This window comes from Triturus cristatus, chromosome 10, assembly GCF_964204655.1.
Source record: "Triturus cristatus chromosome 10, aTriCri1.1, whole genome shotgun sequence".
Taxonomy (NCBI): domain Eukaryota; kingdom Metazoa; phylum Chordata; class Amphibia; order Caudata; family Salamandridae; genus Triturus; species Triturus cristatus.
In genome coordinates, this window is record NC_140593.1 from 206,175,549 (window position 1) to 206,463,906 (window position 288,358).

Sequence of the window (288,358 nt, forward strand, 5' to 3'; positions counted from 1 at the left end):
CAGTTCTAGATTCGTGCTCTGTTGGAGTTTTGGGTTGAAGCAGTTTCTGTCGTGTGATAGTGTCTGCTTTGGTAATTGCATTTTCTAAGATGGTTGATGGATAATTGCGTTTTCTGAATTTTTCAATGCATTCAATTTTGCTGGGTTCATACAAATCATCTGAACTTGCAATTCTTTTCAGTCTTAATAATTGAGAGTATGGTAGGTGTTTTTTTAGTGAAGGTTGATGAAAGCTGTCATAATGCAACAAATTGTTCCGATCAGTCGGTTTAGTATAAACTTGTGTACTTAAATGGTCGCCTCTGTTGGTGACGAGAGTATCCAAGAAAGTTACTGAGTCCTGACTGATAGTGTGAGTGAATTCGATTCGGTGATCAACTGAATTAAGTTTTTCGATGAGTTGTTCTAAGAGGTTAACTGAACCTTTCCAAATGATGAAGGTGTCATCTATGTATCTTTTATAAAGGATCAGGTTGTCCATCCAGATCTGTTCAGTCAGAATGCTGTCTAGTTCAAGACGGTACATGTATAAATTGGCATACGTGGGCGCAGCACAATTACCCATAGATGTGCCAGAGCATTGAATATAATATGTTCCTGACCATTCAAAATAGCTGTGGTAAAGTGTAAAATGAATGAGTTCCATAAGGAAGATTTTTAAGTTGTTGGGTTTGTTCGTTAAGAGTAAAAAAGATTCAATTGCCTCAATTCCTTTGTCATGGGGAATAGATGTATATAATGACTTGACATCAATAGTGGACAATATGATATCTGGGGTAATTTGATTTTGTATTGATTCAATGATGTTAAGAAAATTGGTGGTATCTTTGATGTAGGTTGACATGGATTGTACCAGAGGTTGTAGATGTTTGTCTAAATATCTTCCCACGGGTTCATGAATTGAGTTGACAGTAGAAACAATGGGTCTAAACGGAGATTTAGTGGCATGTTTGTGGATTTTCGGTAGCATATAAATGTAAGGAGTTGACGGGTCTTCTTTAATGAGGTATTTTTTGTCGTCATCTTTTATGGTTCCATTGTCATAGGCGACGTTGATGATGGTCTTGAGAATGTCCATAAATTCCTTAGTTGGATCTGATGTTGTAGGCATGTAAATTTCCAAATTTTGTACATGCTCATTAACACTTTCTAGGTAAAAGGTAGAATCCATTATTACAAGGGCACCCCCTTTGTCTGCTTCTCTAAAGGTAATTTCAGATTTGTTAGCTAATTGTTTCAAAGTATCTTGTTCTTTTTGTGTGATGTTATTAAAGGTGCTTTTGGTATGATAAGTGATATTCTTAAGATCTTTTTTGACAATTGTTTCAAAGGCGTCAAGTGCTTTATGGCTCTACCACTAGGATAGCTTTCTTTAAAAGGTTGTCTTAAACCTATCTACCATAAGAGTCGAATTGGACTGGTGCAAGGTGGCCACTATAACTAGTGACCAGCATATGCCAGGCCAACTTCTCACATTGGTGGGCAGCGTGTGGGATTCCAGCTTGCCATTGTTTTACCAGAAAATCTCAATTTGAATTACTAACTGAAAACCACTTAAGGTACTCAAGGTACATATAAAGTCAAGCTTAGTATCAATAAGTTCTACTGAACTTAGAGCTGTTTGTGAAGGGATAAGCACACCCTTGCTACAGCTCAAGTTAGGTTCAGTAGGCCACAAACTAGTGTAGGTAGTACAACACTGCACAACACTAGAATGTCCTTAAAAGGTGGAGCCAGTGGGTCCACCCAGCCTCAGTACAAGGACATGATCTACTTTGACTTGAAGGCCATGTGTGTTGAAAGACACCTGAAGCAAGGACAGAGTCCCTCCACACAACACCTGATAAATCTACTAGTAGCAGATGATCTTAGACTGGCTCTAGAAGCTGGTGGATCTGGATCAGGGGGTGGGTCAGCCATAGTCTCTGGGTCTGATGATGAAAATCAAGATGACCTGGAGTCTGTGATTGAAGGGACAGACCCAGAAAGGTCTGAACAGGACATAGGAATCCTCCCTAAGAGGGCTGATAGAGTGGAAGAGAGGCCTAGGTCCCCTTTAAGGGAATCTGACCATTCATATCACTCTTAACAGAGAATCTGTCCATCAGAGGAACTCATACTCATAGAGAGACCTCCTCTGAAAGTAGATACAAGATGCTCCAGTATGAGGAAGCTAGGTTTGCCCTCAGAACCAAGCAATTGGCCTTAGATAGAGAAGCCTTTGAGCTCCAGAGAGCTTCTAGAAAAGAAAGGTTAGATACCCCTGGTGGCAGCAACAGTGTCCCTAGAGGTAGAGAATATATTCCAGACCATAGGAACCTGTCCAAGGTTGTTCCTCCCTACCAGAGTGGGGATGATATCCACAAATGGATTACTGCTATGGAGAGGGCCTGTAAAGTTCAACAGGTCCCCCAGAAACAGTGGGCAGCAATCTTGTGGCTCTCCTTTTCTGATAAAGGTAGAGACAAGCTTTTCACTGTTAGAGAAGAGGATGCTAATGATTATGAATCCCTGAAGAGTGCATTAATAGATGGGTTTGGCTTAACCACTGAACAGTACAGGTTGAAGTTCAGAGATACCGAGAAAGCACAGACTCAGGATTGGGTGGACTTTGTAGATTGTGCTACCAAGGCTCTGGAGGGTTGGATAGTTGGCAGTAGAGCAACTGACTTTAAAGGATTGTATAATTTGATTATGAGAGAGCAGATCCTTAACAATTGACAAAACCAACTCTTACACCAGTACCTGGTGGACTCTGATCTGACCTCTCCCCAAGAATTGGGAAAGAAGGCAGACAAATGGGTCAGAACCAGGGTAAGGCCCAAGAACCAAGGTGGTGACCAGAAGAAAGATTCCACTAAGCCCAAAGAGAAAGGTGGGGATAATAAAAGTACAGAAAAGTCCTCAGAAGGGCCCCAACAATCCAGTTCTGGGGGTGGGTCCCAAAATCCTTCCTCTTCCACTAAGAAACCATATTGCCATGTGTGCAAGCAACCTGGCCACTGGAAAACTGACTCCAGTTGTCCAAAGAATGGCAATAAAGAAAATGTTCCTCCCACTGCAGCTCCAACACCTCCTGTTACTACTAGTAGTAATCCCCCAGGTGGTGGGAGTGCACCCAAAAACTTAGTTGGGTTTTCTTGGGGAACTCAGGTGGACTCTGGCCTAACCAGGTCCCCTACTCAAGCAACTCTAGTCTGTGATGGTGGCATGGGGTTTGCCAACTTCACCATGAGTCCCAATATGTTGGGCAGGTACAGACAAGAGCCCATGATCAATGGTCAGAAGGCTGTGGCCTACAGGGACACAGGGGCTAGTGTCACCATGATGACCCAGAAATTAGTACCCCTAGAACAGCTTCTACCTGAGTTTAGATACCAGGTGACCAACATTGATGGAATTAGGACAGACCATCCCATGGCAGTAGTAAATCTCAGCTGGGGAGGGGTCACTGGCCCAAAGAGAGTGGCAGTGTCCCCAACCTTACGTGTAGATTGGCTACTGGGGAATGATCTGGAAATCTCAGCTTGGGCTGAGGTGGACCACAAGGCCCATTTAAGAATGTTAGGTATCCCTGAGAGAGTGGATGAGACCCAGAGGGCCTCACCTCCACCCCAGGAGAGACTAAGGGAAGTGAAGCCTGAAACAATGGATCACTACACCCAAACAGAGATCATAGGGGGTGAGGGACAGTCCTTCCCCCGCCAGACTAAAGGTAAGGGTCAAGTTTCTAAGGGAACTGATTCTGCCCCTTGTGAAGTAACTGCCCCAGAAGTGGACAGGCCTGTCCTGGCCACATCTCTGATGGCAGGGGATCCTTCCAAGGTGGTACCCAGTCTGGAGCAGGTATCCTGCCCCTCTCTACCCTGCCTAAGTCAGCCCAGGGCTGCAGAGGTCAGGGAGGTCAGTGGACCCTTAATGGGCCCCTTTCCAGAGGAACCCCCTCATCAACAGATTAGGGACACCCAGCAGAGTAGTTCTAGCCAGGTGAATATTCCTCTACAAACTGAAGGATCCCCCTTACCCCTATGTACAGTTATCCCACAGATGGACTCTGTTGGGCACAGGGAGACCTGGGACATAGTTGCCCCAAAGGTTCCAATGCCCTCCACTGTTCCAACCAGAGGGACCCAACCCCCAGCTGTAGGCAACCAGAGGTTGACCCGTAGGGCCAGATATGACACAGTCATGGGCAGAAAGGCTTCCATGGTGACCAGTGTACTGAGGAAGCTAAGACCACCCCAAATAGGGCCTCACTTCCAGACTCAGACACCCCTCCAGCCTACTTCTGTACCAAAACACAATACAGGTAATTGCCCCAGACTTTAGAGAAACTCTAGAACCCCTTGGGGTAGGATTTCCCAAGTGGACCATGAGACAGAGAGAAACCATGCTAGTGCAGGTTCTTACTTATATGGCCACTCAGGAAATAAAGGCTTAACTGGACAAGGTTAGCCTTATCTCCTTTCGTTTGGGGGGTGGGGGGTTATATAGGAAGGTGGAATCTGACTATATGGTTGCCCCCACTTTTTTCCTGGTGTTTGAATGGTTTTTGACTAGTCTGGCTGGGATCCTGCTATCCAGGACCCCAGCCTATCTGCTTACTCCCTTAAATGATTGGTGTGCATATTAGATGCACTAGTGATTGGATACTGTGGTACCTTATGAGTCCCTAGTATATGGTACCTTAGGTACATAGGGCATTGTTACTTCACAGGCCTACCAGGGGATGAAGAATGCCACCCCTGGGAAGCAGACTCAATCTGACACCACAGGCCTGCTACTGCAGCCTGTGTGAGGTAGTGTTAGCACTCCTCACAGAGGTATAGGTTCCTATATCTCACCATACACACAGATATAAACCTATCAGCCACCCCTATGGCAGGCCCTATCAATCCTGAGGGCAGGGTGCTTGGTTTTCTATGTGAGGGGGTGCCTCTGCATGAGCAGGACCCCTCTGCAGCTACTAGAGTGTATTCTCTATGGCTGTGTGTGGATGCGGTTAAACCATATACTCTTAAGTGCATTATAACCTTGCGGTAAATGCTAACTTTGGAATGACTGCATCAAAACATGTTGTGTTTGGTGTCAAACAACTTGGAATCATACCCCCACACCAGTAACAGGTGTGGGAGTTTTATCCCACCCTTCTAGAGGGGATGTCATGTACCCACTGTACTAAACGACAGAAATCTGAAAGAGCCCTGGCATCACAAAATGGATGCCACCAGCACAGACACTGGGCTGCCCTCCTGCTGCTGACTGAAACTCGCAGTGGAGGGAGCCCAACAAAAGGCATCCTGTCACAGGGAGGTGTCACCACCTTCCAGACAGGATTTAGTGTATTGGGGCTGGGTGGGTGCACTCCTAGAGTGCTTTGAAGTCCTGCACTGGGGAGCAGTAGGCTCCTCTGTGCATATGCCAGCTCAAACCGGTTCAGGGGCTACCTGCCTCTGCTCTGGCGTGAAACTGGACAAAGGGAAGTGGGTGTAACCACCCCCTCCCCTGACCCTCCTAGAGGAGTGGTCATAGAGCTAGTCCCTCCCCTATCCTCACTATAAGATAGCAAGCATTGCCATTGCAAAACAGATAACCCTGAACGACGCTCTACAAAGAAGAATCCTGGACTTTAGACGTTCCACTACCTTTGGAGGAAAGAAGAATCTCTCTTGGAGTCAAGGAGTGACTCCCCTGCTTGGCAGGCACCAAAAACCTTAATCAACGGTTGCAAACGTTCCCACTCCCGCCGGAGTTCGAAGTCCCTGCTGCCCCGGAAGTGGATTTCCTGACTTCTCAACAGCCATTGTGAGTCCCCAGCAGAGCTGCGGCGAGTGGACCCCACGAGTGACGAGGAACAGCAATACCCGGGGACCGTGCACTATTGTCAAGTGCAAACCCTAAACAATGTTCTACGAACTTGTGCATTAGACCATTTGTGGCCCAAGCCTTCAGCAGGTCATGCACTAAAAATCAGCGGCCTACCCTGTCCCGAGTGACCGTGGGCTCCTGTGAAGCATTTCCTGAAGAGGTGTCTTCGCGATCACTTGCCCGTTGGCTAGTGGGTCCCCCAAAGACTTTTCTATCAACTCAAAGAGCTCCCCTGTTTGCTCCAGGCCTGCCCTCACTTACCCTTGCTGAGTGAGTCCCTCAGACCTTGCTGGTCTGCACCATCGACTTTCTTCAGTCTACACAAGACTTGCAGTTGCCAAGGCTTGTTGGCTCCAATTCGGTTGCTGGCACCGCGATCAGCCGCAGACGTTGTGGCACACTCTGAATCCAGCCGTTGGTCATCGTCGAACAGTCCCGGACCTTGTGAGCGAAGAGTCAAAACACCATCGATGACCTGAAATCACCCAACATCCGTGGTCATCCATCTTCCTGGCCACCGGTCACTGGCAAGTGACTTTGAACACTGTCCCTTCAATTTTCAGGTCTTCTCCATCTTGAATCCAGGCTTGGATTCCACCGGACACTTCTTCAGTCGACGCAAGCAGCAAGTCTTCTTTGGTCTCCATAGAAAACAGCGACGCGACGCGACCCAACACCAAAAGGCACCTATGCACCCGGCTTCCCTGGGTGAGGTAACTCATGCACTCCAGTGCGCTTGTGTGTGTTGGCCCTCGAAGTACTTACCTTGTAAGTGGCTTGCTTGTAGTCTTCCTCGAAGTACCCTAGAACTTTAAAAATCAAACCGCGACTTGCACTATTGTAATCAATAGGTAACCCGTGGCTGTGTTCACACACTGCACGCGTCTCCCGTGGGCCTGTTACTTACCTGCTAACACTGCAGTAGTGAAGCCCCAGCGATTCCCCAGGCCCTAGGCCTTGTCATTTTGCAAGTCGACATCCTTATACCACTTTCTTAGTATATGGTCTGGTACGCCCCTAGGGCTCCAGCCGTATTTGTGCTTAATTTATTGTGAAACGTTGACATTTGAATGTGTACCTGGTTTCTAATCTCATAAAGAGATTAGTAGAGTGTGTCTAGTAATAAATAAATATATATTTGATATATATACCTGTGTGGTGTCCTTTCATTTGGTAATTCAAGAGATTATAAGGAAAACAAGCTGCTTTATATTCCTCTGAGACTTAGCCTGAAGGCTGCTCTCCACATCTACCACTAGGATAGCTTTCTTTAAAAGGTTGTCTTAAACCTATCTACCATAAGAGTCGAATTGGACTGGTGCAAGGTGGCCACTATAACTAGTGACCAGCAAATGCCAGGCCAACTTCTCACAAAGAACAAATACAGGATAGGCAGACTGGAGTTAGCATTCACAAGACAGATGAAGTCTAGACTCTCAAAGGTAGTCTCAAAAGAAAACATGAATATGTGAAATTCTTGGAAGCAATTGCTTCCCTTTCCTTCCTCCTTTAATCTATAGCTATGACCCATTTCAATGTATGGTCCACAAGCAATAATCCATAATGCTAAACCACAAGGATATGTGTTATGAACTCTATAGAGTTCTCTATTGGAACCTAATGTCTGCATACCTAGATATTTAAAGTAGACTAGAAAGTTTAGAAAGTGCAAGTGAGGTTCTGTCCGGAGCAATCTAACATGATCGTTTTTCATGTAAGAAACTAAGGGAGATGCAGGTGTGAAATGTCCCAGCACTAAAGGTGTGCTGGAATTGATGATAGTCCAGGCCAAAAATACCTTCTGTGGCTGTGGTAAGCCACAGTCCTACATAACAGCAGATCAGTGTCTGTTGTAAATGCAGGACTCTTAGTGGACAGCAAATTTTGAACATGTTAAATATTTTCTGCAGAGCTGTGGACACCTAGTAAAGTGCCCTTAGATTTGGCAAGCAGAAATGTCAAAAATAAAAGATGGATCAATGAGGTCATAGAGTGGGACCGAGCACCAGCTATCAATGTAGGCCAGAACGAAATAATAGCCAGTGACAGATGTACGCAGTTATCATGCAGGCTGAGCTGGGCAGTTGCTCCTTGCAGTGTTATTTTCTGAAGATAACCACCCAGCCACTCGATTACCACTGGGAAAGGCTGCTCTATCTGCTGTGGCTGAATATAGCAATCACACATCGGTTTTCGGGATTCAAAAAGACAAATAGATGCTGACTCAGGGAGTGTGAAGGGACCACTTTCTGGACAATAAGGTTGTGAGACGCTGATGAAATATGTCTGGAAGTAGGCATGTGTGAGGTTACAGAGATGTGGACAGCAGGTCACACAAAGGAGGGCTGGGAAAAACGTGTTAAAAGACCCTACACATTTAAATTTCATTACAAGACCCGGAGACTCCTATTATGCTATCTCTTCTTGCATATATTTCAACAGCAGCCAAGAAATTCTACATGTCCCAGCATGCTGGGAAAGGAAATTACAGTATGCTGTCACAAAGAGTAAAACAACCAAACATGAAAAGGCAGCTCTATAAATATCTTGACGGAAAGTTAAAAAAAAGTCCTCTTTTCTTGCTGCTCGCAGTCAAGAAAATTATTTTTACATTTTTATCTTTAAGGCATGTATAAGTATGCCATTTTATACGTAAATAAAGTTATTTCCCTTGTTTTTCCTTTAAATAATTACTATGATGTAACTATCACATCGTCACTCGGGTTTTGGGCAACTTTCGCTATCCCAACATCTTTTTGGTGGTACACGGTGACCATTTGTCTTCACCGCCTCTGAGGCGTCATGCTATTTTTTCTCCTCAGCCTCTGAGTGATTCGTCGCTCTGTGCCCTCCCATCATTGTCTTTCATGTTGGAGGTCGCAGCAGCGTTTCTTCTTGCAATCCTTCCTCAGGCTTCTGGCTCGGACTACATGGCCGTCTGTTTCTTCCTGTCGACTCTCGTCTGCAGCCAGCCTCCTCGGTTTCTCGGCAGCCCTCGAGGCTCGCCTGAACGCTTCTAGTGACTGTATTGGGGGTGGTTTCGTCAGTCTCTCTCTCCACGTGTTTTTAAAGTGACTATTACATATATACAGTTGTATATATTTTTTATATATTTGTTTGCTGATCTCATTTGAGTTAATAAGGAAGTTTATTCTGTAGATGAGGAGACTCATATTTTAAGGATAATTTGAATTGCTTTTTTAAGGATTCAGTACAGCAAGCCATATCTAATACTATTTAGAATGTTTCTAAAACTTTGAAAGCCTCCATGCAGAACGTTTCGGCCAATGATTCTAATGACATTAATGCCAATAAATTCTAAAAAACGTTTTTCAGAATATTGCTAAAGATTCTCCTTCTATATACCCTAATTCTGAGGAAGGCAATACTTTAAAGAAGATAAAAATACCTATTAATGTGGTACAATTATGAAATACAGATAATGATATGGGTGACACAGATGATGATATTGATAAGGATGATCAAGACATAATGATCCGGTCTGGGCCTGCGGAGAAGAGGTGTAAAACTTCTCTTAATGAATTGGGAGAGTCATCTAAATCTGATAATATTTTTAATACATTACTTGATTTTTCTGGTCAACTGATGTTCGATTCTAGACTTATCCATCACCATAATTCCGCAGAATGGTCTCCCTATGAGCATGTTTCTTTCTATCGTAACTTCAGCAATCGACTTCGTTCTCAATGCCCTCGCTCTTCTTTGCCTACGAACATTACAGCCACTCCCACTGTTGATCCAAATATGCTTTTATTTACAAAAAATTTGGAAAGGATCCAAAAATATTTGCTGACAGAGCCTGGACCAGTTGCAAAGACAGATTATTATATCTCACTGTTCCGTTTACCAGAATCTTAGATTTGGCAGAAGAAGCAAGGATTCAGGGCACCAAACTGGATCCTATAACTTTGATGAACTGGACGCAGAGAGCGATATGTCTCTTCGGCAATGCCCATTTGGCCATTTCGCAAGATATATGCAAGAGCTTACTCTTGAATATCAACCATAAATTAAGTAATTTAGCTACCAAAGAAGCAGGCCATGAGGCAAATGGTTTGCTCTATGGCAATTTCTTTATCAAAGACCTCAGCAAATATGTGGCAACTTTTAATTCTATAGACAAGGCTCAATATTCTTTTCAGAGGATTTGTAGTCATCAGGTTTTTGGTACGGTCGGCAAATGCAGGAGCTGCTTTGCTAGCCGCAATGCCTCAAGGGGTGCATTTAATCAAACTAGAGGCAACAAGACTACAAACCACAGTTTTATCCACAGAATAACATAGTTTTCAGGCAACGTGGTTTCAGAAACAGAGGATATCAGAACTCAGGTAAGTGTCTTAGGGGCATATGTATCAACGTCTCCATTTGCGATTTTTTGAGAATCGCTATTTGAGAATTGCAAAACGCGATGTATTTAAAAAATCGCACAAATTTTGCGATTTCTTAAAATTCCTTAATTGCAAAATCGCAATTAAGGAATACCTTCCCATTCATTCCTATGGGCCAGGAGGCCCATAGCAATGAATGGGAAGTCCTTCTCAATTTGCGAATCGCTATTTGCTAATCGCAAATTGAGAATATTTTCAAAGGTGCAAGGGTTTCATGATGACACGCTGATGCACCCCTGAAATCAGCATGTGTGCACATATGGCGCACATACATGCAAAAAAGTGCATATTTCTAAGAAATCGCAATTTTTTGGTGGTAATTTGCGATTTCTTAAGGAGAAATCGCACAACTTGGGTGCGTGTTACATTGCATTTAAGAAATCACAATTTGCGATTTCTTAAATGCTTACGCAAACTTAAGAAATCGCAAATTTAGCGATTCCTTAAGATTGTGAGGCTGAAATGCCTCATACATCTCCTTTTGCGATTTTGTATTCGCAAACGCTGTTTTTTTTGCGATTAGCAGCGTTTGCGAATACAAAATCGTTTGATACATATGCCCCTTAGTTTCTGCCCATTAGCCGGAAGGAGGTTGATTAAGCTTGTTTTCCAATGCTTGGAAAATGTTAACCTCAGATCCATGGGTTTTACAAACAGTACATGGTTATTGTGTAGAGCTTTTTGCAACTCCAGTTCAGAAAAGGAACAAGAAACTTTAATGTCTCAAGAGACACAATCCCTTTTTCATAAATAAGCAATAGAGATTTCTTCTCTGCATCCTTCAGGTTTTGTAAGCACAATATTCTTGGTCCAGAAAAAGAGCAAACAAATTATGTCTACTAATAAATCTAAGGTCATTCAACAATTGTGTAGTTTATCATTTCAAAATGGAAGCAATTCAGAAAACTTTTTTCCAAAGTCGGTCCATTGTCAATAGACCTTTCCACTGCCTGTTTGAAAGTCCAACTTTTTTTAAATTACAGTTAGGAAATCAGATCCTCAATCCTTAGTGACAGATGCATTCCTTCAGGACTGGTCCAGTCAGGTTAATTATATCCCCCCCCCCTTCATTATGATATCTCTAGCCCTCAAACAGATTCAGTATCAAAAAGCAAAAGTGTTATTGATTTCTCTATTCTACAGCCTTGGAGTTATCTGTAGATTGACCAACTCTGCTACCATTATTTCCAATGTTACTTCAGAATACTCAAGGTGTGCTCCACAATATAATTCTCAATCAATCTCTCACTCTCGGGGCATGAATGGTTTTGGGTCTTCCTTGAAAACCAGGTATTTCATCAGAAGCTGCTCAACTCATCCAACAATCTTGGGCCTGGATCACAGCCAAATCACACAAAACAGCCTGGGTAATTTGGAATAACTGGTGCATGGGCAGGGGTGTAGATCCCTTTTCAGCAGACATAACATGGATAATACATTTTCTAGCTTTTTTAGCTTCCCAAGGAAAAGCTTACAGAACGATACACAGCAGTTGGGTGGAACACCTGTGGGAGGACACCCATAAATATGTCGTCTGTTAAAGGGAGTAAGATTTTCAAAACCTCCTTTACCAAAATACAATTCAATGCAGGATGCAAATGAGATTTCACAGTTTTTCCTCAATCAAACTGATAATTGTTTTCTATCTCTCAAACTTTTATCTGCAAAGTTGACTGTTCTTTTGTGCCCAGTTTAAAACATCTTTCTGATATCAAAGCTCTAGATGTCTATTCTTTACAATATACTCCTTCAGGTGTATGTTTCTAGATTCATAGAAGAACTAAAGCAAACTGTCTTTGTACTATCCTTATTTTCATAATCAACCAAATATATATGTAGGAAGTTGTTTCAAAGAATACATTTCAGAAACTAAGGATTTGAGGAGACCATCCGCTACCCAGCTCCTTATTTCCTTTGAAGCTCTTCATAATCCGGTCTCATCTCCCACTCTAGCCCATTGAGTTAAATGGATTATTAGTCTGGCTGGCACTGACACCTCCGTTTTTGTAGCCCATTCTACCAGAGGTGCTATGGCATCTAAAGTCTTTTTGGCTGGAGCGGGTCTGTATGACATCCTCAAATCTGCGGATTGGAATAATGTTTCTACTTTTAAAACTTTTTATTGCAAACCTGTTTCTCAGGTTGCTAATACAATTGTTACCTTGCTTTGAAATAGCATAATAGGAGCCTCTTGGTCTTGTATTAAAATTGAGACTTTCTTAGCTTTAGTGAAAGAAAGTCTTAAATTTATTAAAGACACGCAGACAAGTAATATCCCACCACATGTGCATTCTAGTCGTCCCTTTGCTTATTCTATAGCTTCAGTCTCAGCTTCTAGCTAGACATATTGAGAAGGAATTGCAACTTTATTTACTTGGATGCCATCAATTTTCAATAGTTTCCAACCCTTCCTGCAAGCAAAGACATATGGATACGTTTTCAATATCCACGTTTTCATTGTGTTATGAACTGTTTTAAGAACTTTTTGCTCTGATTTTAGCTTTTTCGATTATAATGATTACAGTTCGCATGTTTCAATTTGCTTAACTGCTCCTGCAAGAAAAGAGGACTTGTTGCTCCCAGTCAAGATATTTATAGAACCACCTTTTAATGACTGGTTGTTTTACTCATGACAACATGCTGTAGTTTTCTAGCTAAGCATATTGGGACTTGTTCTTGATCTTGGCTGCTGCTGAAATAAATGCAAAAAAAGTAGCAAAATACTCGCCTCCGTGTCTTTAATAAAATCAAGACTTTCTTTCACTAAAGTTAAGAAAATCTCCATTATCTTGAGTTCTAAACACTCAGTAACAGTGGACAGAATAGATGGAATGGATGCAGTGTGACTATGCTGTTTCATTATTTGTGGCATTCAACTGAGAAACAGTATAGCTCTACATGTTGGATCCACAGGTTTTTTTGATGATACCAACAGATTTTAATTTTAATTTTCCCCCTAAAAATCTCAGATTTTCTGTAGTTTTGGACACCCAGTTGTAGGTAGTTTTGCTAGACTACTGCAACACTTCCGCCATTAGCTCGCTGTTTGTGTTGTTGTTTCAGTGATGTTTTAATATTTGACCCAGTGGTCCAGCTGATCAGAGAGCAGGCGAGCAGGTGGTTTTTTATCCTCAAACATTTTTCTTTTGCATGTTGCTACTCATAAAAACTACACCAGCTCTAATAGTACTATTACTAATACCTATCACTACTACTGCTACTACTGCTATTACTACTATTACAACAATTACTGACTAACAACAATAAAAATAATAATCATCATCATGTTCATCATTATTATTATATATAATATAATAACAAGTGTAATGCAAATAACAAAACAAGTATTAATATTAGTAGTAGTATTAGTAGTAGCATTGTACTATAATAGTTGCAATAAGTTGTTTAAGTGAAAATGTAACATGGGACAGTCAAGCCTCTGAAAATTATCAGCAGTGGGTGGCGGACATTTTAGCGGTTGTTGCTGTGCTTTGCTCGTGCCTTCTGTGCAAGAGCTATGGGTTCCAGATCTATGGCCTTCCTCAACCTTTGACAGTGATGGTACGCCTGGTGCTTGGGTGTGTTGCAATACATACTGGAAGGGCCAGTGCCCCTTTAGCCACCTTATTCTGTTGTGTACCAGCTTCCACAGCATTTTTATCCATATGCACATCAAGAATTTTTAAAGGGCCTTGGTATTCTCTATGTTTGCTAAAAACTAATTGGATAGCAATATATAAACTGAATTATCAACTGGCTTCATTATCACATGGTTTGCCATTTGTTTACCGATTTTAGAGACAGTGGATGATTTTCTTCTGAATTCATATCAACAAATACATACAAATGAAATTAAGGAACATGTCCCTGATACTTTCTCATGGCTTAAAACAACTTTAAAACTGACAGTGTTCAGAATGCAAACTTTGCAAAAAAATATGAACGTGATTGTAAAGCAAAATTATTTTGACAAAAGCATATTACGTTAATAACTCTCCCATGTTTGCCACCATTTTGAAAATCCAATCCTCTCTTGCTCATTTATTTAACTCGAAAAAGAAAGACAATGCTGCATTGTGAACAAAGAAAAATGAACTGAAATCACACCCTGTGTGGCTCAATATACTCTTCGCCTAAATTACTTAACTTAATATGAGGACATATTCATCCTAGAGGACATTTTTACAAATCCAAAACTGGTTAGCTTCCAAACGATTACTCCAGTCACATGGTCAGACCACCACCTGGTAACTTTCCAACATAAGACACCACAGCTGTCTACACCTAAGCCCACCTTACCGGCAACTACATAACGACCTTGGAATAAACAGAATTTTAGGGACTTAGAAACACAACTAAAATCCAACAGAGACCCAGACACAATACACTGAGTTTAGAAACTCTATGAGTGGGTCCAGGAGTATTTTGATATCATAATACCATCAAAAACAACAAAACATGACAAACAAAAACAAGGACTTTGAATGAATGCAGAACCAAAAAGAGATAAAACAAGAAATGTAAAGCTTTAATGGACATGGCTCAAAACAAACAGCAATCAAGACCAACTTCGCTTACACATACATAACAGAATATACATGTCAAATATCAAAAAAGGCTACAATTTAAACAATTCACAATGCAAAATATGCAAATAAAGAATTTTATAAATATTGTTCAGCATTCCATCCATCAATTGTTCTTTTTGTATTTTTATCCCAGAGTGGAACGGTTATGCCCGGACGTGGGTCCAGCGCTCACCATGCCACTGGAGTCAAGCTAGCCTGGCTGATGAGGGGTGAACCCTCGAAACCGGTCCCAGGATGTTTGTTTCTGGTTCAGGGAGGACCTGGCCTGGCAGTTCAGCTGGACTGTTCCCCTGGGAAGCAGGGTCAAGACTAATTTGCATTTGGCTGGGTCCAAACTGGAATGGCGGGGTGAGCAAGGAAACAATGGATTTAGGCCCAGGTCTTTGTACTGGGGATGAATGTTTGACATTGTTCCTCAGTCCATCGTTTTATTGTTCATTTTGCATTTGTCATCCAGAGCGGGACGGTTATGTCCAGACATGGGTCCCATGCTCACCATGCCACTGGAGTCAATCTAGCCTGGCTGATGAGGGGTGGGCCCAGGATTGCTTCCAAACTGGAATATCGTGGTGAGCAAAAAAAGATGGATTTCAGCTCAAATCTTTGTACTGGGGGTGAATGTTTGACATTATTCATCATGTCATCGATTTGTTGTTCATTTTGCATTTGTCATCCAGAACGGGACGGTTATGCCCAGAAGTGGGTCCCATGCTCACCATGACACTGGAGTCAAGCTAGCCTGGCTGATGGAGGTGGTCCCAGGATTGCTTACAAACTGGAATATTGTGGTGAGCAAATAAAGATGGATTTCAGCTCAAATCTTTGTACTGGTGGTGAATGTTTGACATTGTTCATCATTCCATCGATTCATTGTTAATTTTGCATTTGTCATCCAGAGTGGGACGGTTATGCCCAGACGTGGGTCCCATGCTCACCATGCCACTGGAGTCAAGCTAGCCTGGCTGATGAGGGGTGGTCCCAGGATAACTTGCAATACTGGAATATCGTGGTGAGCAATACAAGTTGGATTTTGGCTCAAATCTTTGTATTGGGGGAGAATGTTTGACATTGGTTAGTATTCTGTCCATCGACTGTTCTTTTTGCATATATTACCTACTGGCAGTCACCAGTAGGTAGTTATAGTTAGGATGCAGTTTCCATAGGAAGAGCATTTATTGAATTGCCAATAACCTTGGGGCTTTTGACGAATCTTCACGAAATTTTCAAAACTATCGTGGCAGTCACATCAGCTACTGTCTTGATAATTTCAAGGTGATTCGTCAAGCGGGGGCCAAGAAAAAGGGGGGTCCCAATACACTTTTACTCCATGTAAATTTCCATAGGAAACTATAGACACGGCTACAGCCCGTAACAGAATTACACAAAATTTGTCTGAAAGTTAGCTGTGGTCCAGAAAGCAACCTTTTTGTTAAATGGTGTAAATCCGTTCAGTAGTTACAGAGTATTTTAAAGATTTCTCAGAGATAGATCTGTGGCCACCGTGGATCCACAATCCCTCCCGATCTCGTGCCTAAGATTTGATTGGCTGCCAGTACGTCAAACCAGGAAGTGTTGGCAACCATCTTGTGATTTTGTGATCTGTATGATTTTTTTTTAAAGAAAAAGGGGCAGTGTAGAAACCCCTTGGCCCCCTAGGCCTCTTGGGGTGGTCCAACAGGGACCCCCCATCACCCCAAAAACTTTTTTATATATTCAGTGGGAGTCGCATTGGATTTGCAACTCTGGCTGAAAATGATACAAAACTGAAGCTGAGTCTCCCACGCTTTACTTAATTTAGGCCTCCTGGTGGGCCAGGTCCCAGGGAAAATTAAAAACAATGATGGGGGCCTGCGTGTGCCCCCTGTAGCCCTGGGGACTGCTACCTCCCCGAGGCTAAAGGCAAAGGAACTCCGGGGGCGGGGTGCAGCCTAAGCCTGGGTGGAGCTGGTGGAGCGGCACTAAGCGGAGATCCACAGAGTTGGGGACATCGTGGAAACTCCGCTCCACTGTGCCACCCGCCTCCACCCCCCTACGAATAATTACATTCCTCCTCTACTTCAATTTCACGATGATCTGTGCATGCGCACGCACCCGTGCATGTCATTTCTCACAAGGAATGCGCATGTGCATTTCTTGCAAGGAATGCACGAGCGCACGCGCATGCGCAGATCATCGTGAAACCAAGGAAGAGGAGGACGGCAGCCCAGGGACACCGTAGTTAAGGTAAGTGTTGCTTTTTTAACTTTTAGAGTATATTTAATGTAATTCTCCTGGGGCTGGAGGCGGGTGTGGGCAACTCAGCTATGCCGCGAAGTGTGCCGAGTTGTGCCTCCTCCGCGGGACGCGGAGTAGGCACAACTCCGCACACTCCGCGGGCGGAGCGGAGCTCTCCGCCCATGGTTAGTGCAGCCCTGGAGACCGCCACCTATCCGGGCCAGAACTCACACAAATGCAGGGAGAGCTTGCGGTCTGCCCACAGCCCTGGGGACTGACACATTCCCGGGGCTATCTTAAAAAATTATGCCTTGGGGCTACAGCCCCCCCCCACGCAGCCTCGGGGACTGCCACCTCTCAGGGGCAACTCTATATTTAATAATATATGGAGGCCGCATGGCACCCGCAGCCCAGGAGACCACCAACTCCCCGGGGCTTAATCAAAGTTGGAGGGGTACCGCGCTGCCCCCCTCATGGAGCAGTAGATGGCCTTGGGACGCCATCCTTCAGGGCAGGCTTCAGCAATGTCCCGGGGTGCCCACCCCCTGGATATTGCAGCTTGCTATGGCTTGGTGGAAGGACTGTTCCCGCCTGCCATAGAAAACACTGCTCAGCTTCATGGAAGTGAGAGCATTGAATATCTCTTGCTTCCATGAAGCGGAGCAAGTCAGCAGCTCCCTCTGTCCAAAAGCAATGCTGCATTCCGCAGAAGGTGGGGAGCGTGCAGGGACCATGGGGGCCTTCAGGCTCCCCGCGGTCCCCAACAAGGTGGCTATGCTCTGAGGGATGGGGTCCTCTGGGCAATATTGGCTCATGGAGGGGGGGCCGGGCAGGCCCTCCTTCCCCATTTAAAAAAAAAGATGAAGGTCTAACCCTGGGGGATGGGGTCCCTGGTAAAAGAATAGGCCTGGGGTGGGCCATGCGGCCCTCCTCCCCTTTAAAGAGATAAGATAAAGAAAGGCCTGGCTGAGGGGGATGAATTTCCATTTTACTCCTGAGGGACTTTAGGGGCTATGAAGCCCTCCTGCTTCCTACACAGCTGTATTCCTGAGACCTTGTCTGAGGCCCAGCACCCTTTCTCCACCACTCTGAAAATGCGATTACTAGTTAAAACAACCATACAAATTCACTTAAAAAACACAAAGGTTACAGGGACGTTATAGTTAGGAGTTAGCTTTTAAAAAACCTTAGAAATTCACTGAAATAACCAAAGGTTACAGGGACGTTACAGTTAGCAAATAGAATTTTTAAAAACCTTAGAAATTCACTGAAAAACCAAAGGTTACAGGGATCTTATAGTAAGGAAATAGCATCTAAAAATCTTAGGAATTCAATTAAAACAACAAAGGTTACAGGGACTTTTTAGTTAGGCTCATGTTTCACAGCTGAGCTAACTATATCTCACGCCCCCGCAATGCACTGCTTGTGACCTCACATATTATATCACTCCTGACATGACATGGTCAGTGACACCGAAGTAGGTTGCTATTTGCCGATAATAGCTTCAACGCCCCATCAAGGGTAGTGAGCACTACATAAATTCAGTTTACAATAGCAATTGCCATGCCTAAGTGTACTACTATTAACTTGCAATTCATACATATTAATAGACGCAAAACATAGATGAAAGATAAGAAATAAATATTCTCCCCTTTTTTATGAGCTATGTAGATGAAATGTAAGAAAGACACTGGCACCTTGGCCTTGGTTTCTACACAATATTTATCCCAGCTTTGCAAACAAGAAGTATAGCACTGATCCACCTCTGGTATGGGTTTCAAGCAGTTCCTTACATTTTATGTGTCCCACCAGACTGATCAAGCCACATTATTTGTCTTATAGTGTTGGCAGGAAGGAGGGGTGGGGTTGGCAATTTTCTGCCAGAGAAAATCAACGGCACAAAAAAGATTAGGCCTTCTCTCTCCACTCCCTCTCATCTTTTTGTGTATGATACCTCTGGGGGGATGGAATCAAGCAGGAAGGAGACATGGACTTTCCCTGCACTTCCTAAGAACACCAGCCCCAAGGTCCTTTGAACTAGACCAGAACTCTGGTCCAGTTCAAAGGCCTCAGAAACACTCCTACATTCTGTATACCTGCCTGGGAGGCTCTCTCCATCCTTCATCTTATGTATCTTAAGTACCACTAACACACAAGACATGGGAAATGGATTCACTTCCTCATGGAGTAAATCACTATGGATACACTCCATGTTCATCATAAACCACACACGAAAGAGGTGCAATGCACACAAACTTTCCATACACGTCCCTGGTAATAGACCAAGAGCACCTGCCATTATTTTAAAAGGTTAGCACTACAGATGGCAGCTCATAACCTAATTTAAACAGAGCTTATAATGTGTGAGACTCATTAGGAAGGGGCACCAGACAGCAGAGGTGAAAATGCCAGAGGACAGAACAAAAAGTTAGAAACTGGGAGTTTTCATGGGTTCCACCATATTTTCCAAACATAAGCTTATCACCACTTTCCAGAATTAATTGTGGAGTCTGCTTATGCTTCTGTTCTTTTAAATGTCTACTAAAGTACAGGATCTGTTTGGGTTGTATTGAGTGTCTAATGTTCATCTGGCAGACTATCATCTCCCGGGGCTTTACCACAAGATAAGTTGGCTGTTACTGCTAATATTCCTCTACGGTGATTTCCTCCACCATTCAATCAATCAATCAATCAAGCGTTTGTTGAGCGTGACTACTCACCCGTAATGGTCTCAAGGCGCTGGGGATGGGTGGGGGTGCAGGTTCCAGTCCCTCAGGGAGGGGTCCGTCGAAGAGCCAGGTTTTGAGGCTTCTTGCGAAGGTGGGAAGCTGTGATGTCTGTCTGAAGTGGAGCAGAAGGGCATTCCAGGCCTTGGCTATGAGGAAGGAGAAAGAGCAGCCTCCCAATCTGTTTTTTCTAGTGCGTGGGACCACGGCAAAGGAGAGTTGGACTAATCGTAGGGTCCTTTGGGGTGCGTGGAAATTGAGTTGGCTGTTCAGGTATGCTGGTCCGGTGTTGTGACTCTTGCCTCAATGGGGAGCCAGTGGAGAGTGCACAGGTGCTGGTCATGCTGTGGTCGTGTTTTGGCAGGTTGAGGACCAGTCTTGCGGCCGGTTCTGAATGGTCTGTAGCTTTCGCGTGAGGTTTTTGTTTGTTCTGGCATAGAGTGCGTTGCCGTAGTCGAGTCTGCTGGTCACCAGGGTGTGAGTGACGGTCTTTCTTCGTTCGAGGGGGATCCATTGAAGGTCTTACATAGAGGCAGTGGGTGTGGAATGAGGAGGACGAGACTGAGTTGATCTGGCGGTCCATTTTGAGCTTGGAGTCTAGGATGATTCCCAGGTTGTGTGCATGGTCCGTGGGGGTGGGCGGGTTTCAGGGGTGGGGGGGGGGGGCACTAGGTGTCGTTCCAGGCATCTGGGTTTGGGCCCATGATCATTAAGTCTCTACCTTCATCAGACACAGCGGAGAGTAGTATATTCTGATTCCAAGAATATTTCTAATTCTTCTGGCATATAACATTCTATGACTTTCCATTTGTTGTAGTTAATATTGTTTCCAGTGTCAGCCCCCTATCCTCCCTCCTGGTTGCACGCCACAATGGTGAAGGGGTTATTAGCACTGGGAGGCCCCAGGTACTTGGTGGTGTTACTTCTAGAGATACTTAGGCTCATTCCTGCTCCTAAGACAGGTCATCTAGGGGGCATCAGGTGTCAATGAAGCATTATGTTTTTATTATCAATTTTAGGGTATATTATTGTAAATGAATCATGAAGGTGAAGGTTTCTACCTCATATAATTGCGTTTTACACATGCTTTTATAAAATAAGATGAGGTCTACTACTTCCTGCTTTCAGAATTTTACAGGCCCGATGTATGAGTGATTTAATTAAAGCAATTTTAAAATGTATGTAGGAAGCTGACTCTCTTTATATTGTACTAAAAGAAAGTACACTGCGCAGAGAGTCCAGTGGATCCCCAATTGGTATGCAGAGGTAAAAGCAGATCATTCTAATACTCTTTTTGTGGTAATGTGGGCGAGCAGAGGGTAGTGCTAAGCATTTGTTGTACTCACAGAGGCACACACTAAAGAAAAAAATCCAAGACTAATTTTATCAATTTGTATGTAATTTTCAAGATCAAAAACTTAAATCTACAGTAAGTACTTTAGAAGTTATGATTTTTCACAGTTAGCACAATATATCACTTTAGTGCGCAATTACCCACCATTGAAGTCGATAGGATAAAATGTAAAAATGCATAGAAAATCAGACAATGCTTTCATGAAGTTCACCTTCTTGTTGCAGATTGATAACGCTACCAGGTCCAACGTGCCAGCAGCAGAAGTTCAGGAGCATCCTGGATCAGCTGAAGGTTATGGTAGCTGGTGCGCTACGATGAAGGGGGAACTTGGAAACACATTGCACAGGGAGACTTGATGGTAAGTCCGAGGGGTCTCCTTCAAGAGGAGAGGTTGCAAGGGCCTGGGGACCACAGGAGCACAACTGGTTCATTCTTATCGGCCCAAAGAGGCCAGGTGCAGAGCAGATAGGTCAGCCATGTGCCGTGTGTCTTGAGGTCCTCGGGGTCAGAAGCAGGTAACTTGGAGAGGCAATCTCAGGACAGCTGGCCCACCCAGGAAGTGGGTCTCTGGTGTCTCAACATCCCTCCATGAGTGCTTGCTTCTGGTATCTTTGGAGTCCGGAGTGGACTCTTCTTCTTGGGTACACCGGGTATTTGTACATTGAGGCTCTGATAGGTCCTGGTTCCTCTAAACATAGCAGAGACTCAGATCTGACCCTCTAGAGCAGGTTTACTGAGTTTTGTGTAGGTGCTGCATCAGGATCGCCGGGGAGCAGCAAGTTGACAAACAGGGCTTCTCTGGATCGGTGCCTGAAATGTGCAGGGGAGTGATACCTTCACTCCAAGGGAGATTCTTGGTGCTTTTTCGAAGTCTAGAGGAGCTCCAGGGTTCTTGGAGTCTTCATAGGTTCAGAATGACACAGCACACAGTGATTGTCGAGTTTCAGAGGCAGCAGACAGGGTTTGGCATCAATTTTCTTCTGCAGCAGGGCTTCTGTTCTCGTGCAGCAGGTCTGCTTTCTACTAGTCTTCTTCTTGTCCATTGAATCTAAGTTTTCAGGTCTAGGGGTGCTACCTAAATATTACATTTAAGGGTGTTACAAGGGGAGACAGGTAGTAACCAACGGGCTATGGGCTACCTACTTTTAGGGTGTCTACACCCTCTGGTGACCACTTCCTGTGGGAAGGGGCACTACCCTAGCCCTGATAGATTATTTTTCTCCATCACAAGGTGGTGGAATTTCAGGAGAGGGATTCACCTCAACTGCCACACCTTAGGAGTGGTGCTGGCTGAGGGTGGGCACTCCTCATTTAACTAATTTTCCCGCCTGTCCTCCTGCCAAATGTGGAGCACGACAATGGGATTGGCATCACCCACTAACTGGGGAAGCCTGGGCTGAAATTCAAAGGGGGCAACGCCTTTGAAGCTTCCTGTTCTGGAAGGCCATTCCAGCCTGGAGGAGGTGTGAAGCACCTCCCCCCAAAGCAGGCTTTGTTTCTGACCTCTGAGAGTGCAGGCTCTCTCCCCATGAGGTCAGAGCACATGCCAGGTGGTGGCAGACTGGCTATGATTAGTCAGAGATCACACCAGTGCTTGGTAGGATTCAAGAGACCCTCTAAAGGGCCTCAGTGTGCATTTATTAATAAATCAACTACTGGTATCAGTGAGTATTTATTAAACAAAACATCTTAGGGTACAGTGAAGCCATCATGGAGCTAGGAAACCTGTTGTGACAAGTATCAAGCCCATGTACTCCTTATGGTTTCCCTGTGCACTTACAATATCTCAGAATGGGCTGGATATTGCAGGGTCATATCTGCTCATTCAGATATGTCTACACATGTGATATAGTGCATCCTGCCTTTAGTGCTATAAGACCTGCAGTAGGAGTGACATACGTACATCTCATGCATCTCTGGGGGCATTGCACACAGGGCTGTGTGCCATGTTGACTTTTTGGATTTCTCTGCACCAAGACATGCAGCCTGCAATGGCATTGTGCATAGCCTTGGTGAGGGGTCTCTAGGGTGGCACAATCCATGCTGCAGCCCTACAGCACACTCTTCAGTACCAATGCCCTAGGTACAATTGGTACCATTTGCAAGGTACTTATAGGGGTGGCTGAAGTTGTGTCAATCATGGTACAGTTTTGGAAAAGAGATCTGGCACTGGGAACGAGGTTAGCAGGGATCCAGTGAATTTACAGTTCGAAATCACATCAGGCATCAAGCAAAAAGTGGAGGTTATCCACTTCAAAAGAGGCACTTTTCTACAATGTAATAATATAAGATTATATCATACTGTAGGAAAATTCCTGTTTGTGGTTTTAGAATGGCTAGTCGCTGTGAGGTGCACATAGCTATATATGTATACCTGCAGGGCATTGAGGAACAATATATTTATGCATTAATGGGGGTTTTAAGTAATATGATGTATTATCAATTTAGGTAAAATATTGATTATGGATTGTTTTTATTGCCTTATTGGCATTATATCAAACTATAAAACTTGAACTAGTCAAGGGAATCAAACTGCATTTTCACAACACTCACATAGTGATATTATTGATTTGCTTCCGTCTCCTGGCCCTTCCGCAGTAATATTGACTTCTGTTCCCTAGGGTGACCAACTGGCATTGGTGCATATTCAGGACGGTGAGTGTAAAAATTCAGGACAAAGGGACAAAATTCAGGACACAAATTCAGGACAGGAGGTCAAAATTCAGGACAAAACTTCAGGACAAATGGTAAGTTTTACAGACACATCAGAGGAGGTCGCACAATAGTATATAAGTAAGCCCAGCCATATCCAAACATATTTGTTTGGTTTGCAAAACTATTTGCAAACCTATCCATCATGTATCCTTCCATCTATCATTTCACTCATCCATCCCTTCATCCATCCTTTCACTCATCCATCCATTATCCATCCATCCACCCTTTCACCCTATCCATCTGTACACTCATCCATCCACTTTTCTACCCATCCATGCATTCACTCATCTATCCAGCCATTTACCCTTTCACCCATCCAGCCATCCTTTCACTTACTCATCCATCCACCCAGTCACTCATCCTTCCACCCATCCACCCTTTCAGTCATCCATCCTCCCTTTCTCTCTCCATCGACCCTTTCACTTAGCCATCCTTCCTTCCATCCATCCACCCACCCATCCATCTACTCATCCACTCATGAATCCATCCATTGACCCTATCACTCATCCATCCTTTCTCTCATCCATTTATCCTTTCACTCCTTCACTCATCTATTCATCCTTTTGTCCACATACCCTCCCTTTCACTCACTTATCCATCCTTGCATCCACCCTTTCACTCATACGTCCATCCATTCACCCTTGCACTTATCAATTCATCAATCCATCCATCGTTTCACTCATGCATCCACCCACTCACTCATCATCCACCTTTTCACTCATCCATCCTTTCACTCATCCATCCACCCTTCGACCCATACATCCAACTATTTACCTTTTCACTCATCCATCCTTCCACTCACTCATGAATCCATCCATCCTCTCTCATTATCCATCTATTCAATCTTTCATTCATCCATTCACCCTTTCACTAATTCATCCAGCCATCCACCCATCCCTTCACTTACTCACTCGCTTACCTTTTCATATTAATTTTGAGCTGAGCCTTTTTGAGAAGAGGCCCATAAAGAACTTCACCCTCGCTGCAGGAGCCATTCCAGGACTGGGACAGAACCCACCCAGGGCGGAGACAGGATCCACCACAGGGGGGGGGACAGGAGCCATCACAGGCGGGGGGCACAGGAGCCACCACATGGAGGGACAGGAGCCATCACTGGGGGGGGGAGGAGCCATCACAGGAGGGGGAACAGGATCCACCAGGGTGGGCACAGGGGTGGGCATGCAGTATTCTAGTATAATCTTGGTCTCTTCTAGGGTGGGGTAGGGCTCCTCAACCCCCTCCTGGACAAGACAACAAGAGGACAGGCTCTCTTTCTAAAATGTTAGTTTTGCCATCCCCCACTGTGATGTACAGTACTTAAAGGAGATACTCCAAGAGAACTGATTTAACTGATTGTCCTTCATACTTTGTTAATCAGTGTGGGTGAGATCGTGCCACTTCTTAATTTTATTACATTATAGACTGCATGTTTGAAGAACCGAGGTTTACTTACAATTTAGTAACAGTAATTAAGCTCTGTGAAGAGAACCGTGTGCTGCCTCGGTGTAATCAGGGCCGGTTCTACGATTTTTGGGGCCCTGGGCAGGAAGGGAATGTGCAAGGCCCCTCTAAATTGCAGAGACATGACACATTCAGGGCTGTTTGCATCTGAATAGATGCCCGTTCTCCTGAAGCTGCAGCCCCTCCCTCTCAGTCACCTTCAAACACCTCTTAACAGCTCATCAAGGGCTGAAGGTGTGAGGGTTGCCATCCCGCTGTGCCTCTCCAATGCTGCTGGGTATCTGAGCTTTGGTACTGGGTACTACACCCAACCTCAACAGCATCGGAGTCAAGCAGGGAGGTGGGTGGAAGCTGTGCTGGCTTTAGGGTGGTGCGATCGGTGCACGGTTAAAATTACGGACAAATGGCGCCCGTTAAATAATCCGTCACGGACAACGGACAGACGGCTGAAATTACGGACTGTCCGTGAAATTTACGGACAGTTGGTCACCCTAATGTTCCCCCATGTCTCAACATGCAGCAGAATCGTTCCCACAGTTCAGAAATAAGATTCTGCACTGGTTCCAATCTAAATTAGATTTCCCCTTTTCAAACATTCATGATATCCTAATGGTTCATAGGGTAGGATGGATGGGCCCACTAGAGAAAATCATAGAAGGCAATTGTGTGATAATAAATATTAGATACCCCAGGATCGCACAGAGTTTGTTGTCAAAGCATGGTCTAACCAATATGGATGAACATGGCATAAAGTCACCCCCAGTATAAGTCTTTGTACAATCCACACAACAAGGATCAGTTCCAAATTCTTATTGCCAAAAGATTCATGCCCCTTGGCAATCTAATTTAGAATAACTGACTGTACATAGATAAAAGAAAGCCTACACCTCAATCCATTTCCTCACGGGTATGGCCTTACCAATGGGACCAACTACTCACTCCTGCATCACCGAAGCTAAATTAGCCTTTATACAACTCGATTTCAGTAGCCAGGTCACAGAAGTTGTTATGCCTGTGAATGACTAGGCTGACTTCTACACTTGTGCCAAAATCTATACACAAAGCAAATTGATTGCAGGAGTTGATATACTTGATGGAGGACAGGAATCTGGCGAAGGTGAGAGGAGGATCCCCGACTTTATTGTTGTAGACCAGATGGTGAGAACCTTAGAACCCATTCTACTAGGGTTGCCCTTGTTGGTGCCAAGGCACGTTTTGATATTTATTTCACATTCACCCAAAACAATTTAGGAACTGAATGGGCTTCCTTCAACTCAACCTTACCCACCAGTCTTATCTCTTCTCCTGCTACATCCATACTACAGAACATTATGTTACATATCAAACATCAGCATCATTGCTCACTTGGAATGTGGTGGGATTAAGACAAAACTGGGGGAGGTTCATCGACGATCACGGTGTTTGCATCTTTCAAGAGACATAGGCAGTGGAAAATACCTATAGGAATGGTTTCAAACGTTTTTTTGTTCCCGCAATAAGCCCTACTGCAGGGAGACACTTGGGTGGCTCACTAATTTGGCCGAATATTAAATTGAAATGTACTACAACAGAGTTGTCTTTTCATTACCCCGATCTACAGGGGCCTACCATAACTCAATCTACTAGGGCTCCAATTTTGTTAATTGACATTTATAACAGAAGCACGGGTAAGCAGGTAGAATCGAGATCTATCTCACTGTCAGATGAGATATTAATTTTGTATGCAGCAACGCATAACATTATTGCTGAGAATTTAATTCCAACATTTGTGTTAACAATATAGGAAAGGATTTGTGCGCAGCTAAGGAAACAAAGATCTCCCTTTCGGAGCCACTTGTCTAGGTCTGCTATGCAAATGGTAGATATTTCTATCACTCACAGGCTACATGCGTGTAATGGCCATTCTACTTCGGATCTCAATCTGGCTCCAACATTTCATAGAGGTAATTACTCCAGCTCCATAGATTATATCCTCTTAGACCTGTGCATTTGGGGAACAGTGGTATATATGGATGTCACCCCCTGATCTATGAGTGACCATGATCACTTGACATTAATACCTAGTAACCTTATATCCAACACAATAGGTAAATTACTAATGTCCAGCGACAACGCTATGGCAGTGGCTAATAATCATAGGAAAGTCAAGTGCAATGCACTATGCTATTCTGAGGATATGATTTCAAGCATCTATCAGTTTGGACAAGATGCTTGATAACTGGGATTACCCAGATTCCATCCTTGGTGAACACACCCTCCTATTCTCGAATCTTAAACATCACTTTATGAAGTGCTTTAAGCAGGGTGCCAAGATTCGAAAATCTTAGGAGTGGTTCTTTGCTCCTTACAAAGAGGCAAGGAGCAATCTACTACCTACCTTATTCTACCTAACTACTATAAAGCTAGGCAACATAACTGCTATTGGGGATTCTAGAGCAGTATAGAGGGAGACAATTAAATTGGCCAAGGCAGCTTGGGAACAATCAATCTGGGGAGATCTTCTAAAAGTCTCATCCATTAAGGACTCTAAAAACATTTTGGCAGATAGTGAGCCGAGGAGCCAAAGATCGGGTTAGTCAACTTGAGTCATTCATTTAGCCAACAGAATAGGAAGAACATTTTTAATTGCTCTACTGTAATTCCACACAGCCGACCAAGAGGTGGTCTCTGACCTTTGTCAGTCATATAATAGCCCCCCATTCAGAACGTTTGTCATTCAGTTTTTCCCTCAAGGAAACCTTGGCTGCAATTTGCTCCCAAAGACCGGGTAAGACCCCAGGGTTGGACAGGGTTCGTTCTCATATGTTTTGTTCCAATCTTTCAATCTGGGTGCCATATATTATCACTGTCTGCAATGCTATATAACTGTGGATGCACCTGAGCCATCTACATGGAAAGGTGCAGAAATTGTGCCTATCCACAGTAAAGGTTGCTGCAACCTCCTGAGCAACTATCGCCCTATCAGGCAATTCGATAACTTACAGAAAAGTTGCGGCAAACAAGTTCTGGGGCAACTTGCATCATGGACAGAGAACAATAATGTCATACCGCATCGCCAATTAGGATTTAGGCCACAAACAGGAACTATCAATCAGGTCTTCAGGCTGCATATGTCTAAATGGAAGACAGTGGATATAGGAAGTGGCACTCGCTATGTTCTCTTCATTGTCTTGCATGTGGCATTTAATCTTGTCCCAAGAGAGAAGCTGTGGTGAACATGATTAGGCATTTGCATGAGGGGATTTACGCTAGGATCCAGTGGGGCCCCAACGGGTAACTAACCGACAAAACCGATGTAACCAAAGGAGTATGCCAAGGCTTTGTCTTGGCCCCTACTCTTTTTCCTTTCTTTATATATTAATGTATTGATTATCTGTAAAATTGTGTTAATGATTCACTGTGAGAAGTTGGCCTGGCATATGCTGTCCTCTAGTTATAGGGGACACCTTGTACCAGTCCAATTCGACTCTTATGGTGATAGGTTAAAGACATCCTTTAAAGAAAGCTATCCTAGTGGTAGCTGTGGAGAGCAGCCTTCAGGCTAAGTCTTGAAGGAGTGTTAAGCTTATTGTTTTACCATAGATAACCCCTTGAATAACCAAATGAAAGAGTAGTCCACACAGGTATATATATTAAATATATGTATTTATTCTAGGAATAACCCAACTAGTCTCTTTATGAGGCTAGAGGTGAAGATACAATTCAAACAAGCATTGATAGTTACAATAAATAGCACTGGAATCACAGGGCCCAAGGGGGGACCAAACCATATATCAAAAAAGTGGTATAAGAACCACGACAATTCTACAGACAATGCCTAGGGCATTTAGGGTCGCTGGCCCCTTGTGAAACCACCCAAGGTAGTGAGGAAGGGGACCCACTGGAGACGCGTGCAGTGGCTAAAGCTACTGTCGGGATCTCTATTAAAGCCTATGGAGAATGGCGCAGTTGAATTTTACAAGATTAAAAACACTTCTAGCAGGAGTTCAAGTTCAATACTTTAGAGTTAAGCTTTTGAAGGGTCCACACCCACAAGAGTACCGAGGTACCACTATTACCTGCCCCAGAGAAGCCGGGTGCATAGGTTGTTTTCGATGTCGGGTCGCGGGCTGATTTTCAATGGCAAAACGTGAAGAACAGCTGCAAGCAAGAAGCGTTGTCGTTGTCGTGAAGAATGAAAATGCAGATCTTGAAGAGAAGGACCTGAAAGCAGAGGGGACAGAGTCTGGGTCACGGCACAGTGACCAGGGGGCTCAAGAGAAGGAGCCCTTCAATGTCGGGTGCTTCCAGGTGGAAGAGGTGTAGCTTGGATCGTCAGCCACGGGGTCCAGGAGGTGTCAAAGAAGGCCAGCTTCTGGAAGGTGACTGTCCCACAAAGGATGAGGGTCGCTGCGGTGTTAGTGTCTGGATTGGATCCACTAAGCCTTGGCAACCACAGCCCACGCAAGAAACACAAAACTGCTACTGGTGCAGACCCACGAGGTCTGAGCAAGGTCTCCAGCAAGGAGACTGAAGAGCAGGCCTGGAGCAACCAGGGGAACTCTTGGAATTGAAGATTGACCTCCACTAGGGTCCACAAGTCGAGAGACAAGGGACCGCGGAAGGCAGCAATTTGGCATGCGTAAAGATGCGCCCACGGGTCGCCGGAGTGGGCTAGGGCATCGATCTTTGGCACAGATGATGCTGAGAGGATGACTCAATAATGGGCCAAAGCACGACTTCCCCACTTGTCGGGGTCGGGTGCTGTGCAAGAGGTGGCCGGTGTCCTGGGGTATTGGGGATCTTGGCACCCACGGGGTCCACGGTGCTGAGCTTTGCTGTGCACACTCACTGGCCTCTGGGAGGCTTGGAAACCCACCTCAAGGTAGGAAAGAGTTGTCGATGTCCATAGGAGCAGCAAGGTTCCAACCGGGTCACTTGCAGTGTTTCAGGTGCCTGCCAAGCAGGGGGGTAACTCCTTTACCCCAAGGGAGATTTCTTCATTCAGCTGTGCGGCAGCAAGTCGAAGTTCAAGTCTGTGAAGTTCAAGAATAATCTGAGGCTCTGGGGACCCTGAATTCACCTTTATCAAAAGATTAGGGTCGCCGGAGCGGACTAGGGCGTCGCACTTTGGCACAGATGATGCTGAGAGGTTGGCTCAATAATGGGCCAAAGCACGACTTCCCCACTCGTCGGGTGCTGTGCAAGAGGTGGCCGGTGTCCTGGGGTATTGGGGATCTCGGCACCCACGGGGTCCACGGTGCTGAGCTTTGCTGTGCACACTCACTGGACTCTGGGATGCTTGGAAACCCACCTCAAGGTAGGAAAGAGTCGTCGATGTCCGTAGGAGCAGCGAGGTTCCAACCGGGTCACTTGGAGTGTTTCAGGTGCCTGCAAAGCAGGGGGGTAACTCCTTTACCCCAAGGGAGATTACTTCATTCAGCTGTGCGGCAGCAAGTCGAAGTTCAAGTCTGTGAAGTTCAAGAATAATCTGAGGCTCTGGGGACCCTGTATTCACCTTTATCCAAAGATTAGGGGAGTGTCCAGATCAGAGCCCACCAATGAGAGTTCAGGCAGGAAAGGGTGGCTACACCCTCTCCCCTTTGTGTGGTTTCCCGCCTGGGCAGGGGACAGGATGCCCCTGAACCGGTTTGAGGCGGTGTATGCAGAAGTAGGCACTGGAGAAGCCTACGTGCAAGTCTGAAAGACGTCCTATGGTGCACCCACCCAGTTCCAATCCACATAGTCTGTCTGGGGAGGTGGGAGCACCTCCATGCAACATGATCCCTATTGTCCAGCTGCCGTGGCTGGAGTTCTGCCCAGCAACAGGCAGCCAGAGTCGTGTGGGTGGCGGGTAGCATCCATTTTGTACTACGTATGCACTTTTAAATTGTTGTCTAAATTCTGCCGCTTTTCCCATATCGCCCCTCCAGCAGGGGGGAATCATGCCCTAAGTCCCATGGCTGGATTGGGGGTATGATTCCTACATGTTTGACACCAAACACGATATGGTTCTGTGTAGCCATTCTCAAGTTATCACGCTATCGCGATATACTTATAATGCGGTTAAGAGTATATTGTATGGCTACACTACAAACAACCCAGCAATGATTTTACGAAGGTTGCATAGGGGCCCTACTCAGGTAGGGGTCCCCCCTCACACATATCTCAGCACCCTGCCTTGTAGGATTGGCAAGGCCTGTTTTAGGGGTGACCTATGAGGATATATGTGTTGTATTAAGTGAGATACAGGATACCTATATCCCTGTAAGGAGTGCAAGCACCACCTTACCCAGACTACAATAGTGGTCTGGTGGTGTCATTTGGTATGGCTGTCCCAGGGGTGGCACAATAAGTGCTGCAGCCCCTGGTAGGCCTCTGAGGGACCCATGCCCTGGGTACCTAGGGTACCATCTACAAGGGGCTGATAGGGTGTCCTCAGTATCCAATTGGAAGGTACCTAGGGTACTCACATCAGTTTAGAGAAGAAGCAGATAGGCTGGGGTCCTGGATAGCAGGGCCACAGCCTGGCTAGTGTCATAAAACAGTCAAAACGTTGGGGGCAACTATGCAGTCGATGCCACTCTCCTACATTCACCATTTTTGGAAAGCAAAAAGGTGCCCTCTCTGTTTTTCGTGGATGGCACCTTGCTCCTCTCCAAAACATACTTACAGGCTAAAGTTAAAAACTCAAAAGACCAAGTTTATGATTTATTCTACAAAAGAAGAGACTGGGCGGTATCATTAGACTAGGCTGCACAATACTAGAAAGAGTAACAAAATTTGACAACCTGGGAATTCGACTGCTGAATAAGGAGTCCTGGGAACCCAAAATCTGAGAATTGTTCAATAATTACTCATAGAGGATCTGCCCTTGTGAGTTTTGCCAAAAGAGCTTAATTTTACCCATTCTCCTCTATGACTCAGATCTACAATGCCCAGATTAAGAGTGCTGCATTGTACAGCACCGAGTTGTGGGGCCACTGTAACTGCTCTTCACTCAGTGTGGGCAAAAACAATTTTATGAGGACTGTTGCCAGTATGGGACATGGGAACCCTCTCCTGCCGCTCTGTGTGGCCCTTGCCCTCAAGCCTGTCTAAGACGTGGTGAGATTATTACCCTTAATGAATTGGCATCAGGTATGGTCAATGGAGGCACTTAATCCATACAGAGAAGCCATAAGTGAGAGTGTATCCCTGAATGACTCAAACAAAATCCCGTGGTTGGCATACATTAAACTTACGTCGAAAGCTTGGGGTTGGAAAGTCCCTGGAGCCCTAAGCACCAATTGCAACACCAAGGGTATAGTCAAACGAGTATTGGGCAAATTTTACCAAATCTAATAAATGATCTGACTCTCTAGGTAGCAGGAATAAAGCTTTTTTAATGCACAATAATATATTTAAGTTAGAGGATGTCCTAGATTGTATCCATCCGACTTGGGCGCACTCTCTTTTCCTACAGTTTTGCTATGGTGTACTTGCATTGTCTACCAATGTCTCATTTTGGACTTCAATGACTAATAAATACAAACTCTGTCCAGCCTGTTACTTTACAGATGAGTTGGAGGAGCATTTTATTATATTTCTGGAGGGCATACTCCAGATCGAGATCCAGGTGGATTGCACCAATGTGCCGAGCTCGGAGCCTATGTGACCGTATTAACTTTCTAAGAACATGCAAAAGTGAGACAAGAGCGACTGTGGCATTAGCTGTGGCTACATTTATTATGTCTAAATAGTCAATGTGGCAGAGCGTCATAGTCTCCGTTTAGAACTCTGCGCTGTTGTTTGTAGGTAATGTCCACTTAACCAATATTGTTCTTGAGGGATTGGACCTTTTAAAAGTCCATTGATGTCTGATTATTTTAACATTTTAATGACATTAGTTTTTATTGATATTATATTGTTGATGAATGTTATTGGTCTGTTCTTTTAACCCCTTGCGTGCGGGTTTATTTCTCCTGCTGTGTGGGAGAAATAAACGGCGTTCGGGAACACGACGTCTCCCGGCCGTCGTGCGCACACGCCCACCGTAATGCACGACCGCCGGGAGACGTCGTGCACACGCAAGGGGTTAACAACCTGAATTATTGATTATATAATTTGTTTTTAATCTTTCTATTTGTGGATGAATTGTTAAATTTGAAATGAAAATAAATTTGGAATTTGGTGTCCAGTTTGAATAGGCTACAGCTCGTATCTCATTTATGGAATACGGGGTTCATAGTCAGATACTTTTTTTTTCTTCACATAGGCCTCTTAGATGTCTCCAGCATCAAAGGTCTTGTTGTTTCTCTAAAAGAGTGGGTCAGTTTGTTTCAGTGCTGCTCTTATAACTCGTGGAGCTTGAAAGTGATGTAAGAAGCAGACAATCACATTACGTTGTTGCAGCTGTCTGAGAATCGAATATCAGATAAAATATTGTTTATTGAGTTCAGCTATCAAAGTTAGTAATAATATGAATATCTCTTATTCTGGGCCCTCCAATAAACCAGCAAATCTGACAGTTTTTCAGCAACTACTGCCTTCCAAATTGGTTGCTTTCCTGCACAGCTACCATAACTTGAGCCCTACATTCTGGTCTTTGTTTATGATGCCCAGCTGATCCTTTGTTTTTACCAATGTCCTATCGGTCAAGTCCAGTCTGGTTTGAACAGAAGATAGGCCAGGTCTCAGAGATTTAAACGCTGCTGCAGCTGCCATGGTGCTCTCTTGGATTGACCCACTGTTTACTTTTAGCTGAAGTGTGAGAAAGTGCTTTGTTTGACATGGTTAGCCCCCACTTTTGGACTGGTATTTGATGTGGTTTAGATTGTAGTGCCAACCAGGTCCCCTGTGCCAGTGCTTCTTCCCTAAAAACCATTCCACAATTGGCCCATGTGAGACCCAAGTAAAAGGTACCTGTTTACCTAGGGCATTGGGACTGAAAAGGGTCCCCAAGTGACCCCTCGCCTAGGCCATGCAGACTACCACTGCAGCATCCATGGCCTGGTGCAAACAAAACGACAAAGTCGACATGGCACACTGCCTGTGTTCCATGCCAACTAGCACTGCCCACAGAATAGATAGGTCACCCCTCTAGCAGGCCTTCTTCCAGCCCTAAGGCAGGGTGCACTATACCACAGGTATCTTCCTGATAACACGGAGAAAATAAAAATAAAGGAGTACAGTGAATACAAAACAAGTTGAGGTCAATAGCAGGTTAAGTGCTTGAAGTCATGCAAGCAAATGCGCTCCAAGTCTGAACATCGTGATGTTCAACAACAGTTTACAAATCGTTCCGATCAGAGTGCACAAACTAAGAAAGCTATAAGTGTGTAAGAGTGCTTGCAGAGTTTCAGCCTCTGCGATTTAAATGACTTCCTCTTTCCCTTGGCTGCGTTCCCCACCTCCCAACCCCCACCTCTGTAATGTAACTTTGGCCTGTTTTCTTCCTCTCCCTTCTCATCCCACGTGACCGTGCTCGGATTTTTGTGAATGAAGCTCTATGGCTTCCCGGGGCCCCGAGGCAAGCTCCGAATCTATGAATAAACACAGACATCCGATTAAGAACAACACGAGCGACCATTGGCTGCCTGCTCAGAGCCTGACTGGACAGCATCCAAACCCCGCCCACGCCACTGGTTGCCCGGGAAACCAATCCAGGGCTCAGCGCTCCCTCCCCTGTGCCTGCAAACTGTTGCTCAGATTACACGTGAAAGCAGCAGTCTGATACTTCATGCATTGAGCCGGAATAAAGAGGCGTCTCGCGAAAACAACCAGTCATAGGGGTTGCACAGATCCTTCACTTTCTTGCTTATTTTCGGTTAATGCTTTGACGAAGCGGGTTAACTAAAAGCACCCCAAGCGTTGTATAGGAAGCAGTAACCGAGGCAAGGGGTGCTGTTCTTTGTGTGTTGCGGGTGCACCTAATAGACACGAAAAAACTGTGCTAGAAAATCGCGTATTGCAAGCGCTTTGAGTGTTCATGGGTGGGTAAGCGCTACACAAATACACTACAACCGACATCTAATGCACGGCATTTAATACAGCGCATTGCACTTACACTCATAAGTGTGTGGCTAATGTTCCACGTGGGCTTCTGCTGAGTAAACTAAAGTGGTACGCGCATTCGCCAAAGGTAACTGGGCGAGCACATGCAGCGCTTTAAATGGAGAAAAACACTAAGTACTCCCACTTTTGGCATTTAAAGTGGCGTGCCGCCACTTCTCAGCAAGGGTTCGATTCTTTGGGAAAGTACCAGCACTTCTTGGTGCTTTGGGATAACGATGCTTCTGTATTTACGTTTCCAGCACTGAGCACGTGCATAGAGTGAGCACTCGTGCTGCATTGGGTAAAGTGAGCGATAAACCCACCTACAACCTGTGCAAAGTACGCAAACCGTCCTGAATAAAAAACGCAGGTGAACACGTGCATAACAATGCTGAGTAAAGCACAGCACCGGCCACATGTACCCCGCCGAGCAACCACGTGACAAGTATGTGCAGGAAAACGAGAATGTGCACATCTGTACATTTATGCGCCATCATGCGGCACTCAACGCTCACTTTAAATGTTGCCTTTCTCTGTAGCTTGTAAACACATCACGTGGCACTTACAGAATTAGCCAAATAATATTTGCCATACGTTGATGTAGATTTTTCTAAACCATGATGGTATTCCGGATGCTCCCCGAAATTCCTTTTCATTGGAAAACGTAAAAAGGTGGATACTCAGACAATGCGTACAATCAGTAAGAGATCACGGAATAGTCATGTTCCCTTGCACCGTGCGTGCTCCGAGGGGGGATCAGCGCTATTGTTTTTGCAACCTAAGAATTTAAAAGTTTTCCGAAAATGGCCTCTCTGCATGGTACCTAGGACTCACGTGGTGAGCGGCTTCGTGTTCTAGGGATGTTCGTGGGCCCCAGTGATGAGAAATAAGTGCCTGGTGTGTGGGACGGGCACTTTATTGGGTGGTGGGGAGGCAATGATAAAACCCACATTACACGACCCAAACACCGGGGAAGTAAAATCATAGACTGGGGGCCATGGTCTATTTATAGTGGGACCCTGAGCGGTTTAGGAAAGTTCAGGCCCCCGGGAACTGCCCCTTAGGTCTGGCACGGAGTGCACAAGGAGGGACACACAACCCCAGGGGAGCGGGGGGGGGGGAGGCCGGGCCCGGCGAGCCATTGTTTCTCTTATCGCAGCGAGAGCAAAGCCTGAGTGACAGCTCAGAAATCTGATCCCGTGAAAGAGCCGGCACGGGCGGGGGGCGGGCGGGCGCCATCAGCTGGGATTGGAGGCCCCTGGAGGAGAAGCCGAGGAAAAGCTGCTCTTGTCACTGGCTCTCTCCCTGCTTCTGAGGGGGGACGAGACCTGTACGAAACCCCGGAAGAAACACTCCATGCGTCGGAACCGGGACCTTTAGCAGCACAGCGATCCAAGGGCCCCTGGAGGTGCGTCTGCCGGGGCCCTCACCCCTCATCCCCGGAGTGCGCACCACGGACTCCCTTTAGCCACAGCACGCTGAGCGCCATTGCTACTGTGCGTACGTTTAGGCACCCGAGCAGGAAAGGCACAGGTGCGGGGTCTGCGGCGAGCAGGTCTGCCCACAACACACCCTGCCCCCGGCCCCCCTGGCCAGCCCTCCCCCGCCTCCAGATTCCCGCTCGGAGGGGGCGGGGGCGTGCGCGCTCTCAATGGGGCTGTAGGAGGTGGATTACCCATGCAAATCCCCAGCGGTTCATTCATGCTTTTCCCCCTTCTAAAGCCATCTTGTTGCCTCTAGGTCGTTAACGGAGCCCGGATCTACAGGAAATCGCTAGATAAATGCACAGGAGGACGCCCACGCGAGCACCGACACTCGCCTAGGGACCCGCAGGATGGATGGCTTTTATGACCAGCAAGTGCCTTACACAGTGACCAGCGTGAGTGTGGCTCGTCGGTGGCCGTGTTTGTAAACTTGAACTGCTGATCTCAGGGGGGGTTCGCAGGCAGGGTCAGGAGGGCCGGTACGGTGAGTTGGGGTGATGGAGCGGGGGCTTATGGGCACGTTCTGAGTGTGACACGAGAAGCAGCGCTGCAGACCCCGGGTCTGTGTGGATTTACTTTTTAAGCGATGCACGGGTCGTGCGCTCCGAGCAGCAGCAGCGCGGCTCCGTGGCAGGCTCTAATCACAGTAATATCCCCCGGGTTCGTGCCATCGTTAGCCCAGAGAGAGACACGCACCGACAGATCAGACAGCGGCTGACTGCGAAGGCTGCACAAAGTTTCGAATCACACTCCACATGTATTCCCACCAACACCCCCTTTAAGCACCGGGGACAGAAAGTGCAGGGGTTTCAGACCCGATATTCTTACTTTTGTTGGTGTGACAGCTTTAGATTTGTGTGCAGGGCTGGAAAAAACGTATTTTGAGCGCACCGTCATTCACAGAGTGTGACAACTTTGTGCGTGTTTAAAATGAAGTGAGGCTTACGCGGCCCATATTTCTTTACATTAGCAAAGGTATTGCATTAAGTTGTGCTTTAAAAGACCATAGTTTCTGATAGTCCAATTAACATGCAAGGCATTATTTACGAACATATGGCAGTGTACGTACACGAGTCTCAGAGCTTTAAATGGAAATAGAACAGTGCAGAGATTCACTGTTTCGAGTCTGCTTCTGAGAAGTGCCGGTACTCTCCCATTAAATGTATTGCAGCAGTGCTGAGAAGGGCATGCACGCTCTTTTAAATTTAAGAGGCGCAGGTACTCGGGAGTGCCTGTTCTACACGGCCCTATATTATTCCCCCAGTTCCTGTACATTAGTGGAAATGTCTGATGGCTCAGCCTTTTAACGCCAGGCCCCGCGTACAGAAACATTGAAATGTTGGGACTGCATGGGTTGAAAGGCATGTATGTGTCAAGTTTGGGGAATTTTGTACCTTACTTACTGTACGGTATGTATATTAGCCTAACCTATGGGGGGCGGGGGGGGGGGTACATATTCTTTGACGTAGAGTGAATGCCGCACAACAGTTGTACAACCCTAAATAATGTAACAACGTTGTAATTTAGGCTCGGTCACAATCCCTTTAGCAGTCAATAAGTGACAAGCAGACGTGCGCACTGTGCGTGCAGCTGCAGGAAGCGGGGATTAGCCCTCCACTGGCTTTTAATGCTGCGCGCTGATGCGAAAAGATGCTGTTTTTGATAAGTAACTTATCTTTCTTATTTTAGACTCAGCGTGGGAGAAATTGTGACGAGAGAGCACACATCGCCAGAAAAAGAAAGTTCATTAACCGAGACCTGGCCCACGACTCCGAAGGTGAGTGTTTGTGTGTGTGTTGCGGGGCTCCTTAAAGTCCACCACCTTTCTCTCCAAGGTTACGGGGTCATTATATAACGCGTGGAAGATCCCTTGTTCATCCTGTCGGCAGTGGCAGTCTTACTGTTACCTGCCACTTCCACTTCAGAATCATTCATAAACTGTTTTCAATGTGTGTTTTCGTTTGAAGAGCGTCTCAATAAACCCTTCCCTGTGTAGTGTGCCTAGTTATTTTATAAGTTGTCTTTAAAAGAGGCATGTTTTTTTGTAAACAATGTGCTGTTTGCTTGTTTTTGTATACCCCATTTTGTAACTTTTGAAAATAGGAAAACACATGAATGGGAGTCAATATGAGCTGTAAGGTCTATAACGAACGGTTTGACCTCAGATGACACGTACTTTGATGCTCCTACATATGTGTAAATTAGTATTTGAAATCCAGAGTTTGCGAATTGATGACCCCCCACGCCACTATTCGACAATTTAACATGCAGTGTTGCACCAGAGGTCACTTTAAAGTAGCTAAGAATCACTTGCATGTATTTGTGGCTGTCTGATGTGTGTTGTGTGTAGATGTATGTATATATATATGGTCTGATTGATGTATGTTCTTCTGACTTCACATCACTTCGGACTTGCTGTGTGTGCTCTTGTAGGATGTGAGTGGCTGGTGCTCTTATATTCATTATTATTAATCTCTCCTTTCAGAACTCTTTCAGGATCTGAGCCAATTACAAGAGACGTGGCTTGCAGAAGGTAAGAAAAAAAAACACACTGCATGTACAAAAAAAAAAAATCACTGTAGGGAGAGAAGTCTTGAACTTGCTGCCTTTATGTTCAGTCCAATTAATGGAGCTCTAAAAGAGGCACCTCATGTGTCATGCATACATTAGAGCCTGTGATGAGCTTGTCTTTGGGGACTCTGGGGCCGATCCATCCAGTGTCATCACAAATTACCAGGAGAAATTGCTTCCAGCTCACAATCACATCTGCTTTTGGCAAGAACTAATGCACGAAGTCTTCTCGAGTTCTGAGCCTCTGCTCGGGTTTTAATTGCCATTGATCAGGTTTGTGTGATTGGACCTCGAGAGACAGCGAGCGCCAGAGCTGGTCTCGCGCGCTTCCTCCTGAGCAGCACACATGCTCCTTCGCTGCTCTGCTGGAGTACTTTTCTGATGGCAGCAATTTGTTTCTCTGGATCCATCGTGACGGGATGCTTCAAGATTTGAGCGCCAGTGTCTTCTTCCCAGCTTGCTCACAGCACAGAAGTTTAGGTCTGTATTCCATTTATAGTATGGGTGAATGGAATCGAACCATGTGTACTGCTACTTTGGTGGTGTTGTCTAGCTGTATTTCAGGTGTTTTCCCTGCTTCCTTTGGGGATGATGGAGTTGAGGAGTTGACTTTTGATTATGCCAGTAGTCTATTTTAATATTTTTAATGTACAGTCACAAGAAAAGACAGCAAGGAAACAATACATCCAGCTTTTACTTTGTATGTTGAGCGCCTGCGAATTGAAGAAGTCAAACAGAAGCATTCATTTTTCTTATTAATTGATAGCAACATTGTCTATCATGTACTAACACAAGTCTTGCATGTACCACTCTCAGTTCAGAAGACTCTCTGGAGTTTTTTTTGACACTTTAGATGCTCTATATTTTCATTTATTTCTCTATCTTTGTATGTATGTTTACGTGTGTGTATATATTTATATATATACATACATATATATATATATATATATATATATACTCAAACTATACTTATTGCACATTTTGAATGTTCCCACGTTTTGTACACTTCTGGTTCCTGCCTGTTCCGTTGAATATGCTGGCGCGTTATGTTGATGTTTTCTGCATGCTTAAGCGCACCGTACTGTTTCTGCTTTTTGTCAATATTTCTGGGGGAGGTGGTGAAGTCTGGCATTGCTGGTGATACATTTTTGGGAGGCTACTGGGCTGATTTTTACAATGTCTCTTAGAACGAGGGCTCTTCTTGAGGAACATTTGAAGCAGAGTAGTTGACATTTTAACACTTTTCCCTTTTTTAAAGCAACATTTACATTTTTTTATTGTTATTTGTTTAGAAACTATCACTAACACAGTTTTAGTAGCCATCAAATACTATTCTGGCTTGTTTTCCTGTGTTTAAGTCTGTGTTGCCTCCCCCAAACACTTTCAATTCTGAAATAAAACCACATAACGGGGCAAGAATAGCGACTATAGTAGTCAAACCCAAAATCTCATACTTTTGAAATTGACTTACTCTTTTAGATCTATTATGATTTGGGTAAGTAAGATTCTTTGCTGGTTGAGATAATATGGATGTTCTCCAGGTTTTCCACTCCTGCCGTTGCTTGTGCGCTCGATCCAGAACTTATTTAATTCTGAGGCACTTGCATTCGGCTGCAGTTTTCATTTACCTCCTGGCTTCTTACAACGTTATGGTCTGAGCTGAGATTTTCTTGATATATTTCAACTAAGTGTGCTCGTAAATGTTTGTTCAGTGATTAACCCAGCATTCCAAATAGAGACTCAAGGGTGCACCTATCTAAACAACATTGCAGGACCCTTTTGTAAGTCTCAGAGCACTGATTTTGTAGCCTAACAATTACTAGGAAAATAGGCATTGGGCCGAACAAAGTTTTATGACTTGTAGCCATAAGTTACAGAGTTTACAGCAGCTATCAGAGTTCTGGGTAAACTTAAGGGGTTCATGAACAACACAGCATGTGAGGATTTAGGATTTACATGTTTACCTTATATATTGGCTGAACAAGCAAAGGCCATCTGTTTATGCGGCCTTATTTAAAATACTCTTTTATGTATATACTGCGCTAAACCCTGCATGCGTTGTTAAAGTAAAATGTCACTGCGCTGAGTCCATAGTAGCTTCTGCCAAGGCACAACGCTTGGATTTACCATTGTGTACTCATGAATGAATATGTCTTTTGTCCTTTTCGGTTGCTGGAGCCCACCATGCTGCCAATTTGGCCTGATAGGTCACGTTTGCATATTTTGGTCCGTTAGACTCTGTAGTCTGGAAAGTGATCGTTACATTTTTAGGCATACGGAATCCTTTCAAGAGACTAATGGCAGCCGACCAGTTTTCTTCCACAACTTCCGAACTCTGTTGAGGAGGAAAGGGTTCAGAAAATCCTCTGGTGACAGATGTGAGTCAAGCGGGTAGCACAAGATCCGACAGCAGGAATGCCGCGATGTTGGGTGCCAAGAATACTAGAGCCATATTCCCAACTTGCTTCCTCTAGAGAAAGTGTTTTTTTTAGTTTTTTTTAAAAGAATTTCTAGCAACCCAGTAAGTGAATAAGAAGTGTTGGAATTGGCATTTGAGTTAAGAAATTGAAGCCTTACGCAGAGACTTCATGGATTCAGGAGCTACAGCCATATAAAGCTCTGCTGATCATTTTCAAGTTTAGTGAAAAGCAGTCCATCGATTGCAGTGACAATTTAGGAAAATAGTCTCTTGCGTAGTGCAGTGTTCGTATTGCTACTGAGTTGGTAACATTTGCACTACAAATGATGTAGACTCTGACGAGCTTAACAAATTCTTGTTCAGCTCATTTACCTAACCTTCTTTCATATTGCCATGTTCATTAGTGAATGTGCAAGTGTCCAAACTTGTCTCTTAGCTTTTCAAGTGAGAATATTAGACTATATTCATCCCTTAGGGTGTCTCTTGGACCAGTGGATCTGCCGGACAAATCGTCGTAGCTCAAGGCCACACAATAAATTCAAACAGGGTTGACACTTTCCTGCATCTTTCTTGAGTTATTCTAAAATGCTTCATAGCTACAAGTAAGGTCAATATAAATTATTTTATTTTTGAAGGTAGGGGGTACATTGCCTTTGTAATATTCTCATTTTTGCTGATCTTTTTATATAATGTGATGTCATGGCACGGTGTTTGGGTGTTCAGAAGTGTAGATTTTCAATATTTCCGATGTTTTTGACATACCGTCTTAGGATTCACCGGTAAGGAAAATGCAAAAGGGTGTCATATTGCTAGACCCATGGACATACATTTGAAAATAAATGTATGAACTAGTTACTCTTCCAAAGACGCCTATTTAATTCTTAAATTAGTATTTTATCAAATAGACCACTTGACCATTTTGCAATACAGCGACACCAACTTTCAAATGGTGAAACATAGCATTCTGGATTTAATTTTCTCACCTTCAGCTTCCCTCTTTTCCATGCCAAAATTTCTGCTATATCAGCAGTACTCCAACAAAGTGAACCCAGTACATTTCTTTACTAAATAAATCCAATTCCTCTTTTTGTCCCTCTGAGAAATTGTATGATTGTATGCTGCAGTAAGTGCAGAAGTACCAAGAGTACAAAAACCTGTCTACATCTGTGAGTTGGGTGTACAATGGCCACAGTGCTGATGACTTGCGCAAAGAGGTTGATATATTCTTTAGCGGAGGAGTATCCCATATCATTTACTAATTTGGTTATCCTGTAGTAAATACAACTTTTTTATTTGCCTTTTGTGGTGATGTTAGAGAAAATACTTTTGCCAAAACTTAAGTTCTTCTCTCAGAAATCTCAGGTGAGGACCACTTTGTTTTAAGGACTCAATCTGACTTTAGACTTCTGTAATCTGCCTCCAAAAGTCTTAAGGCAAATTGAGTTGTTAAAAACCCTTGTCTCCGATAGGCTGCGAAAGACCCCTGGTTTTACCATCAAGATGATGTTAAAAACATGGGTCTTCTGTAGCCTGCTGTATTGACGTTTTGTACTACAGCCGGTATGTATTATTTTTCAGAAATGTCGAGATTTGCCAGATTTTTCGTTTTATGTTTTGAGTTATTTATGCCTGTTGGGTAAAAAAAAAGTTTAAACAGGCAGAAAAATTTGACGATGATTCTCTGGTCAATAATGAGCCATTCCACTAGAATCCTTTCAGTATAACATTATTGTTCCCTGATGCGTTTAAAAAAATATATATTCAAGATTTTTGAGACAATTTTATCGGTCAAAACTTTATTTTGTAAAATGTTGGACAATGTTGGTGTTTTAGAGCACATCTGAATACCAATTCTCTACAGCAAGAGGTGTTTGACTTCCCTTTCAGCGTAAGAAAGAGCAGATTAAGTTTAACTCTGAATTGAACATTTTTAGTTTTTTCAGGTGCAGGTGAGAACCGGGGGTTGAACTATCAGAGATCTCCTGGCATAGATGTCCACCAGGAGATATGTTTGTCCTCCATTTTCTGAGTGGTAAGACTAGATGTCCTAACAAGGACATAGGCATGCCTGCTTGTATACGGGCAAATCATCAGTCTTGGCCATTGGACTAGCCCATATCACATGTTTTACATGTTAGTGTCTTATTAAAGTAAGATTAGGTCAACGCCTGTCAGATGGAAAGATACATTGAAAATAAATGCTTCCAATTGGTGAGAAAGATGAGCAGTGGCTCTCAAGTCTTTGCACATCTGGATAGGACATCTCAGGATCAGACCATCCTTTTAAAATCTCCAGGTAGCTGAAATACGTTTTTAAAGGACTATGAAGGTTTTAAAATATTTAAAATTATGCTTCTGCATTATAAGTTGAACATTATTTTCTAACAACGCCAGCAAGCTTCTTAAAGATAACTGATCATGTTTGGCCGTCTGACTACCAATGAACTGCATTTGGTCCAGTGCAATAGAAATGACTCGGCTATCTCTTCATACAGTGTACCTGTAACAGGCACTGTGTGCATAGGGCTTGCTCGTCATATTCCTCTAGGACTGCTGCATTTGTATGATTTCATTGAGTATAATCTTGGTTTGTAAAGTAGTACTGTCGCAGTGCGACAGCGCACATGCTAGAATTGCAGCTGACTGAGACACTGGTGGCTGTTGTGGTGGCCAGAGCGTCAACCTGCAGGTAAATGTCTTGAGCAAATATTGGAAAACATGTTGCCATCTGGCTTCCCAGAGAGTATGGTAGAACTATTTCCCTCAGAGAGAAAATTATTAGCTTTATAAGCGGTGGCCCCATCCATCGGAGGTCGCCATTTCTCCCCCTCTATTGTCCTTTTATTTTGTGCCCGGGGAAGTTATGAGCCCTGAAATAGACCTAAAGATAAAACTTTTATATTGTCCAGAAGATTTGCATTTAGTTTATAGTTGTGTGATGTTTCATACTAGAATGAAGATTATTTATAAATGGTAGTTTGTGAACAACACAAAGTCATGTTGCGCAGTATTGTGCAGCATCAGACTAAGGTGTGCTGATGAGAAAATGATTTTCAGGACATCATGTCAACAGAATACATCTTTAAAATATGATGGGTTCTAATAATCAATAAATCCTTGTGAACGGGGTAATGAGCGGTCAGTTGTACATGCCTTTTTCACGTGGGTGTCACAGGGTACCTATAATGCGAATCGAATTGCCTTTTCTTGTTTGTCTTCAGTATTTATCACATGGCTATCTGCTATGGTTGTTATTGAATGCTTGTACCATATCAAGACAGTCCAAGTGTGCTTATCTTTTTGTGGTTTGAAAGCAGTGACCCTACCAGACCTTTTTGCCTGGCTTCTAATGTGTCTTCCCATCCACGTCGTGGGAGCACGCATGCTTTCCTTGTTCAGTGTTTGATGGTTTTCAGGTTAGTTGCGGCTCTTTTGCTGTTAACCGGTGCTTGCAGTTTAGCGTAGGTGCAAGTTTTCTCTGTGAAAGCCACCAAGTATATCATTCTTAGGCACAATTATACTTGGTGAAAGAGAGTGGAGCAAGAGAGTATTTTATGTCTTCCCGGGCCTGCAGTAAATATTGCATTCATCCGGGTTATTATCGAGCCTTTCCCTAAGGGACAAGCAAGCGAGTTTCTGAGCAATTTGATACCGACTAGCAACGAGGGTGGATAAATATTGTCATCGGTTTGAAACAGAATAGTCCTGCGAGTAAAAGAAAGTTTTTTACAGTCTTTAATTTTAAAACACTTGTGGCATTTGAAGGCCTCTGAGCCTTAAGGTACGCTTCCTCAGCATTTTCGCCAATAATAGGCCTGAAAGGGTTACGGCGGCCCGCTCTTTAGCGATTGCGTACTCTGTTTACGCTCCGGCGCGGCCCTGGCCTCCATCTTGGACTGAGCCGCAGCCATTCATGTTTCTGAGAGTTCAAGTTTACTTTGCTGCCGCTCTCTGGGAGGGGCGGGGGCGGGCCTCCTGCCTCGCGCCGGACCCTGTTTTTGTGAATGGAGGCCCAGCCGCAGCTCTTACTTGCCTGTCTTGAGGAATTGCTTAGGAGATCAGCTGTCTCGTTCACTGGCAGAAAGAATGACTCATACATCTTCTGCCTTGTTTGGCTCCGGGTCATTGTTACGGTGGATGGAGCTGGTTTTAATTAAATTTTTAACCCCCTGTTCGCCGGAGCGTCCTGTGCCTCGGCCGAGTACTCCCTTCCTTATCCCGGGAGGGCCTCGCGCTCCGGCCACCTGCCACAGTGCTCCTCTGTTGTGTTTCCAGGGCGGTGGGATTTGTGTCTTGCTCGTTTGTGGAAAGCGCTGGGCCGCTTTATTTTGTATGTCCTGGCTGCGGCTTCCTGTTGACTGAAGAGAATTGAAACATCTTGGGGTGGGCTGGAGCTGGCATGTCGATACCGCGGCTGCTACCCTCCCCCGCACGCTCTAATAATACAGGGGAGAAACAGCGTGCTTACATGCGCGCTTCAATAAACGCTCTGCTGTCGCGGCAGCCCTTCCCTTCTGCTGGGGCGGATGGGCTGTAGGGAGACCGGCAGATTTCCCAGCGGGTCTCGTCCGCCAGTGACTGATAGGGCTGGGGCAGAATCAGTTTCGAGTCAGGATAGTTCCTGTAGGTCTTTTAGTGTGCATGGGGTTTTAGACTTAGGCAAGTACCACTGAAATGTCTACAAGCAGAGGGCAATGTCGGTGACACTTTCAGCTCACACCTGTGGGGAAGGAAGGCCGTTTTAGGGCTGGCCAATGCCTGCGAACAACCAGGCGTCTGGGGCAGTCGGGTGGATGTAGCAGAGTGCCTTTAGGGCAAGAATAGGCTTCAGTTCTGTGACAGGCCAGAGCCTCTGAAACTCTGGTAGAGGCGGGTAATTCTCACATGCCAGGCCATCTCATGATTCACAGGGTCAGCATTGTGTGGTGAAGTCCGCCGCATGTCAGACCCGCCTGTGCCTCATACAGGCCGGCGGGGCTGGAGCAGAGTAAATGGTCTTATTTACAAATCCTAATCGCACTAGTACCACCCTCCACTTTGTCTCCCCTTTCAGAGGTACTGGCCACTGCAAAATGCCCGCCTGCCAGCATAGGCATGTCCGCCTCCAGCCTTCCCATGACTGAAATCAGGAAGCACAGGACTTGGATCTCACTGCTGGATAGAGAGGATTTCTACCGTATTGGAAAATGACTTGCAAGTGGAGGCAGTGCCTCGTTTCGCACTGTACACATTGGGCACAGTGCGAAATGTCATGGGATAAGCGAGAGCACCCCTAGCCGCCATGAACCGCCAATGGTGCATGCATGTGCAGGCCCCTGAAAGTAAGAGGGCAGGAGACTTGATGGCAGCTTGTCTCTTGGTGCAGAATAGACAGCCAGAGCTGTTCCACATAAATCTACCCTGCATTTCCTTCAAAACATTGTATGAGGCTCTTGGTTTCCATTGTGTTTTCCCTTAGTTAAGCACTTTGCGTTTGTCAGTTTTTTTTTGCAGCCTGCTTTAAATAAATTGGGCAAACCTGCACAGTTTGTTAGTTTTCCAGAATTTAGTGTTACAAGTTTGCAGTATCACTGTCCAGCACTGCTATATTCAATGTCATGTGACATTCGTGCCTATTATATAGATACACGAGTACGCCTTTTGTGAATTGCTAGCCTCCATGCCTGCATTGGTTGGTCTAGGTTGGTGTTTTGTGTCACGGGTAGAATAGAAGCATGTTATTTATCTTCTGGGTGAGCCCTCCAAGCCCATCTAGTTGGTCCATGAACTTAATCAGTGCACCGCTTTACCCTTTGGATTTTTAGATTTAATGACTTTTTTGTATAACTGTATTTGTAGCGTATAATTGCAGTAAGTAGTTTAACTTTTGTTGCATGCTTTGTCTTTTATGAACTATAAATAATTGGCGCTACCAGTGCTTAATGTAATGCTAACCGGTACATCAATCTTGAGAAGAGGAACTTCTCATTCACTTTTTATTGATTCAGACTTTTGACTTGTAGATAGCCCGGATGTCATCCGGCGTTAAGTCAACTTTCTGGTCCATCTCGCAAGATGTGTGTTTTACTCACATCAAGCCCACAAAAGGACCCTTTAGCATGATGTTCAATGTAGGGCCCTCTCGGAGAAAATAAGCTTTTGTGGGTGGGGGTCTGCGGTAAAAACTAGGCACATTAAGTTTTCATGTGATAGTGCCGCAAGTTGTCATCCCGGCACAATCGGCACTGTATTGATGGGGCATCAGTAAGGAAACCATTGTTTCAAGAACTGAATTGAAGAATACGCTCTGTGCCGCTGAGGACATCATTTTTCCCCTTACTTTTCAAGTTTGTTTCTCCTTGAGATTATTACTGCCCAAATCTGGCATTTGAGAGCGCGGGAAGAAAGATAGCAATATTAGTCAAGTAGTCCTTACTTAACAGGAACAGTGTTGCTTGTGCCCTGTGTTATTGTCTGAAATCTGCATCTCCCCTTAACTCTAATAACGGTGTGTAGAGCAGAACTCCACAAAATGTAGATTTTTCTTTTTAATTCAATTACCACTACACTGGCAAAGTATATAAAACATAGTGGGTGAGAAGACATTAAGAACGTAGATATATTGAAGAAAATATCTTTCTAGATTTACCCTCTTCTAGGTAATACTGCTGTAAAACAGAACAGTGTGTGGGGGGGGGGAGTAAGGGGTCCTGAAGACTTTTATCCAAGCAGTTTCTGCATGCACAATTTTACAAAGGGTACTAGTGGCACAGAATTTAAATTTTTCGCCTTTGTAACCTTACATTGACACTACTATAATTTTAGAAACTCCTAATTCGTTTCTTCCATTTCTTTCAGTTCATGTGTCCTAGGTACTTTTTAAGGTTTCTACTGTAGTGGACGATTTAATCATTTATAGCTGATAGATCAAATAAATGCTTAAAATCCGTCGGAGACTATCCTGGAATTAAATATTAGATTCTGCCAGTGGCATGGAGGAAAGAAATTAGAAGGGCATGAATGATAGCGAGTCATCACAGTTTCACTGCTCCGTCTACCCGGAAGTGGCTTGTAGGGGTCTACAACAATATTTTGATAAATTGAACATTTGTTTGAGTTTAAAACACATTGTACATATTGATAGCGTTCCCCCAGTGTTAAGACCTGTTGTAAATATTGTTTGTAGAGTGCATTTTCAGAGTGGCTGCTGCGCCTACGAAGTAAAATGTATCTATACAAAACTCAAAAAATGATTGTAGGTTTAGTTTTTAGTGCCTCCTTTGATATCTATGACCGTGACTCTGTACCCTCCTTACCATGGAGATTAAAGATTTTAACTGACCAAAGAAAAGTCCTACATTTGTGTTTAATGTCTGCAGCTTACCTGATGCATACGCCGTTAGCTCTTCTCTCGTGTACAAAGCTGAATCTATCACGTCCTTCATTTAACTTTTTTTAACCTATTTAGTAAGTGTTAAAAATTTTGAAATATCCAGGTCCTCTTGTCAAGTTCAAAAGAGTGTTGTAATAAATAAAATATTGCTGTCCTTTTTATAGGGTGTCTCGATAAATGTGCAGCAACGTGTCAAACGAGTGTACACTGGAAATCTTTCATGTGTATTGTTTCTCAATAAGTTTTTAGTTGAAATATTGGCTGTCGGTCACACCAGCAGAGGTAATTCCGGTGCGCCAACTGTTCATGTTCATAATATCCCATGATTTTTTTTTTTTAGGTCTGGCATTCCAAGCATATTTGATCTGCTCCTTTTGCTTTTATTTCTGAAACACATTTGTGAAGCTTATTACATTCACACTCTTGCTCTTTGTATTTCCTAGTTTTCTTCTTACTCTCACCACCTCTCACTCTGCATGCAATAAACTTTATTCAATAACGTTTGTACCTGTTTGCGTACCATGCCAGATTGTTTAAGCGCAGGGGGACAAGCATATTGCGTTGTGGTTTTAACAGCCTGCATCAGGTTGAAGTACAGGTCTTTCACTTATCTCTTGGATTCATTAAGCTAGTTATCTAGCCAATGTGCTTAGATCTCCAAATGTAAAAGTTGCTTTCCACTCTGACCATTCTGAGAGTTGTGCCAGGCAGTGCTGCCATAGAATAATACAGAAGGGCATTGTAGGGCGCAAGCATTCAAAAGGACTCCGCCTTCATTCCCGATCCCTATATTAGCTCTGTCTGCAGTGTAGGTCTTCTGCACACCTAGCGCAAACCAGATCCCTCCACTCCCTTAAGAGTTCACCATCTTCTCTCCCACCAAACATTCCTCCCTGCCTGAAAAATGCTTCTGCACTTCCAGATTTCTGAGCATTGTGAACTTCCGCTCATTCTTTGAATGGCCTCTCCCTTGGCTTTAGGTCATCTCCTCGCTGGCCCTTCTCAAAGCTGCTCTCCAGAATTCCTTCCTACCTGATGATCCGCGTTGGCTACTCTGACAACAATTGGTCAGACTCTGACAACACAAAGATGGCTTCATTAGTATCAGTTGTGATGGGGACTTGTGTTTTTACTGTGTCGCTCTACTTGCTTCCACATATCTTGCAATTGTGATTCCCTTCACAATAATCCTTGCCTGCTTGTGGTGCGCCCTTTAGAATAATCCTTGCCTGCTTGTGGTGCGCCCTTCACAATAATCCTTGCCTGCTTGTGGTGTGCCCTTTAGAATAATCCTTGCCTGCTTGTGGTGCGCCCTTCACAATAATCCTTGCCTGCTTGTGGTGCGCCCTTCACAATAATCCTTGCCTGCTTGTGGTGCGCCCTTTAGAATAATCCTTGCCTGCTTGTGGTGCGCCCTTCACAATAATCCTTGCCTGCTTGTGGTGTGCCCTTCACTACAATCCTTGCCTGCTTTTTGTGGTGCTGTATCACCAGCATTTCTGTATGAAATAATAATGAATCCAATAGATACAAAACCCATGGGGACGTGCAATAGATTGGTAAGAGGGTATGTGGCCTTAAGTGCTTGAAGGCTGTTTTTTTTCCAGGGATACTTCTGTAAGGCGTGGTGATGTCACAACTCATTTTCTTCTAATTAAAATGTGATCAGGAGCACATTTCGAGCAGATGTAACTCGGGATCTCGATGGGTGAGGAAAGCTTTTACTAGAGTGAGTGCTGTCAAGCGAGTGTGCAGATCTTTTTTCACGCATCCGGGGCATAGATATCCAAGCTATCATTGTTTGCTTAGGGAAGGGCAGACGCTTTTTGCATGGTAGGCTGAACTCTGCTGACTTACGCTTTCTGAAATGGAGCTTAATGGAAGGTCAGGGTGAGAGCATTATGTGCAAATTACATTATACTTGCATAGAAGCGGGGCTCGACTCGAGCTACTCAGTGCGAGGACAAGTATAGCATTAAATCCATTATATGTTCTAGTTCTAACACAGGGTTGAAAATGTGAATGTTGGACATTATAGAGCTGCCTTAGAAGTCGTCATATTATTGCAGATCATTTATATATTGATTACTATGCCTCTAAGTGTGGGTTGTACGCATGTCGGTGTGGCCCTTTCCTTTCTATATGGGGTTGTATGATTTGATTTATTTTTTCTCTGCTGAATATAGTGGCAGCTCAGATGTTCGTGTTCATATACATTCATGCCTCTTCTACGCAAAGAATATTTCCCATATTTTACAAAACGTTGTCTTCTGACGTAGGCATGTACACTGTAGGTAGTCGTGCTGTAGATAAGTGTCAGTTGCAGAGGTCACTTACATGTAACTATGATCAGGAAGCCAGGAGCATGGAACGGAACGCGGGACTGAACATTCACAGGCGCATCCATAGTTGAGAATTGTCAAGAGTGTGATAGTCCATCAATGTTATGTTATTTAAATTTATAACACGCACGGATACTCCTAGGAGTATGTAACAACCTGAATAGTAAACAGAGACTAGACAAAAGTGACAATCTTCTTGCTATCTGAAACTGCTTCACAACCCTTCAATAGTGTGGCGTGTCTGTCCCTGCTCATTAATATATGTAGATCCTACAGATTTCATTGTTCTGTCTGCTAGGGCGAAGATTTGCCCAGATCCCCACCAGAAAGGACTGCCGAGACTTCACCAGCTCTCTGCCCAGTTTCTGGGACCTTGTGGCATCATCACCTGGTGCAAGCTGTGCATGTGGGCCAGCAATAGGGACAACAGTTCCCCGTCGGCATAAAGTGCATTTCTTGTTCTTGGCATCCAGTTCAGCTGCTGTTCGCCCAATCCCCTAACATCTGCCCATGCTGAGGTCCTAGCCTGTATATCTGCTTGTGCTGCTGGACTCATTGATTTAGTGGCACTATTGTGGCACATATATGCCATAGATTCTATAGGATTTGAGGACACAGATAACTTTAGCGTTTTTTGGGGTGCACCTGATCTTCTTTTTGAAGGGAGGTGCCAAGGAAACAAGGCCCTCGAGTTTACTTTTTGATGGTGAGTAGTAAAAACAAACAGTAATAGGGTTAACAGATGTTTTTTAGCCTCCCGTCCCATTTAGCTATTTCTGTCTCATATTGCTATCCTTTTTAGTAATGATTAGCTGCTGAAGTCTGACAGAAAATAGCTCAGTAAAGATGTAGGGTTTAGCAGCAGTAATTGTCACCACTGATTTATATAGCACCTACTGCCACCTGCCACTGATGAGGCGGTGCAGTGCCCTGCAGCCAGCAGCACGCTACTCCCGAACCCAAAATGTGTTGTTAACAGTTAGTAGGTTGGCAATAAATGTTTTCCCCCTCTCACTTTAGTTGTGTTAGGTTTGTGCTCTTGATTTCTTCTGTCTTTAGTAGAGTTTAGAGTAGGGTTAGAATTATGGAAATGGTATTGAAAGGGGAAGTAGTACGTTGTTTTTGTAAGTAGTGGTTGTGTGTGTGCATGTCAGCTGGGTGAAATGGCTAAAAAAAATGGAAGCGATGTTTAAGAAGGATGTTTAGGAGTTCATATTCAGAAAGGTTCGGAATGAGACAGAGAGGGGGTATGAAAAAGTATAAAGGGAGTACAAATATATGTATTTATTTGTAACAAAACTGATATTCATGGAAATATACATAGACATGACACTTATTACAGTTGTATTCGCTGGAGTTAACTCCTCTAAATAAATACCCATTTGTACATAGGAGCAGTAAAATTTACATGCTCTGATGTACACATTTATATTGTGGTGAAGTATGTATTTTTTTAAATAACTTAAGTGTCATGTCCGTATAACTTTAAAGTGTTAGTAGCAGGAATGAACCCCTCTGTAAATGCACCTATATGTACGTAGAAGCAGCAATTTGGAAATGGTCTGATATAAAGATATACCTTGTGGTGTAATATGATTTTCTCCCTTATATAAATGTATCTGCGTATAACAGGAAGCATAGTTCAATTTACCATGACACATGTCTAATGACAACCTCATCTCGGTATTGCTTGGGAATGTCTGCTGTCACTCAGGAGACGACTCTGAAGTTGTTGCACAACCGCAGGTCGGCAAGACATAAGATGAATTATGCGAGTGAGTTGGCAGTGTTTGTGTCTATAATTGACTAGTACTAGGGCCTACACAAGAAAAAAACAGCTGCCCCTACCTGGCAGGTGGTTCAGTGGGATGAACGGTGGCCACTGAAACAAGCAGTGGTCTGCAGGTGATGCAATTGAGTCTCGCCAGTGCCAACCTAGCCTTTCATCCTTCCGAGTTGGGTAAATGAAGTACCATTACATTGGGTGCCAGTAGTATGTGTTATTTACAAAACCTAGAAATGCCAAATTCGTAGTGTGAAGCACTACTTAAAAGCAGGATATTATGTTTGTCAGAAATCGATTTCAAGAGTGTCTTAAAATAATGCTCAACCCCTATCACAGTCCGGCTTCGGTGCTGCGGGTCTGAGCCGCTGTAGCTGCTTCTCTCAAAATGTCTCTCTCTCTCTCTCTCTTCAGCTCAGGTACCTGACAATGACGAGCAGTTTGTGCCAGACTACCAGGCTGAAAATTGTAAGTACCCCATGACTCATCTCTCGTGTGTGCCTTTGTGAAATGTTTTATTTAGACTTGAATTCGGGCCTCCATTGTGTTCGCTGTGCATTTTTATTTCTCAAGGACGTGAGACTTTAGTTTGCTGATGTGACACAACGCCGTGCGCATGAATAGATGCGTTTTGTGCTCGGTGGGCGTGAGTGGGAGCACAGAGACAACAGACTGGCTCCTCTGGAGGTGTGACCTGGTCCCATGGGGTCCCATTTCCTCTGCTCATTGTTATTTGATGCAACTTCAGGGGAAGGGAGTGATTTTGAATGGAAACCCCCCTCCCCGTGGCCTGCTCCCTTGCAGAGGGGTATTCAAAGTCAAAGGATGCAGCCGATATCAAGTGTCGCCCTCCGGGTTAGAGACGTCATAAAGAAAGATGCCGGAAGATGACCCGGAAGTTATCTCTTCGTCTGGCTTCCTGTGAGAGAGTGCAGCGCATGTTGTTGATTAGATGCTCCTTCGACCCCGTCGTGGACTGACTGTGTTCAGCGGGCTGAGGTCACTAGCGTGACCTGGCGTGAAGGAGAAATGCCCTAAATGGCTTCCTTTGGTGTTGCCGTCTCTGCTGGCAGGGCGGGGGCTGTCGCCTGCGCTCTCAGAGGCATGGACCTGAATTTCTTGAACAGGCAGCTTCCCAGCAGAACAGTGGATCTTTTTTAAAAAGTTCGGCCACCCCAGGAGAACATTATATTTCAGGGAGCCGGCAGCTCTCAGCACAGTGACGAAAAACATTCGACCCGTCAGCGTTGTTATCGTATCTTATTCAAGAGATAATGCATGCCTCTCGGAGCGGTGAGAGGACATTACCGTGCCATAAACTCCATATGAGAGGGCCATTATTGCTTTCCTCAGCCATCGGTAGGCGATCCAAGCAATTCTTTTTTGAAAACGTACTGCCCCAGAGAATACTTAGTTTCTACAGTGATTGTCCTCGCAGAGATACCCCCCCCCCCCCTCCCCCCCCCACACACACACACGGTATCCAGCGGAAAGGCATACAGATGTTTGTTCTGGAAATGGCTGAAGTTGTCCAAGACAATTGGTCAATTAAGCTCAGGTTCATAAAAAGTAAAGTTGAGAGAAAATGGAAGAAGAAAACGTCGCCCAAAACATGTTCTTCGGGGTTGAGCCTTGTTTGTGCTTGCGGAATTTATGAAATTGACCAATACACAAGCCAGCGCTTTATAAATGGAAGTCGGCCACGTTTATGCATGTTTCTTTAAATTCTCTGTTTACTCATCATTTATCAACCTGGAAGGACTAGGCTGGCCAGGATTTGGAAGCCAGAAAGGGGACATTCCACTAACATAGAAGTGGGACTACACATTTGCAGACATCTTGGGGTCACAGGGTGACTTAATTTAGGGCATTGACCCGCATAGAATACACAGGAGAGGGGCAATAAGGGAAAATCAAATGCAACTTTTACACAGAGTATCATGTGTGTTACTTAGCCTTCAGGTGCAGGCTGCTAACTAACCCTGCACAGATACCCAAGAACACCTGCCCCCCGCGGTACCTAGTTAAATCGCTTTGAAAAATTGGACATGTTCTACATTTACAATCATTTTCTGGAGCATATGTTGAAAATTGGGACTGCTCTGGTAAGGGAAACAGCCTTTACCACAAAGTCTTTTCTACGCATTACGTTTACAACGGTACACTTACCTCGTAAACGTCTTCACAACGCGTATTGCTTCCATGACCGTCTTTACCACGCAAGCAACGTCTTCACGGAACGTCTTCTTCTTCATCCGAAAAAATGCGTCAGCCCTTTTTTAGTGTTGGCGAAGACGTGAGAAAAAGGCGGAAAAAAAAAAAAAGGGGGTTTGGGGGGGGGTCTCCCCCCCAAAAAAGAAAAAGAGGGGTAAAGGAAAAATCGAGGTAAAGGCTATGCGTAGAAAAAACATTCCGTTGTAACGCATGCGTGGTAAAGGCATGCGTTGCAACGGAATGCGTAGTACCGACATATATTCCTCTGGTAAACCAGGATGTCTGATCTGGTAAGCCAGGATGTCTGATCGTGTTAGGAAGTGATCACTTATGCTGTATCCGGTTTTACCTAATAGTCTGAATGGCTAAATTCATAATTAAGCTTATATGGGATAAGACATGGGGAAATACTTCAAGCCTATTTGTATGTATGTATCTTTAATACCTGGCCTTGCCTAATGGATGTTTTTACTGCCTTTGGCACCGAGCACAATTCAGCAATAGTTTGGAATTTAGCAACTCGTGCATAATGTGGCTGATGTGAAAAGATCATTGCAATGTTTCCGAAACCTGTTGGTCTTGTAATACAGCCCGGGCTCGCCCGGTAGGAGTGGAAGCCACTTTCATTGATCATTTCCAGTCTTTGCCTTTCGGGGCCATGAAGGTCTTTGCATCAGCACAGAAAATGTTTCTCCCTCGTATTTAATCAATTTATGACCTTTCGGAAGTATGCATTAAAAGCGTAGTGTGCTCCGCATTGCACGAGAAGGTAACTGGGCCAGTAGTCGCATAGATCGACGGTCCCCGGTAGATCAAGCAGAGGTCGGCATGGGGGATACAGGTGTGGTACAGGTGTGGTGGTGGTCATCAGATATTTTCTTTAAATATCACTTAGTATTGGTGATGATCCAGTTTCTAAACTCCATTACCTAGGTTAGTAAACTAAACTATTCGATGCACTGATTTCTTGAAGAACGCACATAGTTCAGTCTGTGCAGAATGTCTTGTGTGCATCATTGGGGGGGTAGTGGCTTGCCTCTTTGCTTTGTGATATGCATGTTCCCGTGGCTTTCATATTTGTATTTCATATTTTCACGGTTAGTCTAAATAGTAGGGCTAATGGAAGCAGTGCCATTTTTGTAAACAGAAAACAAAGTGTGTCTTTCTGTCTCTAAAAGGGTCCAGACGTTCTTAGGAGCCTGCCACTGGAGATTGCTGAAGCGATTCCCGCTCATCCCCCTTTCTTCCACTAGCCTTTAGGAGGTTATTCGTGCAGGTTCCCTCTCGACCCAGGTTCCGCTCTTTAATGCTATTCAACTAACATGTTTCTTCCGCCATCTCTCTCCCTAATCCGTCTTTCTTCCCCTGCTTTGAGTTAAAGTCTGCTTTAGAAAAACAAATATTTATCCCCAAAAATGAATGCCGGTGTCCACCACCGGCACAAATTAAGCATTTCATCGAAGTTGTCCCTGAAGTGTTGTATTATGTAATATTATGTGTTTGCCGTGCTGCAGTGACTCGGAGATCTCGCACAGCTGCTGCTGTGAGTAGTGCGCTTTATAAATGCCTATGATTGATTGCACTTCCTACCGTGTAGAGTATCTCGCGAGAAACACGTTCACGGTGACCTGCTCCAGAACCAAAGCTTCCGGGGCGCACACAATCGATGGAAGGTCTCTCTGTCCCATTCTCGCTCTTTTAACCAACACGTCGGACTCTGAATAACATCCTTTATTATGTTACCACAGGACTGGACCCTAAGTAAATCCAAATCCTCCTAGTCCTAAAATCGAGTCTGATTTTACGCTTTTAGGAAATATTGGAGTTTAGTGGATTAAAAAGGCCTACGCATCCTTCTAAAATACGTAGATGTATTAATAGTAAGGCTGATATCTATTTATAGAAATAGGAACACAAATCAAATTAGTAGTTATTTATGTAAAAATTCTTGGCGCAGTTTTGCGGCTTCGGAGCACTCTAGGTACCAGAGGTTTCACGCTTGCTACATTTTTGGGCATCCTATCACAAGTTCCGAGAAACTGCCCGTGACATGTTCAATGCAACCGTCCACCAGAGACAAATGCATCATTTCACTAGTGCAAAAGAACCGCACTTGCACGGATAGGCAGGCTGCATTTACAGGCCTCCGCCCCTTAACAGTGGCAGCGGGTGTGCCCGTGTATTGTTCAAGGTGCGAAGGCCTGTTCCAACCCCTGCCGTGACCTTTCTTCGCTCCTGACCCTTATCCTCTGCTGCAGCCATGGAGGGACCCCTGCGCGGGCCATTAATTGCCCCCCCTTCCTGGCCATTGTCTGTGCATTGGTTGCCAAGGGCCGGGCTGTCACCTCACACCTCTTTTCGGAAAGGGCACGGCACCTGTGGGTGGGGGGGGTGCGAGGGGGGGGGGGGGGGGGCTCAAGGCGAAACATCTGTCCCTCCCCTGCCAAGTGATTGTGCAGCGCAGATCAGTGCTGGTCATCGCGCATGCCACTGACATGCTTATTTTTTGCAGATTATACAAATGAAAGGACATCATTTCTTGCACGACCAGTACACTGTGTCCCGAAGCTGTGATGTACATTTATCTCAGTTTATTACCGCGTTTCGCCGAAACATTCCTCTGATATCTATCCGAGCTCTTCTCACTCAAAAAAATAACACGAAACGTAAGGACATAAAATGCGACTGGGAGTGAATGGAACTCGAAAGCACGCGGGGCATCAATTAGCGCGCCTACACACAAGTCCGCCCTGTGCTGTTTACCGAATCTCTGTTGCACACAGTTGGGAAACGCAGATGGTGAAAAATAAAGACCCTTTTATACCAGCAGCCGTGCATGGTAGTCTGGTTTTCTGAAGTCGCTTTCCCGGAATCAGTGGCTTGTACATTGATGGCAGCTTCCCATGTCATCCCATGTTTGGTACCGACGCGTTCTTCAGCTGATAAAGGCAGCTTGCGCATCCCGACGGGTGTCTGTGAGCCCACACTGCAGCAGGATACATTATTAACACGAAAATAACCCTCTGCTCACAATTGTCCAATACTTGTGTGAATGTACCCTGTGAACAAGAGGTGTCTTGGAGGACGCTGTCGGAGTTTACCACAGACCCCTTATCCAGACATTCACAGACTCTTCTATTGGTAGCCTACAGCACAATGGCCCGCATTCTGGGCTCGACGGCGTCCCCCCACGTATTTTACCGGGAGCTCGATAACTGGAGCAAATGGAGCCACACATTCACTCTTTGGCCTCTCTGGGGCGAGATCGGAGCTCATTCAGAACGCTGCTCACGCGCTGGTTTCTCTGATGCAATCGCATCTAAGGGGTGAGCAAGGGGAGGCAATGAGTCTGATGGTGCAAGCCACCTTTCATGACATCACTTCCTGTCGTGACGTCAGCGTCCCCCCACTTCTTTTTTTAGGACTTGTGCCCTGCCCGCAAAGGCGCTGCTTTAATCCGGGTGTAGTAATACAAGTGCTGCTTCACAGCCTCACAAGCACAGTATGGCATGTTGAAGACCGCACGTGAAAATTCCACTTCACCAGTTGCTAATGGTTTCAGTTGAATAGAACTGCCCTTGTTTAGCCCACTGCGCTGTATAATCCAACGGCAAAAACTATATTATGCTGCAGTACAAGCTTTTTTTAAAAATAGACTTTCTGTCACACATTTACACATTTTCCCCATCATCCTTCATGTCAAAGATCACTCATGTCCTTAACTTAAACCGGGACAGGGGGTTGTGAGGTTGCGTTTTCCCATTTATTGTTCATTGTTGAGGAAGGTATGTGTTAAAATCTTAAGACGGTGTGAGCATTAATACCCATGAGAAATTCCCAAACCCAATACAAGCATCTTACAATGGATGCAAATCACTTTCAAAGTGAGCTCATCTAAATGAGCGGGTTCAGGCAGCAGTGTCTTCACTCTTACTCACAGATCCTTCCAGGCATTGCCCCTTAGCCTCGGTTCACAAGTCTAACGACACTTGCGAAGAAGGGGTTCACAGTGTGTTTTGCACTTTTTTCAAAACCGATTTTATTTTTTTTCTCTACAAAGAATCGACTTTGTATGGTAGAATAACGGTTTCCAAAGCTAGAACATCCCCTTCCCCCAGGAAACATGCTTACTCTTGAACTATGCAGAAGTCGTGTATAGTGTGTTTCCAGAGTGGGAACTGTCATGAAAAACCTGTAAGGTTAACCACAAAGTGGCCACCTTGTGGCCTTTCACAACATTTTTCACTGACCGCCTTCTCTCTCCCATAACACCCTGTCCTCACATTTTCACTACCAAAACACAGACTTACTCCTGCAAAAAAGTCCACCAAGAGGGGTAAACTAGAGTGTAAGTGAATTTGCCTTTTGGAAGATCTAATACTGATTTGAATAAGCAGGATTTACAATTTCTAATATAATTCAAAGTTTTACTAAATGTTCAAGTGCACAAAATGTTTTCAGAGTGTGACCATTCAGTTGAACTGCATATGGACGTGTAATTTACAATTGGGCTTTACTGTTTTTTGATGTTTTAGTGACAGAAGGGCCTTTTTTTTGTCCCATGAGACTTGAACTTGTAGACTGCTCTTTTGACAGCGAAGCCTTGCCCTGACCCATCTTTCAGGAAAAGCCTTGTACCTTGAAACAATAAAAGCTCTAAGTAAACGAAGGCAGAGCGGAGCATGCTTGCACGCATTGCCCGCCATGTTTTGACGCAGTTCAGCTTCTTGGGACTTTATTTTTTTTGGCAGCAATCGAAGTCTTGGCATGGCCTATCAGATGTCAATTTTAATGAATTTGCCAAAAGTTTTAATCCTACATGTAGCATAGCCAGGTTTTTAATTCTGCTCAGAATGAGGCATGTGAAGCAGGCAGTGCCGTCCCGCACATATGATTCTTGCTGCACAAGGTAAATGTTAGTCTTTTACGTTTATCTGACTTTCTCAATTTCTATTGATGCGTTCATTTTTGTAAGCGCATTATTGAACATAACACAATGATAAAATCATGTAACATAACTTTATCTATACTCAAATAATAAAAAAAAGTTCATTTCACACCTGCCGACAAAAATACAAACATCTAAAAAATTATACTTTAAAATACATACATGAAACAATATGTAACAAAAACTCCACATCCAGTCAGCAATACATCATCATATAATAATGATTTTCGAGTTATCAGTATATACTTTAATATTGCAATAACCATGGATAAAGCGACAGGTGTCGCAGTTTTCAGATTCATGTGGTCAAACAGTTCCCTCCAGAAAGATTTGCCCAGACGTGGTAGGAAATTTGCCCCTGCCACAGGGGTGCAAGGACCACAATACACTCCAGTCTGTGCATCTCAGAGGAGGGAACTCACCAAATAGTAATGTTTTGCAGCATCTCATGAGCAGTTAGAGCTTCCTATTAGGGTATAGCAGTGCTCCATTTTTTCTGTTTTGAAATGGGCGGTTTTTAGCTGTGTATTATAACCATGTTAAGCAAGAAGAGACAAGGTAGCTTTGGAGGCCCAGCACTCCATCCCATAACTAGTACCCATGAGAAGGGGCGGGAGCCAACACTGTAAGCTGGACCTTCCAACACCAAGGCAAAAGGTTAATAGCCAATCTCCCAAAGGAGGAAGTGATGACGAAAGACAACCCAGCCAATCAATCAGCAAAGTCCTATTTTAATACCATGTGATGTACACACAGGCTGCAATGCCTAAGGAGGTTCAAGCCATTAACTAGTGTTATTGACTAGTTCCCGGAACAGTCATGCAATGAGCACTTGAGTGTGCTAGCCCAGCCCCTCCCATTGTTTCTGGCCCTGTCAATATTCAGCATCTGTTGTGAGTGCTACAAATGAAGGTCTGTACGGCCAGTCCTAGACCCATCTCTTAGCTACTTCATACCAATTGTCCACGTTTTTTTCAGTATTTTTTTTTCATATTGTTTCCACTTTGTTGAAATATATGTATTAATGTCTTGTTTGATTTCAACTAAGTTTTGATTGAGTGATATTTGTATTTATTTTGTATCGTATTGAAATGATTCTGTATCAGAGCCATATATTTTTCACAACATCATTAGAACGAAAATCTCTTTTTTGTTATAAATGATTAAAATATATTTCCAACATATTTTTATGTAGTTTAAGTACTTTCGCACTGAGTTCTCTTTATCATGCTATCTGAGTTAATGATTGTTTGAATTAGTCTACCTTAGACTGCCTAGGCGTTTTGTCGTCCACTGCAGTCCTAGACTTAATGCAGTGCTATCTGATTTGCTGTCCCTTTATCAACATTTACAATCAACGTAATCATTAAAAATACTAAACGTTGTTGTTAGTAATAATGTTTGGTGCATCTTGAGTCTTGGCTGTCCCTCGGCTCTCTTGTTTGGTGTATAGCATTTGTTTGTGTTAAGTCACACCCCATGCTTATAGGAGTAGCTGCGTGAACCTTTAGTAACATAGTTCATGTTCACTGCTCCTCCTTTTAACATAGTTCAGGATCACGGCTCCTCCTTTTAGCTTCTTAAGGCACTCTATTGAGAGTTAGCGCAGAGGTCATCAATCAGTCAGCATTTGTATAGCGCAGCACTGTAACCCCTAGGGGTATCTGGGCGCTGTGGGTGTGCCTTCTCAGTTGAAGAGCCAGGGCTTTAGCTCCTTCCTGAAGTCCGCCAGGGAGGGTGCTGTTCGAAGATGGAGGGATAGGTTGCTCCATGTCTTGGAGGCAATGAAGGAGAAGGAGTGCCCCCCTGCTACTGCTGTGACAGATGCGGGGTGTGTGCGCACGGGCTAGGGAGGAGGAGCTGCGATGTCTCGCTGGTAAGTTGAAGTTCACTTGTTGGTTGATGTGGGCCGGTCCTTGGTCATGGAGGGCTTTGTAGGCGTGCATGAGGATCTTGAACTGGCATCTCTTCTGGATGGGGAGCCAGTGGAGGTTTCTGAGATGGGGGAGTGATGTCCAGGATGGGTTCTGGCTGCAGCAGTCTGGAGCCTTTTGAGGAGTTGAGTGGAGCTGCCGGCGTAGAGAACGCTGCTATAGTCGAGGCAGCTGGGGACAAGGTCCTGCGTGACGGTCTTTCTGGTGTTGACTGGGATCCATCTGAGGATTCTGTGGAGCATGCAAAGGCTGTAGAAGCAGGAGGAGGTGACTGCGTTGACTTCTCATTTCATGGTCAGTTCGATGTCGAGGACGATGCCTATGTTGTGTGCATGATGTGTAGGTGCGGGGGTTTGTCCGAGTTATGTTGGCCGCCAGCTGTTGTCCCATACGATTGTGTTCTTCCTGAAAATCTTTACTTATGTTTTTTTTGAGTTGAGTATAAGGCAGTTGTCTCTCATCCAGTTGACTACATTGGTCATGGCGTCGCAGAAGTTGATTCTGGTGATGGAGGGGTCTTCGGTGAGTTAGAGGATGTCAGTGGTGCTTGGAAGTGTGTTCACATGCAGATGGTAGGTTTATTATTTTTTTCTTTTAAGTAGAAATGCAAAGACATTGTGAAATTCCACATCATGTGCTTGTGCTAGTTTCTTTAATTGTCACGTGGCACATTTCCGAGGATGCTGTAATCCTTTTTACTTCCTCACTGCTGTGTCGTTTGCACTGGGGTGTTGAAATGCCTCTTGAAAAAAATAGGGCTGCACCTGACAAATAGCTTTTTGGTGCCTAGACAAGTTTGCATGCTCAACAGAGCTTCAATTTCCCCTCAGAAGTAATTAATTGCTGTTCTGAGGTTCTTCCTATGTTCTGTGCATTGCAGTACTCTAGGCAGGCCTGTGGCTGAGGTCTAGAACATCCTTTGTTCATTTAAATTCACTGCGCGTGCTCACGGGCACGTGACAACTCTCGTGAACAAGGGCTTACAGACTCGAGCCTGTACTTTTGCTGTGGACAAATTCTGCAGCTTGGTTTAATTTGTGCGGTTGCAAGAGCTGTGTGTCTCTTCCTTGTCGTCACAGCTGCCATTGGTGTAGATAAAGCACCTTTTGTCTGGCAGAGTGTGCGCTGGTGGCTTTTCTCAGGCCTGAAAAGATTTGGTCTCTGAAGTCAGCCAAAGTGGAAGTTTGTACTTGTGCTTGTTTTATTTTATTATGGACAGGAAATTGTCTTTCTGGCCGGTGTAGTGTTTTTCCAACATTATTCTGTTTTTGTCTTTATTGCGTTGTGTTACTGTTTAGACCCACAATGGTGGTAAACAAACGTCATCCGATTTTCCACTTCTACTGTGTGCTCGCATTCACACGGTATCTTAGCACGCTATTAGCACTTTTTCTCGGAGGAAATGATTGCGTTGTCTCTGGGAACATTCGTGCAGACCAAAGCAGAAACACTGGGGCACGGCCAGGGCAAGAGCCAGCGCCCATGCCAGCCTGGCCATCCTACCTCAAGTTACTGTTAGGGTATGGCTGAGCCCGTGCTGGGCCCCACACTTCCTGTGAAGCAGAGAGCGGTCCTACCTTACCTACAATGCCATCTTGCCACCGAGGTTTAGGTCCTGCATCTCTCTGTGCCTCAGGACCCCAGAGGCACACTAGCATAGCGCGAGAAGCTAAGCCAGTGACAGGGTCAGCCTGGCCTCTTCCACATCCTTCAACCATTGGCTACTAGGCTTGAAAGACAAGCTGAGGCCAGGAGAAGAGCTGCGCCACTCACAATGTCAGAGCAGCCGCTGTCCTCTGTTGGGATACAGGCAGGTCTGGGAGTGCAGGCTCGCTGACATTGAGAGAGGACACTTTCACACTCCAGGGCATGGGTACTCAGAAACATTTTATCGGGTGCCAAATTCTCCAGTATGGGATGTGCCCGAGGGCCACTTCGATGGTTGGGCAAACACAGAGAGGCTGGGTGGGTTGGGGTAGGGAAGTATGAGGACAGAAAAGAAACACGCCATTTCAAAACATTATGACAAAATGCTCTATTTCAAATCTTTTTGTGCATTTTACTACAGCCTATCTTAAAAATGTAGCCTGTTATACCATGTGTAAAAAAAAAAAAGTACACATGATTTGCATATTCACAGTGCTTACTGACACAAGATGACATCCAATAGCATTTAAAAAATATTTAAACAAAACATTTCCCACTGCACCAAACCGGATTTAAGTCAGTGACCCTCCAGTAACACACAGACTTCTGAAGTTTGTAGTCATGATACTGAGCTTTCCCACTAAAATCATACATTTCTACATATTAAAGGCTTTAAAGTTTTCAGCCTTTCTTATGTGTGACATTTTCATGTTTGCATTGTGCCTACATGTGACATTTTCATTTTTTTTTTTATTTTTTTTATTTTTTATTTTTTTTTATTTACAGTAGGTACATAATGACATCATAATACATCCCAAGAGAAAAAAAAAAGAGAAAACCAGTACACAAATTTTGAACTTACAATTGTAGCGTCGTCTTCAAAAGTCTTTTGTCCCCTTAGGATCATCGAACAACAAATTAAATTCCTTCTTTCTATTCACTATGACCTGCTCTCCTCCTCACTTATTCTCTTGTTCTTGCCTTCCTCCACCTTGTAATTGGAGCCCAGATACCTTTCCCAAAATCGCCTATTTTTTTCCCTTTCTGAGCGTACAACAAAATCTCTATATTATGTAGGCCTAATAATCTGGTGAGCCACATTTGAAAAGAAGGAGCAACAGTGTCTTTCCAACCTGCAGAAATTAATATCCTAAGTACTGCAACGGAGATAAACACCAGGGCCTCCTCTGTTTCCCCAAGATTTAACCTGTTATCGGTGCCTAGTATCATAAGGGTGGGTGACAATAGAATTTTTTGGCCTAACAGCCCCTCCCAGAATTTTTCTATTTCCCTCTGTGTTCCCTCCAAAGCCTTACAATCGTTAAACATATGGAGCAGATCTGCCTGGCCTGACTTGCATCTGGGGCAACGGTCATCTTCCCTTATCCCCCAAGAGTATAGTTTCGCCGGCGTATGGTATAAATTAAACAAGGTTTTGTAATGTTGCGCCTTCAAATTAGAAGAGCGGAATATTTTCTTTTGTAAAAGAAGGGCATGATCTAAATCTACGTCAGGATTCCCTAGTTTCATAGCCAAAGAGGATTCTATTTTTTCCAGATCATCTTGTACTGAGCCAATGAATAGTGTATAGAAAGCCTTAATCTTCTCGCTCCCCTTAACTAGCTGGTCCAAAATGGGGAATTCGTCTACCAGTAAAGTCCTAGGTCGTACAGCCTTCATCCAACTTGTCAATCTTATATACAATAGCCAGTGTTTACGAAAGATGCCAACACTATATTGTAATGCTTCAAAATCCAAGATCTCCTCCCCGCTCATTAAGTCACTAACTGTCCTAATTCCTAAATTTCCCCATACCTGCAGATTTCTATCGTCTGCCATCTGTGGGAATATCCTAGAATTTTGAAGATGAAGATATCGATTCACTTTAGGGATTCCCAAAAACTTTGACACTGCCCTCCAGACCCCCCACGCCCCTTCCAATACCTTAAAGCGAGCCTTTCTATAATACCTTCGATCTACTTCCCGCATAAGTAGACCTACCGCTTTACGGCCAATTAGTAATTCAAATATTGAGGGAGGCATCTGAGTACCGAGATTCCCCTGGGTGGGTTTAGCCTCAGTCTGAAAGAGGATAGACATATGCACCAGCAAACATGACCAATGGTAAAGCCTCAGATTCGGCAATGCCAGACCCCCCCTATCCCTGGGTAGAGATAATAAATTAGTAGAACGCCTGACTCGCCCATATTGCCAAACAAATTTTATAAAGATTGATTCCAGACCTTTGATTACTGTTTCATCTATTAAGAGGGGTATGGCACGAAATAAATAAAGAACTTTGGGGAACATAGTCATTTTTAGTACATTGACCCTTCCGATCAATGAAAGGTGCAGAACATCAATTCTTTTTAGCTCTGTTTCTATGGATTTGCTCAATGATCCAAAATTCTCAGCGACTGTTTTCGCTGTTGCCGCATTAATTCTGACCCCCAGATATGTCGCTGAGTCGACAAATCTTTCATCAATTTTGCTGAAATTTTTAGTACAAATTATTTGTGTTTTGGATTCGTTCAATAAGTATCCTGAATCTTCACCGAAGTCCTTTGCCATTTGAATCAGCTCAGGGAGTGCCTGATGCGGGTCCACTGTGGTCACCGCCAGGTCATCCGCATATGCCATAACCTTAGTTTCGAATCCCTCACATATCACTGGGCTGATTCCCGGGCATCCAAGGATCTTTTGGATAAACGGGTCAATATATAACGCGAAGAGGATTGGGGAACAAGGACAGCCTTGACGTGTACCACGGTTTATTGTTATCAGATCAGATCTCTCACCCATAACCACTACTCTGGCGACTGGGTTGATATACATTGCCCTTAATGCTCTCATAAGTTTCTCACCAAATCCCCTTCCTACCAAGATCCCCCAGAGAAAGTCCCAGACCACTCTATCGAAGGCCTTCTCTGCGTCGAGCAGGATCATGGCCATCCCGTCTCCCACCGTGGACTGGGCATCAAACAGTGTTATGGCCCTCCTAATGTGATCCGTTGTGCCCCGTCCAGGAACAAACCCGTGTTGCCAAGGGGAGACGAGATCGCCTATAACCCTGCCCAACCTTTTGGCTAGAATTTTAGAATAAAGTTTAGTGTCAGCGTTTATTAACGAAATGGGACGATAGGATCCCGGTTTTTCCTTGGGTTTCCCTTTCTTGTGAAACACCACTATATTAGTTTCCCTCCAAGAATCCGGGACCACCCCTGTGTAAACTATTCCATTAAATAAATCAAGCAAGTATGGAGTGATGACAGAGGCAAAGCATTTATATACCTCGAGCGGGATCCCGTCCGGGCCCGCTGCTTTGCCTGTAGGAAGCTCCTTCAAGGCATTTACTAACTCACTCTCACTAATATCGTCCTCCAATTCCTCCCTAACGATATTGTCAAGACGTGGGCCGGTATCTATATACCCGTGGCCTCGCCGGCCTCTAACATTTTCCTCCCTATAGAGATCTTGATAAAAGTTCTTAAACACCTGGAGGATATCTTTAGCTTCCGTGTACTCTTTCCCACTATCTTCTATCTTAATAATATTATTTTTAACTCTTTCCTGTTTAATTTGTAGTGCCAATATCTTACCGGCTTGCTCCCCAGTTTCGTAACGTTGAATCCTAGTAGTTTGGAATTCACTTGTTGCCTTAAATGTAAAGGCCTTCTGTAAATCTGCTTTCGCTGCAACTAATTTCCTTTGACTCTCCGAGCTATCTCTGCCTTGTATTATATCAGTGGTATGTTGAACCTCGGCTATTGCGAGTTCCCTCATTAATCTTTCTATCTCAATCCTGTCTTCCCTTCTCAATCTTGCCGCACAGCTTATTAATTCGCCTCTTAAGGCGGCCTTGAATGCCTCCCATACGCAGTTGCGTGAGGCACTATATCTGTTGGCTGAGAAGAATTCCTCAACCCAATTCCTGACATGTTCTACGAATCTATCGTCTAATAGTAACCTCCTTTCCAATGTCCACCTAGTTCGTGCCCTTTCTCGCCCGTCCAAATTATAAGTTAAAACCAAAGGATTGTGATCTGATAATATCTTTGGGGATTTAGAAATTGTTACCCTGTTTATTACGGAATCTGATATTAAAAAATAATCCAACTTGAAATACCTCTGGTGGGGGTTTGAAAAGTATGTATACCCTGGATCTTTAGGTTCCTTTATCCCCCAGACATCTAGTAACCCATGTGACCTAATTAAAGATGAGACTGCCCTAAAAACTTTGGGTTTTCGCCCTAAATAAGTTGCATTTGGATCCCAATCTGCTGAAATATTAAGGTCCCCACAGAAAATTATGGGCGTTAACCAAGTAGCAAGCTCTATTTCCAGAAAGTCGTAAATCTCCGGATCATCGTTGTTTGATCCATAGACTACACAGATTGTGAAGCCCTTTTCCATCTCAGCTAGAACCCATCTCCCATTTCCGTCCACTTTAATCCGTCTGACTCCTCCCAAAGAAGCTCTAACCAAAACTGCAACCCCCCTAATAGTAGATGATTGCGTTGTACATGCCACTAGCTGATAACCTCTCACTGACATGAGATTTCTTTTGGACCATGGGAGGTGCGTTTCTTGCAAACACAGAACATCCAATCTGTTAAACTTAAGGAAATGGGCTAGATTTTGGCGTTTCCTACAGTCGTTCAGCCCACCAATATTAACTGTACAAATCCTAATGTTTGCCATCATGAGAGTCTACTTGAACTGCTAAGACTACCTGAAGCTTCAACTGATGCTTAATCCCAAAAACCTTACCCCACCTATTAGACCCATAATGTACCAAACTGCACATTTTTCCCCCTTGTGACATTTTCATATTTTAAGTTTGACGCCTCACGTTACACTTCATCATAAAATGTATTTACCCGAAGCAGAGAAACCGCCATAGTGGCAAAAGTATTACCTTAAGTAGTGTATTCAATTACACTCATGCATTATAATTGCGCTATAGAGTACCCGTATTTGCCAATAGACCCGATTCAGTTCAGATGGGAGACACACAATTTTTAAAGCCAAAGATGAATTTATTTTGTCTACCCCCCTACCCCCACCTGAAATTGCCTCTCCTGAAATGGAAGGTGTTGGAAATGGGCCCGTTTGCATGGTCACCCCCAAACATTTTGCTTTCCTCCTCATACTTTTTGCTCAATTTATTTTTGTTACAGCATTAGGACTACTGCTAACCAGTGCTAAAGTGCATGTGCTTACTCCTTAAAACATGCTCATATTGGTTTATCACCACTTGGCATATTTAATTTACTTATAAGTCCCTAGTAAAGTGCACTACATATGTCCAGGGCGTGTAAATTAAATGTTACTAGTGGACCTGCTACATGGGGAGGGGCGTGCCTTGAGCCCCAAACCAAACGCACAGCTGGATTGCGTCACTTTGGCAAACATTACTCATTTGTTTTCACCAATGTATTCCATCTTCTTTTTAACATTTTAACTAGATTTGATATTTTCCTCCACACGTGGAATTTTTGCAGTTTCCCAAGTTTCTAATGTCCAAAATGTGTCCATCCGGACCTCTTTATATGAACACGACTGAAGCAATAGTTCGTAAAAGGCAGTGTTTATTCAGAAAACACCCAATGCATTTCGGGCTTCAAGCGCCCTTCGTCGGGGGTCACTATAAATAACAATAAGACAAAAATCAGTTTTTGTTTCTTAATTAAACATATTGCACTGAATTGATGCATGATTTATCACAATTACACTATACATTACATGTAGCTCGTATATCCCTTCAATAAAACATAGCATGAATAATAATGTAAATAATCACCCTCCTTCTACCGAACAGACCAATATTTCCCTTGACGTTGCCTGTTATTTCCTCACCCATTGCTTCAGTCGTGTTCATATAAAGAGGTCCGGATGGACTCATTTTGGACATTAGAAACTTGGGAAACTGCCAAAAATTCCATGTGTGGAGGAAAATATAAAATCTAGTTAAAATGTTAAAAAGAAGATGGAATACAAGGAATACATTGGTGAAAACAAATGAGTAATGTTTGCCAAAGTGACACAATCCAGCTGTGCGTTTGGTTTGGGGCTCAAGGCACGCCCCTCCCCATGTAGTTGTTCTTGATCGGTGTCAAATGGGCTGGCACCTTACCGGTCTGCACGCAATATCAGGAGAACGAAGGATAACATTTGAAAATAGGTAAAGAAATGGTGTGCATCCCACCCCCATTATTGAAGTTTCACTAGTGGGCCTGCAGCACTGATTGTGTCACTCACTTAAGTAGCCCCTCTAACCGTGTCTCAGGCCTGCCATTGCAGAAGCTGTGTGTGTAGTTTGAACTGCCATTTCGACCTGGCAAAATAAACCTTTTGTCAGGCTCAAACCTTCCTTTTAATACATATATCATCCCTTGGATTATAAATTACAATTCTGTAAATGCTACTTTTAGAAAGTTAAACAAAAGAAGGGGATTAGGCGCATAGAGCCAGTGAAGCTGAGCCTATAAACAAGTTTAGACAAACAAGAAAAGCAACACTGACAAATCCTTTGCGATTTTGCTTCATTAGTGACTGCTTTAATCAATAACAATGGTCACCTTTTATTTCTTGATCTTTTCGAAAGTTGGCATTTTCTTGCTTTAGCCATTTGGCGCCTTGCTGATCTAACCACAAGATTGAATATAGTTGGCCATTGAGTTTTGTGTATTCCTTGTAGACAGCCATACACAATGGGAGCTTAGGTGTGTCTCCGTGGGCCATTTCTGGCAGGATGGGAGGAAGATGCTTGGCACAGACTCACTTACGCCTAAATAGGCTGTATCCTGCCCACACACAAAGGGCTGCATAACCCTCAGTAGTGAGTCTGGAGCCAGGGCAGGAAGGGAGGGCCTCTAAGCACTTCAAAGGCATGTCTGTGAAGTCACCCTCAGTTCAACGGCACCGCTGGATATAAGTACTGGATCTCAAACACCTCCACGTCAGTACACTTCTTGACCTGTCAGGAAGAAGGACCTCTGTCCTGCTGAAGGACTGCCACACTGCTGGGCTTCTGGACTCTTGCTGTGCTGCTGCCTGCTGCCCTTTTGCCTGGGTGAGAAGGACTGGACCTGCCTCACTTGACCCCAGAACCCAGATTGACTTGAAGGCCTAGTTGACTGGCCTCCTGATCTGAAGCCTCTGGGACATAACAGACTTCCAACCCCTGTACCTGGACTCTGCCGTCTGTGAGTCTACCCTTCCAATTGGTGCCTCCCCTGTCCTGGACCTTTGATAGTGGGCTTAACGTGCATGGCAGTGGAACTGATGCATCTTTTCTGCTGAACGACGCATCGCTGAGCAGAACAGATGCATGTCCTCGGCTGAGCGGTGCATCCCCAAGCAGAACTGACGCATCACTGCTGCTGCGTGGATTGGACCATCGCAAAAGACTCATATTGCCACCGCTTCCTGCTGCACTGATGCAAATATTGAACGTTTCTCAGTCCAACCTATAAAACTCAGAATTGGGTGGTACTTTTGACCCTGGGTAGTACATCGAGGTCTGGTATTGTAGGTACTACTGAGCAGAATTGCCTCTATTGATGACCTATGCAGAGCACCAATGACCTGCAGTTCTTTGCTGAATGAAACCATTTATCTTAAAGATGTATATAGTTTTGGGTTGGTCAGCTGCTGCTTGAATAGTTCACTGTCCTGTTTTGTCTCCAGTTTGACCCAATATTGTGATTCTGCTCCTTGTTACTCGATTCGGAGGGTACTGGCAGCCTGCGGATCACAGGTTAGGGATAGTGGTTGGGTCCCAGAATGGCTGGGCGCACATGCACTGCTTCATTCGACAACTTCCATCGCCTTGCCTGCTCTATGCACTTGTCCTGTCGGAGGATTTATTGATTCCAGATTTCCACTTTCTCAAAGAGCTCCACACACCCACTGCAGATGAAAGGCATGCTCTGCGATAGAAGTTACTGAACAGATCAATAATAGTAATCCCTACTTGGCACGTGAGGGGGCCGTGTTCTATTGATCTTGGATGAAAATATTCCACTTCTGTTGCATTTATTTAGCCCTTTTGAATAGCTACATTGCGGCTCTTCAAGGGGGGTACAGAATGCCATTTTGTAAAATTTAATTTGTGAAGCCCTATTAGTGTATGACACTGGGTGACATACATAGCGAGCAAGGTATATCGTTTATTTCAATGCCTGTTTCCTATAGTGTAGAACATTCCTCGCTTTATTTCTGTCGATATTGTAAGTGGTTTAGAAAGCGGTCAAGTTGACAGCTCTAATCACTGATATCACAGGGCATTTATAGCCCAGAAGCCTCTATTCCCACACTTCACCACTTGCATCTTTCATTCTTGATGCTATATGACCAGCTGTGTAGAGTGAAATGGAAGCTTTGGTATGCATGCTCTGAGAATCCTCTCGTACGAATATTAGTACCGGGAGCAATGTTAATGAATAAAGAGGGAGGTCAAGGCAAAACAACCACAATCACTGCTCAGTCACCTCACAAATAACCACAGTGAGTTGTCACTGTTAATAGGGTCCACTACGTGATGTAAATTATTCAACAGGGACCATGTGCATTGCACAGGACCGTGAGAGATCACATCTGATCAACTAAGAATGCATCTTTAGGGATCTCAACTCGGGGATCCATTTTTTGTGTCTGAAGTGCCAACTTGCCATCTCTGTGCCATCACCAGTTTTTTATGGAGATCATTATGCAGCTGTCCAGTCATTTCTGGAATGGAGAATCTTCATTGGCTATAGTGCTCCTTGCTTCAGCATCAGATCCTTATTGCCTAGTGTGAGTTGCTTTTCATCTTCTGTGCCTGTCTCTTTCTATAAAAATGTCTTGTTGCGAATCTAGAAAAGGGTCTAATTCTTCCAGTTACAAATGATGAAAAAGTAAGTAGACGATGAGCTGCACAACTCCCCCTCTCATGTGTCCCAATATCTTCTAAGTTGCGAGACGGTCATGTATCTGTTATGACTCCAGTAGTCTGTGTGATTTGGATTACTTTATAGAGATAAAGTGAGAGAAGCCAGAATGAGTTCAGTAATATTGTTAAGTTATTGCCTGTAAAAGAGATTTAAAGATTTCTCAAGATAGTAACGTATCGGATTGAAAAGTTAGGTTCAAGTTACCGAGTTGTACATGAACACTTCAACTAAGGGCAGTGAGGCATGGGTGCGGGGGGAATGGGATCGGAGGCTTGATTGTGTGTGATTGTGTCCTAATGAAGGACAAACTAAACAGTTTGAACCATTTCCACGGTACAGATAACACAACTGGCCTGTCACTGTGGTTATTTGTGAGGTGACTGAGCAGTGATTGTGCATGAGTGAGAGGAGCAAAGGAAAGGCTTCACTGTCCCTTCTCCCAGTGACCATCAGCAAGCCTGGCCTGTCACTGGTTATTTGTGAGGTGACTGAGCAGTGATTGTGCATGAGTGAGAGGAGCAAAGGAAAGGCTTCACTGTCCCTTCTCCCAGTGACCATCAGCAAGCCTGAACAACATCTATTTATACTAATACTCTCATTACATATGAAAAAGGCCTACCACAGCCATTGACTGTATCTTTATGATTCACTGTTTCCTGGAAGAGACATCCTGTCTGTGTAAGGAATTAGACACCGCCCTACTAACCACTGGCAGTAGGTCAAACGCAGCACTTGCATTTGAAAGCACACAGTCTCTCCTCGACTGGAGGGCTAAAGAAATTACACAATACCTTGTGAAGGGCTCTTCTGGCCTCCTCTAGAGTTTGGAGGGAACTGAAAAGCTTCCATTTTCTGGAGGAAGCCCTAAATATACAGTAAGTGTTTATCAGTGGGTGCAAGTGACGATAAACCTGGGAGTGTTGGGGGAACAGTGAGAATGGGTTCAGGTTGTGGCAAGTGTGGTGCTGTTCAGCATAGTACAGGAAACAAGTGAGAACATTGGCCATCTGTGAAAATTATAGTATTCAACACAGGGCTCTAGCCTGGTTTGTATAATGGTAAATACTCTGTTTCCCCATCCACACCCCTCTTGCACTCAAGACACAGGCTGAAAAAGCCTCAACTGTGGAGGAGGATACCACGCCCACTCTCTCAGGACTGTGCTGTTTTTGTGAATGAAGGAAGAGGCCAGACCATATGCAAAACTTTGAGAGAGTGTTCTTCTATTCGAACATCTCACTCGTGGAGAGTCATTCATTGTGTATTTCTTAATAAAGTCTGTTCCTCCCCCTCAGCAGCACATCATTAACAGCATGTTGCATCATGTTGGGAATACAGTTTAGCCCTGAGCTCAATGCACGCTTTATTGTTCGATTTCCTGCCCATAGATGTGAAGCCAGCCCTGAGCCTTGGCTGATCTGTTGACACTGAATGCAGGATACCTGCCAACAGAACTTAAGAGTCTGGGGTGTGGATTAAGAGTTTTAATTTCATCCTGCACCCGTCTTGTCTAAGCTGCAGTCTCTCTGCCTCCATTATCCATCTGTACTTTAGAAGCGCCTCGAGGTTGCCTGTGTAATGCTGCTAGTCGCTCTTTGAAGGTTGGCCGGCAATGTAAGCATGTGAGATGGAGGCGATAAAAATGCTTGCCCAAGATCAAAAATAGGTCAGATCGAAAGGGAGGGCTTGAAGTGAAGAATTGTACATAGGAAATTGATCAGCTATCACCTGCAAAAGATTTTTTTTACCTAAACACTTTCTGTTCCACCTTCTCACCCCCAAAACAATTTTAAATGGCACGGTGGGCATATCCAAACGCGCTGGCTGCCAGGTCCTGGAAGTGTCTGAGGGGCTGGCAAAGATACTAAACCCCAAAGCACTTCATGGCCTTAAAGCCCGTAAGACACCCTAGAGCAGCCCCATATGATGCACTTCCGGCTCTCCCCACTCCAGTTAGATGCCCCAAAGGTAAACCTCCCTCAGTGCAGAGACAGGCGTATGCTTTACACACCACGCTCACACTGCGTTCCATCTCAAAGGGCACGCCCCCTTGCCTGTTTAGGCTTGAGTATTCCAGCCCCTCAGGTTGTATGTGATTTACGGTCATGGCTGTTGGGGAGCTGTGGTTTGGGGAGGGGTTACACTGCCAGGCATTTTGATTCCAAGTGTTTGAATTGAACCCAATCGAAGCAAGACAATTGTTGGTAATCTTTGTCTATTAGACCTTAAGAGCTGGGGGAGCTGAGACCAAAGGAGGTTGGACCAATTCATAGCGCTTAGGAGTGTGTTCCATTTTGATTACACTGGCACAATTTGCTAAATTTCAGGAATTTCGTGAGACCCAAAATGTATGGAATTTCGGGGATTGTGTGAGTGCGAAATTTCCCTTTTTTAATTGAAGGGGACTAGTTTCAACTGAAAATGTCTCACAGGAGACATTTGCCCCTCAAGCCAATTGCCTTACCTATAGCTGGGTCTGGTGGCTTAGTGAACTAATGCGTCCCCTGTAGAAGCCTATGTTCGACCACATGGTCACAGGTTTAAGAGCCAGAGGGTTCACTCAGGCTTTCACCCTTCTGAGGTCGATAAAATGAGTACCGTTAGGTAACAATAAACACCTGTTATTCAGCGCCTTGATACCCTTGGGTGATACGTGCGCTGTGCAAAAACATGTTATACAAGTGCCTTTTGTACATGAGATATGCGCTTATGTTTGAACGCTAGTTTAGATACCTAAAAGTGCATTTATCAACATTTAATTTCACATCATTTTCCTAAGTAGTTGAGAATTTTGTTTAAAAAAAATATTGCGCAATTTTTAACATCCTTAAGAGTATTTAAAGTAAATTGTTTTCCATGTCGTGCATGTCTTACACTAAAACTCAATTACCCTGTTAAAAGACTGGATTTGCAACATTTATACAAGAACCGCTGCTGTGGTGATTACTGAACATGGGGTTTGTGAATGAGAACAAAACATTTTTCCACATAGCGCTTTTCTAGATCGTTAAATCAATGAAAGCAAGTTGCCTCGATTATCGCATTTATTCCAATAGGACTTTTTTCCCCCACCACGTTAAAAGCTAATTTTCAGGCAGTGATTCAGCAAGTCATTTTAACTAATACCTCGCATAGATAAATGCAATAAACATGAACAGACGTTGTTAGGCACAAAGCTGTGCTTGGCGTTTCAATTTGAAACTGTGCAATTTAGTCCTGATTATATTTGTGCTTCATCTGTAAGAATTGGATACGTGTTTGGCAGAGAACCTGGCCTCAATAAAAGTTGAACAAATAACATTTGACTACATTTGTGCATATCTCATACGCTTGCTTTTTTAATGTTAAATGTTCATTCACAGCTCTGTTCAGCAGAGATGTTCCCTCCACTAGGTTTTTCCTCACCACTAATGCAGAATAAAATAAGAATGTATCAGTTGCGCAAGTGATGGATTGACTGCCCAAAAATATAAGACAGACTATGCATAACCGCGACAGGAATACTGTGAATCTAGTTATTGACAGATATTACGTCACAGGAGTGAAAATCGTATTTTTACTGCTGTGCCTTGACTGTTTTTTTTGCAGAGTTTTATATAGCACGAACTTGACCCAAATCGGGTATCAGAGCACTTTACATAGCACCAGTTACGTTGCATGAGGACAGACATTCATGTTTGGTAGGCACGGGGAGATTAAGTGGTTTGCCCAGAATCACAGGATGTTCAGCGTCATTGCCGAGACTCGAACCCAGTTCCCCAGGTTCGAGGTCGACTGCCCTAGCCGTTAGGCCAACTCCTCTTCCAGAGCCTATGCGGAGTATTTGTGATCTGCCACCTCCTACAAGGTTCTGAAGTCCTGATGGAGCGAGTGGATGAAAGATGGTCATCGTCTCCTACCGTCTACAACCCTGGGATGGGTGGCATAATATGGCTGGTGGCCCAAAGTTGCAATTCTCTATCTCCCATCAGCTGAGCATCACAGCTGACATGCATCTTACAGGGGCTATGTATTTTCACTGGCAGGGCATCGGTCTGCATAACATGCTCCCCAATCTATCATTTAGAGTGGAGACCATGGCTTTGTCCTATAAGGTTCAGTAGGTAGCATGGGAGTATGACAGGATGCCAGCCATTGTTTTATTAGTGGTGAGAGGTGGCATTGTGGCAAGTTTTTTTTTTCATCTTTTGTGGCAGACTGATTGTGGGATACGAGGTGTTGGTTATTTTAGGTCCAGAGGAAGGTTGGCTGGAGACCAGGTATTGAGTCTATGGAGGTGGAATAACTTAATGTATTGTGTATAACAATTGACGGGTGCCTCTTGCTGGTGTGATCCTACGCAACAGACCGGTATTACCAAACCCAGCAGTTGTTCCTGCAAACCTGTGAATATGCTTGGCATCTTTGCATTTAAGTTTTTAACAATCTTGAGTACAGAAGCTGACATTTTTAAACCAAGATCATAGGGGTGCTGGCAGTAGAATCACACTCTTTTTGGCCCCCGATGGCACCCATCACAGGAACTTACCTGTTGCATTCCAAAATGCGATATAAACTAGACTTGGCCGTAATAAATTGCTCTGGGATGTTTGAAACAAGAATTTATACGTTTGAAATAAATAACTGAAAGATGACAAAAGTGGTCAAATTCAATAAGGAAGGTAGGACTTACCGTTATTCCCACTACAGGCTGCAAAACGACAGCCAAGAGGATACGTTTTAGGTGGTTAATGAGAGAATCCTGTCCAAAGAATGCTTGTTTGAAACCTTGTGATCAGCTTTTTATGAGCTTATTTTTCATCATTGCTTATTTTTCATCATTCCTTAATATTATCTTCTTTAAGCATTTAAAAGAATCATTTAAAAATAGAGCATGACCATTTGGATAGATCTGAACCCTAATAAAGTCTTTAATTGATGTGATGAAAATTGTAGAATAAAGAACTGTGCTAACTCAGACATTTTATTCACCCATTGTCAATACCTGCCAATCTATCTGATGGAAGTCAGCTAGGCGTAGAAAATAGTTCTTCGCGTCATCCGTTTTGTACCAGACCCGAGCACGTGGACTGGCGGTTCAGTTCACATGACTGTCCAGGCTCCTTAGTTCAGCAAATCTTTTTGAAGCCTCACTTTTTGCTCTGCCATCTCGGGCGCGAGGCAGTAGCAGATCAGAGCTGATCCCGCACCGCTTCATTATTCTTCAAGGGATAAACCAAGCTTAGATATTCCATATGCAGCGTAAAATCAACTAAATATATCACTAATAAGATGCCGCGGTCTTGAGGGAGTACCACTTTCTACAACAAAGTGGACGGCTTTCCTGGGCAAGGTAAAATAGTTGACTTCAACTTGTCCCTTGTTAGTCATGGCCACTCCTCACACTCAGCAGTGGCAATAAATAGCGTGTGTGTCTGTCTGTGTGTCTGTCTCTGTGTCTCTAGATAGACGAGCTGGATCCATTAGGAACAAATTGGACCTGCTCTCCTTAGACTTCAATTTACTAATTTCCATGACATAGTCATCACAATTTCTTTTTTGTATTTAATGCCAGAATCACTCAGGCCGAGCTCACTGTAGTCTCCCCCAGTGGGAGTAAATAAGGTGTGATATTTCGAGTTCGACTTTTCATAATAGACGGAGAAACTGGCTTTACTCATCACCTGCTAAGTTTGTGTTTTGCTTCGAGGAAATAACCCTTCTGGGTCATATTTTCCGGGTAGCCCTGTGACCTGATCTCGCCTTTTGTTTTAATATTTGCTCGGGGCTTTCTTCTCGGCAGCACGTGACATCTGTCTCTGTGTTTAGCGCCTCCTCTTAGCTGTCGCCTAACTGAAGGCGGAGACCCGCTTTGCAAACGCACAATGCCACAAAGTGGGAACAACTGTGTCAAATGCGCTCCTCTGGGACAGCACTTTGCAGGATTTCTGCTTTAGGGGCTAATGAGCAACACCCCAGCTGCACACGCACTGAATGAAATATGCAGAGGAGAATTTAGATACCGAGGAAGGAGTGGGGCAAGAAACCCAAATTAAACCACGTGCCAAATTAGCCATTTGCTTCAAAACTGCGCTGGCAGTCGGCACTTTTAGACAATCGCCTGCAACATGTTGCATCTTACTGTGTGTTAAGGGCAGTTGATTGTGCCGAGCTTCGCAGTGTGTTTACTGGGGCGCTGTCAGCAGGTTTTCTGGCTGCATTATTATTTGTTGTTTATTTCTGTGGCAGTGACTTGTCTCTTTATTGGCGTTAAGCCTGGTCTTGAGGCTCAGTGGACTAATGCATCCACTCCAGGGGCCTGTGATCACAGCTTCAAATCCCGCAGGTCCACTCAGTCTTTCATCCTTCAAAGGTCGATAAAATAAGTACCATTGAGTTGGGTAACAATAAACATCTGTTATTCAGCACCAACGATGCCCTTGGGTTTACAAATACTTATGTTATTAAAAAAATCTTTTTGTGCACTTCTCCCACGCTTGGACTTGGCTTTTAGAGCAGATGCCCTGCTTCTGTATTCCGAGGAGTGGAGCAAACACATTTTGCTAAACCCAATTACTACTTTATATTGAAGACGTCCTGGCAGCATCACTGTGAGTGAGTGTGAGCTTCATTCGCGTCTTTATTGGCTATAGAATGAGTCTTCAGTGGTCTGTGCTTTTCTGCACAGAAATCCCGCTCGACAGCATATTTTGCCTTGCATCCCAAATGCCTTTCTGATTATCAGCTGGTTCATTGCCATCATTGCTTTATTGATGGGGCTATTTTTATGTATGGCTTGACGGAGCAGCTGTGCGCAAACCTATTTTTACCAATGCTCTAAAACATTGGTACTCATCATGTACAGTCTGGTGTGTGTGAGTGCGCGCGTGCGTGCATGTGTGTATGCGTGCTTGTGGACCACATCCATGCTTTGATATAACCAAGGAGGTAGCGTAGGAGGGGGTACGGAAAAAACACCCACATCTTTTCTAAAGATTATATAGAAAATGCTTTATTTCAAATCTTTTTTTTCTCATTTTACATTCTGTTACTTGTAGGTTATAAGGCCAACAAAATAGGGAATCTTTTGTTGATTCTAACTGGCTTCCTGACCCCACTCCCCACACTCACGGGCCCAGCCCCACTAGAGTCATGATTAAAATGTCCTTCTTTTTCTATGCACCTCTCAGCTAAGCTTTCACCTATGAGCAGGGATGCCTTGCTGAAAGTACAAGCTAAAGTGACTGTTGAAACAAATCCCATAACCAGAAAAGCATAAACAACTTGCCTTTGCAACATCGTTTTTATAGCTCTTCTGATTGTGGGCTTTGTTTCTAGTCATTGCAGCTTGTTCTATGAGCAGAGCAGCTGTGTTCATAAAACAAGGTGAACAGACTTTAGAAACAAAGCCCAGAATCCCAAAACAATGCTGCTTGGTTAGTAGAATTAGCCAAATAACAGACCTCGAGCAGCTTTCTGTGCTGCCACTAGGGGCCCTAGAGGGAGATCTGCGGGTCAAGGGAAGGTCTGCCGGGCCGTACTTTGGGTACCACTGCTTTAAAATATTCATAGTGTGCTTTGGCTCCTCCCAGAGAAGTAATACCCTAGCACCTTATGCTGATGGTTTGTTTATCACATCCTTCCGCCTCTTATGGGTGCTTGCATGCAATGCAGGAGGGACTATTTTACCTTTTAAAAGTAAAGTGAATTATCACATTACATTTTTTTAAATCTCATATAAGCATGGTACACAGAAAGCATTTTTTGTTTTTTTTGTTTTTTCACTGCATCAGATTTTTACTAAAAAATGTTTTAATCAGGACTTCAAATACAAGGCAGCCATATTTGCTTTACTAGTGTTTGTTTACGTTCATGTCAGGGAGCATCAGGCTACTCTATTGGAATGTGTCATTGGGATTAGCACATTTTCTGCTCAGGCAAGTAGTAGGATGAATTCAGTAAAATATCCAGAATGAGATTGCCATTCACCATTTGTTGCCCGTGTCACCAGTTCAGCAACATTTAAGTATTTGTAATAAATAAAATAAATGGCTTGGCCGTTTTATCCTTACTGACTCTGGAGACATGTGATCAGTATTGTCAATAGTGCTGCTTTGTAAAGTGCCTCGAATCAGTAGTATTGATGAACTGCCCTACAGCTTCTCCCATGAGAAATGTAGGGCAGCTGGCTTAGGATTGAAGGAGTGTGCTAGTTACTTGTTTAAAAAACGCTTTCACTCAAAGAGATGGGGTGAAAAGGTCATGCAGGTGTGTGTGTGTGTGTGTGTGCACTTCCCAGCATTATGCGGTGAATGCTTGGCACACCAAAGAAACAGTGCTCCCACCTAGCAATCCAGAAAGGGGCAAGCATGATGTTCTTCCTACTTCTGAACAGCACATGCTGTTGATGCGTTTGCAAATAGTGACATTGTGTTGCAGTGGGTTTGTTATGTTGGACACTTGATTCCGTGCTGGTGTGTAATTTTACATTACAGCCATGGTGCTCAATGCATACAATACTGGATACCCAAGGCACACTTCCCAGCATGCTTAAAAAACAATATTAGGGACTGGGAATTAAATAGCTGGCATACAGAGCTCCAGTGGGCTATGAGTCTAATGGAAAGCTCTGCCCTTTGATGGCAGAAAGCCCTAATTTGTATTAAAAAATAAATGCAGAAGTCATGTAGTTTGCAAAACAGCCGCTCAGTTCCTAGTGGTTCTTGCTGTCAGAAGTTGTCAGTTTGTGCCTGCGGATGCTGGCCTGCAACCATTGAGAGGGAGCAGGATCCAAGGGTGGACACATCCTTCCCTGCCATTGTCTCTCCCTAAGGTCTGTCAAACTAATTCACTCCTGTAGCCTGGAAGAGTCAGACGCTGTGGACTCTTCTTCATTCTTCCCCTGTGACTGCCACTTGCGCTCCATGACAGAGGCAGCGGAAGCCTTGGAGTAGCTCTTGAGGAAGGGGTCTCTCCACCCAGGTGCACAGCCTCTGCCTATTTCACTCAGTGGGATTGAGGGGCTGTAGAATAGGGAATTGTAATGTTTAAAACCAGCTACTACTCATTTTTTTTACAGTGCAGCTTTCGTCATTTCAATGTTCTAATTCTTAATGAAACCCACTCAAAATCCAGGTTTTTAACATTACTTTTAATGCAGTAGTTCCCAAGTGATAAGCAGGCCTGTGGAATTAAAGTTTAGTGGCAGTGGCAGTGGCATTTTCCATATAATTATGGATTTGCTGCCTTTGCCATATAATACAGCACCTTCTCAATAATTTGCAGATTTTAACAAAAATTGGTTTCTAGCTTAAACGTATAAAAAGTTATTATAAATACTGTCGCACGTATAGCAGTGCAGGGACAGGCCCTTTTCTGCGCAGTGACAGGTCAAATCTGTTTTGCTGGTTGCTGCATATAGGTGTTAAGCTGATGGTAGTGAGGTGAAACCTCTGCCCTCTGGTTAAAATGACAAAATAGTGAAATAATACTGCTGCATTATGCCACATAATTTACCTTTTCTTCCTTCCTAATTCAGTTAACCCAGCTGCATAATGTATTGCTGCCCTGCTTCATAATTCCAGTTGCCCTGGTTATAAGTATTTTATTACACACTTATTAGAACTAATGCACGCAGTAAAGAGTGACTTTTCATAATAGTGGGACATCGGTATTAAAACTTGCATCTTACAGTTGTGAAGCGGATGTAGAATTGCATGTCACCAACATTCCTTCTTTCCACATCCATTTGTATGGTGAGGGGATAGTATTCTATTGTCGTACCCAGCATGCCTCCTCAATCCATTACCTTGTGTGATATGGTCTGCCAAGATGTTTCTAATACACATACACCTTGATGAAACTGGGACCTTCTTCATATGCTTCAAGTGTGCAGGAAAGTGACTGGTCCATTTGAAGTCGGGCCTTGCTGAGGAAAACTACAGTACCTGATGGGCATGCAGGGTTTCCATCAGGCAAGGCCCATCTTACTCCTGTTGGCACACACATGGCATAGGCCTTAGGGATGCACATTCTCTCCCTTTACTGCACATTGCTACTAGACCCTCCTACCACACCCATGCAATGGCACAGAGTGGCTGCAAAGCGGTCGACTGGGCCAGAACAAAACTCTTTTAGAGAAATAATTTTAAGTTATGTCATTATTTTAAAAAAATAGTGATGTAGAAGTAGCACCGGTTTTACAAAATATATTTAGGCTAATTAACAGTTTGATATTAGTGTCAAGAAAGTAATGTTTACAAACATTTCTGGAGCTCGGTGGTGCAGTTGGTCGTATAGTTACATGAGGAGTTCAGGAGCTCACAGGGAAGACGTTTTGGGATGATGGAAAGGCTCCGCGTGGGAACAGGTGCTGTTAGAGACTGCAGCCCCAGACTGAAATGGCATGCTTCTCCGCTTCCTTTTGTAGATGGTCAGTCACGAAAAGGTTCTTTGAAGTGGTAGCCGATCAAAGATGAGACCGGAGGAGCCTTGATATCTTTGGATCCGCGTCATGGGTGTTGCAGAAGCAGCAGCTTGGTGCATCAATGCAGCTGTCTCTGTCGTTTATGGGAGTTTCCTGGGCAGTTGTCTGGACTGATGTGACCCCACAGTGGATTTGTTTCCTCCGCGAGCATCTTTAAAGAGTGTTAAGCCCCATCACTTCATCCCAAAAGCTTATAGTCTAGAACAGATGAGTTCAGTTTACACTTGAGTTTCTTCAGTTCTTTTGGTTTCTGGTGATTTGTCTTCTCGCGTGTGGGGGATGCAGTATATAAGGTGTGGGTGGGGCCACAACTGTTATACATATTTTCCAGCATCAGCTTCAGAATGTGCCATAAACAAGAATATTGAAGCTTCACTTGTCTCTAATGTACTTTGACCAGGGCAGTCAAACTCCTGGTCGTAGGTGGTGAAGCTGTCCACTGTTGCATGCTCCGGAGGACCCTCCATAGGTTTCCACTGCTCCACCCTGATCTGTCCCAACAAACAATAGTGCAGTAAAAGTGATGGGAATTCAGTCGGAACACATACAAGACACATATGTTTGGTTTCCTTTCAGACATCCATCTTGCATGTCCAAACCCACACCACCCCAGTAAAAGAATTACAAAATAATGCCTCAGCTGTTTTAAAGTTTGTCCTGCCCCTCAAATGTGAAACAATAAAAATTACTTGTCCTACCACTATCCCTCCTGTTTTAGGTTTTGCCCGCACAGCACTTGAGCTTCGCTTGCAAAATCTCTCGTGTTTAAAAAAATGGCTTTCCCATTATTACTTACTATTGGCTGGCTCCCACGCATTTTTTGCTTTCTATTGGCTGGCTTCGACGTCACTCTTGTTTCCTGGCTTCCTATTGGTCAGTGCCTCCTCCACACCTCCGTAGTCTTCCTAGGCTTTAACACTTCACCCTGCTGTGGAGCCTGGACCAAGTACTGCTTTGGTGGCCAGTGTCCTTCCACTGCAGGTGCTATCCTTTTTTTTAAAATTTATTTAGTAATACTTTTCCCTCTTGTCCTTCTCCTTCACCCCAGCCCTTCATTGTTCATTGTTTCTGTCACACCCCACACCCCACCCTCCTCCCGTACTCATTGCTTGCTTTAGCAACCCCCTGCCCACTTGCTCTAGCACCATCCTCTGCCTGGCTTCATTGTCACTGCTTGATTGTGCCACCCTCTCCCCTTGAGTTGTTTTCCCCCCTTCAGAGTGGGCTGCTATGCAGTATGTCTTAAGGGCGAGCTGAGTATTGTGCTGCAATTTGCTACAGCTGCCTCTTCTCTCCCTGTGACCTGCACCTTTCCAGGATGCCTGCTTCGGAAGAGAAATCAGTTTCAGCCTGGCCTGCAAGCATCTTGGAATCGTCACTTTCATGAGTTAACAAAGAGTTCTCCTTCTATGTCCATGACGCTGTTTCCCTTTGGCCGCTTTAAACACAATGGGCAAAGTTAAAGCCGAACTTTGTGGCGGCAGGTCATATAAAGTATCTGTCTTGACTTCCAGCATCTGAGCCTCCCACAGCCTCCTCCCCTCACCACTGTGAGAGACTGTGTGCCTCTGTCCATCAACCTCATTGTTGCTTTGACTCCACTGCAGCCTTGGCGCTCCTTTTACTGCGGGATCAACCAGCAGTACCAGGGTCTGTCCTTCCTGCCCCCGCCCCCCCCACGTAGCCTTATCACTCCTGTGCCCTCTCCGTGCTCCATGGACTCAGCTAGCCTTTGAAATCTCTTTCCAATCTCAATCCTCCTCTTACCCTTAGCCAGTCCCTGTGGTCCCAATGAGCCCCCTCCAGCCCCAGGGCCCCTCTGAGCCCGCTACAAACTTAGGGCATTTCTATACGCTGCTCCTTGCTGTTATATGCGATTATATGTTGTATTTGACTGCCACTTCTGAATTGCTTTAAGAGTGCATTTGCTGCCTCTGATTGTGTTACTCTGTACATACTGCTCTCTATTACTTGTTCTATGTATCCAGGCAGGTGATATCTCTGAATCGTTTTACCTCGAACCCTGATTTCTACCTATGGATTGCCTAATTCACATGCAGGTGCAACGAGATAATTGTTAACATGGGAGCTGGTTACTGTTCAGTTACTTTTCATCTTCCTGCCGCCTATGAATTGTTTTTAGTTTGCATCTACTGGCCTCTTTTTTGCTTCCTCTAACTAATACAGATTTCTACCACAAGTGGGGTCCTGCTGTTTCTCAGTGCATTGTGCATACCACAAAAGTACTAACTGTGCCCATGACCCCTCCCACCTAAACTCCAACCAGGTGGAGTACAACTTGGTCCCTCAGGAATGGCTTCTACACATTAACAACACTAATAGAACTCGAATAGGCAAAAACTATAGGCTTTGCCAATGCTTATTTAATACACCCGCCCCTTCTTCCTTCCATCCTCAATTTAAAAATAACAGAGGATTTCATATCACCCTTTTAGTCTCCACTTCTCACCCCTTCCCGTGAATTACAATAAATAACTAAATAGTAGGTCTCTTTCCAGACTTCTACCACCTCTTAATGGAGACCTACCATAAATATGTAAAACAAAAAAGCCTTGTGCTAATATTTTCCAGGCTAGGGGACAGCTTGTATATGCTAATGTACCTTGAGTTTCAGAGATGCAGATGCGGTCAGGGGTACAACGGTGGCGTGGCCAGTGAGGTTCCCGCCTTACTCCATGAACTTCAAATCTTTTTTCAGTTCAAAGACTCTTTATTGCAGTATAATAAGGTGTCTGTGTACAATATACAATAATAAAATCACAATAATACATTCGAAACAAATTGCAATGTAAATACATATATTGAAATATAAATATCAATTTGAAAAAGAGAGAAAACAGAATAATGGAGACATAAATGTCATTGGGATACATATAAGAAAGTCTTGATATCTAAGGAGATTCAAGGTGGTTTAAGAACTTCCTGCTGAGAGGGTTGTAACAAAGCATATCGTTTGGCACAGGAATCAATATATATTGTAACAGGTGACCACAAATCAAGACGTTTCGTTGCCATATTAATAGGATAAACAAAGGCAGTATCTAATCTATGGTTATGACAAACAGTGAACCACCAAGCCTTATAAAAGAGTTTTGTAGAGTCTTTCCAATTAATGGTAATTTGCTGGAAAGCAATCGCTAATAACAGATCAATGATTTTGACATTAAGCAAGACATTATCCCAAATGGAAGAAAGGCTACCCAAGAAAACATGTAGGAAGGAAAAAGGAAATTTAGTATCAAAAATGAAATTAATTTGAGACCATACTTGTTTACAAAATGTGTGTACATGAGGACATGAAAATAACATATGAAAAATATCCCCATTGGGAGACGACCACGTCCAACAAGTATCCGACGAACTTCACATCTCAGGAGGTTCAGAGGAGAAGGGAGCTGGCCTTTGCTTTCGATTCCCCACGAGACCCTGGGAGAAAGAGCAGGCGCCTTCATAGCATCCCTCTTCATTGGTTCCCCTATAGTGAGAGGCAGCTTCAGGGCAGGAGAGACTCTTGGTTTTGGGAGGAATGGGATGTCATTGCACAACAGTTTGCAATGAGTTCCCTGTAACACTTCTTGACTCCACAGCATTGCCCCCCAAAGTGCCTGGTGCTCCTTAATGTATTATAAGAAACTGTGAACAGGTTTGCTCTCCCTGTGAAATGAACGTGTTTATTCTCTCAGAGGCTCACATTATATTACCCTGAGAAAAACTTGAAATATTCCTCTCCTACCGTTTGCTGGGACACAGCTGTCAAACGTTGTGTTTTCCTTTAGCAAAATCTCGGTGAAGGGGGCTGCATTCTCGACAGTGAATGGTGTTTCACTTTAAAGCTGACAGTTCTCACAAAGCGGAAATAAAACTGTCATAAAACAATGAAGTGTTAAAGTTTACCTGTAGGCGCATTGTGATGTCAGTGTCTTGCTTCCGAGGTGAAAGGTTAATGCCATTAATTAAAGGTGCAATTAGGGGTGACATCCTGGTATAATTAATCTTATCTTTCTTCGGTGTTTGTGTCTTTAAAGGGCCCCCCTGCAGCTAAAGAGCAGTGTTGGGGTGCAAGCAATCCTGTGTGTTCATGCCAGCGGAGTTGCTTCTTATCTCGAGGCTCTTTGCGATAGATACAACATGGACGCCGAGTGACCTTTGTGCGAATCACCGGCATTGGGGGTGAAATGTGTTCATAGAAAGGTTTAGCAGTTGTATGTGTTTCACGTGGTTCACATTTAAGGCAGATGATCAATTTGCTTGGAACATTTACATAATTCTTAACAATGGTGGCGGGAGGGGTGTAGGACTATGGATTGCAAGTCAATGTTTTTGAATAAACCGCTCTTAAGCAGGGGGTCGCCTTATCTGGTTGAGCATCACTGGACTGCTAAGTGTTTGCAGGCCGAGGTATCTGATCAAATGTTTACTTGTTCTTCCAGTACTACTTTGCAGGGATTCACTGTTTGTTTGTTCACATTTCTATTTCCCGCCTTCCCTGAAATCTAAAGGCGACATTTGGCGTCTCTTTTCACAGGTAAAATTCAGTTTTGGGGAGCAAGACGATCGCTTTAATCCAGTTCTGTATCATTTTACCAAATATTTGAATTAACAAGATCTCCCCTAAGACCTCACTTGCCCTATCTGTTGCAAAACCGTTTGTTAGTTTACAGTGGGCTCAGAGGGTGCCCCTTACCATTTGTGGCTTCATTGTTGCTGTAATTTGCTTGTTTCTAATTTGTTTACACGTGTGGTCTTCTCTTCCTCCTCTTGAATTTGACCCTCGGCTGGAGCATGAACCCATTATTTGTATCCTTCCTCCACTCCGTTTTCAAGCACAACATTCTTCTTTTTGTTTTAGCACTCTATGACAGTGTATGTGTTTTCCTGCTATCTCCCGTGTGTACGTCTCCCCCTCACGCTCTGCTGTCCTCGCTGCCAGTGTGCTTATCCCATCTTCTGGCATTGGTTTTTTTCTGCCCTTGTGCTTCGACCCCATCTCCTCATGAAACTGTCTCTCATTTGTTTGTTTCCTCACTCCTTTTGTGCTACCCTCTGTGCTCCTTCCTCATTTTGTGTTGCTTTCCTCCATGTTTGCTTCCCCTCACTGATGCAACATTTTATATTTACCAATACAATTCAGAATGTCAAACAGAAAAAACACCCTGGGGTCATTTTGCAGGCACACGCAAGCTTTGTGCGCGCACTTACAAAATGATGTGGACAGCAGCATATATTTTTTGGGTCGTGCTGCACAGTATTGGGGATGCTGTACAACATGGCTAGGACCATTGGCAAAGCCAATAGGTCCCAAAGGCAAGACTTGTTTAACTCTTTCTTCCTGGTGTCACTCATCAGTAGAATATTGGGAGAGTTAGGGTTGTGGCCCCTGCCCACTGCTTTGTCAGACACATAGTCAACAATGCCAATAAACACATTTTACTCTACAGCTTCAATGTGAAACCTCCAAGTTTCAGTTTTTCATATTACCCGATCGTATGGAACCTCTGACAGACATCGAACAACCAACACTAGTCCTGTCTTATATTTTCTGTATCAGTCATAGCAATAATATTTTCTAATAGCTGTGAATAACATATGTTACTATTTCACAATTAGAAGGGAACTCGTGTTCCTGCCTCTTGATTGGTTCCTGGTAATAGCTTGCTGACTGGCTGCTTTTTCAAGCTACCCAAGACGTAACTTTTAGATTATTGTGTATTTACGGATTTTCGTCCCAGACAGCATCAAGGCGCTAACAAAGTCCATGCTGTCAGGCCATCAGCCATCATGGGTCATTGTTGTATACACACATGGTTTATTTCATGTGCCTCAATCACTTGCTATGCAGGAGGCATGCTGTATGGTTGTGGAACACATGTCCTGACTCCAGGAACTTGAAGCAGCGGACTATGGAATTCTGAACATACAAGTCCTTGCCTTGGCTCTTTTTGTAATTATTCATGGCCCTTCCTGTAATTTGTTCATTCTTCTAACTGGTCATGTTGAATAGGCGTATGCCCTGTTCTATGCTGGTTGTTCACAATAACTCTTTGATGGTCTCCTGAATTTAGATCTAGTGCTTTACACACGAACATCAATATTCTTTGGTTGCTTATTCAGTTTCATTAAATGACTGATCTGTGTATGGGGTGTGTACAATCCCAGGCTCACTGAGGTTTTGCTTTCTTATTCCCCGGCTATTAAGGTAGACAGATTAATGTTCCATCTCTTTTGATAATTGTGAATATATACAATTTGTTGGCAAGCATGGGGAGTAAGGTGTTGGGCTGGGTAAAGCGAAAGGTAGATGATATAGAGAGAGGTGAGAAAGAGATAAGTGAGAGAGTGAGACAGAGGTCTGAGCCAGGTGAGAGAAGTAATAATGAGTGAGGGGAGAGACGCAGGTAAAAAGAGATTGCTGAGAGAGAGGGGAGAGACAGGTGGGAAAGTCTGTTCAGAGAGAAGGTAGTCGATAGTTTAAGGGGAAAAAGAGAATGAATGAGAAAACATGTTCTTGATATAACAATTAAATTAAATTTGTATTGCTAATTGAGATTAGATTTTGCTACTTGATTTCTTTGTTCATATGTCGTTGTCTTCCGATTGGTAACATAGGGTTCCTAATATGAGTGTGGAATTATGAATGTGTACTTACCCAAAGGGGGTTTCTTATGACTTAAGTCTTATTTGGTGCCCTTCTCCTTTGGTGTTTGGGTCCCTCTCTCTTTTATTGAAATGTATAAATCTGGCACTGGTGTGTGAACTGAGAGTCTGCATCTGCAGAGAGTGCGTCAGTAAAAGGCGGAACAGTGGTTTCAAGCTGCAGCTCCATGTTTCACTGCTTGTGGCCTGGCCTGCCTTTAGTTGGTGCACCTGGGTCTCCCAATGACCTTCCATATTCCCTCAGGAGTGCCCTGGGTATATGATACTTCATACTTGGCACAATTTGGTGCAAGCTGAAGGGCAAAGATTTTCCCTCATTAGACAAGAGTGGAATGTGCACTTAAGCTATGGGCATTAAACAAGGGGCTCTTCATGCATCTGCAGCCCCTCCGATATAACATAATTGTCTGGTTGAATGGAATGTTATAAAAGATTGATGTGTGAGTATTCTGTGATAAAACAACTGAATATCCTTTGACAGTGGGACAAAATATCATGTTTGGGTGGTAACATTTTCCTAACGTTAAAAAAATGTAGTACAATAAAATAGTCTAGGTTTGGAAGATGTGTGTGGGTATGCAGGTGGGTATGCAGGCCTTATTTCAGCTTATCTGTTGGGGATCAGGACGCGGTTTGAAACAGGACTCTGTCTTTTACCAGGACTTCTTCGCATTCACGGATTGGTCAGGCACCTTGTGAGAGCGTTGCTAAATAGATGCCTTTTCACTGATACATACACAAGGGGTTCCACTGACTATGCTAACTGCACTCGCTTTTGGGGAATTAATATTTATTTATTTGTGTTTAGTCCCCAAGTGGCCATGTTACCTGGGGATTTTTGAAGGGTTTAATGGATCATTTGCAGCCATTTTTAAACTTATGTAGACTGCAAGTAACTGATGTAAATCTAATAAGCACAAGCACAGTTCTAATCATGTGGTATGCGTTACAAGAGTTGTTTAGCTTTGCATATGACCTCCTGTTGCAGCTGTGGAGGTGATATCTAAGCCTCTAGTTGAAATATAGATGGTAACTAAATGGAGATGCGTTTGCTTTTGTAACTGGTGATTTTTTTTATCAGCCTTGCGCTGAATGTTTGGTTTGTAACTGCAGTGAAGTCACTTCTAATTATGTCATCAGAGTAAAATGTCATGTGACATCATTTCCTAGGATGACAGTGGATAAAGGTTCATATGATGTGGATTTTGGTGAATCAACGTTCATGATCACAGGTCTCTTTAAATTATCCTTAAGTCCGCATATCAACTGGTAGGAAGGAGGCTGTGACGTGCGTTCATTGCACATTCTCTAAAAATGATTTCTTTGATGACCCCTGTGTCTTTACCCTTTAATCTCTTCTGATTCCAAGAACAATCTTCTCCTGAATGTGTTTGTTTCTATCATTATCACCGATTGGTATTCTTACCAAAGTCAGTCTTTCCTGCACTTTGTTCATTGCCCAAGCAAAGCACTCTTCTTTTCGGACCAGACTATGCCTTCTCTTCTCAGCATCTCTAGGGAAGCCAGACACACACAAGTAGATCCCGGAAGGATAATTTAATAGATGGTTACTAAGCACATAGTGCAAACCTTTAAAGCCTCAGCTGCCTCGAGTCTGAATCACCTGCCCTTCCCTTCATTTCTCTTCCTCTCTCTTCCCCATCTCCTCGCTTTCGCTGCCCTCTCCAGGAATGGGAAAGGAGCTTCTGCAGAGTGAATACTTTAAACACAGGAAATCAAAACATGCCTGCTCAGTTTTGTGTTTTCGTTTCATGAATGTGGGACCCTGTCTGAAAATTTGGCATGACAAGCTGCTCGTGGCGACACCAAAACATTACAGACTGCACTTGGATTGAATATATCAGCCCATTTGCAACCCAGCATTGACTAGGCGCGCAGCAGTGTGGGATTAATGTACAAATCCACCAATTCATAACTGAGCTTACTACCATACATCTGCTAGATCAAAGGACAATAAACAACAAATGCTACTATTACCCTTTATTAGGCATTGGTGAGTGTTAGAAATGGGGCACTCTAGTTGGCAGAGGTGGGTACCTTTGTCCAAGAGGGGGCCCTTGCTTTGAGTCAGGGTAAGAAGGATACACTTGTAAAATAACCCCTGCTCATCCCCTTGGTAGCTTGGCACAAGCAGACAGGCTTATCTCAGAGGCAGGGTGTAAAACATTTGTGAACACATACAGTAATACAGTGAAAACACTACAAATGGACACCACACCAGTTTAGAACAATAAATAATCTTTATCTAAACCAAAACAAGACCAAACAACAACAATCCACAGTACAGTTATCAAGTTATCTTCAAAAATAGGTTATTCACTCAAATAAAGCTTGTAGCAACAAATAACTCCACTTGGAGTTATAACGACATCTTGACCGGTGGAAATCCCAAAGTACGGCGCCAACCGTGAAGAGCGCGGCGTCGTACCCGGAGTTAAGCAGACCCACAAAGAACAGTACCATGGAATTGATGAAAGCAAAGACAGTTGATGGCGTTGGGGAGGTGCGGCCTCGTAGGCACTGTGCGGCGTCGACTCCTTACGACCCATGGGGAGGTGCAGCCTCTGTTCCTTACTGCAGCGCAGGGGAGGTGAGACGGTGATTACTTACTGCGTCGGGGAGATGACATCACAATGGCGCCGATACCACTGTTCCTTATGATGGCGCGATGTCGATGGATTCGGGGATCACCCAGGTCGAGGATCGGCTCCGCGATGATGAAGTCGGCTTCGGAGTCAATGCGGCATCGCAGCAGGCGTCGGGCCTACGTCGCAAGTCGGAGCAGCGCTCACGGCTTCGGTGCAGATTGCGACGTTGCTGGCCGGGTGCCGGTGTTGCAATTTCCTTCTGTAGCAGCTGAAACAGCAGTTCCAGATGCAGAGAGACAGAAGGGGTGAAGTCCTTGTGTTCCTGAGACTTCAGAACAGGAGGCAAGCTCAGTTTCAAGCTCTTGGAGATATTTTTCTTCAAGCAGGTGACAAAGCAAACAGCAAAGTCCTTTTTCTCCTTTCCTTGGCAGCAAGCAGCCACTGCAGGCCAACCCCCAGACAGCAAACAGCACAGGGGCAGTATTCCTCCTCAGCTTCTCCAGCTCTTCTCCTTGGCAAAGGTTTCCTCTTACTTTCCCAGAAGTGATCTAAAGTTCTGGGCCCCAATATTTATACTACAAAATCCTTTGTTCTCTGATGGCAGAGAGTGTCTGTACCCAGCCTAAACCAGTTCTGTCCTCACTGGTGCAGCTTCCTGGCAGGAGGTGGAGACAGCATTGTTGAAGGCAGACTAGGCCCATTCAGGTGAAAAGGAAATCTCCCACTACTCCAAATACAACCCAGGTCTATTCAGCCCAGCCCTGACTCATCAGACTTCTGGAGCCACAGCCCTCTTCAACCCCCTGTCATCCAAAAGCCAGACATGCAATACACAGACCTAGCAGAGCACACTGGATGGTTTGGCAAGACAATACCTACTTTCTAAAAGTGGTATTTTCAAACACAGAATGTAAAAATCACCCTCACTAAAAGATGCATTTTAACATTTTGAGTTCAGGCATACTAAACTTTATTTTCCTATCGTGGTCCCCAGGTCAGTTATGTTTATAAGATGTTATAAACAAACTCCCCATTCTGCCCTATGGGAACAGATAGCCTTGCAAAAGTGAAAAACGAAATTGGCAGTATTTCACTATCAGGACATGCCACACACATCAGGGCATGTCCTACCTTTCACATACAATTTACTCTGCCCACAGGGGTACCTTGGGCCTACCTTAGGGGTGACTAACATGCAGAAAAAGTAAGGGTTGGGGACTGGCAAGTGTGTGCACTTGTCAAGTCGACATGGCAGTCCCAGACTGCACATAGGCTCTGCAATAGCAGGCCTGAGTCACATTTTACAGGCTGCTTCTATGGGTAGCACAATCAGTGCTGCAAGCCCACCAGCAGCATTTGATTTACAGGCCCTGGGCACACATGGTGCACTGTACTAGGGTTTGACAAGTAAATCAAATCAGCCAATCATGGAATCACTAATCCATCACATCAGTTGACAAAGGGAGCACTTGCACATGGCACTGAACAGCAGTAGCAAAGGGCCCAAAGCATTTAAACCAGCAAAAACATGAGGCAACAGCAAACAAAAATGGAAGGGAGACCCACGCCAATGGTGCCAAGTCTAACAGTGAGTCTGCATTGCTGTGGCCCAGACTTGTGACTGATAGACCACTGGAGATATCAGAGACGAGCAAGAGCTTGCTGAACCATCTTGCCGATGCGGTGAACATATATATGTCCTAAATGATAGTAAATTTCTTTAAGAAGTAGAGCTCATCAAAACCCAGAATGTCATCTAGTTCTTGAATGAGTGTTTAAGAAATATCCCACAAAGTCAAACACTTCTGCCCAGCCCTCATCAGACCATCTATGGATACCCCTATTCAGTGTGCTGATTAAGTCTTCAACAGACTCACCAGGCAGCTAGTGAACACAAGAGCACACTCCTTAGAGCATCTCAGAGCTCCGCAGCAGTCAGGGTCTCTTCCGGCTTTTGAGACCTTAAGTTTAATTTTTGATTTACAAAGTGGCAAAATAATGTTAAATGCCTCGCTCTAATCTGAGGTCCACAAAGATCGTACGGCCAAATTAACTCTCCTGGACCACCCTTTGGGGCAGTTAGTAGTTTTCTTGAGGAAATGTCTTGGCCCTCACCTTCCTGAACAGATGACAACTGCAGTAATAAGAGTCAAAAACTGCAGTTAAACAATTGCCAGTCACAGCCCTCCACTCCCCAAGTTGGAGCTGCCGCAGAGCTCCGTGTAACTAGTCCAAATCCATACATTTGGAAGCCCTTGCCTGATACTGCACCAGCATAGCCTGTGTACTTCCCCTAGCACTGCAGCACTTCACAGTCAACACTCACAACCCCAAACTCATCAGATATACAAATATCACTTGCTGAGACCTGCTGCACTTTACTGGACCATGCTCCGCATTCACCAGTTTCGCAAGTACTGCACCGCCATTCACCAATAACACACCTTGGATTTACCAAACACAACTGCCCAGTCACAGCCCCCACATTCTTCTAGCTGAGGGACCCATATTTTTTTTTCCTTCAGCTTCCCCTTTTCACAAGCACATACCTGCATGCTTCCGCCTACAGTCTTTGTAAATTTTCTGATGCACAAGGTAATGTTTGTCTGCTAAACTGTTGAATTTGGCAACGCTAAAGTTCAAAGTTTATGGACCAGAGATCAGCTGACTGCAAGACTGGTAGCACATTTTTGTGGTGTTTTGTTTTCCAAAGGCCACGCTATTCAGTGTTAAGCAGGCGATTTAATTGAATACGAAGATGAGCGATTATCGGAGCTCAAGATCAAATGAAATGTGAATTTCGATCTGAAGCTGAGCCAAGGAACCTCTTATTGGAAAATCAGTTAAATAACATAACCTATCCAGAGTTTGCATCCTATTGTTTTTTCCCCCATTGTAATATTGAGTTATGTCAATCTTAATAAAAGGTGCAGTCGATGCAGAAAAGAGTGTACAAGTAAATTCTTTGCTATCTGGGGAAAAGGGTGTGTGCAAAATGCATGAACCTAGTGGTTTGATCTACTGCATCGTTTTTACTCATCGCTTGTAGTGTTGAGCCTAAACATCACCCACTGGGGTGAGGCGGTCTGTACATGTTCTTATGGCTTCCTCCAAAAGCTGATGAGTAACACCAGCCTAGGGTTATTTTTCTCACCTGTGTTCACTGACTAAACTAGAGCGAGCAAACACAGAGTACAGGGCCGGATTTGCCGCTGTCAGTCGTTTTGGCCAACATGCGTGGCAGAGTCCAGACAGAATATTGGAAACAACAATACTGTGGGACGAACTATTGGTCCAACAATATTGAGGTAATAAATATTGTGAAGGTAAGTTTTGATAGGTAAGCAAAGTTTTACTATATGGAACTCTATACATATATATATATATATAGTTATATATCTCTTCAAGATACGTAGATGTGGAGTTAAGAATAGTAAATCTATACTTACCTATTTGGACCGCCCTTGTCTATAATTTGGTCCTCGATATTATTGACATGATATTCTGTCCGCGCAGTATTTTTGTTTCCATTATTCTATCCGAGATCCGTGTTTTCCATAATAGTAATCCAATGGACATATGGCACCAATACTCCACGCTTAGCTTTGCTAATGGGTGGTGGCTATTGTCAGGCAGTCCGAGGGGCCTTTGTCTGGTTATCACCAGAGATAACCACATCTTCTGCATGGATATGTTGAGAAGGGTCAACCACCCAAAAAGGGAGAAAATGAAGGCATCGGGTTTTGCCTCCTCACTTGTGTCTTTTTCCTGCACGTGATAAATGCGAGGTATGGACCCGCAGAGTCTCTGATGGATTCCTGAGATGTCCTCCATTCATAAGATGGGAGCCAGGTTAAAGGTCGTCTGTGGGTTCCTTCCCATAAAGTGCTGTGTTCTGGTTTATTTTTAAAGAAGCATTTCTTAGCTTGATTTTGCGCACACCTCTGTTTAAAGAGAAGTTGGCTTGCTAATAATGAAAGATCTGACCAAAGCGAGAGCGCTTGAGCATCTGTCCTCTGCTTTCGGTCCAGCATTATGCAGCAAGCCAAACTCAAATGCACAGAGCAGCCAAGGCAGCAAGCTGGAGCCATGATCACGGAGGGTAATTGAATTAGTGTTGATCATGACTCCAGATGATGGTGCTTTGATAAGGAATACTTTAGTACTTAACAGCCTTTTACATGCACCGAGGCTGTGTGGGAAGGAAACGCCAATTGTTCGGAATTAATGTGCAGATTTCCAGTGTCCCACTTAGAGTGAATTGCAAATGTGGTTGTTAGTTGGTGCACAGATGTCCTCAGGCTGTTCAGACCTGAAAGGGGTGGGGAGACCACTTTCAGTTCTCACATCAGAGCCATGTCACGTTGGCTGTGATGGCACAGCGCTTGGCGTATTTGCATAAGTACCCTCCCCGTTGTCTTGGTGATCCATGTAAACCCAACAGTAGGGGCCATGAGTGATGCTTGCAGCCTGCTCTAACACAAGCTCAGCAGCTCCTTTGAGGCTCTGGGGACTCTGTTCAAGACGACCACACAGGACTTGCTGTCTGTTTTATTCACAAGTCCTGATATGTTAAAACCATCAGTTTGCTTTCTATAACAAATCCCATTCTCTCCCTAGAAGCCTCTTCCTGCCACAATTCTGCCCCATTCCCTCTCCCATCCCATTCTTGGCCTCTCAATCTGCACGCATCCGCATGGATCCCTAGTATTGTATGGAGTAAACTACTTGTAATGGCTCAATATATCATAACCTCAACATCATGATGTCTGGTATATTCTGGACACGTGGACAGCTGGTTGGACTCATGTCTGTCTGGCGCTAAAATGGCCAGCTACTAGTTTGCGGGGAGCCGCCATGTTCCTAGTCAAAAGGTTTTAGTGTCATCGTCATTGCTGACTCCTGATTTTACTGCTTCAGGCGATGCAAGTGGCTAGAGTTGCATTTAGTGATAAATATCGAAAGGCCCATTTTTTGTTTGTAAAAAATAAATGTATATATTCTTTATTCTTTGTATTTGGATTGACAGTGGTTTGTTTTCTTTTGTAAAGAAAGGTATTTCTTTAAGCAGAGACTTTGGCACCAGAAAATTATCAGGGGCTTTAACAAAAACATATGCCCCTAGTACTGTTTTCCTCTATATTCTTTACTATTTCCTAGTAATTTCCTCTTCTGTCTTCTAACGCTGTTTCTTCTCTTTCTTGCGCTCCGTTTAGTCTCTAATGTTTGTTTCTTGTACTTACAACACACATATATAAACACCTGTATCAATATCCCTATAGCAACAGCACATAGACAGTTCCATTGCGGCTGATTTCTGGGGCAGGTTTATGCCTCAGAAGCAACCGGTGTGTGCATGCGTTTCTTCTTTTTGGTTTCTTGGGTGTCAAGAGACTTTTAGGGCGGGAAACGCTGACACCAGTGGTGAACAGTTGAGAAGTTTTGTTCAAGTTAACTAGCTAAGATAGCGGTTAGTGGCAGGCGCCTCAGTGCCCACTTTCACTACGCCATGATCTGCCCAGGTGTTCTTGAATGGGTTAAAAAAAAAATTAAAAAATCCTAGAATGAACACTGTTAAGGTGAACGAGCGAACTGAAGACCACTTGTTATAGGGAGAGCTGTAAGGAGACTCCTCACGAGAAGAAACGAGTTATTTTATTGGCTGGCACGTGCCCTGTTCCAAGATTAGTGCTGCTTGAGATGCCCATTTGCCGAACATGTCCCGAGGATTAACAGAGGAAGAAGTGACATCCACCCCGGAGTGCTGGTCACATGATCCCCGCGCGTGTTCAGTGCACGAGCTGGCCTGGCTGCCAGATTCATATCGCCTGTGCTTTAGCGTGTATTATTTCCCGGATTTCGCTCTTTTCCAGACCGCCGATGCCAGCGAGGGCATCTTTGCAGTCCAGGGTGTTTTAAAGCGTATCCTCGCAGCTCTAATGTCGGGTCTGCGCCGCTGAAGGGACGGGCAGCGCTCAATATTCATTTCATAAACTGATTGGGCTTAAGGTCAGATTCCAAAGCTGGAAACCGACCGGATGAATGACATTTATTTTTAGCCCCGACCCAGTACCAAGTATTTCCAGTGCCTATTTCATTTCACGACAATTCTCTCTTCCTTTCCGGGTCAGAAATGTATGTTCCTTTTAATAGCCGTGGCCGTCGTGCTGCCATCTTTCCAACAAGGGTGTTTTTGTGCAAATGTTGATGATGGAAAAAATGATCCAAATTCATGGCAGCACGTGGAGGAGAAGTTGCGTGTTTTATTTCAAACACACTTTTCAGCAGCACTTAATGTTCATGCCTGGCACCACTTCACTCCTGTGTTCACAACAGGTTTCCCAACCCCTCCCAACACTTACACATAGGCCTAACTACAACCAACACCCTGTCAACAATGCTCTTCAAAAAGGGCTCCCAGGGTGCTGTGAAGCATAGCACTTTGTGGTTTTGTGGGGTATGAAGCGCTATACAACTTCTACAATATAGTACAATACAACTTTTTCTACTCCAGACATGTTGAATGGTGATGTATGTATGCAGGTGTGTATGTATGTTGTATTTATATAGCGTGAAGCGAGCAAGAAGACCCTGTGTTCAGGGTCAAAGACAGACGTACAATCAGTTTGAGATTAGAGGGGTAGCAAGGTTTTAGGAGCTAAAGGGACTGTTACTGCGGCATAATGTAGTGTTGTTTAACCCCTTCAGTGCCCCGCCCTTTCCCCGCCCTGTGCCGGGCGTTGCATTAGCGGGCGGGGTTCATGACGAGATAGTCTCGTCATGGGCACAGCGCAACCGCGCTCCATGATGAGACCATCTCGTCATGGGCACTGAAGGAGTTAAAGAAATGTGTCGTCAGCTCTTTCCTAAATTGCAGCCGGGTTGTGTAAGTCTTGAGGATATTTTTGAACCGTACTTTCTCTGGGAAACCCAGATTAACTCTGTGTAAGTGGATTCTGGCCCCTGAAACTCACCAGTACCTACATTCAGTAATGGCTGTCCAGCAAACTCTGTGTTACAGGATATAGAAAACACCAGCATTTGATTCAAAGAGCTGGTCATGGCCTTTGAGTTTTATGCAGCGCAAACTTGACCCGAAGGTATCAGAGCGCTTTACATGAGCACCAGTTGCATTACAGACGGGCACATTCATTTTGTTAGGCACGGGGAGAATGAGTGATTTGCCCAGAATCACAGGATGTTGAGAGTCCCTGCTGAAACTCGAACCCGTTTCCCCAGCTTTGAGGTCCATCGCCCGAGCGTTTCGCCACATCCTCTCCCATCGCCTTGAGCTGCTGACTGTGGAATTGGGAAGCCAGGTTGGACCCCAGTCTCAGCGTAACATCCCATGATTCTGGGCAAATCACTTCATCTCCCAATGCTCAAAGTAAAAATGTCTGACTGGTGCTCACGCAAAACACTTTAATGTCCTTTATATAGAAAAAAAAATGCAATATGCCTTCAACCTTTTTCCACCATTTTTTCTCAACGTATTAGTCCAGTGTCAGGCCGAACCAAAAAGAATTGTGCCTAGTTTTGTAAAAAAAAAAAAATGTTAACTCAAGGAGCTTTGAATGTTTTAGGCCCTTCAGTGTTTTCATATTAGTTGTTTACATCATTACATATTTACATTGATCAAGGTGCTTTCTGTGATCTGTTTTGCATCTTTCTCGTGGTACAAACTAAGAAAACTCACTTAATACTTTGTTTATTCTGGCAAAAGAATTTCACATCAATCCTCAGAGATATTGCTGCTTAAAATGTCACAAATTGGCTATATTTGTGGAAGAGAAAATGAATAATTGGAAAACATTCCTGCACCTATGCTAATGTTGTCTCCCTCCTCACCATTTGAAATGTACTGTGCTAAGAGGAGCCAATTAATGTCGGATGCTTTTTTCTTTTAATGGCTTCTATATAGAACCCCAGCTTTCTTAACATACATTAACACGGCCCTCTTGGGTAGCTGTCCCCGGTGTATAGGGCACATGCCAGCAAACTGGACGCATGTTATCAGCCACTGCTCTCCTATGCAGGGATTTTGGCCTGAAATATTTCAGTGTCTTGTAAGTATATGGAGGGTCAATCTGGCTCCAACTGTTTGGCTGAGAGTCTTGGGCTATGACCCAGTATTGGGCTTGTCCAATAGGTGGGTAAATTAGTATATATTGCAACAGCTGTAGCTCGATCCCCTCTTACTTCAAAATTGGCGAATTAAGTTAATTCTATCAATACACGACTGGCTACAAAAAATGAGACGAGTCAGAAACAGTGAACAGTTATATGCAATACGAACCGGGGGAGTTAGGAAATTCGAGAAACTCTGGGGACAATATTTCCAATCTGAAGACGTAGGAGCTGTAAGAAAGGGACTGATTAAATTACCTTAGGTCTCTTCTCTCATCCTATTGTAGGCACTTTATGAGGTACTCTCCCTCCTTTTATCTGGTTTTAAGTCAACTGCATCTAGAGTTTTTATAGTATTTTTTTGTTATGATGACATTTTTTCACTATAATATGTATTACCCTGTGTATTTTTTGCATTTATATAACATGAAATCATACTTGCATTGAACACTCCTATTTGCAGTTTATGATGAATATTTGCTGTCATTTATATCTATGATACTGCAATACCTGGATCCTAATAAAAACATTAAAAAAATTAAAATGTAGCGTCTTACTTCGAATTTGGCTGACGTGGAACAAGTGTTGGAGTCCTGTCCGCCCTATTTAGAGTGCATAGCGGCCTTTAGCCACTTCAAATATAGCATATGAGCAGTGCCACTGGAATTATGTAGCAAGGAGCGGGCCATATTATGTAACATGGTTGACTAAATTATATAGCAAGAAAAGGAAAATTATGCAAAACTTTGATAGTATTACTTCATTATTTGGTCATTTTTACACTTGGCAACACTGTCTGGGCACAAGTCACACTTCAGTTTAACACCTAAACACAGGCAATAAGCAATAGAAAGATGAGAAGTCAACCTCTGAAAAGAAATTTCGACAGCGACACATGGTGCTGCGATTTTAGTAGTAACTTTTGAACCATTTAAGCTAGAAAGATTTTTTTTTTTGTTCGTTAAAATCTGCAGAATATGCAGCAGATGATGGATTGTGTGGCAAATGTGGCAGATCTATAATTGTGCGAAAAACACCACAGCTGCATAATCGTATAATTCCAGTGGCCCTGCATATGAGAAATCTTGTATTGGTCAAAATGTAGATAGGAGCTTAAATTCAAATTTCATGTTCTTCAGGAAGAAATATCCTGCTTACAAGACAACTGCACTGAGATATTTCTAGCACAAATATTCTTGAAAACTATTTATTCAACAGAACAGGGAAGGCTGTTAACTGTCACGGGGGCGGGGAGATCTCTGCTCAGACACTCCCATGGTCCACATCTAAGAACTTTTAATTTGGGGTAAATTATGGTACCCCCCACCAGAACAACTCGATCCTAGAAGCTTGCATAGCCTGCGATTTTACAACATACTGCACACCTCTGGTATGATGTTTGACTGTTCTGCTCCGTATAATGATGCCAGCCCTTGTATGGTTCATTTACATCTCACTAAAGCCATAAATTATAAAAACAAGGTGCCCTCATCCATATGAGATGCATTTCAAGTTTCATGCACTGAGTATTCCCAAGGCCAACCACCCGCACGTGCCTCAAAGTGGATACCAGCAGAGGAGGCAAAATACGGATTGACAAACCTAAGAGGCTTACGTGCAAAAGGTGTTACGTTTGATCTCTAATTATCGGCGAGCAAGGTGTTTCAGCCTAAACGGTCTCTCTGGAAATCTGTGTTCGTTAATTTGCCTTTCATTAGCAGAGTCTTGATTTGCATGCAGAGAAACATTGTTGCATATGACACTGACACTGGTTTTTTTCTCTGTCCAGTGGCTTTTCACGGTCTCCCATTGAAAATCAAGAAAGAGCCCCATAGCCCCTGCTCGGAGATCGGCTCGACGTGCGGTCAAGAACACCCCTTCAAGCTTAGCTATGGGGAAAAGTGCCTGTATAATGCCAGGTAAGTAATAAAGTGCATTATTCGCCTGGTGTTTAATGTGAGCCGATGGCTGCAGTTGGGGCGCACTGGCACTCATTTGTGGGCACCAGCACTTGTTTTTCCTCATCAGACTTTGACACGGAGCAAGAGCGAGAACAACACACAATGGGGGACGGAGAAGGAGCAGGACAGGAAGATTGTGACAAAGGGAGAGAGAAGGACCTGCTAGAATGAGATAAATGGGCAGGAAGTGTCTGTGGTGGGTTAAAAAGACTTGAGGTAGGGATGGGCATCCCTGCCTTACAGTAGTGCCAGTCCGAGCCTCTGAGCAAAACTTAAATAAGCACTATTTTCACTAGAGGTTGCATGTATAGCCTAATTCCAATAAGTTGTACCTACAGGCCTGCCGGGTTATACTGGAACACAAGTTAGGTTTGGGTGCCAAAATAAAGTGCCCCCCCCCCACCTTAGCAAATCAGATAGCTAAAAACGTGACACACGTTTGAAATCACTACAGTTTTCAGTTTGCAAAGAGACACTGTACAAGTGTTTTGCAAGGTATTGTAGACGGTATGCATTTGTGCGTGCCACAGGCAATGTTTGTGGTAATGAGGCAATCGTTGGTAAAAAAAAAATGGGCCCCCAGAATTAACAGGCCCGCAAAAAAGCCAAACATCGGCCCACGCACTGACCTGTCACAAACTAGCTCTTCAGACCTGGCCAGATTGCCCTGTAGCCCAGTCCGACCCTGCGGGCTTGTAGCCATTGCATGTGCTTGCAATAACCTCCACGTAAGAGTCAAACGTCTAGAGGGCCATTTCAGCAGAGTGCCTGGATAGTGTTAAGAAAATATTGGGACATGTTAACAAAAGCTTTTGTGAGTACTCCAGGAGATCTCTTTTACGTACTCTTAAGTGCCATCGTGAATCTGCCCCATTGACTTTAACCTTGTTTGCCCTCACTGGAGCTGATGCTAGGGGCACCCGTCCCAAGCTTGAAATTCCTTCACCCATTCTTAACTATTCATGATGAATGAATGGAAATCTCCACTTCTTCCCCAGACTTCTTGCAGTTCCGTGACTTAGGTACTCCTAACCTTGCTTTGTCTGGTTGGTGAAGTGTTGGGTATGCCAATACCCATAGAAGAGATGACATACACTCCTATTTGTTTTATGACCTATTTTTGTATTCACATAAGGACAGCTGAGATTGATATTCAAAACATTAAGATCTCTGCTCCAATTTCCACATTTCCATTACCAGCTCTGAATAAGTGTTTTGTTGTGATTTATCACCTATGCTATACAAATTTTGTTTTCCTTTTTCAGTACACTTTTACTTTATTGAAATGGGAAACGTTTGTTTGATTTGATTATTACTCGCCTTGTGTGTCAGGACCTGCCATGGAGCTAGCAGTTCTGAAATTCTTCACTCTCACAATAGCAGCCTTTGATTAGCAGCTAGATGTTTGCCTCTTTTTTATTGCCACTTTTTAAATGTATATTTGATTGTACTTGCTAGCCCTTGATGTCTGCTCATCAGGTTGGCTGCCCCGTTACCGCTAGCCTATGTGCATTAGGTGCATTTCACACAATGTAGAGTTGGCAGATACCACTGGCACGGGGCGCCCTCCCATCCCTTCAGATTCATCACAACCATTCTGTTGATGGGGCGATTGTCAGCCATATCTTACCTTGTCAATGGAGAGCGAGGGCAGCCCTCTTACCCTGACAATCCTCAATCACAGAGGAGGAGATTAGGACACCTTTCTAATTTATTCATCGGGGAGTTGCCAATTTTCTTATTTATGATGCTCTTTGGGGTCTGTGGCTTTTCCTCTTCTAAGAAGAAAAATAATGCACCGAGCAGTGTATTTCAGAAGAAGCTTTTTAACCCTCTGTGCTGTGCAGTAATGTATTTTCTTCCAGTGTGGTTGAGACAGGCTTTTAACGTGATTTACATGAGTGACATTTCATGGGAGGTGCTCTGTGTACAATGACTCGTCAAGTATTGAACACTGCAGGGTGGGCTGCGAGCTGTGCTGGCCAAACATACTGCAAATGCAGAGTAAATGCTTCCGTGCTGGATCCCTGTTATCAATGGCATAACCTTGATTGTGGGTGGGACTTCCTGTTTGCAGGTGGACTCATCTTTGCCCCTTTTTTTCACAGTGCCTATGATCAAAAGCCACAAGTGGGAATGAGGCCATCCAACCCGCCCACGCCCTCAAGCACCCCTGTGTCGCCCCTACATCATGTATCACCCAGCTCCGCTCACACCCCAAAACCAGACGGGGCGTTCCACACGCACCTCCCACCTGCAGCACAGCCTATTCCAGACAACAGCTACTCCATGGACCACAGGTAAGGAAATACACAAAGTTGTGGGCCTGCTGTTCACAGTTGCCTTATGTCAACTTTTGGTCTGAGCTCATCTAAGCCCTTGTTGTAAACACAACTTTTTCCGAGTTGTATAGGTTACAGCTACGCAGTCGTAACAGTAGCATTGTGAGTGCTTTGCGTACTCATGTTGTGCTTTCCTCCAAGGCAAACAAAATGCTTTTCTGAGCCATTTTAGTTATACACTGGCTATCCATTATATGCGCCCCTGGAATTATGTGATTTTGCGTCCACAGCATTTTCCAAAGAATTATGGACTTGCTGCATTTGCCACATAATCCATCACCTGCCGCATAATCTTCAAATTTTAACACAAAGATTAGTTTCTAGCTCAGGTGGATCAAAAGTTACTAAAATCGCAGCAGCATATGTTGCTATGCAGTGAAAGGCCCTTTGCAAAGACTGACTGGTCCCCTTTTTATTGCTTATTGCTGTATTTCTGTGTTAAACTGATACCAATACCATGGAATATTTGGAATATTGTGTAAAAATGCCAAAATAAGGAAGTAAATACGATCACAAAATGTACTGCATAACGCCACATAATTTGTCTTTTCCTTCAGCATAATTTAGCAAACCTTGCCGTATAATTTGGTCCACCCCTGCCACATAATTCCAATGACCCTGTCTGTTAATGACCGTTTGAAAGCAGCGCTTGTTGTCTCAACTCCTGCAAGGATGGACAGGTGAACTCGAACCCCATGATGCAGATTCGCGGGCCAGTGCCCTAACAGATCTCTGTGACGTATCCCTGACGTCAGACCATACGTGAACTGACTGAGCCAAGAGTGGTCCTCAGTGCATCGAATCGGGCGTGTCGAGCTGGCATTCAGACTTCATGCTAGTCCCTCTCAGGCTTCTGCCCCCTATTTCGAAGCACACAATCTTATTTATGGATGCAGTGGAGTTTTTATTTTTATTTGTTTGCTGCCAAGATGGCTCAGTGTGTTAACTGCTCGCTACTGACATCGGTGTAGGTGACTTGCAGGTTATTTACAATGGATAAAAATGGCAAAAGCGGTGTTTTAAAGCACTCTGTGAAAAGCAAGTTATCGAAGCCTTGAACTTGACAAGGCCCCTGGTGGTGGCCGCTTTTCATTGGGTACTTCCTTCGCTTTTGCTAGTCACGTGCGACTCTGCTCCGAGCACGTGTTCCTGGACGACACATTGGACCCCATGCAGAGAAGGCTTCATAGTTTATGCTCACATCGGTACTAAACATCTCCGCCACGGCCCTTTCTCTTCCGTTTAACAAGGATTAGAAGGCAATAATATCCCGCCATTGCCCCATAACCCAGTCGTTGTTTCCACAGCCACGTGCGATTAGCTTTTTGTCGTTGTGTGCTGTTGCGTTTGTCTCATTATTGGTGCTGACGCCATAAATTGTATTATTCTCACAGGTGGAAGTGAAAAACAAGATTGTCATGGTAACAGCCGGCATGAAAGCTCCTGGGCTTTCTCCCTGCGCCTCAGCCTCGCTCGCCACTCCCTCCTTGGCTGCGCCGCTTCGGCAGCGTGCGCCACGCTGAGAGATGGCAGCGTTTGAAAGGCTACTGTAGGCCAAGGTGCCTGGTCTCGTGTCTTTAAACGCGAGGGCGGCTGAAGGACGCGCTGCTTCCAAGGTTTCTCTTATCAGCGGCCCCCAAGGCTTGCAGTTAGAGGGAGGCTGACTGGGGTCAAAGTGCAGCAGGGCCCACTCTCCCCAGAACCATTTATCGTGCTACACACAACAGCGAAAGACGTGGCTCAAACCCTAGCTGGGAGTGTGCCGAGTGTTTCACTCACAAACATTTCACCACTCCGGTCAGTACTGTGAAAGCTTCCTGTAGTTCTCACATTGTTCCGCATGGGGTTTTCATACTAAAATCCGTACTTGCTGGACCCTTTTTAGTTGTTTCGAAAGAAGAAAACTGCAGACAGCCATCCAGTTTCGAAGTCACAAGGAAAATGTTTTTAAAGGACGTTTGCCGGAAAACTGCACATCCATGTTTTTCCACACTCATTAGTAAACATTGCCAGTGCTTGTGGAAAAGATATGTCATTGCATTGACGTCAGAAAATGATGAAACTCCCCAAACTAGAGGGAGTCAAGTAATCTAGCATAATAGAAACTCCAATAGCGGCTGGCATGACTCGCGGGCTTAAAGTGCCTCGGGCGCGAGGTAGCTTTAGAGCAAAAAAACGAATTTACAAACTTAGGGGCATATCAACAAGGGCTTTATCTCTGCTTTTTTGGCTTTAAAAGCCAAAAAAGGAGAGAGAAAACTAGCGCCCTATCAACAACAGGGTGCTAACACGCAAATTTGCATGTTAGCACCCTTTTACTCTACGCTTCCCCTTGCATCTCTAATGAGATGCAAAGGGGGCGTTCCAGAGTAAAATAATAGGAGAAATGTCGCTAAGCGACATTTCTCCTATTATCAAGAATGTCGCTAACCCTGTTAGAGACAAAAAAAGCAGCGCTAACCGCGGTTAACGCTGCTTTTTTACGTCTGGTATTTTTCTGACTTAGCCATGATATCCTATGGAAGGAGGATATCATGGCTAAGTTTGCCTGTCCCTATCAACAAGGTAACGTAAGATTATCGCTGGGTTTCCAGCGATAATCTCACGTTAGCCACATAGCGTGAGGATTTTTATCGCTATTGAGATAAGCGTTGCTAATAGCACGCTATCTCAGCGATAAAAATTCACGCTAGCCGGCGATAATTATCCTCACGCTAAGAGCGCTGAGTGATAATTATCGCCGGTTGTTGTTGATATGCCCCTTAACTTCCTGCCCTTCCCGCCGCCGCGTCTCTGCTCCTTGCTCCTGCTCCTGCTCCCTCCTCGTGGCGTGGGACAGGAAGCCAGGAACAACAGCAGGGCTCTCCTGACCAATCACAGCGAAGTGATAGGTAGGCACCCAGGCTCCCTGACCAATCGCAACTAGTTTTGAGCGTCTGGGTGGGACGCACCTCCAGGGAATGGGAGCCGGGGCTTGTTCTTCATGCAGGCTGTAATGCAGCCCGCATGGAGAAGGGGTAAAGTGCACACGACTGGTTTGGGCGGCCCGAGGGGGCTGATCAAACAGCCACTGTGCACATTTAGGAGCGGGCAAACCACAGTAGTGGAGGAGCTGGCCCTGAAAAAACTCTGCAAACCGCTGTTTCTAAATTTTGATCATTGGCTCTCATACTACACACCTCTTTTCTCAATGTTTCTTCAACTTGCTTATCACCATTTCAGTTTCTGATGTTACCACCGGTTCAGCTCTTTCTAATCAAATATTGCCAAAAAGGTCCACCAGGCATTTCCCCGGTGGGCCGGTTCCATTTAAGGCCTGCTTTGAAAGCTCAGAGGTGGTGCTGTCTCCCCGGTCACTTTTCCCAGCTCCCCGAAATAATTACGGAAGGCACGTGGGTTGGGGGGGGGGCTTCAAGAGAGAGGGACAGGGAAATGGTGAGAAAGAGATCAGAGAGGGAAGAAAGAAGGAGAATAGAATGGATGGAAATGGTGAGAAGAAGGCGGCAGTGCAGTGGTGCTGTTTTAGGTTCCCCAGTTCGGCCCTGTTAGAGCACTCATGTAGAACCAGCACCATTTACCCACAGGGACCATATTACAGTAAAGGCTCATTTTCATTGTTTGCGCCAGTCTCCCAGCACAAACAAAGAAAATGCGCCCCATTACCATGAATGTGCTGCCCCCACTTCAGCCGAGAACTCGCGCTGCCCTATGGCAGCGCATTCAGGTGAAAAATTGACAGTTGCTTTGAAGCCCCTTTACACCCTGCAGAGGGCTGCGGCGCACTGACAGTGCACCACCTTTATGGGGGCGCACTGTCAGTGTGCCTCCTGACAGCTTCTCTGCATCTGCACCCGCGTCTGTAATACGGCACAGGCGAAGAGGAAAGAGGGATTCTCTCATTTGCATGGTGCACGCCCCCATGCAAATGAGGGAATGCCCCCTGCAGATAGTGCTGGCACTTTATGTGCGCCAGGGCTAGTGGTATTACAGACGGGCCGGACAAGCATCTGTAATACCAAAGTGCCCTGGGGTGAGCAACGTGGGCGCAAACCCCATTGCGCCTCCTGATCACTCTCTGTAATACGGCCCCTGGTGCATGTCCTACATTGAAACAGAAGGATACCGCCTCTGACATGCTACTCCATGTCTGTAGGTTTTTCCACGCACCATACGCCTAAGCTACTTCCACAGTACTATATATTGTGCAGAGTGGTTTCTAGGGCAGGAGGGATGAATTTGGTTCCGGTAATGGATTACTGCTTCCTGACTGTTCTTGTTAGCTTTGGACTAAATAGCCCTTGAAATCAAATCCCCAGAAAACCAGACATGTTGTCAAGCTCATAGAGCCGAATTTGATGCCACTTTTATTCTGGCTTGCAGGATGGGGTGTCGTGTTGTGACATGCTCTTTCTGGGGCGAGTTCCAGCCCCTGCAGGAAAAGGTAACTTGAATATTGCCACAGAAGGTTGTTCTTCAAGTTGTGCTGCAGAGACCAGGTGAATCAAACACTACAACAGGGTTGATTTCAAGCAAAGCCTGCAGTAAAAGCAAACATTGGATCACACACTTCCTTTAAGGCTTTGTGAGCAAAGCTGCATTTCCTACTTTAATCCCTGTTTACATTCTCTTTTTACTTCTTGACAGGTCTGTTTAAATAGCTGTTTTTTAAGATTCAAAAAACTGTATTCAGATGTCTTTTCTTATTTTTCTGCATCTCTCAGATTTATGGTTTGTGTTTAGCTCTCCATTAGAACGTATCTAGGGACAGGCAGAATGTCTTTTTGCCTCGCTTTATTTTTAAATAATGGGCCAAATTAGATTTTCAATTTAAGCAAAACAAATTTTGCTTGATACCGGTACAGAATTGCTTTGACGGGTAATTGCCGTGACTGAGCGCGATGAGCGGGGATGTGATGACAGGGGTTGCTATGTGAGCACAAGCACTTCCAGTTGTATTTAGCAGTAAAGCATTTTTCCGTGTTCTTTAGTGGCTAAAAGAGAACAGTTTGGCGCTATGCTAAAGTAAATCAATTCTTAAAAGCTGCTGTTAGAGCCAGGCGAACGATGGAGGGCTAATATATTCCTTAAGTTGTGATACATTTCTTATACATGATTGGCACACTTGTTCTGTGTGATTCTCTTTTATCAATTTATTGTTGTTTTTTAGTCCTTTTTATCACTGACAATTTGCACTTTTAATGATCTGCAGGAGTACCTTATGCATTTATCTTTGGTTGCTGATACTCATCGATGAGATATGTTGCCGTTCAAATGAATTCTGTTAATTTGACGATTGGATTGTGGAACTCTTTTCATGATGGCTTAGTATGTTGTACAGTGTTGTATTTTATGGCCTGTTTGGCCATATAAAGAATTAATGAAAGTCAAGTAAATGAATATATAGAGCATTGCGATTAGCATTGGAAGAGAAGGCAGATTTCAATTTTTGAAAGTTCATGAATGGAGGTTACAGATCAACTAAATCAGGGCCTCTCTCAACTGGAGAAAACCCCTGAGGCATTTCTAAAGATCCTGAAGCAGTCCTAAGAACTCCGAAACACGCCGAAGCAGTTCTGAAAACCACAAAGCAGTTCTGGGGCTGCCATGTGGTGCTCTATATGTCGCAGCAGCATAACTTGGATAGTCACTAAATCTAGAGATTCCTAACCTTGGTGTCTTGTTTAAAGAAGTTAAAAGTCAAGCTGTTCATGTGGGTTTCTGGGAGTTTTATCATAAATTCCAACTCTTTGTCTGCTTACTTGCAAGCTCTTAACTATGGAGTTTGATGCTTGTGAAACATTGATAGCTCCATGCCATTGGGTGACTGTCACCCAGGCCCTTGTCACCAGCCGACTGGACTACGGAAACGCCCTCTACACGGGAACCACTGCCAAACTTCAAAAACGACTACAACGCATACAGAACGCCTCCGCACGACTCATACTCGACATCCCTCGCCACAGCCACATATCCGCCCACCTGAGAAACCTGCACTGGCTCCCCGTCAGCAAGAGAATCACGTTCAGGCTCCTCACCCACGCACACAAAGCGCTCCACGACATGGGCCCCGAATACCTCAACAACCGCCTCTCGCTCCACACTCCCACCCGCCAGCTCCGCTCTGCCAGCCTTGCCCTCGCCATCGTCCCACGGATTCGCAGAACCACCGCCGGAGGAAGATCGTTCTCCTACCTGGCAGCCAAGACATGGAACTCCCTCCCCGCACACCTACGAATGACCCAGGACCATCTCACCTTCAGGAAACACCTCAAGACCTGGATCTTCGCGCAATAGCCGCCCCCCTCCCCACTCCCCCCAGCGCCTTGAGACCCGCACGGGTGAGTAGCGCGCTCTATAAATGCTTTGATTGATTGGCTTTCAGGTCCTCATATCTTACAGATCGGGCATAAGCTGTCGACACATGTTGACCCAGGTGAACATATTTACACTTGGACTGGTATTTTGTTGAAATTGTCTCAGCCTCTATACATCTGAATAGTTTCATGGTGACATTTGTTTAAACACATAGTCACCTTTTACGTAAAAGCTCACCATTAGCCCTTTTCCTCCCCGTTGCTTTTCTGTTGTCTTTGTGTTCTACTTGGTAGCTGTGATAATATGAGTTCCATTCGGTTTAGCAGGATACAAAAAACAATGTATTAGGAGGCAGCTCCTAAGTACAAGTATAACTAACCTCTTCCGCACCTGTGTTTCTGGCATCTCCGCTAGCCGTCCCAGCAAGGAGATATATAAATTGCTTATTGCTGGCGACCACCACTGACCGCAGGCGAGCGAGCCGACCATTGCTTATGTTGATCTACGCTCACCTGCATCACTTGCAAAAGCAAGTATGCTTTATATTGTAATTGCATTTATATAGCGCTTATTTCCCACGATAAGACGTTGAAGAGCTTTATGGCACAGGTGGAATGCTTCTTTGTAACCCACAGACAGGTGTTCATTTAGTGCTTTTTTGGTTGGTCACCTTAGACTTGTTCTCATAAACACTTGCTGCATTGCTCCAGTTTGTTTGTGGTGGAATAAGAGGGAGTGAGCTATCTTAGCTGGCAGGGATGGGTGATGTTAATTCGTGTTAGGGCGTGTCAGGGTGTATAGATAGTGTCAAGGAAACTTCCACTTGGAGGTTAGAAGGCACTGCTGGTGGGAGCTCGGAGTATGTTAGATTGTATGAGGGATTAGGGGGTTGGATAGATAGGGAAGAGGAAGCTTAGAAGATACATTTCAGGCAAGTGATTACCAGTTTGAGAAGGAAGGGGTTATTGGTTATGTGTGAAGATGGCGGAGATTCACAGAAGAGTAACAAAGAGCAGTGAGCCAGAAGACGTGGAGTTTTGTTTAGGATCCAAATAAGGGCGTGCAGTTTAGAATAGGAATTGAATATGGGGCCCTGGGCATGCAGAGGATGGCTACTCGATGGCAATATGTGAAAGTATTTTGTGTTTTGTGCAGAGATTGTGCAGTGTGGTGGGAGGAAGCTGGATGGATTTCATGCAGTCTTGTGCATGTGAAAGTAGAAAAAAAGCAGAGTATTAGTAATTTGATTTTTTTAAATGTGTTTTATGTAGCACAAACTCAACCAGAAGGTATCAGAGCGCTTTACATGAGCACCAGTTACGTTACAGATGGACACATTCATTTTTGTTAGGTACGGGGAGATTAAGTGATTTGCCCAGAATCACAGGATGGTGAGCACCCCAGCCGAGATTCGAACCCGTTTCCCAGGTTTCAAGGTCAACCGCTCTAGCCATTTTTTAATCATACACGACAGGGTGAGAGGAAGATCTGGCAGCAGCTAAGCTTGTTTGAATTCCTGAGTAAGATCTTGACAAGTTGGCAAGAGCTCCTTACTGTGGAGCAGGCTTTATTCTTTTTGGGTTTCCGGTTTTGTAGAGGAAGGTACATCAGACAGTCTATGATGCTCATTTTGGGAATAGCACCCTTATAACAATTCTAATAAATGTATGAGTGACTCTTTATTTTTGTTGGGAGGGAATTGTATAATTTGGCAGCATGTACAGAGAAAGTAGTGCCGCCCACTGTTTTTTTTATTGTACTGTGGAATGATTAAGAATGGTGATAGTCTGGAACGTAAATTTGTAGGTTTACATATTTGCTGATTTTCATTCTGAGAAATTCACAGCCTGTATAGAGGATTGCCTTCTGAATGATCCATAATAATTTGAATGAGGATATTCTTGTGGCCCGTAACTAGTTTAGAGCCTTTATGTTGGCGGGGATGTGTGTGCATATCTTTATATGTAACACAGTCTGGTTGCTGAGTTCCCAATTCTCTGGAGTTGTCTCATGGCTGAGAGAGCAATGCTGTTATACAGGTCATTTGCATCATCATTGTTCATGAGTCATTCAGTTGCTTTCATTTTTATGAAAATCCAAGATGGAGGAAATACTGTACATCAGAGAGCTTGCACTAAGTACTAGCGGGCAGTCGTAGTGGAAGGGTTTCAGTGCCTACTGGCAGCTTCCAGCAGTCGGTGTTCATATGAATTCATAGTTACATTATCGCCGTGCCCCTTGGTGGCTTCCCTGTGACCTTCGCTGGCATACTGCAAGATATTAGCTCCCACGCATGGCCTTAAAATCTTGACTACAAGGTTACAGAAGTAAGTGATGTTAGCTGGATATTCCTTTATGGTTAAGACAAAGTTCCTCTTTTATGTTTGCAAGCCTTCAACCTCTTGGTTCTCACAATCTCTTTGCTTTTCCACATTTTGTGCAATGCAGCTAGTGCGCGTGTCCATGCCACCAGCCACAGCCTTCTCAGTCATTGATGTTGGTGTTTGCATATTCTATGCGGCATTAGGGAAGCCCTCGCTCTAAAATTTGCTTTAGTTTGCCAACAACTGCTGCAGACACAAAGTCTTTCCATTCGCTCCATATGCCTCCCCGCCCCCATGGTGCCCTTTGTGTGATTGATCACCTGGCAATATGCAGCCAACAGACCAGTGATGGCACCATGCCAACAGCTTTCCGGGTTTCAAGTTTTATGAAGGTCCTGGAAACCATTGATGACCTGAGCGTCTAATTTATTCATAGTTGCCTATATATAATTCCATGCATATTACAGTAAAATAATTTACAGAGGAAGTATCATGTTTAGTTTTTCAGTGCCTAATGGCCTATTCAAAAACATATATCGTGTTCCCCCTCCACAGCAAAGCCCAGGGGTGCCATATTCAGATTAATAACTACTTTACAGAACTACTTACTTCCCTTCAACCTCACACGTGGACCCAGCCCACACACAAACCCACACTATTTTCATAAGACTGTCTAAGTGTGTTTAAGGAAATGAAACATCTGCAAAAATACAAGCATTTTGTTCTTTTGGGAAGTTGAAGGCCAGATAGAGTGCGAAAGAGCTGTTCCGGTTAACATGTTCAGAAGTTCCTAGGTAGTTTTCACAGTAACAATATTCTCATTATTTTTATCGCAATGTAAGAATAAATGTATTTTAAGTGTCAGTCCTTTATAAATCCTTCTGCTGTCAGTGTTTTGAACAGTATTTGCCTCCAGGTGGTAGCGTGAACAAGCTCACTATATGCATGCCTATAGCAGCTGACGGAAGAGCAGTCAGAAGATGATTCCTCAGTCGGTTATGTTCCTGAAATCCAATGAGAAAGTATAATCCTTCTAATGAATTCCTCGCATGTGAGCGAGCTGTGGTCCTGGGAAGGTTTAGGCAAGTAGTTTTGAGAAACCATCTTAAAGATGCTCGAAGTGTTTGTTGAGATACCAAGGGGCTAATTACGATGTCTGACGGACATAAGATCGCCCAACACTGTCTTGGTTCTGGATCCGACTGAACTCTGGTCGGCGATCCCAACCGCCTAGTTAGTTTGGTCGCATTCCTACATTTCACTATGGGAGCCTGCATTACTGCTGTAAACCTGAACATAATACATGCTCCCATAGAGAAATGCGGGGTGCAGTTCGTCCCTGGACCCCGTGGCAGGCACCTCAAGGTGCCTGCCACAAGGTGCAAACATCAACAGGGGAGCACCATAAGTGCCCCCTCGGCCCCCAACCGGAGGCCGCATAACCAAGGGGGCCCTGCTGGGGGCCCCTAAACCCGCTTTCCAACATGGCCTGCATTGAAACCATGTCGGAAACCATGCATCGTAATCCCAAGGGCGGAAAGGCCCGCCCTTTGGGATTACAGGCCTGTTCCAACTGGCTGACAGGCACCTCGAGCCTGGCGGAAGCCAGCGGGAATGACCGACCGGTTTAGTTTCCGTCAACCGGCATTGTAATGAGGTGGTCGGAAAGTAAACCGAGAGGCCTATTACGATGCGACCCGAACGGCTCCGACCACGCGGCATTGTAATCGGCCCCCAAATGTGTCTTCTATGACCCATTCCTTTAACGTGAACTACCGTTTATGCAGTTCATGGCTTTGTTGTTCGCTTCTTGTTGAACCCTTTACCTGTCGAAAAGCGCAGCAAAACTTCCATATTTTCGTATATGAATCGCCCATTGAAAACAATAGGTTTACAATTCAAGAAGTATCAACAGTACCATGGTGCAACAAAACGGTGAACAGTGAAGGTGCACAGTGGGTTCATTGCTTTGACTTCTACTGTAATTGTGTAAATGTCTCACACAATCAAAGTTCCCGCTCGTGCCAGAATGATTTCATGAATCTTTGATAAATCTTTCTGAACCTTTAGGAGTCTCTTCAAGCACATTATATTGTCTGTCTAAGGAGTGCCGGTTTTTACAATATCCACCATAATTTGGCGACGGAAGGCCTTCTTTAGAGCTCCATTCATGACCTCACGATGCTCGTTGATTTTTATTGGTCTCTTTGTCTGAAATGTAAAATGTACTGCTCCTGGAACTGTTTAGCATTTCCCCTAGAAAAATAAAAAAAACTGCAGTGTATAAATCCTGAAGCAGTTAGTGTTCATAACTTTGCCTTGTGGGTGCAAGGTGGCAAGTAGCAGCTTTTATTTAATTTTCTCATTTAACATATAGCTCCCTTGTTTATTAATGATTCATTTATTTTATGGAGAAAAAATAATTGTGATGTAATGTAATTTGTTAAGTGATTGGATCGTTGATGACCATTCAGCTAATTTCCAAATCGTAATTATGTCAAACAAATCCTTCAGGAGTTCCCCATGTTCATATTGGTGCATTATTTGTAAGTTAAGTCATAAAGCATTGGAAAGTCAAGTATAGTCCAATTCTGTTATAACTATCAGAATCCTTCCTTTAACACCTCAGGTTCCGCCGCCAGCTCTCTGAGCCTTGCAACTCCTTCCCACCCTTGCCTGCCATACAGAGGGAAGGACGCCCGATGTACCACCGCCAGATGTCTGAGCCAAACATCCATTTTCCTCCGCATGGTTTTAAACAGGAGTACCACGACCCCGTCTACGAACACAACGCCATGGTTGGGAATGCCAATGGCCAAAGCTTCCCGCCTCCTTTAATGATTAAACAGGAGCCTAGAGATTTTGCGTATGACTCAGGTAAGAACAATGTTGTTCTACTCCTTCAAATATCACAAACCAGAATTTGTCCCGCCCAGTTCCGTCAATTGTTAAAAAGCAGTGGACCTGGTGCTCTGTGTTCTTTGCTGTTTTACCATTTTTAAGTCTTGTTAACAGATGCCTTTTAGATGCCTACAGGTCTGGATCAGTTTATTGCTTACCATGTATTGGTTTTATTGTCAACATAATTTACTTGCGTTTTATTGGACAGCTTTCCTTCCTCTTCTTGTGTTTGCCACACCTTTGGAGCAAAGCTTTTTTTTAACCATCCTTTTGAGTGGATCACTTTAATCCTTCCACTGCTTACAGTCAAAGAGCTACTTTTTCTCCATGGGAGTGCATGTGTTTTCTTACTCTCTCCCTCATGTGCTACATCCTCCTTCACATCCCATTCCCCTGTCTTTCACGTATAGCTCTCCCTGCCCCACCTCGTTCGTTTCTTTCCCTACCACTCCAGGCCTTTTGCTGCTGTTTATACATTTATTTTTCAATTCCACCCTCAGCTTCTCCATTGTTCCAGCCCATCGGCGGTGGTGACTTGTTAATGCATTCCCTGACAGCCACTCCTCCTTTGCTCCCCTCACCCCTTCCCACCACTTTTTGTATTATTATTATTATTTTTTTTCATTTTGAGGACCCAGCCATTGGATGGTAGTACCAGACCCCCACTTTCACTTCATGTCCTTTTTGGAGTTTTTTAGTTTTTTTATTTAATGCTCCAAGACAGGCATCCCTCATTTTGGAATTGCAAATTAAATGTACGGAAAAAAAATGGCTTCCACATCGTGGTGCATACATGTGTGTATGTGGAGATGCACGCACAACTGTGCATCGTGATGCACTGTATTTTTTTTGTTTTTGATAATGCTATTTCATTTTGGCAAACAAGCTTTTCATTCTTTTCATTTCTTTTTGCTAAGGCGGAATAGCATCAGCAAAGACAAAAGCTCTAAAACCATTGAATGGTGTGACCTATTGTGCTTTTGTTTGTGTGTAGTGGTGAATTGTTTGGGTCCTTTTAAGTTGTTTACAATGGTCCTCTGGAGTTTTCTACTGGTGCTTGACAGTTTTACACTGACATTTCTAGCAACTGACTGGTGGAAATTGTCACTCTTAGGTCTCATCTACAGACACCTTTTAGTTGTCTGATGTCAAAAATACCTGTTGTGGCTATACCCAAATTTACACTTACCTTTGGGCCATCCTATTTCTTACAATTGATTGGTTGTTTTGTCATCTCATTTCCTTGCTTTGCTTTCTCTTCTGTAGCATAGTATCTTTAGCATCCTTTTGACTAGATGACTCATATCCTTCCACTAATCACATTAAGGGAACATTTTCCACCCTACTCCATGGGAGTGCGTGAATTTTCTTTCTTTCTCCCTCGTGAGCTTCAGCCACCCACAAATACTAGCTCTCTACCACGTGTGCTCTATTGGCGATTTCCATCGCCAGCTTCTTAATTGCTTCCTTCAGTTTTTCCTGGCTGTTTATTTTAAAAAATGTTTTTTTGCTTTTTATAAATTCTCCCGCTTGCTTTCGACAGTCTCTGTGGCTTCCCATAGCTTCCTCCCCTATGTTGTCTTACCAAACCCACTCCTCCAATGCTCCCTGATTCCTCCCTTACCGGGTCTTTAAAAAAGTGTGTGTTGGTCAATTTTTTGTAGGGCCTTGTAGCTACCAGTTGCTGATGGACCTTTCCATTTTTAAAAGGTGCATCTGTGCATTTTTGAATTCCCTTTTTTATGTACCACTCCAAGACACATCTGCCATCTTGGAACGGTTAATAGAAGAATAAACTAAATGGCGACTGCTTCATGCAGTGTGTGCTTGCAAGTGGGGTGGCCCAGGCACCTCATCCCCTTGGGCCTCCAAATCTTCATGTCACATATGCATGCATATACATTATTACACTCTTGATACATTCTTTTTTTTCTGCCCAGCATCAGCAAAAGCATTGGCAAAGTCCCAATAGTATGTAAAGGCAAGACCTACTGGTGCTTGTAGCACTAATGAGTGTGTGCATGTTTGGGGGTCAGTAGAGTTGACAATATAAATATTATGTAATCTGGCGTCTGTGTTTCATCTCAGTGCTTGTGGCAGCATTCATGAGTCTCTTGCAGTGCTTAACTGGCCCTGCATATTGTCCAGCTTGATTGCCCTTGTGCATACAGTGGGATCAGCACAATATACAGTGGTCAGACTGTTTCTACAAGCGCATATTTCAAAGAAGGGGCATTGCAGTGTGTGCTACCCTGTTGCTCTCTAGTATCCTCTATTTACAATTTCTTCGGCATTGGTTTCTTGATTTAGAAAGCGGAGCAATGAAGGATGGCAGCAGACCAGGGATAGGGATCAATTTCTTGGATGCGACAGATCGCCTGCAGGGAAAATGGTCTCAGCTGACTTCCATTAAGTCTCCGGATCACCGTGCATGTGGTCCCGCTTCGAGGATTTTTAAACAGGCCTTTCCTCGCTCCCTACCATTATGAAAGCTTTCCACGAGTATGGCTGAATTTTGTGAACTATGCTTTTTAGAACCATTCTGGACCAATCACATCGTGCACTAATGTTATCCATGACTTTGGAGAGAGGGAATGTTTTATCACATATACGCCTTGATGTATAGTAATATCCTTTTTCACAAACGCAAATGATATATCATTCTGGTTGTATCTGTTGACCTTGTGGTCTGATTCTTCCACCTGACTGTGGTTCTCTCCTCATTGCATTGTGGGAAATAGCTATTTGAATGCTGCTACCCACTGGCTTCGTTGGAGGTCTGGTGAGGAGGTATTTGGGAATGCTCATCTCCTTAGGTTTAAACACATGTATTTCACTTTTACAGGTAATCTGTTGAAAATGGAGCTAAGCACTGGGATGAAATGCAAATTTCAGATTACGAAATTCTTGAATCTTGTGGTTATAGCGGCTGACATTTTCTACCTTTTGCTTAGGGTGGCCTTTTTTGAATGGTGTTGATGTTTTCAGAGAAGTGTCAGAAGAGGAATCATTGCCCAGACCCTACAGACTCGTGGGCTGCAGCCGGCGCTGCCTAAACAGGCGGCTTGCGTTTCAGGCCATGCCAGGTTCTCCTAACCATCCGCATTCATCCCACTAAATTAAAAGGCGGCAAAATGGATCTTTTGTGAACACGCTTTGCTTTTGGCAAGTACTAGATTGTAACACTAGCCCTTCTTGGTCTAAGTTCCTTTATGCTCAAAATGCTTAATTTCTATTGCAGAGCAGGGCACTAATCTTTGTCCCAATTTATAGCAAATTGCAACTTTGTGGCTACACCCAGGGCGCAGAGATTTCTCACGCGTGCGAAAATGTTGACTGAAAGCTGTTTCTTTTGGAAGCAATGATCCAAATTTCTTGAAAAAGAAATCTTAGGAGCCGTGCAAAAATAATAGATCTTATTAAATTGGGGGCATAGCAAATGATTGCTCTTAGCCACGGTATCACAGCATATAGTTGTCTCTTAGATACTTGAAATAAATTATAGTCAACAACCGTGGTCTGTAGCTGCTCTATCCTATTGCCATCTGGTCTCCAAATGCAATCATTTTTCGTCTCTTGCTGAGAGTCCATTAAATAGCCCTTATGAAACCTTATGCTTTATCACAGAATAATTGATTCCCTTCTTCCTCCTATTGCTGATGGTGTATGAGAAAAAAAAGGTTTATTTCTGTGTTTCGCGGCACCCGTAGGAAGGATATGTAAACCTGCTGGAAAACGGTATTGGCACTTTGAGATGTTCTCACCGGGATGTTTAAAGAGCGGCACGTGGGATAATATTCGCTTTCCATTCATAGGAGGTGAATGAAGCTGACAGGTGGCAAAAGGCAATGAGATGGGAAGTAAATCTGAGTCGATGTGTCATAAAAAACACGAGATGACAAAGTCTGGTTTGAAATGGTGGACACACTCTTTCGTTTCACAGGCATTCAGCGGAGCCCTCAAGAACCTTAAAGTACGACAATTCATGTATTACCAGTCCAAATGTTTTCAGAGTTTTAGAGAGAGTTAGTGAAGGATTTGTTGGAGCTGTGCCCGTCTGAAGGCACCTTGGTGCTAGGACTCTGCAAAAAAGTGTTTCTAGAATGATCCGTTTACAAGACAGATCAACCTTAAGCGCCCTACAGAGACGTCTGGGGTTACCAATATGCAGAGGGGCAATTGGAAAATACTTCCTTGCCCTCAAGAAGTGACTGCTTGAATCAAGGATGAACATGGATAGGTAGGGCTCCAAATTGCAGTGGATGAAGAAGATTGTGGTGCTTCCCAGTTTTTTGGGAACACCACCTCTTTGTGCTAATCATCCTCGTCAGATTTTTGGTGACTGTTCATGTGGGATTTGAAGCCCTTTTTTCTCTCTAAATGTTCCTCATCACATCCCCTGCACGAGATCATTATCTACTGACCTTCAGGTGCAAAGTGGAGCATTACACGCAGGCAATGTAATGATCTGAATGTAGGTCGGTTCTCACACCTATCTCTTAATTCATGCTAAAAGACCTTGTACATTACTAGTTTTAGTCCACATCCTCTGTTGAACATGAGAACGTGCTGTATAATTTGGGTACCCATTCGGTTGGCTGTCCTTGGTCATATTTGCATGATGGCATGGTCATCTCTTGATCCCATTGCCATTCACCTCTTCATCAGCTCCATATAAGTTGTTAGTTTTCCATCACAAGGTTTTCTTCCCATGGGCATGTTTGAGAAGCTTGGCACCACATGAATTCTTCTAGAGGCTAGCTCGTCTAGTTTGCCTCTTATCTTTTATCCCACATAGTGGAACGTTTCTTAGGTGTTAACATTTTTCTGGATAACTTTCAGTGTTTTTCTTCAATACATTCTCTGGTTCAGTGTTACAGTATCTTCCATTTTTGGTACTAAAACCAAGCTGTTTGGGTTTTTGCTATACTCACTATGACCCAACATAACATATTAGTAAACTTGTTTGTGCTTGTCCTCCTTTTTCTTTTTTTTTTTTTTTTTTAAAAAAGCCTTCTTTCATGAACAGTCTGAGCCAAATGTGCCTCAAGTCCATGGTCAACTGCAAACATGTTTTTTTGCCAACAATTCTAAATCCCTATTACAGTGGGATCGTCTAGAACGCTACAGTGTCACGGCTTTACCTTCCAAAGATGCACACATTTTTTTTACTGAAGATAATTTTACTTTTACTAACACAGTATACTATTCCAAAGACTGATCCATCCTCTCAAAGTAATGGTAGCAAAAGGTGTCTGGAATGACAACTGGCTCAATACATATGGCTGGCAAAGGAGAGCTAATTCTGTCCTCTTCGAAGTCCTCACACACAATGGGTGTTGGTGGCCCATAAATTAGCTGTCGCTTCCTCATTAGATAAGCCCATTGTTGTACTGAAAGCTGCTTTTCTATTCAGTGAACAGGTTTTCTTAGGGTTTTATTTTTATATTACCTGGAGTTTCCCATTAACGCTCTTAATGTGTGAAGGTTGAGGACAGCAGAACTAGTGCAGATCGTCCCACAATGTCCTTCAAATGCGCCTCAACACTGACCAGAGGCAGCCATTTCTAGAAGGAAAGAGGATGACTTTAGATTTCAAATGCTTTCCTATAAACACATTTGTGATTTCGTGCCATATTTGATGCTCTGTACATTCAACCGGATTTACTTCTAATTTCTCTTAGCTGGCAATCGGAGCCTGTTGCTACGGGCTGTTGGCAACTTCTCAGTTGGACTTTTTTTTTTTTAACAGTTGTCGGCTACTTCTGAGCTGGACTGTTTGTGAGCCAATGACTTGTAGCAAGGTTCGCCTACCATGTGACTGATGCTGAGTCATGCAACTTTGCATTCTTGTCGCCTCATGCTTTACTGTTGTTAAACTTCCCATTAATTGTCTTGGTGTTTACCATTCCACTGTATTAGGTTCCTGTGTAGGGCCTATGTTACTTCACTCTTTCTATAACCTTGATCATTACAACTGAGCCCAAGAGCCTGGATTTTAAATGTCTGTATTGAGATCTTTGTTCGTCTCTTGTATTAGACATTGCTTGTCTAGGAGTTCCTCACAGTGTGAGTGATCTACCACTGATTCAGAATCCATGTTCTCATTTTGAAGGACTGTCATCAGTTGCAGTTTCGGTTTTGTCTCACCTTTGAAGATTGGCCACTCTGTACTACTCTACTCATTACCTTCTTGTGTTTATGCTGCTGCTTTATCTTAGTATTCTTCTAAATACCCTTTTCCTTTTTCCTAAATGTAATTGCAATTTGTTCACTTTCCTAGCTCCACTCTAGTAGACTTTCATCCGTTTAGTCTCATTGGATCTTTGCATGTTCTTAATTTGTAGTAGGTTCTTTTTAGTGACCCTTTATGAGAAGTGTAATGAGCCATGGCTGATGGAGCACGGTGACCGGCTGCCTCCATCTGCCCGTGTCAAGGCAACGCAAGTGCTGATTGTACTGCACAGTCTTGCAGCACATCTTGGTCAAAGTATGGCATAGTGATTGCTTTTGGTGGAGCAGTGAACCAGCATTTTGGAAAGGGAGTGCTTGTCCCTTCAGTCCTGAATGGTGTAACCCTAAGTCCAGCCTGTGTGTGAGGGACCCTTTCAGACGGAGCGCTGAGTGACTGTCCGTCCACTCAGTAAACACCAGCTTGCTTCTGCAGCTCATGCTCTTGGGTATCCAGGATACCTGGCATGCACCACATCAGGGCACAGCGAGGGCAGACAGTAATTCTTTGAATCAGTGGAAGGAATAATAGAATTGATCATTCGACGCGCCTGGGGTGGGTCAGTCTGGTTCCTGTACAGTGAGGATCTGTGACGTCATGGTCACATGTTTTAATCCATGCTGGGCCTCTTCACCGGTCAGTATACCAAAGTGTATATTATGAGTACCATTGAATGGGGTTACACTCGTCTTCCTTTATACGCCAATATTTCCAGCAGACCTCTCTGGATAAATCTGTGCTCCATTGTTAAACCTCTTTCGGTTATGTTTAAGTTCAGAAAGCAAAGTAAATGTTCAGGAAAAAAATGTTCATAGTGAATGGAGGGATTAGTAAAGAGCCCGCTTGTTCACACTGCTTCCCAAACAAAGGTGCTATACCTACACGATTTTGTAAATTGAAGAGCTGGGTCCGAGCAAACAGCAAGAATAACTGGTTTATTTTGTTTTATATTGCAGACGTGTGCGTTATATATTCATAGATTGTCCATTGTTTTAAGAAAGCGCAGCAAATGACTTCATGTGCTCAACAACAGGCAGCACTATCCGCAGACCGTGACGCTGCAGGCAGCTTTCCATAGAAATGTATAAATATCATTTACATCTTCGGTTACAGTAAGTGGCAGCAGCTAGTGATTTGATTTGTGGATTGAGAGCACAATCTGGATTTGCTCTTTGTGCATTAAGGCAGGTCAAATGGACACGGGCTGCTTTTTAAATCATTAATGGAGGACTCAAGCCTGCTTTAAACCAATCACATCAGCTCCAGCCAAGACTGATTCATCCCCAGGGCTTGAGCGCTGAGCGCGCAGTTCTCACATGAATGGGCTTTGTTAGCCTGAAGTTTCATTCATAAAATGGAGGAAGAGAGTAAAAAAAACTGAAAGGCCGACTTGCACAAAGCTGGAGGGTGTAATGTTCCCTCAGCTGTTGCCGTTCCCAGATAGCGTGCAAAAATGATTAATGTTCATTGGCCCCGGGCCTTGAGTAACGCAACACCGTGCTATGGCCTCGGCGTGTTCCTAGTGTGCAGCCAATAGGAACTCCTCGTGCCGAAAGCAGAAAGATAAACAGGATCTGGTTGGTCCGAATTCCTCGCAGATCTGTCACTTAAGCCACATTCTCTGTTTGTGCAAGCCGAGATTTACAGGCCAGGGAGGAGAAGGAGAAGGGGAGGCAACCGGAAGGGGAAAGGAAACGCAGTTTTGTTTTACATACATGTCTGTCAGCAGAGCTCAGAAAAGGAAATCTGCAGTCTGCTTTCTATGAACCAGATCAGGTAGACAAATATGATCTTTAAAGTTAAAGTGATTCACCTATATATTTCTTTTCTTTTCTAGAAAGGCACAGTCATCTTAAAGCCGAAATTAGCCTTTTGCTTGCAGTTACCCACAGAAAAACACCCATGTGTGCGTGTGTGTAATAACTGTATCTCTTTCTAAGTCATCAGTATGTGCTACCTACTATGTGATTCCTCGTTTGCAAGTTTATTATCTTTATGAAAACTATTCTAAATAATTTTCGGTTTAATTATAATAATTCTCGGATTAAAAGTTTCCCCCCTCACGTCCTCATACTAAGGCTGTGTTTCACTGTACCTTGGTAAAAATTAAACATAGGAAGTATTGTGCAGACATCGGGCTTTTGGCACGTCTGTGTGTAATTTAGCACACCATACCGATTACATAAAGTCTTGTACAAACAGAATATTAGCATTGCATATTACCTATGCGGTAGAATACAATGTAGCAAATTGACTTGTCCCTTGATAAGTTATTTACCTATGCAGCGGTGCACATTAATATTAAAATGGTTAAAGTCTGAGAGGGCCACGCCTGGATTAGCACAAATGACCTCAACTTTGCAGATATCTGAAGCAGTCGCATAACCGCCTCATCTAAGCAACCCTCACATGTGGACATCTCATCCGTCTGTGAGAGAGGTCCTCCTAACCACCATAACCCAAGCCCGTGAATTTCCTTTCGTTGCCATTGCGTCAGTTCGGAGAGGGCCCTTGAACGAGCTCTCTATCTACGGATAGGTGTCTTGTGGCCACCAAGAACTCAGTGCTCCAGTCCTGGGCTTTTCATTGATTTCGGGCATTTCGTTGAATTCCGGTGCATTTGTTCGCTTGAATGCGCTGAACAAGGATGACAACTCCCAGAATAACATTAGGGGCTCATGACGAGTTTCCTGGAGCAGTATCGGCAGAGGGCAGTTATTAGGGGCTCAATGTTTCTGGACATGTTCATCCTAGTACTGTACATGCCGGTTTACAGGGTGCGAATCCACACCCAGTGAAGTTACAGGCCAGCCCGCGATCCCTGTGCACTGTGGGTGGGAAAGGGATAACCTACCCCCGCCCCCAGCAATGCCCTGATAGGTTACACACTCCCCTCAGCATCCTGACATCCCCCAACCCACAGCTCTTATTTTATTTGGCCTAGAACTGGCAGCGACACCGGGAATGGACCAGGTATTCCTAGGTTTGTGTTTTCCCATTCTGTGGTCAGTAACTTACATTTCTCTCTAGCTAGTTTTGTACAGCATGTTTAGAAAGAAAAGTGTCTGCCCCATCCCATTTAAAAGCTTCTGACGAGGAACACATGTAAACTAGGATGTATTATCTTCCATGGAACCTTAACTGAACAGTTGCTAATGCCTGACTTCCAAAATATGCATTCACACACCCCTGTGCTCGCACCCACACAAATGTTATTATTATGTGGAACATAAAAAAGAAGCAACCCTTCTTTTGCCGTATAAATGTTCCTGGGACCTTGGTTAGTTTCATGGCCTCTTCATGGTGTCTTAGCACAAGACTTAGATTAGAAGGGGGTCCCTAGCTAAGTCCTACTTCTCCTGCTGAGTCAGCTGTATGCTCACCTCAATGAACATGTGCACAGTCTGTTGTGTGGTGGTGATGGAAATCAGCATGCTGTAGCCCAGTGTGACCAGTCTGCACAAGGCTCCTTATTAAACGCACACTACCAGTAAACTTGGGAATCGAGGGGTGCGTGGCAGTAAATGGATCATGTCCACGATTCTTCGGGACAGGATGTGCATGGGGGATCCGTAAGGTATATCACCATAGCCCCTGGACCTGAGGGATTCCAAACCAACCATGCATGGTTGGATGTTAGTTTTCAAGTTGTGTTTCTAAAGGCCTAAAGAAGACATGTTTAGCTTGGCATTGGGTACTGATGGTGTTTTGTTTTTGTCCAGACATTGTGGATGCATAGGATGGTAGTTTTCTTTGTGTGCGTTAGTCAGATTGAAAAATATACTCCGTGTTTGAACTTACATTTCGATTGTTGATGCCTGATGGTCAAATTGACTAACTGTTTGATGGGAAATGCCACTGGTCTCAGTAAAATATTTCTAACATATGTAAGCATGGCAACCTTTAATGGCAGGTGTTAAATATACCTGTCAAAGCAGGAGATCTGAGTCCTTACACGACAGCTGTTAACTCTTTGAATAGTGTATTTTAGTAAAAAAAGGACCTTTGTAGAGCAGTAAACCTTCCCATCCCATTGCCCGTGTGGCAAAAAGAGTCGTCTGTGGGGTTCTATTTACAAAACTATATCCTATGATGCGAATCAAGTGCAGGATTAGGGGATATAGCAATCCTAACACCCTAAACTGATTGAGGATAGTCCTACGGTATATGTTACATACCCTTTTTAGGTCTCACCTATCAGACAGAGCACGCAATCTGGTTGTGAAAGACCAATTGTAAACTCACAGTGGCCTTACAGCCCGCCCATTACTTAGCAATAGCTGGCTTTATTGTCACTCTCATTTGCTTGCTTCTTATTCGATAGCTAGCCTTCCTCTTCTTGTGTTTGTCCGTGATCCAGACCATAGCCTGTCTATCATCCTTGCAATTGGCTGACTTGTATCCTTCCATTCCTCGCTTTTAGGGAACCACTTAAATTAGGTTTTGCCTGCACAGCGGTTGCGCTGTGCTTGTGAAATCTGTTGTATTTAATATAAATCTTAAGATGGGCTTACATCTCGCCCTTGCTTTTTATTGCTTTGTGTGCTAACCACTTACGTTTCCTCTGTTTCTATTGACTGTGGCATACTACTTCCTGTTGTTCCTCTGTGTTTTTCTTTAGCAGTTTCCCGTGGCTCAAGTACTGTTTAATTCTGCTTTGCTGGAACTTCTTTCAAGTGTGTTAGCATCCTTCTGTCACTACAAGATCTACACCCTTGCTTTGAAGCTATGGTGTTGCCCATGTGCTGTTGGCTCTGCTCACTGCGGGTCTCAGTGGAGACCTTGTGATCCCAGTTCTGGCATGGTACTCACCATTTCCCCCCTGCTCCGAAGCAGGCACCCACTCTAGTGCTTCGTTTTGTTGCGGAGGCCGGCACTTACAGAGACCCTGCTGCGGCTATATCGAAGGTATCGAGCATGCAGGAAGAGTGACCTTCACCCCTCGCAGCTGTGTGCCCGGCTTTGCTTGTTTTAAGTCCCATCCTCCTTCAAAAGAGTACTGCACCTCATAGAAGCTCGGCTGAGAATCTAGGTACTTGTAGTGTGTGTGCCACTTGCCACCTTGTGCAGTTGGGTTCCGACCGTTTAACAGCTTCGTCTTCCTAAAATCTAGCTAAAAAACCTGAGAACTGCAGATGTTATCAATCCCACCATCTCCTGCTTCTAGTATGGGTTTTGGCAGTCTGGTCTCAGTTCCTCTCACCCACAGCCCTGTTCACTTTGAAACTTAGCTAGGCATGTGAGCGCTACCGTTTACCATACATGCACTCTCGTTGGCTTCTCTCATTCAGTGCACTGGTAACGTCGGCTCTTTCCAAGCCACCGTGCTTCCCCGTATTCACCAAATGCAAATCTGTCTCAGATGCTCTCATGCAACAGAACACACCATATGGAGTGGATGTCCAAGACCCAGTTCTCTCACCTCTCCCGTTAACTGAGTGATTGGCTTATATAACCTATCACTTCCATTAACTTAAGTGATTGGCTTACCTCCCGTTAACTTGAGTGACTAGCTTACATCAGCTCTCTTTTATGAACTCGAGTGATTGGCTTGCATCGCCTCACTAATATTAATTCAAGTGACTGGCTTGCTTCGCCTCTCTCTCGTTAACTCGAGTGACTGGCTTACATCACCTCTCTCCTGAGTAAATCGAGTGACTGGCTCACATCACTTCTCCCCTATTAACTCGAGTGCCTGGCTTACATCACCTCTCTCCTCTCCCATGAACTCGAGTGACTGGCTTCTTAAACAATTAGATAATTTGTGAAAATGCAGATAGACAATGCACACCCAAGCAACACCCAAACATTTCAGCATGCTGGTTAGATTGAACACTAAACTCCGAAAGTTAACACATGAGCGACACTTGAACAGAGATCTCAAGCCGGTCCTTGGCGTGTTTGAGTGGAACCTACAGTCCTTTTTTCTGTAGATTCTGACGCTTGCTGTTTTAATTTTCTCTTCAAAGCCGGTGGACTGGACAGCAACAGCAACAAAAACAGGAATGGCGAGCTACATGCAGGTGGCACAAGGCAACTTGGTCTACTCTGTCATCCCGCAGGCGGGCATTCTATTACCTTCTTTCACTAGTGACCAGTCGCCTCATGTGATTCGTGGCAACTAGTAATCTCCCTGGGCCTCGCCCCGTAATTGAAAACATTGCTTAGAAATAATTCACTTACATGCCGTGCAATGAACCAGTGCATCGCTTACCTATAAGTTCATGACCACACAAATCGCTGCATATACATTTAGGGGTGCTCATGGCCTCACATTTAGAGAAAAACTAGTGTACGGGAGCAAATACTGCCTGTGCACTCTTCAAGAATAACATACACATTAACAATGTGTTGAGGTGTTTCTATGTTTTGCATCATCTCTAATTGGCTTATCCTGTGATTCCACTCTCTGTCGTGCAAGACTTTCCTTAAGAACCAAGGTTGGAGTTAACCATAAGCAAAAGACCTCAGTCCTCACTCCCCCAAAGCAGGGCAATTGTCTCCACTGCCTTCATGCACCGGGGGCTTGAAAGACGCAGAAGTTTTAACTGTGTGCCTAACCACCCCGGATGGTGGACGGCAAAGTTTCTCACCACAGTGCCACATTCACTTGAGAGGACCACCATGGTCTTTCGCTCTGATCCCTCATAGCACACGCCTGAGAGCCCAAAGTGAGTTTTTGCCAACAAATGCTGATGTTATATTGTACATATATGTTTAAGCATTTCTACCCATTAGCCCGAGGGCATTTTAATGCTAACTGCTAACACTCGTAGGGGATTGAAACCACGTGGGCAGTATCTAATGCCCACTGTGCCTTCTAAGCTCTGCCACCTGCTGCCCATAAAACATGTAATCGCTAGTTACTTCTGTCCACAAACATATAAGCTCTGTCATACAAGAACTTCTAAGCACTTCACCTACTCTCAGGCACCGTTCACCCTGCGCACTCGCACACCATTTACTCTGCACAGTCATCCTGACATTGAGCTGGCAGTGAGATACTGCTCACCCAGCACTTACACAGTGCTGACTCTGCACTCACACACCCCATTGACGTACTTCTCAGCCAGCCCTCACACAGTGCTGACTCTGCCCTCACACACACCATTGACGTACCTCTCACCCAGAACTCACATTCCTCTCACCCTCCTCACACACCTCTCACCCTGAACTCAAACTGCTCATCCTGCACTTATGCTATTGACATACTGCTCACCCTACACTCGCACATCTCTTACCTTGTGGAGGGTAACATCCCTCACCTTGAATACTCACACAATTCTCATGCTGCACTGGACACGCATCAATCGCCATGCATTGGGGCACTTTCACCCTGCACTCAGACACTTATCAACCTTCATTCATGCAGCAGTCACCCTGCACAGAGAGCACTCACCATTCTCCCTGCAATCATACACTGCTCCCACACCTCTTAACTTATTATTATTCCCATAGATGAAACCTAATGCATTTACCAATGCTTGTTCTTTTTGGTTACGCACTGCAAGAGAGTGTATTTGTTTTCCATCTCTTTGTTGTGTGCTTCTCCTGTGCCAAATATCTGCGCTTCTTTTGCTTTCACACAGGCCGAGGTGCAGTGTCTAAAACAAGATACCTCATTTTTGGTTTTATGTACCACACTGGAGCAATACTGGCATAGCCCACTTGATGTACACCCACTCACCACCTTCCAAGCACTCCAACTGAATAAAGCCTTACTGAACTGCGACCGCACTCGGTGGTTCATCAGCAGTGTGAAGTGCTAAATAAATGCAATTACAGAGCGCTATATAAGTGTCATTGTGGTACAGTGAAATATAATTTGCATACAGTGAATGTAAGAGGCCCTCACAGTCTCAGTGGCTATCCTGAAAATATTGCACGGATCCCGCCCCTTTTGACCGGTGGCAAAGCATGCTGGTGCACACGTGCTTAATCTACATACGTTTATTTAACCTTACTGAGTAAAAGCTGTGGAAAGGATGGAGAATAATATGACCATTGCAATCTAATCACCTCGATTCATCTCTGGAAGAGGAGTGAGGATCGAACTGGGCTATCCTATATTTATCCCCCAGCAGCCACTGCTCGTCTCCCTCGGCAGGGGAGATGCGATTAACCCGCAGTTTCTACTAAATGCTTGCTTTGAAGTAACCCTGCATAACCGGCTAACATGCTTCTGGGTCTCCGAGCATTTACTACAATCTGAAGCTGCAAAATGCTAAATTTCATTGGGCGGGCTTTTTAATTCGATAAGGCAGAAATGGAAGCAGCAGGCAATTTAATTAGCAGTAATTTTTTCTGAGTAAGTCATTACTTTGATGAACTTCAGAGCAATGTTTATGGCTCCTAATTAACCATGTTAGTCATTTGATTGAATAATCACTTTGGAAATGTTTCTACAATTTGATTAGGGCCTGACCCACTCTGATAGTCATAAATTAGCTTCCAGCACTTTAGAATAACAAGACATTGGTTACTTTATTGGGAATATAGTTCCCGCATATATTCTCCAGTCCCCTCTGCACAGCTCAGGAAGAGCAGAGGTATGTTTTGGTTAGATTTAAATGATGTTTGCACAAATAAATCTTGTTTATAGGCTCTCCAGTGCCAGCTTAGCTAATGTGGGCTCTGGTACAAAAATATGGAGCAAATGCCTTTTGCTTTGCTTTTGCTTCTTGTTTAATTAGAGACGATGATAACCAGGTTTGCTGTTATCCACATTGAAGAATGAAAGCATTGAAATCAACGAGATCCGCTGAATGTGCCATATCTCGCGTACATATCAATGAATGCATCAAACATTTATTTCCATTTTTTAAAATATGGAGGATGGAATTGTATGAGGCAAAATCGATTTGCTCCATTTCTTAACAAAAGTAGTAAAATGTCAATTTTTATAGGTGTAATATTTGTTTAAATCAGCAAAACAAAGTAAAGTTAACAAGCAGTGGTTTCTGTCCATTTGTGCGATCCGCTTTCTCGTGGAAAAAAACAAAGTGTGTTTGTTGCAGATCTGTTTTTTTGTGGGTTTTTTTGTGGTTTTTGCGTCAGTGTAAACTTTTATCAAACCTGTCACCACTGATGTTAATTGTTGATTTTGAAATGTTGTTCCACAGACATTTTTACTCAGTGGTAGAGGGTAGTTGTTGAATTGTAGGAATAATTACCACTTTTACATGATTGTTTTGTCTAGTCCTGTACAGTTGTTTGCTTAAAACAATCCTAGATCAGTGTAAGGAAGCAGACATGTAGCATACATTCATATTGTAAGCTGATCTATGTAATATGAACGTATCATCATGTTTCTATTTACAGAGATATTTGACCAAGTTGTTTATCTTCAGATCTTTCTATATCCCAAAGTCATAGAAAAAATACCTTGGCTCCCTGTTGGAAATGGCCCCCTCTGCAGGCCCCCCTCCCCCCCCCCCCCCACCAAACTTGTGGCCCTTCTTCTCCCGTTTTTTGCTGAAACTGGTTTTGTTGGCCTTAGGACTCTAGACACTGTACCACTGCTAACAAGTGCTAACTTGCATATGCTCTGTACTTAAAATGTGGTAACATTGGCTTATCCACAATTGGCATATTTAATTTACTTACAAGTCCATAGTAAAGTGCACCATATGTGCCCAGGGCTTGTAAATTAAATGCTACTATTGAGCCTGAAACACTGATTGTGCCACCCACCTCAGTATCCTTATAAACATGTCTCAGGCCTGCCACTGCAGATCGTGTGTGTGCAGTTTTATACTGCCATTTTGACCTGGCAAGTTTGCCAGACCCAAACCTTCCCTTTTATTACATATGTCACCTCTAAGGTAGCCCTGGCTTGGCAGTTCGGGCTGGACTGTTCCCATGAGGAACAGGGTCAAGACTGATTTGCATATGGCGGGTCTGAAGTGGGGTGGCGAAGTGACCAAAAAAATGATGATGTATTCAACCCAGATCTAATAGTGACTGGGGGGGTGATTGTCTGAAAAGTTTCAGTGCTCTGTCCATCATCTTATTGTGTTTGCTTTGTTCGCCCTAAGTTGGCGGGGTATGCCCAGCCGTGAGTCCCTTGCTCACTTTGCCACAGGATTCAAGCTAACCCGGCTGATGAGGGATTTTAACCTGAAACCAGTCCCAGGATGCTTGTTTCCGGTCCAGGGAAGTCCTGGCTTGGCTGTTCAGATGTACTGTTCCCAGAAGGAACAGGATCAAGATTGATTTGCATATGGCTAGGTCTGAACTGGGGTGGCGAATAAACCTGGGCTTAAAACACCGCTTGGCCGGCGAAGTTTTCAGAGTTTTGCCTACTCCGCACTCCATTGGGAACACGGAGTTCATGCAAAAACTCTGACTCTGTGGCAGAGCGGAATTAGCCCCTGCACCCACGCCCAAAAAAGAGTAGGAAATAAACACTTACCTGCTCTGGCATCTCCGGGCTGCCCTTCTCCTCACCTTGGTCTCTCCTCCTCACCGTCCGCCGTCCTCGCCGGTCACAAACCCAAGTTTGTATGTCTTGGGAGGACTGCGCATATGCTGTCCTTGCAAGACTTACAACGGAGGGGTTTGCGACCGGCGACGAGATCTCGGCGAGGAGGAGGGCAGCACAGAGACACCAGAGCAGGTAAGTGTTTCTTTCTTACTTAAAAAAAAAAATGTAGGTGGAGGGGAGCGGAGATGAGTTCCACAGAGTTTTTTTTCAACACTATGGAAGTCCGCGTAGTGGCACTCCGCCAACTCCGCCCACCCTTGGTGGAGAAGTGAGCAAAAGAATGGATCCAACCCATATCTAATAGTGACTGGGGGTGAGTGTTTGAAAAGTTACAGTGCTCCGTTCATCATCTTATTGTGTTTGCCTTAGGCAGCACCATGGGCAGGGTATTTAAAAGTTAGAACATGTACTTTTGAGTTTTACATGCCCTGGTAGTGGGAAAACTGCTGTGTTCCTCAAATACTATACACATTGCCTCTTACGTTACTCCTGATGGCAGAGTGCAAGCTACCAGAGGGTGAGTACAGGTTAATTCAGGGTGTGTCTGACGTACCCCGACTAGGATTGTGGTTCCTGCTTGGACAGGGTGTATACTCTGCCAACCAGATTCCTCAATTTCTAACGCTCCACAAATAACTTTTATACAATTCTACCAAGGTTTCTAGGTTGTTTTGGTAAGGCTATGCTGGAGTTAAGGGAAGTGGGTTTTCCAAAGCATTTTTAATTGTATCAGAAGCTTTGCCGATGTCATGCTCAAAGGTACTTAGAACCACAGACATACCTACTAATGTGTAGAGCATGGTAATAAGGAGCACCATCAATCTGATGAAGGATCTCTGCCTGTAGACCACAGTTACAATAAATACCTCTGGTTTGAAGGGCAGTTCCAAACATTTTTTTATGCTAAGCAAACATATTGCTACTTTGATATTGAACAATATTTTGCTGGTGGTTACTATTTATTGACAAAAAATGTTTTATTTGGCAGGCTGCAACTCGGGTTCCCGCTCATTCACATACTTGCTTTGTTTCATTGTTCCAAAAGTTAGCTTTAACATGCACTTCATCTTCATTGAAAACTACACCCTTAACCCAGATTTAAAAAAAAAAGAAAAAAGTAAACAATCCTACAAATACATGCTCTACAAATTATGGCAGGCAAACCTTTTTGCATGTTATATGCAGTGTGTTCTCTTGTATGTTTGGACGTATAAAGACAGGACAACTTTGTTTAATTTCCCTATAGTACGGGGCATATAATAAGCCCTGATCAAAGCCCCAGACCCTTACCATTTTTGCGAGGAGTAAGTCTCGTGGTGATTGAATCAATGGCCCCCAGAAGAACTTACCATATTTTTCAAAAACACTCCTAGCTGTAGCTCTGTGCTCTTTAGTTGGAGTGGAGGGCCGTCTTGTGGACTGAAAAATGTAAAAACAAAGACTCAGAGACAAGCTGGTTTTATTTCAAAATACATATTTTTATTTTAAACATTTTTGCAGTAATCACTGGTATTAAACGTTGCATTGTGTGAATTACTGAAATGATTAAAAATATTGGTGATTTTTTTTTTTTTTTTTTTTTTTTTTTTTTGAAAAAGTTTTATTGAGCAATAATTCGGTTACAAGTACGGGCCTACAACCACCCGGGCCGGCCGCTAGGTACAGAAGGAAATCTACACATATCAAGGCTACAATCAGATCCCAGGGCACTGCCCCGCAGTGGCTTCAGATAGTTCTCGAGGAACAGGAAGCGTATGTCCAACAATCACAAAAACAAAAAGACAAACAATAAAAAAAACAAAAGGCGAGTTATGAGGGAAACCAGTGCGGGTCAGGCTCCCCCCGGGAAACTCCAGTCAGGACAATTGAGCAAACCGCTAAAGAGAGGAGTACCGGGAGGCCGGGGACGGAGGGGGGGGGGAGGGGGTCAAGGGAGATGAACGTCCATATGTAGTTGTTCCAAAAGGCGCCAGGAGCCATCAAGGGTCAGGGGGACATGGCGATATCAGTGTCTACCAGGGGGGGCGTACAGATGCCTCCGCGGTACGCGTTCCATTGCCCCCAAATTCTACCCCATGCCCCCGGCTTGCCACGGGCCACATACACTGTCTTCTCCCTAAACATACACCAGTCCATATTCTCCTTCCATACTGACACGGTGGGCGGCCGTTGAGCGCCCCAAAGTTGCGCTATGTCCCTCTTGGCAATCATGTTCCCTAGGGCCGCCCACCGAGTCTGAGCCGCGCTGTAGTCATTGGGCTCCCACACATTCAGGACACAGCGACGCACCTCCGGCAGCAGCACAACCCCAGTGACCTGTCCCATAACCGTGTGGACCCGGCGCCAGTAGTCCGCCACCTCGCGGCACTCCCAAAGGATATGAAGAAAGGTGGCGCTGAGCCCACAGCCTCGCTTACAGAGCCCGTCGTCGGAAAATCCCATCGAGACCAAGCGAGGACCCGTCACATACACCCGGTGGAGAATCTTAAGTTGTACCAACCGGAGACGAGCCGGAATGGCAACCTCCTTGGGGGACGACAGTGCCGACTGCCAATCTTCGTCGTCCAATTCCACCCCATCCCCAGTCCAAGCCTCCCGAAGGCGCACAAAAAGGTCCGCCCGGTGATTAATTAATTTTTTATAAATTAAAGAAATAGTACTATCAGGGACATGTCCGTCAAGTATGCGGTCCTCGAGGGGCGAGGAAACAGGGATCTTGGTCCCCTCCCCGAAGACCGAGAGCAGGGCGTGTCGAACCTGGGCGTAGCGGAAGAACTCCCTGTCGGTCAGCTCGTATTCGGCCTGGAGCACCGCGAAAGTCTTGACCGCGCCCTTGTGCCACAGGTCTCCCACTTTGCTGATACCAATCGTGTCCCACTGGTCAAACCCCTTCGTGGTCCACAAGCTGCCCAGGCGGTCGGAGGCAAACAAGGGAGTAGCACATGTTAATCGCTCACTCCAGCCCATGGCCGCAGTGGCAGCCCTCCAGGTCCGCACAGCAATCTTAGTAGGACCCGTAAGGGTCCGGCCAGCCAGGCGGGAATAAAGTGCCCTGTTATAGTTCCCGCCGGGAAGCAGGAACTTGTCCATCTCATACGCCGGATTCAAGCCGGGCGCATACGTGGCGTGGTTAATGGCAGATAGCTGCGAGGCCCAATAGTACCTGCGAATGTCAGGAAGCGCGATGCCCCCGTCATACCAGGGGAGAGTGAGCTTGGCAAGAGCAATACGCGCCCGCCCGTCCCACACCAGTCTCCTCTGCAGGCTCTCCACCTCCCGAAAGTAGGCCACTGGGATAACGTCGAAGGAGTTCTGGAGTGCATAGAGGAACCTGGGAAGGGACATCATTTTGAACAGCGCGGCCCGACCCAGCGGGGACAGGGGCAGCCTGCACCACCGGGCCGTGTCCTCCCGCAGTCGCCGAAGTGGACGCAGGAGATTCTGCTCATAGCGAGCCACCGGGTCCAGCGAAACGTATATCCCCAGGTACTTAAAGCCACTCAGAGATATTTGAATCGGGAGCCGAGGCGGCAGGAGAGGAGGACCACCAGAGATGGGATAAACGCAGGATTTAGACCAATTGATCGTGAGACCCGAATTATTCCCAAAGGAGGTCAGAACGTCAAAGAGGACGTTGAGTGACTGCCGCGGTGAGGTGAGATACAGGAGAATGTCGTCCGCATACAGCGAGACCCGATCTTCGAAGCCCGGGCCCCACCGGATCCCTCTAAGCGAGGGCTCCCAACGGAGCCAGGCAGCGAGTGGCTCCAGGGCGAGAGCAAAAAGCAACGGGGACAACGGGCACCCCTGCCTCGTGCCCCTGCCGAGGGCAAAGGGCCGAGAGACCCGCCCATTCACCACCACTTGCGCCATGGGTCCCGTGTAAAGGAGCCTCACCCAGCCAATAAATCCCTCTCCAAAGCCGAATTTATCCAAGACGGCCCAGAGGAATGGCCACTCAATAGTGTCAAAGGCCATCGTGGCATCCAAAGAAACCAGCACGGCCGGTTCGGAGAGGAACTCCGCCCTGGCAAGGGCACCGTGAAGACGCCGCAAGTTAAGAGCGGTGTTACGGTGCGGGATAAAGCCGCATTGGTCCGGATGAATAAGGTCGCACACGACACTCAACAATCGATTGGCCAGGACTTTCGCCAGGATTTTAGGCTCCGCATTGAGCAGTGAAATAGGCCGGTAAGAAGTACAGCGGTCTCGCGGCTTGCCCTCCTTGGGGATAACGACTATAGTGGCCAAGCGCTGGTCGGCCGGAAGGGAACCCGCCGCAAGAGAGTCGCGGAACATGCGGCTGAGGAAGGGCGCAAGCTTATCAGGACGCAATTTGTATAGTTCAATGGGCAGACCATTAGGACCCATAGCCTTGCCCGAGCGAAGGGAACGGATCGCGGTCGCTATTTCATCCGACGACAAGGGGGCGTCCAGCCGCTCCCGGTCCTCAACGGACAGGCCGGGCAGAGCTATATCTCTCAGTAGGAGGCGAGAGTCATCCTCATCTCTGTCAGTCACCGGGGAGTACACCGCCCGGAGGTGGTCAGCGAAACATTCCACAATCTCATCCGGCTCAGTCACACACACACCATCCGCGGCACGCAACTCGGGGACAACACGATTCACTCTCTCCTTTTTGTCCAGCCACGCAATCAACTTTCCCGCCTTGTCCCCCGCGTCATACAATCGGCCCTGCTGCTCCCTATACATAGTTTTGGCCGCGTCAGTGACCAGGGACCTATATTCGAACTGTTTCAGGCTAAGGGCATGTAGCCCGTCCGGAGTAACATTCGCCTCCAAGGCCGATTCCAACCCCGAGATGTCAGTCTCCAGCTTCACCACCGCCTCGCTCCTAACCTTCTTGGCCACCACTATCTGGGCGAGGGCGTGTCCGCGTATCACAGTTTTAAAGGCTTCCCAAAGGGACAACGCAGACGACACCGACCCCTCGTTTTCACTGAAGTATTGGTCCATGGCCTTAACCAGGCTGTCACGAGTCGCAGGGTCCCGCAGGTACCAGGGGTTAATAGGAGCTATCCGCCCTGCGGACCGCGACCCGGTGTCAAAGAGAAGCCACAGCGGAGAATGGTCGGAGATACCACGCGCCAGGTGTCTGACCTCTCGAATCCGACCAGTCTGCGCCGCGGGCATAAGGAAGTAGTCTAACCTGGAGAGACTCCCATGCGCCCCCGAATGAAAGGTGAACTGACACTGGGTCGGATGCATTAGTCTCCAACTATCCACCAAGCCGAAGGTCTCCAACATCCCACCCAGCCATGACTGGGCAGCGGGGAGGGTCCTTGGTGGGTGACGATCCAGTTCACCCGAAACCACAGAATTAAAGTCCCCGCCCATGAGCAGGAGGCCGTCCGGAAGGTCAAGCAGCATTCGACCCAAGTCAGTAAAGGTGGAGTTCTGGAGGCCCGGGGGGACGTAGACTGAAACCAGGGTAAGGGGCTGCCCCTCCCACCTCCCAATCAAACACACATAGCGCCCTCTGTCATCCGAGACTATCCTCGTGATCTCCACCGGAAGGGAGGTTCGCAGGAGAATGCCCACCCCCCTGGAGCCAGTTGTGAAACCAGAATGGGCTACGAGGCGGTATCCCCCCCTGTTCATCGCATGGCAGACATTGCCGACCAAGTGCGTCTCCTGGAGAAACACCACATCAGGAGTCACCCGACGCAAATATTGCAGTACAACACCCCGCTTAATACGGTCCCCCAACCCATTGACGTTCCATGACATAAGCCTCAACCCGTCTCCCCCCATCCCCTCCAATAGATCAAGAGGCCCCCAGCCCGCAGCACGGTTCCCAAATATGGACAAAAATCAATACCTCGCCCTGTAAACAAAAAACACACAACAAAACAACCCCTCTTCCCCCCCAACCCCACCCCAAGTCCAACTCCCCCCACCCTGCACCCCTGCGGGCCAATGACCCCCCCCAACTTGCAGTGTGCCTGTCGCCCCCCTAACCCCATTCTACAAAAAGACCCCGGAGGAGGAAAGGGACCCGAACCCGCCCGCCCCCCTCACGGGTCCTGGTAAGACACAGTATGCAAAAGAAGTAAGACCCAACTGTACAGTGCAAAACCGCAAAAGCAAGGACCAAATGTCAGTCTAAGGGGACCCGTCACCTGCGGTGCCCCCAGAGGGCCCGGGCCGGCCACCCCCGTCCGGCAGCGAGTCCAGCCAGTCACTTGCGGCCACAGGAGAGTCAAAAAAGGCTGTCCGCTCTCCATGCTCCACTCGGAGTTTCGCCGGGTAGATCATCGAATACTTCAGGCCTAGCTCGCGGAGACGGCGCTTCACCCCTTGGAATCCCATCCGCTGTTTCTGGACCAGTTGCGTGAAGTCCGGATAAAAATTGATGGTCGAGTTCTCGTAGCGGACCGGGCCACGGGTCCGTGAAGCCTGCAGAATAGCGTCGCGGTCCCTGTAGTGGAACAGTTTAGCCACGATATTGGTGATTTTTAAAGAAAGATGATAGATCTGCTTTATACATATTGATATGCTCACCCCTTCATAAAGCCAATAGCCCTACTTTTTGTATTTTGGTTTTGTGACTGACAAAGTCATGCCTGAGTGTGGCCAGAACCTGTAGACCAATCACACCGTGCGCGTACCAGAAGGTGTGTGTTGCATGGGGTAAATCGCTTGCAAGGGGTTGGGTGCAGGGGCCAGCTTCACAGTCTGAGCTATGCACTGCTTATGACTGCTCATATTACACTAATCTTGACTTGTTCTATGACATGATTGGTAACATCATTGCAACGTCTGAAATTACATCACTGATGACAAGACTGTGTATGGCGGTATCACAAGTTCTAGTTATTTTAAGGTATGAGTTATAGTTACTTGTGATAACTATAACTGTTGAATTCCAGTGTTTTTTTAAGTTAAATCATTACGTTATCACTGAAAGTTTCACCTAAGTAGCACGTTACTTTAATCCTTGTTTTTTCAGTGAAAAAAAATATATGTATATGTTGACTTAGCCAAACCTTGCTAAACATCCGGTGTATCTGGAACCCCTTTGTGTTTGGTTATTGATGCTTTTGCAGTCATTTAGAATTAACCCGTTTACCGCGGCGTAAAATCCGCCGCGGTGCGGGCGTTTCCATGCGTGGGTGGGGCCGAGTCGGCCAACGGACGTGCGCAGCACTACGGAGGTAGTGCTCGCGACGGCCGTTGGCCGACCTACGCATCGAAGGGGTTAAACAGATATCAAATGATTGTCTTTGTCATGAAGTGTGTACTCAATTTAGCACCTGCTCTTTCAAAAATAGACCATAAACTTTCATTTAACACAAATAAAAGGTGTGGGTGCTTCCCCATGAGGATGTTCATGTGCGCCAAAGTGTCTTGATTCTTTGGGTGAAGATCTGGGTAGAAAGGTTTAATTGGATTTTAGGCATTTAAGAAATGTGTCCTGAATTTTTTTTTCCTTCTGGCTGTACAGTAGAATTTGTTCGCCTATATGTATATTTTTATTTTTACAAATTAGATTGGGTTATTACAAAAAAAGTATATTGTTTGCTACATTTTGAAGCTCCTGATGTTAGTTGTGATGTCCGTGAATGATGGAGGCCATATCTGTGGTGCATTGATTCCTACTCGAAGTATAAACCTGTGTAAAGACACACTTGAGTTATTTCCTCATCTGTGCTTGACGTCTCATTTCTTGTTTGTAAGCTTTTGCTCTTTTGCTTGGATGAGCTGAAGGTCACGTTGAGGTCGAGTGGCGCTGTGCGAGGACAAGTGCTCTGCATTGTGTGTCATTCTGCTTACATACTAACTATTTGTTGACAGGTTCCCCCTCGCAGTGACTTAAAGTCCTTTCCTCCTATTCCCCTGGCTGCAGCCTGTCTCGTCGATAACCTGCGTGCTTTCAATTGCAGAGACGCCTCTGACAGTTCATGTCTTCTTCTTTCAGAAGTGCCTAGCTGCCATTCCCTGTACATGAGGCCAGACGGATTCCTAGCCCACCCGAACCGGACAGACGGTACGTTTTTCACTCTACCACTTTCATGTAGTGCGCCCCCTTTGACATATTGGACCCGATCTACTTTCTAAAGTGCCTTCCACTTTCCTCAAGTTCAGCTAAGTCTGGGCGGCCAGAATTCAGGGATGCCAGTCCATACCAGTGGCAAGACGTGTTCCCTACGAATGCCTCTTAATGTAACGCAAGGACATAAAATCGGTGTCCCCACCCCAGAGCTTCCCGGTGAGCAGTCTGTTTTCAGCATTTGCAATGCAATAGGTCTTGCATTTGCAAGAGATTGTTACTGGTATTGTAAATGAGATTGCATTTTATTTATCTGTTTTGATAATTAACACATAAATGAAAGGCATTGTCATTTACAATGCCAATAGCTCAAACTCTTGTAAATGCGAGACCTATTCCATTTCAAAGAAGCTGTCACCATGGTCTGTGGCTGCTTGGAAAGTGAAAGCGCACATGGCATGCTGAATGTTGCAGGAAAGCATGTCATCCCTGCAGTAGGTGAAACTCATTAAAGAAAATAAGACTTACTGTGTAACAAATGAAGTAAACGGGCCAGTCCTCGTGGTAGGTTGCAAATGAACACAAGGGGGTACTAAGGAGGGACTAACAAGCCTATTAACGATTCATAAGCCAGCATTTAGGAAGGACAATGACACAAACCAATGACAAATAAGGGCAGAGAGTGGGCGGGGCTTCTAGTCCATACTCGAATACAGCATGCCTCGCAGAGCAGTGCATGCGCTGCCCAGGCTCGACCTAAAAAAAATATTCTTTAAGCGACCAATTCAGAAGAATGCTGAGCACCATCTCAGAGTTTCTGGCCTCTCTCCGTTTGGGAGCGTTGCTGTTGCAGAAGTTGGCAGGTGCCAGGAAATGACAATGATTTCGAGGCATGGGCAGCGAAGGTAATTTTATTTACAATTTTAAGGGTTTTTGATTTTGAACTCGCCACACCAGGCTGTGTTCTAATGGATAAGGTACACACACTGCATGTGCACTTTACCAAATTATGTTACATGCACTTAGTTCTCAAGGAGGTCTTCTGCACTGCATGCTCAAACGAAATCTGGATTTTATAAGGACACTAGGAATGTGTAAAGTTGTATCTGATGTTTTCAATGCAACACACAAAGCGCTACATCTGGTAAAAGTATCCAGTAACATTAGAGTTAAATCACCAGAAAAGTGGAAGGGTTTTCAGAGTCATTTTGATCCGGAAACCGTGCTTTTAATCTAAAATGAGGCATTTGGCACTGAATTTCTCTGTAAAACAAACCTTCCATTTTCCCCAAAAAAGAAAAAAAAATACACTTTGTGAGAGGAGGGTGAGAGGTGTTAACGGGGGGGGGGGGGTTTGGAGGGCAGCTTCGTGAATTAACTACCTCAAAGACACCCCTGCCCCCCAATGCACTTTGGCATTTACAATTCATTATTACTCATAATGGTGTGGCACAGTGTAGCGTGATATAATAATTCGTGTACACAGTGCACTATGATCTGCAATGCTATATCACAGTGCACAGTAACAAATGCTATGCTATATCACAGCGCACTTTCCCACATATGGCTGTACTGCAGTGCACTGTGATGTGCAATGCTATGCTACAGTGCACAGTGACATATGCAATGCTATATCACAGCGCACTTTCCCACATATGACTGTACCGCAGTGCACTGTGGTGTGCAATGCTATGCCACAGTGCACAGTAACAAATGCTATGCTATATCACAGCGCACTTTCCCACATATGGCTGTACCGCAGTGCACTGTAATGTGCAATGCTATGCCACAGTGCACAGTGACATATGCAATGCTATATCACAGCGCACTTTGCTACATATGGCTGTACCGCGGTGCACTGTGATGTGCAATGCTATGCCACAGTTCACAGTGACATATGCAATGCTATATCACAGCACACTTTCCCACATATGCTGTACCGCTGTGCACTGTGATTTGCAATGCTATGCCACCGTGCACAGTGACATATGCAATGCTATATCACAGCACACTTTGCCACATATGGCTGTACCGCAGTGCACTGTGGTGTGCAAGGCTATGCCACAGTGCACAGTGCCAAATCCTATGCTATATCACAGCGCACTTTCCCACATATGGCTGTACCGCAGTGCACTGGTGTGCATTGGTATGCTACAGTGCACAGTGACATATGCAATGCTAATTCACAGCACACTTTGCCACATATGGGTGTACCGCAGTGCACTGTAATGTGCAATGCTATGCCACAGTGCACAGTGACATATGCAATGCTATATCACAGCGCACTTGCCCACATATGGCTGTACCGCAGTGCACTGTAATGTGCAATGCTATGCCACAGTGCACAGTGACATATGCAATGCTATATCACAGCGCACTTTGCTACATGTGGCTGTACCGCAGTGCACTGTGATGTGCAATGCTATGCCACAGTGCACAGTGACATATGCAATGCTATATCACAGCGCACTTTGCTACATATGGCTGTACCGCGGTGCACTGTGATATGCAATGCTATGCCACAGTGCACAGTAACATATGCTGCAGTACCGGAGGTGTCAGCACACTTTGAAACGAAAAGCTCTGATAGAGAGCCCTCATAATTATGCACCGCAGTGCCCTGCAACAGGTAATGCTGTTCCACAGTGCGCTGTGACATTTAATGATGTGCTACAGCGCACTGTGGCACAATATTGTTTTATAAAGCCCTGTGACAGGTAATTCTGTGCAGCAGGGTTCTTCTATACGTGCTCTCTCACACATTAAAATCGTAAGGACAGTACTGCAAGAAATAAAGTTTTCCATTTAAACCATTCAACATAATGTGCAATCAATGCTGGAAATAAACATATAAAACATAAGACAGTGTTCCTAAAGGAGTCAGTCATTCACTAGCATTAATTGGTTGTTTACGGTGGAACAACGTCCGTAAAACAACCAATTGGATTGAAACAAAGAGGTTGGCCGTGCAATCTGAAGGTGTGGGCAATGCTGATTTCAATGTCTCAGGCCTCCTGTAGGACCAGTAATGTGCAAACGAGGCAGAATGGTGACAACGGGTTCATGTGCAGAAGAAAAGGTGCAAGGACCGGGCAGTGACCAGTGCACAGTGGGTGAAGTGGCAAGCGGCGAATGAAGAACAGACTAGTGCTGCTGAATGATTCCTGTGGGAACCCTGTCCTAGGGTTTTGGTCTGTTATCCACTCTCCCATTGCAGTACCGGGTTTTCCGGCCTACTGATGACTCAGAAATCAATGTATGCTTTCTCTACGAACATTCATGTTCCCGCAGCCGGATGCGAACCAAGGCACAATAGAACCACTCTTGCATTAGAATATGTGCTATAGAGAGTTAACAGTCCATCACTTCTGTTACCATTGTACTGATACCATCAAGGGTTTCTTAAGTGCTTGCTGGTGCCAATGACTGATTTTTTTCATGTGCAGGTTGCCTGTTTGAAAAGGGACCCAGACAGTTCTACGACGACACCTGTGTGGTGCCAGAGAAGTTTGATGGTATGTCGCAATGCTTGCTTCTAAATGTTTCGCTGCAATGGTTTTATAAAGGCTTCTTGACTTTCATTTTCTAAAACTAGTTTGTGTTTTTAAAATGTGCCCTGGGACTGCCTGCGGTGATGCTGTCGGCGTCTTTTGTGCTCTTTTGCACGTAGGTGCTCTTGAGCGCCGAACTACATTTTCAGAAATGTCATATATTTTGCCCCGTTTTTTTCAGCAGACAGCGCAGGTTGTAAGCAGCAAAATAAGGGTTTTTGAATATCTAATATTTATAAAATGAGAATATTGTTTTTTGCTGTGTACACTAGGTCTCACAGCTGTAAAAAGATATGGCACAGAGGAACATGCCACTCACAGATGTGTAGTGTGATGCTAAAAAGCACCACAGAGACAGTCAAGTCAGCACAGGCCAAAAAAAAGCAGCATTTAAGGCAGTTTGTATATTCTGGCCTCTGGAGGGTTCATCGTCACAGCACAGTTTCCTGTTTTGGGACTCTTCTGAATGAGAAGAATTAGGCAAAGTCTGTTGGCAGTTATCCATAGGCCTGTTTTGGCTTCAGAATACATTTTCTTTATTAAAAGTATTACTTTGTTTCTATACTCCTTCCCTCTGATTGGACGAGAGATTGTTGTCAGTCTGTGTGAAATAGTGCATTTAGCCTCATATACAGCCTCAGGGCAAGCCGTTGTGTGCAGATAATTGGTCTTTGTTAGATATTTAGTTTGAAGCTTCTACAGATAAAATAATAAAGCAAGCAGAAAGCGGCGCTGCATTTGCGTCTGCTCAAGCCAACTCTTTGTTCTGAGCAGGGAAGACATTTCAGAGCCCTTGTTGGAGATGTTTTTAGGATGAGGTGCACACTGGCCCTGTCTCTTTAAATGGGTTTAAAACTCGTGGAAATTGCCTTTGATTTTCATTGGTCATCCCAGTGCAGAGGTCTGGGGTCAGTCTGCAGGGGCACCAGGGCAGGGCATAATCCTCTTTGCCATCTCGCTGGCCGAGGTCTCGCTGTTTGTGGGTCAGCTGGAGTGCAGAGGAAAAGGCTAATCACTCTGGTGTTTTGGGGCGATTAGTCTCTAAATTCTGTTGGCTGCCTTTTTAGGTCTGGCTTGACATTGCAGCTGTTTTTCTAGACGTGCTCATACCGGTTCTTAAGATTACTCAGAGTGAGTTTTGGGTTCTCCCAAAGAAGTATTACCCTGTCCCCACAAGCAATTGGCTGTTTAATGTATCATTCCATCTTCCAAGTGGTCCTTCCATTTGAATGCATGAGGGACTATTTACATCTGAAAAATAAACCCAGTCATAAAGCTGTTTGTCACATTAAATTCTCAATCTCCTATACATATTTTATTCAGAATGCAATCAATTTTCCAACATTTTTCCGCCAGCCTAGAAAAAGACAAGCGAGCAGGTTTTAATGTGATAGAAAACATTTGTGCACGCAGAGCACGTGAAAATCATTTGTGAATCCTTATGTTTACACGCGTTGCCACATTAAAGCCAGACCAATAGGCAATGCCAATTCTTGTTCAAAAGCAGGCTTCTCCCGCGTGTAGCTCGTGAGATGCTGGTAGCTCTCCAGCTACCTGTATGTAGCTCTTGTGTGTGCAGCAGAGCCTCCTAAACTAGAATCGTTTGCTTGGCTCAATTAATATATTTATACCAATGTTGAAAAGTGTGTATTTTTAGAATTCATAAGCTGATATTTGGAGAGAAAAAATGGTTGAATTTCCAAAATATATTTAAAGCTGATATTTGAATGATGATTCGTGACATTGAGGGGGTTTATTGCTAATAACACTTTGGTGCCAGTGGCACTGCATGTATGACTGTTATCTCCTACCCATGTAAACATATTCTATACTGACGAAGCCTTTTTTTACATTACTACTGGCAAGTGTGCCTGGTGCACTTAGGGGATCATTCCTTCTAATCTTGGATATGGTGGCTACTAATTTAATCTTGTCTAAGATGGTCTCTATTACGATACTGATAATATTTATCAAATTAAATATATAATTTTTATTTATAATAAGTAGCTCTTATTAACCCGCTCCGTGCACACGTCGGCCAACAGCCGTCGCGAGCACTACCTCGCTAGTGCTGCGCACGTCCGTTGGCCGAAGCGGCCCTGCCCACTCATTAGAACTCCCGCACAGTGGCGGTTTTTGCGCCGCGGTTAAGGAGTTAAAGAAAAGGTTGGAGACCCGTGTTCTAAAAGATCTAGCAGAAGTCGTTCTTATAAGTTGATTGCTTGTAATATGGAATAATATAGAATGACTTCCTGATGTTAAATTTCTGTATTTAAAAGGGAGTGTGGTGATGGAACTGCGAAACTTGATTATAATAGAGTAGAATGTACGAAAATAAACACTCTGTAGGTTCCTAATACTAGTTCCTTTCTCAGCAACTTTCTAAAACAAAATGGGTTCTGTTTTAGAAACTGCACCAATAGACTCATGCTCAGGGCAATTCCTCTTCAGGTTTTTCCTGCCCACGCTGCAGCCTGCCGTGCAGCTTCACATAACCACACAGATGATAGGGGCATGGTCTAGCCTCCGAATTGTGACGTTGGGTTTTGGATTTTCATAAAGACATTTCCCTCAAAACAATAGTATGATTCTTGCCAAATCACACGGCCTCTCTTTACATATGAACTGTACATATGTGCAATATAATGTAATTAAACTGCGTATAACTTGATGAACTCAACATCTTGATTCATCTTCCACCGCCCAATAATTATCATACGGCCCTCAGTTGTCCCTCAGCAAGATTTCTGCTATATAGATATTACGTATGTACATGCGTGGTATTAGTGTACGCGTGTGCCACCGTGATTCATGGGCAGCCTAACAGTGGTTGTCTCACAGGATGATCTGTGAAGGTGTAGCGGGCAACTCTTAGTGCTCAAGAGGGCCCATGGGTCCTTATAGGTAGGTGTGGTACTTGCTGTGCTTCCTGACTGCATCGGGGAACACAAATAAGGCAAGAACACCCTCTGGGAAAAAGTTGGTTGCTGGTCCGTTATTCTCGGTGTTTTACTACTGTTACACCTAACACAATGACACCTACAGCAATGAGGCCTGGTGAGAAAACTGGTTGAGAGATATAGCAGCTGTCATAAGCAATGCTACCAACACAAACACATGCAAACATACCCTGCCATTTTATCACACATAATATATTTTCCTGAAGACTAATAGTAACCGGCATCTTTCTGGGCTATAGGTCAAAGTTGACTCATCAGTCCCTGCAACTAACCCATAAAATCATGCATGACACACCAGCATTCCAGAAGACGGTCAGTGACTTGCATCATTGAGACAAGTAGCATCCCTAACAAGCCTTAACAACGACAGACTATCCACACAGCAAACACCTAACAATTCACTTTTTACACTCTCCTCCTTCACTTTAACTGCCTGCTATTGTGTTATCATAGATCTTAAGAAAATAACATCTCGTTTGCAGCTATTACAGATACAAATCATAATTTGGTTTCACTCATTACCCTGAACACCAGTAAGAACCGAGTTATGAGCATTGTGTTTGTAAATTAAGGATAATATTGGTGTAACTTACATCACTCTATAATGTGCTAGGGAAGCTGCACTCTGTGTACAGGTACACTTGAAGCCACGTATAGAATTATAGATTAGTAACATTGAATAATGGGGATGTTTTTTTCAAGGGGATTCTGAGTAACATCAACTAGACAATGAGAGCGAAGCTTGAGTTGTCTATGATGTCACGCAAACCCCTCAAATGAAAAAAACATCCATATTAGTTAACGACGTACTCATCTAGAACTTCATGTTATTGATGGAATCCTAAATAATCTCCTCCGCTTTCAACACCCAAACCAGGGCAAAGGAAAAATAGGGGAACCACACACAACATGGCCATTCCTCCCACCCCCAAACTCAAAAATAATATTTGCCCTCCTGCCACCCATTCCTCCCATTTGCCTTCCTCCCACCCAAATAGAAAAATAAATGGCCTCGCTCCCTGACACCCTAAATCTTCCCGCCCACTCCCTTCCCAAAGCCGCTCTCTCCACCCTTAACAGTGAGAGCGGAAAGAAGGCGCTGAGCAGACGGTGGCGTACAGAGAGCTGCTGGTCAGTGCCGCACGCTTTCTCATATCATTGTGGTTCTGTAGACCTGCACGTAGAGGGAAATGTGGCAGATTGCACATGCAACAGGCTGCACGTCGCATGCGTTCTCTCACTGCCCTCATCTGTACAGAGACGCGGTGAGAAGATAGAATGCAGGCGAGTCCTCCAGCCTCCACTTTGCTGCCTCACTTGGGTCCCTGGAGACCCAAGAGAGGCTTCCGAACAGAGGGGAAGTGGCACCTCTTCTGATGGCACCACAACAGGGAGAAACACTTGTTGTTTCCCACTGGTGCATCATAGTAGTGAACAGCCAGTTTCGATCTGGTTAGTCATGCTAATGACTTCCAGTGAAAACCATATATAACAGCATTATCTCAACTTGCACTGAGCCAATGAGTCTACCAGCCCTGGTTTATAAATGTTAATTTCCCATTCTGTTGCTTCACAATTCTACAAGATGTCCATCCCACAGCTCATTAGTCCTATGTACGGGGTTTTATGTGAGCACTCCATAGCTCTTAAAATGCTTTTGTCCACGAGCAAATGGCCAGCCGTTCCTCCCAAGAAGATTCATACTGTAAGCAAAAGCCGAGCAGATATGAAATATTTATCAGCCTTGGAAATAAAGCGCTGTCACAAGGAAAATGCCCGTCAGTGACATTGATGGGAATTTCTAGATGCTGCCTTCTGAGAAGACCATTTTCAACAGGGCATTTTTCCAAGATTTTCCACTATCTATGAAGACTCCGTGTTTTTTTAACTGCATTTTATATCAGCTAGTCAGGGTTGTATCTTCACGGAAAGAGCGTGTCTGCGAATGCCAGCACAATATGTCCACATTAGTTGACTTGAAAGGCGCAACTGACAGGTCACTATTTCTTTTCGTTTTTAAATGCCAAATCTGGCACTCCCAGTGGCTTGTGTACTTGAAATGCAACGCCCTGTGACGACTGGAAGCTTTGTGCGATCTGTTTCAATTAAAGCCATTTTAATTCCAGCGGAACAGCAAGTTTTTAAAAGCTTGCAAATTGAATTCACAGAGTGGTAAGGTGTACATTCTTTGCAGATTAACAATAGCACCTGCCCTAATTGACATGTTGTCCTGCTTAGAAAGAAGCAAAGTAAACAAATTCACAAGTGTATAGTCCTATTTCTGCCCCCTTACTAACACAGGGACAGGCCTGCAGTAGGTTCATACATGTATCACAATGCTGCTGTACTGTATGGCCCAACCGTAGAGCCTGCTACCGTCAGTCTACCAGTCTATGACTGCTAGGCTAGCTGTGGGTACCTGGATAGCGTACAGCTCTGTGGCCCCTTACCAAACTTTGCAGGGCCCTTTTTGTGCTTCATCCACAGGCCACTATCCTGAGTGAGCTGTTAATTTCCAATCCGATCCTACTTTGCACGGACTGATTCACTAAGGTAACTTACACTTTAGAGTAAGGTTACTACTTGTCCGTATTCACAAAGTGCGCTTTTGTAGTGCCTTACACTTTTGTAGTGCCTTACACTTTTGTAGTCTGGCATTACACATGTCCAATGCCTTCTCATAGAAAATTACACTTGGTACAAATGTGCAGTTTGTAAATACTGAACATATTCTAGACAAAAAAAAACAAGTTACTACAAAATAGCAGTTTGTGAATGGCTTCTTGTAGTAAGTTTTGTAGTACTGCAAAATGTACTACAAAGTGCAGTTTGTGAACCCGGCCTAATATGTTGTGCAGTAAAAAGGCATGGGCTTGGGTGGCGACCTTGGGCGTCAATTAGGAGTAGAATATTTATTTATTTATTTCTAAAGTTTTATATAGCGCGAACAAGATCCCAAGGGATATCAGAGCACTTTACATTAGGATGGGAGGAGGACATACATGCAAAATCGCTAGCAAGTAGTCATGACACACAAACAGGAATGATCACTGATTCAGGGACAGTTGCACCATGGAAGGTAATGCATTAGGCAAATAAAAGCGAGTACAGATGGGGCCATTGTAAAAGGAAAAGAGGAGTAGAAACAAAAGAAGGTACAGTGGAAGTGAGAGCAATGTCCAAGGAGGGTAATACAGTAAACAAGTAAAAACGGGCCTGAAGGGGTCTTTGTATAGGAAAAGAGGAGAATTAGCACAAGATGATACAAAGGAGGTAAGAGAAATTAATTTGAGTAGGTGGGCCAAGCCCAATTAGGGTAAGAATTTGTTCATAAAGAATCTTTTGGCTTCTACTTTGAACGCCGTTGTTGAAGAGATTCTACGTACTTCTGAAGGAACAGAGTTCCATATCTTTGGGGCGGTGCCTGAGAAGGCTATGTGACAGGTTCTCTTTTTCCTAAGGATGGGTGGTTTCAAGAGGAAAGTATTAGCACTCGTTGAGTTTCTTGCCCCACAAGGTAGCTCAAGGTTTTGCGCAAGGTACCTGGGAGTATTTAAGTGAAGAGCTTTGTGCATGTTCTGCGCGAAACGAAGGCAGCTGCTATAAAACTGAACAAACCGGGGTCTTGGAGCCCAATTTACTTTCTGTAATATCCAGTCCCTGCCTCCTTAGCCCAGAGTAGAACTTGCGACAGCCCTGATAGGCTGTTGGTTTGATAAGGAGTCAATCCTGGGTGTGATATCGATTCAACCGCCCCTGGAATTTTGGTGTCTCAATAAATCCAACCTTGCAACTTGCATGGTTGACAATAGATCTTGAGGCCTAAAATGGGTTGAGCTTCCAGGCTATCTAAAAGGAATAGCCATTCGATAAAGGCATATATATTTATGAACTTTGTACATAAACCACTTAGATGCTCTGAAAACTCGAACAATTTGAAATCCTAAATAACGAGAGGTGTACTTGGGTGCACTGCCCTTACTGGACTGAAATTTTATTTTAAAACTTTTTGTCATTGCACACTTAAGATTTTATATTTTACTCTATTCTTCTGTATGGTGTGCTACATGCTGCTCTCTTTAGGTCTTAGCGGTACAGAAAGATAACGTTACAGTGGGAAGCAATTATATACAGAGCAAGAGAAAATCATTATTATTTCTATCAAAATTAGACACCACCTTTAAGTCATTCCATAAATGGTTATGGGTATATTACATCACAATGTTCGGCTGTCTCAAATCTTATAAACAAAAATGTATTGCTCTGTATGTAATTGCTTCCCACTGTGACGTTAACTTTCTGTACCGCAAACTACCCGGGTCCAGTGGCCTTTCAGGTTACCCCATTGTTGTATAACTCTCTTTAGGTCTTAATCAATTTTGCCAAAAGGACGATTGGTCCTCCGCAAGAGCTACATATGTAGTAGGCCTTTAAAATTCTAGCGACAACCAGTTAAACCAGTGATGGTTCTGTTTTCCAATTAGAGAATGGGCCCAACTTGGCAATATTCATCCTAAGACTCAAATGATGGAATGGTCAACCCACAACCCATTTCTGGTTTGACTCTTGGAACATGCATTGAGAGCTGTGCGCAGACGGCACAAAAAGCACAACTGCACCACATTTGCAGTTTTCCAAGAGCATGCTTATCAGTGTGCATATTTAATGAGAAATAGTGTAATGTCATTGTTTGCTGTTCCAGAATTTGCATCTTTGAAGAGGTGAGACCAGTGTCAAATATAGTTACTATTCAAAGGATAAGGTGAAAAAACATGTTTTTGCTCTTTGAGAGGATGCAGCAAGCATCAAGATAATCAAGGAGATGTCTTGTTGTTAAAGGATCTGTGTTTTTTTACAGCATTTACTTAAATAAAAAATAAGTCTCTGGGGAAAAAAAGAATTGAGGGCCTCGTGGACAAAGCCATTTCTGCTCCCAATCCCTGTGACTTGCAAAATCACAAAATTGTTTTTTGCTATCTACTGAACAAGTTTTGGGATGCGTTCCTTTTAGGAAATTATTTTTTCAAAGCAGCACCGGTTCCTCTAAAGAACACAGGCTGTTTTAAACAAAACGTTTCCCGTTTGCCAATGCGAACCCGGGGATGTTGGTCTGCTGTCACATGAGACCAACATCCCTGAGTTTGTTGATAACCACAGCACCGGTCACATTAAATGACACAGGCTGCTTTGGGTCGAAAACAGTTTGGGAAAGCAAGTGCAGGGATGGAGATCTGCTGTCCATTGCAGGCCCTCGTCTTGCTAATGACAGTCATTCACACAGGGTTGCACATTGTGACCTGTCTTCTTAATATTCCCAACTTGCATTCCCATTGGCAAACCAGTCGGTGTGCAGATTGCCATAGTACATCAGGCCCTACCTGTTAAGAGACTGCACATCAATTGAATGTTCAATCTAACAAATTGTAAAATAATGGTACATGTATTGCACGCTTTCCATGTTTGCTTAAGTACACTAGCATCCTTAAAATATGTTAATCCTGGCCGGGGCCTGCTTTGATATTGCAGGATCCAATCAGCTTGTACTTGACCGCTCTTCTATGAGGAGTGTTGCCTAAGGTAGAAAAACAAGTTTTTATGGAGCTTTAAAGGTGCCCTGTGTTAGTGTGCCTTGTGATCAGACACCATCTGTTACTTGTGTTCACTATTGTTATTACTGGTTTTCTGTAGATCTAGTTAATGTTTTTGAAGTGATATGATGTACTGGTGAAACTCAGGATCATTTGGAATGCAAAAACTCACTTTCTTTATGACAATCTTACACCTTCTTTCATTTAGGGAGCACTGCTGTCTCAAGGGGTGCATAGATATGCATTGTATATTAAAACCATCGTTTTGTATCATAATCCAAATGGAACACTTTTTTCAATGTTGTGCATGTTATGGGAAGTGAGTCTGAATGCTTCAATTTTCTGTTCCACAGGGGACATAAAACAGGAGCCTGGAATGTACCGGGAAGGACCCACATATCAAAGGAGGGGATCACTTCAGCTCTGGCAGTTTTTGGTAGCGCTTCTTGATGACCCTTCCAATGCACACTTCATCGCTTGGACGGGCCGTGGAATGGAGTTCAAACTCATTGAGCCAGAAGAGGTGAGTCTTGCATATGGTAAATCGAAATACACAAGCAGGAGATCACACTTGAAGCAGCAAGATGAATATTCTTGTGTTCATGGCAATTTTCCATTCCCCAGTTGTGCATGAAAGCCCCATCATTACAGTCAAATGTGCAACACGCCAATATATTGATAATCTATCATAATGGGGCTCATTAACAAAATGTATTTCTGTCCTGCACTTCACACTGCTGCCCTAAAAACGAATCTGTTTATGCAAATGGACACTCCTGATCTGTAGAATCAGTATCTTTAGATGACCTCTATACAGGATTTACTGCTGCTCCAAACCACAGCCATGAGATTAGGGTTTAAGGTTTCGGATTGAAACATTGGTATTCTGCTAGAGGGGTGGAGTCAGTGTGAGGGAAGGCTGTGACAAGGGCCTCTGGAATTATGTGATTCAGCATAGTTATGGATTTTCCACATAATCCGGCATCTGCTGCATAATCTGCAGATTTTAACAAAAAAATATTGTTTCTAGCTCAAACGGTCAAAAGTTACTAAAATTGTGGCAATGCAGGTTCACATGCAGTAGACGGTAACTGGTCATCTTTTGGTTTATTTTTTTTCTTATGGAGGGAAAATGTTTGCCCACATAGTATTACCATGTGCAAAAATTCTACAATAAGGAAGTAATAGTATCCAAAAATATGCCACATTTTGCCACATAATGTATCTTTTATTGCCCTACAATTTAGTCAACCCTACCACATAATTTGGTGCTCCCCTGTCGCATAATTCCTGTGGCCCTGGCTGTGGCCCATGTGAGTAGCACCCCAAAATAATCAAATTAAGAATAGTCCCAAATATTCCAAATTCATTTTAACACTCAATTTCCGTACTTGATTTCTATGATAAAAATATAGGGCAATGTGTGCAAAAATGGAGTGACACCAGACACCCCACCTTTTCAGGAGTGTGGGGTACAGCGTATCTGTACACACACAAATATTTTCCCTGTAAATAAGAAAGTTCACTGTGCAAAGGGCCATTTTTGTTACACCTTTGGCTTCAGTCTGTGTGCTGCAGGGCTATCTGGGGGTACAATTTCCTCGAGGAAATGGTCATCACAGGTTGTGCTTTTTTCAGATGTGCAGTTTTGCCTCTGAATTCTGAGTTTAGTTTAGGTCAGAATGAAAGAGAACTTGCAGGATCTTTTTTAGGTCTCGCCTGAGCCAGTGCATGCGCTGCTCTGCGAGACATTTAGTATTGGGGTTTTCAAAGTTCTGCCAGACCTTGCTGGCCTAAAGCTTGAGTTCACGCGAGCGTGCGCAGATGCCATCTGCCTCCCTTCCAGCGCGATCATTGCTGCGCGCGCACCACTCGCGTGCTTACCACAGAGCGCGTCTTCGCGAGCACTTTCGCTTTCATCGCGATCCCTTTCGTTACTTTTACGGCCGCGCAGCCAATGCTTGTTCTGAAAAAGAAGGCAATCTGACTCCCATGCCCTGCACAAACTGTAGCCCCTCGCTCTCTACACCCACGTCGTTTACCTGCTTGCCCTCCCAGGGGCTGAAGAAGTAACAGGACGCAGAGTCCCAGCAGCTGTCTGAAGCCTTCCATTGAGCGCAGTTAAGGTTGTAAGACAGTGGCGGGGGATGTGACAGTTTCTGCTCTCGCAGCTTTAATGCACTTTGGAGAAGTTGCTGTGATTCCTGGGCAGGGCTGCAATTTCCTCCTAATGAGGGGCATCTCGAGTCTCCACCCCTTTGCTGGTCTTCCGTCGGTTGGAGAAAGCTCCCCGTCTTTACCTCTTCCCTGTCAAGATTTCATCCTACCTAACCAGACCTCTCCCGCTGCCCTGGCTTGTGCGGCCCACAACATCACCCGCAAAATAGCTCTCCATAAACTTCTTTTACCATGGGAGAAATCACCAACACTGCTCTTTTCCCAAGGAGTGGAGTACTGTATCAACTGCTTTACCCATGGAGCTGTTCACGCCTCGCTGCGCTGCCCCTTCGGCGCTTGCTCGAATTTCATCCCACCGCAGCCGTGCGACCTGTGCCCTCTGAGAGATGTGCAAATCTCAGTGACAACCGAGGACCGAATGCTTAGTAGGCAACCGGAATGTCTACAGGTAAATAATTACTCGGGCGGTGGTGCAGACTTTGAGCCAGGCTCACTCCCTGTTCTACATTCGCCTCAGTGCCGAGGTCACCGTAAACATTTAACAATTTCATGAAATTAGCTAGTGAGGGGAACCCGGATGGAGTCTCGGTGCTGGCTCAACATACTGCGATAAATCACGTAATCTCCCAGCTCCTTTATTATCGTCTGTGAGACTCTTTAAAACCGGTCATAGCGGCCCAAGCCATTGAAACTCCACAAGAATCGGTAGCAAGCATTGGCATAGTCAACAGGTCCCGCCTTTGGGACCTTATTAGTTTTTAACCATGCAATAGTTAATGTTGTTGTACCAAGGATAATGTGCTGCATAACTAAATACTTATAAGGTCCCAAAAGCAAGGGAGCTTGTTTATCTTGGGGTTAAACCATGTTTTCCTTTTTTCTGACCTCACAAATGCCTCCAGACAATGCCATTCGAAACCAGTTAGTTTCAGCCCAGCTCGGAAGGTCAAACTCTGCAAAAATTGTGTTTGCATCCAACTTTACATTTGTGGTTTGAATCGGTCTGTTGGTAATTCGATTTGTATTATCACATACACCATCTACATCCTCCAGCAGCTTTACATTTCAAGAGCACTTCGGCTGCGAATGCTGCAGATGAGTTTCCCTGCGCGTGACCCTCAGGGCTAAATCTGGTAGGATGGTTGATCTGCCCAGCTTCAGTGCTCACTCCTGGGGATCTTTGTGAATTCACGAATATGTGTATATCAACAAAACGTTTTTGACTTTGCACCAGCTTTGAACACAAATGACATTTATTTGTATTTATTCAGTGTTTTATATAGCACGGACATGACCCAATTAGGATATCAGAGCGATTCACAATTCCATAGCGTAGAACTTTCGATAGCAGGGTTGACACAACCTTTAAACAGTAACAAGCGTTAGTAATCAATTTGAGAGATTGAGACAGTTGTGCTTACATGTGCACTGCTTTGCAACCATGTTGAACAGGACAAATATTGTCATCAAGGGCCAATTAGATTTTCTATCCAGTATGCAAAATTCTTTGACTAGAGCAAGGCAAAGAGACGAGAATAAATGTCCTATTTGATTTATTGGTAGTATATATGTTGTATTGTGCGTTGTGATATTTAGTGTATGAGCGCTCTCTGATCAAGTGTGGCAGAATTCAACGTGGTCCTGTTTTGGATTTTCAAAACGCCTCCTAGATGCTTCCTGTTTGCCACAGAGCTTGTTGCTAGCATGAACAGGAAGGCATAGCAATGCACCTCCTTTATCAAACAACACACAAAGGCGGCCCTTTCACGCTGCTGGATGCGGTGGACTTGAGACAAAGCCTTTGCTGACTAGAATGTAATCCACAGTTGAGCAGAAAGTGAGGGAGTGGCCTCTTACATGAAACCAGCCACATTGTAATCAAGAACTTCTGTTGCTCAGATACTGTAACCATTTTTTCATTCCTGTTGCAAGTGTGGACCAATAGATGGGGAGACTGAAATGCACAAGAGAATATCGCGGGAAAGAGCAAGTTTCCACCTGGACTGAGCTCGTTTGCACTTTTTACCTCTCAATATTTTCCTATACTTACCATACAAACTTGCGGATATTTTCTGGAGTGGATTGAGTTTGTGCACATTGGTCTAAAAAAGATGTAAAAAAAGAAATCAACGCCCAAATTTACTGACTGAAAATGCACGTATTGTTGCAACTTTGTGTGCGCTGAGACACATTCACTCAGGTAGGGTGAAAGTTGTTTATCATGACATGCTTTATTAATGCCTATGCAAGACTGTAGCTCTCGCGTGTTTTCAGTATTCAGGTTCATTTCAGTCATACTTGTGGATAGGTTACACACATCACGATGTGAGCCTCACAGCTTTCAACACGATGCCATTTTTCTTAAAAAGCACAGACCTGTGTATTGTGAGTAGATATTCATACTTAAAAAATCGATAAATAAAGACCATTAGCCCAACAGGGGAGGCTGAAGCTGCTTCACAATTGTTCACCTGCTCTTGCTGGGTGGCCCCCACTCGCCGACATTAAAATTCCTCGCCGCCTAGCCGAATATGCCTAAAGTTCATTCTGGCCCAGCCCAGCTGGTGTGCCTCCCAGCATTGTACTGCAGTGCTTGCCCTACATCATGTCCAGCCACCGCGACTACACTTCACCTGTCCTCTCTGGCACCTACCAGCGCTCCATTGGAAGGGGCGGCTTTTCACTGTTAGATGCTATTTCCTGCTGTAGGATGTCCCAACCAGTTATAGTGGTGTTGGCATTAAAGACACAGCAGCGAAACAGAGGTTGGGTGTTCAGTGCAGTTTTCGACACTGCGTTGTTTAGTTTACTGCGCTCTACTTTGGCACTCGCTGTGCGGCCAGCGTAAAATAGTGGTAGGGTCTTATGACTTGGCCCATAGAGTTTGCGTGTTGAATTTCAGTGAAGGAGGGGGGAGCTGTGGTAGTACAAGTGACCATTTTTGTCAGTGTAAAGGTTGTAGGCCTCTTCTTTAATACACCTGCACCGCTTGATTGCAGGGAACTGGGTTTGGAAAAGAAAGGGTTTAGCCTCTTGCTGAAGTTTCACATCAGGAATTTCCATTACATTTCCTATTGGTTCAGAGTATGTTCATGATGCCGAGGTTTAACTGGAAATGTGATCGGTCCCTTATGCAAGTCTATATGAAATGTGTGGATTTCTATGGATTGTTATCCAGGGACAAGTATGCCTCTTGGATGAACCTCTTAAAAGTAAAGTTGGTGTGGGGACAAATTAAAGGTTCAAAGGGCCTTCTCACAGGCGGTTTGCAGTACATAAAGTGGTACGCCTACAGTACTCGTAAATGTTTTCTTACATACCTTTATGAATTAGCCTATCTAAAATAGGAATATTCAGGGCATTTTCCTGAAAACTTTGTACAAATTGAAATGCCAAAAGGTAATACCACATGGGGAAGTGATAACTCTGGTGTGTTTTTTTTTGTTTTTTGCCCAGAGTGGTATTGACTCATTATTAAATGCTCCCCTGGTCCCAATGGGGAAATAGCTTGTGAATAATACTGCATGTTTTCCCCTGTACCAAGAAAAAACAAAATACTCAAAAATCTTGCTAATTTTACCTGTATATATTTTGGCAGGTATTATCTGATGAATTTTTTTTGAGGTGTTGGCAGTACACCTGGGGCCGTATTACAGATGGTGCCCCGGGGGCGCAATGGGCATTTGCACCCGCTTTGCACGCCCCCGGGGCTCTTTGGTATTAATGAAGGGGACGCAGACGCCTGTGCATCCCCTTCTATAATACTGATGGCGCTGGTGCACTTAAAGCACCAGTGCTATCAACAGAGTGTGTTACCTCATTTGCATAGGGGTGTGCCCTATGCAAATGAGGGAATTCCTTTGACTCTGTGCCAGCGCTATATTATAGATGCGGGAGCATACTCAAAGAAGCCGTCAGGAGGCGCACTGACAGTGTGCTACCTTTTAAATGGCACACTGACAGCAACCCTCTGCAAGGGGTAAAGGGGGTCCTGTAGAACCCCCAGACATCCCCTTGCAGGCGGGTGCAGTCAGTGACCGCACCCGCCTGCAAGGGGGTCTCTAAACCCCTTTGAAAGTGCAGGCGGGGGCTGCCTGCACTGTGAAAACACGGAGCGGCTGCTCAGTGTATTCACATGAATGCGCTGCCCTAGGGGCAGCGCATACACCATAATAGGGCGCATTATCACTGTTTGCGCCCGGCGCACCTGTTGAAAGGTACACTGGGCGCAAACAGTGATAATGTGTAATACAGCCCCTGGCCTAAGCACAATTTGCAACCTATTTGTAAAGCAGATTCTTTAACAAAACCTTATTTGCTCCCAAAGCTGTATTACCTGTAGCTCAGAATGCGGCTCTAAGATATCAGCTGCTGCATTATTTATTTGAGTATGCTTCCTGGCAGCAGACAGATCCTTTTGCTAACTTGCTGCCTTCAAGGCCTGCTGTTAGTTTTCTTACACACTAGCTAATAATTAACATTATTCCTCTAACAAACCTTTCATTCTTTTCCTAGTGTTAAAAATCTCTCCATGATCACCTTGCTTAAGAATAATGGGAAATAAGCTAATAAAGGTAGTTAATTAGTCTGCCGTCGCTGACTACTAAATTAAAATATAATCCTGAAATATTTTTATTTGTGCTAATTATGAGGGAACCCGCAGCGGTCAACAAAGTGTGCAACATTTTCATCTGAAGAGACAAATCCTTGTTAGCCATCAGACTTCTTTTTTCTTTAACTGAAATAAATAAATGCACAGGACTAGGAATCACTTTACATAATAAATGACAGTGCACCAGTAAGAGGCTTAGAGATGGGCCAATCTCCAATGCTTGCATCACTTGGATGAACAGAGCTCCTTTAATATATTGTAAACGTATGGTAAATGTACCCAATTAAATTGATTCATCGACAAAATTTCACAGCTTTTTGACATAAACTTCATTTTTTTTGCCACCAACGAAAAATGAAGCCCAATAATAAAGATATATATGAGACAACATTTCCCGCAATTTCATAAATAAGTGAGAACGATGTACTTCATTTTCTAGCTTCCTACGAAAGTTTCTGTTTTTTAAACTTCCTGTGAAAATAAATAGAAAATATTGAGGTTGTATTGTGATGAATGCGTCTTACTAAAGTCACTTGTAAGAGAGAAATACAACCCTGTATCTATTACATAGAATGCTTTGGCATATTTGGCGAGCTGTGCGAAGCCTGGGCCACCCATTGAGATATCATTAGGGCTGTTTCAGGTCGCTCTTGTATGTTACTCTTCTGAGTTCTAGCAGGACTTGATATCTAACGTGGACTGTTGAGAATGGGGGCAAATGCCTCAAAGTTTCTCATTTTCAAACTCAGGGAGGGACTGGGTGTTACCCTAAAGTGCCTTTATTACGCCTATCTGAACAGGGTCTGAAGCTGGAATGCAAAAAAAAACAACCTACACTACACATCTGAAACATTTGCATGCAGGCATCAATGTAACCAATCAAATCATAGCCATTTACAAACGTGCATAAACCTCTGTCCAATAGCAGATGTCAATTAACTTCACTGCCCATTCCCGCATGTGATAGTCACCTCAATATTCGACAGGGCCAAGAGTCTCCAGGATTCTTCTTTTCATGCAGGGAGAGTAATCCAATGGTGTTTTTAAAAAAAGTTGGTAATAAGGGATATTTCTGAAGTAGGGGATTCCATGAGCCCTCATGAGGATGTGATAGAACGTACCCTCGCGCTAGCTCAGAGCTGTCTGGCCACAGGGCCACAGATCTCTCCTTCCTATTTGCCAGCCCATACAAAAACTAGGTGTTGAGGCCTGGCACCCTGTTTGTACATGGCTGATGTTTAATAAGCCGACCATTGGTCACAAGCTGGGATTGCACAGTCTGATTTGTGGTTCAGCTGTCTCCGTCTTGTCGTTGTTGGTTGGGAGGTATTTGGCCATACCTAGGCAGAGTGAGGCTACATCCACCCTCAGTCAGAATATAAAGAGGACCTTGCGTGCACAAAAGCATCTGCTTGTGTCATTTCTATATCCTAATTAAGGGGCGCTTAGAAATGTAATCTTATGATTGGAACTTCCAAATCCATTTGTGGGGGTGGATTATTTTGCGGTTGTGATATTAGTGAGAAATGTGGAATGTTGTGGTAGCTGTGCAAAATGCATGGACTTCTCACAAAGGCTGACTGTAGTAGGTATTCACAAATATTATACCATGCCACTTTCCTGCATGGAAACAAATAGAAAATGAGTAGTAAAGAGAAAGAAGAGGAAGGTGTGGCAGTTTGTCAGCACAAAGATGGCAATAGCTATAGCCGCCCTGCTGGCTCCTTTATTTAAAAGTGTTATAAAACAAAACTACGTAGTCTTTCATGTGTTGGGAGGAAGGCAATCCAAAATTTATAGTACACTTTATGACACATTTCATTCTATTAAAAACAAATATTTACATGTAATCCTTCACCAGTGGTACTCCCAGCTATGCCAATGCTTGCCAACTCAAATGACTATAAGAAAAATACGCCTTCACTGACAAACCGAAGACAGTGAGAGCCCTTAAGACATTGGTAATTTTTTAAGCCGAAATTAAAATAGGACATGTGTTTTTCCAAAATGTAGAAGCAAGGAATTGTGTCCCTGATGTTACTTCCATGTCCTATAAACTCAGCAAACAAAGGCATAAGCCATTAAACCTTCCCAGCTTGCTCTGTGGAATATCCACCGGAGGGACGCATTCTTTGCATTGCTGGTTGGAAAATATCTTAGGCTAGATAAGGGGTGCAGTGTTGGACTGTCTAAAAACAATACACAGGACTTTGAAAGTTATTCCAGACTAAAGCCAATGTCAATCATAATTGACTATAAATTAGGGTAGGGTGGCAAAAAATAAGAGATTTCTTCTATTAATGAGAAACACACCTTGTCTTTGAACATTCGGAGTAAGTTTTTGGCTACTCAGGGACTTAAAGTTATGCGTCTGGCATGACCCCATCAAAACGTCACAGAAATCCGTTCTACCATATTATGGGCTCTAAAGCACTTACAATATGGCGGTTTGGACATCAACCACATTTGTGATGGAGCACCCCTTTCCCCAAACTCCAAATGAGACAGTCAGTCTGAATTTGGAAAGTGGTTATTTGTACTAAAATTGTCTTTTTGTTATTTTCCCGAATTTTGTCGCTCAGAACAGTGGTAAGATTGTATTATTACTTTTGTATCTCGTGTTCCAAAGTAGGGAACTTGGAAAGATGAGGTTATACCGTGCCAGAAGTTACTGCATCCAGGGATATCGTGTTTACCTGGTCCGGAATTACCTGACTAATGACTAGCTCAATTTGAATGATCCCCGCAGTGTATTGTCTTGGCCTGAGAATGTTCTCAATTGTGTAGGACAGTTGTTTGCTCTTGAGGATATGGTTGCCTAAATGTTTGCCATTTCAGCTGGACATTCATACCACATGTTCAATGTTTAGCCTGTTCCACCAGAACACAAGACAATATCCCTGGTCCCATCATGCATGCAACATGGCTGCAATCCATGTGGTTACATCTGATAGTGCATCAAAGCCATATTTATGCAAAGATGCCTCCAAAAAGCCAGCAGACTTACAGACAACTGTGCATCCCAGCAGAATGAAATAAATGGCAAAGTCCTTCAGCATTCACATCCATGAACTCCTGCAGGCCTCTGTCCAATATAGTCCTAGTATTAAATAATGCATAAATATGCTCCTGACTTGCTGGCCACTGCTGAGAGCAGAAAAGCACTGTGTTGAGGACTATCTTCAAAAATCTCTACATATGCACATAAATGTATAAATTGTTAGCTGCTCCGTTTTGATTGGCTTACTATACTTTGGACGCCATTTCATTAAATAGTGTGCCACGTCGGCGGAGTAGGAGAAATTGTGTTCTTTTCCTCAATGCTTTTTTAAAATTAAGTTGAAAGCAAGAGTGATGTGGCCCAGGAAACTACATGTGCATTACAAGAGGGAGCTACTTGTTTCATGTATTTCATCATTCACTCAATTGCATCCTGTACAGAAAGTAAAAACAAAATACTGTATTGTCTTAAATTCTGAGCTAAAAATGTTTTCCATCATTTGGCGCCAAATTGGACCTTTATGTACGTTATTATGGCCTAACCCATCCTACATAGAAGATGGAAGGATGCCACCTGCTGGCTGGAGTTGGCATGCCTTACTAGACAATGAACCCTAAAGGAAAGGATGTTTAAAAGTTTTATCGAGAGGCGTGTTTCTTAAGAACGTGGCCTTGTTCGCTTTGCAGCCCACGTTAGCGACATTCCACAGTGCAGCCTGCTGAACCACACGTCACCGTGTCCGTGTGAACTACCACTAATGTTTTGTTAATTCAGAACTGCTTCAAACAAACTCTTCCAGTTGCGTACTTTAAGAACCTACAGATGTCATTCACGTAAACAGATGCTCCTAAACCGGTGTTGATTCTCAATCTTATTTTTAGAACCTTACTGCTACTACTTTGTAGATGTGGCTTCACTCTTGTGCAGACCGTGGCTTTGCTATGGCACCTCCTTTCTCTCGGGCCCCCAATAGTTGAATGTTAACTTGTTGCTGGTTCCTGCCCCACTTGGCCACTCTGGCGCAGTTTACAAAGCCGTGCCTGCTTTACCATTTAGGTGCGCAAGGGTCACGGTTCAGGAGTGCACATACATGTTTTGTGTTCAAATAACCTGAATTTACCCTCTTAAATGTATTTTATCGCACAAGAATAGTGTAAGAACACAGAAATGGGCGTTCCAGCATGGGAAGTTGGAATTTATTCAACACCCGCAGATTCACAAGGTTCAGGATGTTCTCAATCTATTTCATGGCCCCTTCTCATCCTGGTCGTGAACCTTCAGAGGGATGCCCATCCGTGGGAAACACACCCTCAAACTTTACAGATATAGAGAGGGGTTCTGGCCAAGGGCAGACACATTTTCCTATTGGTAAATAATAGTTTGTGCACAAGCACCGTTGCTAAGCATTTACGCGTGCGTAAATGTACACTATATAACCTTATGCAGGCGTAAAAGATTACGCATGTCAGTACTCCTGAAAAGCTTGATGGTATAAATGATGCAAATCTATTCATAATGTACATGTGTACATGTTAAGTTGAGGGATTATGTGTGTGATTTTTTTTAATGTCAATATGGCTCTCAATTGGTTTCAGAATTGTCACACTCTCTAAACTATATGCTTGAAATGGTATTGTATTTCTTCTAATACAAGGTCATACCATCACCATATGCTACTTACATTTTTGGGGCCCTTATCTTTCATGGGAAAGCTGTAGCATGGTTGTAAAAATGAAGAATAGAAGCAGAATCAGTGGTTCAAAATTGAACACATTAAAAGGCAGGTAGTAATTTATTAAAAAATATATATACAGAATCAGGTTAACATAAGTCAGATAAAAAAATGCTGTTGGTCAGAATGTGAAGAAACATGCAGAGATATTCTGTCTCTCCTATAATGGCCAGTAGCTTGGAAAAACATGTTACCATTAATATCTCCTTTCAGCTGATCACTGTTAATTTTTAGAAACAAACTGATTGCACAAATGTAAAGCCAATTCTCATTGTTTAAACAGCATCTGTAACTCTCTGTGACCTGTTTTTCACTTTGACTGCTTTTTCTGGCAGCAGGTGTCATGATGTCAGAACTCACCTGTAAAAAGTTAGTACAGTTAAGCAGCCACATCATTGTGTTACTAGGTGTTTAGAGGCATCAAACCTCGACTGTAACTAGGAAATCATGGACTGGCTTTTATGCAGGGATTGCAGGCTGTCAGGTGTTACATTTCAACTTTCTATTCTAAAGGCTAATTGGTAGCATAACAGTAAAATGAGGTGCCATCAATGTACCGGAAGATGCACAAAACAGAACTATTCATTTGGGGATCTGTGCCATAATTCATACCTTTCTCTTTGGCCAACTGGAAGATATAGTACGTAAAAGCGAAATGTAAGCAGTTCTGGCTAGTGATCCATTTGTATTGTAGTTGTAGAACTCCATTAACACGTTTGCCATTTTCTGTTTTCTGCTTGTGTTTAACTGCTTTTGATCTAGATTGTTGCAACTTGTGCGTGACCATGAGAAAGGCAATTGTACGTTTGATTGATTCCCCTTACAATGCCTTTCAGGGTTGCATTTTGGGCAATTTAGTCTCCAGAAGAAAAATTTATTCAGTAGTTTTTTTGCATCAACATGTTATTATCCATTGGTTATTTTTTTATTAATTCAAGAGAAGTTTTGTTGTTATTTGTGTTAAATCATATAAATGTATAATTTTTTCTCCATTAGGTGGCACGTCGGTGGGGGATTCAGAAGAACAGACCCGCCATGAACTATGATAAACTAAGTCGTTCCCTTCGCTATTATTACGAGAAGGGAATCATGCAAAAGGTGAGAACTCAAGGCCGCATTTACATTCAGTGGAACGGTGCATGCTAATTTGTGTGAGTGGTGCTTGAAGAGTGGTCACATGCCATAGATTAAATTTTTGCCCTGTTACTTTGCTCTTGTCACATCACAGCGACACAGAGATCTTGATGCTTGAACGCATGTTTCAGTGTCTCCACAGTCAGAACAGGGAATCCAAAATGCTGGTGACCTTCTAACCTTACATGTTTGTCGTATTGAACAAGATAACCTCATGTAATTTGACAAAAACATTGCAAAAAGCCTCTGAATTTTACGGGAGAGACCTGTTGGCTTTGCCAATGCTTGTTCTGGAATGCAGTTCCTAAATCTAAACTTTGACACGTTTCCCATGTCAGATGGTGATGTTCTTAGTGTTCTCAGCTTTTTCTATAGCTTATTGTCCATTGGGAGGCATGTTATGACTGGGGCATTGTTGGCAAGTGGATGACTGGATGTTGTTTTAGAGATGTATTGTTGTGTTTTAGTGGCTTGGTTGCACTTGTACCAATGGTTTTGTTGCTGTGTTGATGTTCTCCTAAAATTGTAGTTGTATGTAGGGTAGTTGTAGGTTTGCTACAGATAGGAGAAAATGAACACTGAGAGCGTTCTGAGAGCGTTGTTTCTGGAGTGCTACAGCAGATGCACAGATACTCAAACAGCAAAATGATGTTTTCCCCCGGCAGTATCCCACAAAAGCTGGCAGCTCACCCTGTGTGAACCACATCACAAAAATTATGGCCAGAATGACAGTGAAGCACAATTCAGTCTGAATCTAAGAACACATTCAAATGTGTTTTAAAGGTTATGTAGAAATGTGTACATTCTGCTGAGTGCATAATGGAAACAAGTAAACCATTTTTAATAAAAAAAATTTAACCTATGGATGTTTTGGTATAAAAGTCCCTAAATATCCCAATGTTTTAACGTTTAGAAGCATTACTCATGTTTTTGTCTGTGTAAAAAAATATTTATAGTTAGCTTATATATAGCTTAATAAGTAAAAAATTTAGTACAAATTCTGAGAAAAAGGCATTTGAAAAAGTGTCCTAGCTCTCCCCAATTAATTAAGGAAGCTTGGAATACTTAGAAAACACTTTTTAAAAATAAAATGGTGCAAACGTGAATTGAAGAATTGATACATCACTGATTTGTTTTTTTTAACCATTGAAACGGTTCAAAAGAAATGTGGCATAAATGTCAACGCAATTCAAAAAAATATATTTTCGGTGAAAAACAAAAAATTACATGCAAGTGGATAACGAAAAATGTAATTATAGCTATAATGTACTACAAAAATAATTCCACTAAAAACGCGAAGGAACTGTGTGTGTGTGTGTAGTTATATAAGTGTGTGTGTGTGTGTGTAGATACATATATTGAAAACCTGCGGGTTATTACCTTGGATTCGTTTTGGTATGAAATCCCAAGAAACAATGGATCAGACCAAGCCATTTAAATGTGAGTTCTGTCTTTAATGAACAGGTTAATGAGCAAGATCTTCAACTCTTTCTCTTCCTACTCAAAGGTCGCTGGAGAGAGATACGTCTATAAATTTGTTTGTGACCCGGAAGCGCTCTTCTCCATGGCCTTTCCAGACAACCAGCGCCCCATGCTGAAGACGGATATAGAGCGACACGTCAACGAGGAGGACACGGTACCACTGACTCACTTTGACGAGAGCATGGCGTTTATGCAAGATGGCGGCTGCTGTAACCCGCACCCGTACAACGAAGGCTATGTGTACTAATGGCAGGGACAGGCGAGAGAAGCGTCTGTGAATTGCCTCTTCTGCAAGACCCCCGAGGAGAACAAGGATTGCTTGCATTTTTCAGCTGTGCACAGAGAGGCTTTTCCTGTTGCATAACTCCTATGGTCTGCCATGGACAGCGCACTTTATTTGAGGGGGGGAGGGTTGAAATAAATCTTTTATTTTATGTAACAGGAAGAAAAGGGGGTTTACTATATACTTAAGCTTGGGAAAGGAACACAGGTTTTAAGTACAAAAATACTATATTATGTCTGTTTGTTTTATATCCGCATAAGATAAATTGTGCATTTTTTTCTGGATATTCGTAGTACAGTTAATTCCTATTGCATAAATATACAGGCAGCTTTTCATAAACGGGCGAAAACATTTGTCATCAGCCAACGGCAGCCGAAACTTTCCATTGGCACAAACCAAAAAAATCTCTCTTGATTGTTTAATGTAGGAGCTTCAACATATTTGTACCCTCGCCTTTTCTGTTAGACTATATTATAAACTGATATTTAAATATTTCTATTTATTTTTCTATTTTGTTCCATTTCCCTCCTGGATCTCGGAGACAGCAATGTTATCGCTTCTACGGCACATACATACACATAATTCTGAGCACAAGCAAGTCGCTGGGCTTGCAACACAATATGTTGAACCTGGTGCCGCTGTGCTGTCCACAAACGACTGGGACTGTTTTATAGACCTTTTAGCTTCCATTTTTGGAGAAATGATGGCATGTCTTCAGGCTCACGTGCTAATTTTGAACATTGGATTTAGTCTCCTGATCGAGGAAAAACATTTTGTGTTCTGCCATTTCCTTTACATCATAAATAAGTCATTTGATCAATAGGAATTAACTGTACTATACTGTTTTAGACACAGCAAGCACTCGTTGCAGATTGAAAGTATCCAATACACTAAATAGGTACTTTAGTAATTTTTAGACATGGTACCAGTTAATATGCATTTAAATCTTTTACTGCTGTGTTATGTTGATAACATATTTAAATCGTAGATAACGCTAATGCTTCTGCTGCTGTCTTTTCCGTATTTTCCCCTCTGATGCTGATATTTACCACATCCCTTTTAAGGAATGCTGTAACTACAGGTAGCAGTTCTGGGACAAAAATAGCTGACTTGGTCCAGTTGTTGCTTAGAAGATAGCTTACGCCACAGCTGTACTGCAAGCAGCTTTTACATGCATCGACAAACAAATTACAAGCTTCAGCTTGCGAAAGGAAGCTCAGCAGAACCTTTTCTAACTTTCATCGGAATGGAGACTTTACTTCGGAACTGTCCAAGGACACAATGACGTCGTATGACTTTGTAGTGCTGGCACTGAAGCTACCAATCACCTTTTTTGGACGCAATGTAAATGTGAGCAGATGCATTTGGAAGACAATTTAAAAGCTTTCAGTTTTTTTATACAGTATATATATATTTTTTTTTTTAGCGTCAAGGAGGGAGGGGCGGTATGGGGAATCCCGAAAGCAGGGATATCATTACTCACCAGGGCATAAAAACATAAATGCTGTACTTGAAATTATACCAACTCCAGTCATGTTTTGACTTCTAATTTTTTTGGGGGTGGGGCAGGAGAATCTGAACTGAATAGGGCGACAAGTTCTTTCTTCCAAGAAGCATCCAACATTCTTGTTCTGTTACATAATTGAAGAGGACAATAGTAATAAAAAGATTAATAATGACAATGAAACCTGTGATTTTAAAATGGGCACCCTCTGGTTTGTTTTTGGCAGTCGAGAATATTTTCTACTCACCCGGTCTGCAAAAAACAGCAGTGTTTTAGACTTTGAAAGTCAAGCAGTCAACAGAATGGTTGCCATATTACGAGTGGGCGATGGTATCAAACAGTATGTACTTTCTTAACCAGATTATTCCTATTAAAAAATATGATAATCCCAGCAAGGGATAAAAATGCGTTAACAAGTGGCACTTCTGAGAGATGTTGTTCAATATTATATCAAAGGCAAAACACAATGGGCCTGTCTTCCCAATGGTATCAGGAAGATAATTCCTAAAAGTTTACACACTCACTGGGGTTCACCCTGAATTATTATTAGTATTGGTGAACTACTATGAAAAAACACCCAATGTTGTTCCTAAATTTCCAACTAGGGCATTCATGAGATGCTGATAAGTTCTAAGAAGATCTTCCCTTGCATGGCTCTACCTTTCTTCTTCTGCACCGAACGCAAATATAGTGGACATCTCAGCATTAAAATCCCATTTTAAGGTGGTTTGAATTGCAAAGGTTTTGAATGGTCGTAGTCAATTATCTGTTTGTTTGCATTGGTAGCAGAGTTCAAGATTCTCCCGTATTCCGTTCTCAGCACTTGATTTCCTGAAACCAACAATAGGTATCCATTTTTGGCAATGCATACTTGGAGTTTTACCGCAGATTGCTAGGTTTCTTTTTCAGGGCTCTCAAAGGGTTATATTAACCGCTAGGAGAAGAGATGTTGTCACCATCACTCCTCTAACGTCTAAACCCTGAACTGTCCTAGATGGCATGTTTGGATGTTATGGACCTGTGCCCTCTAGTGATGGGATATCTGAAAAGGTTGAACTGGTGCAGTGCTGTTGAAAAAGCCCACAAAGTGTGGAAATACTTATAGATGGCATATTGTACGCTCCTTCAAAGGCACTGCCTAGACATAATGACAGCCTGGCATCTTTGAAGACGCTACGCAGCAATATGTGTACATCACCAGTGAGTTAGTTGTGTGGACAAAACTTTCTTGTTCCCGGCCATCAGTCATCTTTAAACCATCAATGACTCCAACGTCCATGATCTCGTGATGCCTTGTTATTCATTAGTGTCTGAAATGGAAGTACCATGAAAGCTGATGCACATGAAAAGGTTCTAGAGAAATCTCTCTTGCCTTCTGGACCTCAGCATCGATCACATACTTTCCTAAAGCAAGTGCAGGCGAACTGTGGCCATAAAAAGGAAGAGTTCAGCATCCGGGGATGAACAATTTCTGAAAAAACATTTTTACTTTGTATGCTGGTGACTGCCTTGAAAAAACCTTTGTGTGTAAATTCTCCCATTAAAAATAACAAAGGTAATTTTATTGTTCAGTCTGTAAGAGGGGAGGAGCAAGGATGTACCTAAACGTTTATTTAAAGTTCTATGAATTTGTTTTTGGTTTGTTTTGTGTTTTTTATGATAGTTCAATAAATCTGGCAGCTGATTTCTGCAACAATGTGACCAATGCATTATTTGGGGAGGTTTCTGTACCGTGGCAGAATTTCTTTCAGAATTCCTAGACTGTTCCAGATGCATATATAATTTATATGATGAAACTTGGTAGTAGGAAATACTAATTTCACCCCACTGAAGTTTTAATGAATTGATTTTGAGAGCCAACAACTACTGTCCTATTGTTGTTCATTTTCATTCAGAAGGTGGCTGAGTTTTGAAATAGATGAGCAGATTCAAAACAAAATTACATCTTAATATTATAATCCGTGTAGGAAGATGCAGTGTATGTTTAAGGGGACTTTTGAGGTGAATGCTCCAGGCCACTGTAGTCTGCCAAACTCACACAGTCAGGGCAAAGTTTTATTGTGGGACTTCTCCCATGTGTGCAATTGTACTCTTTGATAGCCACCTCACACTTGTCCAGAAGCTGGGTGAGGGCTTGGCCCCTGCATATGGTGTGAATTGTTACTGGCAGACCTGCAGGGACAACCAGCACAGGTTCCTAAGCCTTACAACATTAGAATAGAATATTTAAGAGGTGGTAAGGTTTGGTTTTAGCGTGTTTCTTAGCAAATTGTGGCCCCTTGGCTCTGATGGTCATAGAACTTTACATTGCTTTTCAATTTTTACGCAACTATCCTGGCAGAGTTCTGGATATGTAACTATAAATGAAGAAGCCCAGTAACAAAGTGGCAAAAATGTTCCAGAGGACGATTTGAAATTACAGTGAGTTTTAATCTTGATTTTTAGATCTTAAAAAAGCGGGTTGGTGTCCCATTTGTGTGAAGACTTTTTATACCTTAAACCTGTCACGGGCAGACCTGGAATAATCTGCAGGGTCGAAAGGAGAAGCATTACATTCTCCCCATTTCACTTGGGTCAGAAGTCAATCTGTGGCAGTATGTATTTTGAAATTGGCAGGTATAGGCAGGTATGTTTCAAGTATGAATGGATGACTGCATCCAGGATGGACATTTGGAGGGCAGGTGGAAAGAGTAGTATGAATTTTAAAGAAGATATGCAAGTTCAGGAATGAAGATTTAAAGTGAAGACATGAAGGGGGAACATACTTTTGTAAAGGTGTAATGATTTTCAAATAGAACACTGCACAGAAACAAGGCACTCCTATATCATAGAGATATCTTTCGTCCACATATTATCTTTCCAGGAAAACGTAGTTCTTATTATGCCAGCTAAGAAGTTAACTCCCAGCAATGAAGATTTAAAATGGAACACGGAAGACACATATCCCCCTTCATATGCCTAAGGAGAACTAGTTCAGTGACAGTAGACTAATTCAAAAGAAATCCAAAGGACCTATGGTGATCACCCAGAGGCACTGGAGAAATAATGAGATGAATGGTGTAAAGTAAAGTAGTTTATTGTGTTAAAATGAATCAATTACAATATGTATGACTGCCAGTAATAAGAGAATTTAAAAAGTGGCTCCTAATGCCTGATACAATATTACATACTGCAATATGCCCTAAAAATTGTACCTTAAACTATATTCATATTTAAATAATTTAGAATCAAGGTGCAAAAATTAAAAGCCTATTAATAAGAGTCTTGTTGCAAAGTAAAACAACATGTAGTTGCTTCTTTTATAGAGCTAGAGTTTGCACTTTTAAATGTCCCCCGTAAATATTTGGTCTGCAGGTGCAATAGCTTAGAGCATATACAGATTAGATGTTCCAAACATTTTTTCCTTGTAACCACAGAGTCTGCAGCTTTGCTGTTTAGATCTTTGTGTTTTCCAAGTACCTACAAAATGTAATGGTGGAATGTAAAGTAGTCAAAATCATATGCAGAAGTTGAAGATGGTTGAGTTACCATTAAATATGAGTACAAGAGTTACGTCTGAATATTTGTACTTTAATAAGAAGCACATATCACTTGTCTGATTGTGCTCCCAGGGTTTGCCTTATTAACTTTTTCTGTTTCTCATCGTTGCTGCTGTATCCGATGAAGAAGATCATAATCCCATAGCTTTTTATTAATACTGATTAAGTTTAAGCCTAAGATTTTCTTTGATCTTGCTCTTAATTCTGCTGCAATTATGTTTTTTAGGGTATTGGTTGTGAAAGTCAAACAGCCACTCACAATATTTACTGTTGCGTTGAAAGGGCATATTGACAGTGATATAAGGTTGACTGAATGAATAGTTGCTGTCCTACAATTTAACAAATATCTCATATAGATCAAGTTTAGATCTGTTATTCTTTTGGGATCTAGAGCCAGTAAGGCATATAGCAATGCAGGAATACATTTAAAGTTAAGAGCTATAATTGGTGGTACAATTGTTCTCCCACAGTAGGTATCCACAAATGTTTGAACAGATTTGGTTATTACAACTGATCCTTGTTTCTTCCTTAGTATGTGTGTAGTAACTGGGAAGACAAGTAGAATAGTTTCCAGTTCTTTCACGTATGTCTTCATGCAGTAACCTCCAGCAGAATGGCAACAGCAACTGCTGTTTCTTAAAACACCACAGAATCACCACTCTAAATACATCATCCATGCCCAGGAGAACATTGGACAGCTCCACAACCCCCTTATCATAACACAATGAAAGTATAACAGATGAAGCAAATTCAAACATAGGGAAAAAACATTGAATAATAAATGAAGAAAATAACAACATTTGAGATACAAAAGCTGTTATAAATGAGTAGCGTCAACAGGGTATTTGACCTTACAAAGGCTGCCTTTACTCCAAACTCTTTCATCACTCAATTTAACAACAGAATTCTTTACTTTAACCACTTTTTGAGGTTGGTAAAACTTACTTTCTCCTTTCCTTACATGACCAGACTATCTCACAACCACCCAGTCACCACAACTCACATCCAGCTCCTTAACCCCTTTCCTGTAGTCATAAATTATCTCATTCCGCCTCTGGGACTCGATCGCTCTCACAGACATGTAGTCACCGTATACCCACACCTTGTCTTTTTTTCACAACCACACAGGCGATTCCTTTGTTGCAGGCTGCCTTCCTTTGAGAGACCCAAATGGAGACATGCCCGTCGCAGGCGTAACTCTATGGTTCCAGACCATCTTGTCCAATTCACACTTCCATGCAAGACCATTGGCCAAAGATAACTGGATATTCTCCATGATGATTCTATTGAACCTCTCCACTAATCCATTGGCCTGTGGCCCAAAGAATGCCACTCTTTCATGTTTAATGCCAAGACCCTCAAGGAAACTCATCATGACCGTAGAAACAAGTTGCTCACCGTTATTATAAACTAGTATCTTGGGAATCCCTTCTTCCAAGAACACTCCCTTCAAAATTTCCATCACACTCTGACTTGAGATTTTTCTCATGGACTTGACCACAAACCACTTGCTATGGTAGTCCACAAGAACTGCCAAAAAACCTGTCTCTCACACCCAACTTATCCACAGGACCAACAAAATCCAAAGCCAATCTTTCCCATGGAAGAGTAGTAAGTTATATACATCCTAACGGTGGCTTCCTAACCACCTTGCATTTTTCACTATTGCCATAGGCAATACAATCACAGACTACTCTCTCAACCTCCTTGTCCATATTTGGCCACCAAAAAGACTGTCTCAACCTTTTCTTCGTTAAACTCCTTCCCAAATGGCCTTTATGAATAATCTTCATAATTGTACCCCTCAACATCCTTGGAAGCACAATGCGACTTCATCACAAAACCTCATCCTCATGAACACTCAATTCATCTTTGACTACAAGATATTGTTTTAAGGACTCATCAAGAGCACTCAACTCTTGCCATCCATTGCTAATCAGAACCTTCAATTGCTTATATGCATCATCATTCAGGATGGCATCATTCTACTCGTCTTGCTTCAAAAGCTAACTCATCATCCACATGACTGACAATTTGTCCAAAGAGAACACATCTTCTTCAGTCACTGGCAAACGAGACAATCAGCCACCACATTTATGTTGCCCCTGATGAATTCCACACAAAAATTGAGGTCAGTCTCAGAAAACAACCACCTGGAAATGCGGGGAGTTACACTACCTTCAAGTCCCCTACTACACTTGAATATATGTAATAACGGCTTTTGATCGGTCTTAAGTGTAAAGGGCAAATCCCAAAGATAGTATCTACAATGGTTCGAACCCCAATAACATGCCAATGCCTCCTTCTTGATGGCTGAATAAGGACAATTCAGCCCCTTGCAACCTCTGCAAGGCAAAACTAATAATCTTCTCCTCATCATGCACTTTCTGTGTCAAAACAGTTCCTAAACCCACATTACTGGCATCAGTTGTCACCAAAGGTTTTTTAGTGACATCAAAATGCCCCAATGTAGGTGCAGTGGCAAGAAATTGTTTGATAGTATCAAATGCAACATCACAATTTGTTCCCCACACATACTCTAACCCTTTTTTAAGTTAAAAACAAATTTGTAACAGTATTCAGCGAGTGCTAAGAAAGACTACAATTGTTCTTTGTCCTTAGGCTGTGGTGCATCTACAATGGCTCTCACAATATTTTAAATAGGTTTGATGCCTTCCGCAGAGAGCTCATGACCTGGATAAGACACCTGCTTCCTACTTAACTGACTTTTTCTCTCTTTACAGTCAGACCATATCTTTCCATTCTCTTCAATACCTCCTTTAGCAGGTCATCATGTTTCCCGCCATCAATGCATCATCTTGAAAACACAACACATTTTGTATACCTTGTAAAATGATCTGCATAACTCTCTGGAAAGCTGCAGAGGCCGATGCTAAGCCAAACGGCATGCTGCAATAACGATACACACCAAGAGGAGTCACAAAAGAAGTTAGTGGCCTAGACTGGATGCAGGTTCACCTGGTGATAGGCTGCTGACATATCAAGAATGCTGAATACCCTTCCTCCCCCTATCACACTCAACATCGCTGATATTTGGTAATGGTTGATGGTCTACCCAAATATTCTTATTCAAATCATGCAAATCAATGCAGAGACTAATCATATTATCTCCCTTCGGAGCAACCACAATAGGAGCAAACCACTCCGATGATTCTATTGGCTCAATGATTTTTTCTTTCAGGAGCTTGTCGAGTTCTTGCTGAAATGGCACCCTCATAAGAAAAGGCATGGGTCTCACTTTATGAACTGCCAGAATAGCATTTTCCTTCAATATTATCTTGTGTGTAAAACCTTACAGCTTACCCATTTTGTCAGTAAATACACGTGGAAAAGATTGAACTAACTCTTCACCCCATTTCGTATCAGCATCATGTTTGAGCAGAAGACTCACATTCCTGAGTTCTATATTCATCAGAGGTTCATTAGCATTTAGGTCCAAAATAATGTTTATATTATGCAGATGATGCTATCCCAAAAGATTTGATCCCTCCTCAGTCACATAAATTCTCCCATGCACACTGTTATTCTTAAAAAATATATCCATCCACCTCAAACCAATGAAATTGATTCTCCTTCTGCCTTACCCCACTGTTTTCACATCCGCTGGCAAAAAATCCTCAAGCTTCGCCTTGACAACATTCACATAAGTTTCTTTGGAAATCAAGGTATAAAGACTTCCTGAATCTGCCAACACTGTAACTTGAGCAGCACCCAAGAAAATGGTGGAGTGCGGTTTTTCTAATTGTTCAGAGCTCTCCATTTTCACTCCTTGCAATCTACCTTGTTCTTGTACCAGTTCTTGTACCGTAGAACACTCAACGTCATTTATAGTTGATATAATCTCATGTTGTATTTCCTCAAGTACCTCTACTACCTTTACACTAGAATCTTGCACCCTCCCCTTTGATCTGCAGCTTTGCTAGATGACCTTTCTTTCCACATGCCCTTAATGTCATACTTCTTGCAGCACACGCAAAACTGGAAGCAGCGTGCCCCAGAGCCCCACACCGATAACATTATCTTCCTCTTTTCAATCACTCTACTTTCCATTGCTTGTGAGGGTTTAGGTTCAATTTAACCTCCTTAACGTCAATCATTGACGATTCCTTTTCAAAAGCTCCAACACTTAATCTGTTCATGTCAATCTCCTTCATCCACACTTCTGTGTGTTCCATACTTCTAGCAATTTGTTTAGACTCCTCTAATGTAGGATCCAAGGATAGGAGTCTTTCCTTTACTTTCGTGTTATTTGTACATCACACACTCTGGTCTAGAATAAGACTCTCAGATAAGTTTTGAAATTCTCATGTTACTGCTAACCCACGCAACGTAGAAACATAACTCATAATATCTTTATCGTGACCCTGTATTCTAAAGAAAAATTGGTGTCTCAAAAACTACGCTCAGTTTAGGTGTGAAGTGTTTTTATAACATTTGTATAGACATCTCATATACATTAATTGGCTGACCATCTCCCATTCCCAAAGACACTTCTGGTAGATCATCATAAATCCTATGTCCCTCCGTCCCTAAATGATGAAGCAATATCGCTTGCCTTCTTAATGGACCATACTTATCTCCACCAATGGCTGGCATGTAGGTGAAAAAATTATTTTTCCACCACTTCCGTGGAATGACAGGTTCCCCAGGGAATGGTAAAATGCTAGGAGGAGCAGACACTTTGTTCTGCCATTTTTTCAAAGTTTTTTTTATTTTTATTTATTTTTAGTCCTCATATAGCAATAGTTTGGAATTGGAGGTATCGGGTGACCAGTTTTCTTAATGATACCGGCCTCTTGGGGTTTCTCCTGGGTACTCGCAGTATGTGCGTGGAGAATTTCTACTTCACCTTATACTCGTGAGCCCCTTTTTGTCCGATCCATTCAATTTCGGTTCTGGGATGAGCTAGTCACTTTGACTACTCATTCAAGTTTCCACTTGAAGTGACATATTGCATTGCTTTAAATCATTGGACAATTGCAATGTTTACAGTGTTGTTACCTATTGGTCATATAATTTTCCCAGATTGTCCAATATTTGTTTGCTCTCCCCCTATTCTCGCTTCTGTCTATTTTGTTTATTCTTTGAACAGAAGCCACCCACTCATTAAAAGTTGGAGGTGTATTCTTTACCCAGTTAATCCAAATCTCCCTTCTCGCTAGCAAGATTAATACAAACAAGATTTTTCCTTCGTCTTTACTTAGTTTAGTTACCCGGGCCACTTTCCAACTTGTCCCAAAGATAATCAAATCCATACTCACGTCCACCTGCATTCCCAATGCCTTGGACAAGATTTTACCTATTTCTCTCCAGAATTCTTCCAGGTGGGGGAATTGGCCAAACATGTGTAGATCATCTGCGCCCCGTTCCCCGCCTTTGGGACAACTCCTCTCGCTTTGGCCTTTAAACTTTTGACAGCCTCTTGGGGGTCCAGTATGCTCTATGTGTTGTGAATATGTGATTCTTTCTCAATGGTGCAGATTTTACAGTTTCCCAACAAGTGTTCATAGAAGTTTGCCATTCGTTTACTATGTCGAACTCTGGAAATGTTTCTCCCCAGATCTTGTTGGGGGTATCATAATATTCTTCTCCTTCTTCAACCAGTGCCCAATACCAGCAGGCTACTTCTTGTTTGATGGTCTTTTTTTCCTGCAGCGTTTCCTCTGTTGTCCCGTAGCCCTCTTCCGTATCTTTAAGATTCTTAATCCAACTACTTATTTGATAATATTTGAATCTTGAAATTGTTCCATTAGTTCTTTCATTCAGTATTTCCCAGTCTACTACAGAGTTCTGAATTATTATCTCACCCCATTTATCAATGTTATTTTCTTTCAAGACGTTTGCTAATTTATCTTTTAGATATTCGGGTGTTCCTGGGGAGTCCCATACGGGTGCATATCTGCTAGTATTTTGAGTATCTTTCTCATTTGATACCAGAGTGATACCGCCGCCTTTAAGCTTTTTAGCCTTATTTTTTTAAAGTACTTGGGGTGACCATACTTATATAGAAAATGGCTTCCTTCCTTGTTAAGCAATGCTTTTAAGTGGTCAGGGTACAGATCATAACGTCCTAGTAATATCCTGACGTTTTTGAATTGGAACACTCTGTAGTAGTTAAGAATATCAGGGCTGGCCATCCCTCCTTGTATTTTTTTTCTCCTTTTTTGTTTCCAGGCTATCCTGGCCCCTTTAGCAGCCCAGATAAAACTGATTAGTTTCCGCTTGCAACTTTTTTATTTGGTTGTGGTTGAAAACCAGTGGAACGGTACTAAATAAGTAGGTGAATTTGGGGAGTATGGCCATCTTTATTATGTTGGATCTTCCAATAAATGATAGCGGAAGGCCTTCCCATACTTTCAACAACTTCTTTACTTGTTTGTGTATCCTCAAAGTTTTGGCTTGGGATTTCCTTGAGATCAACTAAAATGTCGATGCCCAAGTATTTAATTTTTTCCTTTATTCTAGAGCAGGGTTACTCATAGTACGGCCCGCGGGCCGCTGGCGGCCCGCCCAGCCTTCATTGGCGGCCCGCGGACCTTGTTCGATTACAGTGTAGTGTATGAGTAACCCTGGATTACACTATGCCGCCCGCAGTTCCTTCCTTGGGGTAAACAGGGAAGATGGCTGCAGGAGCAAACGTTGTGAATACGCTTGAATACGTATTCACAACGTTTCCTCCTGCTGCCATCGTCTCTGCTTACTGCTTGCCTCTGATTGGCCTGCCTGCCTCTGACGTCACACACGGACACGGACCCGGGCGCGAAGCTCAGGCCCTTTAAAAGTTAGCTGTAACTAGCGCTAGTTACAGCTGACTTTTAAAGGACCTTTTGGTGAGCTTCCTGTGTCCCTGTTGACGACGTCCTTCCAGCCCGCAGCCCCGGAGAACCTTCACAGCAGCCTGGTGCCGGAAAATCTTCAGCGTCTCTTCGCCTGCGCAGGTATGTTTTTTTTTTCTTTATTCTTTGTGTTTTACTACCCTATTGAAAGTGCAGAATGACATCTGTAATGCGAGACTTAGACTCGCCATTCACACATTGCAACCTGTAAATATGCTCCCACTTCCTGCTCCAGCAGCACCTTTTGAAAGGCGTTTGATGTCTACTGCTCATTAACCACACGAGCCCTGGATTCTCTTTCTGTGCAGCACAGACGTCTGTCTTGTCCGTCCACTGTTCTCCGATTTGCCGTTTTCGGGATTTTAAACTCCTGAATTTGAAAAATGGATTCCTTAAGGCCGTTTTCAGACAGTAGTTAAACCGGACATTCTAACTTTGGCTGAACTTCATTGGAATTTTGAAGTGCAGGTAGTCACTGCCCAGTGTACTCGGTACTCGCCCATTCTACGCAAGTGCGTAGCTTAGTCGGTGATTTTAGAGGTGTGTGAATCTCAAAGGAGTGGTAATTTCTCCAAAGAGCCTGCCAGTCTCTAAATTCAGGAGATTTATGTTTCTATGTAAATAAGATTCCAGTCTCTGGAGGCATCCTTTTAGGAAATAATTTAAACACGCCTGTAGTTCTCATACATGAAATCTCGATATGTGTTTGACAATCCTAAACTGAAATCTGTTACCCCACAGAGACTCCTAAAATATGTGGCTGTAAACCTAACAAAAAAGTCCCCAGTCAGTTCCATGTGGCCCAAAGAAATAACTCATTCCTCACATATTGGGCAACTATTAAGCAATATCAATAGAAACAGGAAAAACATGATGCCACTTGGAAATTAGCTACCTACAGCAGTTTTGAAGTGCAGCAAAGCTGTTGGTTAGAAACCTTTGAGAAACTATTTGAGAGATGCTACATAATCAGTACAGTTCCAAACTCATGGCAAGGCCTTTACATCCGATTTACAAGCAAGACGATGACCAAGACTCATCCTACAATAGATTGATTGCCCTCCTGGGTGTAGATTCAGAATATTTCACATCTTTATTGTTAGAGGATTTGGGCAACTGGGCAATAGATAATGATAAAAGTCCAAAGATTTTGATTGAAACACCATCCATGCTACATTTGGAATCTTAGTCATAAAAAACAAACTTCCTCACTAAGATTTGCGTTCCTAAGTTTATTTAGGAACCTAGATGGTCCGTGATAACTCCTCTTTAAGCTATTGAGGCGAAATATTTACCCTTGTTAAGCTATGGATCAGAAGCTTTACCTTTGAATTGAACTCTTGGCTAAGCCAGGTCCAGGGCAAGTTGTTTAGAACCATACAGTTGAGGAACCGTTGTGAGACCTGTGGGCTGGGAACGAAGACTATTACCCTCCCTAATCAAAACGAAGCGGTATTCCACAAATGATACAATGACCGTCACCATTCTTACCTTGATCTGGGCCCTAATGCTAACCATGAAAATGTCTCCCCTTGCCCCTATGTGCTAGTAATTGCCATTATGCCAATACACCTGCTGCAATAATTGTAGTGCTGGCCCATTAAAAACATATAAGCCTGCATTTTTAAACACTTTCTTCAGTACAGCTCGCTGAGGAAATGGGGAAGCTTTTTGAAAGAATTAGACCCCATGCAGCCCCCTTTTTTGGGCAATCTCTTTCAGGCTTTCTCCTTTTCCATTACTCTGAGGTCCTAGGGGTCCAGACTATCAGAGCTCTAAATGTGACCCTTTTGGCCTCCTCCCTATCACCTCCTCAGTACACCTGAAAGGCCAAGAACTGAATGAGTAACACCACTACCAGGCACCGCGAAAAACACGCACTGCCTTCAGACATTAAAATACATTGACAAATTGGGATACGTATTCAATCACAGAATGTCTCAAATACACTTCAAAGTGCTATCACAAGCCATTTGTCTCTCAGCCGTGCAGTTTCTGTCATCAGCGCTTTTCCTCCCCTTTTCCACAAAAGCAGTTCAAACATGAATGGCAAAATATTCTATTATGTGAGATTTGGTTGGCTCTGTTTGAAAGTAGCTTTGCGCCGGAACAAATTTGCACGAAGTAGGGGCATTGATTGATGGCGGTTGATTGATCGGGTTCGGCATCAAGCATAGATATCAGCTGGCATAGAGGGCAAAGTTGAGCTACAATGTTTTGTTAAAATTGTCAGATTAAGCAACAGACGATGTAGTATGTGTCAAATATGGCAGGGCCATAATGGTGTGGAAAAGACTTGCAAACTAGGATATTTTCTCATGCATGTTTAAACTGCTCTTGTGGGGAAAGAGATGAGAAGTACTGATGACAAAAACTGCATACCAAACTAATCCCCACCTGAAACCAGGGCCCTCCCCTTGTCCACTGCAGGGGCCTGCGTTCTACCTCATGGTCACAGGTTAAAATCCCGGCGGGTCCTGCCCTTCATCCATCTGAGGTCGATAAAATGAGTTGGGTAGCAACAAACATCTGTTATTTAGCGCCAAGATACCTGCGCGTGAACGTGGGCTTTTAGATACGTGTGTGTGCATGCCATTTATTTCAAATCCCTATTGAGTGAAATGTGCAGGTTTACCCATTATGTTGTATGTTTAAACAAAACATTACTTTGATGTTGCTCACAGATATGTTGTGAGAAGTGGTGTTGGTCCATCGGTCGTGACGCAGTATCGGTCGTGGGATTGTGAAATACAGCATTGGCTAATGATTTGAAAGTTTTTTTTTTTACTCTAACTCCGCCCCCCACTGATCCTGCCCCCACTGACTCCACCCCTACCAGTGCGGCCCTCGGCCGCTAACCACACTGTAATTTTGGCCCCCGACAGAAAGTTTGTGAGTACCCCTGTTCTAGAGTCTTGTAAGTGATTAATTCACTGTAAAATTTCAGTTTTAGTTTGATTTGCTAGATATCCTGATACTGCCCCATACTCCTAGTATTCCTTCTATTTTGGGTAGAGAAGCTTCAAGATTACTCGTAAATATCATTAGATCATCGGCAAAAGTGCAACTTTCTTCTCCCATCCCTGGTGTTTAAATGGAATAATTCCTGCCAGTGGTTCGATATATAAATCAAATAGCAAGGGTGATAAGGGGCACCCGTGACTTGTTCCTCTTCTTATTGTTATATTATTGGTTAATACTACGTTTACTAGTACATTTGCTGTCGGGTTTTTGTATATTTGTTTAACTGCATTTTGGAATGTCTCGCCTAGGTTGAACATCGCTAGAGTGGTGGTTAAAAAGGGCCAACTTACCCTGTCAGATGCTTTAGCAGGATCTAGGGTTAAAACGGACAGTGGTGTATCATAATGGATTGCAATATCTATTGTTGTGATGAGCTCATGTGTTAATTCTTGTATGTGCCGTCCTTTAGTAAAACCTTTTTGTTTTAAGTGGACCACTGATCCTGCGATCTCCCCAAGCCTTTTAGCTAGAATTTGTGTATAGACCTTGTAATCGGTATTTAAAAGAGATTTTGGCCTGTAAGATTCAGTTCTCGTTGGGTCTTTCCCTGGCTTGAGTATTAAGTTGATTGTTGCCTCATTCCAAGAGGCTGACAATGTTCCCTCTGGTAAAAATATATCATTAAACAGTTCCGTCATAGGGGTAGCCAGTTCCTCACATAGATGATTGTACAGTTCAGTTGGGAGTGAGTCTGGTCCTGCCGCCTTACTTTTCTTTAATTTCTTTAGCACTCCTAACACTTCTTCTTTAGTTATTTCCTTGTTGAGCTCATCTCTTTGCTCTTGAGAGAATTTTGGAAGGTTTATTTTTTCCAGCATGGATTGTACTTTGTCTTCCGCGGGTACTTCTTCCTCGGTATATAAATCACTAAAGAAAGCTAAAAATTATTTTCTGATGCCTTCTTCTTCAGTACTGTATTGTTGATTTCCCACCTGAATCTTCCCTATTCTGTTACGTGTTGTCTCAGTTTTGAGCTTCCACGCTAATAGCTTCCCGCACCCCTCTCCATACTCGTAGTGTGATATTTTGCTCGCATCCCATTTATCCTTTACAATTGATTCAAGGAAATCTACCAGCTCCGTTTTTTTTGGTTCCTCTCTTCCTCGAATCTAGTTTTTGCTTCGAGGTTCTATTAAGTTCAAACTCTGAGTCTGCTATTCCTTCCTCTAATTCTCGGATCTTATTTCTTCTGGTCTTATTTTTGTAGGCCGCAAGGCATATTATTTTACCTCTAATATAGGCTTTATATGCCTCCCATGCAATTTGCCTCAAGGTTCCTTCTTTGTTCATTTGTAAGAAATCTTTAGTTCCCTTTGCCAGTTTTTCTAAGCAGCTTCCATCTAGGAAGACTTCCCTGTCTACCGTCCATCTGCGTGTGGGTACTGCACTACTAAAATTAAGATGTAGGATCACTACTGAGTGGTCCGATAGCTGTGCTGGTATATGTTCAACTTTTTGTGCTGCTTTTGATAGGCCCTTATCTATTAAGAAGTAGTCTATCCTTGATGCGTGCCCTAACCTTTTGTTATGCAATGTATATTTTTTAGAATTATTGCCTTTCTCCCTCCAGACATCCATAATACCGAGATCCTTAATACAATGGTTCCCCCACTCCCTCATTCTCGGTAAGCTCGGACCATGTTTGGGTGGGAATCTATCTTTTCTTAAGTCCAAGATTATATTAAACTCCCCTCCCAGTATTATCGGGGCTTGTACAGTTAGAAGCTGAGGGTAAAGTTTTTGAAGAGGTTCTGGGTCGTCCTGGTTGGGCCCATAATATCCAACCACTGTATATAAATTGTTTTTTATTTTTTATTTCACCACTACCCATCTACCCTTCTTATCAACTTCTGACGCTTCTATCTGGGCTCCTAGTGATTTCTTTATTAAGACCGCGACTTTTTTCACGGTACAATTTTGGTTTGTGCATACCCAGCTAGCTATCCACTTTTGATTTTTAAGAAACTTTCCCCATTCTTCTTTTAACAGATGTGTTTCTTGCAATATCATTATATCACATGCCACTATTTTCTGGTACTCCAGTATCTTAGCCCTTCTTTTCTTCAATCTGAGGCCATTGAAATTAGTGACATTCCATGACATTAATTTAATGGACATTTAATCTCCCTTTTTTCCCTTCTCTGCTTTGGAATCTCCTTGAGTTTTTATTGCAGCTTTTGTTACAGTTTTCTGGACTCCTTCTACCTCGTATTGCTTCCTTTGGACATATTGTTTTTTTATAATTTTTCCCCATTTTGCTCCCCACCTTGTGCACTTTTTTATTTTATTCATTTGTATTTTCTAATGGCCCCCCCCCTCCTTGCCCATCTCTGGAAAAGCCTACCATAACTCTTCTTGGGGCATTCCTTGGCTCCTCACTCTTCACTCTTTTTTAAACATGCTTTCCATAATATGCCATGTTGATCCTACTTTTGTGATTTAATTTGCTCTATAAAGTTTTCTACCTCCTTTGGGTCTCTGATATTGTGCATTTTATTTTGCCACATTATTCTTAGTGCTGCTGGAAAATGCATTTGAACTGTTGCTCCTAGTGACTTTAGTTGCTGCATGTACTGGCCTAGCTGCCATTGTCTATCTTGTGTTGTCTTGGATATATCCGATCTGATTCTACAAGACCAGTCATTTTGGGGGAATGAGCCTGCTCAAGATTTGCTATTTAAGGGTATAAGTCCTAAAGTTTACGAGGATCTTCCTAGGGTTTTTCCTGGTCTTATTCCTACCAAATGGGTCCCGATGGACTCTCTGAATATCCTCTGCAAGGTCAGTGGACTTTGTCCATGGTATTACGTCACCTAGTAATTTGACTACGAACGCTTTAATATCTTCGCCTTCTAGGACTTTAGGTACATTTAAAATTCTTAAATTGTTCCTTCTTGCTTGGTTTTCCATTGCTTCCAATCTATCATAGACCACTTTGTCTGTGGCCTTGAGTTGGTCTATTTCTTTTTTATTTTCTTCCAGTTTCTTGTTTAATGCCTCTACCTCCAACTCCACTGACGTTACTCTCTCCATAAGACTAGTTATTTTTTGGTCCATCTCCTCGCATACTTCCTGGATTCTTGTCTGGTTTCTTTCTGACTTCTCGAAATTGGATCTCATCTCCTCCATCACAGTAGTCATCATATTTTCCAGACCGTCCTTGCTCCTTTGTGGTATTGTGCCATCCTCGGGTTTTTCTATATTAGCGGGGTTAGAGACGTCTGTTTCTATCTCTTGTTGGTCCGATGTTTCTAAGGCAGTGTACCTAGGCTGTGACTAGACTTAGTTTTGAAATTTTTCCCGGTGTCTCTTCGTTGTATATTTCTTTCTGTCGCTCTGAGCCTTAGCTTGATATTTCTCCTCTTTCTGATTTTCTTGCACTTTAAAAAAGGACTTTAGAGAGGGCGTTATCTTTTGTTTTGTCAAGCCAAGTGTTTATAGTTTGGCCTGACTTGCTCTAGATGCAGGGTATTGTAGTTTTCCAGTTGTATTCTCTTTCTTCTTCTTTTTTGTAGTTTTTGGGACTATCGGGGGAGAAATGACTGACAACTTTGCTATCTCAGGATGGTGTTCTAACTCTTGCTCTCGTTCTTCTAACGGGGTATTTCTACTCCTTAAAGAGTAGTTTATGCCTTCCCTTTGTTGTCTTAATGACCTCTTCGAGTCAGTCAGCCCCTGAGGGGGCGTTAATGCCTTTAGTTTAGCACTCCCTTTACCGTTTGCCACTCTAGCCCCTTTTGTCCCTTCTGCCCCCAGCTGATCCAGCTCTGCACTCTGTATTTTCCCCTGAAGCTTAGTTTGCTCTTTACGCTTTGTAAAAACTACTGTGAGAGTATAGTTGTCTTGTACCCTGCACCCTGCTCTTAGATTACTCTTTATGGAGTATCTTTGCGCTCTATCAAGCCAGTCAATGCCCCTTCGTGCACTCTCTATTTTGATGCAGCCCCCCTCCTCTTCACTTACCCGAGCAAGGTGAGCATCCTGGACTCCAGCTCTATCAAAGCAACAGGCTGTCCGAGCACTTTCGCTTTACCTGCCAATCTTGCGGTAATTTTCCTGCTGTTCTGGAGCGTTATGGCTGCATCAGTCCACACCTGAATAGCACGACCATGCTGAGCTCCTTTCGCCTTCACCTTTTCTTGTATTGACCTTTCACTGCTCAGCTCCGAAAATGCAGCCTTCACCGCCCTGCTGCCTGCCGCTGCCTACCTTGACCCGGAAGAGCAGGACTCTGCCTCCCGTGCTCTCCGCCTCACCCCGCCCCTCCGTCTTGGAGTTTTGAGCCTCTGGATCCTGAGCCGCGAGTCTTGTGTCCCGGCTCCCATCTCAAACCTCGAGGTAGTGGTGTTTTGATTTCCGTTTTGTTTGTGTTTCTAGTCACGCAAAGCTTTATCGTAGGATCCCCATTCCATTACGCTAATTTTTCCTCCGCAATGTTTTCTGCTTTGGCTGTTGAGTGAGGAGCTCACGACCGAGCCTCTTAGCCGGCCGCCATGTTTTCCCCGCTCCTCTCAAACAATGTTTTTACAGAAAAACAAGAAAGTAAAATAACAAATTACCACAAAAAGTTGAAACAATAAATTAAAATAACAAGTTTAAACAATTACTTAAAATAATAACAATGCACTCAATCATAAATTGTAATGCACATGTTCAATTTTAAACTGTTCCAGAAATATAATCCTCAGTCTTGTTTGTATGCAATCTGTAGTTCACTTTAGAAGCACACCACATAGTCTTTCTTATAATCCTCAGTCCCGTTTCTATGCAATCTGTAGTCCACTTTAGAAGTACATTACGTAGTCTTTCTTCTATGCCATTGGTATTCTTTTGAACACTTCTGTGTGTGTGGTCCTCTTTCTATGCGTATGTAAGAGTGGAGAGGCTGCTGTAGGTATTATGCAGGAAGAGACTGCTGGGACCATGATATATGAAATAAAGATCGCAAAAGTGATGGCAGATTGACGGTAAGCCTGCTTGCGAGCGCTGGTGTGTTGCTAGGTGATGAACACATGAGCTGGAGAGGCAGCGCAGCTGTGAACAATTGAAGGCTGCAAACGCAAGCACCCCTTCTCGAGCTGTTGCGCAGTTAAATGAAGCAATGCAAAATGGCAAAGAATGACACCCCAAATGTCTGTGCGTGTTGTGACCATGGAAATACAGCACAACACATTTGACAAACTTGACAATGGTGTATTAGACTGGCGCCGTGGCCTCAACATGAAGGAAGCTCATAGAGCCGTGCTTAAGCTGATGCGGCAGGCTAGAAATGAAGGCCACGTTTACGCTTGAGCACCCGAGGCAGACGTTGGGAAGACTACAGTAGGAGTGTGTTCCTGCTAATAAGCAGCAAAGAACAGTCAAAATAGGGCAAAGAAGGCAACCCTGCGGGACCCAAGATCAGCCTTGGATGGCTAATATTATACAGTTTGCCAAACATACAATTCAGGGTAGCTCCAGTCTCTAGGTTTAGGGCACCTCCAGTCTAGTCGTGGTTTTCTTGTTCCCAGCCCTTAAATACTGTTCCAGGTTACAGTGCTTTCCCGGGATGGAGGTTACTGACTGGTAGCTGCCCCCTGCACAGCTTTATAAGTTGCTTGTCACCAAAATCTGTAGTAACTGGGAAGACAAGTAGAATAGTTTCCAGTTCATTTATTTCAAGTATGTCTTCTTCATGCAGTAACCTCCAGCAGAATGACAAAATCAACTGCTGTTTCTTAGAACCCCACAGAATCACCATTCTAAATACATCATCAATGCCCAGGAGAACATAGAACATCTCCACAATGTGTTTCCTACATGCTAGATTATCATCAGTCATTATTCCCTAGTAATCATCGGTTTTTACTGACTCCATAGGTTGGTCTCCTAGCTTCTGTTTTTGTTAGTTAATGTTCTTTCTAAAAGTCATCATTTTGGTCTTACTTAAGTTCACCACTTAACCAATTTCGAAATTAGTCATAGGTTGTGCCAAAATCTATTCAGATCACCTTTATCAAAGGCAGTGCTATAGTCATTAAACCAAACAGGGTAATTCATTTTGTGAATTGCATTGCTAGCTAACAGTGTAAGAGAAACAATGTTGTATATGAGCTGAATGACTGAAAACAAGGTCCCTTTCTGGATCATAAATTAGAGGGTGACCTTAGGAGGAACAAGACACCAGATACACCTGTTAACTGGTTGTCTGTCAAGAGCTAGTTTTGGTTAGTAGTCAGTGCTGCTAATGAAATCAACAGATCCAGTGTCACTGATTTTCCGCCACGGTTTCCTTGGAAAGGTAATTAAGCACATAAAAGCGGACAGTCCTGATTTTTGCTTGATAACCATTAGCATTTTTTAAATGTCCCAGCAGAGCATTTCAGTTGATGTTCTATTAAATTAGTTTTTTCTGATATTTTCTTGAATTTATCAACTAAATATTGGTAGATAGTATAGGCTTTTGATGCTGCAGTCTATTGAAGGTTTCTTTGAAAAATAAACTTCACCTGCATGTTACAGTTTATAAGGTGGCTAACCTCCATCAAGTTAACAATTAAATGTGTAAGTGAAATGAAAAAAGAAGGTGGTAGTGTGTTTAGAACTTGAGAGGTAGAATCAGGACGTAGATGACAGGCTATATATACTACAACAAGTGCTCATTTAAGATGACAAAACAGGTAAACCTGAGGAAATGTATGGGGACAGGAACTTCTATGAAGTGGCTGAACTTCCAATGAAGATTAGCTGGTATGTAAGGGAGAGTGTTAGTACAGTAGGAGCTAATTAAATACTTCTAAAGCTTGCATTACCAGCTTAGCCAGGGTTGGAAATAATTTCAAAGAACTACGTTTTGTTGAGAGATTGAATTGCACCTGCCCTTGGTGCTTCTGTTTTGACATAGGTTGGTTTGAAGATCTGCTTTTCTTGCACTGCAGTGATAAACAAAACAGCCATGCTGATTCATGTCAGACACAAAGTGCTATAGATGGCAAATTAAATATTTTACTTGGAGATTGTGAGATACTTCCATGGCATTGCACTTTTGAATTACATGTCCAATTTGAAAATATATAGTGTAGTTGTTCATGATAATGTAGTATATGTAGGTATGGCTTCAAGCAAAAACCTTAATCAAAGTAACTAGTGTAAAGCATTTAACAGCACCAAACAACAAAATAAGAAAGCCATACAACACAAAAGAAATCTGACACCAATTTATTAAACAATAAATTATATTCTTATGAGTTTTTCAATACCAAGATGAACAAAATCCACCGGAAGGTTCTGGAGACACACATTTTTTAAGAAAACATAAATATTAGTTTAACCACAAGCAAGCATTAGTAGCCATGATGTTTGTAAACTTTTGAAAAATTTGTAAGAGCTGAGTTCAAATACTCCGGCATGGCTTGGGCAACCAAGTCCGACAGGGTGAAGGTCTTGGGGGGCCATAAGGAGTATTTGGACAGTTACATGGCCACCAAAGTGTGTTTCAGTTCAGTCCCAAACTTTACAGCATACCACTTTAGACTTCAATGGAGTAGTCCTGATGCTGCAGATGGAAAAGATGGAAGATGCTCAAGGAATCTCTGTGTGATGTGCAGTCTATGGGGGCTTTGTGGTTACATCTCAGATCATGGGTCAGGTGGGGTGGCCACAGAGGTCGGGGTCCCGTTAAGTCCTCTTTGAGACAGTAGAAGGCCAGCTGCAGCTTGGCTACTGGTCTCTGTTCACAACGGTCCCAGCGATATCCCTTGGTGGAGGCTGGTGTCCCTCTTGCGGGACCAATCTGGATAAAACTCCTGGGTCTGGGTGACTCAGGTGCAACTTTTGGCAGTAGAGGACTGGTCTCTTGGAGTGCACAGCCACCGTCAGCTACAATTCTTCTGAAGTGCCGACTGTCTTGCCAAAGAGGACAACTTTAGCTTTGATGGCCCTGGTTCCAGGGGGTCAGCTGACTGACCCTTGGAGTTACTTCTTTGGTCTGGGGAACAACTTTTCCAGGAGCCACAGGCACAGTCCTTCCTTCACTAGCCCAAGGTGTGGCTGGTGTGTTCCAGCAGACGATGCACCCTCTGTTTGCTAAGTCCGGGGGTCAGCAGGGCAGCCTTCAGTCTTCTCCAGTTTCGGCATGATCTGAGAGTCAGGGTGCTATCTTTATACACAGAAAGAGCCCTGGGGGGTTGATGCAGTCACTAGCCAATAGGCTACCAGGTCTCTTCCCTCTTGTTGATGACTTTCCAGCTAGGAGTGACATCTAGCAATCACAGAGTGCACTAGTTTGCCAACTCACATGGTGTCTGAATCCTTGCTTGGATGTTAGGAGCTTTGTAGCCCTCCCTGGGTACCATATACTAGGGACCTATAAGTAAGTCAGTCTCTGCCAATTTGGGGTAGCAACTTCAACATACACTTTGTAAGGGGTTAGAACACTGGCACTGAGGTCTGTTTAGAGGGCTTCAGTCCACTCTCAGAGTTGATAAACCAGTAGCATCAGTCCAGAAATGTGAGGATGAACTTGCAAAAAGAGGCATTATTTTACATGTTCTGTAGTAGGGGATCTCTGTGTATAGTCATAATCTATGAATAATCCCCGCCCATGTGCGGGGACCCCGGAGCAATCAAAAATATCTCTTAAGCTGTCCCGCATTTGCAAACCTGCAAAGACACTTAAGAGACAGACAAAATAATACAGCCTAATCACCACAAGGCTGCACTGGCCAGCACTTCCTCTGAAGTGAACACAAAAGCCAAAATAAAGTTGAAATGTCATTTTTATTCACATTTGACATGTTCCTTTATTATCACACACTCCCTTCACCAAAATCCCTTTAAACAATAGAGAGGAAGGGGTGGACAGACAAGCCCTATAGGCTGTCATTATGTGTCTGCTAAAGGGATACCGTGCCTTTAAGAAACTCTCCAGAGACCCCCGGTATCCCAGGATGCACAGCCAACACAAGTTACTTTCAGTTCTTTTTTCCGGCTCCTGCTAGCAGGACCCTGGAGCTTGAGCTCTACCCTTTTGGGTGGTTTAATTGATTAAAATCGGATTTTTTGGATTACAAGTGGTTTCATTCGACGTCTAAAGCCTTTGTCTACTACTGCCTGCAATCTGGAGCAGTTTTGGCCCACTCTCAGCATGGCTTTATTCGATAAATGCCCTGAGTGTGGGAGAAAGAAGGCTAAGACGGACCCACATGAGGTGTGTATCCTCTGCTTGTCGCCCTCACATGTCCCAGCTGCCTGTGACATCTGCAGCACCTTTTCGAAAAGGACCCTGAGGGACCGGGAGAAGACTCGCCTTCAGGGACAGGAGAAGCAGAGGACCGGTGAGACTTCAGGGCATGGAGGGTCCCATTCCCCCTCCTCCGCCCATGCTTCAGCCCCTGGAGGGACCTCCGGGCAGAAAAAGGAGCAGAAACGACACCTACCGGCTGGTAGGTCGCGTTCGACGTCGAAGGCGACGACGTCGACGGCGAGAGAGAAGGCACCGGTATGTTCGCCGTCGATCCAGGGCTCTGGGTCGCGGCAGCCTCGGCGTTCGACGTCGAGGGAGGGGCCGGCGAGACCCGGGACCGGGTCGCCGTCGCAGGTGTCACGGTCGACGTCGACAACACATCGACGTCGTACCGAGCCCCATGGACTGCACTCGCCGCCGTCTACCCACGGCTCGACGCTGACGGAGTCGACGCCGAGATCCCGGCGCCCGCCGTCGAGGCGGAGGCGGTCGACGCCGAGACGCAGGTCGACGTCGAGACACCAACGATCGACGTCGAGACATCAACGATCGACGTCGAGATACCAACGATCGACGTCGAGACATCAACGATCGACGTCGAGATACCAACGATCGACGTCAAGATCGCAGCAGTCGACGCCGAGGTACCGGCGGTCGACGTCGAGACGCCAGCAGTCGGCGTCGAGGAGACAGTCGACGTCGAGGCAGACACCCCGGCGACGGCGATCAAGGCGGGGCTCGACTCCGAGGAGGCATGGGTCGACGTCGAGGAGACTTGGTTCGACGTCGAGAGGACGATCGACTGCGGGGCGGCACTCGTCGTCGAGGGCGAAGAGACGCCGTTCGAGGTCAAGGTACAGTTCGACGTCCCAGACATCGGGGAATACGTCCTCGGTGATTACGATCTCCAGTCGAGGATCGGGAAGGCGCGGACGTTCGCCTTCGGTGGCTTCCCCGCGGGACAGGCCCGCCAAGAAGAGGAGAGTGGCCGCGAGCCCGGACAATGATGATGGGGGCTCTCTCCGGCTAGAAGTGATGGGGCTTCAGACCATCTGACCCCGCTGCGTACCCAGCGGCCTCCTTTGCCTCCGGTGCCCGACCTTCCACCGGCGCCTCCACCGGCGCCTGCACTGCCTCCTCCTCCTCAGCCTCCTCCTCTTCCTCCGCCTCCTCTTCCTCCTCCTCCACCTCCTCCGCTGCCTCTGCCCGTGCCTCAGCTGCCTGCCTCACCACCGCAGCCACCGCCTCCTCCCCCGAGGGTCCCTCACCGGCAGAGATCTCGCTCTCGCCCTCGCAGGCGATCACGGAGTAGGCGCAGATCCTCCACTCGCTCTGGACATGGTCGACGGAGGTATCGGTCCCGTTCCAGAGGGTCAAGGGGCACGTACTCTCCGGGGGCTGGCAAGTATTCGCCCTCGCTGTCAGAGACGCCTCCTTCCCGCGTCTCTCCAGTGGATGACATTGCCACGTTCCAGGAGGTGTTGCTGAGAGGGGCTGCGAAGTTGGGGATATCAGTGACTACCCCTATTCCCACTACGTCTGTGATTTTTGAGACTTTGCATAAAGTACATCTGTCGCGCCCCCTCCTCCCGCTGGTCCCAGGACTGGAGGAACCTGCGATGGAGGTGTTCTTAACGCCGGCTGTGGTGAAGCCGGCGCCCTCGAGACTGTCAAAGAAGTACAGGGCCCCTGACTCGGATCCGGCATTCCTCAGAGTGGACCCCCCACCGGATTCTGTTATCGTGGCAGCGGCTCATAAGCAACACTCTACGACGCCTTCCTCCACGGCTCCCCCGGATAAGGAGAGTCGCAAAATGGACTCCTTGGGGAGGAGGATGTGCTCCACGTCGGCTACTACAATGAAGGCCGCTAGCGCCTCCGCTCTGTTGGGGCGCTATGACAGGTCTCTTTGGGACTCCCTGCAACAGTTCGCGGCCTCCCTGCCCAGAGACAAGAGGGAGGATTTTCAAGAGGTGCTGAACGAGGGCATGATGGTCTCTAATCAGATCATCAGTGCGGCGGGGGACGTGTCGTTGTTGGCGGCCCATGGGTACTGCCACGGCATACATATGAGGAGGCATTCCTGGCTGCGGCTGACTCCGCTCAAGCCGGAAGCGCAGCAGAAGATCGCCAATCTACCATTCTCTGGCACGACGTTATTCGGGTCGCATGCGGATGACGAGATGGCCCGCATGAAGGCTGAGGCGGAGACTCTGAAGGCGGTGGGGCTGGAGCGGCCTAAGGAGCAGCGGAGGTCCTTCCGTTCCTCGGGCAGGCGCTACACCAAGCAGAGGGGCCAAGGGCGTCAGTCGGGCCCCCAGCAACAGCCCCAGCAACAGCAGCAGTACCAGAGGCAGCCCTTTCAGAAGCGCCAGAGGGGCAGAGGCCAGCATCAGTCCTCGGCGGGGAACAAAGGCCCGTCCGGGTCGAAGCCCTGAAAAGTTACTTCCCCCTCATCCGTTACCCGCTCCGGTGGGGGGAAGTATTCAACACTACCTGGCAGAGTGGAGGACAATAACACAGGACAAGTGGGTGCTGAATATTGTTTGCAATGGCTACTGTCTTCGTTTCACCAGTTCGCCTCCACAGATTCCACCAGTGCGCTCCCTTTACATGGTGCGGGAGCTCCAGCGGGAGGCGGACGTTCTATTAAAAAAGAAGGCGATAGAAGCTGTTCCTTTGAGGCAAAAAGGAAAAGGTCTCTACTCACGGTTCTTTCTCGTAAGAAAAAAAGACAAGAACGAGTTCAGGCCTATTCTGGATCTGCGTCAAGCAAACAGGTGGATCCGCCGAGAAAAGTTCCGTATGTTGTCCCTGCATCAGATTTACCCTCAGTTGCATCGAGGAGACTGGCTGTGCGCCATAGATCTGCAGGACGCTTACTTTCATGTGCCGATCGCACCGAAGCATCGCAAATTCCTGAGGTTTCTGGTAGGCAACAACCATTACCAGTATTCCGTACTCCCGTTTGGCCTGAAGTCTGCGCCACGGACGTTCTCCAAGTGCATGGCAGTGGTCGCGGCACACCTGCGGAAGACCAAGGTGTTTGTGTACCCTTACCTGGACGACTGGTTGATCAAAGCGTCCACTTATCAGGAAGCCCAGTGCCATTTCAACAGGACGGCGGCTTTGCTTCACCGTCTGGGGCTGCACATCAACATGACGAAGTCAGTGCCGATCCCTGTGCAGTGTCTCCAGTACTTGGGGGCTTCAGTCAATACCTTGACCGCAAGCGTGTGTCCTTCGGAGGAGAGACGCTTATCGATCCGTGGGAAGGCTCTGCATCTCATCTCAGCCCGCTCTCCTACGGTGAGGACGGTGTCTTCATTACTGGGGTCGATGGCTTCTTGCATCTTCCTCACCCCCAATGCACGTCTGCATATGAGGCCCCTGCAGGAATGTCTGGAGGATCAATGGGACCAGAGGAGGGGGCGTTGGGAGGACAAGATCCAGTTGTCTCAGCACGCTCGGCAGTCTCTGAAATGGTGGTGTTCCCCAGTGAATGTCTGCAAGGGGACCCCTTTTCACAAGGACATTCCGGCCCAGACCATAGTGACCGATGCGTCTCTCCAGGGCTGGGGAGCGCATTCGGGCCCTCTTCAGATTCAGGGGATATGGTCGCAGATGGAGACGACCTACCATATCAACTTTTTGGAACTCAGAGCAGTACACTTGGCCTTGAAGGCGTTCCATCCCTCCTTCCGGACGTCCTCCCTGCTGGTTCAGACGGACAATACTACGACCATGTATTACCTCAACAAGCAGGGGGGCTCCCGGTCACGCACCCTGTCTCGGGAGGCACAGGCGATCTGGAACTGGCTGGTGGCCAGGAATCTGACGATCACGGCGACCCACCTGCCGGGAGTGCAGAATGCCCAAGCAGACGCGCTCAGCAGACTCGTTCAAGAGAACCACGAGTGGGTGCTAAACGACGACGTGCTAAGAGACGTCTTCGCAGAATGGGGCACTCCGGATATAGATCTGTTCGCCACGGCAGAAAACAGCAAATGCCGCGACTTCGCGTCCAGGTACTACCAGCCAGGGACGCTGGGGAATGCACTATGGATCAGCTGGTCCAACAGCTTTCTCTACGCCTTTCCGCCCATTCCCCTGATTCCGGCGGTGCTGATCAAGCTGTCGCAATCCAGAGCCAGAATGATCCTGATTGCTCCGGAGTGGCCGAGACAATGGTGGTTCACCGACCTTCTTCACCGGTCTGTTCTGCCACACCGGCGCCTGCCGTGCCGGCCGGACCTCCTCACGAAGTTCGGAGGGCAGATGGTTCACCCCAATCTCTCGTCCTTGAGTTTGGCAGCATGGCTCCTGAGCTAGTGCAGTATGGACACTTGAACTTGCCTCAGGACTGTATGGAGATCTTAAAAGAGGCTAAGAGACCGTCTACGAGGACCTCCTACGCCTATAAGTGGAAGAGATTCTGCTTATGGTGCAAGGCGAAGGACTTTGACCCTACATCCTGTAAAGAAGACGTTATTTTGCCTTATCTGCTGCAGTTAGCTCAGTCTGGGCTTAATTTCCAATCTATTAAGGTTCATCTCGCAGCTCTGACTGCGTATAGGAAGGGCCCTTCTCAAACCTCATTTTTTCAAATCCCTGTGATTAAGGATTTTTTGGAGGGTTTGCGTAAGGTGTTTCCCCCTGTTAGAAGGCCTTCTCCACCTTGGGAATTGAATGTGGTGTTATCTATATTGATGAGGGAGCCCTTTGAACCTATCCATAAGGCTTCGCTGCAGCATTTGTCTTGGAAGGCGGCCTTCCTTGTAGCCATTACATCGGCCAGGAGGGTGAGTGAGATTCAGGCTCTGTGTTGCCAAGAGCCGTATACTGTTTTCCATGCTTCTAAAGTAGTGATGCGTACCCATCCTAAATTTTTGCCTAAGGTGATATCAGATTTCCATGTGAATCAGATGATAACTTTGCCTACGTTTTTTCAGCATCCTTCCTCTCCGGCGGAGAGGTCTCTGCATTCACTTGATGTGCGTAGGGTGTTGAAATTCTACCTGGATAAGACGAAAGATATCCGCAGGTCGGATCAACTGTTTGTTAATTATGGTTCGGTAAGAACTGGTTTAGCTACCTCAAAGCAGTCCATTTCCAGATGGATTGTTTCCTGTATTCAGCTTTGTTACCAAAAAGCTAATAAAACATTAGGGGGTAAGCCTACAGCACATTCGACTAGAGGAAAGGCGGCTACCACCGCTTTGCTTGGGAATGTTCCCATTGCTGACATTTGTAAGGCTGCCACCTGGAAGTCAGTCCATACGTTTACAAAGCATTACTGCCTGGACTCTGATGCTAGGGCAGATGCGCAGGTTGGACAGGCTTCGCTAAGGAATTTGTTTGCACAGTGATTTGTTGGTGTTTGGGCTTACTCCACCGCTTCTTGTTGGTTGGGATGGGCTTGCCATTCTATTCATAGATTATGACTATACACAGAGATCCCCTACTACAGAAGGAGTAGTTTCTTACCTGTAACTCCAGTTCTGTAGTAGGGGTATCTCTGTTATAGTCATAAGCGACCCTCCCTCCTCCCCGGTGGAGTAACCTGACGGTATCAGGCCTGTTGTTATACACCTTCAAAAAGAACTGAAAGTAACTTGTGTTGGCTGTGCATCCTGGGATACCGGGGGTCTCTGGAGAGTTTCTTAAAGGCACGGTATCCCTTTAGCAGACACATAATGACAGCCTATAGGGCTTGTCTGTCCACCCCTTCCTCTCTATTGTTTAAAGGGATTTTGGTGAAGGGAGTGTGTGATAATAAAGGAACATGTCAAATGTGAATAAAAATGACATTTCAACTTTATTTTGGCTTTTGTGTTCACTTCAGAGGAAGTGCTGGCCAGTGCAGCCTTGTGGTGATTAGGCTGTATTATTTTGTCTGTCTCTTAAGTGTCTTTGCAGGTTTGCAAATGCGGGACAGCTTAAGAGATATTTTTGATTGCTCCGGGGTCCCCGCACATGGGCGGGGATTATTCATAGATTATGACTATAACAGAGATACCCCTACTACAGAACTGGAGTTACAGGTAAGAAACTACTCCTTCCCCCTCCAGACGAGAGGTGATGAGTAACAAACCCTTGTCCTGGTGATTCTCATCATCTAAGTGGAATAATCTGGAAAGGTCATCTGCATTGGCATGGTCAGTCCCAGGTCTGTTTTCCTTACTCTGTTGGGAGATGGACCATCTGAACAGTTTGGAGCTCTCCCCTTTCACCTGCATCAGCTGAGAGGCTTTGAACTCAGTTTGAACTCTAAAGTGAGTCCTAAACAGGTAGGGTCTCAGCTTCTTCAGGGACCAAACCACAGCAAAGGCTTCCCTCGCAATGGCACTCCAACGCTTCTCTCTGGGGAGGTGTCGCCTGCTGATAGAGGCAACAGGTTGATCCTGACCCTGGTCATTCAGCAGTGACAGTACTGCCCCAATCCCATGTTCTGAAGCATCAGTTTGGACAACAAATTCATTGCTGAAGTGAGGTACCTTCAGAACAGGCACTGAGCACAAAGCTTCCTTAAGAGTATCAAAGGCCTTTTGATGTTGGTCAGTCCATTTGACTTTATTTGGCTGATTTTTGGAGGTTACATCTGTCAAAGGTGCCACTATGGGCCCACATTCTTTGACAAATCTTCTATACTACCCCTTTAAGGCCAAGAAAGGCCCTGACTTGGGTTTGTTTCTTAGGAGCTCCCTAGGCCAGACTTCTCTGAAGTCCAATCCCCCAACCCCAACTCTTGCGTCCTTACAACCTCAGCTTTGATGCTAGCTTTGACCTGGTCTGGCAAGATGTCTGTCTTGCTCTTGACAGGTAAACTGTCACCAGTGTCCACATCATGGGTACACTGTGTTGTCAAACCGGGGATCAAGGGTAGGAGATCAGCAAACTGACTGAGCAGACTGTAACAGTCATTTTGCTGCTGTTCTGCCAAGGTGAAAGAGAGAACTACTCTTTCCACTGATCCATCCTTGACATTGGCATACAGTAGGTCAGGGTGAGGTTCACTCTCCTCCTCTTCCCTTGCATCTGTAACCATGAGCGTAGCAATGTCTGTTCTATCATGATGTAGCTTGAGCCTATTCAAATGGATCACCCTATGACGGTGTCTAGGGGGTTCCCAAATCCACCAGATATGTGACCTCACCCTTCGGGTAAGGCCCAGTCCACCTATCTTGTAGCGCCCTTGGGGCCACAGTCTCGAAGGCCCACACTAATTATCCAGGTTGGTACTCAACCATATAAGACATCTGGTCATACCAGTGTTTGACAAGCTTCTAACTGTACTCCAGGTTTCTGTTTCCCTTCTTCATGTATTCAGCCATTCTGGAGTGAAGGCCAAGTACATCATCCAAAATGTCTTGTTTGAGATCCTTGAGAGGTCTCCCGAGTTTTTCGAAGCAAACATAAAGAATCTCCTACAGGGTGTCCAAAGGTAGTTCAAATGGACTGAAACCTACCCCTTTCTGAAGGGCCTCCCTGTATGCAATTAGGAGGCAAGGTAGAAGAACATCCCATCCCATCTCCTTCTGAGTTCCTCAGGGAAACCCATAATCATGCCTTTCATGGTTTTGTTGAACCTTTATACAAGACTATCTCCTTGGTGATGGTAGGGGGTAGTGAACTTGTAAGTCATTCCACACTGATCCTACATTGCTTTTAGATAGCCAGGGATGGAATTCATACCCCTGTCTAAGATGACCCCCTTAAGAAACCCAACCCTGGTGAAGACGCCAAGTAGAGCTCTAGGTATTGCAGGAACACTAACTTTGATAAGGGAATAACTTCAGGGTATCTTGTGGCATGGTCCACTACCACTTAGATGAACCTATTGCCAGAAGCAGTCATGGGGCTAACAATGTTGATACCTACCCTCTCAAAAGGGAGTTACCACCACAGTGGTGAGATGGGAGCCTTTGGCTTGCCACTTGCCTTGCACTGGATTACAGAGGGGCGGCAAAAGTCCTTCACCTTTTCTGACACCTGAAGTCAGAAGAAGTGATTAACCAGCCTTTCACAGGTCTTGGTCTGCCCCAGATGTCCATCAAAGGAGATTTCATGGGCTAAGTTAAGAAAGAATTCTCTGTGCTGCTAGAGGACTACAACTCTCCCGGTTGCCCCTGGTTTGGGTCCCTTGCCTCACTGTACAATATTCCCTCCTTCCAGTACACCTTATGGGTTTCAGTGACATCACCCTCCTCCTTTTTGACAGCCATCTGTCTCAGGTCTTCAAGAGAGAGACACTTTTGTACCTCTGGAACAAGTCCTCTCTGGAGAGTCCACTTGCTCATTGGAGATCAGCCAAGTCAGGCAAATCTCCCAAGGAAACACCGAGGGTTAGGCTTTTTCTGGGTCCGTGGACTTTGGGAAGTTGCCTAGCCAGACTTCCTACCTTTCGTCTTGGAACTATTTCCTTGGGCCATTTTCCAGGCTCCAAAGTCCCTTGACTTTCCCCCAAGGACCTTAGTGCTTTAGTGGGGATTCTCAACCATTCAGGGAGACCCAGCATTGCTGCATGAGTCCTTCTCTCCACCTCTGTCCAGACAGATGTTTCAAGGTCTTTGCCCAGCAGACACTCTACTAGATGGCGTGGGGCACAGTTATTTTCTTAGGGCCAGTAACCCCTCCCCACCCAAAGTCTGCCACAGCTATGGGATGTCACTTTGTAACATTGCCAGAGTTTACTATCTGGTGCACCTCATCAGGAATGATCTGACCTGGGGAAACCAGCTTAGCAATAACCATGGTATGCTGACACCTGTATCCCCACCTATGGGCACTAAAGTGGCTTTTTAATGTAACCCTTGCAAACTCCAGGGTCAAATTCCACCCCAATGCCTTTGAGATGGGCACCAGTAGGCGATTTCTTGGTGCATGCAGGATTCCCCCTTCCTACAGTCATTGCTCATCTTAGCCTCTGCAAGGTCAACATTTCCAGATTTCTGCTCCCATTTGACTGGAATGTGGCTCTGCCCCCACCCCCTTTGGCATTGTCTGGGGACACATTGGGATTTTCCGACTTTTTATGCTTGACCCTATCTTTCTCCTTTCTTGTGTTCACCGCAATGGCACTTTGTGGCCTCCCTAGTAGGTACACAACCATTCATAAGCTATCTTCCCCAACTCTCTTGAGCTAGATGGCTTAGGATCCACCAGATGCAGGTGTAACTTCTTTGATGTACAATTTGTAAGAACATGTTTTTTCACTACCAAATTGTAGAGCCACTCAAAGGTATCTACTTTGTTACCCTTTATCCAACCTTCCAGTGATTTTACAGAGGCATCTACAAAGTTCACCCATGTCTGAGTTGACTCCTTGTGTGTGTTCCTGAACCTTTATCTATACTTCTCAAAAATCTCGGGCTGAACATGCAAAAAGAGGCATTTCCTTACAATTTGGAAAGAGTCATAAACTCTCCTTTGCAAGTCAGAAAGACTTCCAACTTGTAATATTTTGGGACATTGCAAAAATATGTTTTGCAGTCTCAAACCATGTTATTGGAAATGGCAAGCTTTGCGACTGCCAAACACATTTGCACACTGGAATGATAATTGCCAATACATCTTAGTTGAATAAAAAGTGTGCTTGCGGTGAACACTTAGAGATTTAGAGCAGTGTACAGTTTGTAGACAAGGGTCCAGTTCTATGAGCTAATAATAAGTAGTAGCTACATTCATAGTATCCAAAATATAATCCACTGTGCTGCTTACCCATTTGACATAGATGTGGAGAGGTCCAACAGGCAATCAGAATGATTGCTACTGTTGGACCAGTGGCGCTTGGGCTTTCTGCCCGTCAGCACACCGCCCACCATCAAAATCTGGCAGGTGGGAAATGGCCTGAGGATGGCGGTGAACCCGCCACCAACAGGTTGTCAGTGGCAGGTTCACTGCCATCGTAATCAGCCCCTAAGTTTCTATTTTCTGTATGTTAACAGGGTTGATGTTGAGGATTATGAGTAGGGATTTTATATTCGATGGGCCTAACTTGAGAAAACGTCATGACTGGTTTAGTTGTCTGTTCACCTGAGATATTTAAAACTAATGCCATATTAATATTAGGGCTGTAATTGTTATCTGGCACAGCTGATGTATGGTAGGGAAAAGAGCTTTGCATACAAGTGAAAACACACAATTAGTATTAGATATGTGATTTGTAGTTGTATAAAATGTCACAATATTTCTACAAATAAGTAAATGTTTACTTACATATGTATATTCGATAAATTGGAATTTTTAGGTACCAAAGCCCTTACTGTACATTTATTCTTTGGCTCCTCAAAAATCGTCTCTCCTATCTACTGAACATATGCTGCTGTGCCATTGTATCCTTTGTCTGCTCTAATGTCTGGTCCATAACTTTGTACAAGAATGATGTCCAGTATCCAAGCTGGCACTGGAAAACTATCCTGGAAAACTATCCTGCTGTGTTGCAGTGTCTGACTCTCCATGTACTTAAAGAAGTACGACCCACCCAATTGAAGAGTGAATTCCACCCTTATTGATAAAAAATTTGACTTTTGCTACATCCTGCAGGCACTAAAGGCACTATAGTTGGGTGAGCCTGTATATACCCTTAGCAGATGTCATGAGACTTGACTTGTGATGTGAATGTAGACTGCTGATTCCACATACTAAGTGAGTTCTCTCAAATATTGTCATGTTTAAGTTGATTTTGTCAAGTGGGTTTGTCCTACATTGAATGTCCGATTTTCTCTCCTGAGGTTAGTTAGTTAGCTTGTGTTTACTGTTTCATCATAGCGACTTCTCTATGGTTCTCAGCCCTACCTGTCCTCTCTGCTTAAATTCTGCATGCAGTATAATGATTGAAAAGTTTTGTGATTAATTCAAATATTTTCTTGATACCTACTGATTACTGTCACTGGTAGGCATTGTTCAAGCGTGTTTTTACCATTTGATTCAAACAGTGTAAGTTTGCCAAGTGAGCTGTTTTCTTCCCTGTGCTCTTCTTGAGTGCTTGCCCTCCATCATTATTGAACTAACTGGACCCATCACAACTCTCCTGAGCAATCCCTCACTCTTCTAGAAACACCAAAATTTGGTCCATGAAGTTTTTTGTCTCCCATTCATAAATGATTGAGTTTGCTGAGTTGCTCCTTGGATATTTTCTAGTTTAACCTTTTTTAGTCCATCAGTCCATTGTATCACCTATTTCCTCACATAAGTGAATTTTTGGGTCTTGGCTCCCTTTTTTGTTGAACCCATGTGAAGATTTCTATCTGTCAAAGTATTTGACAGCAGTGCCTTAAAGATTTACAGCCACCTGTCTGACAAGGCCTGATTACACCAGTGGCTGCAATTCTTGCTGAGCATTTCCTTACATTTGATCACAGTCCATCGGTTTGTTTTCTGTAATCCTCTTGACTTGTTTGATACCATCTGCAGTGTCTGTACTTGTTTGCCGTTCTTATTTGTATCCAGCTTTCACGATTAGTCATCAGCCAGATCACAAAATATGACAATTTCGAGAATATAAGTCAAAGGAAATTTTTTCAAGAAGAGCATGCACTGCATGGATTTGTACAGTCAGCCCTCATTGATTCACAGTCTGATTTCTTACTCATTCATAAAAGTACTAGGCATCTGCCCATGATTACCTTGATTTCATTCATGCTTCCATGAATGTATGACATTCATGTTCAACATTTACAGGGGTGTTGAATTATCTACAGAATGATTCCATTTGCATATTAAGTTTCCAGGCAACAAATCTTTTATTCCACCACCTGCCATCAGTCTCCACTAAACAATTTAGAATTAACAGTATCTGTTTGTCCTGTGCCCTTCGGCACTGCAAGAATTTTCTGAGTAACTTCAGCCACACTCTCCATCAGAAACCAAGGCACCAATAGTTAGGTAACTCTAGTATAGGTGACACAATGGTAAAATTGCAGTAGGTCTTAAATCTCCCTCTATGTAGTAAAAGCGTTTAGTGGTAGTATAGGTAGCGGTCATAACGCTTGATATTTGACATTTTAAGCAGTAGAAACTGGTCTGAAGATTTACTGGCTGTAGTAACAATGACAGCACTTTGTCCTTGATGTCGGCAATAGGAGTAGTAAAGCACGAGTAATTGCTCCCGTTGTATAAGAGTACAACTCCCTGGCTGCTGATTTGACACCACTCTGAAATCACTGCTTTTCTATTTTTTTGCTTAAATTATATGTGTTTAATTATGAAGTTATGAGTATAGTTTCTTTGAGAAAATTCTCATCAGTATTTACATGGTTGTTGCAGATGGTAGTTGTATGTCAGAATAGTTTTTAGATGTTCTTGTGGAAGTTGCAAGTCACAGTCGCCTATATCTGTTTATGTCGGTCTCTTCCAAGTTCAGAGTAGATGCTTTTAATGCAGTGACACAATTGTGCAACCAGTTACCAATAAAGTTGCGATGAATGCAGTGACCATCTTTCCAATGTGCAACAGTGGTAATTGTAGCTTCAGAACAAGAGAGTTGAAGAAGGATTTTAGTTGGAATTAAGCATTAACACTTACTTATTTATGACCATTATATGAATTGCATATCTGGCACTGTACACTGTGCTCATGCTTGATACACACTCTTTGTCATATATGTTGAGTATTTTACACGACACAAATCAAGTAGCATGACATTATGGTCGTAGCTGATACATTCGCAAAATTGCAGAATCAGTGGGAGTAATGTAATTGGCTTTTTCAGAACCTTGAACATTGCATACAACTTCAAAGTGGCCACCATGGAAACTATGTACTATCAGTATTCTGTTTCTAGTGCAATTAGAGGTATTGCTTCAAGATGGCCACTACTCAGTTGTGTTGTCGCCTTCTCACAACAGAAATATGACTATGAAAATGTCTTTGCACCATTTTGCATGAACCACTAGAAGATGGTCAGTCTTTGTCGCTCATAAATTATATAGCCTAATTAAAGCCTCTCACATTGACAGGATAGCACTAACCTCATTTCTCTGCGACCCTTACCAGTAAAATCTATTTAAATAAAAGTGCCACCATTCATGAGTGGTTGTTCCCATGTTGCCCTGTGGGGCAGGTTTGAGTCATTTAGCCCCTTACATGCAAAGGATCCCCACCAGCGCAAATCCCTTTTGTAGGCTTAACCATTTCACTGCTGGGGTGTTTGCGCACCTCTTCGATGGATCTTCTTTCAAAGAAAGCAGTATTATGTGTACCTCTTTGGTCTTTTTACACCAGAAGCACTTTGGGGGTTTTCTAGCACTGGGTCCATACACAATTTGTTTTGTACTAACTTAGTTCTTACTTTGTTCACTCAAATTCTATACTTCACCCACAGAGGCATTGGTCCTCAAATGGATCTTTCTGTGTCGTAGTGAGGGGTGAGAAATCAGGATGTCCCACTGTTGGCCACCCAATAATGACCAATAATTGGTAGCAAACTCGCAAACTAGAGATCAAATGCACTACTCCTAAAACAATGCTATAGAAATAGAGTATTGCAATTGGAAGACACATCCTCCTAAAAGAGTTCATTCTGACAAGAATTATGCAAACCAAGAACTCTGCTCTGACTACATAGAACAAGAGCAAAATATTGTGATGTTCTAAAAATAATCTATGATTCTCTCTATCATGCATTTAGAAATCAGATAATTGTAAGCACAGTTTCCGTAGAAGGAACATTAAGACACAATAAAAAGACAGCCAAATTTAGATAATTTGTTATTGTATTAAAGACCCAAAATAAATGCATAAAAGTAACATTGTAAGAAGCTCTGTCATGAGTCTATCAGCTCAAAATATAAAATCACACATCTAGCCAAAGGGAATATATTTCTAAATAAAAGCATCCATAAGAGGATGGTTCAGAATTAGAGATTCATACAACCAACAAAGGCAGGAGGATGGTTCAAAAGAGTTCCCCTAACATGGGCAAAGGGATCAAGTTATAATCCACTAAGGAAAAAGGTCCATGGGAATGGGCAATGGGACTGGAGCATTATTCTGGAAAGTTCAGGTCTAGTCTCTCACCAGACAGCTCCAAATCATCCAGCAAGCAAGTTCATCAGCAAGGGGAAAAAGGCAAAAGGCATGTAAAGATAGTCTGGCAGGCAGGCTTGAGAGAAGGAAGTGAAGTGGGCCCTCCCTTATCCTAGGAAAGTCATTTAATTTAACTTAAATACTTTATTTCGGCCATAGACCATAAAAGTTTCACAATAAAACAAGATTTTCAAATAGTCCACAATCAACTGTATTAAAAACATGCGTGGAAATACTGTTTAGGTTCCAGCCCTAAGTCCCGAACCAGCAAAGGAAATGACAGTCTTTGTATTTATCACTAAGTCCTTAGAAAGCCATAATTTCCAGTCAGTAAAAGTGGACAATTTAAAATCAATAGTATCTAAGATCAGTTGAACCATATATACAGTATCACAATAAAACTATCATCGGTCTCAGTACAAAGTCCATGGTGGGGAGAGTGCGTGCTATTCATTACAATATTACATCTAGACCCCATCCTGCTTGTGTATGTAAGATCGTTAAAAACAGTATAAAACGATATAGAGTATTTACACTTTACAATTATTTATTCTTCAAATCATTCCTTTGTGACATCAGCTGTCACTATACAATGGTCTGGCTATCATGTGATCATTCTTCCATTCTCCAGGTACAAAATTGACACTTCCAAATACTTTCCCAGGTTGCTCATGAGAAACGACTGTCAATTCCATCCTCACAGTTTAGTTGACAAAGAGCTTATTTACTTTGTTGCTCTTCAGGGATTTAGGCCAAATGTTGGTCCACCAATTCACACACAAAGAAATAATGAAAAGTGCCTTGTTATTTAACCCCTTGTGCGCTCTTGACGGAACCACGCCGTTATGAGCCACGGGTGGCGTGTGCTCATGACGGCGTGGTTCCGTCATGCTGCGGCCGTTGGCGGCCGCTCCTCCTACGCGGCTCTAATTCCCCGCCTGTGCGGGCGAATTAGAGAGTGGGCGGAGTCGTGACGGAACCACGCCGTCATGAGCACAGCTCGCCCGTGACTCATGACGGCGTGGTTCCGTCATGAGCATGGCGGCGCCGCGCTCACCCCTCACCCCCCCAGCGCTGTGGCGGAATTCGCGCCGCAGCGAAGGGGTTAAAGAATGTTGGATAAACAGAACAGATAAACAACATTTGAGGAAACATAGAAAAAGTCCATTACACCAGGCTATGAAATAATGCAGCCTAAGAAAAAAAAAGGCAGTTCAACGTATTTTAAAGTTAGCATTTCTTATTTAGTAAAGTGAATTCCTAATTAAGTTCAAGCATAACAAAATAAATCAACGTCACATATTGAGGATACTTGTTAGGTTGTCAGTGATTATGACACAGAAATGTTCAACTCTAATTATGGCCTACTACCAAGATTTTGAAAGTACCTGCGGACAAACTATCTGCAAAAATCATTAAAATAAAATAGTTTCTAAAAATTATTGCTATGGCGCATTACAATGAAGTCAATAGCAATGCAAAATTTCCTAATCACTTTGTTAAAAATATAAGGTAATCAGTTAATAAACATGTTAAATTCATTATTTGATTAATCTTGCTATTGCTACTTATCAAAGCACACGTTTACAGTACTAGTACTTCAACTTTTATCAGTTTCAGTTTTCTTTTTCTAGACGTGCAAAGTGCACATTTGAGGAGTTTTCGTTGTCAAAATCGGGTTGTATGTAGTGTAAAGAATGATCAGATATTATGCTTTCTCAGTCTGTTGGTGCGCTCATAGAAACGATATATTTTTGTCACATTTAGGACTAAGTATTCGTGCAAACCTCACATCAATATCTTTATTGCAGCATGGTGATATAATTAAAAATACGGAGATATTTTTATGTTTTCTTTGAATTAACTCAATAATTTATTAGATTTGTTAAAAGGACAAAAATAAATCCCAGAACACTAACGAAATGTTGCCATAGATGTGTGGTATCCATGATTATCAAATACAAATGTCTTTTACTTGGGGATAATCAATGAGGCAATTTTATCTCACAAAATTGGTACAGAATCACTTTTCATTCGATTACAGATACCAGACTCATCATTTTTGGAATGCATAAAAACTATGTCAAAATGTTTTTTTTTTTTTACTGAAACTTGGTCATTTCTTCAATTCTCCTTGACACCCACCTACTTCAAGGCTAGACTTTGTCCTCTGGGTCCCTTGAGCATGGGAGTTTTGCTGTTACCCACAAATTTCGAAACTTACTGCCAGATAAATGTGAGGGAATTCCTTTTTTTTAACCCACCATTTGACTATCTCCAGGCAATTCTGGGTAAGAAAACGTGGTGATATCCACACAAGAAACAATAACCAGCGCTCGTCCAAGTGTTTAGCGGTTAAAAATATCTGGGTTTGGTAAGTTTTCCTAGGACATGGATGACCCAACGCCTAGACATGTGTCTGTGTCCCAGCAAGGAGCCAGACAGCATCGGACATTTTCTTATTCTAAGAAAAAACAAAGTGTCCAGTTTCCCCCTGGGGCACAGTGGTGTCTTTCTATGTCCCATCAAGATGCTGTATAAATAATGTTCATAGCCTAAGAAACGATTTGTTCTCGAGCAAGGAGCCACATGCTGTTTGGATTGAAAAAATCCAAACAGCATGTGGCTCCTAGCTGGGGCATACAACAGTGGGTCTGTCAACCAGTAAAAAAATCTGAAATTGTATGAATTTTTATTTAGTGTAAGAGAATGTCCAAATATCATCTGGCAACTTGCTGAGACATAGAACAGTAAGTCTATGCATCAAAAAGTCAGACTGGCTCTTTGATGGAACACACATACAGCACCTTCGTCTCACACTGCATTGTGGAACCAAGGAAACGTGTGCCATTTTATCAGTATGTGGTGAATTGAAGGAGAGGTACTAGGAATGATTCTAGTCAATCTGCTTTCAGAGCCACATCTCATTTTTATTGTTGGTGAGGTTAGAGGGGTCACTATATATTATAGCCCAGTGGTGGTTGCCACTAAGTAGTAATAGTTAGGACCATGCTTCCAGAGGAAATATATATTTTGGTTTGCCTATAACTTTGGTGCTGTTTGAAGAATCTTCTCTAAACTTAAAAAAAATATCTTACCCACCTCTCCTCCTTCCTGGAACGTTTTGGGGTGATCTGCCAAGCAGGGGCGAGAAAATTGGGGGGTGGCAAAATAAATTTTCCCCATGCAGTTTTCTGTTGGAAAATTAGACACAGCTACAGCCAAAATGACTGAATGGACATTTACCAGATTGGGCAGAAAGCTAGATCTTTACCCAGGAAGCACATATTTTGTGATTTGGTGCAAAAAAGTTTCACAGTTTTTGTGAAATCAAGGTTTAAAATGTATGTATATTTAGAGATTGAGAGGATCCACGCAAGACATCTTGGAATCATCCTCAACGACAAGCCCAAGTTAACACAGTGACCTCCACCTGCTTCCACATCCTGCTTTTCTATTTTGTTACTTAAATGTAATGTGTGACACATTGAAGCTAGGTGCATATGTTGCTTTTAGAAGTACTATTTTATGATAGTGTCTTCTCAGTATTTGTGCAAGTGTTATTGTGCATAATAATTGGTAGATGTATATAACAGTAGTTCTTAGGATGCTGAAAAAGATCTTCAAATGGCTACCAGAGAACACCAGAAAACTGGTTTCAAAGGCCCTGATCACCAGCAGACTCAACTACAGGAAAACACTTTATGCAGGAATCACTAAGAAGCTCCTGAACAAGCTCCAGACCATTCAAAATGCCACAGCAAAACTCATCCTCAACCTGCCTCATCACACTCACATCACCCCACATCTCAGAGAACTGCACTGGCTCCCTATCCACAAATGTATGCAGTTCAAACTGTTTGCTCACAAATTCAAGGCACTACACAACACTGGTCCTGTCTACCTTAACAGCCACAAACACTTCCACAAACCTCAAGTCAGCTGGACTATTGACAGGCACGCATGCCTCACATCTGCAAAGCATCAGCTGGAGGCCATGCCTTCTTCTATATTTTCCCCAAATAAAGGAATGACCTCCCTCACTGCATCAGAACCCCCTCATCCATTCTCGAGTTCTGCAAGAGCTGAATTCTTGGCTCTTCTAATAACTTCATCAAGGAGACTGCTGCCTAATCCACCTGCAATGCACCTGGTTACCCACATAGGTGATTAGCGCACTGTACAAATATGCATAACATAACATAATATCCATGGACGCAACAAATCTAAAGATAGGATCTGATTGACTACCACAAAATCAACAAAAATGTTGCAGGAGCTATTTCAGGGCTTTGAGACTCAGTCCCATGTCCTTCAAATAGATTTGCGAAAAAACATGGTGAGGGAGGGGTGTGGCCTTTAGCCACTAGGCCGGGTAGTGGGATCTGAGAGGGACCTCACTTGGGGCCAAAAGGCAGTTTATAAACAGTACCACGGATCCCCTGAGGATTGGTGGATTTGTGGTAAAAAAAAAATCTTATAATGAGTGGGCTCCCGCCCTGTTTAAATAAACCCCCCTGGGGAGGGCCAGAACGTGGAGTGTGCGGCCCGTCTTCTGAGCCATTGGATGGCTCCAGGAACCCCATTAACTGGGGAGAAAGTAATTTTATGGGGAGGGAGGTGTGTGGCCCCCTTCCCTGAGCCACTGTGAGGCCCGAGGTCTCCATCCCATTGGGTGATGTGTACTTTATGGGTAGTGGGCATGGAGCCCCATCTCTCTGAGCCATCCAGTTGCCCTGGGGACCCCATACCCTGTGGCCTAAAGAGAGACAGTGTCTTGGGGATCCCATTTCCCTGGACAATGGCTTGTGCTCTACCCGGGAGAGAGTGGGCAGAAAATAAAAATCTAATTCTGTGCCCACACCTTCCCAAGAAGTTGACATAGCTTTGCTCTCACCTGGCAGGATCAGAAATTAAAGCTGCTCCCGACCATGCAGGAGCAAAGAAATAGAGCTGGTTGCTGCCGTCACCAAAGATGGGTGCTGTCTGAGTAAGCCTTGGGGACCTTAGGGTTCCCTCATAGCCTCCAACTTTTAAAAAAGTGTTGATGCCCTGGGTGGCACTGGGACACCCCCGGTGCAAGCAACATTTGTTGGCTCCCGCTGTCATCCAGGTTGGGTGATGGCTGGGGAGCTGGCAGTGGCCACAGTGACCTTAGGGCTCTCTTGGATGCTCCCAAGTGAACATAAAATGTGAGTGTCCTGGGTGGACCGGAATGCCCAAAAATAAATTTAAGAAAAATAATAAATGATCAGCAGGAATTGCTCATCTGTTATTCACTGCTCCTAGACAAGGGGTACACCATACTGTCCTGCTAGGGCTTTTTACTTATATTGTTTGATCATGGTGGTGCACCTGGGGGGCAGTGGCACACCAAGCATTTTTAATGTTGTGGAATGCTGCAAAGAGTGCAGGACCAGCTCAGCAACATAAAAGAAAATCACAGTTCGACTCCTGGGTAATTGAGTCCATGACCCCCCAAGAGAGTTTACCATAATTTTTCAAGCACTCTGAGCTAGAGCTTAATGCTGTTCAGCTGGAGCGCAGGGATTGTTTTTGGGGGAGTCTATTTCTGTATTTTGTGACCTGAAAAATATTTTGAAAAATTCAAACACATGTTTATGGTTGCTTTAAAAAAGGCTTTATTTAAAATATTTTGTGGCAATAAGTATTAATAACCATTGGCTTGTGTTTATAAAATATATCTTTAATTATATTTATTGGTGAGTTGTGACAAAGTCAATAGGTCTGCTTTATATCTGTTGATGTGCTCACTGCCTGATGAAGTCAATAGGCCTGCCATTTATATCTATATGTTTTTTTTAAAAAGAGGTTTGGGTGCCTGCAGGGGTTGCTTGTGAGCTGAGCATTGGGCATACACAGGGAGTTCAGCACCTGCTGGGGTTTGCACAGTGATGAACATGTTAGTTTATGTTAAACAAATCATAGCGATTCACTGAAAAAAACGAAGGTTAAAGTGACGTTATAGTTAGGTAAAATATAATTTCAAACATAACCTTTTCAATTAACAAAACAACTGAAATCCACCAATTATATTTATACCAAATGCCCTAAAGTGGCTATAACTTTAGCTCTGGCCAAGCTTTGCTAATTACCTCACATATTACATCACTTATATGTTGTATGATCTCATTAATAACATTTGCTGCGGGGTAACAAAAACTCTCAGTACCGGAATAAACACACAGACTCCTTGTGGCAATGCAAAGAGAGTATTTACTAACTGTCACAACAGGGAGAAAACCTTCAGCATACAACACTGACCACACCTCAGCTCTGCTCAGGCTCTCACTTCGTTTTTTCTCAAATGCCTGCTTGCAGACAGGCCTTTATATACACACTAACACAATGCTTTATTACACATAGTAAATAATAGTTGACTTGCAAGTTAAAGATTTAAGATGGCAAAACAGCCAAAGACATGTGACCTCATAAACCTGAATTCCTGAACGAATCCATTGCACATTCTTCGTTATATTTACAACAATGCTTAAGGAATTTAGGTAAAGTGTGTGCTGGCAGCATTGTGCGCCTAAGACCTTTGTGTGCTCAGAACGTAGTGACTTCCCTGCATCCATTGTTTAATCAATCAATCAATCAATCAATCAATCAATCAATCATTTGTAGAGCTCACTACATACCCGTGAGGGTCTCAAGGCGCTGGGGGGGGGGCGCTACTGGTCGAACAGTCAAGCACTTGTGTACTCTTGGCTAATTCGATTATATGAACCTATTGTCTAATTTGGCCACAATCTGTTTGGAGCCATGTAGTAGCTGCCAGTGGACCTGTGTGTTGATGTTGTAAATGCTTTCAAATCTATTGAGCATGAGTTGGTCCTTAACTTGAAACCCTTTTAAGTTCCCAATTCCACTACATCCTTAAGTGAACTTTTCACCTTGTTCGTGTCAGTGCTGGATTTTGGGCCTAAGCTGTTTTTTTTACTGCAAACAGCTGTGTGGCTTCTGCTTGGGCTTGATCTTCCGCTATACTTTCATGTTTCATGTTTCATGTTTTTTAAAGTGTGTCTATTTGTTACATTTCCTACAACATTCCCCATCTCTAGTTGATATTTCAACTGCTTCATTTGGATCTTGGTTTGTCCTTGGCACAAGGTGATTCAGATTGCCCTGGGAATCTACTATTTGTGCTGGTGTCCTAACTCAAAACATCCCTCCTGCCTTGGTGCCTATTCTCCTACAACATACCAGAATTACCTGTATCATACAGTATATTAGTGGAAAGATCACAGTTGTGGGTAACAAAGCCCCCAACAGTTCTGACATCCAGGATCGCAGTGACGCAGCCAACCACTGAACCTACTAAATGTGGCACCTCCTTTACCTATCATTATAGTCTGTAAATTGTGCAGTGTCAGTATTGCCTCCAACATTTTAATTTTCTGCATCATTTGCTGGATGAACTTGCAGCACGCAGTTCCTATTTTCTTACATACTCATCCCTGTATGGCCATCATATGGTCAAGTACATAATGGTGTTGAAGCACCATAATTCTTATGGTCCGCAATTCTCCTTTTATGTAAATGAAGCCACCGTTGGTAGTGTTGATGACTTTGAGGAGCTCCCACATTGTAATCTGGAGCCAACAAACAACAAGATGCTTCCAAAGAAAAGTTCAGCAATATTGAACAGGCGATACTCTTGGGAAACTTAATTCCAGGTTTTTGTGCCATAATATTCTGCAGTTCTCTTCCTTCGGTTATGGTGTAGCAAGGTCATTGGACGCTCATGCAATGTTTATGCAAAGCGAATACGGTTATTCCAGGAATTACCAAAACTGGAGCATGCAAAGTCACAATGGAACAAACCTCTCCCAGTTTGGTGGTAACTGGGTGTACAGTAGGTCTCCACACTGAAAGAACAAATCCATGTGACTAGAGGCGCCACCCTGCACGTCAGCGTGAAATACTGTGATTCTACAGCCAATATTCTGCCCTACGTTGATTGTGCCATTTACCCTGAAACATAAGGAGGCAGAAGTTAGTTTCATGACAGTCTGGGAACTTACAGTGCTACCTACCCAAATGTAACGCAAGATATTTTCATCCCAAGTAGGTGTATATTTTACTATAACACCCTGGCTGACATCAGTGCTATTCCATAAAGGCATGTTGGGATGCCAGTGATCATGGGCAAAGACTGACCCTATCACTCTAAACCCTGGCCTTGGAACAGTCTGGGGGTAATATTGGCCCATCCGCCTGCCGGAAGTGCAATCGCGCCTTCAGCCACCCTAACATGCCAGCTACTCTCACTGTCCAGCTGACCAACAGTGCACCTGTCCAGCTCAACTACATCATCAATTCCATGCCGTACTGGAACTGGAGGGTTGCTTGTACACAAGGGCACACCATGTGCCCCCCTGCATGCACCTACCTGCATGGAGCAAGGGGGGCCCTGTAGACATCCCTTTGTTTCCCCACTTCCAGCTTTTACATGGCGGTGCTGACCGCCATGTAAGGCTGGCGGTTGGGAAACTCAAAGTATGCATGGCAGTGCCGCTGCAGCACCACCAGCATATTCTGAGCCCCTGACTTCCGCACCACCACCAGGAAATGCAGTTCCCTGCAGTAGCAGTGGTCAAATGGGGGTCTGACTGCCAAACTTATAATACGGCAGTCAGACCGCCGGTGCGGCGGTGGCTGAACTGCCACCACCGTGCCCCTTGAGTCTGGCGGCTCATGGACCACCAGACTCATAATAAGGACCTTAGCCAATTTCATAACATCCACCAATTTTATGGTTTGTAGGATCTAACCTCTTTCATTTTGTGGCAAGGAAGAATCAGGGAGATGAACTTGGAACCTGACTTGGTCAAGATGGATTCATGGATATGGACAATTTCAGATTGTAAAAATAGAAAAAGGTCCCCACAATGATACTAGATTTTGATAGTTTAATTTGTATACATGCTATGTGCTGTTAGAGTTTGTTTCTGGAAACAGTTAGGAGTTCTTTTGTTTGAATAGATGCTTCAGTGATGCATTTGGAGAAGAAACCTTTTATTGCACCCTCGAAAGGCCTATAGTAATCTCACCTGTGCCATTTGCATCAAATCTAATCAATTTTGTACCACAGTCTGGTCCACTGTCATTTCAATATGGGGTTCATTCTTGATCTGTCCTAATCCACTAGTGCACAACTTATTTTGGACATTAGTACCTGGCTTTGTGTTTTTTTATTTAAGCAGGTGAACAACATATTCAAGGTAGTCAATATTGTGTAATGTTGTTTTTAGTATTGCCTCATGATCCACAGTATTAGAATGTGTAGCGGTGATTGATTTAAAAGCGGTGTCAAAATTATTCCTAATTATATTGATGAGAGAACAAATCAAACAAGCACTGACAAAGTCAATCAGTTTGCTGTTTGTATGGTATGTGCTTGCAGATATGCATACACTCAACATCCAGGCACAAATTGACATAGATCATACATTCATGTACATATGCAACCAAAGCAACATCTGTGCCTATGCACCTCGATCTACTAACCCCTATGCAAGCAGACCACAGACATTAAGTACAGTAACGAGCCCCAGTAATCCAAGGCATTAATGAATCACAACACTCGAGAGAGTTGAAAAATTAAGTTATACAGTATATGGAAGAAGATTTTGAGTTGCTGGCATGTATAATATGGAAGTCCAGCAGAGCAATGCCTCCATTCAGTGAAACATGCAATAGAGCTATATAAAAACGCAAGAGGTGGAATTTCCCAATACTGTCCTGGTGTATGCTTTTAAAACACTGTTTATATAAAGTTAAATTTGCTTCTTACTGAACACGGTCCTTGTATGTTTCAATGTTTTTTCTCAAGCACCTAAGTAAGATCTCTTGAGTGAAGTATAACTTAATCCAGGAAACATTATTTTACAGGATAAGCTTTGAGCAGCCGGAGTCAAAATACAAGCAACACAGTGTGGTTTTAAATATGGTGATGGAAATATAATCAGAGGCAATCCTGCATACCGCAAGCAACGAAATACAGTTGTGCAATCTAAAGCCTAAGGGCCCGATTTAGATCTTGGCCATCTTACCGCCGTCCCTACGTGGCGGCGGTCCCTAGTACTCTGCCAAGTCGACAATCTTTCGCCCAACCTATTCCTATGCATGCAGGCTGCCTCGCCATGCATGTCGACAGAGTATTTGCAGCCACGGTTTCGGAACACGGCTGCCGACCAGTGGACTTCAATGCTGGCGAATACTACTCCATCACCGTCAGGGCGGTGGGTTCCCGCCGAGCAGATTTGGATAACACAGTTGTGCTGGTGGTTCCCAGGCGGAGTGATCCCTCACAGGACACGCTCAGCTATGCACCATCAGTGTGGCCATTGGATGGATACTAGTAGAAAACACCTGATGTCCATTGGCCAAATGAAAAACCTGCATACCACACTATAAAACACACCCCATTTCAGACCATGAACCTTTGCCATTCCAACTCCACCATGACTTTTGATAGTAGAGGCTTTGTCAGTCAAGTGAGCTTTCTTGTTTTTCAAGTCTCCCTGCCGCTTGTCCCGTTTTCTCCTTTCATTTAGGGCCTTGTGATCAATTATTTTATTTAATCTTATTTTTTGCACAATGCCAGGCCCCAAAAATCCACATTTTATTTATGGAGAATTGCCAGTCAGGTGGATGAATAATTAAGAGTAGAGCCAAAATTATTTGGACCCCAATTCCAAAATACACCCTTATTCAGAAAAGGCAAAGGTGGGCCAGAATAGTCGACAGAGTGAATGATGTGAAAAACAACCTGTGTACACAGGAGGAAATTGGGAAGAGGTGGAATGACCTGCGGGGAAAGGTACGTTCCCTGGCCTCCAAGCATCACATGGAGGCCAAGGGGACTGGTGGTGGTTCTACGAGGGCCCCAATACCATTCATGCTCTCGAAGGAGAAGGTCTTACAGATCTAACATACTGAAGGCTTGACAGGAATACCCGGTGGAGTGGAGTCTGGTAAGTTACACTTTGCAAAGTCTCAATAAACCTAATTGTCCTGTTTGTTCTTAATACAGCTGTTGCTAATGTGTCCTGTATAGCAGATATTTTCCTAATATACAAACCTCAAAGTATCAGAATCAGATAATTTAGATTGCTTGCATGAACATATTGTGTTGCATCTAAGATTACAGATGTCAATCTCCATTACATGTCACATGAAGGTATGGTGCTTGTCACCAAATAACCCATTATCCATTTGTGTGTCAAAATGTAAGTGTCTTGCTCATTACCCCTGCATATTTTCCACAGGTATGTTCCAATAACCATTTTTGCAAGGTTGGGAAGTGGTCTTTAAAATGACTATAACTACCATGATGCAATTTTTCTGTTTCTCAAAAGAATATTGCAATGTAATGTTGCTCATTCTCTCTTTCATAACAGATTTCAACATATGGTAAAGTGTCTAACATAACAATCCATACAGTACACTAATACTCAGTTTCAATTTGCACATTTCCAGTTCAACCCCTTGCCAACATGGAAGAAGGGGCTCTATCCAAAACAATAAGATAGCGTAGGCAAATTATCATTGAATCATGTCATCAGCTGGCTCAAGTAAGGATGCTCACATCAATAACACCAAGAGACAAAACTATGGCAGCACTACATTTTGTAGGCACAGGATCTTTGCAAACCACTATTCCACTATCTGTTTGAATGTCACCACCAAGTTACAATGGTGTGCCATTAGAAGTATGTCCCGCAATGATGTGACATATCAACACCCACATACACTTTACGCACAATGAGAATGTTACCAATGTGAAGGGAGATTATCATGATTTGGCTCCACTCCCACATGTGTTTTGACCAAATGATGGCACACATCTTGCTTCAGGGCCAATACACAACAGAGAACAAGTCCAATGTCATCTTCAAATCTCCCATTCAATCGCAGTGCAATTTCGCTGGTACAAGATTTGCACATCAAAAGTCTGTGTCTGTCTTTCCCAGGATCAACCCAGGTTCCCTTTGTACATGGAAACAGCACCATGAGCCTGCAAATGTTATAACACAGTAATGTCCAAATGAAGATGGCATAGTGAAAGAACCTAAACAGATTTTAAAAAAAATGTACAATCACACAGAACATTATGGTCACATTACAAAGTCAACTTTTGGAGGACACAGTTTCACAAAACAATCAGGAATAACCAATGGAACTGAACACAGTAGTCAATGTGTCCACACTCTGATCTGCAAACAACTTTGGCATGATTTTCCCTGAATTTGCCCTTCCCAACAAAGTATCACCACTTACTTCTTTCATCACCACATCAATAGTTAGCATAATGGTGAAAGGCATGACAGGTAAATTATACTTAGACTCATGAGAAGAAGTTGTCAATCAACTCCTTCCTGTTCACCACTTTCATTTTGATTTGGGATATCAGGATCCTCACCCCTAGCCTCTTCATGGTCTCCATCTTCTGAGATGTAAGGAATGTTCCATCACAGGGTGATGTTGTGGAGCATGCAGGAGGCCACTGTGATTTGGCACACCTTAATGGGTGAGTAAGGGAGGGCTCCACCAGTTTTGTCTAGACCACGGGTACTCATAGTACTGCCCGCGGGCCGCTGGCGGCCCGCCCGGCCTTCCTCGGCGGCCCGCGGACCCTTGCATACACATTCATACAGTATGCAAATTCCTTCCTGTAAACAGAGAAGATGGCCGCAGGAGCATACGTAGTGAATATGTATTCAATACGTATTCACAGCGTTTGCTCCTGCGACCATCTTATCTGCTTATCTCGCCTCTGATTGGCCTGGGCCGCTGAGACGTGACATGACGTCACACACGGCACCCGGCGCGAAGCACAAGCCCTTTAAAAGTCAGCTGTAACTAGCGCTTTTACAGCTGACTTTTAAAGGACCTTTGAAGGAGCTTCCTTTGTCCGTGGCGACGTCGACCTCCTCGCAGCCCCGGAGAATCTTCACTGCAGCCGGAAAAACTCCGATATCACTCAAGCTGCAGGTAAGTGTATGTAACCGCTTCTGTTTTGTGTTTCTATGCCCACCGTCTGTAATTTTCACGGACAGTCCGTAATTTCGGCCGTCTGTCCGTTGCCCGTGAAGGATTCTTTAACAAAGTTTAACGGACTACATTTGTCCGTAACTTTAACCGGGCACCGGTCGCACCACCCTAAACCGGCACGGCTTCCACCCACCTCCCTTCTTGACTCCGATGCTGCTGAGGTCCGGTGTAACAGCCTCCGATGCTGTTGAGGTCGGGTGTAACAGACTCCGATGCTTGCTGCTGAGGTCGGGTGTAACAGACTTCGATGATGCTGCTGAGGTCGGGTGTAACAGACTTCGATGCTGCTGAGGTCCGGTGTAACAGCCTCCGATGCTGTTGAGGTCGGGTGTTACAGACTCCGATGCTGCAGAGGTCGGGTGTAACAGACTCCTTTGCAGTACCAAAGCTCAGATACCGAGCAACATTGGAGAGGCACAGTGGGATGGGACTGAAGGTGACTGAGCGGGAGGGGCTGACGCTTCAGGAGCAAGGGCATCTATTCAGCCCTGAATCACGCTGTCTGCAATTTAGAGGGGCCTCACACATTCCTTTTCTGCCCAGGGGCCCAAACACCCTACAGCAGGCCCCGATTACCCCGAGGCAGCACGTGTTTATCTTCACAGAGCATAATTACTGTCACTAAATTGTAAGCAAATCTCGGTTCTTCAAACATGCAGTCTATAATGTAATTTAAAAAAAAGAAATATGTAGTATCCTCAGGTCATGTTAATATGTTCCCTTCGTTCTGTACCTAGCTGTTCAGCCAGTGTCAGTATTCCGCGTAGAATGTTAGTGTGGGTGGAATGTTTGGATGCCTGTGTGGGACTGAGACAGTTGGGAAGATGGGCTGAGCAGCTAGGATGCTGCTCCTGGTGGGGCCTATTGTGGAGCCTGATCTGGAGCCTGTTCTGGGTTTTCTACTTCTACACCTAAGATCTCAATAAACTTCATCTACTCCTTCCTGGCCACGTCTACAGCGTCTACTTGTTCATCTTGCACACATGGGGCCAGCCCAGTACATTTATGGCGATGAGGAGGAGCTCATCTCACGCAAAAGGTAGCCTGATGACAACTAAGAATGAGGTGTGGAGCAAGATTACGTGTAGAAAAGAACCTATGTCAAGTAAAGTGAGAAAAAAAAAAAGAAACAAGCGACAAGAAATTTAAAGAAAAGGAAAGAAACCTGTTTAGTGTCGCAGCTGAAGTCAAAGAAATATGTCAAGTATGCCTGTCTGCCCCACCAGTGTCCATCACATCGGACAGCCCAGCCCAGGCATGCTGTGTCTTCATCTCTTCATCTACTACATCAGAAAATACAGTTATAAGCCAGTCTACATCTGGAAAAGAAATTATGACACAAAAACGTCTATTGTGCCACAACCAAGGAATTTTGAGCAACAAGTAACAAGGTAATCTGTGGCTGTTTGTGACTTTTCCCACCAGTTATGTTATGTTATGTTAAAGTGCATTTTTATAGCGCTCGGCTACTCTAAAAGAGTGTCCCGGCGCTTTCCACAGGCAGCTACAGAGTATACCAACATAGCAAGAAGAACAGAACCCAAAAGAGAAAGAAAGAAGCCCAACTAAACAGAAGGAAAGTGCGGGGTTGAAATGTTCTCTTTGGCAAAAGAAATCCAGTTTTAAATTTGTGGCTGTGCTGAAGCTATAGACTTTAATATCCCATGGGCTCTGAAAGTGTGTTCTACAGTTTCGTACTTGTGGACTGGTTATTTAAATCTTCGAGTGCTACTTCGTGCCCAAATCAGTTGTTATGGGATTTTCATTTTCAGTGATTGGTACAGTGTCACTTTGGTGGATGTGAGAAAATACTAACTTTCAAGTTATAAGGAAGCAAGCGATGTACGGAGAGTTTTATGGAAGCGAGCGATGTACTGTAAGGAAATGTGTCTTCATGTTGACTCTTTAAACCATCTGGGTGAAAAAAAGTACATTTTCTATACAAGTTAAAAGGTTGTCAAGTATTCTCTCTGCATGGCTGGTGAGAAAATACAGTTGCGCTTATTTTAAAAATTCAAATGTGGCTCGTGCACCGTACCTGGTCTGGGAGTCGCGTGAAGCAGCTCCTGTTCTCCATGACGTTTTTTCGTTCGAATACACGCATTGCTGGCTAAACACGTATCTATGCTTGGTGATGCCGGGAGCCATCCGGGACAGCGTCAGGCGGCGTGCCTCCATTTTGGAATTGGTGAAGTGTGTTCGTCTGGTATTTCGAAATCTGCCAACCACGTTATTTCGCAATCTGCCAACCACGTTTTTTGCCCCTCAAGTACAGCGTTTTCAATAAAGCTTTTCATTGACAAGGATGCCGCGATGTCTATGATCACTTCTCCTGTTGCGCATGTTCTCATAGAAGCAAGTAAAAGCAAGTACGGTGGGCACCCAAGATATTGTTAAACAAATTTTCCTCACAGTTCACAGGTAATTTACCCATGAAGTGTTGGACAGTATTGTGCTTTCGACGTAAGCGCAGCAATTGGCATTTTCAAAACGTGGTGTTGGTTTAAAGTTCTTTCTGGTTCAAGAACTGGACACAGATTCTATTTACATTTATTAGTGCTCAATTGTTCTTAGGAACGCCTGTCGCAGTGACAGGCACACCATTTGACTTTTGAAATACGAGTTGTAGGGCATGTTTTAAAGATTTAACACGAAAATGTTTTATTTCACAAGTGAATGAATTTAACGCAAAAATGTTTTATTTCACAAGAGAATTAATTTATCGCCAAAATGTTTTATTTCACAGATTAGTGTGATTTCTTTCTACAGTGTCTTGTGAGTGCTGTATGCCAACGTTGTTGTATCGCTTTGTACATGTTCTTATTTTGTTGGCATGGGAGTGGGTACTAGTCCCATGTCTCTTATTTACGCAGTTTCTCGTTTCAAATTTTGTATCCCTGCCTAGGGATGGGAGTGGGTTTTTAGGCCCATGACCCTTATTTCAAATGTTTGATCCCTGCCTAAGGGATAGGAGTGGGTTTAGTCCCATTTCCTCTTTAGATAGTTTTATCCCTGCTTAGGGATGGGAGTGGGTTTTTAGTCCCATCACCCCACGTTCACAGTAATGTATATGGGAATGGGTTTTAGCCCCATTTTTTTTTTAAAGGGGGTTTTTGTCCCACCTTTGTTATTATGAGTTTGGGTGTCAGTCCCGTTTACTTTGTTATAGGGGTTTGGAGTCCCACCTATTTATAGGGGGTTAGAGTCCCACCTATGTAATTAGTAATGGGTGCCAGTCCTATTTACTAAGTTTAAAGGGGGTTTTAGTCCCACCTTTTACGTTTGTGTTGGGATTTTGTCTCTTCATTTACGTATTCGCTGTCTTGTGTGTGGGTAGCCATCTTTTGATGCCACACGGTGCTGCATGTTGGTTTTTCATGCTGCAAAAGTCAGTGGGTTTTTTCCCATGTGACGTATTAAGTACATTTGGGTGTCAGTCCCAAACAATGTTTTTTTTTTCTCTTCACGTGGGTTTTAGTCCCATAGTGTCCCTCACATGAGGGGTGGCGTATTGGTTTGTCGCCACAGTCTTCTCATGTGAGAAGTACTTCCTTGGGTGTTGTTCTACCCATAGGTTTACTACCCGTTGGATTCTATTCTGGGTATCATATTCATTTGTTGTATGTGAGCTCTTATTTCACTTCTTACAATTTTCTTTGTTCAGTATTAAGGGAAGGGGATGGTGTTAGTGTGTTGATCTATGCTTGCATCTTTCTTTTCTCCTTAGTGTGTCTGTTTTCCCTCTCGTGATGTGTTTCTACATGCATTCCTGGGTTTATGGACTCTTCATATCTTTTGTACATTTCTGTATTTATTTGTTTGCTTATTAGTTTGGGTTTATTTTAGGTTTTATTAATTTTCAGTGTAAAGGAAGAGGATATGTAGTATCCTCAGGTCATGTTAATATGTTCCCTGCATTCTGTACCTAGCTGTTCAGCCAGTGTCAGTGTTGCGCGTAGAATGTTAGAGTGGGTGGAATGTTTGGATGCCTGTGTGGGACTGAGACAGTTGGGAAGATGGGCTGAGCAGCTAGGATGCTGCTCCTGGGGGGGCCTATTGTGGAGCCTGATCTGGGGCGTGTTCTGGGTTGTCTACTTCTACACCTAAGATCTCAATAAACTTAATCTACTCCTACCTGGCCACGTTTACTGCGTCTACCTGTACATCCTGCTCACGTGGGGCCAGCCCACTACAAAATGGCACAATCACACCCACACTGATTAACAAACTATTGTGTATCTGTTGTGACAACTCACTGCACCCAGGAAGCAGAATGTTAGCCATGTGAGGTTCACAAAGTGATATCAACCGAACCTATGGGCTCCATAAAGTCTATATGTATCTATATGTGACTGTGTGGCTTTAATATGCAGGCGTGTGCCCCACAGATAATGCAAACACTCACTGTACTGGAGACTAAATGTATCCCCTGACCGTCCTGTGTATGGCATACTGACCATCTGTCTGCAAACATTGCGTAATTTGTTGTTCTGTAATTACATGAAAAATCAGGAAAATAACCCCAAATTATGCGAAAAACTCCAGCAACACTTAAGCTGCAGGTAAGTTTTTAATTAGATGTGATTCAATGCGTGTGAGATTAATGTGCTTTAAAGAGAAATTGTGATGATTTGTAATTTCTTTCCAGTAATTGTAAATGTGTTGTAATTGTATATATGGCAACTTGCAAACTAGTATCTAGAATGCTGACATTTTTTATAGGCAAACCTTAATAAAATCCTTTTCTGAGAACTGACTTGAAATGAATGTTAGCACCAAAAGGGTACAAAGTTCCTCGTGTACAGTAGCGAAGAGGACAGAAAATGAAGGTGGCGAGGAAGGTGTCTCAACCAACCAATTGTGATAAGAAAGTAATCAAGGAGGAGGAGCCTAGCGCGCATCCAAGATGGTCGCGTGAGCACAGGGCTCCCCGGACCCTTTCTGCTCCTCGGAATTTATCCTGAGAATATCCTGATGTGGTTTATGGAATCTGGGAGATGAAGACCAGCTGAGCACATATCTCTTTTCAAAAATCAACTCGGACCTGGGAATCCTGAGTTGTCGTCGTCGGAACTTTTGGGACCCACCCGACGGAGGTGACCGGGGTGAAGGTGACCCGTGGGGCCGGGCTGCAATTGAACAACAGCGGCTTCAGCGCGGTACCAGTTGCCGATCCACCACTTTCGGTTTCGGTTTTGGACTTCAGGAGACCAGCTGGCGGGTGCGCTCGGGGTGGAGAGGTGCTTCCTGGGCCTCTGCACGAGGTTTTCCTCCACCTGCCACTAGAGTGCCTATAGCCTCGGACCCCCTATACCGACATTTTGAGGTCTTCTTGCTGGTGCCCTTACACCTCTTGGTTGGAGGTCCCCTTGAGTGACCGTGTTCACATGGGGGGCAAAGGGGGTCCCGAGGGGCGCAAGACCAAGGCCTCCCTCCGCGGGGGAGCGGTCCAGAGCAACAACATGGACCGCTACACCCAGGGCAGAGGGTCCCCTGGCGCTGCTGGCCTCCCCCCGGACGCTGCAGGGGGAGGCACGAACGTCTCTACGGAACTTTCCCTGCAGGACATTATGGGCGCCATTGCTGGCATCAGGGAAACCATCGCCACGCAATACGAGGCCCTGGCCCGTAAGATCGACACCGTCGCGATTGATGTCACCCTGATCCGGGCCGACCTCTCCAAAACAAACGAGAGGGTCCAGGCCCTCGATACACGGACCTCCACCCTCGGTGCGGAGGTGTCGGATCTGCGGGCCGCGCTTGGAGACATCAGGGTGGTCAACGATCATATGGCCCGGCGGCTTGAGGACTTCGAGGGACGGGCCCGACGCAACAACATCCGCGTCATAGGTGTACCGGAGTCCTCCGACGGCCGCCCGGTTGACCTCGTGGTCGAGGAACTTATCCTGCAACAGTTGTCCCCGGCTGGCCTAAGTAAGTTCTTTGCCGTGGAGCGGGCCCATCGAGTTCCGGGCGGTCGGCCACGGCCGGGGGCCCCCCCGAGGCCTATCGTGGCCAAACTATTCCACTACAGGGACCGCGACGCTATTCTGCAGGCCTCACGGACCCACGGCCCGGTTCGTCACGAGAACTCGACCATCAATTTTTACCCGGACTTCACGCAACTGGTCCAGAAACAGCGGATGGGATTCCAAGGGGTGAAGCGTCGTCTCCGCGAGCTGGGCCTAAAGTATTCGATGCTCTACCCTGCAAAACTCCGAGTGGAACATGGGGATCGGACAGCCTTTTTTGACTCTCCTGTGGCCGCAAGTGACTGGCTGGACTCGCTGCCGGACGGAGGTGGCCGTCCCGGACCCTCTGCGGGCACCGCAGGTGACGGGTCCCCTTTAGAATGACTTTTGGTCCTTGATTTTGCCGTTTTGCACTGTTCAGTTGGGTCTTACTTCTTTTGTATATTGTGTTTCACCAGGACCTGTGAGGGGGGCGGGCGGGGACGGGTCCCTTTCCTCCTCCGGGGTCTTTTCGTAGAATGGGGTTAGTGGGGCGACAGGCACACTGCAAGTTGGGGGGGTTTTTTGGCCCGCAGGGGTGCAGGGTGGGGGGAGTTGGACTTGGGGTGGGGTTGGGGGGGAGGAGAGGTTGTTTTGTTGTGTGTTTTTTGTTTACAGGGCGAGGTATTGATTTTTGTCCACATCTGGGAACTGTGCTGCAGGCTGGGGGACCCTTGATCTATTGGAGGGGATGGGGGGGACGGGTTGAGGCTTATGTCATGGAACGTCAATGGGTTGGGGGACCGTATCAAGCGGGGTGTAGTGCTGCAATATTTGCGTCGTTTGACTCCTGATGTGGTGTTTCTCCAGGAGACGCATCTGGTTGGTAATGTTTGTCATGCAATGAACAGGGGGGGATATCGCCTCGTAGCCCATTCTGGTTTCACAACTGGTTCCAGGGGGGTGGGCATTCTCCTGCGAACCTCCCTTCCGGTGGAGATCACTAAGATAGTCTCGGATGACAGAGGGCGCTATGTGTGTTTGATTGGGAGGTGGGAGGGGCAGCCCCTTACCCTGGTTTCAGTCTACGTCCCCCCGGGCCTCCAGAACTCCACCTTCACTGACTTGGGTCGAATGCTGCTTGACCTTCCGGACGGCCTCCTGCTCATGGGCGGGGACTTTAATTCTGTGGTTTCGGGTGAACTGGATCGTCACCCACCAAGGACCCTCCCCGCTGCCCAGGCATGGCTGGGTGGGATGTTGGAGACCTTCGGCCTGGTGGATAGCTGGAGATTAATGCATCCGACCCAATGTCAGTTCACCTTTCACTCGGGGGCGCATGGGAGTCTCTCTAGGTTAGACTACTTCCTTATGCCCGCGGCGCAGACTGGTCGGATTAGAGAGGTCAGGCACCTGGCGCGGGGTATCTCCGACCATTCTCCGCTGTGGCTTCTTTTTGACACCGGGTCGCGGTCTGCAGGGCGGATCGCTCCCATTAACCCATGGTACCTGCGAGACCCTACGACTCGCGACAGCCTGGTTAAGGCTATGGACCAATACTTCCTTGATAACGAGGGGTCGGTGTCGTCTGCAATGTCCCTGTGGGAAGCCTTTAAAACCGTGATCCGCGGACACGCCCTCTCCCAGATAGTGGTGGCTAAGAAGGTCAAGAGTGAGGCAGTGGTGAGGCTGGAGACTGACATCTCGGGGCTGGAGTCGGCCTTGGAGGCGAATGTCACTCCGGACGGGCTCCATGCCCTTAGCCTGAAACAGTTTGAATATAGGTCCCTGGTCACTGACGCGGCCAAAACTATGTATAGGGAGCAGCAGGGTCGACTGTACGACGCCGGGGACAAGGCGGGAAAGTTGATTGCGTGGCTGGACAAAAAGGAGAGAGTGAATCGTGTGGTCCCGGAGTTGCGTGCTGCGGATGGTGTGTGTGTGACTGAGCCGGATGAGATTGTGGAATGTTTCGCCGACCACCTCCGGGCTGTGTACTCCCCAGTGACTGACAGAGATGAGGACGACTCTCGCCTTCTACTGAGGGATATTGCCTTGCCCGGCCTGTCCGTTGAGGACCGTGAGCGGCTGGACACCCCCTTGTCGGCGGATGAAATAGCGACCGCGATCCGCTCCCTTCACTCGGGCAAGGCTATGGGTCCCAACGGTTTGCCCATTGAGCTATATAAATTGCGCCCTGATAAGCTTGCGCCCTTCCTCAGTCGCATGTTCCGTGAGTCTCTTGCGGCGGGTTCCCTTCCGGCTGACCAGCGTTTGGCCACGATAGTCGTGATCCCCAAGGAGGGCAAGCCGCGAGACCGCTGTACTTCTTACCGGCCTATTTCACTGCTAAATGCAGAGCCTAAAATCCTGGCGAAAGTCCTTGCCAATCGTTTGTTGAGCGTCGTGTGCGATCTTATTCATCCGGACCAATGCGGCTTCATCCCGCATCGCAACACCGCTCTTAACTTGCGGCGTCTTCACGGCGCCCTGGCCAGGGCGGAGCTCCTCTCCGAACCGGCCGTGCTGGTTTCTTTGGATGCCACGATGGCTTTTGACACCATCGAGTGGCCATTCCTCTGGGCTGTCTTGGCTAAATTTGGCTTTGGGGAAGGATTTATTGGCTGGGTGAAGCTTCTTTACACGGGACCCATGGCTCAGGTGGTGGTGAATGGGCGGGTCTCTCGGCCCTTTGCCCTCGGCAGGGGCACGAGGCAGGGGTGCCCGTTGTCCCCTTTGCTCTTTGCTCTCGCCCTGGAGCCACTCGCTGCTTGGCTCCGCTGGGAGCCCTCGCTTAGAGGGATCCGGTGGGCCCCGGGCTTCGAAGATCGGGTCTCGCTGTATGCGGACGATATTCTCCTGTATCTCACCTCACCGCGGCAGTCGCTCAACGTCCTCTTTGACGTTTTGACTTCCTTTGGGAACAATTCGGGTCTCACGATCAATTGGTCTAAATCCTGCGTCTATCCTATCTCTGGTGGTCCTCCTCTCCTGCCGCCTCGGCTTCCGATCCAAATATCTCTGAGCGGCTTTAAGTACCTGGGGATATACGTTTCGCTGGACCCGGTGGCTCGCTATGAGCAGAATCTCCTGCGTCCACTCCGGCGATTGCGAGAGGACACGGCCCGGTGGTGCAGGCTGCCCCTGTCCCCGCTGGGTCGGGCCGCGCTGTTCAAAATGATGTCCCTTCCCAGGTTCCTCTATGCACTCCAGAACTCCTTCGACGTTATCCCAGTGGCCTACTTTCGGGAGGTGGAGAGCCTGCAGAGGAGACTGGTGTGGGACGGGCGGGCGCGTATTGCTCTTGCTAAGCTTACTCTCCCCTGGTACGACGGGGGCATCGCGCTTCCTGACATTCGCAGGTACTATTGGGCCTCGCAGCTAGCGGCCATTAACCATGCCACGTATGCGCCTGGCTTGAATCCGGCGTATGAGATGGACAAGTTCCTGCTTCCCGGCGGGAACTATAACAGGGCACTTTACTCCCGCTCGGCTGGCCGGACCCTTACGGGTCCTACTAAGATTGCGGTGCGGACCTGGAGGGCTGCCACTGCGGCCACGGGCTGGAGTGAGCGACTAACATGTGCTACTCCTTTGTTTGCCTCCGACCGCCTGGGCAGCCTCTGGACTACGAAGGGGTTTGACCAGTGGGATACGATTGGTATCAGCAAAGTGGGAGACCTGTGGCATAAGGGCACTGTTAAGACTTTCGCGGTGCTCCAGGCCGAATATGAGCTTACGGACAGGGAGTTCTTCCGCTATGCCCAGGTTCGACACGCCCTGCTCTCGGTCTTTGGGGAGGGGACCAAGATCCCGGTTTCCTCGCCCCTCGAGGACCGCATACTTGACGGACATGTCCCTGACAGTACTATTTCTTTAACTTATAAAAAACTGATTAATCATCGGGCTGACCTCTTTGTGCGCCTCCGGGAGGCTTGGATGGGGGACGGGGTGGAATTGGACGACGAGGACTGGCAGTCTGCACTGTCGTCCCCCAAGGAGGTCGCCATTCCAGCCCGTCTCCGGTTGGTACAGCTCAAGATCCTTCACCGGGTGTATGTGACGGGTCCTCGCTTGGTCTCGATGGGATTTTCCGACGACGGGCTCTGTAAGCGGGGTTGTGGGCTCAGCGCCACCTTTCTCCATATCCTGTGGGAGTGCCGCGAGGTGGCGGACTACTGGCGCCGGGTCCATATGGTTATGGGACAGGTCACTGGGGTTGTGCTGCTGCCGGAGGTGCGTCGCTGTGTCCTGAATGTGTGGGAGCCCAATGATTACAGCGCGGCTCAGACTCGGTGGGCGGCCCTGGGGAACATGATTGCCAAGAGAGATATAGCGCAGCTTTGGGGCGCCCAACGGCCGCCCACCGTGTCAGTATGGAAGGAGAATATGGACTGGTGTATGTTCAGGGAGAAGACTGTGTATGTGGCCCGTGGTAAGCCGGGGGCATGGAGTAGAATCTGGGGGCAATGGAATGCGTATCGCGGGGGTATCTGTACGCCCCCCCTGGTGGACACCGATATCGCCATGTCCCCCTGACCCTTGATGGTTCCTGGCACCCTTTGGAATAACTACATATGGACGTTCATCTCCCTTGACCCCCCCCCCCGTCCCCAGCCTCCCGGTACTCCTTCCTTTTGCCGGCTGCTTAATGGTCTGCACTGGAGTTCCCCGGAGGAAGCCTGACCCGCACTGTTTGCCCTTATGCCTCGCCTTTTGTTTTTCTTTTAGTTTTTGTGTCTGTTGGACTTAAGTCTCCTGTTCCTTTAGAACTATCCGGAGCCACTACGGGGCTGCGCCCCGGGACTTGACTGCAGCCGTGATAAATGTATATTTCATTCTGTACCTAGCGGCCGGCCCTGGTGGTTGTAGGCCCGTGCTTGTAACCGAATTATTGTTAAAAATAAAAAATAAAAAAAAAAAAAAAAAAGAAAGTAATCAAGGGAAGACACAGGGGAATTCCCTTGGTGGAACTAGAGCTCTCACACACCCAGCAAGCTAGGTGTCATGCTTCATCATATGAGCACTGCCCCTCATCAAGTCGGCGCTGCAATCCTTGACGGGCTCCCGAAATCGGGGCTCTTTATCGGGGATCTTTTGTTCCTGCCGATGGGTGCTTGGGGGTGAGGGGCCTAGTGTAAGGAGATGTAGCAGAAAGTGAAGTAAAAAGGGGTCAGTTAGTCCTAATTAACATTTTATTCCAAAGGTAAACTGCCCTATTAAAATGGTGTAGAGTGGCTAGGTGCTAGGAGTCAGGTATCTAGACATATAGCTCTACTCTATTGGATCAACATGTTTCTTGCCGTTTGTGTCAGGAGGATCAAGGCAATTCATCAGGATCAAGAAAGGCTGTCTACACTAAGTGGTAAGGTGACATCTACATACCACGTCCTAAGGTCTGTTACCTGTTGAAAATGAGAAAAGTTATAACGATTCTAAAAACCTCTTCATACTATACATAATTTTTTAACAGTTGTGTCGTAAGTTTCACCGTGCTGGAGGCGTGCACAAAACAATCTAATTACAGTGCAGTGCCTTAACAAGCCATTTGGGAGTGGAGGGTGGGGAGAGAAAAAAAACACTAATAGGTTGGCAATGGTTCTATGGAAGAACACAAGGACACTCACCTAATAAGGTTGCTACTATTGTTAGCAACGGTACTGGCAGCTAAAAGGGGACACCGATTGGGTCCTGTAGAAACATGAAAAGGTACCAAAAATACAATCATTAATTGTACCTACAGTTATGTTAAAAACGAACGAGAGGTTGCCATACTTGAAGGTGGTGATAACCGTGGCAAAAAGAATAATGGGCAGCCGGAAACAGCCATAGCAATTCACAGCCCAGGCAGATTAAAACATACCGGATCAAAAGCCCGGGCAAGAGTGTCTTGGCCTCGGTGCGTGGTATCCGACATGATCAATCAGGAGGGCTCCGATAGCCAGTAGGCAGACGCAGCTCCACGGACGGGGGACAAGCAACTAGATTAAGTACTCACCAACGTGGATTCACGCTCAGTCAAACGACCTACCCAGACCGCCAGGAACCGGGGTGGTGAGAAGTGGAAGGAGGTACGGGAAGATATACTCTGTCTCCGGGTAAATCACGGAGTGTGTCATGGAACGTCATGACGTCTCTCGTTGCTAGGTAAAGTCACGTGATAAGTCGTAGGGAAATGACGTGTCTCATTACTAGGCAACGAAATGTAAACTGTGGGGCAAAGCACCGTGATGCGTCGTTAGGTAGCGACGTGTATAATTGTTGAACAAAGGAATATAAATAGGTGTTACAACAGGAGGAATAATCATCCCAACGGGACAGCAATCAATGGTAAATAGCGATGATATTCACAATACCAAGCTGCATGGTTTAACGTATAGAGTATAATGAAACCACTCCCGAATGGCGTGTAATGACCTAATGCTGTTTATAACACTGTTTATAACACATGTGAAGCCCATATCATTCGTGTGTCCCTATTGAGTGTATCAACTATCTCAAATAGTGGGGAATGGTAATAAAGGGTTATACGGTAGCGCTGCAGATGTCGCATTGTGTGTTATCACAAAGGCGTCTGGGTAGAGAAGGGGGGTGTGTGTAGGACTCGTCTCTCCCTTCCCTCTCTATGGCTAACCAAGGCCTCAGCTTCGGGGACGAAGCAGGTTCTGACAAACTTGATAGAACACCATCACTTCTGGGACATGATGGCAACTCTGCATCAGGTTCTCAGTCAGATGATTGGAACTCACTGACATTGTTGAAAAGGGAGTGGTTAAAAATCACATTACACGGCGCCCTTATGACAGAATATTTACGTGCTAATATCGCACTGACAGGATTAATTGTCAATAACTTTCCTAGACTATTCTTAGACGATGCTACCTTTAAAAAGGAATGGTCCCTTATTGCATGGAAGTGCACCAGGGACCTTTTGGTACTCATCATTAATACAGCGAAACGCCTAGCAGATGCTCTCCTTGTTAGGATACAAATTGCGGAAGGAGCACTAAAAACCACCATTCAAATTACAGCATATAAGAACAAACTCGCTGAGATTAATGCGGAGATTTCTGAGAATAAGGAATACCTAATGAAACAAAAAATAGCCAAATTGCAGAAAGATATCCAGATATTTGACAAAGAAAAGTTATATCCTTACTTGAAGGCAGAGTATACATCTGTCAAGAATAGTTATTCCTCCGATGATAACTCTGACAGAAGAAGCTCTGCCGACAGCAACTCTAGCACGGGGAGCTGGGGCAGCAACAATGGTCGCCGCAATCAACGCACTAACTATCATTATAATGTCCCTACCTTTCAGGGACCCCCTATGTTTCCAGGACCCCCACCACCACCCCCTTATTGGCAATACCAGCCATTTCAACAAGGACCTCCTCAGTTCTTTAACAACGGCCCCCCTTTTTTAGACAGAGGCTGGGGCAGAGGAAGAGGTCGCAACAGAAGGGGCGCCCAGAAACAGGTTCATTGGCAGGACCTCCCCACTGGAGGGATGGACACAAGGAGCAAAACACTGAACAAGAGAAACTAGTAGTTAATTTATCACAACGCGACCTCATTGACTCTGATATATCAATATTACAGAAGGGGTTAGGTTTCGTACCTACACCTAAAGTTGAAAAGTTTAGGGATGTCTGTGAGGTTCAAAACCTTTTCCGTAAGATAAGACTACGATCATACTTCATGGATAAACCATGCATTCAAGAGGATGACTCAGGACTTAGCAATCCATCCACTTTTACTCCTCATAATGCGATGGTCCCGGTCGAGATTCTTACCTTTGAGAAGGCGGTTCTGAGAGATCTAGCCTTGTTACCTTCTCCCACTCCTTTCCACAATTTGTCCAAGTCTGAAACAGAAACAGCGAATGCACTCGCAAGAGATGAATCCATATTCATCAAACAAGCCGATAAGGGTGGGGCGACTGTTATTCAGTCCATAGATGATTATGTTGAAGAATGCAAACGACAACTAAACAATGATAAATACTACGCTCCAATCACTATTGACCCTACTCCTCGCCTCTCCAACACTATTTCTATACTAGTAAATGAGGCACTAACCAATGGGTGGATAAACAAGAAAGAAGCAGCCTTTCTAATCGCTACAGAGCCTAGGACCCCCTACTTTTATACCTTACCAAAGATACATAAAGGTATAACTCCGGTCCCTGGACGTCCAATAGTTTCAGGCATTGGCTCAGTACTAGAGCCGTTATCCAAATTTGTGGATCACTTCCTGCAACCTTTGGTGAGGGATATACCATCTTTCATTAGAGATACGACTGACGTCCTCAGAATAATTGATTCAATAGAGGACCCGTCCCTCATTGATCTTCTCATCACTCTTGACGTAGAGGCCTTGTATACTAACATTCCCCAAGAAGACACCCTGACAGTAGTAGAAGCGGCACTGAAGTCGTTGGAGTGGTTTTCACCTACTCCAGTTACATTCATAATGGATTGTGCGTCCATACTAGCACTAACTGAAAACTTCTTCGAATAGAAAAGGGCAACTATACCATCAGTGCCAGGGTACATCGATGGGGAGTACCTTCGCCCCTAGCCTGGCATGTTTATATATGGCGACATTTGAAAAAGAAATCATCAACACTGTACATAACCCGTTTCAACAACATCTAATCCTCTGGAAACGGTTTATTGATGATATTTTGATTTTTTGGCATGGCCCTGTTGACACCTGTAACACCTTTGTACAATGGATCAATCAGCAGAACCCATTTTTGAAATTTTCTCATACAATTTCAGACACGACAATTGCATTCCTTGATTTGAACATCAAGTTATCGGGGGGACAGCTCTCAACATGCTTGTATAAAAAACCCACAGATCGCAATAGCCTTCTTCTATACCAGAGCCATCACCCTAAAGCCCTTAAAGATAACCTTCCTGTGGGACAATTCCTACGTATCAAACGCAACTGTACATCTACCAACGACTACAAATCAGAAGCCTCTGTTCTAGCCAAAAACCTCAAGACTAGGGGATACCCATCTAAGGTGATTAAGGACTCCATGAAGAGAGCCTTAAACAATCCTAGAGAGTCCCTTTTAGAAGTACATCATAAACAACCTGAGGAACGTTATCACATGTGTTACCTCATTTACACCTAACTCTGCCCCTACCAAGAAGATCATCCTAAAATACTGGGGTATTCTCAACACAGGCGATCTACGGATACCTATACCTAGGTTTGCCTATACAAGAACCTGTAGCCTGAGAGATATTCTGATCCACACAAGACCTAAAAAACATACCAACCCTTCACAAACCACTCTTTGGGGTTTACCACCTGTCAGAGGACACTTCCCGTGTGGCATGTGTACTGTTTGTAAATTCACCACAGCCACTAAAGAAATCACGTTACGATCTAATTTCAGGTGGAATATTCAAAAACATACCAACTGTAACACCAAACAGTGCATCTACCTGATCACTTGCCCTTGCGATTTACAGTACATAGGTATGACCATGCGTCCAGTCAAAATCCGCATAACTGAACACAGGAGCAACAGACGCTGCCAACGCACGACAACAAGACTCTACAGACATTTCATGGAGGGCCAACATTCCCCTGATTCACTACACTGGGTCATACTAGAATCCCATGTTCAGATCTCCAAATCTTCTCTATTCAGGCTTGAACAGAGATGGGTACATAGATTGTCTTGTCATACCGAGGGTCTCAATGACGACATCCCCTGGAGTACCTTGTCCTAAACTGGGAATTCGAGTCTAACCCTCTGGTCTATGTCAATTTGACTCCTGTACCTATTCTGTTCTTTGTTATAGTCAGTGTTATAGACATTGGCCTGGGTAGGGCACGATTTTCATTTCATTCTTCTCTTTATTAGATCCTCTTTGTGTTAAGCTCAGAACAGCAGCACATTCATTAGGATCCATTCCTTCACACTGTACTTAGATATCGATGTGCTAGCGAACACACTACATGATTAGTGATACAACACATCCTTATACATCTTAGCGCAGAGGAACTAAGAGGGTACAACCACTATACATATGGCCTATTGACCCTAGAGAGACAGGTTTTGAAAGGACCTACACACACCCCCCTTCTCTACCCAGACGCCTTTGTGATAACACACAATGCGACATGTGGTAGCACTAAGTCAATATGTGTGCAATCAATTGCTCCAACCACATTTGGTAGGCGACCCAAACCGCAGAAGTCACCCTTCACATTGGTTAAATCCTGCTGCTCTGGAAACTGATTGAAGCTGTTGATGTATCTCATCACTGAAGATAGATATTCATGTAGCACACCACAGAAATTTGGTTGTGACATACCACAGTATATTGGAAGGATCCTGTGGCCCCAAAATGAAGTACAGACATGACTTTGAAAAATGTGTCATAGTTGTGAGATTTCTGTTGTGAAGCTGAAGATCTTGCTCCAGCTGATGACATAAATCCAGTATAGTTTGTCTATTCAACCTGAACTTCTTGTTTATATCCCTTTCTTCCATGGTGGCAAGGTCTGGAAAAGGCAGGCACACCAGATGCTGCCGTCTCCTCACTCTCCCAGGGTTCATATGTCTGCCTTAGAAAAAGACGTTAGCATTTTTCACATTATTCACAGCGACATATTTGATGAGTAACACTAAAGTTATGTATTTTGACAAAATGTATAAGGTTTATTACATATTTTGAACCAACATTTGCTTCTTGTCCTTTATTCATCTCAGAATACATTAACGTGCTTGATATAAATCAGAAAAATAAATATGTTAATAATCCAAAGCAAATATATTTTCTTTTATTTACTTTTTTCCTCCTAAAATACAGTTAATGAAGGTGTACTCAACACAGTGCTAATATCGAATTTCAGCAACGTAGTGCAATTCACATAAATGTTTATTTAAAAAATATAAGTGTCAATCAAAGTGTGATTATATGAACAATTTAGCCCCCTTTGGAGTGAATGTTATGTACTTAACTGTCACTAACAGACTAGTTTGAACTACTAAAATGGCGGATGCCTGACCTCACTGATAGGACATTTGGAATCAGAAGGCAGGGGCGGAAGTTGAACACACTGTGGGTGGTAAACTCCACAATGGACACAGCCATAGGCGAACGTTGGTGAAAGTAACTGTAGACGGCCAGCGGCTTTGTCTGTCTCCACTGAAGATTACGTAAATTGCGTACATGTACGCGGCGGTTGGAAAAAATCACACCTGCCTCATAACACTGCTGCAGCCAAGACCTCCTCCACTTTGCTGCTGTTTCTCACCTCTGGGTATAACCATATCAGGCCCAATAGGTGAGAGGGCCAATGCCTTCACACCAGAGGATCTGCAGTTGCTGGCAAAGGAGGTCCTTTCCCTATATGGTCAGCTCTATGCTTCACCAGAGTAACAGGTACATGTCCGGAATACATATGTGAATCTGTCTAACTGTATCTTTTTCATTTACACAGGCTACAATGTCCCTTTGAGTTCCAGAGTGACGTGTAGTGATTGATGTCAAGTGTCACATAATGTGTTCCTTACATAGGACAGTGATGTTAGGGAGTTGAATGCACTCTCATTGTCAAATATACAACAGCATCAACATGTGTAGTGTGTTTAAAGACCTAGATTCAAATTGGTGTGTATGTAGAGATCTATGCATGTACATGTTTGATGTACTTGTGATAAGTTGCCAAATAACCTCATGGTAATGGGTAAACACATCATATACTCGTTACACTTAGAGATATGTATGTAGTAAGTAAAAATAATTGAAAATGATGTTAGTTATGTGTATATTCCCACAAATCACCCAGCCTAGATCAAGGCTCTCCAAAAATGTATTTGAGAGCTACCAGTAGCTCCCAGACCCCTTCAAATTAGCACACAGCCCTGAGGTCAGTAATTGGATGGGCAGAAGGTGAGCCTTGTAATGTAGAAGTTGAGGAAAGGAGGTGTTCATGTGGCATCATGCTCATCAGGCTCTAGATAGCAAGGCCTGTAATTAAGCAGTGCTTATTCAGAACCATGGGCCAGGCTGTATCTGAGCTACAGGGTCATACAAATGAAGCACTGAGGTACAGCTGGTAAGAACAGTTATCTTTTGCAGTTAAAAATTTGAGATGTGCTTAAAATATGCCCCTGAATGCCTTTAAATGGACAACAATTGAAATGGAGAGTTCCCTGACTTCTTTTCAATTGATTCACATTTTAAAAGATGTCATGTCCAAATTTCAATCCCCTTATTTACAGTGGCCACTACGTACTGTGCCATAATTAATAATGTTTAGCCTTGTGTAGTTCACAATCTTTTGCACTGATCAGAAGCAGGTCACATCAGGGATTATTTATGGGGCCCTGGCTAGATGATGTCACAGGCCTGTATTTGTGTGTCTTGACCATGACATGAGATGAGGATGGACAACAGGTTACTACTGAAGTGTGTATGAGGATATTAGTTTAGATCAGCATGCAACAATAGACATGTTGCATGGAAACTAATGAGTTATGCTACTGATAGCTCTAGACAATTTTTGTGACAGCAATACAGACAAATAAAAAATCCCACTATCATTGTTTGTTCTTTCCGTTCCTGTAGCTATATAGATCAATGCCCATCAGAAGTGCAAGCAATAGCATACCCATTGTGCAATGCATGTATGTAATGTTTACGTCTTTGAAACATATGGACGACAGTCGCCAAGAGGGTACACACCCTGGGGGTCTGCAACAAGCGCAGCATCTATTGTAGCAAGAGGTAGGAAGACCTAAGATGCTGGACACATAAAATTACAGAAGATCAGCTAAGTCCTCCCAACCTGTGAGGGGCACATGCCGCACCCTGACCCCCCTAATGGCCAACATTCTTGTGGTGGCCTTTCCGGAGCTTGATGGGCCATTGAGGGCCTAACAGCAGCAAGGAGGTAAGTTCTTATCAGAATTACACGTTACATGACTGATTTTTTGTTACAGTCAGGACTTTTGCCATCAACATTCAGTGTGACCCATGCCCAACACTCTAGAAGAGTTCTTAGAGTTGTAAGTTTTGTACAAGGTGTATGATGATGTGCTTTGTCTATTGTTTTTAGATAATGACCCAACCAGATTCCTATCCACAACCAATGAACTGTTCTCAGCAGACACATGGCTGTGTAAACTCCACATATACATCATGTATACAATATGGATAAGAGACATCACATATGGTATAGGAGCTCTCGTAGGGTATGACATGACATAATACCTCTGACCAAGTGTCTTCTGAAAATATTGCTTACATGCACGGGCCTATGCTAATATAGAACCAAAAGTGTGAGAGGCTTGAAGCTGGTGAAATCAGAAAACATATTAACTGTTTTGAAGTGAAAGTTCACGATCTGTTCTGTTTACACAAATCCAATAATATTATTATGTAGGTAATTTCCGCATCATCCAGGGCAGGAGAAGGAGAAGTTGCCAACATAGGCAGGGACATGGTCTGCCCAGTGTGGACACCACCAACAGCAAGGGAACCATTGGCAGCGAGGGTGAGGGGAGTGCAATGGAGGCCAGAAGGGTCTCCACATCTTCTTCAGAGGCTTTCTTCAGCGAACACTCCCTAGTGGTGGCAGATCCTACTGCTCCTGTTATACCTGCATCATTTTCCATTGCCCAGCGTCAATTCTCCACCCTCCCTCTTGCTCCCCCCCAGTTGGCCCCCCCAGATCTGCTAAAAGGCCTGTGATCTCCTTTGCTACAGGCACCTACCCCCTGGCCCTGTCTCCCGGCTGCACTGAATGAGGACGCTATTGACCTCCTCTAGAGCATCGCTGTGGACCACACTGCCCTGCTGAATCGCATCCAGAGTCTTTGATGCCATATGCAACAAATGATAGCTGATCTTAAAGGCCTTCACAGTGGTATGTATGTCTGTCCCTACAGCAGTCATTTCAAGCTCTGGCATCCTCATTCACTGCAGCCTCCCAGCCATCCCAAAACATTCTGCCCCATCTCCCACCCCTTTCCAATCCCAATTCTCTATTCCCAACTATGTCCAAAGTAAACACACCATTTCATGCACCCACTCAAACAGACACAAGCAGCACACACACACACAAATAGAAACACCACAAAACAACTCAGGCGCTCATTCAAACATACAGACAGCACACCCACCATGACACACACATGCACTACACCCACAGACAGCACACGCACCACCACACAGACATGCACCACATCCAATGACAGCACACCAACAGATAGCACACCGAACACCACACATACATGTGCCACGCCCACTACCAGAACACCGACAGGCAGCACATCCACAACCACACACACATGTACCAGACCTACCACCAGCACACTCACCACCACAAGACACAACTACCTTAGAATACACATACAAACAACACAACGCTCAGACACCTATAACACAAGGCACACCCAAACATGCATAACATAACCACCCACAGGCACTTTCACACTCGACACACGCTTGCACATCAGGCACTGACACTCCACCTACCTCCCAAACCCCACTCCCTCTCCAACAGCCAACCAGGTTTCACATGGAGGATCTCACTTTTAGCCTTGTCCTAACCCCTCACATACTCCAACCCATCCCGTCCACTTCATAGTCCACCCCTGCCAAATGCAAATCCACACATTCAAAATCCCTAACAATGACTAAAAAAGACTAGGAGTACCCCTCCCAAAACCACAACCCCCTCCCCAAAAAACCCAAGAACACTACTCTCAAAGGCACCCCTTCTAAAACCAAGAAAACACCTCCAAAGCCCAAGGACAACCCTCCCAAAACCAGGGACACCCGTCTCAAACCCAGCCCCCCACCTCCCATGTAAGATCTTTAAAGTGCCTGCTCTGTCCACTACATACCCCTTCCTGAGGAGGTCCCCTTTGGAAATAATGTAGAAGGTAAGCTGAGTGCCACAGCACAACAGTTCCCATCACTTTTGGGACAAGGAATGAATGACGTTTGGCTTACTTTTAAAGTATAAAGGCTCTCATTGGTATGAATAAATAACTATTTTTAATTTCACCAATTTTGTCCTGGCATTATTTTTCCGTAGCAATTGTTTTATTCCTACCAATGTTTCTGAATAAACTGTGAAGTACTTATTTATCCTTCCCATGATAGAAGGTGATAAAACTGATTTGTTTAACCCCTTCGACGCGCATGACGGAGCGGTTCCGTCATGCACGTCGGTTGCGCTGTGCGCATGACGGAACCGCTCCGTCATGGCCCTGCCCGCGCACAGAACCTTCAGCGTGGCGCGGAAATCCGCGCCGCGCTGAAGGGGTTAATGTCTACTTTTTTAAGTACATACACTGCTTAAGATTGTATATGATGGTCATTTGAATTTAGATTCAGGCATTCATCATATTAATAACCACTTGTACCAACTAATTGATGTTACAAATATTTTTGGGGTGCGTTACTACAGGTGTGTTTGTTTCACCTTGATTACTGATGAGCCCATATGCATGGCACCTTAAAGATTCAAATGTGACTATTGATATTGGATACAGACCAGGACTTGCAATAGACATGAGGAAATATTACATGTATGTATATGTTGATTACAACTTAGGTGCCGATTAAGATGTTGGGCAGAAAGCCTCCTCCTGACAGTCAGAATGTCCTCGATCATTTCGGAACCCTTCCAACCGACTCAGTCGGTTTACAATCTGCCCGACTGATTACGATGTTCGCGGTCGGAAGGTAAACCTCACGGTCATTCCGAATCAGTTCCGACTGGCTCTTGGTGAATTTGTGTTGGTTGGAACCGCATCGTACACCTGTATGGACAGCGTTTCTGACCTTGCAATTATGATGTTGATTTCCAACAGCCTTTCCGAGTCAGATGAGTTTAGTGTGTCCGGGCAAGAGTCTGGATTTTTTGGTTGATTAGGATAAAATATCCAATTGATGCAGGTATATCAAATGATACTGGTGAGAAGTTTGTGCTTTTATTTGTTTGTCAGAAAAGAACAAGGATGGCACAGCCAACACGTGTTTCGCCCTCTAAATGGCCATCAGGCCTAGGGCTTCTTCAGGGCTGAGCAAGGATAGAATTACCATAAGAGTTCATAGCACCCAGTCAAGTGGATCATGTAATTAGTATATGAGGGTGTGTTAGGTGGGAATAGAGGAGGAGGGGTGAGGAAGTGAAGAGTTATTCAATAACTCTTCACTTCCTCACCCCTCCTCCTTCTCACCAGTATCATTTGATATACCTGCATCAATTGGATATTTTATCCTAATCAACTAAAAAATCCAGACTCTTGCCCGGACACACTAAACTCATCCTACTTCATATTAGGGGGATAGGGGCTTCTCCCCCTGTTTCTGGGCCAGAAAAAGCACAAGAACGATACACGCTTATTATATGATGAGTAAGGGATGTGGATCTTTTTCCCCTCCCCTAAACGCAACCAGCCTTTCCGAGTCAGCCTGTCCGACATGAAAAGGCTGTCGGAATGTGACTTTGGGGGCCCTTAGCAGAGCCTTCTTCATCCTGAGGCCTCCAGATGGGTACCAAGGGGGTACCTAAGGGACCCACCTGTAAAACCCTGCACTGTGTGGCAGGCACCGTGGCTGCCCGTGACACGGTGCAGGGTTTTACACACACACACACACTCACCCCATTTCCTCATGGGAGCCTGTGTTGTTGGGCGGAACACAAGCTCCCATAGGAAACAATGGGAATCCAACCGAACAGTGTTCGGTCGTATCGTTATCGGGCAGACGTAATCGCCGACCACGAGTCGGTTGGTCCCCATTCCTAGTTGGTGTTTCCACCCGACATCGTAAACGGCCCCTAATTTGTGACTGACATTCATTTTACTGTAAAATTCTAACATAAAGGTAACACCTTGTCTAGTGTAATTTCGACAGCATGTTACATTGCACTGATCCCTATGATGTGTGTTGCATATGTTTTTAGAGTTTGAATTTTCTACGTTTCTTTAGACACACCTATATGGTGAATTTTAGTTTTTTGGGGGGGATATCCTATTTTTATTCAAATGTCAATTATTTGAAAGGCAACTGGCACCAAATTCATACATACAATGTATTGATATGTGTGTTTCTGTAAATTTCGAATACGTAAACATTACATACATGCATTGCACAATGGGTATGCTATTGCTTGTACGAGGGATTTCTAAATGCATGAGTCCTGTGCAAATGTAAACAGACAAGTCAATAGGTAACAGTTAAAAGTGTAGCTTACCGTTGATTGCGTCCAAGATGGTGTTGGTTTGTTCATCATCAAGCAGCAGCAGCAGGACTTGCCAGATCAGATCCATGGTGAAACAGGAAGTGTGGAAGTGAGTTTCAGACTTATATCCCTTCCATGCTACCAACTACGGTGTGGAGGTTTGACCACCATAGTCACATCAGCGGGGAGGCCCATCGTGATTGGGTAGGTGGGGAAACTGGCGGACCACACTCCGACAGCTGCCTATGCCTAGTCCACTGTCAATGCAGTTGAGAATGCTTGGCAGCGAAGGCGGGACCACGTCGGTCTTTCGTCTATCGACCCACTAACATCTAAATAGGGTGAGCGGACCGCCAAGTAGGTGGATGGGAAGACCGCCAAAAAAGCGACCGCAGAAATGGTCTGACTTAAACATTTCTGTATATCACAGACCATATGGAAAGCTGAGCTGAAGTGATAACCAAAGTTTAGCTATGGTGGGTTGGGATGTGGGTAGATGCTAGACAAACAAATTAATATTGTTCATTAGAATACTGTACTGCTCAGCCACTAGGTTTACACTATGACAAGAAGGTGCTTAGAGGAGGAAAGGCAGAGTGACGTTTTGGTTACTTTTATAACTAAAAGCCCCTTCTCATTTGCATACAAACTTACATAGATGGATGTTCTGCCCAATTACTGCCTGCCAATGAGTCGCAAATAAAGCAGCATTATATGTATGAAAATGTGGTACAATATGGGAGAGGGGAGGGCAGAACTTAATGAGGAGGAGTTAAAGGAGTGGCAGGGAGACGTGGGGCATGGTTTTATGGGGCTCAGGGAAGCAGGGAAAAAGCACAAATGATAGAAAAACATCACTGCCCAAAGTTATGTGTAGGACCTGGCCCTCTCTGCAGGGTCACTCCCAAATGTTTTGCCTTCAACCCTCCAGGTTTCTGAAACTGTTTTTGTTGGCTTTAGGACTCTGCACACTTTAGCCCTGCTAACCAGTGCTAAACTGCTTGCTCTCTCTCCTTTCAACATGATGAAATTGGCTTTCACCCAAATGGCACATTTAATTAACTTGTATATCCCTAGCAAAGAAGTACTACATGTAGCCAGTGCCTGTAAATTAAATGTTTCTAGTAGATCTGAGATACTTATTGTGCCACCCACTTAAATCGCCTTTTTGACAATTTCGCTGCTCTGCAATTTCAGCATGTGTGAGTTGTTTTAAAGTGTCATTTCAACCTGACAAAATAAACTAGGCCTAAACTTGCCTTTTTACATGAGAGTCACCTCTAGGGTGGGCACTAAACTGCCCACAGGGCAGAGAGTGTTGTATTTAAAAGCTTGGACATATACTTTTAAGTTTTACTGTAGTGATAGTGAAAAACTCTTAAATTAAGTTTTCACTACTGCAAGGCCTACCTCTCCAAAAAGATAACATTTGGTTACCTTATTGCATTTAAGAAGTGATAATTTGTGTGTCAGCAGGTTGTAACATCATGTTTGGTGTCTGAAGAATTGTAATTTAAAATCCACTTTAATGGAAAAATTGGATTTTAAGTCACACTTCTGAAAATGCTGTCTACATTTTCTTGTCCTAACCATTTGGTGCCTGCAGCCTGTTCCTGGGTCACATGAATAGGTGTAGTTGCCAGTTGACCTTTGTAAATTCCTCACAGAAAATATCACAATTGAGGGTGTGGGTGTTAGCAGGAAAGGCCATCCTGGCTTGATTGGGAGGTGGAGATGTCACTTACCACTCTTTCACTTCAAAGACACTAGCCTAGCTTAAACACAAAGGACTTCACACTTTCCGAATGTGCCCCAGTCAGACTGGAATTCAGCGAGGCAGGAAATTCAAGACACTTCTGCAAGGGGAAGACGTCTCCCACTTCAAAGTGGAACCAGTTATAAAAATGAGACTCTCAGACCCACTCTCAGTACTCTCCTTCCCCTGTGAATACTACAGAAGAACTGCCCTTCTGCCAGAGGACTACCTTACTGCTGGAGGCCTGCCCTGCTGACTGTGAAGGAAGACTGGGACAACCCCCTACATCCCATACTTGCCTTGCTCACCGGCTACCCAGAGTGACTCCAAGGGTCAGCTCTCTGACATCTTGTTCAGTGCTACAGGGACACAACAAGCTCCAGAGGTCTCCACGCAACTACCTAGCTGACTTGTTGTACTGGACCTGCCTGGACCAGCGACTGGACCTGCTTGAGCACTACTGACCTCTGCTAGAGTGAATTCCTGATCCCCAAGAGGTGTCCCTCAGGTCCTGAACCCTTGGAGTGGCATCAGTTGAGCTCCTCCTAAAGGAAAAGGTGACATTTTGAAGCTTTGGTCTCTTTGCGACCTCTAAAGGGGCCAGTTCATGCCAAGATCTTGCCATCTCTGCTGTCCACCAATGCAGTGCTCCCATGACCCAGACGCTACAGCAACCGTCATAGATGACTGGCAATGCGATATCTGCACTTTGCAGTACAGGATCGACAGCCCACAGTAACCTCCAATTCAAATCTTAATGATCAACCATGATGCACAACAGGATATTCGCACTACAGTGACAACCATCCACGATGCCCAGCCTCCTCTTCACATTATAGCAATGACCATCAGCGACTCCGTCCCTGCTCCTAGCCGCCTCCTCCACCATGAACGGAACTGTCAGCGCTGTACTTTAGATGGTGGCTTTTTCAGCTAAATTAACCTTGTCCATGTATCCGGCCTGCACTGCATCGTGGTTGACCTGAACTTGTGACTTTCACCCGGTCTTGCACGACAAGATAACCACGAGTAGCGCTTTGTACGTTTAGGCAGTATGCTTACCTTACATTTTTTAAATTGCATATCTCCGGTTTTACTGAAAGGATTTTTGTTGGTTTGCTGTCAAATAATTTATTGAATTTTATTCTATTTATCTAAACTGGTTTGGGATTATTCTTGTGTTGTGTTTCAAATTATTACTGTTTGAGTGCTTCATACTTTACACATTGCCTCTAAGTTAAGCCTAACTGCTTTTGTGCCAAGCTATCAGAGGGTCAAACAGGTTAATTTAGTGACTTTTGTGGTTCGCCCTGAAAAGAATTGTGGCTGTTGCTTGAGAAGGGTTCACGCTCCCCCCACCCAACAACACGATTTCTCACACTATGTTGTTCCAAGTCCCTAGCCTAGATCGAAATGAGTTGTGTGAGTCCATCATGACGTGCACACAGAAGTAAGACCTCACCTGTCAGAAAACAGATTCATATAAAGTGTGTCTGTCATTGTTCAACCTAACCCTTTTTGCTGGGTTATCCCTTAACTTTTTGTCTTCTTCCTCCTATTTTTTCTGACCAGTTTTAGTTGGCTTTTGGACTCTGGGCACTTTACCACTGCTGATCAGTGCTGAAGTGCATTTGCTCTCTGTCTAAATAATGTTGGTAATTGTTTATCCATAATTGCAATATTTGATTCACTGGTAGGAGTTTAGTAAAGTGTACTGTGTGTGCCCAGGGCCTGTATTTCAAATGCTATTTGTGGGCCTGCAGCACTGATTGTGCCACCCAAATGTGTAGCCCTGCAAATATGTCTCAGACTTGCCATTGCAGTGTATGTGGGGGCAGTTTTAAACTGTCATGTCGACCTGGTAAGTGCACCCACTTGTCAGGCCCGAATGTTTCCTTTTTCTGTATGTAAGGCACCCCTAAAGTAGGCCCAAGGTATCCCCAGGTATACGGGGCAGTGTATTTGGAAGGTAGGACAAGTACTGATGTGTTTTACATGCCCTGATAATGAAATACTGCTAATTCCATTTTTTATTATTGCAGGGACCACTCGGGCTGCCTTGTAACCTCTTACAAGTGTAACTTCCAATTGGGAAGAGATAGAGATTTGGAGTTTGGGGTCCCTGAACCCACAATTTAAAAATACATCTTTCAGTGAAGTTGGTTTTAAAATTGTGTTTGAAAATGCCACTTTTAGAAAATGACCATTTGTTTGCTTTACAATTATGTGCCTCTGCCTGCTTGTGGAATCCATGTCTGAGGCAGGGTGACATTTGGGCTGTTTGTGCATTCACTCCAGACAGTCACAAAAATGGAGCTGAGGTGTGCCCTGCATATCCTGATGGCCTACCACCAGGCTGATGGGCCTTCCTGAGCTAGAATGATGGGAGGAATTATCACTGACACCTGAATAGGGCTGGGCCTGTCCTCCCCATAAAGCTGTCTCCACCTAATTATAGGGTGTTTGGAGCCAGGTCAGAGAATGGCAGGGTATTGTGCACTACTAAGACTTTCCTTTGAAGTTTGCGTTCTTCAAAGGCAGAAACTGGTATAAGTATTGGAGCTGTGACACCATAACTTCAGAACACTTCTGGACTAAGAGGAGATTCTTCCAAGAAAAAGAGCTGGAGAAGCTGTAGGAGGGGAGCTGCCACTCTGCTTGTTGCTGCGTAGTGCTGCCCTACCACTTGCTGCTTCTGCCTGGGGCAGTGAAAGGACTGGACTTTGCTTTGTGAATCCTGCTTGCCAAGGTTCTCCAAGGGATTTTGTGTGCTTGTCTCCTGTTAAGAAGTATCAGGGCCTGCAACCCCTGAACTTCTCGGCTGGGAATTCTGACCTGCCAAGTGATGACAATTCCAGTTCTGGGCCCTTGAAGGTGGCTGTTATTGCCAAGAAGGCTGAAAATCCACATATCGACCACCAGTTCCTGTTTTTTCTGATGCAGGACTGCCATGCAGTTGAAAAACCAACGCATCACTGCAGTGTGGCCAAAGAATCGACACAGCGCCTGCCGTGTGGCTGATAGGTTGCCACAGCCCAAATCCTAAGAACCGTGTCTCGGACGTCCGAGGCACCTGCTCCGGCTCCAACGCAGGCCCTGCTGTGTGGCTGAAGAAATCGACTCGTTACCTGCTTCGTGGCTGGGAAATCAACGCATCGTCTGTTTCTCCTCCGCCGCATCGAACCAGCGCATCCGGATTTTCAACGCATTGCATCTGTGCGGGAAGTTCTTCATCAACATATCCCTACAGTAAGGAATAGGCGCATCACCTTCCCTGACAGTAAGGAATCGACACATCACTTATCCTGAGCTGCAGCAAGGAATCGATGTATCACCTCCCCTAAGAGTAAGGAATCGACGCATCACCTCTCCTGGGAGTAAGGATTCGACGCATCACTTTGCTTTTCTGGCACGTCATCTCCCCTGCACTTGTTTTTGTCTTTGATTTTGACACATCCCAGGTAGTTTGTGATAGAAGTGATGCATCCATAGTTTCCTATGGACTGAGCTATTTTAAACCTTTAAAGTGATAGCTTTGCTTGTGTATATTGAACGTTTGTAGTTTGTTTGATTCAGATAAATATGGTTTATCTTTCTAAACTGGTGTAGTGTCATTTTGTAGTATATTCACTGTGTTACTGTGTGTTTATGTACAAATGCTTTATGCAATGCCTCTTTACGCATTGCTTCTGACTGCTCGTGCCAAGCTTCCAAGGGGGTGAACCAGGGTTATCTTGAGTGTGTAACTCCCTTACCCTTCCTAGAATAAAGGTCCCTATTTGGATAGGCTGCAAACCACTGCCAACTAGAGACCCCCATTTCTAACAGTCACTGTAGAATGGAGGTTATGTTATGTTACTAGGTATTTGTTGAGCGCACGGCTACTCCCAAGAGTGTCCCGGCGCTAGTCATAGGACCCGTAACTCAAAACCAGTTCAGCTGAAGAAAACACAACCAGAAAACATTAAAACAGGTTTTAATTTACGGCGGAAACATAGAAGGTCCTTTTCCTGATGAAGATCAATAGGAAGTTTATTCCATAATGAGGATATCAGAACCTGAAAGGAGCGGCTGCCCTGTCGTGAGAGGTAGAACCTGGGCGTATGAAGTAGGTAAGCAGAAGAGGACCGCAACAAACGTGTAGGCACGTAATGTGACCAGCGAGCTCTTAAATATGGAGCACCGATATTATGAGAAGCCTTAAAGGCAAGAACGAGTGCTTTAAAGAAGATCCTTTTACGTATTGGCAGCCAGTGTAGTGTTCTCAGAAGGGGGGTGGTATGTGTGCGACGATCAGCAAGAAAAATCGCCCGAGCAGCAGCATTCTGAGCCACCTGGAGACGATTAAGAAGATATTCCGGTAGACCCAGGTATAGAACATTAACATAGTCGAGACGAGACAGGATCAAGGCCTGCACGACTATCCTTCTGTGAGATTGTGATAGCAGATTATAACACTGATGTGATTTCGTAAAATTAAAAAACAAATGTGATTGATGTACTTACAATGATATTCTTGCAGTGCTAAGAAAGTGTTCTATAATATAATATATGATGCTGAAATTATTTGTAAAATACAGACAGGTCCATGACTCCATGAATACCACAAAGGAGCTCTGGCATAAATATTACATGTTCAAGTGGAACTGACTTGTGGCTAGCCAATTTTAACAGTACAAGCATCCCTCACTGAGAAGAGAAATACTTTCTCCTTTATGCGCAGAACGGATTTGTTTTAAAGTGAAAAGATTTGGATGTGCGTGGAGGGGGGGGTGCTAAGACAATTTTTTAATGGAGCATGAGCCTTTGGGAGACTGCTCGTGAGATCACAGGCAGAGGAGTGGCTGCTCAACAAAGCATGTCTAAGGAGACACCATTAGAAGAGAATGCACAAAGGAGACACAGCTTAATAGAGCAGGCCCAGATAGGATTTTGGTAAGTGCAGTGAGTATGTGGAAGAAATATTGAAACACCAGTGATCCTCGTTGTACGCCTCCCCAACTGAATGGATTGCAGCACCTTATCATGTTGTATCAGAAGGTATTAAAAAGTGTGAGCTGAAGAGAACCCTGAGTCACATGTAAGTAAAATGCTGTGATTCACAGTGCTTCACAAGCCGAATCCCCAATCCTCATCCTGTGGGCAGACCCTGAAACTGTTAAAATAGCCAATAGCCGGGGGCTTGCCCAGGGCTGGGCTGGGAGCCCAAAGCAGCCGAGCGAGCAACCTTTGCTGGGGTCCTTCGATGATTCCCTTACTAACACCCTCCAACAGTGCCCCTCATCTCTCTAAAGCCCCTCTCTCAGAACTTCATTTGTTTGATAGCACCTCTCATATCAGCGTAGAGCTTCATAGTACTTTACATCACACATATGAGGCATTTGCTGTATTTAACAAATTAAATATAATGTAATATAATGATATAATATATATATGATATAATTTTAATATATGACAGCACACAATTAGTAAATTATAATAAGTAGGTTATTCAGTTAATACTTTCATGCAAAATAGAGGAGGTATACAACATTTTGCACTACCTGCTTCATCACATACATAGAGGCAATGAATAATACATGTGTAAATAAGTGTACAGAAAATATTACATAAGGCAAAGGGGACTACAAAGTGTAGGATTCACATGTCATCCATACTGGTGGGCATTTTTTAAGAGTGCTTAGCCTGGAGAAGCACAAACTCAGAATTCGAAACGTAACACAGTCGTTAGGGTTGCCTTTACAAATAACGATTTCTTTCTACCCAAACAAATCCTTTTAAGCAACATTACGATAATGAAAGACCGGCGGAAAAAACAACTTTCTAACCTGTACAATGCAGTTAGCATGCATCTCTTTGATGACAGCTCATCGGTCACTGTGCTGTATTACGATTGTAACCTATGAACTGTACAGTAACAAAAGGATCTCTGTGACTAGAGCAGTAACCGACTCTACTATGTTCATATAATACAGTTCTGTGATCTGCCTGGTGCACGTTCTATGCAGCAGGCATATTAACCCTGTGCATTAACTTAGATGAGTCAAAACTGCCAATAAACAATACTCCGACCCCTCTCCAGCAGGAAGATTAATCACCAGAGATATCTTCCATCTTTTATTGTTGCCTGACAAGTGCTGGATATACAAGGACCTCTGCAGCGGGTGCTTTTAAAACCATAACCAGTTTCTAAACACAAGGATGATGGAAACAAGTGAATGCTGAGTGGATGATGCTGGGCTGCTAATTTTGCTACTGGGTTCTGATATTGCAGCACTGCTGCATAACTGGTCACCCAGTAACAAAGCATACCCTCCACTACCTATACGAGCTCCCCACCATTGCAGCCGCCTGGGGAAACTCCCAATGCCCGGTACAGCCAGTCCGGTCTTGGGCTGACCCACTGCCCACTCTATGTATGCTGTCCTGTGGGATGATCTATAATGTGAATGATACAACAGGCAACAAATGGCTGAAATGTGGGTGATGTTTTGCCTCCTTCTGTATAGTTGTATTCTGTATCCATGCATAGTTTACAATAGTTTGCCATAAATGGTGCAGGTGCCATTACACGTCAAACCTAAAACAAACTCAGATCTGATTATTTGCAGAGCTGCGGACGATAGAATAGGATAGGTTACAAAGAAGGTGAGTGATTAGAGCAGAGGCAATCCAGACTTACGACTGAACTGAATTGTTTGTAGACTAATTGATGGAGGTGAAGTCCTCTGAGTCTAGTGTGTTCCCAACATTATTAGTCAGTCAAACATCTGCCTGGATGAACCGATCGCATTCACACTTGTAAGTAATTGCGTTGTTGATTTTATATTAGTTTTGTCTACCCATTGATGAATATCTACAGTTAACAGAGAGAACCAGTTTCCATATTTCATTTAATAGTGTGAAATCACGACTGCACAAGCACATAAATACTGTCATAAGGAGCTATTAGGGGACAATGAGCAGTGAGCATTTAACTCATTCAAAAGAGAAATAGATTGTGTAACCTTGTGCAGATGTATACAATGTCCATGTGTCCTTAATGCCTGTAAATAACTCTCTATGATGGGGAGTACACTGTAGAAAATGGACGCCTAACTGTTACCAATTCACTTTTCTGTCAGGCTGATTAAGGGAACATTATCATTTACAATAGGGACCCAGGTATCAAAATATCATGTTTCAAATGGCTGACTACATTTTAGCCTACTCTTTATGGAGTGGTTGGCCTAAGGTATGGGATTGGCATTGACTGTACTCTCAGGTTGACGTGCAGGCATATTTACATGCTTCTGGGTGCTTACTATGGAGACTCCGTGTGCACATGTAAAGACTTTGGGGGGATGCAAAGAACAGATGAAATCTGTGGAGATACTTCAATTTGGAAAACTTTTCTAGATTGGCGTTGTTATTACGAATAACGTGGTTCAGGTTAGAATGATAAAGCAGAAGAGATAGTCAAGCATAGGCACTATTGTTCTATCATTATGCTGGGAAGTGACCACTGACTGACCACAATTGGCAGAATTGTTGTCTATTGCTTTCATGAAGTTGAAGAAAATCAGTTTAAACACTTTGCCACTGGTTGTCTTGAACCATTAGTGTGACATGGAAATTGATGTTAATCATGATTTTTATATGGACGTTAAAATGTTCTGCCTCATTGATACAAATGACTCCTTCTATATTTATGCACTTACAAATAGCGAGAGCTCATAAAAATGTTCTTTTCGGCATGTTGGGACTAAATGTGAAGAAAGGAGGGTTGAGTCTGTACAAGGGCCCATAATGGTGCTCAAAATCATTGTTTCAGGTAGTATCCTCATAATGTTGTTCTAGAAACAGTGCTTTGCACTGTTAAATAATGTAGTTGAATGGTATGATATGGAGGATCTTTTAGGCCATACCCTATGAAGATGTTCTCTTAAGGTCACTAGATATAACGATAGACAGTAACATAGAGGATGGGAGATAAATGATACTGAATGTAGAGCAAATGGTTAAAAAATTTCAGGATAGAAAGATATGTCAAAAGGGAGGATTATAGGGAGCTAAGGAGGTTTAATGGTGTGATCAGTTTGGTTTTTGGTTTTGCCTTCCTTGGAAAAGAATATTGGTGATCCAAATATTAATCAAGCCGACAAACCACAGAAACACATACAGTTGGGAACAACTGACATCAGATTATCCATCAAGAAACATGCTTACAGTCTCTAGCAAGAGGGAGCAGAATATGTGACAAGTGCAATGTCTGGTCACTCTTGAGGTTGCAGGCAAGAGGGAGTTCTGTGCACCTCACGTCATTACATACACACAAAGTGTGTCTTTGAGACGTTTCAAGTTTAGGTGCAACTAGAATACACAACTATGGGTTTACAATAGGTGATGAGCATATCTACATGAAAAGTGCTATCATACTTGCCATGAGTGAACGTGATATGATCTAAACATTGTTTTTGTGGTCAGTCAATTACATTTGAGCATTTTCACTAAACTAAATTAAACTTTTATGTGGTTTGACTACTTCAAAGGAATAAGTAAAATAAGCATGAGGAACCATACAAAATCTGACAACTACCACCCAAGTTAAAAAATGTTTGTTTACGTACTTTGGCTATGTTCTGCAGATTTATAGAGAGCATTATCACACAGAATGGTATCCTGACACTGAGCAGCTATGAGTCTAGGCACACCTAGGGCTTAGTGGGACTACTCGAAAAGCCAGGACTCTGCAGAATTCAAGAAGTGAAGAAGAGGATCTTAAGTGTAGAGACAGGTCATTCCATGCTTTAAGAGTGATGTAGGCGAAGACTCCACCACCAGGTCTGGTTTTCCATATGCAACATAATCTGATGCCAGTTCCTGATAACTGTACTGTATACATTGCTGTGGTTTCTCAGCTTGATTTCGCTTGGATCACCACCATTCTTTTACAAAGGAAGGCAAATCCGATGCCACAATGGGCATCCCTGATGCCCCTTAACAACCTATTCAAACCACTAAACCTCCTCAGATCCAGATAAAAAAAAACGTTTGACATATCTTTCTACCATGTGATTTCTTTAACCATTCGCTCTCCATTCATATGTTCTACCTCTCCACTGCCAGGGCTCCATTTCCATGTGAGAGGGATTTGTGCAAGTAGAAGTCTGCAAGAGCAGAGGTGCTTGGAAGGTAAATTAAAGCAGATATGATTGCTGAGGTATACTGGGCCAATGTTACGTAATGACTTGAAAGTGTGGGTGAAGAGTTTGAATTGTGTCCATTTGTGAGTGTGGAGGCAGTAGAGATCCTTCAGGTGTGGTGTGATGTGAGTGCGATGTGGGAGGTTGAGTGTGAGTCTGCCACCAAGTTTTGAATGGGTGCAGCCTTCTTGTGAGTTTTTTGTTGATCTTAAAATAGAGGGTGTTCCCATAGTCCTGCTTGCTTGTGACCTGGATATGTGTGAAAGATTTCCAGTTGCTGATTGGGAGCCATTTGAAAATCTTCATCAGCATCTTTGGGGTATGGAAGCATGCGCCGGTGACATCATTGACTTGGTCGGTCATCTTGAGTTTGCTGTCGATGGTGAGCCAGATATTCTTGGGTTATGTGGTGGGAGTTGGTCCTAGCTCTCTTAGCCACCAGGTGGTGTGCTCTTCTCAAAGATCATGATTTTGGTCTTCTTGGTGTTCAGAATTCGACAGGTGGTCTTTATCCAGTGGGCAAGTTCAGTCATGTAGGCATTGAAATTGATATGAATAATGAGCATTTTGTCCATGAGGGAGAGAATGAGTTGCGTGTCATTGACGTTGGACAGGACGTTGCTATTGTGGGAACGGGTGATGCTGGCTAGAGGGATCATGTATTCAGGCTCTGGGAGGATCCTCACAGAAATCTGCAGATGAGGTTGCAGGCATCTGATGCGTAAGGGGCTAGACTGACTGACAGAAGCAGACCCATCGGAGTGCTTGTCATTGATTCTGATGTCGTGTAGGTGTTGGATGAGGATAGGGTGGGAGACTGCTGTGGAGACGTCCAGGAGGATGAGGGCGGCTAAGTCTTCTCTGTCCAGAGTAATGCAAATTTCATCCGTGGCAGCAATGAGGGCAGTTTCTGTGTTGAGGTTGGATCTGAAACCAGACTGAGTGTTGTCAAGTAGTTGGTGGCTTTAGTATTTTGTGAGTTGTCTGTTGATGATTTTCTCTAAGATCTTGGCTGGTAAGGGTACAAGGGAGAATAGTCTTTAGTTGGAGAGCACCAAAACGTCCCCAGAAGGTTTACTCAGTAATGAGAGGACAGTTGCATGTTTCCAAGCATCTGGGAAGGTCACAGAAGAGGTGGAGGCATTCAGAATGTATATGAGTGTGGCACAGATGGGTTACTGTCCTCTGGAGTAGGTGTGGTGGGGGTAGGGGTCCGATGGGGCTTATGAGTGGATGGACATCATGGTGACAACATTGTCTTCTGGGGTGAAGAAAGGCCAAGTGATAAGAATTGTTTTTTTAATAAGATTAGGAGGCATTGGGCGAGGCCTGTTGGGTTCGGTTTTGGGATGAAGTTGCTGTAAATGGTGGTGATTTTGTTGCTGAAGTCTATCTAGTTGGAGGCAGCTGATGGTGAGGTTAAATCATTCACAATGGCAAAGATTTATTTTCTTCTGTTGGTGCTGGCATCGATGTAGTCCACCAGAGCAGCGCATTTGTAGGTCCAGATCATTTGGTGGTAGAGTCTTTGGAAGGATTTAAACATGCTCCTCTCTGCACTGTCCAGGCTCATTCTCCATTTATGCTCCAGTTGTTGGGAGGGTCATTTCATCAGTCTCAGTTCAATTTATCCAAACTAAATAACTTGGCTTTATCATACACCAAGACCTCGGTTCGAACAATCTCACCCACAAGCTGAAAAAATCTTGCTTTTATCAACCATTGAGCCCATACTCTGGGTTCAGATTTGCGGTACACACACTTGTTCTTAATCATCTAGAAGATGTAATGCTATGCCAGCAGACCTCCCAATACCTTCTACTCAATAACTTCTGGGTCTAATGCATGTGGCTGCCTGGTTGGTCACAGGACTCAAGAAATCTCATCACATCTCTCCCTTCCTAAGACACTTTCATTGGCTCCCACATTGAAACTAGAGTGGAATTCAACATAGCTTACAAAATCGATAAAGCAATATACTTTGTTTTGCCTCCGGACCTAACTTATTAGTTATTAAGCATTGAATTTTAATATATATTTTGTGTTCATATATATAGTTGTTGTATTGTTCTGTACATAGTAAATATTTGTGTTAAAGTACAATTAAACGTTTAATTTATTTGCATTGTGTTGTATGCATGAACTTTGTATAAGTTCTTTGACATAGACTATCTTTTTTTCTTTAAATTATAAAATATATTTTTGTAAGCGAAAATGAATATAACATATTTTTGGAAACAGCAAAAATAAAGCTAAATTAAAAATTAGTTTATTTTTCATTTTAACTAAAAAGGCTTTTGCTATTAGGTATTTGCATAATTTTCACATTGGCATTCTGTGATATGGATGCACCTTTGTTTTGAATCAGTTCAGTTACTTATACTATAATTAATTACATATATAGAGTTTGGCAATATTTTTTTTTAGTTTGGTTATGGTATGTTGTTTAATGCAATTTTACTGTGTTTTTATTTCATGTTATCAGAGGAATGCTGGAGTGTTTAATTACTGTATTATGTGTTTTTTTTTATTATAATGTATGGGGATCATAGTCGTAGTTTGTTGTTAGACTACCTAGAGCTGCTCTAGAGTTTGGTAAACAGGGACCTCTGTTGAAACAGTGCTGGAAAGTGGTTTATTAGTAGGTGTAGGTAGGGACCTAATACTAGTAATAAGGCCACAATCACAAGATAAGATCCAGTCATGATCTCAATAAATTATTCCCTTGCTCAACCCTTTGCAGCTGGCGATAAGCAGGCAGGCTTAACTTAGGAGACAGGTGTGTAAAGAATTTAAAAACCGTAATGCATTTAATAGGTAAAGATACAACACACAATAAAAATTCAAACCGATTTACAAAAATTGGTTATATTTGCATTATCAAATAGATACCAAAATGACAAAATTCCAATGTTAGGGACCTATGATATGATTTTTTGAAGATTACAAGTAAAACTAGCGCTTAGAAGCAAATAGCGATCAACGGGTTAAAAAAGTTACGCTGGACTGAGAAAAAGTCCAGAGTTCAGGCCACCCATGGTGCAAAACATTTACACTTACTTCCAGACGTGTTTCTTAAAGCAGGAAGGTGGTCCACAGCACCAACCAATGGTTGAGATGCTCTGGTTTGCCTCTTGGGGTCTGGGACTACAACTCTCACAATGCACCTGGTGAACTTATGGAGCTTTTTTTAAAAAGTCGCACCAATTTTTCCACACTTCTGGAACTTCTTCCTGAAATTCCTCTTGTAGTTTTTATAGGGTCCAGAACACAATCCAAGGGCTAGAAGGTCTGAGATGCTTCTTGGAATTTTGGAGCTTCAATTCCAACAATGCACCTTGTCAAATCCTTAAAAGTCCACTGACTACACTCCAGGCTGAGGGGGAGATGGTGCCGGTGAGCTCTGTTAACCTGTTGCTGTCAGGGAGTCAATTCCTTAAAGCTGGCAAAGTCCTTAGGGCTGTAGTTCCAGACTGTGCAGCAGGAGCAGTCCTTCAGAGTGCAATCCTTTGGGTGCAGATCAGGGTTCCAGCAGGGCAGTCTTTCTTCTCTTGATTATTCTGAGTTGCGTGGCAGCTCCCCCATATTTATTCAGAGTTCCTGGGTGTCAAGCAGGGGGGCAACCCTGACCAATGGGGTGCAGAGTGTCACCCAGGTGTATGATCACTTCCTCCAAAGTGTGGCATATTCTCCAGAAAGAACTATGCTTCAAAAATCCAAGATGGGGAAACTTTCTCCTGAAGGGTTAGATCAGGTTAAGGCATCCCACTGATGTAGCTAAGTTTCCCTAACACTTCCCTCCCAGCGCCCTCACTAATCTAATTACTGGGGTTCCTGTTGGCTGGGGTGAAGGATTTAGGGGCGAGGCTGTGTCCTGTCCAAACTGTCATTCCCTCTTTGAAGACTAGTTTGGTCCCTCCACCCCTTCCTGCATCATGCTTTGCAGCTGGCGGTTCATCTCCCACAGGAAATCCTTTGTCCAAGGCAGGCCACTTCACACCTCATTAAGGCAGCTTGGATCAGCCTGCCAGAGGCTCGCCAATCAGAGAAAGGCTACTGGAAGGCTGGATTTTGTTTAACTTGTTTTCTGTAATAGTTATAACAAATCCAACAATGACAGGTTTTTGGAGATATAACTATTCTTTTAAGACCTTGAATTATATTTTTAGCTCCTTTCTATCAATAGGCATACTTTATTAAAGTATTCACATGTCAGCCTATGGAGCCAATGTATTACAATAGGGATAAAATGCAATTGGCAGCTTTTCCCTCACCAGACCATAAGCATCTTTTATAATGTCCCTGCTAATAGTTACAAGGTACCCTACCCTTCGGGGGTACCTAGGGGAGACCATAGGGGTGACCTATGTAAAAATAAGATAATTTAGTACTTTGGAAGTACCTTCAATTCCAAAGTCGAATTTACATATAATTCTACTTTAAAAGCAGCCTGCTAGGCAGGGCTAGCTTTTAAAATGATATCAGGCACACTTAATTACATTAAGTCTACTGGGCCTCAAAACCTACATGCCCTGCCATATACTAGGGACTTCTACAGGTAGGTTGTCAGTACCAATTGTAATTATACCTAATTACCATATACATTTAGTCAGAGCACAGGCCCTGGGTCTGGTTAGGAGAGCCCAGGGCCAGTCAGAGACAGAAAACCAGCATGTGGTGGTCAACATGTGGGCAAAAGGTGGGGGGACACTGCAAACAGGTCCTGGTTTCTCACAAACAGAAACAGAGTATGACCAAACTCTATGTCTGCCTGCTCTGTTTTGAGTCAGGCAGGCCTTCAGGTTTACACAGATTGAGTACAATGTACTAGTTGTTTTTTTGATTTATAACTGTAATTATCCTTGTAAGTAGAGGATTGTTTATTGGGAGGAAGGGCATACATTAGTGTAACATTATTGTCTAGATACTGCCCTTGCATTGTATTTTATGTTGTATATCGTATAATATATTGCAAAGTCCGGTGGTATGATTATAAAGTTCCGTCCATTAACCATGTTTGTGATTACATTAGGCTTTGTATGTTTATGTTCAGTACAATGATAAGTCTTCCACCATTGTCATTATTGTTATTTAGTATGAAATATCCTTTATTGTGGCATAGTGGTAAGGGTGGGGGGGATCTTTCTGTTCAGAAGTTCTGGGTGTTCCATTGGTTGTTGCTGCTGGGCTTGTTTTCTGCTAATTGTTCTTTTTATTTGGAATTGGGGAAGGTGTCCAGATGGGTGCTCAGGGATTTCTGGAGCATAGTCTTTTATTATATTGACTGTAGTAGAGGTTTATGATGTTGCTTTAATGTCATTAACTAGGTCTGTCACTTCAACTTGTGTAATTGAAGTTGGATGATTGTGTTCCCTTATGTTTTATATTGAGTCACTAACTGTAGCTTTTGTTTCATGTGTTGTAATAGTTTAATGCACATCTATTATTTTTTTCATGATATTTTCTTGGGATTACAAGTAGTCCTAATATGTTGAAAGTTGTTTCCCTTTTGGGAGGTAACATATTAAAGTTAATTTGAAGACATTTTTAATCTGTTGGTGATATTGTGTGAAATAATAATTATCAGAATGGTTACTTATAGTCACAGTACTAAATAATAATTTTATGGTATATAATGAAAGAAATGTTTTTTAACATTATTATTATTATTTCTTTTCAAGAGGTGCAAATCTGAATTTATTTTCACTTCTTTCAAATTTCAGTGGTGTATCTGGATCACCTGGAAAAAGTCCCCTGATCCATGTGAGCCATACTAAATTATTTTCCAGTCCAGGGTTCATGGATCAGTTTGTAGTTCCAAAACTGTGCAATAGTAGCATTGTTTTTATTGGTATGATGCCTAACTTTATATTCACAGCTCTGTCCTTTAACTTACTCAGCATCTCCTCTTTTGAATTGTCCAAATGATATGTTCAGAATTGGGCCTCATGTTTTGTCTTGGGAAGTACCTCATCCAGTACATTGTCAATGCTGTTGATATAGAGCACCTCCGAGATGGTATGAAAAAATTAAACTATTTCATTGTATGAAGACAAAGGTTAATTTAAAAAGATATTTCCCCCTTTTAAAAGAAGCTAAAAGTCATACGCTAGGTTACCATAATATTTATCCCTTCTAAAAAGAGAATTCCCCAAGTGCGGCATTGGTACATTGTTGGAGGGCTCTTAATATTTTTATTAGCACTATACCATATTTTTCAAACAATAGAAATGAAACCATAAACTCATTTATAATTAGTACATTCATGTCAATGAAATAACCTGGTCTCCCTCCCTTCCCTCCCTTCCCTATCTTCTTACATCCATTCCTGGCATAGTGTGTTAATCGCATAGAAAGGCACATGTTTTAATAACCCAATAACAGTTTCCCGATTTACAAAAATTGCCCAGCACATACCAAACTGTAACGAAGACATCAATCAAGAAGGTTCAAATAACTTGGTTTATTCCATAGAAAAGACCCCATCCACATAACAGGTCTTGTAGGTATCAAAGCTAGGCAGCAACTGTCCTCTAGAGGTTACATCATCAGACTCATCCAGAGGATAACATTCTACAGTGCCTAGCAACATAGGTGACATCTCAAGATGCCACACATCCCCATCCTTTATAACAAAAACAAATGAGTTTACCGCAAAACAGTAAATATGAAATAATAACAATACACATGACCTATTTAACAAAATCACTCAAAAACTTGGGTGGAGAAGAGATTCTTGAAGACCTGCGAATAGCAACATGGCTAGGTTTAGCTTCTGCAGAACTTGAATCACATTGACCAGCTACAAAATCTTTCCTATTCACCACCACCCTGTTTAAATTCCAAATACGATGAGCCGCAGTCTTTATAGCGTTGTTGAAAATTTTGATTACTTGGATGGGTTTCAAGAAACCTGACATAGATTTCTTTTTTGAGGGATTCTTTATAAGAACCCAATCCCCAACCTTGACTAAAGTTTTTCTAACAGACTTTCTTAAATCATGGATTCATTTCCTGGCTTCTACACTTTTAGACTCATGCATTTTCCAACTTTTATTTTCATTCTCACCCAGTAAACCAGGTTGCATATTGTTTACCCAAGAAGGGGCAATCAGAGTCTTTGGGCATCTAGACCTAAACAATTCAAAGGGAGTTCTATTCGTCACAGAGTGAGGAGACACTCTGTAAGCCTCCACCTTTTTCCAAATCTGAGTACGCCAATCCAAACTATTCGCCCGTGCCATGCTGATGGTTTCTTTAAGCACACGGTTAAATCTCTCAACCATCCCATTCGTTTCTGGATGGTACAAGGAAGACCTTTTATGTTTAATACCACGTGCTTCCAAAAATAATTGCATTTCCTTAGACACGAACTGTACCCCATTGTCAGTTAGGATGCTATCAGGCAATCCTTCCCTAGCGAATAACTTTTGCAGAAAACTTATGACGTGCTTGGTTTCAACTCCTCTGGAGATTCCAATCTCAGGCCACCTAGAGAAAAAGTCTATTAGTACAAACACATACCATTCAGTACCAGAAAACTGTATTGGACCCAGAATGTCTAAACCTACTTCTTTCCAAGGAGCATCTGGTCTGTCTCTTATGGTCATGGGTTGCGTTTTAGGTTTGGCTACCCTCTCACTAAGGGTACATTCTACGCAATCTCTTATCACACGTTCAACCTGTAGATCCATACCTGGCCACCAATAATTTAACCAAAGTCTTTCCTTTGTCTTAGAAACACCCTGATGGGTCATATGTGCCAACGATATAAGCTCTGCTCTAACAGAATTGGGAGGGATGAGCCTTAAACCTCTAAAAAGGAGTCCATCGTGTTGAGACAGAGTAATGTTTGTCAAGCTTAGCAATGCAAATTTCGTATTCGTTAAGGCTGCGATCATGAAGTTCAGGAAGGTAATCAAAAACTTCCTGTCCTTCGGATCCCAAACAATGAAAAAGTAGTGCAGTTTTCCTCTCTGCACTTAGGGATGAGCCACACACTCTCGCATACCTTTCAAAAACCTTTCGCCATTTTTGCCATTTAATGGGGGGATCACCTGGCGTTGACAAAAAAAACGGGGGTGCAGTAACATTCTGCATTTTTTCTCAAACACTAGCTTTAAAGATAAAAAAACAACTAACTTAGCAAACTATTACACTTTACAACTTCAGTTAGTTAATTAAAGCAAATTTCCATAGCAACATAAAGAAATTATTCCATTTTTTTTTTAATTTGTGACACACAAGAGTGTGCGTGTCACTGTTTTAGAGTTAAAGTTAGAAGAAAGTGTGTGTATCACTGTTATGATACACTTCAAATTTACCTTCAACCTGTTGAAATGAAAGAAAAACTGAAATGATAAACAAAATGATAAATATAGGGTTTTGTCTCCTTAATGTAAGCGCTGAGTACTGGAGGCGGTCAAATTCCTTTCATAGCTGAGTTTTCCTCGTTTTCGCCGTCGCGTTTAACGCAGAGAGGAGAGTTGTGTTCCGTTGCTAAGCAACCACGCGTCTCGTGCAGGGACATCGGTGCGTCTATACGCGCTTGCCGTAGAAGAGTTCCGTGTGGAGACGCAGGCTGTCGGGGTGACGGAGTGATGCAGGCTGTGTTCCAGGGAAGGAACAGAACTCGCAGGGCACTCACCTTCGCTGGACACGAACACTCGTCCACGAGGTGAGTGCGTAAAGTACTTTTTCAAAGATAAACCTTACCGCTCAATTTCCTCGAGCAAACACTGACACGGCGAAACTCCCCAGAGCCAAATCAGTCGATGCGCCGTTAGGTAAAGTCAGGGATGGGGCACAACACGTCAACAGCGATTTGCCCAGTTTAGAGTGAATCGGCAGTGGGGCACAACACGCTCCCTGTCCCAAAAGCGAAGGAAAGTTCCAAACCATAGTGGGCAGCACCTTTACCGGGCACAAAAGCAAGCCCTGGGTGACAACGCCGTCTCCTTCTACCCAACAAAGCGTCTGTGCCCAAGGCAAAGTCCAGACAGGCGACGCTATGTGCCTCAAATATCAATCCACAAAGGGATACCGGCGAAGCAATCCAGAGAGGCAGCTGTGTAGAAGATAAAACGCCAGTTCAAATCCACGATAAAATCCAGTAGACAAAAACGTGAAGAGTAGGTTTCACCAGCAGTTTCTCAGCTTAGAAAGAAAAAGAAATGTTGAGATCTCTTCAATGGTGGAAATAAACCTTTAAAGTGTAGACATCCCAGCCTTCAGGTGTATCCCATCCTCAGTCGCCAAATGTAACGAAGACATCAATCAAGAAGGTTGAAATAACTTGGTTTATTCCATAGAAAAGACCCCATCCACATAACAGGTCTTGTAGGTATCAAAGCTAGGCAGCAACTGTCCTCTAGAGGTTACATCATCAGACTCATCCAGAGGATAACATTCTACAGTGCCTAGCAACATGGATGACATCTCAAGATGCCACACAAACATTATTAGAGCTCTCAACCAAGATCATTTAACTATTCTTCAACAAGTGTAGTATTAAAGATATTATTTAGGGTTTGGTGGACAGAACAACCCATCACAACTCTGGCAGATATCCTATGTGCTGTATTACGAGTGCAGTACATCCTATGGTACTTGTAATATGGAGGACAGAAAACCTATCATGTTTTGACGGAGTATTGAATCTGCTAAGTGCTATATAAGGTCACGGGTCACAATTAGCTCTGGTAGAGGTTTTCATATGCATATTTGATTGATAAACTTCAACTAAAGCTCAATACATTTGACTATTGATTAATCCTGATGGCTTGTTAAGTACTTATATATTAACAAAATGGGGTGACCCTGTGTCCCTAGGAACCTGGGTATTTGATATATAAAGAACAATGGTTCCCTTGGGTAGAAACAATGCGTATTGCGGTTAGCCGTACTTACTTCAGCATAACATATGATACATTTCTGAAAGCCAGAGCATTTCTTAAGCAAATGGGGGAAGGAACAAGAACAGAAAAAGGGTTTTTCATTAATTTATGTATCAGAATTGATAGCATTCGTTATGCAAACCAAATTATATACAACAAAAATGCATTGCAGAATTTTAGCACTTCAAAATTCATACAGTGATACACAATGGTGAGATAGTAGTGCTCAGTGGTGATATAGATACACAGTGCAGTGAGGTGGTAGTGGGGGGATGCGGTTTGTTTTGGAGGGCCAAATTCAAGAAGCAGTGACAAGTAAGTTAAACAAAATATAAAGTTGATAGCGACTATGTCCTGCAATCTGTGCCAAAATAGATCGTCGACGTTTCAACCCTATGGGCGCTTGGTGGAGTGTCACAAGCGGGTCTTCATCAAGACTGTGGAGGAGGAGAGGCCGCCTATGGGAAGGAGTATTATAATAATGAGTGTTCAAGTTCCCATTGTTCGAAAGTAATTAAATCAAGGAATTGTATTATAGACTCACCCTAGAATTTCAAGGGCGGTCAAGGCAATTGATTGAAGGGGTTGGTTTATTCTAGCAACATGTCTGTGGAAAATAAGGTATTTGTAAGTGCTAACTCAGATGTGAGTAAAACACAATAGCTTGGAATAATTCTAAAATCTTACCAACTGTGATATGAATTGCACAGAAGATCTAAAGGAAAACAAGATAAAGGGGAATATTAATCCCTAAGAAACCGAAAGTTGATTTGAGAGTGGTATAATCAGGGGACAATGGTAAAACTCACCAAATAATGATTGTATTCTGGTAAAACGGAGTCCTCACGAAACACTGCTTTCTGGTTGCAGAGCAAGTGAGAAATGAGCTCTTAAGTACTCTAGGCCAAAGCTCCAGCTGGGAGCTTGATGATGATTGACAGGTGTGTTCAAGGACAGCATCACAAGGCCTCACTGCCGAGTCAAAGGGCTACAGCTGAACTGTAGCTAAAACAATCAATCAATTAAATTCTGCCAGGTAAATGTGTGCAGCCGAAGTGAAGGGAAAAATGCCGATTTGGATAGTTAAACCCGAATCGCTTTGGCGAATGTATTGGGTAAGGGAAAAAGAATATTCATGGTGATACTACCATGCATGGAAATAATTGATTGATTCATAGAGGAGGGGCCTACGCAGGCAAGCTGGGTTGGGCTCCCACCGTGAGCTTGATGATGATTGACACGAGTGTTCAAAGAAAGCAGCCAAAGGATTTCACTAGCGTTGGGTATGATTGAAGCTGAAAAAATCCAGCTGAAAGAGGCTGTAGGAAATCAATTGAACTTCTGCAAAGCAGATAAATGTATTCAGGAAAAAGTAGTATTATAAAAATACACATCATGAATTCTGGATGTGGGTGCTGATCATACAATCTTGCCTAAATTTAGAGGCTTGGACAGGTATTCAATCTCCATGAAAAAAGTGTGTTTTATGTAATGGAAACACAGTGATTCATGCAGGAGTCACAAGAATATCATGAAAGAGCACAATAAATGATAGAGACAACAGATCTAAAGCACTCCGAAAATACAATGGTATTAATAGTCATTAAATAATAATTTTTGTAAACAACGCTGTGGTTTTTGGACATGTAAAAAGAAACATTAAGTGCTAAAATCAGTTTAACATAACAAAGACATGTTATTTTAAAGGACATTCGTACTGTTGGGGGTTACTACATGTAGATGGTTAAAAACATACAGTAAAAATGCCCTTATGTAATGTGTGCAATTGTCCTTAAAAAAGGGGGGAGGGGGGCATGGGACTGGGAAAAACTAAAGTTGGCCCATCTGTCTCGAAGTCTCTTCTTGTTCATTAAACCCCTCGGTTACTGAATTAAGTGAATGTATCCATTTGCACTCTTTTTACCTGAGAGCTTGAACAATGGAACCACCCCGGGGACTGGGCAGTATCCTCTCAAGTATAAGCCATTTGAGACTTGTAGCTGTGTGCATTTTGTTCGAAAAATGTTCGACTAGGGGTGCTCCTGGGACATTGCATCTCACCCTGCTCATATGTTGCAGTATCTTCGTTTTTGCCTTCTGAGTTGTTTGACCCAAGTAAACTTTTTCACAGGGACATATAATGGCATACACAACATTCATGCTGTTGCAATTGGTGAATGCTGGAAGTTTGTGGGTTTTGTGGTTGTGTGAAAAAAAAGATACACCTTCGATGGTAAGGGGGCAGGCTTTGCAACTCCCGCATTTGTGATGTCCTATCAGTGGCGGTAATCGCAGCTGGTCCCTGATTTCTGGTGCTTTTGGAGTCTCCAAAAAGGCTTTTACGAGATTGTCTTTCAAGTTTCTGCCCCTCTTAACAGCAAAAACCGGTTCAGAATTGGTAGATAGATCACTGGCAACCAAATTCCAATACTTCTTCACAATTTTCTTGATGGCATTGCTTTTGGAGTTGAAAGTGGTAACACACACCAGGCCCTTTGAAGTATTCTCCTTGTCGCCAGGTCTTAGCAGCTCATCTCGCGGACAATACCAGGCTTGTTTCCGTGCTCTCCTGAGTAGGCCAAGAGGGTAACCTCTTTCTTTTAGTCGTGTGGTCAGGATATCCGTTTCCCTGAAGAAGTCCACCCTGCGTGTGCAATTCCTCCTGTGTCTCAAGTATTACCCAAAGGGGAGGTTGTCCCTTAAATTCCGGGGGTGACGGGACTGGTATTTGAGAAGCGTATTTCTTTCAGCTGGTTTCCGGTATAAATCACAAAAGATAAGGTCATCCTCGACTTTCAGAGTGAGGTCTAGAAAATCAATGCTGGCATTGTTTTTAGTCATGGTAAACTTGATATCCATAGTCCTCTGATTGAGCCAAGCTAAAAACTCATCTAGTGCCTTTGTTGATCCGGTCCGGACCATGATAACATCGTCGATATATCGCTTCCAGACCTCAATGTTCTCCAGAAAAGGGTTGGTCAAGCTGTATAAATGTTCTTCTTCATAGGAATCTATGAAAATATTCGCTAGACTCGGTGTATATGTAGCACCCATGGCGACTCCTTTGCATTGAAAGTAAAATTGTTTAAGGAAAACAAAATAGTTCTTCCTCATGGCTATTACCAACATGGTTGTAAAGAATTCTGTAGGGATCCTATGTGATCTAGGGCGCCTATCAAGCGAGTCCCTACCACCCTTAATGCTGCTTCTTGTGGTATGGACGTATAAAGTGAGGCTACATCCAAAGTGACCAGCCACTGGGTGTTGGCATCAAATGGCTGTCCCTCCAAGAGTTGGATCCCGTGGGTCGTGTCACGCACATATGACTTGGTATCTAGTATAAAAGGCTGAAGAAAGTGATCCAGAAATTTATTCAGGGGTTCCAGGATTGAACCGCAGCCAGAAACTATTGGTCTAATTGGTGGTTTGTTGAGGCGCTTGTGAACCTTGGGTAGAGTATAGATAGTTGGTAACCTAGGTTCCTTCTGGATGAGGAATTCTGCTTCTTGTTTGCTTAGAAATCCTTGATGTATGCCATCCTCTACCAAAGCTTGTATGAGGTTCCTGATCTCACCCGTGGGATCTCTATGGATGGAGAGATAGCTGTGTTGGACACTCAGTTGTTGTTTGATTTCGTCCACATAATCAGTAGTATTCTGTACCACCACGGCGCCACCTTTGTCTGCACTCTTAATCACAATATCTCGGTTGTTGCTGAGGGATGTCAAGGAAAGTCTCTCTTCTTTCGTAATGTTATAATTGATATAGTTCTTATTCTCAATCAAGTCCATGGTTTCTTGTAGTACCACTTGTTCATATGCCAAAATTCTTTGGTTCATTAGATAGGCCGCTGGGGTAAATGTAGATGCTGGTTTGAAATGGGTGGCTGTTGGCAAAGGGTCATACGTATGTCTGTTGAAGTAGTATTTGAGTCTAATCTTCCTAAAGAATCTTTGTAACTCAAGTTTTGTCTTGAAAGCATCAGGTTGATTCGTAGGTACAAATGAAAGTCCCTTTTCAAGTAATTGTCTTTCAACTCTAGAAATCTGATGACTGGATAAATTGATGATGGGGTCCAGTTTTTCAAGTTGAGTGGGAGGGGTCGCCCTTACCATCTGTAGGTCTGTCTGCGAGTGGATATCTCTCCATGTGTCTCTGCACCAAAACAGACCCTGGGGTTGCCCTGCTGGTTGGGCTGTAGGTTCTGGGGATTGAACTGGGGGTTGAACTGTGATTGAATTGGGGATTGTACTGGGGGTTGAACTGCTGGTTGTTCTGAGGGTTGTATCTCCCTTTGTTCCATCCCCTTGTGCGGTCCCATATTTGACCTGTCCCCCTGCCCCTGCCCTGGGGTCTCAGATCTTCCCCTAAAAAATGTGCCCCCTTGGTTATTTTGGTAACTAGTGCTAGGTCTCTCTGTATCAGAATCAGAACCACTACCAATTGAGGAGTCAGAGAAATTGGTAAAGCGTCTTGGGCCCTGCCTACTTCTATTTGTGTCCTGTTGGTAATAATCATCAGATAGGTACGGGTAATCCATAGAGATCCACAGGTGAGATCAAGAACCTCATACAAGCTTTGGTAGAGGATGGCATACATCAAGGATTTCTAAGCAAACAAGAAGCAGAATTCCTCATCCAGAATGAACCTAGGTTACCAACTATCTATACTCTACCCAAGGTTCACAAGCGCCTCAACAAACCACCAGGTAGACCGATAGTTTCTGGCTGCGGTTCAATCCTGGAACCCCTGAATCAATTTCTGGATCACTTTCTTCAGCCTTTTGTACTAGATACCAAGTCATATGTGCGTGACACAACCCACGTGATCCAACTCTTGGAGGGGCAGCCATTTGATGCCAACACCCAGTGGCTGGTCACTTTGGACGTAGCCTCACTTTATACGTCCATACGACAAGAAGTTGCATTAATGGTGGTAAGGGACTCGCTTGACAGGCGCCCTAGACCACATAGGATCCCTACAGAATTCTTGACAACCATGTTGGAAATAGCCATGAGGAAGAACTATTTTGTTTTCCTTAAACAATTTTCCTTTCAATGCAAAGGAGTCGCCATGGGTGCTACATATGCACCGAGTCTAGCGAATATTTTCATGGATTCCTATGAAGAAGAACATTTATACAGCTTGACCAACCCTTTTCTGGAGAATATTGAGGTCTGGAAGCGATATATCGACGATGTTATCATGGTCTGGAACGGATCAACAACGGCACTAGATGAGTTTTTAGCTTGGCTCAATCAGAGGACTATGGATATCCAGTTTACCATGACTAAAAACAATGCCAGCATTGATTTTCTAGACCTCACTCTGAAAGTCGAGGATGACCTTATCTTTTGTGATTTATACCGGAAACCAGCTGAAAGAAATACGCTTCTCAAATACCAGTCCCGTCACCCCCGGAATTTAAGGGACAACCTCCCCTTTTGGCAATACCTGAAACTCAGGAGGAATTGCACACGCAGGATGGACTTCTTCAGGGAAACGGATATCCTGACCACATGACTAAAAGAAAGAGGTTACCCTCTTGGCCTACTCAGGAGAGCACAGAAACTAGCCTGGTATTGTCCGCGAGATGAGCTGCTAAGACCTGGCGACAAGGAGAATACTTCAAAGGGCCTGGTGTGTGTTACCACTTTCAACTCCAAAAGCAATGCCATCAAGAAAATTGTGAAGAAATATTGGAATTTGGTTGCCAGTGATCTATCTACCAATTTTGAACCGGTTTTTGCTTTTAAGAGGGGCAGAAACTTGAAAGACAATCTAGTAAAAGCCTTTTTGGAGACTCCAAAAGCAGCAGACATCAGGGACCAGCTGCGATTACCGCCACTGATAGGACATCACAAATGCGGGAGTTGCAAAGCCCACCCCCTTACAATCGAAGGTGTTTCTTTTACACACAACCACAAAACCCACAAACTTCCAGCATTCACCAATTGCAACAGCATGACTGTTGTGTATGCCATTATATGTCCCTGTGAAAAAGTTTACGTGGGTCAAACAACTCAGAAGGCAAAAACGAGGATACTGCAACATATGAGCAGGGTGAGATGCAATGTCCCAGGAGCACCCCTAGTCGAACATTTTTCGAACAAAATGCACACAGCTACAAGTCTCAAATGGCTTATACTTGAGAGGATACTGCCCAGTCCCAGGGGTGGTTCCATTGTTCAAGCTCTCAGGTATAAAGAGTGCAAATGGATACATTCACTTAATTCAGTAACCGTGGGGCTCAATGAACAAGAAGAGACTTCGAGACAGATGGGCCAACTTTAGTTTTTCCCAGACCCATGCCCCCCTCCCCCCTTTTTTAAGGACAATTGCACACATTACATAAGGGCATTTTTACTGTATGTTTTTAACCATCTACATGTAGTAACCCCCAACAGTACGAATGTCCTTTAAAATAACATGTCTTTGTTATGTTAAACTGATTTTAGCACTTAATGTTTCTTTTTACATGTCCAAAAACCACGGCGTTGTTTACAAAAATTATTATTTAATGACTATTAATACCATTGTATTTTCGGAGTGCTTTAGATCTGTTGCCTCTATTATTTATTGTGCTCTTTCATGATATTCTTGTGACTCCTGCATGAATCACTGTGTTTCCATTACATAAAACACACTTTTTTCATGGAGATTGAATACCTGTCCAAGCCTCTAAATTTAGGCAAGATTGTATGATCAGCACCCACATCCAGAATTCATGATGTGTATTTTTATAATACTGCTTTTCCCTGAATACATTTATCTGCTTTGCAGAAGTTCAATTGATTTCCTACAGCCTCTTTCAGCTGGATGTTTTCAGCTTCAATCATACCCAACGCTAGTGAAATCCTTTGGCTGCTTTCTTTGAACACTCGTGTCAATCATCATCAAGCTCACGGTGGGAGCTCAACCCAGCTTGCCTGCGTAGGCCCCTCCTCTTTTTTTTTTTTTTTTTTTAAATTTTATTTTATACAGGCAGCAATGGTACATTAATTAATTCAAGACATACTGATGAGCAAACAGAAACATTACAACAGGTTATTTCCTTTGACACAGCAAACACAAAACAGTAAAGAATAATATGCTGACCTGACAGACCCTTGCTTCCTGGGCATAATTTATCTTTGTCCATAATCCATATTACCGACCCATGTTCGCCACCTAAGACGGTAATTCTTCCATCATTGGCCCCCAGATTTTATGAGCCCTTGCCATCCCACTCCTACCCTTACATTTATATAGTATCAACTCTAAATTAAAAATATGATACACTCTGGCATACCAAGCCTGGTATGTAGGAGGATCCGCGTCCTTCCACCTAGTGGTTAACAGTATACGATAAATAGCAGTTGCCATAAAGCAAAAATAAACTGAGCGATGATCTAAATGTAAACTTTCATCAAATCCAAGTATCAACAATGTTGGGGTAAGAGATACTGATTGCCCCAGATTTAGACATAAAAAGCATTCAATACCTTCCTTCAAGCTGATCAATTTATAGCAATCTGCAAGCATATGGGTTAAATCTGCTGGCCCCTGATCACATCTAGGACATTTATTATTATTTCTCCTCCCCCATGCCCAAAGTTTAGCCGGAGTAAAATAGAGACTAAACACTGTTTTAAAAGTTTGGGCTTTAAGGTTTGCCGTCAGGAAAGTTTTTTTGGACAACTCAAGTGATCGACTAATGTCTACGTCTGGGTTGTTTAGTTTGCTTGCCCATGTACTTTCCACTTTCAGAATATCATCACTATTGGCCTCCATCAACATTGTATATATGTCCTTAACTTTATATTGTTTTCCTGTCGCATAATCAAGAAGGGTGATGCTAGATAGATTATCTAGTTTTGGGGACAGATTACTTATTATCGCCTTGATTTGTATATATTTAAATATCGAGCCGGTATCTACACCAAATCTTTCCTGGAGGTCCCCAAACGGGATTATCCCATTTAGATCCGTAATATCGCCTACATTTTTTATACCTGCTCTGTCCCAGATTTTACCTATATTATCATATTGTATCGCCGGAAAGACTGATGAGCGCCACAATAAGAAATATCTATTAATTCTGGGTATTTTCATGTGTTTACTGATCTTGTGCCATACATTCCAGGCAGATCTAATAACTTTAAAGCGAGTTTTTTTGTAATAGCTACCTTCCAGCTGCCTTAAAACCAGGCCTGGTGCAAGTTTACCCATAGCCAGTTCATAGACAGATGGTGGAGTATCTTTATCCCCTTCTACAAGGCTATTTACCCCAGCTGGGCCAATGATCTGTGGCCTAAAAAGGATACTCATATGTTGCAGCATTACTGCCCAGAAGTAGTATAGCATATTTGGAGCAGCGAGGCCCCCTCGATGTTGTGGTAGGGACATATATTTAAGTGATCTTCTAATTTTCCCGTAGCCTCAAATAAATTGGCTAAATATCTGCTCCAGCCGCTGAAATATTAAATTTTCCGGCTCTACTGGTATACATCGCAGAAGATAAAATATTTTGGGAAACATCGTCATTTTAATAATATTTACTCTGCCTATGATCGATAAATGTAGATTATCCAATCTCTTCAGATCCGCCTTAATTTTTTTAATTAAAGATGACGTATTTATTTCCCATATTGTACCAATCTCGGCTGCTATAGTTATCCCTAGATATGTGGCTACCTCCGTCCTACGTGTATCTTGAAACCATGTATTTTTTGTACAGATTATTTGTGTTTTGTCCGTTTTTAAACTGTACCCTGATTGTTCCCCAAATTCAACAGCTAGTCTCTCGATCTGGTTTATAGCGCCAGATGGATCTGTGGTGACTACGGCAACATCGTCTGCGTAGGCTAAGAGTTTAGTGCTATGTCCCTGTGTTACTATTGGTTTAATCGCCTGATCCTCCAATATAGACCTAATCAAAGGATCGATATAGAGTGCAAATAATATAGGAGAACATGGGCAGCCCTGCCGTGTCCCCCTAGTAATCCTAATCCTGACTGATTCCTTCCCCATTAATTGTATTTTTGTGTGTGCCTTATAATACATAGCCTGTATAGCTATTAAAATCCGTGGGCCAAATCCCTTCTGTCTTAAGTTTTCCCATAGGTACCCCCATTCAACTTGATCAAACGCTTTTTGAGCGTCCAACAAGATCATCGACATCTGTGTCCCTGTAGCTTCAGCGATATCAAATAATGTAATAACTCTACGGACATGATCCGTGGTGCTTTTGCCTGGGATAAAGCCATGTTGCCATGGGCTAACGAGAGTCCCTATTACCTTAGATAGTCTTAAGGCCAGTATCTTCGAGTACAGTTTCTCGTCTACATTAATTAATGATATTGGTCTATATGCGGCAGGGTCTTCCGGGTTCTTGCCTTTTTTCAAAAATAGAACAATATTCGTATCCTGCCAAGATTGTGGAGGGATCCCCTTCTGTTGAATGGATAGAAATAGATCCAAGAGTAACGGGGTCAGTTCTTTTTGTAGCACTCTGTACACTTCCATTGGTATCCCATCTGGGCCTGATGCTTTGCCCATGGCCATTGTTTTAATAGCTTCAGCGACCTCATCCAGCGAGATATCCGCCTCAAGCCCTAACAGCTGGGATTCTACATTAGTCAAAGTTATCTCCGTTCCATCCCTTATCGGACCTCTAGATCTATACAGATCCTGATAAAAATTCGTGAGTACATTAAGTACGCCTGTTGTATCTGTAGCCATCGTTCCATCTACCCCTTTTAATCGTGTAATATTATTTGCCGTGGCCCTTTGCTTTATCCGTAGCGCCAGATGTTTCCCCGTCATTTCCCCATACTCATATTTCTCCTGTGTTGCCGTTTGATACCTTTCGGCTGCCTTTTTTATTATAGATTCCATTGAGTTTGGCCTTTGTCCTAGTTACTTTTAATTCTAAGGTCTTTTGTCTCTCCGTTTGTTTATGGACTATGGCTTCCATATGTAGTCTCTCATCCCTATTCAACTCTTCGATAAGGGCAGATATTTCCCTGCTCAGTTGTTTCTGGTAGAATATTCCAAAGCTTGTAATTTCGCCCCTGAGCCCTGCCTTGTAGGCGTCCCAAACAACTTCCCTAGATGTACTGTATCTATTAAAATAAAAAAAATGCTTTGTCCATCCCCTTATATGTGCAATAAATCCTTCCCTAACTAGCAGTTTTTTGTCGAAAGACCATTTTTGCATACCCTTAATATATGCCGGCGCATCGATGCTCATAATTAAAGGGTTATGATCTGACAATACTTTGGGGAGTCTTTTAATATCTGTTCCCTCCATAAGGGAGGCTGAAGCGAAGAAATAATCAAGTCTGGCATACTTCCTATGCGGGTGTGAGAAGTAGGTATACCCTGGATCTTCTACATTCTTACAAGCCCACATATCGACCAGCCCATGGGTATCAATGAGAGCGTTTATAGCTTTAAAAACCTGTGGTTTCCTCCCTGCGTAGGCCCCTCCTCTATGAATCAATCAATTGTTTCCATGCAAGGTAGTATTACCATGAATATTCTTTTTCCCTTAACCAATACATTCGCCAAAGCGATTCGGGTTTAACTATCCAAATCGGCATTTTTCCCTTCACTTCGTCTGCACACATTTACCTGGCAGAATTTAATTGATTGATTGTTTTAGCTACAGTTCAGCTGTAGCCCTTTGACTCGGCAGTGAGGTCTTGTGATGCTGTACTTGAACACACCTGTCAATCATCATCAAGCTCCCAGCTGGAGCTTTGACCTAGAGTACTTAAGAGCTAATTTCTCACTTGCTCTGCAACCAGAAAGCAGTGTTTCGTGAGGACTCAGTTTTACCAGAATACAATCATTTTTTGGTGAGTTTTACCATTGTCCCCTGATTATACCACTCTCAAATCAACTTTCGGTTTCTTAGGGATTAATTTTCCCCTTTATCTTGTTTTCCTTTAGATCTTCTGTGCAATTCATATCACAGTTGGTAAGATTTTAGAAATATTCCAAGCTATTGTGTTTTACTCACATCTGAGTTAGCACTTACAAATACCTTATTTTTCACAGACATGTTGCTAGAATAAACCAACCCCTTCAATCAATGCCTTGACCGCCCTTGAAATTCTAGGGTGAGTCTATAATACAATTCCTTAATTTAATTACTTTCGAACAATGGGAACTTGAACACTCATTATTATAATACTCCTTCCCATAGGCGGCCTCTCCTCCTCCACAGTCCTGATGAAGACCCGCTTGTGACACTCCACCAAGCGCCCATAGGGTTGAAACGTTGACGATCTATTTTGGCACAGATTGCAGGATATAGTCGCTATCAACTTTATATTTTGTTTAACGTACTTGTCAATGCTTCTTGAATTTGGCCCTCCAAAACAAACCGCATCCCCCACTACCACCTCACTGCACTGTGTAGCTATATCACCACTGAGCACTACTATCTCACCATTGTGTATCACTGTATGAATTTTGAAGTGCAAAAATTCTGCAATATATTTTTGTTGTATGTAATTTGGTTTGCATAACGAATGCTATCAATTCTGATACATAAACTAATGAAAAGCCCTTTTTCTGTGTTCTTGTTCCTTCCCCCATTTGCTTAAGAAATGTTCTGGCTTTCAGAAATGTATCATATGTTATGCTGAAGTAACTACGGCTAACCACAATACGCATTGTTTCTACCCAAGGGAACCATTGTTCTTTGTTAAGTACTTAAGCGTGACATCTACTCAGCTTTGAGCAATCAACCAGTTTGATTATTTCAATAGGATTAACAATGATTTTCAACTTACTGTGAAATCCCAGTAGCAACTTATGGATATGATTCTGCAATTCAGCCTAATTGAATATGGTTTAATTTCCTTGTAGCCTACATACATATTTTGATTCTAAAACTTTACTGTTTTTATGCAATTAAAAATGAATGTTTACACTCGTCACTGGATTACTGGCATAAACTAATAACTTATTTTCTTCCACCTACTCCATCGAATAGTCATGAACTGCTTTTCTAAATAAGTTGGCATGTCTCCTATTTAAGAACATTGGGCAGTTGCTGGAGCGTCCAAACGATATCCCATTTTAACAAGTGGCACTGCAGGAGATTTATTTTTTTGGTGAAGGAATCAACAGTCAGAAAAAAGTCTAAGTGAAGTCCTGATTCAAATTACAGATTCATTTAATGAATGGCCAAAATATAATTTCAATATTGTGGTACAACAATGGAGTATCAAAAAATCTGTTAAGTAAAATAAATACAATGAGACAGAATATATAAGTTAAGAATATCATTTTTTAAGCATTTTATATTGTTTTTTTAATATTGGTTAATATAGTAATGTTAAATATTGCTTTTAATTAGTTTATTCTATATTAGTTATATCATTTAGTTATTAGTTTTATTAGAATAGCAGTTTTTTCTATAGGTTGAAATTTTAATGTGTAATTAACATGTTTTTACATTTATTTAGCACCCTAGATTTAAGTAGCAAGATGTTGAGTTTGTAGGGTAAATAGAGTGGGAAGTTATTTAAATGATAATTATTGTTTTTTTGTTTCAAATTACATTTTTATGTTAATTAAATATTTAATTGGAAATGATGTAAAATATTGTATTGCTTAATTGATATTTTAAATATTTAAGTGTATATTCTCACTTTTAATGTGTAGTTTTCTAAAATATAATTACTAATTTATAAAGTAAAAGTGGGTTCTTGGATTTGTATGGGATTAGGGTGGAAAGGAATTGAAAATATTAATTATTGTTTTTATATGTAATTGGTTGTTTAGGTTAATTAATAGATTACTTGATGATTCATTATGTAAATTAATTTAGTGATTGTTTGTCATGTCATTTATTTGAATTTAATACATTTTTAATTCATTGACAAGTATATTAACTAATATTTTCAAGTGAATGTTATATTACCTGTTTAAATTTTAATTGTTTTATTTATTTGCTATATTAATGGTATTAATATTTTATTTTGAATTTATTTTCTTTTGTGTTGGTGTATTTTGGGTAGTAGAGAAGGAAGTATATTTTTTTAAAATATATTTTCACATTTGAAAATTATCTTTTTATGATTAATATATTTTCTATTAGATTTATTTTAATATTAAATAATTCATAACGTTTCATTTTGAATATCCTTTAATATTTGTATGCTTTTAGGTATTTAAATGGTTTTTTAAATGATCAGAAATTGGAATGGTTTATCTACACATTTCAAAGTCCAATAATTTCCATGTTTCTGATCTGCATCTAACCCCACCTCTCCCTACTGTTGCTTTGATTGGAGTGGGGATAGTAAACCTAATCCTTCCAGAGTCCAATACTTTCCTTGATTTTGCTTACATTAAATCTAACACTATCCCGGGTGCAGTGAATTAGTGAAAACCAGGCCGGTTGTTTTAAGTAGCCGATCTATCTTTCGTAGTGCAGGTGACACCTAGCCTTATTTTAAAAGGGTGTCAGAGATCCTCGGGTTAGGTGGTCAGTAAGAGAGCTCACTTACTTGCGAGAGGATGTATGGGGGTCCATGCGACTGCCATTGCCCCTTTTCAGTGGACACCCTTGAGGGCACACTGATTGTGTGCCATCCTTTGTGGCCCACAGTCAGTGCACTTCCTGACAGTCTCTCTTTCCTCTGATTCCGCTTCCTTAATACAGTCCTTGGAAATGCTTGAGCAATATATGTGTATAAACCATATAGGTGTATAAACCAAAAGAATGACCTCTTGTGATAATCACTAGTAACAATTAATTTATCAACAAATGATCAAAGCATGACTCAATATAGAAGTTTGTTCAATATAATGTTCCAAAGGTACTTTATAAAAGATTATGTATGATAAATGCCGCTTAAAAAGACATCAATTACATAATTATAGAACAAATCACACAGACTTATACTCAACATTAAATAACACAGAAATGCATAAAGTGCATAGTGCCATCACCATTCAGTGATAAATAATGCATAAACTATCGGTTTGCTGTTTCAGTTCCACAGTTTATCAGGATGAGCATGGCCAATGTCTCTTAGTAGTTAAATCCATGCACGGCCATGGTAGAGATATGCAGGGGGATCATGGCCATGTGTCTAAGGGAAAGGCATCTTAATTATCCTATTTTAAAGCTCCCAATAGAATTGTTTACTGATGCATTTCAACCCCAAGCATTCACAGGGCCGCCTTAGGACTTGGGACTGGTGCACCTTAGTTGAGGATGATATTGACTGTTTAGCCTCAGTTTTATGTACAGGGATGTCTTCCCAAGTGTTGCTCTCGATTGACATATGGTATCTTAAGTCACTGCGTATCTCTACCACAGTCATGCATGGAATTAACCACTAAGAGACATTGAGCATACCCATCCTGATCCTGTGTTAATTAATGTTGGGTATAAGTCTATGTGATTTGTTGTATAATTATGTATATGATATCTTTGCTCGAGTGGCATTTATCATAAGTCAGTCTTCCTATGATACACTCTGTTGTGCTTTGATCATTTGTGGATTGACTAAGTGTTATTAGTGATTATCACAAGAGGCCATTCTCTTGGCTTATATACTTCAAGTGGTCCATCATGTGTCATAAGTACCCATCCCCCCTGTTGCAAGAGTTCTGTTAAGCGCTATATGTGTGGCAGCATGATCTGTATTACAGAATGGGCTGCCCATGAGTCTGCTGCCCCTTCTGTAATACAAAATGACCATGGATGCACAGAAAGTGAGCGCAAATGATAGTTGCACACCCGGGACACTTTGTGTTACACAGGCCATGATGCCTGGAATACTCAACATACATTCAGATGTTCACATAAGCACACACTGGTAGTCTCAGACACACATAGAACTATAGAGCCACACACAGCCTCACACACACACAAGCACTTATGAACACACACACTCAACACTTTCTCATATTAGTAGCACCTTCTTATACTAACATACCTGTCAGTGGTGCTCCTCTACATAACTGTTATCCAGTCTTGGAGTAGGGGGGCAGACCTAGAACTTGCCCATCTGCTTGTGAACTTTGATGCTCATTAGTGGATCTTTCTCTGCCCTCCAATCACAGCAGGGTCAGCACAAGAGCAGAGTAAGGCAGAAGCAACACTGTCACTTCCCCCTGTCTCTTTAATATTAGTGTAGATTGGTGTTTTCTCTCCTTATTGGCTGAGCCCGATGGGGAAGTTTAGCCAGTGTGTGGAAGAGGCAGGGAGCTGGTAAACCTGCAGTCCACAGGTCTAACCTGCACTCAGTGTGCCATATGAAAGTACTGTGACAGTCCAACGCGCCCTTATAATACAAGCGGTGTGCATATCACAGCTGGACAGTGGTCATACCATAAGCTTAATATCTGACCCATAGTGGTATGCAGAAATGGTGGGTTCTGGCCATCACTGTGTAATAGACGATCCACCCCTATGCCTATTCCTAAGTTAGTGCTATGCACCGATCAGTATCCATCTCATTTTCCGGACTTGATTTTTAACCTAACGTCCATTTTTACTCTAACAATGTTTTGCATTCATGTCTTTAATTTCACTTAATGACATTATAGCATTGTTAAGTCGGAGACATTTACAGACAGTTGTTAATTACTCTCTGAGCCTTGTCTATTTCCTGTCTTAGAATTATTATATGAAATAAAGCAGTTCAGCATCTGGTCAGCCTATTAATTAGTTAATTGGATTCTATACCAGCTTATGAAAATGATTTCTGAAGCCTGTGATTTTGACGTCTCCTTGCTATTAACAGTGTGCACTCGTTGTCCTGGGAAAGGGGCACATGATTATCCATGTTGCTAAAGTGTGATTTGGAAATTTACAAACAAGTTAGGAAGTGTACCCAACTAAAAGGAAGTTGTGATAAATTGATCGAAAGGCTCAGAAGTATTCAATAAACAATATTCTCTTATCAACCATGTCGTTTTCAATATCTCTAAACCTCCCCCCACTTTATCACAGCTTCCTTTTAGTTGGTTATGCCCCTTATTCATTAAGAGACCCTTAAGCAAGGTATGTAAACAGAGGATCCAGTTGATGTGAGTTCTAATTATCGCCAAAGTTATGTAACGCCAGCATTACGTGGGTAACATGTTCACTTAAAGTAAAATTCCAAACATGCAACAATACTCTGGATCTGGGCAAAATCAACATTTATTTTCCATGTGAAATACTTATAATTCACACGAGGTGACTTGGAAATTGGCCTTCACATCAAAATCAGGCTCTTGCAATGCTTTTCGAGACAACATGCCAAATTGTACACAATATTAATGTCTTATGTGCCCCATGTGTAATTTCCCATCGCATCTCGTCCATGTTCTGCCAGTCGCAGGACACATATCCACAGATAGTGTGATCACATACATAAATCTCACAAAATCGTTATCAACACACGCAAGTAAAACATGCAGCAACTTGGCAGTCTACATGAAGATACCAGAGTTTGGCTCCTACCTTCACTCAGTACTGTGTATAATCCAGTATTCCCAATCAAAAGATTGGTAGGCCTTGATATTTCTGTTTCCATATGGGATGTCAGATCACATTGGAATCTCCAGAGCCCATCAACTGATATACTAGTCACTACTCACTTCAACTCATAGGGGATGACTGAATTAACTTACTTTGTATTGTGTATCTATCAGACACACTAAAAAATAAATGCCTTTCTCAAAATATGCTTTTCACTGCAACAATTGTTCCTGCGGGGTGTGTTATTCTTTCCATAACAACAGATATCTAATTCATATATCCTGAATACCCTAACTTACTGACAACAATCTTAAAAGGGATAGAAATAAAATATAGACACTAAGATCAGTCCTCCACTGCCTGAGGACCTCACTACTGGGGATTTGTTGTCACTATCAGACATCTAACTTTCACCCGTATGGCCAGAGATATTACTATCTTTAATCCTAGAGGCATAACTATCATTAGTCCAGTAACACCAGGCCCTAGGAGTTGTAGTGTCTAGTAAATATGTATAGCGGGCCCCTTCTGGTCCCTGATGGACTACGTAGTGTGACTTAATAGTTTGGGTGTGTCTGGGTGTGGTTAATAAAGTTGATGAAGTAATGTGTACAGTTGGTTAATGGTTGTACTCTGAAGAATAAAGACAGTACAAAGCTCCATATGTGGTGTGGTCATTTGCATGCTACCAGGTTGGGGGGGATGCTCCAACTGGCGACAAGCTACTGATATGGAAGCTGGAGTCAACCAGAGTGAATCAGATTTAAAAATTAAATGTGAGCAGAGACACAAGGTCTAGGGCCATAAAGTGATGTCCCAGAGGAAAAATGAATTGTGTCTCTGATGCGGATTCTCCTTTCCACACAAAGATAAATGCCCCACCATTGGACAAACATGCAAGGGTTGGGAATAAACATTTTGTAACGGTTTGAAAAGCAAAAGAGAAAAATGACTGCGTCACATGGAGAAGAGAAAATGGATGCCCGAAAGTTCCAGAAATCATCTAGCCATGCCCACAAGACCAAGCGGTGACACCAATTGAAGTGGAAATTAAATGAAGCAGATCTTCATCGAATCCATCCTCCGAAGGTTCTTCAACGTCACTGTCAAGTGACAGTGAAGAAGATTGCTGTTCAATGAGTGTGTAGACTGGTAAACGTCAAGAGCACGTGGGTTTGACTTCATGCAGAGAAGCATACAAATCCAAGAGAGATCACCACATGAAACAACCATGTTCCTTTGGGCATTATCCCACGATCAAATTAAAGGTAAATGGTTGTTCAATACCTTTTCTCATGGATAGTGATGCATCAATAAACTTCATGCTGGCAGAGGAGTACAATGAAATGTCATTGGTGCCCTGTCTCACCCCTTTGAAGACAAAGGTATAAATATGGGCTGCCTCCACACTATTGTAAAGTCAAGGATCATTTGTAGCAACTTTGCAACACTAGAAGACGAAGATTCAAGCACTGATACATGTTCTCAAAGGTACTTCATCAAGTGCATGCTTACTCAGTTTCAGTACTGCAGCAGACATGGGTCTGATTTGCATCAACTATAACATAAATGCACATGGAGACATCATAAGTCGGTTCCCATAATTGTTTCATAGAATAGGAAAGCGTAAGACCATGGAAGTGCAACTTCACATCAATGAGGATATTCACCCTGTTGCATCTTTGAATTGCTTTTCATTTGCAGGAAGCTGTTGAGAAAGAACTGGGAATGTTGTTAAAACATGATATCATTGAACGCTCTACTGGTGGTGATAGTACCAAAAAAGGACAGTGGAGGCTCTGTTCGCATCTGTGTTGACATGCACCAAGCCAAGAAGACAATTGAGAAAGAATGACATCCCGGTTAGCACATTACAAATATGATCACCCACTGTATGGTGCCTAAGTCATTTCCAGTCTCAATCTGCACCAGGGGTGTCATCAACTTGAACTGGAGTAAAACTGTAGGTGCATTACCACCATTTTGACCCATATTGGCTTGTCAGATATATAAGACCACGTTTTGGTGTTTTGTCAGCTGCAGAAGTCGTACAGGATGTCATTCACTGCATAATGCCTGTCACACATGCTTTTAATTATAGTGATGATATACAGGAATGTGGGGCCACTCGAAAATACCAAGACAAAGCCCTTACACAAGTATGCCACTTGCTGGCTGATGCCGATCTCACTTTGAATGCAGAAAAGTGTGAGTTTCACCAAACAAAACTAAAATTCATCGGGCATATTTGCTCTGAAAAGGAAATTACACCGGATGCGGCTAAAGTGAAAGCCTTGTCATCCACTACTCCACCACAAGATGTGACAATGCTGCAATTTTTCCTCTTCATTGCCATTGCTTTTCCAGGTATATTTGTGATCTTGTCAGTCAACGCCCCATTGAGAGACTTGACAAAAAAGAACGCTCTGTTCTAGTGGTCACCTGAATGCGACTGAAGCTTTAAGAAAATCAAACATGCAATTGAGAATACTACTGAAATGGCCTATTTTCATCCAAAACATCACACTGATATTGTAGTAGATGCCAGCCCAGAGGGTTGGGTGCAATTCTTGCCCTACACAGTTGGCAAGACAACGCTCAAAGGCACATTGTAACTTATGCGAGTCGGAGTCTGTTGCAGACTAAACATGCTTATTCCCAACCTGAGAAAGTCGTTCTGTGGTGAGGGCTTGTGAACACTTCCATGTGTTTCTATACGTAAAACATTTCACTCTTGTCACTGACCACCAAGCTTTATTTTCCATTTTTGGGAATCCGAAAGCCAAGATGCCCCCTTTCATCGAGCGTTGGGGAGTGCGATTGCAAGAGTTTGATTACATTATTGTGAACAGGCCAAAGAAAGATAAAACTCCTGCTGACTACTTTTCATGAGTGCCTGTACAGTGTCACAGTACCATGTCTAAAGCAGGCGAGGGCTATGTTAAAGTCATAGTCAAGTCAAGCATAGCTGCAGCTCTTTCAGTGGAGCAAATTCTTGCTCTGTGTGGTCTTAAGGACATTATTATTCAGCAGTCCTGGAAGAAACACACACAACCTCTTACAGATGACTTTGACTACCAAAAGTTTAAAAATGTGAGCGAGGGACTCTGTCACACAAGCAGGCTTTATATATTGAGGTTCTAGAATTGTCATTCTAGAGTGCCTGCGACAACAAGTCATCAAACTAGCCCCTGAGGGACATTGTTGCATTGTCACCACCAAGAGAGCTCTTCGAGACAGTGTGTGGTTTCCTCGCCTTGACAAAAGAGCTGAAAGAAAATTAAAGGCCATTTGTGCAACTGCTTGGCTCCCAAAACAATGCAGCATCGATTAGTTATGCCTGATCTCCTGAACCAAGTGTGGGAGAGGATTGCTTTGGACCACTGAACAATGGACATCATCTAATGGTAGTTGTTGATGAGTACTCACGATTTCCCCTGGTGGAAGACTTGTCATCAGCCACATATGACAAAGAAATTGGGACATAAAATTCAATTTTTGCAACATGGGGTATCCCTCCATTCTTAAGTCTGACTACAGTCCACCATTCAACAGCCGAGATTTTAAAGATTTTCTCATTAACATGAATGTCAAACATCAGAAAGGCACTCCTCTCTGGCCACAATGAGAGTAGTCCAGCACTCTGCACAAGAAGAAAGTGAGTTCAAATCAGCCCTATGTTTGCCCTTTGTGCCTAATGATCAACTCCCCATTCTACTACAGGTGAAAACCCTGCCACCTTGATGTTTGGGAGAGCCATGGGAACCAAATTGCTGCAATCGGCCGCTCATAGGTCGACCGATGCGGATGAGATCTGTACGCCGGATTCCTAGCACAAGTCCAGGAAGAAGACCTCTGTCGAAGTGCTCGGGACACCGTTTTTAAGGAAGGAGATCAAGTCCTGATGAAGCAGAAATAGAAGTGTAAGTTTGATGCTCCATTTCATGCTGAACCCCTGAGGGTTGTGACAAGCAAAGAATTTATGGTGATTGTTCAACGTCCTGAAAAGTCCATAACAAGAGATTTCTTGCACTTCAGACACCTACCTTGATGTTCGTCAGCTCCAGATATCAGAAATGAGACATCTTGCTCATACCGTTGTGTTCCCAGTGCCTGAGGCAGACCCTTCTCTTCCACTTCTTCAAACTGACACGATGATGTCTGGAAGACTGGCTCACTTACCTCAGCGACTCATTGAGTGCCTGTCATGTACATGTGTAATATTTGTACTTTTCATTTTAACAGGTGGAGATGTGGTGTTTTGAATGATGTAATTGTTAGGTTGTGTCTGGGTGTGGAATAAAGTTGATGACACAGTATGTATCGTTAGTTAACGGTTCACTCTGAAGAATAAAGGCGTACACTACAGAGCTCAATATGTGGTGTGGTCATTTGAATGCTTCCAGTCTGAGAAGGACGCTAAAGGAGTGTGAGGGACGCATAGGACCCTATTTATGGCTGCCTATTATTATGGGATGAATGAGCCTGAAACAGGTCAGCTGTATAGTCAGTATCACACACACTGCTGTGAGAGAAGCAGCCCTGTGAAATGTGCTCTTTGTGACCCTGTCACTACTGTGTATTTTATTTACCAAATTGTGCAAAGTCCAGACTTTTCCTTTGGTCATGGTTCTGTACTAGCAGGATGGCCCCTTCAACGTCGTATACATCCTTGATTGTCAAGGATCTAAGTACTTTGTCCCAACCACAATAGTTTTTATATGCTGGATAGCTTTTTCAGTTATATTTGTCTAATGTTGCTAATCTTCTTATTTCCTTGAGGAAAGGGGCCAATGATCTGTGTGTATACTAGGAAAATGTGCTTAAATAGAGACTTGTATTGTGATGAATCAGTTGATAGGAGACAGTAATTTAATGCCGTTAATAATATTCAGTACTATCTGTAAGCACGTTTATGACAAACGTCATTTAACAATTGAAGCCTAGTCAAAAGTTACACCACCATGCACAAGGCAACATGCAGAACTGTATAACTTTAGAAATTTCCAAAATAAATAAATAAATTGATCAGAATGACTGATGGCATTTACTCTACCAGTGAAACTGAGAATTTCCTTAAAAATGTATCACACATCTGGCTTGTAACAAGACCGGGTCCGACTTTTTGATCTATATCCGAGTGCCTCACAAAGCCCTTAAGATCTGAGACACCATGCGTTCTTTAGGCAGCAGCGCTACGGTGGGTGATCCTTTCAGCTTTATGGCTGCAACATTGGAACTTTTCGCTGGGGCTCTTTCCAACTGAGGGCCAGATGCTCAAAGCTTTTTTTCTGCTCGCAAACAGCCCAATTTGCAGAATTGGGTGTCTGCAACTAGAAACTTTTTTTTTTAAATGTACAAGCCCTATTTACGATTCGGTAAGCTATTACCGAAACACAAATTGGGTTTGAATTCGCTATTAATAACGGGTGTGCCAAGGGCATCCCTTCCTAATAAGAGCCGCAGACGCATGTATGAATGTTTTGCGACCGGAATGCAGTTGCAAAACATTCATACTTTACCAACTCCGTGAAGGCGGTGATAACCCAGTCGCAAACAGGAAGGGGTCCCTTGGGGACCCCTTCCTCCTTGTGAATGTGGGCACCAACATTTTTTAAGATCAGGCAGTGGACCACTGACCACTGCCTACTCTTAAAAAATGAAAAAGAATCTTCATTTTTCTTTTTTACATGCATCCCTTTTTCCTGTAAGAAAATCGGGATGCATTACAAAATAAAAAACTGCTTTATTTAAAAAGCAGTCACAGACATGGTGGTCAGCTGACACTAGCACGCCACCATACTTGGAAGCGCTGGCCTTTTCCAATGGGTCGCAAATTGTGACCTGCCTCATTAATATTAATGAGGCAAGTCCTTTATGACCTGTTGGGAATTGCAAACAGTGTAAAATACACTGGTGAACATAGCTGTTTGTGATTTCAGGATAGGGAATTGCAAAAATTCACTATTGGGAAATCGCAAACAGATGTCTCTGTATATCTGGCCCTGAGGCCTGTAGGGAGTTTTTGAAGCATTGGCAGCCTCTCTGTTAGTGCTTGTTACTTAGCCTGAGTGTACTGGAGAGTGGTCGGGACCTTGGTTCCTACCGAGGGCGACCAGGTGACCCGGATTGTGCCAGGACAGTCCTGGCAACTCTCAGTAGATGTATCACCTATTCAACTTTTCAGCTTGCGGCAACTGAACACAGAAAGAGGTGTGTTTCCATGTGTTATATTGCGGAGTTACCTAGCAGCTCCTAGCAGAAAACAATTAGGTTGACAAAGATGATACAGTTTGTAAAAGTTGCACTTGATTCGTCTTAGTGCCTTATTGTCAGTGTTTACTATGCTTGTCATTGAAGTCATTCTTTGCCCACAGTTAATTCATAATTGTATTCTTATGTGTCTGCAACGTTCCGGTTTTTGATTTCCAAGATCTGGTCAACCTATTCCTAGCGCATTAGTCATTTTGCTCTTTTAAATAAATACATAAATAATATCAATAAATAAATATTTACGAAGTTCTCTTTCAAAATGAATCACAATATATTTGCATGTATCCAGGGAAACCATGCTCTAGTGAGGAGCTCTCATTTGAAACGAAATAGTACGAACAGTGTCCGAATTGAGTATGTAAATTCATAATGTCCAAGGCTGTAACTTCAATATAAACAAAACATGTGGCCTTTGCATGTGCAGTAGCGTAGCAAGGATGCCAGGGGCCATGCTGCAGGCAAGAAAAATGGCACATCTGACTGCTATCTTGGTAGTAAAATACAGCAAATATCAGGGTTCAATGGGACCCGGTGCACTGTACCTGCTGCACTAATGGTAGATACACCCCTTTGTTTGCCAGGTCTGGTGCTTAGTGAACTAATGTGCCCACTGTAGGGGCCTGTGTTCGACATCATGGTCCCAGGTTCAAATTCTGGCGGGACAACGCAGCCTTTCATCCTTCTGAGGTCGTTAAAGCGAGTACCATTGAGTTTGTTAACAATAAACATCTGTTATTCAGCGCCAAGATACCCTTGGGTGATCGTGTGCTTTACAAATACACACGTTTTGTTTGTGGTATTGCTCTCCCTTCCATTTTTTCTGTGCGCACTTTACTTCTCTGCCTTTTTGATTGGAGGAAACTCCCGGCAGTCTACTGACGGCAAAGCATGCTCTGGGGAATAATTAACGCTAGACTTGAAAAAGTGAATTGTGAGCAGTGGAACAAGATGACTGAGTCTCGTGTTGTAACAGGGGCACAACTGTATCTCCTGGAAACATGAAGGTTTCCCATGGGAAAGACAATTGTTTTGATATCGCGGATCAGGTCCGGAAACCTGGCTCATTGTATCCATTTTTGCACTTTAATGTTTACGCTTGGCAACTGCCTTCTCATTATTCTGTCACAGCAGCTGCATTATGTCAAATGATGCAGAGCTAATGTTAAAACATCATATTTTATCTTTCAATATAACTTCTGTCACCCCAGGGGAGTTGGGTCTAAGTGCAACCGCCAGGTCTGGGGAATTTTACAATTCAATGATTAACAGCATTGCTCACCGAGGGCGTCTGTGCTTTTCAGAGAGTGATCATATGTACATTTGGCAGCTAAGCCACAAAAAATAACTGGGGGCTTATTTATGAGCCCTTTGCGCCATCGGTGCGTCATATTGCTTGCCGCACCGGCGGCGCAACCTGCTGCGTGAAATTTACAAGCACATGTAAAGCCATCCTGCATGGCTTTATGTGTGCTCGTAAATATCGCCCCATTTCACCCAACACGTTGCGTATTAGGGGCTTGACATGGGTGTTGCTGTGGGTGTTCCCACCAACACCCATGTCCACGGATGCATTTCCAGATTTATAGGCAATCGTAAACCTGGAAATGCGACAGAATGATATGCCACCTCCAGGGGTGGCGTAGAGATGAGCAACGAGGAGAAATGTTTACATTTCTCCTTGTTTTTTTCCACTTTCAATACATGCTGCAGAATGCACCATGCATTGGAAGAGGAAGTCACCTCAAGTGATTGTTTTTGGGCAGGAAGGTGCCCCTTCCTGCCCGAAAACAATCTCCACACGATGCAGGCATCCTTGCACCATGGTGCAAAAGGTGTCTGCACAGGAGCATGGCAGCAGTTTGTGAGCCAGTGTAGGGAACGGCACAGAGTTACCACATGTTGCTGTAAATATGTTGCATACCTGTGCCTCAAAACTAACGCAGCATGGCACAGCGGCACAGAAAATTAACATGGGGCATTGTGCTGCAATAGTTTCTTAGAAATGAGCCCCTTGGAACTTGCCATAACTACGTCAGCCTTAGCAACAGTCTTCGCTTACCATGTGTTTTTTCAAGCACCATTTTTAGGACTTGACTTACAGAAAGCTTGTCAAAGAGCTACTGCCTACAATACAAGATGCATAAAGTGGGCTTTGGACCAGGCTCTTCCTTATGATTGGGTGACTATCTTGTTTAACTCATTTGCCTGTTCCATATTCATTGCTTTCCTCCCTATTCTTGTTTTTGTCCTGCCCCTAGAGCATAGCTTCCTTATCATTTTGATTGGCTGACTTGTATCCTTCCTTTGTTGATGTGAGGGGTTTATTTTATAGTTTTCCATTAG

The 288,358-nt window shown here is 43.8% G+C and overlaps 1 protein-coding gene across 1 annotated transcript; it reads left to right on the forward strand.

The window, feature by feature from the left end:
- Window positions 1–36,494: 36,494 nt before the first annotated feature.
- Window positions 36,495–171,177, forward strand: ETV1 (ETS variant transcription factor 1). The gene is made up of 13 exons (XM_085630815.1): window positions 36,495–36,758; window positions 37,091–37,229; window positions 38,524–38,611; window positions 39,320–39,367; window positions 53,736–53,789; window positions 102,666–102,795; window positions 104,946–105,137; window positions 116,448–116,695; window positions 141,380–141,448; window positions 144,898–144,966; window positions 153,904–154,073; window positions 166,070–166,171; window positions 167,715–171,177. Exons 2-13 carry the CDS (start codon window positions 37,185–37,187, stop codon window positions 167,934–167,936), a joined length of 1,437 nt encoding a protein of 478 aa, XP_085486941.1. The 5' UTR covers window positions 36,495–36,758; window positions 37,091–37,184; the 3' UTR covers window positions 167,937–171,177.
- The last annotated feature ends 117,181 nt before the right edge of the window (window positions 171,178–288,358 follow it).

Coding starts and splice junctions, on each gene's coding strand:
- ETV1 (XM_085630815.1), top strand. CDS start 37,185: ATGGATGGCTTTTATGACCAGCAAGTGCCTTACACAGTGACCAGC. Junction 105,138..116,447: donor AGCTACTCCATGGACCACAG/GTAAGGAAATAC, acceptor TTAACACCTCAG/GTTCCGCCGCCAGCTCTCTG. Junction 144,967..153,903: donor GGTGCCAGAGAAGTTTGATG/GTATGTCGCAAT, acceptor TCTGTTCCACAG/GGGACATAAAACAGGAGCCT.